Below are 260,638 nucleotides of genomic sequence, written 5' to 3'. Positions count from 1 at the left end.
GGGAGGTGCCCGGCATTTTAACAAGCAGTTCTCCAGAAACTAAGGATGAGGACTCACTCCCTCCCATGAGAATGGTCCCAAGCCATTCAGGAGGGACCCACTTCCGTGATCCAAATACCTCTCACCAGGCTTCACCTCCAACACTGTGGATCAAATTTCAACATGAGACTTGGTGGGGCCAAAAAAACCCATATCTAAACCACAGCAGACTGCTATAAAAAGTACCTTGGATTGAACAATCTTTAAACAACAGAAATGTATTGCTCATAGTTCTGGGGGCTAGAAAGTGCCAGATTTAGGGTGCTGGCAGATTCTATGTCTAGTGATGGTCTGTTCCTAATGAACAGCATCTTCTCCATGTCCTCACACTGTGGAAGGGCAAGACAGCTCTCTGGAGCCTCTTCTATAAGGGGACTAGTCACATTCATGAAGGTGGAGCCCTCATGACCTAACCACTTCCCCAAAGCTCCACCATCTAATACCATCACCTTGATGATTAGGTTTTAACATATGAATTTTAGGGAGACACAAACCATTCAGACCATAGCATATGATAAACTCCTTCTCCCAACTCCCAAAATGTAGTAGAAATTAATCAATCACAAAGTCAGAAAGGATAATAAACTACCCTAATGCATAATTAATTTGTGTACAAATTTAGATATTGTTAATTTAATTTCATGTGACTCTTAATGAACAAAAGATGTTTAAAAGTTTGCGATATCCTAGTTGAACAGCAATGCAAATATCCTCAATAAAATACTGACCAAATCTAGCAGCACATCAAAAAACTTATCCACCATAATCAAGTCGGCTTCATCCCTGGGATGCAAGGCTGGTTCAACATATGCCAATCAATAAATGTAATCCATCATATAAACAGAACCAAAGACAAAAATCACATCATTATCTCAATAGATGCAGAAAATACCTTTGATAAAATTCATATCCCTTCGTGTTAAAAACTCTCAATAAACTAGGTATTGGTGGAACATATCTCAAAATAATAAGAGCTATCTATGACAAACTCACAGCCAATATCATATAGAATGGGCAAAAGCTGGAAGCTTTCCCTTTGAAAACCGGTACAAGACAAAGATGCCCTCTCTCACCACTCGTATTTAACATAGTATTGGAAGTTCTGGCCAAGGCAATCAGGCAAGAGAAAGAAATAAACGGTATTCAAATAGGAAGAGAGGAAGTCAAGTTGTTTCTGTTTGCAGATGACATGATTTCGTATTTAAAAAACCCCATCATCTCAGTCCCAAAACTCCTTAAATTGATAAGCAAATTCAGCAAAGTCTCAAGATACAAAATCAATGTGCAAAAATCACAAGCATTCCTATACACCAACAATAGGCAAGCAGAGAGCCAAATCATGAATGAACTCCCATTCACAATTGCTACAAAGAGAGTAAAATAGCCAGGAATGCAGCTAACAAAAGATGTGAAAGGCCTCTTCAAGGAGAACTACCAACCACTGCTCAAGGAAATAAGAGAGGACACAAACAAATGGAAAAACATTCAATCCTCATAGACAGGAAGAATCAATATCGTGACAATGGCCATATTGCTCAAAGTAATTTATAGATTCAATGCTATTTCCATCAAACTACCATTGACATTCTTCACAGAATTAGAAAAAAGTATTTTAAATTTCATATGGAATCAAAGAAGACCCTGTATAGCCAAGACAATCTAAAGCAAAAAGAACAAAGCTGGAGGCATCATGCTACCTGGCTTCAAACTGTACTACAAGGCTACAATAACCAAAACACCATAGTACTGGTACCAAAACAGACATATAGACCAAAGGAGCAGAACAGAGACCTCAGAAATAACACCACACATCTACAACCATCTGATCTTCGACAAACCTGACAAAAACAACCAATGGGGAAAGGATCTACTATTCAGTAAATGGTGCTGGGGAAACTGGCTAGCTATATGCAGAAAACTGAAACTGGACCCCTTCTTTACACCATATTAAAAAATTAACTCAAGATGGATTCACGACCTAGATGTAAAACACAAAACCATAAAAACCCTAGAAGAAAACCTAGGCAATACCATTTAGGACATAGACATGGGCAAAGACTTCATGACAAAAAAGGGAAAAGCAATTGCAACAAAAGCCAAAATTGACAAACGGGGATCTAACCAAACAAAAGAGCTTTTGCACAGTAAGAGCAACTAGCATCAGAGTGAACAGGAGAAAATTTCTGCAATCTACCCATCTGACAAAGGTCTAATATCCAGAATTTAGAAGGAGCTTAAACATATTCACAAGAAAAAAGAACCCCATCAAAAAGTGGGCAAAGGATATGAACAGAGACTTCTCAAAAGAAGACATAATGTGGCCAACAAACATATGACAAACAGCTCAATATCACAGATCATTAGAGAAATGCAAATCAAAACCACAGTGGGATACCATCTCATGCCAGTCAGAATGGCAACTAAAATTCAGGAAACAGTAATTGCTGCTGAGGCTGTGGAGAAATTGGAATGCTTTTACACTGTTGGTGAGAATGTAAAGTAGTTCAACCATTGTGGAAGACAGTATGGTGATTCCTCAAGGATCTAAAAACAGAAATATCATTTGACCCAGCAATCCCATTACTGGGTATATACCCAAAGGAACAGAAATCATTCTACTATAAAGACACATGCACATGTATGTTTATTGCAGCACTATTTACAATAGCAAAGACATGGAACCAGCCCAAATGCCCATCAATGATAGATTGGATAAAGAAAATATGATACATATACACCATGGAATGCTATGCAACCGTAAAAAGGAATGAGATTATGTCCTTTGCAGGGACATGGATGAAGCTGGAAGCCATCATCCTCAGCAAACTAATACAGGAACAGAAAACCAAACACCGCATGTTCTCACTTATAAGTGGGAGTTGAACATTGAGAACACATGGACACAGAGCAGGAACAACAAATACCAGGGCCTTTTGGGGTTTGGAGGGTGAAGGGAGGGCACTTAGAGGACAGGTCAGTAGGTGCAGCAAACCACCATGGCACACGTATACCTATGTAACAAACCTGCACGTTCTGCAGAAGTATCCCGTTTTTTTCTTTTTTTCTGAAGAAATAAAGTTAAAAAAGAAAAAAGATCAAAAAGAAGAGTTTGTATTTTCTCGCAGGGTAAAATAAGGAAAACATCTTAATTTGTTCATTTCATCTTTTTTATGGTTTAAGTTTGTAATTTTGATTATAATACCTGCTTTAAATCCTTAGCAACAATATTATATAATCTACAAGATAAATATGCTTTTCATAAAAAAGCCTTTGATTGAGTAAATTTAGTAATAAGGACTACAATTTATTGAACACTTATTAGGTGCTGCGCTCCATGTCAAGTCTGTTTTATTCATTATCTAATTTATTCTTCTTTTTTTTGATTAAGAACATGGAAACTGAGGCTCAGAGAAGGTCTATTTCATACCTAAATTCCCAGAGTTAGAAAATGCCTATTGTTGAGTGATTCTTCCACTAGTTTACCCAAGCACTAAAAGAAACAAAGAAAAGGCCATCCCTCTAAATACTGAGAACGGTTTCGAAAGTGGTACTATTCAAGTACTACAGGTATTCTCTACCATTTTTTCGAGGAAAGGATACATTCAATGTCAGAGTTTATGTTTTTTTTTTTCTTCTTGAGGATGGATGTAGCCTAGGGTAGATGTGATATTGTCAGCACTTTTTGAAATATTGTTTGGCTGTTCTCATTCTCAATTTTTAGGGGGAGTCAGAGGCTTGCTGGTTTCGTCTCAGGAGTGGTCTGCACTGTGAAAATGTGTAAGGACACTCCTGCAGGACAGTTCTCCAGGTGACCTTGGAACGACCCGGTTCTCTCCCTTCTCACTTGTAGTTCACAAGAATAAACTGTTGAATGTGCTGGGAATGCCACATCCTGCAGTAAGGAGGGGCCAGCTGGGACAGCCTGATCCCTCATAGAAATGAGATGTCTTTCCGTGCTCTAGCTCAGTGAATTATGATGTCCCTAGATACAAAACCTAGAGCAGACTGTTTTCTGGAGGACCTCAGCTATAATGCAAGAGGGGTACTTGTAGGCAAACCTTTATGCACTCTGGGCAGCTTTTCTGAGGCTTGGAGAACTGGTTTTCCCTGAATCCTAGGCTTCTGTTGTCACTCTCATGCCTATCTGTAAGTGATAAACTCACTTCATGTGACTTGTGTGTGGGTGTTCTGTTTCACTGGATTTAGACACGTTAGTAACCAGCACACAGTGAGCCTGTTTCATAAATCCTTGTAGCCTGTGTCTCTGATCAGGTTCAGATCAGTCATAGTAAGCACCACACTTGCATCTCCATCACTGCACCCACCAGCTCCTGTCTGTCCCACCAGAGCAGCCCTCATTTGTCCATCTCCAGTAAGCCTGTTAAGAGGAAGCATTGACTGCTTACTGGTATCATTATTTCCTGCCAAGATGCAGTAGAAAAAAATGGGGACAATTATTATTTGCTTGACTCTTTTATCTTTTTGATAGAGACAGGGTTTGTTATCCCTTAGGAAACCAAATATTCCTTCAAGCAGGTCTTGCTGAATAATGCAGAGTTGTTTTTTATTTTAAAACTATCAACTATCTTTTATCTTAAAAACTGTGTATTTTAAAGCAATTTATTCTTAGTTTAAAAATATATCAAAACCAGATATTAGCTCTAAATATGGCCCCTATGATTTTAGTTCCTGCAATACATGATCAACCACTTCCTGCCCTGAAACATGGAGAGATGATCCTAACACATTTTTCCGAAACAGGAGCCTCTCTGCTTTTATTTTTCACCATTCTATCCTTACTGAGTGGTTATAGTTACAAAGAGCTCCAAGAATTATTTTTCAAGTAGCAGAGCTGGGGTTTGAACTTGGGTGTGGCTAACGTCAAATTCCATGTTCTTAACTATTATCCTCTTCTGCCTGTCAGGGTGATGCCTATTTTCTAGGCTGCTTATATTTTAAATTTTAGAACTAAAAGTTAAAGCTTTTATTCGCTAATAAAAGTAGAAAAAAATTTTTAAACATTATATGGATGTCTACTTTTATAAAATCTTTATGTAAATTTATTATAATATTTGCGTGCACACACACACACACATATATGTATCTATATTCAAATGTAGAGGTTCTTTCCCACCACCCCCAGAAAAGGAAAAAAATTATATATATGTGCGAGTGTGTATGTGTGTGTGTGTGAGTTAATTAATAAACTCTTTACCTGGCAGAACTTTCAAAAACAACAAAATTTTTTTGTAAAAGAGCAGTTAGAAAGATTTGTTTAGTGAATCAGAGATTTGTTCAAAGTTGACAATATCTTTGAAGAATTTTTTTTCTAAATATCTTTGATGTGAAAGCAAGGGAATCTCAAGATTTGGGTTCTTGCCTGGCTATGCCAGCAACTAGCTGGAAGACTTTAGGTGAATCACTTTACCTTTAAATAGGACAGGAAATTTTTAGAGTTATATTACAATGCTTTGAAGGTAACTTTGATCTCTAGGCATCCACAGATTTGTGAAAATAATTCTCCTTACCCTAAAACATATAAGGAAAGTCTTCTCTTTAAAGAAACCTGTTATGATAGAAGCAAACTGAAATTCATTGACGTAGTGTAACAAAAGAGAGTAGCACATAGAACAACTTTGAAATGGTGAAATGTTAGGGAAGTAATGTTTTTTGTGGTTTATGGGTTGAGGTCAGAAACTTCTTAGGGTAGAATATGAGAAGGGAGTGAGTCTTTGAATTGATTTCTAAAGCCAAGTGTCTATGTCAGTGAGGTAAGGTTCTGGACAAACAAATAAGTATTATGTGAATTACAAGATATTCTGTGGTGGCAACTATAAAACCCATGGGTGCCTTTGTTCCCACTTTCACCTATCCTACAGTATTAGCATGAATTCTCCAGAGAAACAGAAACAGTAAGATATTATATATTTCTGTATATAAGGAGACTGATTATAGGGAATTGTCTTACCTGATTATGGAGGCTGAGAAGTCCCAAGATTTGCAGTTGGCAAACTGGGGACCCAGGAGAGAGTCCAAAGACAGGAAAAGACTGATGTTTCTGCTTGAAGACCGTCAGGCAGAGAAAGGGAATTATCTCTTACTCTTCATTTTTGTCCATTTGGGCCTTCAACAGACTGGATGAAGCCCACCCACATGGGAAGTGGAGTTGGGGGGGCAATCTGCTTTACTCATTTTATGGATTCAAATGTTAATCTCATCCAGAAACACTCTCATAGAAACACCCAGAATGCTTACTTAGATTGTGTGGGGATTTCGTGACCCAGTCAAGTTGACACATAAAATTAACCACCATGTATACCATTTTGTAATTAACTGCACTTTTCTCTGTGACTTCTTGAAGACATAAATTGTGACTTGCTAATAACTAGGATTCTAAAACAGAGCAAAGGACCTGGCCTATATGTACTGTGTGTTTAATGCATGTTTAGAAAAGAGTTAATGAGCACATCAATGGAAGAAATGGGAAACAGTGGTCTGGTATAGATTAGGTTGGGGATAGGTGAGTATGGGAGTTGGGTAGAGGGTGGTTTTCTACCTCATAGCAATTTGATTTTATTATCTTTTAAGAGAGAGAAAACCTTTCAAAATGGCTTCATTTACTGTTGCTTATTTGAATAGATGTGACATTCCAAAGCTGATATTTCTTAATAGCTGTGATTAACATATCTAAATACCTCTCCAATGACTTCTGAAACATTTTTCTTTTGTTTGAAGTTTTATTACAATTTAGACTGGTAGTTTTGAAGAGCCAGGCTGGTAGTTTTATTCGTATTCTTCTTTCTGATTGAAATATCATTGTGTAAATGGATATCCCAGGGATGGGGGTGCCCTCTTCCTCAAGGATGAGAATCTGCTCAATATTCCTATAGTTGAGAAAACACATTTTGAAATACAATTATAATTTAAAAAAATCTTCTTATGTCCTATTAGAAAAAATCAAAGTCTACTCAGGTCTACTGTTAAGCATAAATTAAGTTTAATTTGCTTGCCCAACCTTTTACTCATGCATCCAGCTGAGGGAAACTTCAGATCAGCCCAGACCTTGTCACAAGCGCTCAATTAAAAGTCTGAGTTAATAAAGCTGTCTTAATTGGCCTGACAGAACTAGCAATATGACCTTATCACCCAGCTACACCTCTCTGATCCTGGATTTAAATGCCTGTGAAGGACAAATAGTAACTAGCAAATTTTTGTTTTCTTAAAAACATACCACATTCACGGTTGTAACATTCAATGCCTCAGCTCACAACTTTATTCACCAATCTAGAGTATGTTCTGGAGCTAGTTAAATTAACTTAGCTTTCAAAATGCTAAGTTTGATAGCTCATTTATCTTTCTGTCTCACAACACGACATTACAATACAGTGGTGATTGATCTTGAATCTTCCAGGTACCATATAGTATAAAAACTAAGAGAAGATTAATTAAAAGCTGTCTTACCCAGACAGGTTTTTAAATAAGTTTTAGATTTACACTATATATCAGCTGAAGCAGAAAGAGATTCTGAGACCAGGAGCTCTGTAACACCAATTGGATTTTTCTTTTATGTAGAATATGTATGCAGTGATCCTGATGACCATTATTATTCTTTCACATGTGTTGAATACCAACATGAGACAGAAAGGCCCTGCGACAAGTGTCCTTGCGTTATCTCTAGTCTAACGCAGCATAAAATACAGTGCACAGAGAACATGTTGCGCCACCATCCCTACTGATGATTTCTTTGAATTAAGTTTGAGGCCTGGCGTGGTGGCTCACGCCTGTAATCCCAGCACTTTGGCCGAGGCGAGCGGATCACAAGGTCAGCAGATTGAGACCATCCTGGCTAACACAGTGAAACCCCGTCTCTACTATTGTTTTTGTAAAAATACAAAAACAAAATTAGCCAGGCATGGTGGTGGGTGCCTGTGGTCCCAGCTACTCGGGAGGCTGACATGGGAGAACAGTGTGAACCAAGGAAACGGAGCTTGCAGTGAGCCGAGATTGCGCCACTGCACTCCAGCCTGGGTGACAGAGCAAGACTCCGTCTCAAAAAACAAAACAAAATAAAACAAAACAAAAAAGGAGTTTGAGGGATTTTAAGTGGATATGGAGGAAAATGATGTCTAAACCTAGGACTTGGAAAGAGAAAACTCACAAATATTTGTATTTAACATTTATGGAGCATTCTTTTATGAATTGGGGAGAGGTACCTGACTGTGCAAATAAAAATTGCAGCTACTATTTAGTGAAGTACTGTGTCACTTGACTTATTTTCATTATCTGTAAGTTTTACAATTTTAAAGGATTAAGTGTTATTATACCCATTTTGTAGATGATGAAACCAATGTCCTGAAGTCTTAAGTTCCCTGGCTACAGCCTACTGGCTAGTAATCAGCAGAGAGGGGATTTACATTCTAGGTTGGCTTACTTGGTTCCAAGGCCACTGCACTATGTTGCTTTCCAGCTCCCTGCAGAACAGCAAGTACACTTTTATATACACCATAGAGAATTTTTGAAAGCCTAATAAACTATTCGATTTATTATAGGATGCTTGAGTTTACATTTATGAGACTTAATTCACAAGAAGTTGTTGCTCCCATGAGATATGCCACATCTCAAATCAGTTTTCCTCTCTAATATCCAGGAGGTTCTTTGTGGACTTTAGACCCCCAAATTGTTTAATAGTCTTAATGGGTAGAATTTTCTGGGTTTCATCTAAAGGATTTAAGTTCCTTGACAAGAAAATTGCTAAGTTCTATTTTTTCTGCATTTAAGACAAATAATTGAGCTGTCCTTTCAAAGCTTTAAGCTTATAATCCTAAAGATTGTTATAGATTAACTGTAAAGGAAACACTATTATATGGCCATCTCTTTCCTTTACAGTTACAAAGCACTCATCATATGCCATAAATGACTGTACTTACAACGTCTATAGGTTTTGATTTTTTAGAAGAAGGGAAGACTTCTTTAGTTTTTAATCCAGATGTTAAGGAAAGGAAAATAAAATTTATTGAACTCCTAATGAGTAGTAAGCAATGTTGCTGACAATCTAATTAATGTCAAATAACTAACTCAGTTTATCAAGCATGTACTGAATATCTGCTGAATTTCAGGAATTGTGCTAGGCACTTTTGTGAACACAAAGTTGTTTAAGATACAGCTCTTTTCATGAAGGATCTCCCCATGTAGTATGAGATAAGATTATATCCACACACAAAACAAATAGGTAAAATGGACACTCAGGAAATGATCTATGAGAAAATAATTTTCTTCAATAGCCTGGACGTTTGCTTTATTGGCTGATTCTGAAGTTAGAATCTCGATAGAGTCCATGAGAGATAGTGAATCCTGGGCTCTCCTCAGACTAGGATTTCTCCTCAGGAGCAACACTTGCCAAGGGCTGAGATGCAGGGAGGGAGCAGGGACAACCTCAAGATGTTCTCTGAGATGGGAAAACCGTCCTTGGGTTTCCTGTTTAGATAGGAGGGTGTGCCTGTATGTATAGCTGTTCCTCCCTATGAGATTCCTCTCCCCACTTATTCAATCAAATATTAATACAATCAAGCACTAACCTAGGTACTGCTGTAAAGGGATTTTGCAGATGTGATTAGAGTCCCAAGTCAGTTGACCTTAAGGTACAGAGATTATCTGGGTGGGCCTGACCCGAACAAGTAACACCTGTAAAACCAGAGTGTATTCTGGCTAGAAGCAAAACAGCAAGTCAGATATAAGCACAAGAAGGATTTGATGCACTGTTGCTGGGTGGAAGATGGACGGAGCCATGTGACAAGAAATGGAGAGGGCCCCAGAAGCTGTGAATGGCCTCCAGCTGACAACCAGCAAGGAAATGGGGAGCTCAGTACTGCAATCCCAAGGAACTTCGATTCTGCCCACAACATAAACGAACTTGAAAGCAATTGTTCCTGAGGGTCCAGAGAGCCCAGCCCAGCTGATACTTTGATTTTAGTCCTGTGATACCTTCAGCAGAGAACCCAGTAGATCCTGCCTGGATTTCTGGTGTACAGAACTGTGAGCTGATAAATGAATATTGCTTTAAGTCTCTAGGTTTATTATAATTTGTTATGCAGCAATAGAAAACTGATGCACCATCAAAACCCGTAGAAGGTGAACAACAAAGAGACCGCTCTGGTCTGCACTCAGTAACTATTTATTCTCCAATGAATGGGAAAACTGAAGCCTTATTTTATACGCTGGTTAACATGGAGTGAAAAAAAGATCCTATACTCTAGGGTCTCACAATCTGGATTTAAATCCTGGCCCTACCATTTATGAACTGTGCTACCTGGGATAACTCTATTCAGTCTTTTTGGTTGCATTTGCAAAATAGACTTAATCCTATTTATGGAGCAAGGGTATCATGCAGATGAAGTGAGATAATATATGAAATACAGTAAGTACTCAATAAACATGATACTTGTTTGGTTTAGTAAGAGATTTACAGCATTTCTTTTTAAATTGTATAGCTTTGTGGAAATCCTCCTCATTAGAGTACTGATAGCTAAAGTAGTGACCTCAATATCTTAACCTTCTCAAACTTAATGGGAATAGGTTGCCCAATGTAACCACTTTAAAATTTCCAAAAACAGCAGGAAAAGTTACTCATTTCCCTGTTATTGAGGATACTCCTTGCAACTATTTTAATCTCCATATTTATCAGGTACTAGTAGTCCAGCTTTGCTATTGTTCCTGAATTCATGTCTGAGTTGATCACCTGTTGGGTGGTGGTAAGGGCTTATAAAGTATATATTTGTAGAAAGAACTATGTCTTGAATCATCATAATCAGCAGGTGTCAGTAGAATATATCTTAACACAGCTTGAAAACTGAGGAGGACTATTGCAGAAAAATTTTTGTTTATGTCTACCCTGGAACTTCCGTAAATAGTGGTCCTAAAAGTGAGATCCATCACACTCATTTATAATATAAAATCTTGGGTCCACCCCAGACCTACTGAATTAGAAATCCTGGGGGTATGGCACAGCAATCTGTGTTTTAAAAATTCCTTTTTGTGATACATTTTAGTCTTCAGAACCCTGCCCTAAGAGATTGGGGTGACTCTTAGCATCTCCTGGAAATTTGAAGTGGAATTTTCGTTTTTGCAAAATGACTAACACAACCACAGAGAATTAATGAGAAAGATTATGAATGATCCAATTCTATAAAAGACTGAACACAATCTTAGTTGATATGCCTCCTAAAATTTTCAGGTATATTACAATTTTGTGAAATGAATCATTGTGCAAATGTATCAGGAGACTAGTTTTTTTAAAGAAAAAAATTAGGTGGCAAATTCTTTTGTAGAGTTAAAACTCTGATTTATCTGTTTTGTAAGCAGGTTTTTATGTATTGAATTTTCTTAGGAGAAGGCAGATTGTATCTGGTAGTTTTATGCATTGGAAATATTTCTGAAGAAATATTTGATTAGTTGATATGGGAGTCAAAATATGCTAGGTTGTAGAAAGCTGAGAAAATTGCCATTTTTACTATAAATGCTTTCAAAATGGAATTTGATACTCTTCCCATAGTGTAATTTTCAAGGCCTTTTCTTTTTTTTTTTCTGAAGGTGGTATACAGAAGGGTGAAGCAGCATGGTGTACTGGGAAGAATGGGTCACTGCACTCAGCTCTCCCACTTTTCACCTATCTGACCTTAGACAAGTTCCTTACTCATGGAGATGAAGAATCAGGTTGTGGTCTAGCTTCTGTGGGTCAGTGTTTCTCAAACTCAAGCGTGCAGCAAAATCACTTGGAAGGCTGATCCAGATACAGATTGTCTGGGAACAGGGCCTGATAACAGATGCAGCAGCCCTTTGCTAGTGACCTTGCTTTAGCTAATAGTCCAATTTTGAGTCAGGCTGGAAAAAAAACGGCTGGTTCCTATGTTTCATGACCCACCTATAGGAATGTTGCAGAAGGCTAACTCAGAGATTGGTTAAAAAAGTCACTTAAGGAGGTCATCCCTATGTTTAAGGAAGAGACTGCCTTCCTTTTGAATGAGAACAGTTGATGCTAGGAAGACATCCTTTGTAATACTTTGTTTTTCAAGGTCCATGGACTACATGCACCCACAGTAATATTTAAAACAATATTTTGGCGCAAAAGATTTGTGTCTTTAAAATAGATATGTAATTGTTTCAAAAATAAATCAATAATACTGCATAATATGATTTCTAAAGCTTGACTTATACATTGAAATTTAACATTTAGAAATTATTTTGAATTGAGAGATTCTAGTTTATTGAAATAAAATTACCAAGAAAAAAGTAGAGAAGTAGAATATCTGCTCCAAGACGGAAAGCAAAAAAATATTTTTAGCCATTGTAATATAAAAGAGTAGCTTCTGTGTATAGGAGCTTCTGCTTTTCTATCTTTCACAAGATGGTATCAAGTATATTAATAAGCAATTATGATAGCTAATATTGATTGCTCACTATGTACTAGGCACTGTTCTAAGTACTTTACATTTACGAACTAATATTGGTATAATTCTGTTTTACTTATTTACTTTTAATTGACAAATAAAAATTGTGTGTGTATATATATGGTATACAACACGATGTTTTAAAAATGTATAAATCGTAGAACGGCTAAATCAAGTTAATTAAAATATCCATTACCTTATATATTATCATTTATTTGTGCAATTCATTTAATCTTCATAAGAACCCATCTATGTAAGTACTACTATTATTGCTTGGACGAGGAGGCTTGAGTTACTTACCCAAGGTCACAGAGCTGCAAATGTCAGATCCAGGTTTCAAATGCAGACGTCTTTCCTGAGAGCGGGGGTTGCAAGCTCTTGTGCAACACTGGCTCTTGTGTGCTTCTGCTCTGGTGTTCAGTGCTGAGTCTCTCTGTGGCTTGACCAGGTGAGAGATCCTCTATCTCCAGGTGACCAGGACAACTCACACAGAGCCCGATTTTCCTGGCCTGTGCTCTCACATCAGACCTTTCCCACTGCACTCCCACCCACCTACTAACAATACCTAACATCTGCACTGTGCTTACCACATCATCTATTTAACTGACTGCTTTTTCCTTGGGACATTCTTCCCTGCTAGGAAACTTCACCCCAAATCTGTGTGCACCCCAGGCTTCCTGCCCCATGGGGTCCAGGTCAAAGAAAAAGGAACCTTTACACCTGTCCTTGCTCTGCTACTCCTGAGCCTTCTCACTTTACTCCTGCTGTTACTCACTCCACTATTCCAGTGTTTACCAGCTTCTCTTTCTGAGTCTTGTTATCTGTTTCCAACTTTCAGATGGGCCTTCTGGACATGAAGACACAAGTCAGTACTCCTCATTTGCCTACTGATCCTTGGTAAAGACTTTGGATTTACCTGCTGACTCCTTTTATCCTGGGCCATTTCAGGCAAATATACACACTGGACACAATTCTGGCCTATTATGGTGCCAAGCGGTGGTGGCAGAAGGGGTCAGGTGGGGAGATGAGATGGAAATTTAGAGTCTCATGCAAACAAAGTTGTTAATAATTTCACATCACCTCTTTACTGCCCAAGTACTTGAGCATTTTATTGGTGGCTTTGCCATGGTCCGTGGGTATATTTTACACAGAACATGAACTTTAGAAAGATCAAGTTAGAGTCATGTCTCCCAGTGCCCTTCAGTTCGCATGTATTCTAGCAAGCATACGGTGTGGCTGAGGCTGCCTGTTATTTTATATAAATATAAATATATATATATTTTAATTAATGGAAAGTAAAAACAATCTAACATCACAATGGAAATCATGTTTTATTGAATTAATTTTTCCCGTAGGCATTCTCTGGCAGATAGAACAAAGCTGGCCTAGCAGAAACACGGCAGCATTTTCTAAAACCCTTTAAGTCAGGAGCTCGCGAAATGTGGAAGAGGAAACGATCGACAAATTACTTCCAAAGTTCCAATCTCCTTTGTCTGTTCAGGTCATTCAGAATATCATTATCACACTAATGGAATTTTCTTATTTCTATTTGCAGGTCCTTTTGTATGCACATTGTAATCTGATTTGAAAGAAAGAAGGAAGAAACCCTTCTTCATTTTCAGTTTTCTGAAAGCCTAGTTCACTTGCCAGATGTGTTGAGTGAACAGATTTATAGGCTATCATGAAAGAGATGTCCTTCACACTTTCATTTCTCTTGCCCCTGATTTTCTGACTTCTACTTCTTTAATTCTTATGTTATCATTTAGCTGTTACTTATCCATGTTATGATTTAAGCTTAGGCTGGAAAATTCTATAGGTCCCTGTAGCCATAGCAGGGTAGGAAGTAAAAGCTAAACCCCAGTCGCTGAGTATTTGCAGATAACTCAGGCAAAAGATAGCTTTAATTTTAACTGTATTTAAGTGTGTGCCTTCTCACTCCATCCAAGTAGTTAAATTGACTGTAAGGATAGTCCCAGGTTTACTGCAAAAGAACTTAATTCTTCATTTGATTTTACCCAGAGAGAACATTTTTATAGCGTTGTGATTCAGGGATGATAATTTCATTCGCAAATGGTGTGTTTTAAGCAGTAAACAAATATTACTTTTCAGACCCCAAAGATAAGTTTAGTTGAGGCTCAAATCATATGGTGCTAAATCCAGAGCCTGATTTCGAACAGGTTGACTGTGTTTCTTTATGGTGCAATCTGACTGTGACTGTCAGGAAGTGGGCATTTTATTTTGTGCTAGCAATGATAAGAAGGTAAAACAACCTTAACAAGAGTTGATCAAGGGTCCCAATCAAATCCTGTGTCTGCAGTCTTAGAGAATTACAGCTCATATAACAGATCTTATAGAAAATCTTTTCATTTCTATGAATTTCACTAAATCAGAGAATTTCTTTGCTACTTTATTTGGTTTCCTTCCTCCCATAAGTAATTACTCTTTATTTTAAGTGACAGAATCACTTTAATTTTGCATTTTTTCATCTTTTTGTAGACCTCGGCCAAGATTAATCTGTCCAGAATATTCTGGGTACTCGGCTCTTCTGTTTCAGGATTGTAAATGGGATACAGCAGGCAGCTTGCCCTTCTCCTGCCTTCTAGGTTTATTTGAATGTAAATGTTATTAAAAAAGGGTATCTCCTAGCACCTTTTCAGTCTTTACCGAAGACAGCGTTCAGGATTGCTACCTATACACAAACTCATATTGCCCTGTTGGAGCTTGGGAAATCTTTGATGCTGTGATTTTAAAAGTGCAATAAAAAAATTCTTTCATCGCTAATTCCTCTTCTTGTCCATTTTCTCCATTCTCCACATCCCTCCTCTCATAATTTGTAATCTCTTCCCTCTTCTCGTTAGTTTCTTATTTGACCACCTCTTTGCTCTTTCTTATTAAAAACCACTTTCTTTTCTGTATACTTTCCCTTTCTCTCAGATGAGTGCTTCTTCTCTTTGGGCCCCAACTTCTAACTCCCACCTTTCCTCTAGTTTGTTTCTCTCTTTCCCTGAAAAAGAAACTGAGTTGGTTTTACTTTTATGGTTTAGAGTGAACTGATTTTAAGCCTTCACTTAAAATCAGTGCCCTGCCCCTATCTAGAAAGCAGATAAATTTGCCATTTGACCAGACTGTTGTTATTTATACATGCATCATATGTGAACTAAGAGTGTGTGTGTGTGTGTGTGTGTGTGTGTGTGTGTGTGTTGGAATAGAAAGTAAGGAGAGTAGCATGAGGTTGATCATATCATATTTTCAGGGCACCAAGTAAAAGGGTCCGAGTTCTTGAGGTAGTTACTAGCCCTAGTCTAACATGTGTATTTTGCTCTTGGGGGTAAAATAACATTAAAAGAAAAACTTCAGATGACTTAAATTTAACAGAGTTCAATTGAGTAAGGAACGATTTGCAAATCAGTCAGCTCCCAGAACCATAAAAAGTTTTAAGTGACTCCAGGGTTGCCACAGGGTTGGATAACATTTATGGACAAAAAAATAACAGAAACAGCTGGATTGGTGTTTGCCTTATTTGAACAGGTGTTTGCCTTATTTGAACATGATTTTAACAGTTGGCAGCCTGTGATTGGCTGAAACTTGGCTGCTGTGATGGGCTGAGGCTTGGTTACTTGTGATAAGAGTAGGTTACAGTCTATTTAGGTATCACATTATATAACAGTTCATTATATACTGAGAAACCGTTAGGCCATACTTAAATATGTAGAGGTGCTGCTTTAGGCCAGACTTAATTCAATTTAATAATGGCAAAGAGAAGGCACTTTAGCCTTTTCTTTGTATGTTCTCTGCTTTTCATTTCAACCTATCTTCTTACTCCTAATTAAGCCATGGAGATACTCCATTAAAAGCCGGGACTGAGGCCAGGCGTAATGGCTCATGCCTGCAATCCCAGCACTTGGGGAGGCTAAGGTGGGAGGACAGTTTGAGGCTGGGAGTTTGAGACCAGTGAGACCTCATCCCTACAAAAATTAAAAAATTAGCTGGGTACAGTTGCCCATGCATCTGTGGTCCCAGCTACTTGGGAGGCTGAGGAGGGAGAATTGCTTGAGTCTAGGTGGTCCAGACTGTAGTGAGCCATGATCACACCACTGCACTCCAACCTCAGTAGCAACAGAGTAAGACCTTGCCTCAAAAAGAAAGAAAGAAGATATGGCATGGGTTGAACCTTTGCATAATGTTGCAGTTTGTGTCCTTCTGAAGGTCCTGGAGGCAGAGAGACATTCTTGGACATCACACTTGATGGCTTTACTTCCTGAGGGTTTGATTTTAGAGGGGGGTTGACCCTGCCATTTTCCTTCCCTTTTCCTGTGCACCCAAATCTATCTCTCACATAGCTTCACTCTTATGTCTTCATAGGATTTGAAGGAAAAATACTATAGTGACTTTCCTTAGAACTTCATTTTAGAGATGAGGATATTGACTTACACAAAAATCAGGTAATTTATTTAAGGTTATTCAGGAAATTGATAATAATTATGGGGACTGTATTTTTCAATCCAAAACTGAGACCCATAATCTGACAATAATACTCATAATAGGAGTAGTGACAACAACAAACGCAGCAACAATAATCACTGCTGTTAGTTGAACATACACATTGCCAGGCATTATGTAAGGTACATATCATCTTATTTGATCCTTTCAACAACCCTCTATGTGGTCATTTTTTATTCTAACTCTATATATAATGGAGGCACAGACAGAAATCCACTTTATGCATAATAATGGAGCAAAGGTAAGTTGTAAAGCAGACTCTTTCTAGTTCTAAAACTTGGGCCTCACACAGAGGTGTGCTGGAGCCATCTTGTACTGGCTCATGAGTGATGGTTGTTAGCATCTCTTCCAAACTCAGTGTTCAGTGACATCAGGTTAGTTGCTTGAAATCTGCCACAATAGAAGTATTTATACCATGGAAATTGGCCAAGGCTAAATATTAGGGCATGGCTTTCTTTGCCAGAGAGTTGATTGTTAAACATTTACTGACACACCACTGGCTACGTGTGTTTTTACAATATTGTTCTTTTATCAATGAAATGAGATTTTTAAATATCATGATTCTCCTAGAAAATCTGGATCATGTGATTACTATAGTGGTTGGGGAAAAAGCTAAACTAAAATTCAGATGTCTGCACACTCCTGATTTAATGCTCTTTTTGACTTTTCTTGCTGGAATTTATTTTCTTTTATAATCTTAAGTCCACAAGTTATGTTTTAGACAAGGGCTATTTGGTTAAGGAATAGAAACTTACTCAATCCAATGTAAAGTGAAAAGAGAAAATATGTTGAGAAGGTCCAGCGGCACTGTGGGTCTCCATCCCACAGAGTCCTGTAGCAGGAACTGTGTCCTCCTGAGGGAGTGGAACATATAAACTGGAAAATCAGTCCTGAGCACCTTGGCCTCATTGCTCTTGAACTTTTTAGTTTCATGTTGCTGCATCTCTTTGCATGTCCATGTTGACAGACCAGCCATTTCTGCTTCAGAGTGATATAGCCAACACCCTGATTCATTGGTATTCTCATTCCAAGCAAGTGCCACTAGGCTTACTGTTTTGAGCTCCCATTTTCCAGGAGAAAGACACTTAAGCACAGCAAGGGCCAGTTGTCCAATCAGCATGGATAGATGGTGAAAACAGAACATTTTTAAAAGCAAGGCTGTGGAAAGAGGTTTCTTTGAGAAGGCAGGGGTGGCTGGGAAATATTCCTTGTTTTTAGTACAATGACTGGAAAGGGGGAGGTATGAAATACAGAGGAAGAAAAGCTAGATTGTAAGGAATTTGAGGGAAAAATCTGGGTCTTACTTATTTCTAAATATATGACACCTCACCCTGTGTTTGGCATTCCAAAGACACTGAAAATAAAGTCCACGGGTAGCTCTTGTGGATGATTTTCCAAATAGTAAAAAAAATTTTTAAAAAAGTCTCCATAGGGGATTTTTATAATTCTATGTTGCCTCAGCACCCTAATTGTCTCATATCAGAAGCAAGCCTCAATCACCCTGGACACAGCTTCCAGCTGTACACCACAGCCACTGGCTGGCTCAAGCCAGTGGCTGGAAAGAAGAACTTAGAGTCATCTCTCCTGCCTAGCAGGTGGGGCTGTCTGCTTTCCTGCTTCCTTTAAATGAACCACTAGGCATCTGCCCTCAAACTTAAAGTGACCCACAGTCTAATCCCTTATAAATACTGCTAGTCATTGCATGCTTCACTCTCTCTGTTTTTCTTTCTCCTTCTCTCCCAGCCTGACTCTTCATTCCTGCCTTGTGTGACCCAGGGTTGGAGGACTGCCCTCCCAACTCATTATCCTCTTTGTCCAGGAGCTGTAAGTAAAAATCCAAAATTGTTTCTTATTCTGGTGGTGTACTGAATTTATATTTTCCATCTGAAGAAATAGGGGCTACCCTAGACCGGGTTTTCTTCAGGATGCTGGGGAGAACACAGGGTTGGGCTCCCAGAGCTGGAGCAATGGTCAGACAGGCATAAACTGGACATGGGTCAGACGAGAGCCACGGGGATGTCTGCCAGTACAAACAAGTTTCCCGTGTGAGAAACTGTCTGGTCACAAGTTGAACAAGTAGCCATTAGACTGTCTGCCAGGCAAAAGAAGGATCCTGTGAGAGGCACACTGTAAACGCCCAAGTTTGGCTCCCCTTTATTTCCCATTAAGGCAGCATTGCTCACAGCTCTGATACTGGAACCCCTATTTAGCTGAGGGCTCCGAAAACTGTTTCTTCAAAAGAGAAAATAGAAGGCTAGTAAATAATTCTATAAACAAAACCATTCTAGTGGTCAATACAGATTATTACCGATGAGATCCATACGGGTCATCAAAGGGATTATGATGTCATTTTCAACACCCAGCTGTAACCTTCAGTTGGAAGTCCAGTTCAACATAAAAGTTTACCATTTTCAAATCCCCTCTCACACTTCTTTACCCCCTTACAAGGTTATGACTAAAAGCAGAACCATTTAAAATAATCATTTTATGAAATTACATGAAAATAGAAGAAATCATGTCCAAATTGAGGAAAATGACCATGTTTTTCATATCCCATCTTCAGAAAATAGCTTTTAAAATAAGTGGTATACCATCCTTACTTTTTTCTAGTTAATGAGGAACAAAATATGTGCCCTCAGGATCAGGAGCCCTAGAGTTCAAATGATCAATGCAATTGTAAAAAATTCTTACCCTGCGTGTTGAACTTAAAATCTCATAAGAAAAGATTTTATTTGTGCTATTAGAATGTTACTGCCTAAAGCCTTCACTTTTCCAGAAAGTATTGTTAAGATTTAAAATAATTGCAATAAAAACAAGTCTACATTTTTCAAAGTTTGAAGAATGGTGGCTTGGTCTGAGAATTTGAATTTATTTTTTACTCTTTTCATTGTATGAATTTATTAATACTTTACCTTTAAAATGCAATGAATATAATTCAACTGTTAATTTTGCAAGAACTGATTTTTTACTCTGAGCACATCTACTCACAGCACATCTTGCTTTTAACTTCCATGTAACATAACCTTTTGTGCTTAAGCAACTCTTCTAGTGACATTATCACCATCTCACTAAGTTTATTCTTATATGGAATTGCAGCCTGCTAGGAACTGGAGGAGGTACGTTCTGGTTGACTTGTTTTAAGATCAGATAAAACAATCGATTACTCTATTCTTTCTAACTTATCTTCCTCTTCCTCTTTCTTTTGTTTCCACCTTTCCCTTGCCAGGTGTGAGACAGATGGTCATGCAGTGGAGAATAAACAAGGACCCTTTAATCCAGCTGGTGCTCTGCTTATCTCATTTGTGGTGCATGTATTCAGCTACCAGTGGGAATCCAGGGGACTGTGTGGTAAGGATGAGTGGGGTCATATGCTGGGCTGACTTTTTTCCCAGGACACAGTGGAATGGCCATGCAAGTTGTTAAAATACTAAAATATTTTTGCACTGGTTGATAAATAGCAACTGGTTAGGGCCCCTTAACACTAAGCTGTTCCCTTCACCCACCACCCTGGATTCCTGTGTCCCAACTCTGGGATATTTGGACTGCCTTCCCACATCCAGCTGGATTGATACCTGGTACAAAAAGAAGCCTTAGGACTTCTTTTACTTCTTTTTAAAAGACTTGTATCTATTTGTTTTTATCCTATATGCAACCCAACTAATTCTTACATATGTTAGAATAGTAGTTGTTTTAGTCCATTTTGCATTCCTATAAAGGAATACCTGAGACTGGGTAATTTATAAAGAAAAGAGGTTTGTTTGGCTCACAGTTCTGCAGGCTGTACAAGCATGGCATCAACATCTGCTCAGCTTCTGGTGAGGCCTCAAGAAGCTTTTACTCTTGGCAGAAGGCAAAGGTAGGGCAGGCATGTCACATGGTGAGAGAGGAAAAAAAGAGAAGAGGGATGCCAAGCTCTTTTAAACAACCAGCTCTTGCCTGAATTAATAGAGTGAAAGCTCATTTATTCCCACAGGGAAAGCACCAAGCCATTCATGAAGGATCCACCCCATGACACTAACACATCCCAGCAGGCCTCACCTCCAACATTGAGGATCACATTTCAACAAGAGTTTTAGAAGGGACAAATATCCATATTGTATCAGTAGTCAAAAGCACAATTTCTGGTGTTATGAAATCTCTCTCTCTATATATATGTGTGCATGTGTGTGTGTACACACATAGACACAGTATACATATATGCAAATCTCAGCCTGGCTGTGGACCAAGTTCCTTAATTTTCTTATTTTATTTTTATTTTTTTGAGACAGAGTCTTGCTCTGTAGCCCACGCTGGAGTGCAGTGGTGCTATCTTGGCTCACTGCAAGATCTGCCTCCCTGGTTCATGCCATTCTCCTGCCTCAGCCACCTGAGTAGCTGGGGCTACAGGCACCCACCACCACACCTGACTGATTTTTTTTTTTTTAATATATTTTTAGTAGAGACAGAGTTTCACCGTGTTAGCCAGGATGGTCTCGATCTCCTGACCTTGTGATCTGCCCACCTCGGCCTCCCAAAGTGCTGGGATTACAGGCGTGAGCCACCACACCTGGCCCAAGTTCCTTAATTTTCTTGAACCTCAGTATCTTCAATTATAAAATGTAAAATGTAATATTTGTCTTGCAGAGTTGTTGAGATGATTAAGTGAAATAATACATGTAAAGTGTTAGCAATGTTCCTGGCAACAAGTAAATTTAACATTCATTATGATTATCACTGTTTTCATGCTTGAAGGCAGCTCTGTGAAATGTGTTCATCTCTATCCAGCTGCCCAGAAATCAAGGTTGAGATTGTCAACATTAAGCATTCTTCCTTACTCTGAAATCTAATTCAAAACTCACAAGAGTTTAGTTCAATATCTAATATATTTTACTTATTGAAATTTTCTTATTTTTTAAAGGTTTCATTGCAACAATTCCTGAAACTTCTGCATGTCAATGCCTCATTACACATGCACAACTCCTCTTCACACATTCTTTTTTCTTCTGTGTGCTTATTGCGAGCCATGCCCACTCCCACTTCCCTCTTATGGTTTACCTATTTTCTCCCTCCTGGAATTCTCTTTCCATTAATTCTAATCTTTATGATTTAAGGCCACTGTAAATTCCTGTCTCCTCTGGAAAAGCCTCCCCAAATATCCAGTCTCAATAATGTCTTCTCTTTTGGCCTTTAGCAGAATTTATAGCTTTGGATCCTCACTTTAAAACCAATTCACTCCATTGTTTCCAGTGAGTCTTTTCTTTACAACTAGATTGTACATGTCTTGAAGGCACGGACCTGAGTTTAGGCAGTCATAGGAAGTATCATAACGGGGCTTTAATGGCCAAGCATTTTTTTGAGAGGTCACAAGGAATATGGGCTTTCCAAAATATAAAAGCATTTTAGACAGAGAAGGGAAAAATATTTCTTAAAAGTTGATAAGCAAAGCAGAGTACGTTAAAACAAAACAAAACAAAAACCCCTTCTTGGAATTAGAGAGGATGGAGAAAGATGGCTGAATAGAAGGCTTCACCAGTTGTCCCCAGCCTGGTCCCTGCAAGGACACCAAGTAAACAACTATCTACATGGAAAAAACACTTTCATAAAAACAGAAAACCTGATGAGCATTCACAGTACCTGATTTTAACTTTTTAACTTCCTATCACTGAAAGATACACTGAAAAGGTGGAAAGAACAGTCTGGAGTCGTCATGGACACCACTCCCCCCCACCCTCTGCAATCCCCATTGCAGAGTCTTGGTGCAGAGAACATCTTTGAGCACTGAGGGAGGAAGAACACAGCAATCGTGAGGCATTAAACTCAGTGCTATCCTGTTAGAGCAGAAGCAAAAACGCGAACAAACTCCGCTGATGCCTTCCCACAAAGGGAACTTTGGAACCAGCCTTAGCCAGAGGGGAATTGTAAATCTCAGTGACTGTTGGAGCTTGAGTGCCTGCAAACCTTGCCACAGAGGGCTCCAGTGCACTGTGTCTCCAAGTAAACGTGAAAGGCTAGCCTGTAAGGACTGCAACTCTTAGGCAAGTCCTAGTACTGAACCAGGCCCCGAGGCAGTGGACAGTGGACAGCGGGGAAGGGGATGCGACCTACTGAGACATCAGCTGGGACAGACAAGAGAGTGCTGGCGTCTCCCCTCCTCTAACCCTAGGCTGCAGAGCTTGAGGGTCCAAAAGAGACACATTTTTTCCGCTTCAGGAGAGGAGGGGGAAGAGTGCGGAGGACTTTGTCTTGCATCTTGGATACCAGCTCAGCCACAGCAGGATAGGGCACCAGGTAGAGTCGTGAGGCCCCATTCTAGGCCCTAGATTACAGATGAGATTTTTAGACACATCCTGGGCCAGAAGGGAACCCACTGCCTTGAAGGAAAGGACCCAGTCCTGGCAGCATTCATCATCTGCTAACTGAAGAGCCCTGGGCCCTGAATAACCAGCATTGATATCCAGGTACTAAGTTGAGGGCCTTGGGTGTGTCTCTGAGACTTGCTGGGCTTCAGGTGAGACTCAGTACATTACCCATATGTATAAAATATTATTAGAGCTGAAGAGAGAGATAGGACCACATACAATAATAGTGGGAGACTTCAAGACCCCACTTTCAGCATTAGATAGATCTCCCAGATAGAAAATCAACACACATCAGACTGCACTAAAGACCACATGGATCTAATAGATATTTACAGAACGTTTCATCCAAGAGCTGCAGAATACACATCCTTTTTCTCAGCATGTAAATCATTCTCAAGGATAGACCATATGTTAGGTCACAAAACAAGTCTTTAAACATTAAAAAAATTGAAATAATATCAAGCATCTTCTCTGACCACAATGAAATAAAAGTAGAAATTAATAAGAAGAGGAATTTTGGAAACTATACAAATACATGGAAATTAAAGAATATGCTCTTGAATGACCATTGTGTTAATGAAGAAATTAAGATGGAAATTAAAAACTTTCTTGAAACAATTGATAATGGAAACACAACATACCAAAACCTACGGGATACAGCAAAAGCACTAAGAGGTAAGTTTATAGCTATAAGTGTCTACATTTTAAGAAGAAAAACTCCAAATGAACAATCTAACAATGATCTTAAAGAACTAGAAAAGAAAGAGTAAACCAAACTCAGAATGAGTAGAGGAAACGAAAGAAAAAAGATCAGGGCAGAAATAAATGAAACTGAAATAAAAAAATCCAAAGGACAATGAAACAAAAAGTTTGTTTGTAGAAAAGTTAAACAAAAGCGACAAACCTTTAGCCAGACTAAGAAAAAAAGAGAGAAGATACAAATAAATAAAAATGAGAAATGAAAAAGGAGACATTCCAATTCATAGTGGCTACTATGAGCAACTGTATGACAATAAGTTGGAAAATCGAGAAGAAATGGACAAATTCCTAGATATACACAACTTTCCAAGGTTGAACTTGGAAGAAATCCAAAAGCTGAACAGACCAATCACAAATAATGAGATTGAAGCCATAATAAAAAGTCTCCCAGTAAAGAAAAGCCTGGGACCTCATGGCTTTGCTGCTGAATTCTACCAAACATTTAAAGAACTAATAGCAATTCAATTGAACCTATTCCAAAAAATAGAGGAGGGGATACTTCCAAACTCATTCTACGAGGCTAATATTACTTTGATACCAAACCAGACAAAGACACATCAACAAAAGAAAATGATAGCTCAATATCTGCATGAATATTAATGCAAAAATTCTCAACAAAATACTAGCAAACCAAATTCAACAATGTATTAGAAAGATTGGTTTTTTGAAAAGATCAACAAAATTGATAGACTGCTAGCAAGACTAATAAAGAAGAAAAGAGAGAAGAATCAAATAGATGCAATAAAAAATGACAAAGGGGATATCACCACCGATCCCACAGAAATACAAACTACCATCAGAGAATACTATAAACACCTCTACACAAATAAACTAGAAAATCTAGAAGAAATGGACAATTTCCTTGACACATACACCCTCCCAGGAGTAAACCAGGAAGAAGTTGAATCTCTGAATAGACCAATAACAGGCTCTGAAGTTGAGGCAATAATTAATAGCTTACCAACCAAAAAAAGTCCAGGACCAGATAGATTCACAGCTGAATTCTACCAGAGGTACAAGGAGGAATGAGTACCATTCCTTCTGAAACTATTCCAATCAATAGAAAAAGAAGGAATCCCCCCTAACTCATTTTATGAGGCCAGCATCATCCTGATACCAAAGCCTGGCAGAGACACAACAAAAAAAGAGAATTTTAGACCAATATCCTTGATGAACATTGATGCAAAAATCCTCAATAAAATACTGGCAAACCAAATCCAGCAGCATATCAAAAAGCTTATCCACCATGATCAAGTGGGCTTTATCCCTGGGATGCAAGGCTGGTTCAACACATGCAAATCAATAAATGTAATTCAGCATATAAACAGAACCAAAGACAAAAACCACATGATTATCTCAATAAATGCAGAAAAGCCCTTTGACAGAATTCAACAACCCTTCATGCTAAAAACTCTCAATAAATTAGGTATTGATGGGACGTATCTCAAAACAATAAGAGTTATCTATGACAAACCCACAGCCAATATCATACTGAATGGACAAAAACTGGAAGCATTCCCTTTGAAAACTGGCACAAGACAGGGATGCCCTCTCTTGCCACTCCTATTCAACATAGTGTTGGAAGTTCTGGCCAGGGCAATCAGGCAAGAGAAGGAAATAAAGGGTATTCAATTAGGAAAAGAGGAAGTCAAATTGTCCCTGTTTGCAGATGACATGATTGTATATCTAGAAAACCCCATTGTCTCAGCCCAAAATCTCCTTAAGCTGATAAGCAACTTCAGCAAAGTCTCAGGATACAAAATCAATGGCAAAAATTACAAGCATTCTTGTACACCAATAACAGACAAACAGAGCCAAATCATGAGTGAAGTCCCATTCACAATTGCTGCAAAGATAATAAAATACCTAGGAATCCAACTTACAAGGGATGTGAAGGACCTCTTCAAGGAGAACTACAAACCACTACTCAACGAAATAAAAGAGGATACAAACAAATGGAAGAACATTCCATGCTCATGGGTAGGAAGAATGAATATTGTGAAAATGGCCATACTGCCCAAGGTAATTTATAGATTCAATGCCATCCCCATCAAGCTACCAATGACTTTCTTCACAGAATTGGAAAAAACTACTTTAAAGTTCATATGGAACCAAAAAGGATCCTGCATTGCCAAGTCAATCCTAAGCCAAAAGAACAAAGCTGGAGGCATCACGCTACCTGACTTCAAGCTATACTACAAGGCTACAGTAACCAAAACAGCATGGTACTGGTACCAAAACAGAGATATAGACCAATGGAACAGAACAGAGCCCCCAGAAATGATGCCGCATATCTACAACTATCTGATCTTTGACAAACCTGACAAAAACAAGCAATGGGGAAAGGATTCCCTATTTAATAAATGGTACTGGGAAAACTGGCTAGCCATATGTAGAAAGCTGAAACTGGATCCCTTCCTTACACCTTATACAAAAATTAATTCAAGATGGATTAAAGACTTACATGTTAGACCTAAAACCATAAAAACCCTAGAAGAAAACCTAGGCAATACCATTCAGGATATAGGCATGGGCAAGGACTTCATGTCTAAAACACCAAAAGCAATAGCAACAAAAGCCAAAATTGACAAATGGGATCTCATTAAACTAAAGAGCTTCTGCATAGCAAAAGAAACTACCATCAGGGTGAACAGGTAACCTACAGAATGGGAGAAAATTTTTGCAACCTACTCATCTGACAAAGGGCTAATATCTAGAATCTACAATGAACTCAAACAAATTTACAAGAAAAAAACAACCCCATCAAAAAGTGGGCAAAGGAGATGAACAGACACTTCTCAAAGGAAGACATTTATGCAGCGAAAAAACACATGAAAAAATGCTCATCATCACTGGCCATCAGAGAAATGCAAATCAAAACCACAGTGAGATACCATCTCACACCAGTTAGAATGGCCATCATTCAAAAGTCAGGAAACAACAGGTGCTGGAGAGGATGTGGAGAAATAGGAACACTTTTACACTGTTGGTGGGACTGTAAACTAGTTCAACCATTGTGGAAGTCAGTGTGGCGATTCCTCAGGGATCTAGAGCTAGAAATACCATTTGACCCAGCCATCCCATTACTGGCTATATACCCAAAGGATTATAAATCATGCTGCTATAAAGACACATGCACACGTATGTTTATTGAGGCACTATCCACAACAGCAAAGACTTGGAACCAGCCCAAATGTCCAACAATGATAGACTGGATTAAGAAAATGTGGCACATATACACCATGGAATAGTATGCAGCCATAAAAAATGATGAGTTCATGTCCTTTGTAGGGACATGGATGAAGCTGGAAACTATCATTCTCAGCAAACTATCATGAGGACAAAAAACCAAGCACCACATGTTCTCACTCACAGGTGGGAATTGAACAAGGAGAACACATGGACACAGGAAAGGGAACATCACACACTGTGGACTGTTGTTTGGTGGGGGGGAGGGGGGAGGGATAGCATTAGGAGATATACCTAATGCTAAATGATGAGTTAATGGGTGCAGCACACCAACATGGCACATGTATACATATGTAAGAAACCTGCACATTGTGCACATGTACCCTAAAATTTAAAGTATAATAATAATAAAATTAAAAAGAAACCATCAATCTTTAAAATAGCATAAATAACATCAACAATCCTTCCCTATGTGTATATAAAATAAAAAAAAAAAGAAAGATTAGTCATCATGACCAAGGAGGATTCCTCCCAGGGATGTAAGGATGGTTCAACTTATGCAAATCAATGAATGCGATACATCATATCAACAGAATGAAGGATAAAAATAATATGATCATTTCAACTGATGCTAGAAAAGCATTTGATAAAATTAGACATCCCTTCATAATAAAATTCCTCAAAAAACTGGGGATAGAAGGAACATATCTCAACATAATAAAAGCCATATGCAATAGAGCCATAGTATCATACTGAATGGGGAAAAAGTGAAAACCTTTGCTCTAAAACCTGGAACATTACAAGGATGCCCACCATCAGCACTGTTATTCGACATAGTACTGAAAGTCCTAGCTAAAGCAGTCAGACAAGAGAAAAAAATAAAGTGCATCCAAACTGGAAAGGAAGAAGTCAAATTATCTTTGTTTGCAGATGATATTGTCTTATTTGGAAAAACCTAAAGATTCCATAAGAAAACTATTAGAATTGATAAACAAATTTAGTAAAGTTGCAGGATGCAGTATCAACATACAAAAATCAGTAGCATTTCTAAATGCCAAGAGTGAACTATGTAAAAAAGAAATTTAAAAAGTAATCCCATTTATAGTAGTCACAAATAAAATTACATACCTGGAACTAACCAGAAAAGCTAAATATCTCTGTAATGAAAACTATGAAACATTGAATGAAAGAAATTAAAGAGGACACCAAAAAATGGAAAAATATTCTATGTTCATGGATTGGAAGAATAAATATTGTTATAATGTCCATAATACCCAAAGTAATATACAGATTCAATGTAATCCCTATGAAAATCCAATGACATTCTTCACAGATATAGAAAAAAAATCTTAAAATGTATATGGAACCACAAAACACCCAGAATAGCCAAAACTATCCTAAGCCAAAAGAAAAAATTAGAGGAATCCCATTACCTGACTTCAAATTATACTACAGAGATACAGTAACCAAAACAGCATGGTACTGACATAAAAACAGATACATAAACCAATGGGCTAGAATAGAGAATGCAGAAACAAATCCACACACCTACAGTGAACTCATTTTTAACAAAGGTGCCAAGAACATACACTGAGGAAAAGACAATCTCTTCAGTAAATGGGAAAACTGAATCGATATGCAGAAGAATAAAACTATACCCCTATTGCTTCATATACAGAAACTAAATCAAAATGGACCAAAGACTTAAATCTGGCCAGGTGTGGTGGCTCACGCCTGTGACTTCGGGAGGCCAAGGTGGGTGGATCACCTGAGGTCAGGAGTTTGAGACCAGCCTGGCCAACATGGTGAAGCCTCATCTCTACTAAGAATACAAAAAATTAGCCGAGCATGGTGGTGGACACCTGTAATCCCAGCTACTCAGGAGGCTGAGGCAGGAGAATCACTTGAACCCAGGAGGCAGAGGTTGCAGTGAGCCAATATTGTGCCATTGCACTCCAGCCTAGGTAACATGCGTGAAACGGTCTCAAAAAAAAAAAAAAAAAAATAATAAAAGTCTTCAATCTAAGACCTCAGAGTCACTTTAGGTCATCTCCAGAGGGAAAGAAATCAGAAATATTCCCAGAATATTACCAAATGCATGTCTTAGAATTAAGTCTTCTCAGACTTAATGGACTTGATATGGGTCTAGTGTCCCTCCCTGAACCAGTCACAGTGGCCAGGGGGATGGAGTGTGCTGACTGGCTTAATCTAATTTGTGTGCTATCCTCTGATATCTTGGGTTGGAGTCAGGTTCACTCAAAATACATAGGTTAGGATTGGGGAGTACAGATCCTTAAGCAAAGGAAACTCTTGTTATCACAAGAAAGGAGTGTATGCTGACAGGAATGTGTCCTATAGCTATTGATTCTTTCTTTATTCCATACTATTTACATACCACCTCAGAATGGACAAGTCTTTGTGTTGGTACTTTTACTCTAACAGTAGAGAATTTTCATTATTTCATGACCACCCAGAATTTGGACTTTAGTTGCAAAACTTCATAAACTATGTTTCTGTGTTCTTAATTTGCTGCTATGTAGATTGCACAACATCAAAATGAAGGGTGCTTGAGCAAAAGGCAGAGACCTTGTCTATTTGCTTCTCTGTTTTGTCTCCAGTACTTAGTAGTTTTTCAGTAAGTACTTATAGACAAAATGGAGATTTCCTCTCCTTCCGTGCACTTCCTGCAAAAGGTGTGATTCTTATTACCCAGGAATGTGTCCTTTTTTTCTCAGCCGTTCTGGGAGAAGGTGGTAAGTAGTAAGAGCTTTGTAGACAGCCTTGATCTTTGTTGGGAAGAATACACTTCTAGGGAATGCTACTTGAAGAGTGCCTGCTTTATGTGAAAGTTACTGACTATAGGTTACTTTGTATGTCTCACACATAACAGATATTTCCTTTTCTTGTAGCTTCTCTGGGGTTTCATTATTTAACTTGCTCATGCCCATTGACCGTGAGCTACTATTAGCTGGGCCCTAATATCCATTGGTATGAAGAATAGTTTTGTAGTGGCACTAATGGTTTTTCTAGATTTGACGGAAAGAAGAAAATGAGACTTTGCACTTCTGAACCTATTGCCAGTAGATACCACTGTTTATATACAGATTTTGTGTGTGTGTGTGTGTGTGTGTGTGTGTCATTCTTACTGTTTTATATAATTTTCTTCCAGGTAAAAATCATAGGGCAATAAAGGAGTATTGGAAGAGAATTGCAGTTTTTATCCAAAGGCTAGAAATTTATGGATGTTTCTTTGATTTTTGATTGTGTAGACCTTACAATTGGCAAACCTAGAATGAGCCACAAAGTGGCAAACTGAGGTCTCTTTTCTTGATGTGTAGCATCCCTTACCTGGATATGGCACATCATGGTTCACAGGACTCTCGTACATCAGTGCACTTGTTCCTTCAATCCTTATTAATAGTAGTGTGAGGTAGCCAGGGCAGGGATGCTCATTTTACCCAGTGAGGAAACTGAGATTTAGACAGAAGTGACATTATTTACCAAAACTTCACAGTTTATAGTATACAGAACTGGATCAAATTCAGTCTTCTAGCCAGGTTTCCTAGCCTAGAAGCTTTTCCAGATTAGGTGTCTCATCTTTAGAATTAATTGTAAACCCCCGAAGGAAGGGCCTTGTTGACATTCACTCTGCAGTTCTTATGGAATCACCCTTAGCTGTCTATGCATCCACACTGGAGTCTCAGCTTCCACACTGAATTTGAAGCAACTGGAATTTTCACTAGGAAGTTCTGCAGAGTGCCAGGGAAGACCCACTTTTCTTCATCATCATCACCTGCAGTGTAACATTTTTGAGCTGACTGTCTTCCATATCTGTTCACAAGCCCGGTGCACTCTTCCTTTCTTTGTGGGACCTTTAGGCCTCCTTTTATCATGAGGCTGACTTGAATGAAAGAGATGAGTAGCAATACATATTTACACTCTGCAGTCTAAGGGGTTTCCCAGCTTACCAACATCCAGGGAAATAGGTTGATTCATTTAGTTTTATATTTTTTAATCAGTATGAAAATATTAAAAAATACATTACTGAAAATTTAGAAAATTGACTGTATTTTTCCTTATTCATATTGTCAGAGTATTAATAAGCATACATGCATATTATATTTTACTTTCCATTTAATTTTTTAGAAGTGTTTTTACACATTTCAACACAGTCATCACTGAGTACCTACTATTTGTGAGGTGCTGATCTAGGCTGTTTTTAATGGTCTTTTTAGTCGATAAACTATAATTTACTCAACCATTCATCTATACATGTACATTGTTTCTGATTTTTCCACTATTGTGAATGGAAGGGCAATGCACATATTTGGAGATACAGTTTTTTCTATACTTTTATTAAGATAGATTTTAGTAAGTGGAATTACTGGGTCAAAGAGCATGAGTATTTTCATGGCCATTAGTACTTATTGTAAATTGCTTTCCAGAGCTAGTTTTCAAATTTACACTGCTATCAGTATTGTATAAAAATATCAATTTCACGGGACCCTCAAGAGCATCTGATTTTATCATTTTAAAAAATGCTAAGAGGCAAAGAATGATGTTATGTTTTTTCTTTTTTTTTTTTAAACTTGCATTTTGTTGCTTAACCTGGGAAGGCTGAACATTTTTTGCATATTGTGTTTTTTAGTTTATATGTGAATTGCCTATTTTCTTTTTAGGGTACTAGATTTATAAACGGTGTCATTGCAGGTTAAATTAAATAGCCGCAGCAGCCAGGTTCTTGAAAATGACCAGCCCTCTCATGTGACAATTTTGTTTCCTTCCCTTGTCCTCACCTTATTGCAGGCTAGTAGAACAGCGGCATTGTTGCATCTATTTCCACAAAGATGTTAATGGTCCCTTTTCCCTCTGCTTTGACAAAGCAGCTGTGAAGGAGCCAGGATGCCAGCATGCAGGAACTGCCACAGGAAAAAAACCCACGGTGGTAGGAAATTACCCTAATAGGGTGAAAATTAGGAAACGACCCATGGCATAGCCTGTTTCCAGGATACGGGCAGTATTTTCATGCCTTAGCAATTATTCTCTTAGAATCAATTTGGTGGTTCTTTTAAAAAAATTAGATTTGAACTTGAAGAGGGTTAAAGAGAAAAGGATAAAAGCTTGGAAAATATTTAATTTTGTTTAATAAAGAAAACATTCTTGTCTTCGCTATTCAATAGAAAATGTAGCTCTTTTAAACTTTTCCTTGGTATTTCTTATTTTGTGTAAAAACAAATAATATCATTTTAGCTTATACATGTTGGAGCTCAGGTAGAGGTAGACACCTGCAGAAGGAAAGAATCAAAGCCTTTTTATTGTTCATTTGCAGAAAAAGTACAAGGGCTGTCAGGCCACTGATTGGTGGTGATGTTTTGGTGCCCAAGAGGTAGCTGTCCTGGGGCTGGAGGGGTAGAGTGGAGGATGCTAAATAGCCACTGCTTCAGCAATTGAGGAGCTGGCGTGTGTGCAGCCACCTGCTTCTGTGTCAGGAGTGCAGAGCCTGAGTCTCTTAATGCTTTTCCTCCTCATGCCCCAGTCACTTTCTTACACATCTACCCTTAAAACTTCCGTAGAAAGGGCCATTCAGTTGTCTCTATTTCAGTAACCCTCTTTTTTGCTTTGAGTTATAAGTCTTGGATTGACTAAGGAATCTGGCAAGCACTGAAAAACTATTCTTTTTTATGGAGAAAGTTCATTAGTTATTTGTTATCTCATTTTCATTCCATGCACCTTTTTTTTTTTTGGCACATGATAAATCTGAGTTAAACATGGAAACAGTTTTCATTTAAGGGTATGGCCTTACATGAAGGGTATTCAAAAACTCTTCTTTCTTCTCTTATTCACGTAGAAGAAGTAGGAAGAAAGAAGTGGATTTGTCAACTGAATTAGAGCTTTTTGAGATCTTTCAAGTTCTTTAGTTGACCAATCCACTTGGTTGGCTAAAGGTATAGATATTTAGCAGAGGAAAGCAACAACTAGTAGTACGTGGCAAACTCTTGGGGGCAAGGTCATGCTTTGCTCAACTCTGGACTCTTCATTCTTGGCACAGAGGAGACACTCAGCACCTGTTTATTGAGCTGAAGTAAGTACCACGAAAAGCAGCTTCTCTTTTATTCTCTGAAGCTTCCTTCTGAGGACAAGTAGACTGCCATTAGTGTATTCAATAGACTCAATTTAATTTTAATGAATTCGTAGAAATTCTGCCCATTCATAGCATCATCAGTTTCAGAGTTTGAAGAGATCTTGGAGCTCAGTGTCTCTACACTTCCCTCTATAATTGTCAGGACTCAGCCACAAAAGAGACTAAAAATCTAGAAACAATGGGTAGAACTAACAAGCTGGGATTTAATAGAGATTCAGTCAGCACTCTGTAAACATTTTTTGAACATATTCTGTGTGAAAAGCTAGTTGAGAATGAGATTTCAAAAGCCCTTGATCTCAGTTTCTTAAACACAAATAATAGAGGTAGATTTAAAGTCTGTCTTCAGTTTTACAAAAGAAAACAATCAATAGCATGTATTCATTCATTTATTCATGTCAATTATATTTATTATTCATTCATTGGCAAAGTCAATATAGGCACTGTAGATGATGGAAAAGACGTGACTAAGTGGAAAAGACCCAGGGGTTTTTGTCAACCAACCCAGCTTGAATGCTTCCGGGGTGGGTCATATATTTTAAAATAGCTCCCTAAAAACTTCCTGTTAAATATATTTTAATTTTTGTAGGTACATAGTAGGTGTACATATTTATGGTGTACATAAGATGTTTTGGTATAGACATGCCATGTGAAATAAGCACATCATGGAGAACGGGGTATCCATCCCTTGAGCATTTTTTTTTAGTTATAAACAAGTTACATTCTTTAAGTTATTTTAAAATATACAATTAAGTTATTATTGACTATAGTCACCCTGTTGTGCTAGCAAATGTTAGCTTTTATTCAATCTTTCTAATCATTTTTTGGTACCCATTAATCGTCTCCACCTCCCATATATCCTACTTCTACCATGTGAAAACTATAGAGAAATTACAATTTATTTCCACATTATAACTTTGTGAATACTTGTCTGAAATCCCTGCTTATCTTTAAAAACTTAGTTGAGTATCGCCTCCTCTATGAAGCCTCTGTAAAGCTCCTCAGAGAGTTGTTTCTTCTGCTATTTTAGATCAAACTGGAGTCCTAAAACTTACTGTGTGTTAGAACATCCTAGGGAACAATAAAAATAAAGATTCTGGAGCTGCACTCCAGTATATAAATAAAGCTCCCCAGAAAGTCCTGAGACAGTTGGTTTGCAAGCTATCATTTGTTAACTACCGCACAGAGGAGATAAACTTGCATTTATTCAGCACTTACTAGGTGCTTTAGTGTTTTCTTGTTTAGTTATCACATCTACACATTTTTATTTTTCCTTAAGTATCTTCATTACCACTTACTGAATTATAATTTAATTATATTACCTATTTATATTCCCCATCATACTGAAAAGTATTAATTTATTTTTGATGTTTCTAAGGCCTTACCACAATGCATGGCACACAATAGGATCTCCATCAATGATTGTACAATGAATGAGTGAATGAAAAATAAAATAAAATAATAAAATAAAACAGCTTAAGTGTCAGGGAAAAGCTTAACATTTGTACCACAGTGAGGTAGGGAAATTAAACTAAGCTTTTTAGAAAAGCTCTAGGGTATGTCTTCATCACTGCCTCTAGGTTTGTGGGCAAGAGGAATTGGAGCATCACCCTGGGAGCTGAATCATTTGGCTAAGAGTTGTAGCGTGGCCACCAAATAATTGCTGAAGCCCAAAGTCCTCATATGTGAACAGAAAGGATTGGCCTATAGAATCTTACAATTTGTTGGCTTCCTTCCAGTGCCACAATTTACTTAGAGTCCCTAATATTAGCCTCTGGACCAGGCTAAAGAGGAGGATGATTTATATCTATATCTATATCTATAGCATGTATGTCAATATATAGATCTATATTCTATCTATCTATCTATCTATCTATCTATCTATCTATCTATCTATCATCTATCTATGTGTCTATCTATCATCAGCTATATATCTATCTCCTGGTCTAGAGATAGAGGCTTTTGGTGGGGAATTAGTGTATTAGTAAGGTATTGGCCAATGTGTCTAATGGGCTCATACCATAGCTGGAGAAGTGAAGGGTATTCAAAAACTCTTCTTTCTTCTCTTATTCAAGTAGAAGTCGTAGGAAGAAAGAAGTGGATTGGTCAACTGAATTAGAGCTTTTTGAGATCTTTCAAGTTCTTTAGTTGACCAATCCATTCTTTTTTTTTTTTTTTTTTTTTCTGAAACAGGGTGTCACTCTGTTGCCCAGGCTGGAGTACAGTGGTGTGATCATGGCTCTCTGTAACCTTGAACTCTTGGGCTCAAACGATCCTCCCACCTTAGCCTCCCAAGTAGCTACCATGTCTGGCTAATTTTAATTTTTTTTTTTAGAAATGGGATCTCTGTATCTTGCCCAGGCTGATCTCAAACTCCTGGGCTCAAGTGATCCTCCCAACTTAGCCTCCAAAGCACTGGGATTACAGGCTAGATCTTCTTTATCATTTGTCAGCTATCAGTTCAATAAATATTCACCAAAGTAATTTTATTGAAGGGACATTGAGGCCCTTAATTTCTGAGACTTGTTTTGAACAGTTTGAAACAGTTACCATCTAATGACTCTGCTATTTTCCCAGCCCTGAGTGGCTGTTTAACATTCAAGCCATGTAGAACCAGTGAGAGCTCCCAACAGAAAAGGGAATTAACTGTTTGGTGTGTTTTAATAAATGAGTGAGCAAAGATCATGTGAATCGATTATCAATTTGGCTAACTTTCTTGCAGGGCTTGTGTGGAAGAATTAAATGCAAACAGACTGCATGTTTGCTCAAGAAGTCTGCACCTTGAAGTGGACATTAGGATTCTCAAATGCAGTTTTTGTAATGCGCTGGTACCTTTTCTCCTCCTTTTCTTACTTTTGTCAAGACTATGTGTTGGAAATGAAGGTGAAAATCACTGAATAGAATAGAATAGAATAGAATAGAATAGAATAGAATAGAATAGAATAGAATAGAATAGAATAGAATCAGACATAGCACACAGAGGACCTATTCCTTTAATAAGTACATTTGAGACTACTACAGTATCTTTCTGTTGTTCCAAAGGCCACTACCAGAGCCTCAGTTTCCAAGGACACTTGAGTGAAAAAGATATGGCACCAAAAATCTAAAATTGTCTTGTTTTACCTCTAGGATGTTCACTGTTTGAGAATAACGAGAAAAGGGGATGTAAAATAAGCTTGAATTCTGGTTCTTCCCCCTTTCTTCCTCTTCTACTTTCCTTATCCTCATTTTTTTTGCCTTCTGACAGGGAGGCACAATGATGTATAGGTTCATGGCTGATAAGCATTGTTTCTTCAAGAAGACAGTGTTGGGAGAGAGGCCCCAGGATCTGTGAAAGGACACAAACCCCTGGCCAGCTACATTTCCAGAACCAACATCTTCCTCTGTTCCCCTTCTCTACCTTGGGGCATCTCCATGATGGCACTCAACACAGATATGTATTCTTATGTCTATTAGTGCTATTCTTTGAGCACAAGATTGGGCACATAATAGCAACTCAATTATTGCCATTGAATGACTGAATAAATAGCCTCTTATGAGCTTATGAGCTTGGTTCTGGAAATGTAGCTGGACAGGGGTTTCTGCCCTTCCTTTATCACAGGTTCATGCGTGTCTCTCCTAACCCCGCCTTCTTAGAGAAACAATGCCATTCAGTCATGAACCTCTAGACAATTATGCATCCCTGTCAGAAAACAAAGAATGAGGATAAGGATAAGGAAAATAGAAAAGGAAGAAAGAGGGAAGAGCCAGAATTCAAGTTGATAATGAAAGTGATAAACATTTATTTATTTATTTATTTATTATGTTGAGATGGAGTCTCATTCTGTCACCCAGGCTAGAGTGCAGTGGCACAATTTTGGCTCACTGCCAGCTCTGCCTCCCGGGTTTACGCCATTCTGCTGCCTCAGCCTCCTGAGTAGCTGGGACTACAGGCGCCCGCCACCATGCCTGGCTAATTTTTTGTATTTTTAGTAGAGATGGGGTTTCACCGTGTTAGCTAGGATGGTCTGGATCTCCTGACCTTGTGATCCGCCCACCTCACCCTCCCAAAGTGCTGGGATTACAGGCGTGAGCCACCTCACCCGACCAACATTCATTTATTTTAAAAAATTTTTAACTGTTGCACCTTTTCTGGTACTCATAAATTTCTGGGCTTTGTTGTGAAGCACAAGCTTTCAATGGACTGTCCAGTTGAATTTTAAAAGTCCAAAGAACTAGTGGCTTATTGCATTATGATGGGGTCAAATAAACTGGAAGGCCAGAAGCTTACTGGGCCCAAAGAGGACAAGCTGATCCTAATAAAATGTAAGAATTGAAGTGCTGGGGATATTTCGCATTCTTCATATCTTGAACAGGTAAATACAGATAACCCAAACTCACAAAGTCATAGTAAACAGTGGAGATGCTGGGCAGGGCTTGCTCTGGACAGTGGGAAGAGTTGAGGTTTGTCAATCTCTGTCGTCTTGTCAGCATCCTCTTTGCTTCAGGTGACCCTTCCTCTAGGTCTCCAAGGTCATCACACTAATGCATAGGTGGCCCGAGGCTTCTGTTTCCCGTATCTTTCCCATCTCTTTCCCATCCTGCCTGTCCACACCTGTGTCTGTCTTTCTAGGGCCTGCTGAGTTGACCAATTTGCTTGTGTTTGATAAATGAAAATGTAGTAAGAATTGAAGGTTTGGTATTTCACTTCCTAGGTTTATTTGCATCTTAACTAGGTATGCATGGACTCTTAGTTTATCTCAAAAAAAAAAAAAAAGTGTATCACTGATACTTGAATTTCCAATCAGGCAGGTAAGTGAGGTAGACATTTTCGTCAGGTTTGCATTCCAAATGTCAGCCTTCAAATCGTGTGACTCTCCCTTCTATAGACATAGACATTTCTTCCTCTTCTCCCTCTTCTGCTGCTATTTCTTTTCCTTCCACCTCCTCTTCAGCTTCTCCTTGCATTCCTTTTTCTTCAAATTCTTCTTTTAAAAGATCTAAAGTAGAAGTAGACCCCAGAGTCAGAGGTTGTATTCACTATAGCATTGTGGTTAAAGGAAAGCTTTCACAGTGTCTGTGACCTTTGAACTATGCTGGAAAATGGAAGGAGTCATGAGTCAGCTGGCAGAGGGGAACTGAGTCTGAGTGCCTTGAGATTTAGATTTGGCTCTTCTAAATCCCTACCGCCTTTGCACCTTAGTAAACTGAGAATGTCCCTGGAGTTCTGTGCTTCCTAACATGGAAGGTAATTATGTGGGGATTATGGGTCACTGTGCCTCTTCTCTGTGGAAGACAGAACCAGAATAGGGCTAAATGCAGCAATAGACATAAAGTTAGCACAAGAGAAGAACCTCATTATCAGCGAGATCTGAATGATTGTGAGTTGTGATAATGGCATAACCATTTTGGTAGCTATTTACAAACAGTCACCTTCATTTTTTATCATTAGATACAATCGTGACAAGAAGGCAGGAGCCTTGGTTGGGCTTGAGAAACTTTAGAGGCTGAAAGCTTTCAAAGAAGTTATTCTGCTAAACAATAAATGGCATACTCCAGATCTGTACTGTTCAGTATGGTAGCCACGAGCCACAGTGGTTGCTGAACATCTATCTGAAGTGTGGCTAGCTTAAATTGAAATGTACTGTAAGTGTAAAATATATACTGGGTTTTGAAGGCTTTGTACGAAAAAAGAAAATTTCAAGCACATTGGTATTTTATATGGATTATATTAGTATGTAACATGTATAATATTTTGATATATTGGGTTAAATAAGGTATATTATTAAAATTTAGTTGTTTCTTTTTGATTTTTAAAAGTGTGGTCACTAGAAAACTTAGGCATCTATGGCTTGCATTTGTGGCTGGCGTTATGTTTCTATCAGACAGTAGTGGTGTGGATCATACGAATTTTCAGTATACACATTTCTTTTAAACATTGAAAAGATATTAAGTCACATATTATATTCATTCAATTTATTATATGAGTTTCACCAGTGGCCCCTAGGTTTGCCTTATCAGTACAAGGGCTGCGGTGACAATGCCTCTTGGGTGTCACTTCTTGGAAACAACACCTTTTGGGTGTGCATTTTGGGCGTATGCTCAGGAGGATCTGATGGGGCTCTCTCATCTAGGGAGAAGCAAGTAAATGTTAAAAGACAGGTTTTTGCCTGTGGATAAAATATATTCTTTTTTTTTTAAGAGAACATCTTATTCTGTATACTATGAAAAAAATTACATCCTTAAGGAAAATGAGAGGAGTTCTTTAGATTGCCAGTTAAAAATGAGAGAGTCTTGTCTTGAGACAATTCAGAGCCTCATTTCTATTCAGGATTTCTTTTCTGCTATAGATCATTTGATTTGGTTTGGATCTGTGTCCCCACCCAAAGCTCATGTTGAAATATAATTCCCAATGCTGAAGGTGGGGCCTGGTGGGAGGTGATTGAATCACGGGGGTGATTTCTAATGGTTTAGCACCATCCCCCAGTGCTGTTCTCATAATAGAGTTCTCATGAGATCTTGTTGTTTAAAAGTGTGTAGCACCTCCCAACCTCTCTCTTCCTCCTGCTCCTGGCCGTTTGAAGTGCCAGCTTTCCCTTCGCCTTCTGCCATGAGTGTAAGTTTCCTGAGACTTCCCTAGAAGCCCAAGGGATGCTCCATCCTTCCTTTACAGCCCGCAGAACTGCGAGCTAATTAAACCTCTTTTCTTTATAAATTGCCCATCTCAGGTATTTCTTCATAGCAGTGCAAGAACAGACTAATACATCATTCAAACTATTTTACTTGCCTAGATAGCTAATTAGGCTACAAAAGCCATGGCATAATCTTTGTATATTCCTTAAGATTGGATATGGCTGTAAGTAACAATACAATTCAACAAATAGGGGCTTTAAAAAGATAGACGTTTACTTCTCTATATAAAGCTGGGCTGTACAGAGTCCTGAGGTAGTATAGTGGCTTTGTTCCACTGTGTCTCAGAGACCTGGGCTCCTTCAGGCTCCATACTCTATAAATCTAAGTTGTGGCTCTCTCTCTCCCTTTTAATCCAAGATGACATCTTCTACATTGCAGTAGGTGGGGAAAAGAAAGGAACAAAAAAGAGGGGCAACATTTGTACGATGGCTGTTTCTTAAAGAGTTAGAGAAACTGCCACATGGCAATTGCACATAAATCTTATTGGCCAGACTTTAGAGTGAGTGGCCATGTGCCTAACTAAAAATTCTGTGACCATACAAGAAAGATGGAATAGATATTGTGGGACAATAGTCTTTGCCCATTGCGTTTTTACACATTGTGGGCATTACTGTATGAATTATGTCATATTATTTAGAGCTCTGCAACATAGTTACTTCATATAGCTTTGTGTAGAAAAGCTGGAATGCCCGCTTTATGTTTCTACTCTGGTTTATGCTCTTCACAGGAAAGTATTTTGTCCTGATCCTTAAGCAAAGACAAGTTATTTCTTGAGAATAGCTGTCATATGTAATATGATATAATGATAACAATACTTTAAATTTGAGAAGGGATGAAGCCATTAACCTGTTAACCTGAGTTTGTGCACTCTGGACACCAGAATCTTGACTCTAATAGTCAGGTGGGGTCTGCCTGATCTCTATTAATATTTAGAGGGGCCCATTACCTTGGGAATCAATGAATATGACAAAAGGATTTTCTAAGTATGCCTGAACTCACCCTTTAGAATAAGGAATAAATGTAGCTGGTAAAATTACTGGTTTAAGCCTAGGTCAGGCAAGCTTAGGCACATCTTTCTGAATGATAAGACTGGCATGCCATATGTCTTCTGTAGGCATGGAGGTCTGAGGGTCTGAGAAAGGGGCACTGAATATGTACGTATCCATCCCTGCTGTCAGCACTTCGCCACATGTTCACTGGCCAGGGGCTTTGTGCTGCTGCCAGGAAGGAGTTCCGTATTAGAAGCCACCAAGGTTTGAGAGGAACCTTATGTTTTTCTTATATTTGATTTCCTGGAGCAATTGCTTTTCTGTATACATCTGTTGCTATAACCAATTTCCTATAATTTCATAAACATCTCCAAAATTTGAACTTTCTTTTCAATGGGAGTAACTCTGGAGTTTCCTTCTACAGCTTCTTCAAAAGGACTCTAAACTTTTTTACTGAACACTTTGTTAAAGGACCAGCTTTTACTTTCCCACTTGGCAAGATGGTTTTCTTTTATGAATTATTGCATTAAAGCTTTGAAGAAAAAAACATTTGTTTAATGTTATATAAGGTATATTTATAGCTTCTTTAAAAGGTCCCCAATTTAACAAATTTGTATGACTTCACAAGCTTTACACATATTTTCTCAGATACTTCTCACAATACATGTTAAGAAAGTGAGTGGGTTTTGAGTCAAACTAATTTTGGTTTGAATGCTACCTATTTTTGTTAGCTTTGCCACAATTACTAGCTGTGTGGCCTTGCTCAAGTCACTTAACTGTTCTGAGTCTAAGCTGTAAAATTACTTTCCTAAGCTTTATCATGCAGGGTTATTGTGAAGATGGGAATAATCTATGTAAAGCCCTTAATGTAATGTCCTGTATTTAAAAGAACCTCAATAATCGCTATTGTTATCACTTTAGACATCAGATCCTAGTCTACATAACATTGCAGATTTTTCCAGTTTGCACACTGTCAGTTTCCAAACGGATATTATTTATTGTGAGTTAGAAGCCTTTCCTTTCTTTCCTGCTCTTTTCTATTCTTTATTACTTTCTCCTTAATTTCTTTTCTCCCCTTCCCTTTCTTCCTTTTATCCCCCAAATATCCCATTTCCTGTGATCTCATTCCTAGGGTAAAATATTTCTGTTAATCTTGCCTCAGTAGTTCAGTATTTTCCTTATCATCATATCCCTTTGGTGATTACAGGGTAGGACTCCATAACTGGATTTCAAATATTAAGAATGTCAAATCATCATTTCATTTCCAGTCAGCTGTACTGGTCAGTTTACATTTTATAACTTCATAGTGTAGGGGTTAACCTGAGTGAAGCCAGGCTAGGGTTTTCTCCTGCTGTTGACAAGATCAGATCCTGAGCCTCTTGCACTCTCCTGCTTCTTGTTTCTTTGCCTTGGGGGTGGGGAAAGCAACTGGCAAGTCAAGGCAATGGATGGAGCAGGGTAGGTGTAAAGAGCGAGAGCCCAGGCTCTGCTGAGTCCTGTTGCTAGGCAACGGCATGCAGGAAGCAGACACATGCATATGCCTGCTAGCATCCTGTTGTCTTAGCAACAGAACATTTGGGTGAAGGGCTCGGGGAGGAGGGGGACTGGGTTCAAAATATTCAAAGTTCCCAGCATCTTAGGATATCCCTTCGCCTGAACCCCCATGTCTTCGTTGTCTTAATATTCCCACATTCACTGAAGCAGAAGGTTCCATCTTTTTTAAAAATTTAGTTAATCACCCAAAATTTGTATGAGGTCTTTCTTCAGAGCTCTACATTACCCAAGTCACATCGCGGTTCATTAGAGCCCATCCACCTCCAAGTCCTCTGGTGCTCTGCATGGCAGGGCCTATTCTATGGAATTTTAAAATAATCCCCTGCTCTAAGCACAGCCCTGTGGGACAGAAGTTAAACGTTCACTTGTATGGAAATTTAAATTCTCGGATTTTAGTATGTGAAATGATTCTAAGTCATTATCATCAGCTCCAAGGCTGTCATTTCTGAGCTTTTCAGTCAGTAATAAAGACGAAGGAAAATGAAAGAGAGCAGGATGGCCTCCCTTTTCTTACTGGTCTATATGTGATGTTCAGGAATTATGGCATTCTGTTCTGTCTGTTTGCCTATCAGTCTTTCCCATTTGACCATTCTCCTCTAAGTGTTGGGGCTATGTCTTTTTCATCTGTGGATTCTTCTTTTCTGCCACAGTTCCTGGCACATAGTAGGTGAATTTATTTAATAGATTACCTGGGAACCCATACAATGTAAAAGTACTTCAAAACTATGCAGTGTGGTGCATAAATATTAGTTACTATTTCTGCATGCCTGGCTCTAATATTTTGCCCTTTGATCACTAGATTAGACTGTCTTATTCCTGAGACCACCTCCTGCCTTTGGACCCCAAGGTTAATTACTAAGTCCCTGTCTTGTTTTCCAAAATCTTACGCCCTGTTTTGAATACCTGTAGTGCCTAATTTCTTATGGTTGAAACCTTAGTTTTTTTTTTTTTTTTTTTTTTTTTTCTGTATTCCCCAGAGATCTTATAAACCAGCCCTACAGCTGAGGTGCTGTCTCTAGCCTTCAGATTTTCCCAATACTGCTTATTAGCTATTCTGCATTTTGCTTTATTCTAAAACCTCCGCCATTTTGTTCCACTGTCCCACTGGTATATCTGTAATCACAGGATCTCTCTCAGGTGATTTGCTTGTCTTGGCTCCCACCTGTTGTCTATTACTGCATCTTCCATGAATGCTTACTACCCACCTGGGGAAGCACTTAATTTTAGATCTTTCTTCACTGCAGCTAATTCTTCAATTTTGGGATGTGTCTGGCGTGATCAGAGTACTTTCTAGTCCCCTTCTCTAATATGATCACAGTAAACTTGACCCTGAAGCCTGCCTGTTACCCCGTGTTATTTCTATTGCCCTTCACAGGGGATTGCATGCTCACTATAGAAAAAAAAAAAAAACCCACCAACATGTCCTACAAAATGATCTAATTAAGAACTATTTACTGACTTTTGCTATCATTTAATTTTTAATAGGAAAAATATATGCCCTGAAGTAGAAAACAAAATTTTTAAAACCCTATTCAATGTCCAGTGCAGGGCTAAGCACACAGTATCCAATTAGAAAATGTTTAAAATTAAATTGAATTAGGTTTTAATATTTACGAGGGAGTTACAACTTTCTTTTGCTAAGCCTTTGGACTTCTTCCAATGAAGAAGTTACCATAATATGACCCAGTGTCTCAATGAAATTAGTAGGATCTGAAATAGCAGAGAAGAGACCAGTTCTCTTTAAGTGGTATGTTGACTTTACACCAGCTTTACATTTGATTCTATATGCCCTGAATTAGGGGGCATCTTCCCATCTTTGCAATGGAGTCTTACTGACATTCTAGTCCACTGCTGCAGGTTTCTGCATGTAAGGATAAGACAATGTATTTGGAATTTTTAAATCTGGCAGGCCAGAAATCCAATGGCCCATTTAAGGAAAATTTTAATCTAGAAAACTGAAATTTGTATAAACCATAATCAAATCAAGCCAAATAACAGAGATCTTCTGATTCAACCTAAAAGATATCCCTATCTTATCTATCTATCTATCTATCTATCATCTATCCAGTGGTAGGGAATTTATTTCTTCACTGGAGTCAATAAAAAAAAGACACACTATGTGCCAGCATGCCATTGACCCACTGATAACTGAAGTCTCTAAGAGAGAGAGACAAAGCCTGCCACAGCCTCAGCCAGGAAATCCTATTGCTCACTTCTGCACTTCCTTCTCTCTTCTCCGTATTCCACTGGGATAGATTCTCAGTGCAGGTTCGCGTAATCTTTTCTAGAGATTCAGCAGCTATGCCCCTTCCCACCAACCTTGTTTGTAGTACACATTAGCTCAGAGGTAAGTGCAAAGTTTGCACCTCATACCTAATCACATCCCCTAAAGGTGACAAGAGGTGGGGCAATGCAGAGTCAGAGCAGGAGAGACGTCAATGCTCCCTACGTAAGAATTGGTCTGGGGACGATCAGAGGGAGGGAGATTTTGCTCCCTTAACATTGTGCCAACCTTAATTCTCTATCTAGAGGACTTTATTTGCATAAATTCATTTGAAAGAAGGAGGTAGAACAGCTCTGATATTGCTTGTCATGAACCTCACTCTATTGAAATATAACAAAGGCTCTTCTCATCTGGATGCTCAGGTACATACAAAGGTGGTGATTCCAAAGAATTAGAGCAAACAAGCTGGAGCTGGAATCTGTTCTGTTATAAAAAATCTGTTCCACCCAATCACGAGAATGTATGGGTCAAGGTTACAGCCAATGCCTGCAAATCACCACTATGTGTTTCATTGAAGAAAGTGCCCTGCTCAACCTCAAATTCTTATCTTTCAAATGATGAAGAAAATGTCACCTTATGGATATCATCAAAATTTTCTTTCTGTAATTGAAATGGAATTAAAAGTGATTTCCTTGGTTTACAGCAATAGCTATAAGCTACAAGCCGTCTCTTTGTTTGTTCTTCAGAAAAGTGAAACACTTGAGTTACAAGGAATAATCAGAGATTAATGCCAAGACATCCCTGAGAGTCCTCCAGAATGATGGAGAACCACATTCCATCTCCCTAAATTGGGAGCATATTGTAGCTTTGCAGCATAGCAATAGGAGGTATCTTTCTGGGTCATGGCTTGATGTTGCGGAAGTGGCAGTGGAGCCTCCAAAATCCCTTGCCTTCCTCATCCCTTCCAGCTCCACAGGGCTCTGGAGAGGCAGACAAGGTTCTGCAATGCTCACTTCCAAAACAGTGCTCTAAGAAGCACTTGGCAGGATACTGCGGTCATAAAAACTCTGGGATTCGAAGATCCTGACAGATGCCTATGTCACCAAACTCAAATTTTGTATTTGGCTTCATGTGATACTCTTTTTTATGATGCATGTATGATACGGAACAACTGCTGCTATGGAATCACCCAGGATAAAAGTGACCCTCTTGGAAATGCCTCCATGTATGTGTGAGTGAGTGAGTGACAAGCTGTGACTTGTGCTGTCTACTCTGTGTAGCACCTGGGAAATGTGTCCATCTTGCTCCTTGTCACAGTCTGACTGTGGCTACACTACGCGTTGGTGATCACTGTCCATCGGGCAGAAACTCTCTCCTGATTCTTGCATGAAAAAAAACACTAGTTCATTCATCACTCATCAATCATTTTCTTCTGTGACTCATCATCTGAAAGTTTCATTCCTCAGTCCCCCTTTCTGAGGCTGGTAAATAGCATGTCTTTCCAGCAAAAGGCGGAGGGGGCGGCAGCCCATCTGGACCCTCAAGTTTGATTTCATATTTATGAAACAGCTTAAATGTCAGTTTGAGTGAAAAACGACACCTTCTCCAGCTTCTCACATTAGTGCCTCTGGCTGCTTGGCTGCTGCTGAGCGTTTCTTTCTTTCTTTTTTTTAAAAGGCAACTCGTGGCTTCCCTACTTGGCTCCTCTAAGGCAGGAATGGAAAGAAGAGGCATGAATGGATGGATGGATGGATGGAGGGATGGACGGTTGGATGGACGGATGCAAAGATATATGGATGAGACCACAATTAAATATTCTCACCAGAGAGGAGAAAGAAAGAAATTGGAGAAAATGAAACAAAAATCAAATAGAAGAAATACTTTGGTTTTATAGGGAGTTTTGATCAATTGAGAGGATCTTGAGACATTCTTGTGTTATTTGCCCTCTATGTTTTAGGTTGAAAATGTAAACATAAAAATTTGGAAAATAAAGATTTCAAGAGGTAAGTCATCTGTGATTTCACCATTCTAACAATGGTATGACCATTTAGATACGTTTCCTCCAACTCATTTTTTAATGCACATGTAGTTTCTAAACTTCAAAATAAAATGTGTATATGTGGAACCTGGGACTCTATAACAGCTCAGGATTTTAGGAAAATCTTATTTTGGACCCAAGGAAGGCTGCCTTCCCTGGGAAAAATGCAAGTAAGGTAACCAGTGAATGCCTTCAAGGCAGTTTCTATATGCCTCCTGGGAGTTTAAGACAGCCTCATTAATGAGGAGTTTTCCTGTTGCTGGAAGGCTGGGGAATTTTTGCAGCATAGAAAATGACCTTGTGATGATGCATGTGGATTTGCTTGTTCAGGTGCACACCTCTTACATGGGGTTTTTGTGTCCCCCGAGCTCACTGATAGAAAGGGAGTAAGAGGGCTCACCTCACCGTCGTAGTCTCAGTAGTTCTATCAGGATGAACGAACTGCCTTTCTTCAGCAATCCACTTGGGGAAGCCTCAACAGGGAAGAGAAGTCCTCCTGTCTTTCCTGGACACATACACCTTGAGAAATAGAAAAAGGGTTAGCTGCCTTTATGGGAGATTTTAAGAACTTCCTAATGGAAGGGAGAATAGAGCAACAAAGTTAAGGAGCAAGTGGAGCACAGGGAAGGCAGTGGGTCTGGTGGCAGTGATATGAGTGACTAGAAGAATACAGGGACCCTTCTGGTAGTAGAGAGAACACAGCCTTGGTCAAAGTGAGTGCAGCCTTACTGAACCCTCTCCCCTTTGTAGTGATGGCTTCTGGAAGAGCCAGACAAGAGGTACTAGCTCTGAGAGGTAGTGGGAGGCCTCTCCCTGCAGGGGTGCCCTACTGGGACTCAGAGGTCCGTGCTGTCTTGCCAGCTCCATTGTACCAGATACAGCCATGGCGGGTAGGAATAGTGTCAGGGGTGCAGGCAGATCCAGTGGTAGACACTGGATCACAAATCATTGATGAAACAGTACTAAATTTTGGTCTTCAGAGGTTTTTTGTTTAGAGGCATTTGGACGGGAAGGAAGGAGACACTTCACCACGTTTAGACATAGAGCTGACTTTGTCTTTACTAGAAAGAAGTCACCATTGTCCTGCAGGGACAAGGTGAGTGGGAAGGAAGGAAACTTCACCTCAGCTCGTGGGCTGGTGGTAAGATCCTTCAATACCAGAACTTTTAGAACTGTTCATATGTACCTTTAGATTGGGGTTCCAAACTAAGTAACTAACTAGAGGGAAAAATGCTTTTCTTTATAATCTCTGTTTATCCTTCCATGTTTTGTTTTACCCTTTTACTTAGATTTGAGGTTAAGTATTGTTTTTTTTCTCATTAAAATTATATTTAAACATTTACCCAATTGCCACCTAGTCTTAGTCATTAATTTTAATGGCTATTATTTTGAAAATAATTGCTTTATGGATAGACCTAGTTTTACCTAATTACTTCCCAATTGGGGGCCACTTGGGTTGCTTCTAATTTTTGCTATTAAAAATTATGCTATGGTGAATATTTCATAGTTTATCCTACTCTCCCACCACCACATTTTGAATTTTTTCTTTGGGCTGTATTCCCAGAAATTAAATATTTGGGTCAAAGAGTATGAATTAACATCTTTACCTCTTGCTATATATAAGATGAAGGGCCACACACACAAAAAAATGAAACTAGGAAGAAAATGGCTCCTGGAAGTTTCCTGGTAGAAAGAAAAAAAGAGCATTATTAGAGGCAGAATGTTTGCTTGGGAAAGGTCTGCATAAAAGGAGAGAGAGAGAAAGAGAAAGTGCCCTGGCTTATAAAACCCAAGGACAAGCAGAAAGTAGAGTGTAGCAGTTTTGATGAATGAGGGAAAGCCATGCACTTCTGCTGTTCTGCACTGGGACACAGAGGGATCCAGTCCCCAGGAGCAGGCAGCACTGAGGCAGGAGTCGTGAAGGAAAAATAAATATAAAACTAAAGGAAATTGGCCGGGCATGGTGGCTCACGCCTGTAATCCCAGCACTTTGGGAGGCCAAGGTGGGCAGATCATGAGGTCAGGATATCGAGACCATCCTGGCTAACACAGTGAAACCCCGTCTCTACTAAAAAAAATACAAAAACTTAGCCAGGCGTGGTGGCAGGCGCCTGTAGTCACAGCTACTCGGGAGGCTGAGGCAGGAGAATGGCGTGAACCCGGGAGGCAGAGCTTGCAGTGAGCCAAGATCGCGCCACTGCACTCCAGCCGGGTCGACAGAGTGAGACTCCATCTCAAAAACAAAACAAAACAAACAAAAAAACAAAAAAATACTAAAGGAAATCAGTAAATCCAGGGAGGGTCAGCTTTCAGGAGTAATTCAGAGACTCCTGTATTTTGGTTGATTTGTAAGGGCATGAATGGACAACTTATTTATATATCATTTTTTTCTGATTATAAAAATAAAATCTGTTCTGCAGAAAACTTAGAAAGTATAGAAAAATGTAAGCAAGAAAATAGAAATATCACAATTGTTGTGCCAGAAATAACTGCTGTTAAGAATTTTACTTCTTTTCTGATCTATGTGCACACACATATACACACAACACAAACACACAAATGGAATTATACTGTATAGAGAGTGTTGTGGATTATTATAACATAGATACAGTGGAATGTATTTAAACTTATCATATTGTTGGGATTTATGTTATTTTTATAAATTATATTATACCTAGCAATAAGAATAAGGTTTTACATTTTTAAAAATGTTTTTTTAAAAAATTTGTTTAGACCACATTCTTTGATTTTAAATGATTGGGTCAAAGGATAAGGGCAACTTTAAAGCTCTGTCACATTTAGGCCAATAGTAGTATGAGTACAGGGGTGGGTATTATCTCACTCTTGCCAACAAAAGCTTTTGTTTTGTTTTTAAATCTTTGACAGGGGCTTCCTTTGAAGGCAGGGGATACCAATTTCCTCCTCACCCTCTACTTCTCTCCCCTGGCCTTGATGCTGAAATTAATTTTTTTTTCAGGTAACAAAAAAGAACCTTCAAGGATATCCAGGGCTAGAAAAAAAGCTAGCTATAGCACAAATATGTGCCAGAATAGGACTGAAGAGAAGTGGATTATGAAGCTCAGAGGAGGTTGGTTTTGTCAGTACCTTGAATTATTCAAGAGCGTCAAGTGACAAAGAAAAGAAGCTATCAAGACTTTTTGATCTTGTTATATTATGAGAGAGAGAGAGAGAGAGAGTCAACTTTGGTCTAGAAAAGGAGTGTGCCTCAAATTCATTTTGGAAATGGATGGAATATGAAACAAAAAATATCCATAAGAAATTATCCTTGTATTTTATGCAAACTCAAAATCCTCCGGCTAACTAGCATTGTTATTAGGAGGTCTAGATATTGGAAAATTTAACCATCATAATCTACCATGGCAATTATATTTAGGTTTATATATTAGGTTTATAATACTAGTCAGCGTTATGCCTTCTATTTTCATTTTATAATTTTTGTTTATAAGTCTAATATCAAGGGAGTGCTTCTTTCTGAAATTGGCTGACTTTTTCACATACAGATGATAGGTTATTTTATTCATATAGTCTTGTTTGAGAAATAGTTCTGTAGAACTTCGATGTAGAACACACACACACACACACACACACACACACACACACACACACACACACACAGTCTTCACACTTTCTCAAAGCAGCCAAGCATGACAGAGCTGGGGTTACTAATATGGGTCTCTTCTCACTTTTCTTAATTGTTCTCAATCACCCTTGTTTCATCTCTAGACTGAATATAATTTTTATTTTATATTTATGCAATCTAGTCTTACAATCGCACTTCTCTTTGGACTACCACATGGTTTTGTGTCTTCAGGCTAAATCTGGCTTTTTTCAGCTGCCTTAGGACCAGGATAGTAAGCCATTCAGACGTGAGATGCTAAGTTGCTGATAACTGTTCTTCCTGTCCTGTGGTAAAGGCATGACAGATATTCAGAGCAGGGACAGCACAAAGTGAGGCTTCCCACCCTGTTAAAAACATCCCCTCTTATATTCCACTAATGACAGATTCATTTAAGTTAGTGGTTCTTAATCTTGTTTAGTTGGCAAAACACCTGGAGGAAGTGGTGTTCTCAGAAGAACTCCATGAAATATTGATATACTTAATTCCATTTGTAAACTACGAACACTTAACCAGCAGAAAATACGACTGTATCATAAACTGCAATATGAAATCACTTCCATAATCACATAGGCCAAGGAATTAAGGATGATTCTAAGTTTTTCTGTTAATATTAACATAGTACTTAGTAATTTGTCTTGTCATTTGCTAAGACTCACCAACAGCAAAACTGTAGCAGTAAAATCAATTTAAGAAAACTGTTTTTGCATGGAACAAACAAATCGAGAAAATTCTCTTCATTGAAATCTTTTTTTCATTGTGAATTCAGATATAAGCAGCTACCATTATTTGCTTTCAGCAACCAAATACCTCAGATTAGCATTGCTTGAGAACTACTAACTTGTTCTATTAACCTCTTCTTTTAAAATGGGAACATCCTCTTTGAGGTTAAGCTGGGCTCCAGTAACATCTTAGCGTGAATTACTTTAATCAGATAATCACCTAATGTCTGTTATCTATTTACTTTTCTTTAATGTACAATTGTGGTTTTCAAACTTATACATTTTAGCTGCAGGTTCCTTAGCTTCAAATATATAACTGCTTTCCCAATCATTCAGAAAACCCCAAGTTCATCTCAGAGACTTTCTCTACTTCACCTCCTACACCTTTATTTATTTAAATTAGTATTTCATGCCTTATAACAAATTATTCCAAAACTTGGTAGTTTATAATGACAACAATCATTTATTTTTCTCATAAACCTAAAATTTGAGCAGGGCTTGGAAGGAAAGACATATCTCTGCTCCATGTGGAGTCAGTTGTGGCAGCTCAACCGAGGGCTGGAATATCCACTTTGGACCTGATTCACTCACATAGCTGGTGAGCCAGTGAAGGCTGTTGGCTGTGAGCAGTGCTGTGCTGGATCCGGCATATATTGCCGCAAAGCCGACTGTGTGCATCTATTTCTCAAGTTCATTTCCAGTGGTATCATGTTTGTAGTTTGAAATTAGTCACAGTGGAGGTATTTATTGATTTATTTATTTATTGAGACGGGGTCTTGCTCTGTCACCTAGGCTGGAGTACAGTGGTGCGATCTTGGTTCACCACAACCTCCGCCTCCCAGGTTTATGCCATTCTCCTGCCTCAGCCTCCCGAGTAGCTGGGACTACAGGCGCCTGCCACCACGCCTGGCTAATTTTTGTATTTTTAATAAAGACGGAGTTTCACCATATTGGCCAGGCTGGTCTCGAACTCCTGACCTTGTGATCCACCTGCCTTAGCCTTCCAAAGTGCTGGGATTACAGGTGTGAGCCACTGCGGCTGGCTTGAGCTGTTTGTTTACACTGTGGAAATTGAAAAATGCTACCAATCAGAGTTTCCAGCCCCACTCTACCTCCTAACACACACAATCTCACCGACAAGAGTTGGTGGTTCAACATTTAATAGCATACCGCTAGCAGGATCTTGGCTAGGGTTGAGAGCCAGGGCTTCAGAATTGCTCCTTGTCTCTCTCTCTTTCTCCTTTTTTCTTTTCTTTTCTCCTTCCTTCCTTCCTTCCCTCCTTCTTTCCTTCTTTCCTTCTTTCTTTCTTTTTTCTTTTTTCTTTTTTTTTGATGGAGTTTTACCATGTTGGCCAGGCTAGTCTTGAACTCCTGACCTCAAGTAATCCACCTGCCTTGGCCTCCCAAATTTTTGAGATTACAGGCATGAACCTCCACATCCGGCCCTTCTGGGCCTTTCTATGTGGCCTGGGCCTCTTCACAGCAAGTTGACTGGGTTCCAAGGATGAGCATCCTTGACACAGGGCTCATTGGGCAGAAGCTGTTATCATCTTGTATGGTCCAGTCTCAGAAGTCATAGAGTGTCCTGTATGTTGTACTCTATTAGCTCAGATAGTCACAGACATTTCCAGGTTCGAGGAAGAGGACATAAACTCTACCTCTTGATGGGAGAATGGTAAATTATGGATAGGCATGTGAAACCAAAAATTTTGTGTGGCCATTTTTGGAAAATACATACGATCTGCTACAGCATTTTATTCAATCAGTCAGGCATGAGTTTTTTTCCTCAACATGCTTTAGAAATCTATAAGGATAATTTGTGTAGGTGAAGAAAGGTCATGGGATAATAAAAATTGTCATGAGCTGTATGAGTAAAGTGGAGGAGGTGGCGAGGGGCAAATACATTCACACATGGGGGAAAGACTGCTCAGTTTGGAGTAATAAATTTGTCTTAGTAACTACAGAGTACTAAAGATAGCTAGGTATATTATGGTAAAATTATAGGTGACCCCTGTGTTTGTTTCCTATCACTGTGTAATAAGGTACTACAAACTCAGTGGTTTAAAACAACACACATGTATCATCTCATGGTTTCTGTGGGTAAAGGTCCAGCATGTTTTAACTGGGTCCTCTGTTCAGGCTCTCTCAAGGGTGAAATCAAGGTCTTTATCTGGAGACAATGACCTGTTTCGAAGTTCCCTCCCACTTTTGGCAGAATTGCTTTCTTTCTGGTTGTAGGACTAAGGTCTCCATTGTCTTGCCAGCTGCTGGTTGGGGCCATTCTCAGCTCCTGAGGCTGCTCTGAGGTCCTTGCCATTTGTCTCTCTCCATCTCAGCAACAGGAAACCTCCCTCAAGTTGACACTCTCTGATCTCCCGTGCTGAGACCAGCTGAAGAGGCCTCCCTCTCTTTAAAGGCTCATGTGATTAGGTCGGGTCCGCTGGGAAAATCTCTTTTTTAAAGTTAACGGTGCCATCTAACATAACCCAATCAATGAGCAAAAATCCATCAAGTCCACAGTCCTGAGGATTATTCTGGGAGTGTGGATGGGAAACTTTGGGGACCATTTTAGAGTTCTGCCTACCCCAACCTGGAATGATACACTGAAGATTCTGCCTTCCTGAGTGGTTAAAGAAACTTGTTTGGCAGTGTGCTGCCCTGGTGAGTTTTAGTGTGTCATTTAAATTATCCAAGGCTCAGTTTCTTCATTTGCAAAAAAAAAAAAAAAAAAAAAGACATAATAACAATATTACTAATGTTTCTATCCTACAGGGCTGTCATGGAGCTCCAGCGAGTTAGTGAATGTAACAGGGTTTTGGAAGATGTAGTGTTTTGTTGATTTTTGTGTTGAAGAAGCTCGACTTCTCAGAATCCTATTCTTCCATTCAGTCTCAGTTCAAATTCTATGTACTCCAGTTTTCTTCATCTTTTTAGAAATCCCACCATTCCTTGATCTCAGTTAACATTTTATCTGGCTGTCTTTTCCTATGCTATTTTTGTCTGTCTGTCTTTCTTTCTTTTCTTTCTTTCTTTCTTTCTTTCTTTCTTTCTTTCTTTCTTTCTTTCTTCCTTCCTTCCTTCCTTCCTTCCTTTCTTTCTTCCTTCCTTCCTTCCTTCCTTCCTTCCTTCCTTCCTTCCTTCCTTTCCTTTCCTTTCCTTTCTTTCTTTCTTTATTTCTCTTTCCTTCTTCCTTCCTTCCTTTCCTTTCTTTCTTTCTTTATTTCTCTTTCCTTCTTTCCTTCCTTCTTTCCTTCTTTCCTTCCTTCCTTCCTTCTTTCCTTCTTTCCTTCCTTCCTTCCTTCTTTCCTTCTTTCTTTCCTTCTTTCCTTCCTTCCTTCTTTTCTTCCTTCTTTCCTTCTTTCTTTTCTCTCTCTCTCTCTCTCTCTCTAGATGGGGTTTCACTGTGTTAGCCAGCATGGTCTCAATTTCCTGACCTCGTGATCCGACTACCTCTGCCTCTCAAAGTGCTGGGATTACAGGCATGAGCCACTGTGCATGGCCTTCTGTGTATTTTTCAATTAATGTAGACATATTTACTTTTTTGGCCCATGAGTTCATTGAGGGCCTTTGCATTACTCACAGAACATGTGAAAAGCCTAGTATAATGCCTAACATAATGACACGGGCTCTTTAAATATTAGATTGAAGAATGAATGAAGATGAAATGGCTGGGATAGCAAATAGCTACAACATGATCTTTGGCCTAACACATGGTTTCAGATTGCCACCAGAGCGGGAGTTCCGTGAAGGTAGCACACATGCCTCTCTCTAGCCTTGGCTCTAAGTCTGTCTATTGTAGCCTAATAAATGGCAATAAATGAGTGAACAACTACTGGCTCTGTTATGGCTATAATGGAAAAAGGCTCTTTCTGATCCAATTCCACGGCCTTGTACTGTCATATCCTGTTCCCTCTCAGCGATGTAAATAGGAACTGAAACTCTTATATGAAAGATATAGTAGGAATTATAATCATAGCTCTAGTGGCTGACCACATCTCCATATTTTCACCTCAAAATATCAAAAAGCCTGGGTTCCAGTGACAGTGCCATCAAACTCACAACGCTCCCCATTCCTGAATACTGACATTTTCTTTTTTTTTAATTATTATTATACTTTAGGTTTTAGGGTACATGTGCACAATGTGCAGGTTTGTTACATATGTATCCATGTGCCATGTTGTTTTGCTGCACCCATTAACTCGTCATTTAGCATTAGGTATATCTCCTAATGCTGTCCCTCCCCCCTCCCCTGACATTTTCTTTATTCAGAGGAGCTCAGTCTCTCAGCAGGCAGCAACCTCAGACAGCTTTCCAGTAAGCTTCACTTCCCACAGACTCAGGGCTAGCTTTTTGTCCCGGACAATCTGGATAAAAATGCCACAAGGAGACAGTGTCAAAAAGGAAACTGAAAAATCACAGTCCTGCATTGTCTATAATAAGTGTAAATCCAGTAAAGGTGGCAGTGAAGTGATAAAAATAGCAGGGTTATTATGTTCATCTTTAATGCATTTAATATAACAATAGATTATTTCATTGTCATTAAATGAAGGGAAAGTAGGAGGATCTAATTCTGTCTCTAGATTCCTTAATAAGTACTTCATTGTCAGTGAAATAATTTGCATTGTTCAATCCCCAAATAAGAGAAAAGAATATACAGTGGCATATACATTCACAGGGAATGGAGAACTGTGAGTGGACTTTAGGCCCCAGTGCATAGTTAAATTGCACACATGAAGAAGGTTGGAGATGAACTGCTATTTGTTCTGAAATGAAGTGCTTCACTGTGGTGGAATCAGGGAGGTAGTGTTTTGGTGAGATGGAATTGACAAATGCTGCACTTTATCCACCTCCTCACACCCCCGTGAACGTGTGATTTTGTGGCAGAATTTGGAGATGAGATTTTCTACTGTATAGGCTTCTTGTCAGGATGAATGAAGACCCTGTGTTAGCGAGACTGCATTAACTTCTATGGCCTGTAGGAGGAGCGTTTTCTCTAGATGAACCACCTGCAGGCTCAAGGCAGGACCGCTTTCCTGGCTGACGTCTGCTCTGGGCATGGCAGAGTGCAGTCCTGTAAAATCAGCACTCACGGATGCCTAATCGAAGAGCCCCGACACAGATCTTCTCATGCTAGATCCACAAATCCTCAGTATGTGCTAATCAGCCATTAATGTTCTATTGATAGGCAGAGGCAAAACAGACTCACAGGAATGGTTACATTGCTGTTCAAGTTTATAGCCTGAAATTTTTTTTCCCTTGCTTCATTTTCCCTTTTTCTTCTTTGAAGTCCTTAGAGATTATAACTTAAGAGGTTTAAGAAATCATCGGGGATCATGGGTTTGTCAAAGGGTTGAAAGAAATAAATTATTTTAGATCCACATAAATTTAATTTCTTATTTTTGAGAGACAAAGATTGTACGTATCATGATTAAAAACATTATATTCTATGGAACAGGATTCTGCACTGTCCAATATGGTAACTGCCAGCCACATGTGACTATTTAAAGTTAACTTTAAATGAATCAAAAATAAAGTTAAAAATTCCCTTTCTTGGTTACACCAGGCATATTTCAAGGGCCCAAAGGCTACATGTAACTAGTGGCTACCATGCTGGAAAATGTGGATGAAGAACGTTTCCATCATTACAGAAAGTTTTATTGGACAGCACTGGGATAGATAAAAAGAAAGTTAAGTATGGGCTGAAGAGAAAAGGAGGGAAATTTAATGTGGGGGGATAAAAGTCCAGACAATGGTCTAGGTCAGCTGAGAGAGAAAAGTGAGAGAGACAGAGAATTTCTAAGTCAAATGGACGCACACAGAAGGATAATAAAAGTCATATAGACTGGCATGACTACAGATTGCAGTACACAGACAGAGACTGAGAAGGAGGCTTTCAGAAAGATGGTCAAATATATAGAGTCCTATGATTCTATAGAAAATGGTTTTTAAAACCATGCTCAATTTTTTTGTTTGTTTCAGAGAGAGGGCTCCAGCCCAGGCAGGAGTGCAGTGGTGTGATCATAACTCACTGCAGCCTTGAACTCCTGGGCTCAAGAAATCCTCCCATCTCAGCCTCCTGAGTAGCTGGGACTACAGGGACAAACCACCATGCTTGGCTAACTTTTAAATTTTTGATAGAGATGGGGTTTCACTATGTTGCTCAGGCTGGTCTCCAACTTCTGGCCTCAAGTAATCCTCTTACCTCAGCCTCGGAAAGCACTGGGATGAGCCACCATGCTCAGCCCCAGGCTGCATTTTTACAATTACAGCAAAGTATGTATTGGTAATATTACCTCTTGGTACTTTTCATGTTGTCAAGATGAAAATAAATTGAGGGTTTCTCTTGGCTCATAGACTGAAGATTATCTGTACCTAATCTATGCAATGCCAACTCAATTCATTGGAAATTTTAGAGTCTTTAGATATTTTGTTAATACAGGATAAAACCATTAGTTTGACTTATGCCTGCTGAATTAACAAATTATCTTTGTGCCATGTAAGTGCATTTGAAGAGTCAGAAGACTAGAAGTGACTAAGAGGATAGGTTTGAATATGAATTGTATTAGGTTAATATTTATCTTATATTAAAAAATATTAGGAATTTGGATTTTATAGATCCACTTGATAATTCTAACATTGATTGCTCTGTCAAACTTTTTTCTTAGCTAACTAATAGTTGTTGTTGTTTTTGCAATACTATATAACCATTCCTTTTGATCTATTGTTTGGTGTCTATTGAGAAAAAGAAAATTGTTTTTGCTATTGTAGTCTATATCATGTTTCTTTGAACTCTAAAGACCGCAACGGGAATAATAACATTGAGGGTTGGGGCTTCCATCTAGCCCTTGGCTTTTCCTTATAATCTTTGTTATACTTACTGAAGTCGTATGACAGGTAAGGCCAGCAGACCTGAACCTTTTAACTTTTACTTCCTTTTTAATGCCCAGTCCACAATTTTATAGCACTAGCAATTTGATTTTATCATTATTTTTCCTGGCATGATTAGGCACTGAATAATTGATTCATGATAACATACCTCCCACCCCCAATTCTGATAATAATAGTTAGAATGCAGTTTTATTAATTTACAGCTGGAGGAAAACCTGGCCTGAGACCGTGAGCTTACTCAGAAAAATGCATGACAGTTCAGAAGTTTTCTTGGTGAATATAGAATCAGAGCTGATGTCCTCAAGGGACAATGCTGTCAAGCCTTGGTAGCTTGATGAATTGTCTCTCTCCTCCCGAGAGATGTTGCTGTCTGAAGAGCCAGAACGTTTCCAGTCTGAGCACCCTCATGCCGGAGCAGAGCAGGAGAGAGACAAACCCCCGCTCCTCAGCTCTCCTCTCTGATGGCCATTGTCACTTGCCTTTGTTGTTGCATCTGTCCTTCCCTTTTTCATTTAGTGTCCTTTTGTAACAGTTTACAGTTGACAAGTTTACAGATTACTTTTAATTAATTACAGTTTAGGTTGGCTACCTTCTAGTGACATTTAAGGAAATATTATAAACTCATTTGGCAGTGCATCTCCAAATCAGCTTGTAGAATACATTTTTTTTTCTGGGGAAGTTTTTGTTTTTGAGTTTTTTTTGACAGCTTTTTCATTCATTCACTTATTTTCTCATTTAGTATTTATTAATTGCTACTCTTGCTAGACATCAAGAGAAGCTCTTAGACTATAAAGATGAAGACTCTTCCTAATTTCTCACTGCTCATACTCCAGTTTAGAAATTGACTCATAAACAATTCCATTGTTACAAGTTTTATGGTAGAGATAGGTACCAAATGTTTGGGGAACATGAGGGAGGAATTGGCTGAGTGTCTTGGGGAATACATGCTTGTAAACTTCATTTGCTGTGAAATGTCTTCTTTGATCTTGTGTTTATTCCTCTATTTTGGGATTAACAACAATGAAGGTGATATTGCATCTTGAGCACTTATCACATGATTGATGCTATCTCTAGCAATAAATAAATGTTGTCTAATTTAATCTTCATATCAGTTCCCTGGAAGAAGATATGATATCTATTTTATAGAGGAGAAAACCAGTATTCAGCGTGGATAGGTACTTGCCTACGGTCACCCAGCTAGAAATGCATAGAGTGGGGCTTGTATCTTGATTCTGATGACAATGCCCATGTTCATCTCACCATATCACATGACACTCACCAGCCATTAGCCTTCTGATTGTGAACTCTACCAGCCAGAACTGTAGGATAAAGTGTATGTGATTGGCTGGAGGATCCCCACCCATTTGGCTTGAATAAGTAGATTACCTAAAGCTGAAATCTTCCATTTTTAGACTCTGTGTAGGGAGGCAGACACATTTGAATTGTGTTGTGAAAATCAGATGATGAAAATTGAAATAAATATGTTGAAATGATGGGGAATGGCAATTTTAAGAGAGATATAAGAAACAAGATAGGTTTAATAAATGTTGAAAGCATTTGTGAGGTCCTCAGAAGGACAGTGTGTTTGTTGGGTGAGTAGAGGCAGGACTGGAGACAAAGTTGCCTGCCACGAAGGCGTCTGTTCTGGCTGAGACCATCATGGCCCCAGTTCTCTCATCTCAATTAGGCTCACTCTGTTTGCTTTCTTAATTCATAACCAACTAGTTTGTCTGCTTTCTCAAATTCATAGCCAACTAGTTTGATTTGATCACTGAAGCTAACACAGTGGGTTTGGGCTTCCTGCAAAGCAGTTGAGATGCCTAATGTGAGGACCTTTTGAGTTGCATTTAAAGGACATATCTTAGAAGAGTGTTGTAGGCCTTTGTAGGACTCACCAGAGAATCTCTTATTTCCTCTGAACCTGGATTTCCTCATGAGTAAATATTTGCTGTTTTGCATCCCTTCCATGGTAATTCTTGCTTGCTGCTTCCAGAAGCTAATGCCTTATTTCCTTCTCTTTATCCTTTTGGGTCTGGCTCTGTTGCCCAGGCTGGAGTGCAGTAGCACAGTCACAGCTCATGGCAGCTGCAACCTCCCGGGCTCAAGCAATCCTTCCACCTCAGCCTCCTGGGTAGCTGGGACTACAGGCACATACTATCACACCCAGGTAATTTATTATTTTTTGTAGAGACAGGGTTTCATCATGTTGCCCAGGCTGGTCTTGAACTCCTGGTCTCAAATGATTCTTCCACTTCGTCCTTCCAAAATGCTGGGATTACAGGTGTGAGCCACAATGCCTGGCCTCCTTTGTCTTTCTCTAATGTCCTCTGCTATCCTTTCTAGTCCCTGACTGCCTCTTGGCTGTCTTCTGCCACAAACGGGAAGCGAAGCACATGGCTAACAGCTTCCCTGGTGCTGCCTCCAAGGAAAGATTCCACTATCTGCAGGGCAAGATTGGAAAAGCAACAGAAGGCACCCAGCATTTCTTTCCCTTCTACCTTCCAGTGCAGGCTTTGGGGGACCAGGGGAAAGGGAAGGGACCTCATTCACAGGAGTACTTGCCAGGAAAGCACGGAGCAGGGGGTTCCTATTCTTTGACAGGCACACATGCACACCCCTGCCACCCTCAACATATACACACAGGGACTGGAGGCACCGTATCTGTATTTCAGAGTTCGCTGGGAAGACCAGTGCCCTGTGTTCAACACAGAGGGGAGAAACACAACATAGCCGTCTGACTGTCCCACCATGCCTTCTGTTCCTCACAAAAGAAAAACATGAACATAGAGACTAAAGAATTCCACTATATTACTCCTTCACTATGCTGTGTCTTCAATGAGAGTTTGGTGAAAACTTGGATGGGTTTGTGGGTGGAGCCTAGTGCGTAGATTCAAGAAAATGTAAGTTCTACTCCCCACTTTGCCTTTTACTAGCTGTGAGACCTTGGCCATTTGTATCATTTCTTCCCACCTTAACGTCCCTTTCTGTCAAATGAAAATGGTAATTTTTTTTTTTTTTTTTTTTTGCCTAGACCTGGTGAAGCTAGCTCTAGATAACAGGTTGAAAAGCACGTTGCAAATTCCAACGCACAAAACAAATACAACATAGCAAATTAAAGAATTATCAGTCCTCTATCCACTCCTTTTAGTAGGAGCCACTCCTGTAGGAAGGATGCAAAGAAAGTTTGCTTCTCCTTTTCTGGGCATGAACTGATGTCTGCAAAGAAAGTAGAAAATATGTGTTTGAGAAACATTTGCCTAATTTTGGGGCTCAGTGAGAGTTTATTAATTCTAATAATTCCGTACATTTGGGAGGTGGCACCGTGGTTAAGAGCATGGGCCTCCAAATCAGACATCCTAGGTTCAGATCTTGGCTCTTATGTGGCCTTAGGCATATCTCATGATCACTCCATGCCTCAGTTTTCCATCTGTAAAGTATGAAGATTACAGTAATAATAGCCCCTCATAGAATTGTTGTAAGAGTTAGGTGAATTAATATATGTAAATTAGTTAAAAGGCTGCCTGTTACATATCAGCTTTCAAAATTATTACTATTATGTCACTTGCACCTTTCCCAAGAATATTTATGTATTGTATGTTTTATTGTCATCACCTCAGCAACCTTGAGCTGCAGCAGCCACATTTTACGGGTAAGAAAACTGATTGTTGCAGCCATAGGCTTCAAGCTGACACCACTAATAAGTGAGAGCATTGAAGCTAGTGTCCAGGGTGCTTTCCAAAACGCTTTGACTATTGTCCTCTTGGATCCTGAAGCTAGGAAAAAACTGAAGACTTAAATGACAGTGAACCTATTTAGCAAGTAATCATGACAAACTTATTGCCTAGCTAAGAATCGAGACGCTGGATTTATAATCAAAATTTTTAAGTGGTCTTAAGAGCTTCATTAAGTTATTAAATGTGTGAAATTATCTTTTATATAGGTTGCAGTTTTAGATTTAATGGTAATAATCCTAATTTTTTTTATAAAAAACAATATTATTCTTACTGTTTAAAATTTGTACCCCACCTATTTCCAAGATGCAGAGTCCAATTGAAATATGAGTTTCCAAAGCTATTTAGAGATTAAAAAAGAGAAAAGTTCCCCTAAGTCAATGCTAAGCAACCCTCTTTTTTCTGTGGAAGCTAATCCAGGACAAGTACACATATTTACATGTAATTTTTATTTCATTCAGAATGAAAATAGGTTTATTAGCTCCCTCAGGGGAAAAATGTATATTTTTATAACTTAGATTACCTATATTATTGAATGTGAAAATGTCAATGAAATAAATGGCAGTGAGTTTTAGCCAATAAAATGTTAATTTAGGGGCATATCTAAGTTCATTCTGAAATTGGCTAAAGAGTGGGAACTTAACCTAGATAGGCTGCATATGGCTAGGGGACTGGGGAGGGGGTCATTCATTAGATTTAAATAAAATGTGATAGGTAGACCCCCCCAAGGCGGCAGAAAACAGCTGGTAAGTCTCAAGGGACACTGAGTCTGGCTAAAAGTTTCCATTGTTTCCTAATGCAAGAGTAGACATTTGTACATTGTTTCATTTTTACTTTCTGACAAAATAAATATACATACTATGCAGCCATAAAAAATGATGAATTCATGTCCTTTGTAGGGACGTGGATGAAGCTGGAAACCATCATTCTCAGCAAACTATCGCAAAGACAAAAAACCAAACACTGCATGTTCTCACTCATAAGTGGGAACTGAACAATGAGAACACATGGACACAGGAAGGGGAACATCACACACGGGGGCCTGTTGTGGGATGGGGAGAGTGGGGAGGGATAGCATTAGGAGATACACCTAATGTAAATGATGAGTTAATGGGTGCAGCACACCAACATGGCACATGTATACATATGTAACAAACCTGCACGTTGTGCACATGTACCCTAGAACTTAAAGTATAATAATAAATAAATAAATACACATTCACCCAGAGACCTTTTTAAAAAAATTCTAGAATCAAACCTAAGCAGACATTTGTGGAAAGAGAATTTATATAAAGAATTATAACACAGTGGACAGTATCTTCAAAGACAGCCCTTATAAAAAACATTTAAATCCTTGTTAAATAGAGAATGGTTATTTCAACTTTCTATACAGGCAGAGGCATAATACTAAATTCTAACTCAGTAAGGATTTTTTTTTCTTCTTTCTTTTTTTGAGAAAGCCATGAAAATGAGCTAAGCTGGTACACAGTTACTATGGTTTCTGATAATTTAGCTTAAGGTACAGTGGCACCACAGAATCTAGAATAGGGTCAAAAACTCCCATGCCTGTTGGGGTCTGATCAATAACAGTGGTGAGTGAGCGAGGCAGGGCAGTAGCAATGGCAATCAGGACATTGTGAGCCCGTCTGAACAAGGCAGTGACTTCTTAGCTCCAGCACCAGCGGAGAATGTGGACCAGTTTCCTCAGATCTGCTCTTTCAAGAAAAGTAACAAATCCAGGTTATACACAAAATCTCCTTCCTTTTGAATACTGGCGACTAACTCATATTTTTAAAAATTCCTAAGTGGCATGTGAAAAAATTGTATATTCATGAGGGTTATTTATTGGAGCATTGTTTGTGCTGGCAAGTTGAAAACAGCTTAAATGTTTGTTAATAAGGGACAAGTGAAATAAATCATGGCATATCCATTCAATGAACTATTATGCTGGTATCAAAAACAAAATGAACAAAATGAGATCTTTATGTCCTTATATGGAAATCTCAAAGGCATTGTCAACTGGAAAAATCAAAGTGCAGGGGTGTGTGCTGTAAGCTTCATTGTGATAAAAAAAAAAAAAAAAAAAGGAAAAAGATAATATGGTGTGTAGGTAGGTGTGTGTGATATGTCTGCTCAGGCTGCCATAACAGAATACCATAGACTGGGTGGCTTTTACAAGATAAATTTATTTTCTCACAATTATAGAACTGGAAGTTCCATGATTAAAGTGCCAGCCAATTCTGTTTCTGGTGAGGGCTCTCTTCTGGGCTTGCAGATGGTCACCTTCTCCCTGTGTCCTCACATGGCCTTCCCTCTGTGCTCCTGCAGCGTGAGTGAGCTCTGGTGTCTCTTTCTCTTTTTGTAAGAACCCAGTCCTATCTGTTTAGGGCCCCAGCTTTGTGACTTCATTTAACTTTAATTACAGGTACCTCCCTGAATGCCCTATTTCTGAACACCATCACACACCACATTGTGGGTTAGGGCTTCAATATATAAATTTTTGGGGGAAGGATGCAATTCAGGCCATAACTATATACATACACACATATATATATGTATATACACACACATATATATACACACACATATATATACACACATATATATACATATATATACACACATATATATACATATATACACACACATATATATATACACACATATATATATACACATATATACACATATATATACCCATATATATATATATATATACACACCCATACACATTACATGTATATATCTATAGTATAGATATTACATATATAAACAAAACAAATATCTATGCCTATATACACACACACATATATCTGCTTTGTTTTGTTAGTAAATACACAGAATATATTTAGAATGGTAAACTAAAATTAATAACATTTCTGACTAGTGTTGTGGAACTGGGATACATGTAACAATGCATTCTTTTATGTGCTCCTCCTCTTAGAGGAGCCAGCACCACTCTTTCATCATTTAAGTTTAAGAACTGGACTCGCCATCTTACCCAGAGGGAAGACCAACCCCCTCCTTCACATGCAGTTGCTGCAGGGATGCCTGCTTCTACAGACGATATTATTTTTCAGAAAAGAGCTTTGGATCTTTAAGTGCTTGTGTAACTGCTTGCTTGAGACCCCAAAGTTCTGCCCCATATAACATGTAACATAAAAGAATACCAAACACTAAAAACAAAGGAATTGTGACTTACTGAATTAATCATCCAGATTCAGTTCCGTATCATTTATCAATGAAGAAACAGACGTATTTGTGCAGCATATTAAACGTTCAGCTTGAGTCTCTCCCTCTACTTAGGCAGAAAACTCATTCCTCGAATGAAAGGAATTCTATTTTTTCTTCCACCTCATCCTCCAACCCCTCCCCTGTCCACCATGATACCACCAAATTCAAGGAAACATTAGGAATGTTTCCTAATAACTTTAGCATATGCTTTCTCTGATTCATAGGTTGGGAAATCCAACTTGTTAAGCAGTTTCTACCCCCGTAGGTGGGGGGTGGAAGTGGCGGTTGAAAAAGTTACTATTAATGTACTTCCTGCAAAACACTCTGATGCTCTTTTAGGTGCATGTCTCCAGATTTCATGGAAGCCGGAAAAGTGCTGATGACAATTGCTTATCCACCCACAAGCCTGAATACAGGTATCCAGTAGGATAATGAACTCCCAGTAACAATAAAAACAATCTGTCTTTTTGACCAGTCTCAGCCAGGATAATTTGTTGCAAGTTTCACTGTCCTCTTTTTTCCTTCACTTCACTCACTTCTGCTCCCAAATGCTTCCTGTTGCTCCCAAATGCTGTTAAACATGACACATACTATGCTGGTGCCAAGGCTGGCTCCCATACTGTGTGATTGTGTAGTTTGGGCACTGGTGAACTAAAGAGGCACTTTCTATGTAGATTCTAACAGTGTCTTGAGCAGCAGAGGCCACTCAAGAGGAGGCATCTCTATGTGGAAAAGCTGCATCTGGATCCCCAGAAGCTAGGCAGCCAAGGGCCTGGGTTCTCAAATGAAGGTGAGCACTGGGGTCATTTCATTGTCTCTACTTTTTGGGAGCTCATGGAAACCCTTTCCCCTTGAAGAAGGGAATCAGCTGCCCTCTTTCTTCCCCTACTCTATCCAGTCACATAGAAGGTAAGCTTCCTCCCTCCTCCTTTCTATGGTAGCTCAACTTTCTATGGTAGTTCAACTCTCTTGAAATGTCCTTGTCCCCTGTCAGGTTCCACTCACCTTACCTCCCTCTATTCCTGTTGGCTTTGGTGGGGAGTGGGCATTTAATTTATACCAATTCCAGTTTGGAGACTGATAAAAAACTGGGGAAATCAGAACAATATTTATAGTTTAGTCTATGATATGTTCATTTATTAGTTTTGATCATTGTACCATGTTTATGTAAGATACCAACATTAGGGAAAACTGGATGAAGGGTATACAAGAACTCTGCTCTCTCACAATTATTCTGTAAGTCAGAAGTTATTTCAAAATAAAAGTTTATTTTAAAATGGTATCTGGTGAAGTGAATGTACAAGCATGTTCTAAAAATCTTTCCCAACCCAGGCCTCCCTTTGTCAGCTGCCTCCATATTTCGGTGGTTCTTTGAGCAACGCCCTGTGCATGTTGGTAGGTGGCACACATCCTCTCCTCACCACCCACCTATAGACTGGTCATGCTTATGCTAATTCTTGCCTGCCTATACAGAAAGGGCCCTGGGATGAATCAAGGTAAGATGGATTCTAAAATCCGAAGTGAAACTGGTTGCAGGGAAGCAAGAACACTTACATATTGAATTACAACTTCAGTGCATTTGAATTGAGAATATGACTAGAATATAAGAAATCGAGCCATTTTTATACTACTTTTCCTATTGTTACCTTAAAGTAGGTTTTTAATTCTAATAAGACAGTTCTCCTGGGTGTCCTTGGGAATGTGTCCACTGGCAGCAAGAAGGCAAAGGAGACTCTTCTAGATTTCTCTTCAAGGGCGTGGATCAAAGGAATCCGTAAGGGAGCAATTGTTACTTTATCTGGCCACCATCCATGCCACGTGCCTGGACTCCTCTCAGAAATTCCAAGAGTAGGTCCTGGGGGTGTTGCTTAACTGTAGTCTCTTCATAGTTACAAAGGCCCAAGTGATTTGGCTTCTTCTTATGTTTTCAGCCACCTGTGATATTCCCAGTTACCAAGCTCCAGCCACACTGGATTTCTTCTGTTCTTAAATTCCTTTCTATAAAGTTTGTTTATTTGGCCTTTTTTGGAAAACTATTCTCTTAGGTCTTCTCATGCTACCTTCTTATTCTACAGGTTTCGCTTACATTTCACCCCCACAGGAGGTGTTTTCTAACCAACTAGCTAAAGTAATCATCCTGTTACTTTATCACATTATCTTCCTTTTTCCTTACTAATGCTTTTCATTGTCTATGATTATTGTTTACACATTTGTGCTCTTGTTTATCATCTGGCTAGCATATAAATTTTACGGGAGCAAGAATTTTGCTTATTCACCTCTATACTTCAAACATCTGGAGCAGAGCCTAGAAAAGAAGCATTTACTGAATTAAAGAAGGGAGAAAAATATCTTTCCATTGTCTCTGTAACTTGCTAGGTAAAGAAGAGGAGCTCTGGCCACTCCTGGAGTTGTGGAGGGACCTCTTGTGGGTCCCAAGGAGTCTGATTGCACATTCAGTCCACAAAGGAGACTCCAGAGCCCTTTGATCAGTGGCAGGAAGAAGGGCATTGTGCAGACCACCCTGAACCCCTGGGGCTGTTTTCCTCTCTTTGAAAGGCAAGGCTGGAAAACATTTGTTCTCTCAGAGTGAAGGGACATAGTTACTTCCTCCTTCCCTTTCTCTCTCTTCCACAAATATTTCTCATGCATTAGAACTTAGATCAATTCTCAGCCCACAGTTTAAACCATGAACAAGACAGACGCAATCCCCAATCCTCCTGTACTTACAGACCAACAAAGCTCACAGACAAGAGGCAATTATGATTTGGTGAAAGAGGCACTCTGAGAGGAGCTGGACTTAGAAGGGGATTCTCCTGCTCACCTGGATTCACATCAGATAAAGAAGAGGGTGAGGAAACGTGCAGGGAGCACAAGCTGGATACTCAAAGGATGCAAATAATCCAGGATGTATTATGTTTCACCAGGCAGCTCTCCTGCTGGGTTCAGTTACAAATAATTAATTTAACACCTACTATGCCTGCCACCTCCACATATTTATTTTACTTGCCTGGCACCTGAAGGAAATTTTAGGAAATCACTAGAGCAACTGGGCTTGGAATCCAGGGACTAGGGTTCAGATTGTCACTTTGATATGTACCAGCCTTCAGACTGTGTTTCTATTCCCAGGCTTCTGGTAATGCGGACTCAGCAATCTACCTGAAAACCTAGGTCATCAGGCAACTCTTACATATGGCAAAGTTTAAAACAATCTCATTAGACTTCAAGCAACATAATTTAGTAATGAAGCTTTTCCTGTTTACTGTTTATTCCAAGCAAGCCTGGCACATAGTAGGTATTCAAGAAATACCTGTTGACTGTTAAGTTGTTTTGAGACAATCAATGAGACTAAAAACTCATTAAACTTCAATTTCCTCATGTATAAAATGGGGGCAGTAATAGATGCCTTAAAAAGTTGGTAAGAATATAAATAAAATAACACTGGAGGGATCATGTATTATAATCCCTGGCTCATGTAACCTTTATTAAGTAAAAGTTAGTTGATTCTGGATCCATATGAGGAGTTAGGAGTAGACACATTGGTGTACACTGTGGTTAATGTGGATTCTAACCTTTCTATTGTGCTCTTCTGGCTACATAGACTGGAAAGCAAAATTCTACCTCCTCAGCCTCCTTTGCAGTTTGGTTTTGTGATTCAGTTCCGTGAATCTGATACCCTTGTTAGAGATGTAAATTAGGAACTGAGCTAAGTAGGCAGAGAAGCAGGGTGGGAGGCATCCACTTTTACTAGCGTCCTTAGTAGCAGACACAACATGGTTCTAGAGCTGGCAGATATGGTGGCATCTTCCTGGTGGCCTCCTGTGTAAGTCAGGAGCATCAGTGCCCTTGGCTAACTGCATCCACAGGGTAGCTTTGAGATTATTCCAAATCAAAGCCCATGGTCTTTATTTCAGCAGCTTCTCCACGCAAAATAATTCTCTGAGCCACTTAACGCAGTATGTATTTGTTTTGTAGGACTGCCATAAAAACATTGCCACAAATTGTATCACTTAAAACAACAAAAATTCTCGTCTCACAGTACTAGAGGCTAGAAGTTCAAGATCAAGTTGTCAGTAGGGCCATGCTCCCTTTGAAGGCTCTAGTAAGAATTTTCTCTTGCCCCTTCCTGGCTTTTGGTGCTTGCTAGCAATCCCTGGTATTCCTTGGCTTGTAGCTGCATCGCTCCAAACTTTGCCTCTGTTGTCACATAACCTTCTTTCCCATGTGCGTTTCTGTGTCTTCACTTTTTCTCTTTAAAAGGACCCCAGTCACTGAATTTAGGGCCCATTCTAATACATTGTGATCTTTTATAAACAACTAGATACATATTCAAAGACCTTGTTTCTAAATCAAATCACATTCTGGGGTTCTGGGTGGACATAATTTTGGAAAGACACTATTTAACCCAGCACACAGTGTCATAATTTCATTTTACTCGAACTATCTGGAGTGAATTCTCTTCTCTGACACCAAACCTTGCAGATATGGGTGAAATCTGAGGCTGCTGGCCATCTCTGACATTGTAGGATTCGCCTCTTAATGTGAGATGTTTGATCTGTGTTGTGTTTGGCAACTTCAGGCTTGGACACCAGCAACCATGCAGAACACTTCATTGAAGGAGGGTTTCACTTACTTACTGCCATTTATAATCATTCACTTTTGCATGGGAGAAGCAGCAAACTTCTTCTATGGAAGCCTATAGAACCATTTGCTTAGGCTTACTTGTCACTTTGTCCTTTTTCTCAACCCTCCGTGTTCACAGTTGTGACAGTCTGCTTTTTAAACAAATTTTTTTATTTCCATAGGTTATTGGGGAACAGATGGTGTTTGGTTACATGAGTAACTTCTTTAGCGGTGATTTGTAAGGTTTTGGTGCACCCGTCACCGAAGCAGTGTACACTGCACTCAGTTTGTAGTCTTTTATCCCTCACCCCCTTCCCACCCTTTCCTCCTGAGTCCCAAAAGCCCATTGTGTCATTCTTATGCCTTTGTATCCTCATAGCTTAGCTTCCACTTATGAGTCAGAATATACAATGTTTGGTTTTCTATTCCTGAGTTACTTCACTTAGAATAATAGTCTCCAATCTCATCCAGGTTACTGCGAATGCCATTAATTCATTCCTTTTTATGGCTGAGTAGTATTTCATCATATGTATGTGTGTGTGTATATATATGTATATGTATGTATATATATGTATATGTATATATATGTGTATGTGTATATATATATGTATGTGTGTGTGTATATATATATATATAATATATATCACAGTTTCTTTATCACTCATTGATTAATGGGCATTTCTGTTGGTTCCACATTTCTCCAATTGTGAATTGTGCTTGTATAAACATGTGTGTGCAAGTATCTTTTTCATATAATGACTTCTTTTCCTCTGGGTAGATACCCAGTAGTGGGATTGCTGAAACAAATGGCAGTTCCACTTTTACTACTTTAAGGAATCTCCACACTGTTTCTGGTAGTGGTTGTACAAGTTTACATTCCCATCAGCACTGTAGAAGTGTTCCCTGTTCACTGCATCCACACCAGCAACTATGATTTCTGGATTTTTTCATTATGGCCATTCTTGTAGTAGTAAGGTGGTATTGCATTGTGGTTTTTATTTGCATTTCCCTAATCATTAGTGATGCTGAGTGTTTTTTCATATGTTTGTTGGCCATTTGTATATCTTCTTTTGAGAATTGTCTATTCATGTCTTTTGCCCACTTTTTGATGGGATTATTTGCTTTTATGTTGCTAATTTATTTTAGTTCCTTGTAGATTCTGGATATTAGTCCTTTGTCAGATATATAGATTGTAAAGATTTTCTCCCACTCTAGGTTGTCTGTTTACTCTGCTGACTGTTCCTTTTGCCATGCAAAAGCTCTTTAGTTTAATCAAGTCTCAGGTATTTATCTTTGTTTTAATTGCATTTGCTTTTGGATTCTTGGTCATGAAATCCTTATCTAAGCCAATGTCTGGAAGGGTTTTTCTGATGTTATCTTCTAGAATTTTTATAGTTTCAGGTCTTAAATTTAAGTCCTTAATCCATCTTGAGTTGATTTGTGTATAAGGTGAGAAATGAGGATCCAGTTTTATTCTCCTACATGTGGCTAGCCAATTATCCCAGCACCATTTGTTGAACAGAGTGTCCTTGCCTCACTTTATGTTTTTGTTTGCTTTGTCAAAGATCAGTTGGCTCTAAGTATTTGGGTTTATTTCTGGGTTCTCTATTCTTGGTCTATGTCCCATTGATCTATGTACCTATTTTATATGAGTACCATGCTGTTTTGGTGACTATGGCCTTATAATATAGTTTGAAGTCAGATAGTGTGATGCCTCTAGATTTGTTCTTTTTGCTTAGTCTTGCTTTGGATATACAGGCTCTTTTTTGGTTCAGTATGAATTTTAGGATTGTTTTTTCTAATTCTATAAAGAATGATGGTGGTATTTTGATGGGGATTGCATTGAATTTGTAGATTGCTTTTGGCAGTGTGGTCATTTTCACAATATTAATTCTACTCATCCATGAGCATGGGATGTGTTTCCCTTTGTGTTGTCTATGATTTCTTTCAGCATTATTTTGTAGTTTTCCTTGTAGAAATCTTTCATCTCCTTGGTTAGGTATATTCCTAGTTTTTTTTCCAGCTATTGTAAAAGGGGTTGAGTTCTTAATTTAATTCTCAACTTGATTGCTGTTAGTGTATAGGAGAGCTACTAATTTGCCTGCTTTTTTTTTTTTTTTTTTTTTGAGATGTAGTTTTGCCCTCTTTCCTGGGTACAGTGGCATGATCTTGGCTCACTGCAACTTCCACCTCCTGGGTGCAGGTGATTCTCCTACCTCAGCCTCCTGAGTAGCTAGGACTATAGGCACATGCCACCACACCCAGTTAATTTTTGTATTTTTAGTAGACATGGGGTTTCACCAGGCTGGTCTTGAACTCTTGACCTCAGGTGATCCATCCACCTTGGACTCTTAAAGTGCTGAGATTACAGGCGTGAGCCACTGCACCTGGCTGGTGTACATCAATTTTGTGTCAGGAAACTTTGCTGAATTCTTTTATCATATCTAGGAGCTTTTTGGAGGAGTTTTTAGGGTTTTCTAGGTATACAATCATGTCATCAGCAAACAGCAACAGTATGACTTCCTCTTTAATGATTTGGATGCCCTTTATTTCTTTCTCTTTTCTGATTGCTATGGCTAGGAATTCCAGTACTATGTTGAATAGAAGTGGTGAGAGTGGGCATTGTTGTCTTGTTCTGGTTCTCAGAGGGAATGCTACCAACTTTTCCCCATTCAGTATTATGTTGGCTGTGGGTTTGTCATAGATGGCTTTTATTTCATTGAGGTATGTCCCTTGTATGCCAATTTTGCTGAGAGTTTAATCATAAAGGGGTGCTGGATTTCATTGAATGCTTTTTCTGCATCTATTGAAATGATCATGTGATTTTTGTTTTTAATTATGTTTATGTGGTGTATCACATTTATTGACTTGCATATGTTAAACCTTCCCTGCATCCCTGGTATGAAACCCACTTGATCATGTTGGATCATTTTTTTGATATATTGTTGGTTTCGGTTCGCTAGTATTTTGTTAAGAATTTTTGCATCTGTGATTATCAGGCATATTGGTCTGTAGTTTTCTTTTTTGGTTATGTCCTTTCCTAGTTTTTTTATTAGGGTGATACTGGCTTCATAGAATGATTTAGGGAGGATACCTTCTTTCTCTATCTTGTGGAATAGTGTCAACAGGATTGGTACCAATTCTTATTTGAATATCTGGTAGAATTTAGCTGTGAATTCATCTGGTCCTGGACTTTTTTTGTTGTTGTTGATATTTTTGTTATTACCATTTCAGTCTCGCTACTTGTTATTCATCTGTTCAGGGTATCTAATTCTTCCTGATTTAAGCTAGGAGGGTTATATTTTTTCAGGAATTTATCCATCTCCTCTAGCTTTTCTAGTTTTTGCAAGTAAAGTGGCCATAGTAGTCTTGAATGATCTTTTGTATTTCTGTGGTATCAGTTGTAATATCTATTGTTTCATTTCTAATTGAGCTTATTTGGATTTTCTCTCTTCTTTTCTTGCTTAATCATGCTAATGGTCTATTTTTTTTTATCTTTTCAAAGAACCAGCTTTTTGTTTCATTTATCTTTTTGTATTTTTTGTTTGTTTGTTTCAGTTTCACTTAGTTCTGCTCTGATCTTGGTTATTTACTTTCCTCTGCTTGGTTTGGGTTTGGCTTGTTCTTGTTTCTCCAGTGCCCTGAGGCATGATGTTAGATTGTCTGTTTGTGCTTTTTCAGACTTTTCAATATATTGGTTTAGGGCTATGAAATTTCCTCTTAGCTCCATCTTTGCTGTATCCCTGAGGTTTTGATATGTTGTGTCACTATTGTTCAGTTCAAAGAATTTCTTAATTTCCATCTTGATTTCATTGTTGACCCAATCATCATTCAGGAGCAGGTTGTTTAATTTTCATGTATTTTCATGGTTTTGAAGCTTCCTATGGGGGTTGATTTCAAGTTTTATTCAACTGTGCTCTGAGAGAGGGCTTGATAATATGTCAATTTTCTTAAGTGTATTGATGCTTGTTTTGTGGGCTATCATATGGTCTATCTTGGAGAAAGTTCCATGCACTGATGAATAGAATGTGTATTCTGCAGTTTTTGGGTAGAATGTTTTGTAAATATCTGTTAAGTCCATTTATTCCAGGGTACAGTTTAAATCATTGTTTCTTTGTTGACTTTTGTCTTGATGACTTATCTAGTGCTGTTGGTGGAGTATTGAAGTCCCCCACTATTACTGTGTTGCTGTCCATGTCATTTCTTAGGTCTAGTAGTAATTGTTTTATAAATTTGGGAGCTCCAATGTTAGGTGCATATATATTTAGGATTGTGATGTTTCCCTGTGGCACAAGGCCTTTTATCATTATATAATGTCCCCCTTTGTCTTTTTTAACCACTGTTGCTTTAAAGTTTGTTTTGTCTGATGTAGGAATGGCTGCTCCTGCTGCTTTTGGTGTCCATTTGCATAAAATGTCTTTTTCCACCCCCTTACCTTAAGTTTTATGTGAGTCCTTATGTGTTAGTGAGTCTTTTGAAGGTGGCAGGTAGTTAGTTGATGAATTCTTATCCATTCTGCAATTCTGTACCTTTTAAGTAGACCATATAGGCCATTTACATTCAGTGTTAGTATTGAGATGTGAGGTACTATTCCATTCATTGTGCTATTTGTTGCCAGTATACCTTGGCTTTTTTTTTTTTTTTATTTGTATTTTTGGCCTGTGAGATTTATGCTTTAAAGAGGTTGTGTTTTGATGTGTTTCCAGGATTTGTTTCAAGATTTAGAGCTCCTTTTAGCAGTTATTATAGGGCTGGCTTAGTAGCAAATTTTCTCAGTATTTGTCCGAAAAAGACTGTGTCTTTCCTTTGTTTATGAATTTTAGTTTTGCTGGATACAGAATTCTTGGCTGATAATTGTTTTGTTTAAGGAAGCTGAAGATAGAACTCCAATCCCTTCCACCTTGTAAGGTTTCTGCTGAGAAATCTGCTGTTAACCTGATAGGTTTTCATTTATAGGTTACCTGGTGCTTTTGCCTCCCAGCTCTTATGATTCCTTCCTTCGTCTTAACTTTAGATAACCTGATGACAACGTGCCTAGGTGATAATCTTTTTGTGATAAAATTCCTAAGTGTTCTTTGAGCTTCATGTATTTGGATATCTAGGTCTCTAGCAAGGCTGGGGAAGTTTTCCTCTGTTATTTCCCCAAAAACTTGTCCAAACTTTAGATTTCTCTTCCTCAAGAAAACCGATTATTCTTAGGTTTGATAATTTAACATAATCCTAGATTTTTGGAGGCTTTGTTCATATTTGCTTATTCCTTTTTCTTTGTCTTTGTTTAATTGGGTTAATTAGAAAACCTTGTCTTCAAGCTCTGAAATTCTTTCTTTTGCTTGTTCAATTCTATTGCTGAGATTTTTCAGAGCATTTTGCATTTCTGTGTGTCCATTGTTTCCTGAAGTTTTGATTGTTTTTTATTTATGCTATCTATTTCACTGAAGATTTCTCCCCTCATTTATTTTTTTTAATTCCCTTATGTTGGGCTTCGCCTTTCTCTGGTGCCTCCTTGATTAGCTTAATATCTGACCTTCTGAATTCTTTCTCATGTAAATTAGGGATTTTGTCTTGGTTTGGATCCATTGCTGGTGAGCTAGTGTGATTTTTTGGGGGTGTTAAAGAACCTTGTTTTGTCATATTATCAGAGTTGGTTTTCTGTCTTTTTCTCATCTGGGTAGGCTCTGTCAGGGGGAAGGTCTAGGGCTCAAGGCTGTTGTTCAGATTTTTTTGTCCCATGGGGTGTTCCCTTGATGTAGTGCTCTCCCTCTTTTCCTAGGCATGTGGCTCCCTGAGAGCTGAGCTGTAGTGATTATTATATCTGTTCAGGATCTAGCCACCCAGCAGGTCTACCAGGCTCTGGGCTGATATTGGGGATGGTCTGCACAGAGTCCTGTGATCTGAACCATCTGTGGGTCTCTCAGCTGTGGATACCAACACCTGCTCTGGTGGAGATGGCAGATGGGTGAAATGGACTCTGTGAGGGCCCTTAGCTTTGGTTGTTTAATGCACTATTTTTGTGCTGGTTGTCTTCCTGCCGGGAGGTGGTGCTTTAAATAGGGTATCAGCTGTGTTAGTATGGGGAGGATCAGGTTGTGGGCAGGGCCCTAGAACTCCCAAGAGTATATGCCCTTTGTCTTCAGCTACCAGAGTGGGTAGGAAAGAACCATCAGATGGTGGCAGGGCTAGGTGTGTTAGAGCTCAGACTCTTGGGTGGGTCTGCTGCAGCTGCTGTGGGGGATGGGGGATGGTGTCCAGGTCAATAAAGTTATGTTCCTAGGAGGATTATGGCTGCCTTTACTGTGGCATGCAGGTTGTCAGGGAAGTGGAGGGAAGCCAGCAGTCACAGGCCTCACCCGGGTCCCACAAAACCCAGAAGGCCACTCTCACTCCCATCCTGACTTCCCCCAACAGCACTGAGTCTGTTTCCAGGCAGAGGGTGAGCAGGGCTGAGAACTTGCCGTAGGCTACAAGCCTCCCACCTGCAAAAGCAAGTAGGGCTTTCATGCTTCTTTGCCCGTGGAGTCTGCACACGAGATTCACACCCTTCCCCAAATCCTGGCCGGGAGACTTCTCTTTCAGTTGGAATTGTTACAAAGTTCAGCCGGAGATTTCCTTCTCCCTGTGGCCTTTTCCCAGTTCCTCTAGCAGCCCTCCCCAGGTAGCCCTGTGAAACGAGTCAGAAATGGCTTCCCTGGGAACCCAGAGAGCCCATAGGGCTTTTCCCACTGCTTCCTCTACCCCTCCATTTCACTTGTCTCTCTAAATTGACTCAGCTCCAGGTAAGGTCAGAGTCTTCTCCCATGGTTTAGACCTTCAGGTTTTCCAGAGAGGGTGTGTATTCAGAGGCAGATGATCTCCCTTTCTCATTTCCACAGTTTGGGCATTCACAGTATTTAGGGTGTCTCCTGGGTCCTGCAGGAGCAATCCACTTCCTTCAGAGGGTCTGTGGGTTCTCTCAGCTTTCCTGAATTATTCCTGCAGTAGTTCTGGAGCAAAAGTTCACTATGCAAGACTCCACATGCTTCTCTGTCTGTCCAAGTGGGAACTGCATTCTAGTCCTGTCCCAAACTGACATGTCTCTTCCAAACATAACAGACACAGCCTGCTTTGATAGACTAAGTCTTTTCATACCCAGTCCCTCACTGTTTGGGTGAGTGAGTCCTTTCACTCAGTAAAAGGGGCTTGTCTAAAGAATTAATACAAAATTAGGTCCATAGGGAGCATTTTTATTATAAAATTAATGAAGTGATTAGGACTAGGAGATGGCTACTAAGAAAGGGTTGAGGAGGGAGCTGGAAATGTCTTTATAATATATACGCACTATGAATATTACATATTTTTATATATTCTGAAATCTATTATCTATCTATCTATCTATCTATCTATCTATCTATCTATCTATCTATCTATCTAATCTATTTTTCTGTATTGCTTTTCAATTGCTGCCATGGCAAATTCCCACAAATATCATGGCTTAAAGCACACCCACTTATTCTACCACATTTCTATAGGTCAGAAGCCTAAGTACAGAGTAACTCAACTGGATCTGCTGCTCAGAGACTCACAAGGCAGAAATCAAGGTGTTGGTTGGGCTCTGGGGAAGACTCCACTTCCAAGCTTACTCAAGTTCCTGGCAGACTTCACTTCCCTGTGGTTATAGGACTGAGGCCACCATTTCCTTGGCATGTGTCTTTCTTCAGTGTCAAGCCAATAATGACACATCAAATCCTCCTTGTTCCTTAGCATCTCTGACTTCTCTTTCTGCTATGAACTGGAGAAAGATCTCTGCTTTTCAGGGTGCACATGCTTAGATTAGGTCCATGCACATAATCCAAGATAATCTTCCTATCTTAAAGTCAATTCATTTTAGCCTGCACTACAACTTCAAAGTCCCTTTCTGCCATGTAACATAATATATTAATGGAAGTAGCACCTGCAGATGAAGGTCATGAGGGCCAAAATTCTGCCTACAACAACACATTGTGCAGAAAACCCAAATCTAAGAAAAACTGAAGCTAAATATTTTTCTCAGGGTTACACAGCTGGATAAAGGCAGAACTGTGATTTCATTCATTCTTTCCACAAATGCTTATTGAGTGCCTGTGATGTACCAGGAACTGTTACGGATGCAAAGGATCTAGCAGCGCATAGAATAGACAAAAATTCCTGCCCTCATAAAGTCTATAACTAGTGAAATTTGTTTGTCACCTGCCTATTATGCTGTCCTGACTCTATGCTTTGTGTCTCTTCTCATGGAATTTTCCAGTTCCATATAGCCCCAAACTCAGGACTATCCCTCTTCCTGAACGAGTGGTGCCTAGAATTGAGACAGAACACTAACCAGACAAACTTTCTGTGAGAGGGGCTAGTCCTGGGCACTCTAGTAGGCTGCCAGTTATAGCTATACCCTCTCCCAGTGCAGATCTAATCCAAAGTACTGGCTGCCATACATCTCTCATCCTACCTGGTCTCCCAGACTTCCTGTAGGAGGTGATAACCTGCATAGCTGGAGACTGGATATTTCCCTTGGATCTCACCCTCCCTCCCACAAGTACCATTAAGGGGTGCTGCTGTGAGTGGCCATCCTCTCCCAGGAACCCCCAGCAAGGATGGATGTTCCTGACCCCTACTTTGCCTGATGGACCCGACCATACTTATCTCTCCTTCTTGTCTGACTTGCAAGCGATGAGCTCTGCCTCTAAGCACTGATGTGGGACATTTAGCCAGATGTCCAGGCACAGCCTTTGATAGAATAGCTCCTGTTTCTTTCAGCCCAGGCCTCAGGGACTAATAAGTGCCACCCAAGCAAGCCCATTCTCATTATGACATGTGCTTTTAGGGGAATGGTTATGTAGAGGCATAGACCTGGGAACACATGAAGGATACTGTATTAGTCTGTTTGCATTGCTATAAAGGAATACCTGAGACTGGGTAATTTATTTTTAAAAAGATGTTTATTTTAGCTCCTGGTTCTTCAGGCTGTACTAGATGCCTGGCACCAGCATCTGTTCCTGATGAGGGCCGCAGGAAGCTTTTAATCATGGTGAAAAGAAAAGGGAGCCAGCGTGTCACATGTCGGGAGAGGTAGCAAGAGAGAAGGGGGAGGCGCCACACTCTTTTAAACAATCAACCTGCCATGAAGTACCAGCGCAAGAACTCACTCATTACCATGGGGATGGCACCAAGCCATTCCTGAAGGATCCACCTCCATGACCTTAACACCTCCCACCAGCCCCACCTCCAACATGGGAGGTTACATTTCAGCATGAGATTTGGAGGGACAAACATCTAAGCTATATCAGATGCTAAGTAAGCAAGTTTGTTTAGCTCACATAAAACATGGTCAAACATGAAGAGAGAAGAAAATGAAAATGTGAAAGTTTAGGATAGAATCCATTTCTATTTTTCCATTATTTAGACATGGCCAATTTTGATAAGTTGCTGAATGATTTATTTAATTTTCTGAAATAAAACGAGTAGCAGAGAGGTTTTTGTAAAATTGGAGATAATGAATCCTGTTAATATTACCTTCACGATCTCTCTCATATTGTACCCTTGCTAGTCCTCCTCCACTGCCGTATCAGCATATCTGAACCCCATTGGGTTGGATAAAATGCTAAATATTACCAACTGTATCTTGATCTGATCTCATTTCTTCTCCCCCAGTTTTTTTCCCTATTTGGTCCACAGTGTTTATCAGTTGAGGGAAAAATGGTATCACAGAAGACAAACAGGAGTTGAGTAGCCAAATCTGCAGAGAATGTGAGTCAAATTATTGGCTTTCAATGATCAAAAGTCAGGCTTTGTGTATAAGTAAGAATATGTGTTCACTGCAGTCTTTCCTGCTCTACCACTTCTGCCCTAGCCTATGGAAAGCTTCCACAGACTGAGGAAGGCAACATGTTTCAAGGAAGCTAGGAAGGAGTAGGCATTGTGGAATACTCAATGCTCCTCAATAGAAATACTAAGTTGCTTTTGGAGATCTGAGGTGGAAGTGACCTGCGTCTCATGTTGCAGGCAGATCCTGAGAAGATGAAAGTTGTGCAGAGCTCCTGAGTCTCCCAGTCATGGGAGCAATACAGTGATGAGGCTGTGTCAGGTGTCTCAGCTGATGAGTCTGATGCAGTCTTGCTAAATTTCCTGGTTGTCTGGATTGTCAAGAGAACAGTCAAATACTTCCCAAATACCTCAGAGCACTGCAAGAGCTGAATATGAGACCTGTGATGATTTAAACAATTAGTGTACAATAGTCCTGTGCAAGGATAATGAGTGGAGGGCACCTTCCAGGAATGTGAGTACCTCATATGCTAGTGGCCACATAGGTCATAAGGAATGATAACCAATTGTCTTCTCCTTCCCTCTCTTGGAGTTAAGTAACCCCAGGAACACAGACACCCTATCTGTGGAGGGTGAGGGAAGGCCCTGTGTGTTAATCTGAGTTCTCCAGAGAAGCAGAACCCAGATTAATAGATATTATATGTTAAAATATATATATATCTATAAAATCCATGGTTCTTTGATATATAGATAAATACAAAAATATATAATATAATATACAAAAATATAAAATCAAACGAGATTGTTGGGTCAATCAAATGGTATTTCTGGTTCTAAATCTTTGAGGAATTGCCACACTCTCTTCCACAATGGTTGAACTAATTTACATTGACACCAACAGTGTAAAAGCATTCCTATTTCTCCACAGCCTTGCCAGCAACTGTTGTTTCTTGACTTTTTAATAATTGCCATTCTGACTGGCATGAACTAACACAGAAACAGAAAACTAAACACTGCATGTACTCACTTATAAGTGGGAACCGAACAATTAGAACATGTGGACGCAGGGAGGGGAGCAACACACACTTGAGACTGTGGCAGTATGGGGGAGGGAGAGCATCAGGATAAGTAGCTAATGTATGTGGGGCTTAATATCTAGCTGATGGGTTGATAGCAAACCATGATGGCACAGTTTACTTATATAACAAATCGGCATGTCCTTTATATGTATCCCCAAACTGAAAATTAATTTAAAAAAAGAAAGTAAAGTGGAAAGATGGTAAATTTCTTTATATGTATATAAATATTTATTATTTTTTGTGTGCTTTCATATCAAACTTGATTCTATCTCCTTCAAAGTCCCCAGTACCTTTGAGATAGACAGGATGGATATTTGTACGCCAATCATAAAACTGAAGAAGTATGCTCAGAAAGGCTGAGCAGCTGGCCAAAACCACATAGGTACATATATATGCATGTGTGTGTGTGTTTGTGTGTGTGTGTGTGTATATATATATAAAAGTAAATCTCTATTATAGTAATGGTAATAGTATATATATATATATATGCACACACACGTATATATATGTATATACACATATACAAAATAGTAAATCTCTATTATAGTAATGGTAATAGTATATATATATATATGCACACACACGTATATATATGTATATACACATATACAAAATAGTAAATCTCTATTATAGTAGTGGTAATAGTATATATACATATATGCACACACACACGTATATATATGTATATACACATATACAAAATAGTAAATCTCTATTATGGTAATGGTAATAGTATACATATACACACACATATGTATATACATATATACACACACACACACACATATATATATATATATATATAGAGAGAGAGAGAGAGAGAGAGAGAAAGATTTACTGTATAGAGAGAGATTTACTCCACATGGTTGTGGAGTCAGAGAAGTCCAAGATCTGCAGCTGGCAAGCTAGAGACCTAGGAGAGCTGACAGTAAAGTTCCAGTCTCAGTCCAAAGGCTTGAGAACTAGAAGATTCAATGGGTAAATTCCAGTCTGAGCCTGAGTGTGAAGGCAGGAGAAGACCAATGCCCCTGCTTGAAGATAGATGGAGAGAGAGAGTTATTTCTTACTCAGTCTTTTATTCTATTCAGGCTTTCAATGGATTGCATAAGGACTGCCCACGCTGGGGAGGGCAATCAGCTTTACTCAGTCTACTGATTCTAATGTTAATCTCTACCAGATCCACCCTCACAGACACACCCAAATTAATGTTTAATCAAATATCTGGGCATGTCATGGCCCAGCCAAGTTGGCACATTAAAATTAACTATCATGCCCTGAATGGATTGAGATTACACAAACTGATGGAAAATAGATTACTGTCACCATGCGGAAAGGATGCACAGAACAAAAACTGAGTTAAAGTATTAAAACATTGAGCTATATTTCTTGCAGATCTGAGTCAATAACCTGAGTTCACTTACCTGTTCTTCAAACTACTCTTCTAAGGCCCACTTGAAAACTATGTTTTTCCTGAAGACTTTCTAAACTTCCATAAAACTAAATATTCTCCTCTTCCTCTTCCATGATACTGCCTCTCTCTACAGGTATCGTGGCTTCTTGTAGCCATCTCTGTATCCCACAAAGCACCCAGCACATAATCTTGCACAAGATAGGAACTCAGTAAATGCTTTTAAATAAACAAATAATCTGAAGATCTCTTATTTTAAGATGTTTTAAAGATCTTAAGAAAGAAGTTAGAGGGTGAGGGAAGGAAGCACAGGAAGATGAGTGTCTATTGGGAAGAAGACTGGGGCCCCAGATCTCAGTCTAAGAGCTGCCACTAAGCACCTACGTGGTCTTGGCCACTTGCTCACCTTTCTGAGCATGTTTCCTCAGTTTTATGATTGGCATACGAGCACTTGTCCTGCCTATCTCAAAGACACTCAGAGCTTTGAAAGAGATAGAATAGAGTTTGATACGAAAGCTCACAAAAAAATTATAAAAAGGCTCTAAACTGTATGGTTGATTTTTTGTTGTTGTTTTTGGTGTGGTTTCATAGGCATATGTGCAGTGTCCATAGATTGTCAATTCCTTGAGATCGGGAACTCTGGGCCTTGAATATTCCTCTTAGTTCCAAAAACAAGACTGTGGCCAGGGTTTTGATGCCTATCTGCCCACCTTAGAATGCACTGCTGTGAGGGTTTGTTGAGTTTAAAAGGGACTAATGATCCACAAACCTCAAGAACTGTTTCTTGTCATTACATAAGTATGAAAACTGCTGAGGATAATGGCTTCCAGCTCCATCCATGTCTCCTCAAAGGACATGATCTTGTTTCTTTTTATGGCTGCATTGTATACCATGGTGTGTATGTACCACATTTTCTTTATTCAGTCTATCATTGATGAGCATTTGGGTTGATTCCATGCCTTTGCTATCGTAAACTATGCTGCAGTGAACATACGTGTGCATGTATCTTTATAACAGAATGATTTATAATCCTTTGGGTATATACCCAGAAATGGGGTTGTTGGGTCAATCAAATGGTATTCCTTGTTCTAGGTCTTTGAGGAATTGCCACACTGTCTTCCACAATGGTTGAACTAATTTACATTGACACCAACCATGTAAAAGTGTTGCTTTTTCTCCACAGCCTCACCAGAGTCTGTTGTTTCTTGACTTTTCAGTAATCATCATTCTGACTGGCTTTCTAACACAGAAACAGAAAACCAAACACTGCATATTCTCACTTACAAGTGGGAGCTGAAAAATGAGAACACATGGACACAGGGAGGAGAACAGCACACACTGGGGCCTGTGGCAGTGTTGGGGAGGGAGAGCATCAGGATAAATAGCTAATGCATGTGGGGCTTAATGCCTAGGTGGTGGGTTGAGAGGTGCAGCAAACCATGATGGCCCACGTTTACCTATGTAACAAACCTGCACATCCTGCACATGTATCCCGGAACTTAAAATAAAATTAAATAAAATTCAAAAAAAGAAAGAAAACTGTAAAACTAGTTTAGTGAAAGGAAGTAAAAGTGGAAACTACTCCATAGGGCCTCTGGAAAAGGCAAGGTATAGAACATTCACTGTGTGCAAGGTCCTGTCCTGAGTGCTGGTGGGACAAAAGATGCATTAAGAATCCAAACCTTGCCATTTCTGCAGCAGTTGAGCACCTGCAGCATGCTGGACAATGTGCTTTTCCTATGTTAATATAAGTAGCTCTCACAACATCCCTAAGTACTAAGGGTTGTTATTCCTGTTTTGCAAGTGAGGACACTTAGAAAGTGACAGAGTTGAAATAACTTACCCAGCAAATGCCTTGTAAAACTGGGATTCAAACTGTTGTCTCAGTTCAAAGCACTTGCTTTTTCCATTATATTATATGAAGTATAAATCAGGTTTATAATTTAGAATTTTGCACAAGCCTCAATTTTTTTCCTCAAAATGAAGAATAGTAAAAAGAAAAAAAAGAGAAGGCATTCTGAGAGATGAATTCTGTTAAATGACACTGTTAGAAATTACTGTGCTATGGAGTACTAGTTCATTGTCAGACTGTAGTTTTTAATTTTCCATGAAGGTTGCTTTCATTTATAATCAATTTGTCCTAATATACTTTCCTCTCTCTTTAGTGAATATTGCCAAATATTTGCAACAATCCCCCAGATATTTTGCACTAACCAAGAACTTGGTTGTTCTTATCATTTTAAATGATTAAATTAAAATTACTCCCCAAAGGGTTAGGACTCTGAAAACAAAACATACCATTTTGTTGGTTTTGGGCACAGAAATGAATCTACATAGAAAATAAGAGGTCAAATTAATATAATTGTCATGATCCCTACTCTCCATGGACTTGGGCATAGGGGTTTGGGCAGCATGCAGCCTGCTTTAAAAAGGCTCCTTGCCTTTGGGTAAGAAAAAAGAATTATGAACTGGGAAAAGAAAGTAATACAAAGGAAGGAAGAAAAAAATGAGTTTTAGGAAAAGGAGGAAAGGTAATTGGTAATTATAACTTTAAATCGTCAAACATTTTTGGGAGCTACAGAATGTTTAATAAAAATATGCTTCCTGAAATATAAAGTTTATGTAACATCACATGAATATGTCTTTCAATTTACAAGTATTTTATGAGCCTCTTGTCAGTGTCCAGTAATGTTTTTATTCTGGTAAACATTACTCATTTTCTTTTTCCTGGTGATCACTCAAAATTAACTGATATTTAATTGAGCCAGCCAGTCAATTCACAAACATTTAAGGAGCACACACACTATATAAAACACTGTTTTGAGTGCTGAGGAGAGAAAAAAATGCATTAAGAATCTCATCCTGGTCCTCATGGAGCTAACATTTTACAAAGGATCTAACAATTATGCAAGGTAGGTGCATACCAATCATAAAATGTATTGGTGTCTTAAAGGAGAGATTATTATTTGTGGAATCTGGTGAAACTTCCTGCAGGAGGTGATATTAAATCATTATTTATGTGAACACTATCAGGGGGGCACTGGGTGAAGATAATGTAGATCTGGAAAGTAAAGAGCATGTGTGAGAATCCAAAATTTGTTTGGCTGGAGTAAATGATGATTGAAGGCAGTAGTCAGAGATAAACAGGGAAAGGCTGCCTGTGGTCTGATTGCAGAGTGTTTTTAATGCCAGGGATAGCAGTCAGAGTTTGATCAGAGAAGCAGAACCATTACAAATATTATAGAATAATGATGTATTACAGGAAATAGGCCTTACATAATTGTGGGAGGAGCTGGAGAATTTTGGCTTTCTATTGTTGTGTAACAAACCATCTCAAAAGTTAGTTGTTTAAAAAGACCACCATTTTACCTGCTTATGATTCTATGAGTTGTCTGGGGCTGAGCTGGGTGGTTCTTCTGTGGGTCTTACTGGGATCTCTTACATGGCTATAGTCAGATTGTGGCTAGATGGCAATGTCCAAATGGTTTCACTCACTTATCTTTTGTTTAACAGGGATGTCTGGGAGGCTGTGATTCCATCTTTCCCCCCAACCCCTTTACGTCTCTACTTGGGTCTTTCATGTGACTAGTTTAGATGCTTTACATAGTGGCTGGATGTCAAGAGCAAGCATTTCAACAGAATAAACCTCCATGTTCAAATGCACATCAAGGCTTGCTATGTCCCATTCATTGGTCAGGCCTAGAGTCAATGCAGAAGAAGATCACACAAGGACATGAATACTGAGAGGTGTGGTTCCCTGGGGGCCATTATAGTAATCATCTACTACACTATGCTAAGGGATTAGAAAATTTTTCAGAAAGTAATAGACAGCTATTAAAATTTTTGTAGAGGAAAGTGATGTAATTGTATTAGTCTTTAGGAAGATTAATTTGTTAATATTGTTATAGGATGGTGTGAAGAAACGCATGAGACAAGGAGATCAATTAAAGATTATTACAAGTAGTCAAGGTGAAAGGAATGAGGGGTGGGACTGTGGTATGTCAGTCAACTGCTTAAATGCTTTCAGATCCATTCCTCTCTCTTCCCCTAATTAAAGGGAGCTAATTATTGCAGTCTGTGTTTCCCAGGCTCCACATTGGATGTCAGCTGGCTTCCTGCTGGTATGGCCAATGAGAGGCTCTGGTGGAAGGATAGAGGGAGGAGAAAGAAGCCAGGGTAATTCTCTTTCACTCCCTGTCCCTCAGGTGATGCTTCTGGCAGCAGTGATAAATTTGGCTCCAGCTTTGGTAATCCCATCTTCCATTTTTTTTTCTCCAGGGTAGGGCAGGTAGAATTTACTGTCATACTAATTTCTGGTTTACCTCTCTATCCTTGTTTGGTTTCTTGGTTCTTCTATCATCTGTGCAGGTAAACTTCTACATTTAAATTCCTCTATTTTAAGTAATCAGTTTCTGTTTTTATTGTTCAAACGTGGCTGATAAAATTCCTGGCTGAAATCTGGAATAGTAAAGAGGAAGCAAGAAAGAAACATACAGGACTTGGTAAATAATTGGAGGGTTGTGTGTTTTTTAATAGGAGATATTAAACATAATTTGGAGTTTTGAAATCTGGGTAACTGAAAGAATGGTAGTATTGATACAGGAGGGGGACAGGGAAGTGCTGGGTAGGGAAAGGCGGGTTCATGGCTACGGCTCCACCCTCAGCCCTGTGTCCACGGACCTAGGTGAGGACAGGCACTACTGCCTTTGTGCCCAAATGTTGTTATTCCCAGGACTACCCTGGCTTGCCCCATCCTGTGCCCTTAAAAACCCTGAGACCCTAGGGGGCACATACACAAGTGGCTGGATGTTGAGAGGAACACACCAGCAGAAGAAGACACAAGGGGCTGGATGTCAAGAGGAACACACTGGTGTAAGAGCACACTGACAGGCACCAGCCAGCTGTCAGGCCATCAACTGGTGGAACAACACAGAGTTTTACCAGGGTGGCCAGAGGAGAGCCCAGCCTCTGAGTGGCCTGACTCCAGTGGAAAACCACCTTTCTGCTACATCTCCCTTCTGCTGAGAGCTACTTCCACTCAATAAAACTTTGCACTCATTCTCCAAGCCCACATGTGATCCAATTCTTCTGGTACGCCAAGGTAAGAAACCTTAGGGTACAGAAAGCCCTCTGTCCTTGTGATAAGGCAGGGGGTCTAATTGAGCTGACTAACACAAGCGGCCTACAGACAGCAAAACTAAAAGAGCACCCTGTAACACCCATCCACTGGGGCTTCAAGAGCTGTAAACCTTCACCCCTAGACACTGCCATGGGATTGGAGCCCCACAGCCTGCCTGTCTGTATGCTCCCCCTGGAGGTTTGAGCAGTGGGGCACTGAAGAAGTAAGCCACACCCCCATCACACACCCTGTGAGGGGAACAAGGGAACTTTTCCCATTTCAGTATAAGTAAAGAAATAGAACAATGAGGAGGAGAAGCAACCTTTGAGGAAAAAGCAATGAGTTCAGTTTTGGACATACCAGATGTTTTGGATGGTGGATTATTCAGATGATAATGAACAATAGGCAGTTGGGAGAGAGGTCAGGGGCACACGTTTAGATTTTGGTACCATATGAATAGAAGTGGTTGTTGAGGTTATGAAAGCTTTTGAGATTGCCAGGAGAATAGGTAGGAAAAACAGAATTTAGGAATTACTGATATACAGGGAGAATGAGAGTCAAAAAGAACCAAAGAAGAAGAGTTTGGGGAGATAGAAGTAGAATAACAAAATGTATTATTACAAAGCCAGTGAGAGAATTTGAGAAAGATGGAGGTGTTTTAGTTTTCTACAGCTGCCATAACAAATTATCACAAACTTAGTTACAGGAAAGGGGTCCTGATCCACATGCCAAGTGAGGGTTCTTGGATCTTATGCAAGAAAAAATTCCAGGCAAGTCCCTATAGTAAAGTGAAAGCAAGTTTATTAGGAAAGTAAAGGAATAAAATAATGGCTACTCCATAGACAGAGCAGCCCCAAGGGCTGCTGGTTGCCCATTTTTTATGGCTATTTCTTGATGATATACTAAACAAGGGGTGGATTATTCGTTCCTCCCCTTTTTAGACCATATAGGGTAACTTCCTGATGTTGTCATGGCATTTGTAAACTGTCATGGTGCTGGTGAGAGTGTAGCAGTGAGGACAACCAGAGGTTATTCTCATTGCCATTTTGTTTTTGGTGGGTTTTAGCCAGCTTCTTTACTGCAACCTGTTTTATCAGCAAAGTCTTTATGTCCTGTATCTTGTGCTGACCTCCTATCTCATCTTGTGACTTACAATACCTTAACCATCTGGGAAGGCAGCCCAGTTGGTCCCAGCCTCATTTTACCCAGCCCCTACTTAAGATAGAGTTGCTCTGGTTTACACACCTTTGACATTTCCCCACTCCCTTTTACAGGAGAACCCTTAATCCTAAGGGTTGCAGAGGCACAAAGATCCATCTTCTGTAAATTCTTCAGGCTGAATAGGGGTAATGATATTCCTGCCTAACTGTGAGGGTCTCTTGTGTCAAAGGTAGAAAGGAGATGAGTCAGAAATCATCAATATGGCAAGGGCCATTCATAACTCTGAGTTTAACAAAAGGTGATACCTGGAAGATTAATAAGTGTTTAGTTTAATAAAACATTGAGTAAGCTTATCCTCATTCCTACACAAAGAGTACGACAGCAATATATTCCACAACAGTAATGCAAAATAAGTAAAATTATTCCAAGTAAACTAAATTAGAAGACTGTCCATGATCTGAGAAAATGTTGAAACCAAGCTCATAAAGGGTTGCTAGATGATTCCAATATGTGCCTAGGATTAGAATACTGATCCAGATTTTTACATTAGCCACCCCTCTTGTTTTTTCTGAGTAGAATTCAGAGATCACTGGTTGGTTCACAGGAATAAGCAAGGTTAGCCTAAATTGCAGAAACAAACTTAAAAACAACTTATAAGACTAGAATGTAGTAACGTGTGTACCATAGTTCTTGAAACATAACTTTTCTCTCTCTAGTTTCCCATTTTTACTAAAGACAAATAATGGTAAGACTGATTTGCTTTATTATACTTAGCCTGATTATTTGTATAAAGTGCATCAAGAAGACTTATTTTTTCACATAAGCTCTTTTTAAATTGGCTTCGATGGAACTCTGTTCCATAGAAAGAATCTTAGATAAGACTTTTTTACAGCTGAGCCCTGCCATGGGTTTCTACCCTCAAATACCTATGACTTGAGTAAATTCCTCTATTCTTGGGGTCCCAAGATAGCTTGGGGCTCCTGGGCCTATGAGAAACTAACACTCTTTATGTATCACAGGTTAGAAACCCTGTACAGGGACTGTGGTGACAAGGTGTGAGGCATTTCCCCAAGGGGCTTTTATTGGCTTTACAAGTCAGATTTGATTCCTTACAGGAAAGCATGCCATTCCAGTCAAAGCCTTGGTACAATAACCAATTTCTCCAATTATGTCCGTTGCAAAAGAAAACAGATTCTTATTGCACTTATGCAAATAACTATATTTCCATAAATTAAGAATATTCACAAATAATTGCCAAATTCCAGAGAAATCAGTGAGAGAGAAACAAATATGCTCCAAATTTTGTTCACAGCAGTATACTTTACTCAATTGTTAAAATCTGTAAATAGCTCAAAAAAAAAAAAGTTTTCTTGACCCTGAAAAAGTAAACAAAGGATCGACAACGTTTTAAGCAAAAAGTTAAAAAGATTACTTTAGTCTTCTATTGGTTCAGTCAATTCAGTTAACTCCTGTTCTGCTTTATATTCATGAACATTCCAGCTCTCTATGAGAGGTTTTTCCTCTATTTTCCTCTATTCTGATTTCACAGTTTCCAAAGTTATAAAAAAATCTGCATTTAAGTGCACCTCTTAAAGTCCTACAGTTGATTATAAAACCACCTTCTAAAGTGGATCAAAATGAGACAATTTTTTATAAATGACAAAATGTCTTAGGACAGCCACAGTTAAAAACATGATTGGCCAATGAATTTGGTTATCTCTCTGGCATACAATGATTTTATGTAACAACTATAATTATTGGGCCAGGCGCGGTGGCTCATGCCTGTAATCCCAGCACTTTGGGAGGCCGACGCAGGCAGATCATGAGGTCAGGAGATCGAGACCATTCTGGCTAACACGGTGAAACCCTGTCTCTACTAAAAATGCAAAAAAATTAGCCGGGCGTGGCGGCGGGCGCCTGTAGTCCCAGCTACTTGGGAGGCTGAGGCAGGAGAATGGCGTGAACCTGGGAGGCAGAGTTTGCAGTGAGCAGAGATCAAGCCACTGCACTCCAGCCTGGGTGACAGAGCAAGAATCCATCTCAGAAAAAAAAAAAATTATAATTATTAATAACATACACTAAATCATACCAGGATTACAGGAGTTTTCCATAATTTTGGAACACATAATAATACATTTATACAAATACAGCCCAAAGAAAACCAAACACCATTTCATATTTGACAATGCTTCTTGTATGATTTTTTATACCAAATAAGCCAAATTTCACCTTTAAATTAGTGTACTATTAATGTTAAAACCAATTCTTAATAAAACTTTATAGGTAAATGTATTCAATCTTAATCAGGTTGACCATAAGATAAGATTTTCATAAACCTCTTATAACCCTTTACAGATTTTATTAAAGAGCAGATCATAAGCAGGTCTTTGTTCTAAGAAAAACCCGTTGTTATTCCAATGTTTAATTTACAGAAAAACTGAGTAATACCCCTTTATCTTTGGCCAATATGTTCACACACAGAATTTCTTTTACAATTAATTTTTTACAAACCTTCCACAACTTGTTTAAGCCTTTAGCTTTATTCTAACTTAAAACAATCCTTTAGCTCTTTAGGCAGAAAAAAAAAGAAAAAGAAAAACAAAAAAGAAAATCCACATTTCCCATGGCTTTTTATAATCTTTTACCAAAAACACATTTCACTATCTTTACACACCTTGCATGTAGAGCTGTTTCTTCAGTAGTCTCAAATACATGTTAGAATGTTAACTCTTAGCAACTTTTACTTTTTGTGAAAAACCTGGCTAGTAAGCAATTTTAATTATATACCAGGTGTGGAGCCTAAGACCCAGACAGAAGTGCAGAGAAGGTCTGACTTTCTAGCATAGCTAGCGGGTGTGGCTAACTCCACATACCCCATGTCCCCAGGCCTTATCTAGACCCTAATGCTCCAAATTAGGTAAATTGAACAATTTTCAAAAGTCGAGGAAGCAGTTTATGACCTTGAAGCATTTAGCAAACATAATATATGACCTCTGTAATTTAGACCAAATGTTTACATTTTTTAAGATATTTTTATTTCACCAGTGACCTTTAAAACTATCTTTATTTCCCAAAGATTACTTAAGTCACATGAACTAAAAGGCATTACACTTTTTACTTTTCTAACAAAATATTTGATTTAAGCTTTTATTATTTTTAAGCCAACTAGTTAAAGCTCTTTCACATACACATCGCACACACAATACATTATATAAATACACATACAGAAGAAGATAAAAGGCTCCTCCTCTAAGCTGGGAATTGAACCCTGAACCCAGGCTACCATTGTGAAAAGAGAAAGCATGGCCACATAGTTACAAGGCCAAGCTCTGAAGGACATACAAGACAAGAGTTAAACCTCATCCAGTTTTTTCAGGGGCCTGCAATGAAGTTTATAACTGACCAGTTTGCTGGGCCATCTTAAAAATCAGGCTTACAGTTGTCCTAATCCTGTGTTCTATCCCAAGGTATCTCTTTTGATGACAGAACAATTCAGAAAGACACACAAAGCACACCAAATTCACTACAGCTTAAGACTAGTCCCACAAATCCTTCTTTCCATGAATCAAAACTTCAGACAGGAGATAAACAGTGATTTTTATAATTCATTCAACTGGTTTGCACAGCGGAAGAAAGGATGGGTTTGCCTGAGGCAGGGTAGGGAAGAAGAAGTGCTCTGGGAGGCCAGAGGAAGACCCACCCATTGCAGTGACGCTGAAAAGTTCAGGCGGACGCTTGTCTGTTGTGAAGGGATCTTTTCCAGCAGTCCCATCAGGTCTCAAGTTTTCCCTTTTAGGGAAGAAAAAGCTCCCCATGTCCCATGATTCTGTACTTGCCTAATCCTGTCACCCACAGCCCCCAGCAAAGAGTGTAAGACAGATTAATTAAAAGAGAATAGCAGTTAACATCTTGTAGTGTCAAACCAGTTCTTAGACAAAAGGGACTTACCAAGAGGGGACTTTAACCCCCTAAATCTTAGAAGGGACTCTAACTCTTCTAAGCTGGGCCTCTAACCCAAGATCTGTCAAGCGTCCTTTGCTTTTTACTAAGAGGGGCCTGTAACCTACACTGTCTTAGGAGAGACTCTAACTCCCCTAAATCGGGCCTGCAGCCCAATCCCATCCTTTACCTGGGTATATGCACCCCACTTACCCAAAGTCATTCAATTAATGCTGCAGCCTATTTCCTTTGTATCAGGGGTCTCCTCAGTATTGTCCCTTCCATGATTCACCAGAAAGATTTTACTGAACCCCACCACTTACCCAAAGTTAGCCTTTGGATCAGGGGTTTCCACACTATAGTCCCTTCTGTGGTCACCAGAAAGATGTTACAAGAAAGGGGTCCTGATCCAGGCTCCAAGAAAGGGTTCTTGGATCTCATGCAAGAAAGAATTCAGGGCAAGTCCATAGAATAAAGCGAAAGCAAGTTTATTAGGAAAGTAAAGGAATAAAATAATGGCTATTCCATAGACAGAGCAGCCCCAAGGACAGCTGGTTGCCCATTTTCATGTCTATTTCTTGATGATATGCTAAACAAGGGGCAGATTATTCATTACTCCCTTTTTTAGACCATATAGGGTAACTTCCTGATGTTGCCATGGCATTTGTAAACTGTCATGGCACTGGTGGGAATGTAGCAGTGAGGATGACGAGTGGTTATTCTTATTGTCATTTTGGTTTTGGTGGGTTTTAGCCAGCTTCTTTACTGCAAGCTGTTTTCTCAGCAAGGTCTCTATGACCTGTATCTTGTGCTGACCTCCTGTCTCATCCTGTGACTTAGAATGTCTTAACCATCTGGGAATGCAGCCCAGTAGGTCTCAGCCTCATTTTACCCAGCCCCTACTTAAGATAGAGTTGCTCTGGTTTACATGCCTCTGACAACTTGGGGCTTAAACAACAGGCATTTATTATCTTCAGTTAAGTCATAATTCTGGCATAGGTCTCATCTGCCTAAAATCAAGATATCACCAAGTTGCTTTTTTTTTTTTTTTTTTTTTTTTTTTGAGACTCTGGAGAAGAGTCTTCTTCATTGCTCCTTAGAGTTGGCACAATTCACTTTCTTGTGGTTGTGGGGCCAAGGTCCCATTACCTTGCTGGCTGTTGCCAGAGAATCCTTCCCAGATTCTAGAGCCTGACTACATTTTTTGGTTGTGGTTTCTTCTCCATTTTCAAAGCCAGAAACTCTGGGTTTAGTTTGTGTCACATTTCAAATCTCTCTTTTTTCTTCAATCGTATCTCTGTTACTGATGCTTGACTTAAAAGGGCTCATGTGATTACATTGTACCCACCTGGATTATCCATGAAACTCTCTAACTCATGAGCCACAACCTCAATCACATCTGCCAAGTCTCCTTTTCCATGTTATGTAACATATTCACAGGACCCAGGGATTAAGACTTGGGCATATATGGGGAGTTGTTATTCTTCCTACCACAGAAGATAAATCCTTACTGTCATGCAATTCAAAGACCAAATAGAATGAGAAATAAAATAACTTAGGATTTGGTGATTTGGAGTCCATAGGTGCTCTCTGGAAAAAATACTTCTATGAATTGATGAGAGAAGAGGACAGCTTGCTGGGCTTAATGGAGCATGAGGGTAGACAGGAGGTGAAATGCAGTAGGCAGAGCTGTGGGATAGTTGTGAGGTAATATATATATATAATTATGCTCAGCACAGTGACTTGCAGGTAGCCAGAACTCAGTCCTTGTTTACCAAGTGCATACCTCTCTCTCTAGTAGTTTGGTGACAAAGTGAAGGAACACAGGTGCATAGTTAGAAACTAAAGGAAATCCCTAGAGCAATAGAAATAAAAGCATGGGTAGACCAGGGGGCAATTGAACAATAGATGTTGGGGTTATTTAGGAGGCAGAAATGCATGGGCCCAAGTCAAGTTGAAGGATCAATCTTAAAAAAGAGAAGAAATCTTTATACTGAATACAAGAAGAAAGAACAGGATATACAAAAACAAGCATTTAAAAGTAAAAAGGAGAGGAAGTGGTGTCTTAGGCTACCTATGTTGCTAAAACGGAATACCTGAGGCTTTATAATTTATAAAGAAAAGGGATTTATTTAGATCATAGTTCTGTAGGCTGTACAAGAAGGATGGGCACTAGCATTTGTTTCTGGTGAGAGCTTCAGGCTGCTTCCACTCATGGTGGAGGGGGAAGGGGAACCAGCATGCAGAGAACACATGGCAGGAGAGAAGAAGTGAGAGAGAGCAGAGGAAGGTTCTAGGCTCTTTTTAACAACCAGCATTTGCTTTGGGGAGGGGATGATCTCTCATGGGAATTAATAGAGCAAGAACTTGCTCATTACCTGGAGGAAGACAACAAGTTATTCCTGAGAGATCTTTCCCCATGACTCGAACACCTCCCACATCAGGGATCAGATTTCAACATGAGACTTGGTAGGGCCAAAGAAACCAAATCCAAACCATAGCAGATGGAGAATACTATGTCAGAGACACCTCAATCTTTGAAGGGGGATATGTGCTTCTTTGCATGTGTCCATGAGGTTTGTGATGGGTGGGACTGAGGAGATAGTAGCTTGAACTGAAAAACTACCAGAACTTTATTTTTTTCTCCTGCAAATTGACTTCATTTTTTTCCTACTTCTCCATCACATGGCTGGTAGAAGGTCACCAACTCACATCTCTCAAGTTTTCAACTGTTTCACTCAAAAACTCAGTCAGCCTCACTAACTCCTAATTCTAAATTTTTCAGAAGAATTAATTTGACAGGCTTATTTTGTTTCAGATGTCCCTTTTAAATTCAATTACCCATGACTAAGAGGAACCCAAATCTGAGAGCAGAGAAGGAGGTGACAGGTACTTCAGTGGGGTGAGGTACTGACAGGATAGCTTTACTGAGTACAATGAAACCACAAGCATAGCAGCAGGAGTGGATGAATGGCTCATGGCTGTAATAGCATGAATTGTGGTTAGATTATTACTAGAGCTGGGGTTCAGGGGTTTATTCTAAGGGTTACTGTGGATCAGTGAACAGAAGAAAGCATGAAAGCCTGTTATTAAAAGGACTGTTTCTATGTCAAACTTTTTTATTAAAAAAAGGATAACAAAACAAACAAACAAACAAAAAACACAAAAAATACCATGGGAAGGAGGAGTTTGAATGAAGAATATGGAAAAGGGAAGGCAGTAATTTGGAGCTAGGCATTGTGCCAGTCTTTGGCTAACCTCCATGACCTGAGCAGACATCTTCTTTCTCGTAGTAGGTAGTATTCACCCAGGATATTCCAACTGGGACTAGAATAGAATGTTCTAGAAGCTTAAAGCCTTCCTGACATGAAGCTTTCTTCCAAGAATTTAGTGACAGTATAATGTTGAATAGAAGTGGTGGAAGTGGAAATCTTTGTCTTATTCCAGTTCTTAGAGGAAAAGCTTTCATCTGTTCACCATTGAGCATGATATTTGCCAGGGACTTTTGATATATAGTCTTTATTATGATGAGGTAGTTTTCTTCAGTTTTTACCATAAAAGGGGGTGTTAAATCCAAAAGTTCCAAACAGATTAAAATAATGCCAGGACTTAGTGTGGTTTTACTCAATTATTTTCTTTCCTTCAATTAACATGATTATCATTGTTATTAAATCAATCGTATCATGTGTGAAGAAGCCAATTTTCAGAAACTAAATTGCCTCGTGTGTTTTTTCCAGATCTAGGTCATTGAAGACCGAAGTTCTGAAGGTAGTACCAAAAAGGCAGTTTTAAATACATAAATTGTTCATTTAGATATGTAGACAAGATAATTGAAGGCCCATGCACTCTGCACAGTTACTATGTTCCATTTTCGTGGGGCATGTATCAGATCTACTTGAATGTTGAGGGCATATCATTGTGGGTACACCTGTTACATTCATCTTTAGAAACATAGTCACAAATGGGTTGAAGCTCTTTCATGAATGAAGGGCAAGGAAGAAGCTCTTATTTTAGAAGTAATACCGCTTAAATATTTATGATGAGTTTCAAATCACTGAGAATATTAGTTCTTAATGAGAACATCAATAGACCCACAGCTAGAATGAGGCAAAAGCTGCTGCTAGTCTTCTAATGCATCAGTTTAAATGGTCCCACTGATACAAGCCCACACTCGACTTTCTTTGTTATGCATTACCAAGAAGACGAAATAAATCTCAGCATGAAATTTGCTGGAGCAATATAATTCACCTCAATGGTATCTCTGCTATCCTGCATTTCATTTTTTTCCTAAGAGTCTGCTACATCAACCCACACTGATCGTTTTTGACTAGAACGTCAAGAATTTAATGGATTTAACTTCTTCTCATAGAAAATTGTTCAACTGGAAACTTTTTTGTGCCTAACATTTTACTCTCAATTGCTAAAGACATTGCCTACCAGTGTTACAATCATATATGAATTCAAAGCCAATTTAAGATCAAGTATCCATCTGTTTATAGGTATGTTGTTAAGTATATATAGTTTGCCTTAAGTTGGTATGATTCCTGCTTAAATAGAGTCCTGCCCATCATTTTTTCTTGTCATAATAACTTAAAGCTTTATTTACTGAAGCCCATACAATTGACATTTAAAAGAAATAAGGACATTACACTTTCCTCCTTTTCTGACATTATCTAGAGCAGTGCTGTTCATTAGTACTTCCTGTGGTGAGAGAAATGTTCTATATTTGTGCTGTCTAACATCTAGCATGGTACCCATGAGCCACATGTGGCCACTAAGCACTTGAAATGTGGCTAGCATGTCTAAGGAACTGAGTTTCTAATTTTATTTAATTTTAATTCGTTTAAATTTAAATTTAAATTGCTACATGTGACTCTTATCTCCTGTAATGGCCAGAACAGATGTAGAATATTTTCATCATTGCAGAAAGTTCTATTGGACACTTCTGTTTAAGAGATATAAAATTTTTCAAGAGTAGGGAGCAGGTAGTCTTCTCTGTAACTCTCAGCTCGTAATGTACTATGGAGAATGCAACTGCACTTGATTTATTGCAAATCACTGTCCTTATTTCTTTTACTGCTTGATCAACTTCTTTATAGGAAAGCCAACTTTTCGTTTCTGGCCTTTGAATCATTATAAAATCTACCTTTTCTATATTTTTCTTTTTCAGTTCTTGGCCAGCAATTAGAGCTAGTTACAACCACACAGTATGATGCCTTTGCTGGTTTTCTCTGCCACACTCCTGATAGATGTAGGTAACTAAAAAACCAAAACAACAGATTGTGTTTCTCTGCTATATTTATCAAATAGGATATAATATTTTAATCAGAGTACATAAATGAGAGTAAGCTTTAAAGAAAATCTAATATAGGTATAGTGAAGTACCTCTCAGTAAACTTTATATGTGATGGATCATGGCATAATCTAATTCTAGTTTTTTTTCGGGGTATGGTAATTGGAATGAAATTCCCCTGAATTGGTATGGTCTGTGTGCTTCAGTTATTCAAGAAAACTTGGTATTTAAAATCTCCGAAGACGGCTTGACTAGCCTGTTATTTGTTCAGCACACATGGTTTTCTCTCTGGAGACAGTTGAAATGTACTTTTCTCCACACAGAAAAGGGAGTTGGAAGGAAATGAAAGCAAATCATGGTCTTCTGCTATGGTTATGTGGACCTATAGACAAGATTCAATCATTGTTCTTCTTTATAACCGTACTATGTACTGTAAAGCAGTATTGAAAAATTAACATTTATGCTTCCCACTCACATATCTTTTGAAAAGATGTGGGTCTTTAAAAAGAGGTCATTCTAGATCAGAGATCACCCTCAGAAACTACAAATTTATCAAAGGTAGATGAAAGTCAATGAGAATAACTTGGTATATCCAGTGGTTTAGAGCAAGAACTCTAAAAAGTCTGAATTTGAATCCCATATTACTGAAAGTGTAACCTTGGGAAAATTATTTATTGCCTCTGTGCCTCAGTTTAGTCACCATTAAAATGAGGCTATTAATAATACGTAATAATAGCTCACATGACAAAAGGCTTATCGTTAGTGCTCAAAAACCCTTTATTATTACTACTATATTATTATTATTACCTTACTGGCTACACTTGAAAAGGCTATCCTTAGAACACATTAATTAGACAGAGTCAGATAAATTGCCAACTAAGAGTGGACCGTTAGGCTGTTTAACACGGACTAGAGAAGTAACATTACTGCAATAAGCAAGGAGAGATAATCAGTGAAATCCTTTTTATGAGAGAAATATTTCTGTGTGTCCAGGTCATGTCTTCCAATGCCTTTTCAGTGTAATTCTTTGTTGTGGAAAACTTTTCCGTTGTGCATTCCATCTGTGGGTGCTCATTTCTACCTTTCCTCCCAACTGCATTTCCTTACTCAGGGATTGATTTGCACTAGGAAATCTGAGGTGGAAGGACAAAGATGACCTGTGATGCTGAGGGAGGACAAAGGCCAAGACAAAGATGCAGGTTATTTCAGGTCTGGCCCCCCAGCTTCTGCATTTCTTTATTTTTCATATCCAGGGTTACATAAACACATCAGGCATCTTAGACTTATCCCTAGTTCCAGGTGAAGGAGAAATGAAAATCTCTCCAGATTCACCTTGTAAGGCCTTGATAGGAGGTACTAACCATCTTGCTAACCTAACCCTCATGATATGCCTCCAATTTGGAAAGTAAGTTTCTGGTTAGTTGCTTTTACCATAGAGCCTCTTCTTCCTTTATCTCTTAATTAGAGTTTTGGCCTTCATTTCTTAAATGCTTTGCTGACATAAAGCTTTCTTCCAGGAATTTAGTGACAGTATAACGTTGAATAGAAGTGGTGGAAGTGGGAATCCTTGTCTTGTTCCAGTTCTTAGAGGAAAAGCTTTCATCTGTTCACCATTAAGCATGATATTTGCCATGGACTTTTCATATATTCTCTTTATTAAAATGAGACAGTGTTCTTCAGTTTTTACCATAAAAGGGGGTGTTGCATTTTGTAAAAACCCTTTTTTTGCATCAATTGAGATGCTCATGTGTTTTTTTCTTTTATTCTGTTTATGTGGGATATTATACTGATTAATATTTGTGTGTGAACCATCCTTGCATTGCAGGAATAAATCACACTTTGTCATGGTAGATAATCCTTTTAGCATATTGTTGAGACCATTTGCTAGTACTTTGTTGAAGAATCATACCATTTTTGATATGGGAAAGACTGTTCTCCTATTACATATAAGGAAACTAAAACTTTAGGAGAGAAAGTGGTCTGCCCAAAGTTGTATATCTGGATGTTATTGTCAAGGTAGAGTAGAAAACCTAAAATTTCTGAATCCCCCCCAGGTGTTTTTTTAAATATTGTTTTGAGTTTTGAGTGATCCACAGGCTGCTTTTTATTTTCTAATTTAATTGGCTTTGGAGTGGGGACGAGTACCTAGGCAATGAGATTTTTTCATCTGTAACCAATATTAATCACCTCTGACATAGACATGATAACTGTGGAGAAAGACCTGAGTACTATATAAATCAGTTGTAGATCAATAACGTGGAGACACCCTATCCTCGGTTATGAAGTGCAGCCTTGAGGCATAGCATTGGGGAGGGGTTACATGGAGATGGCTATGAGCATTGTATACTTTCAGGCTGTCAAACTGGAAGAAACCTAGGCCAAATGTTTTATCCAATGAGAAAAATAAGACACCATCATGAGGGTATAAATGGATGGATTCATTTTAATGACAGGGCAGTGTTCCTGGCCAAGTATGTTATTATCAGGTAGCAGGGGAAAGTTACTAGAGCTGATGAGACAACTATTCAAAAGGCAGCACACTTTCCACTTTCATGCTGAGGGAAATCCAAGCTTGCTGGCTAATAGCTATGCTCACCATAGGGAAATTGTCAGGGGCAAATCAGTGCAACAAAACCTACATTTCTGCATTAGTTTATCTAAAGGTCACTATAGTCTTTAATCCTCTACAAAGTTTTCCAAAGATGTCTTACAAAATTTCCTTAAAGAAATTTTTCTGAAATCATGACCCTGTCAAAGAAGTATCTTTACCTGCTGCTTTATTTTATCAGAATTTTTTTTTTTGGAGGTGGAGTCTCACTCTGTTGCCCAGGCTGGAGTGCAGTGGTGCGATATGGGCTCACTGCAACCTCCGCCTCCCAGATTTAAGCCATTCTCCTGACTCAGACTCCCGAGTAGCTGAGTAGCTGGGACTACAGGTGCGTGCCACCACCCTCAGCTAATTTCTGTATTTTTAATAGAGATGGGGTTTTACCATGTTGGCCAGATTGATCTTGATCTCTTGACCTTGTGATCCACCTGCCTCAACCTCCCAAAGTGCTGGGATTACAGGTGTGAGCCACCACACCCAACCTATTTTATCAGAAATTTTAAGGAAGATGAAAACTTCATACAGTAGAACTTTATGATGGACTTTATTAAATAAAATTTTATAGGCTGCCATTTTGCCTTGTTCAGTTGATTTACATATACTGTAGAAAGCTTTATACAATATAGTGTACAGGTGTGCCATTTATAAATGATTAAATAGTGTGCTTCTGATAATTCATACAAAGAAGTTGGGCACCAGGCCTCAGTTAAGAACAGAAACAAATTTTTTAAGATTGCTTTTATGGGAAAAGTAAACTGAACATACTTCTCTTAGGCTTACAAGATCTGATTCAGTCAACAATCTGGTAATCAACCTAGTGAAACTACTATAAAATGCCTCTACTATAAAATGCCTCTCCTAGTTTTTAATAAGAAACAGGAAATATATATGTGTATACATTTCCTCCCCACTCCCCATAATATTTTCTGCTTATGTTTGAGATCCTTAGGAAAGCAAGCCTCAAGTCTTGAATTTACCAGTGAATCCAGTGACACATATTAACTGAGCATGTATTATGAATTCTGTTTTGGGAGGAAGAAGACATGTTAGAGATAAAGGTGATTCCATTCTATAAAGGCAGAAAAGACAGTTTTTTAAAATACAAGGGAGAATATGATTAACATGAAAGGAATACAGTTGGAGTCCAGAGATTAAGGAACTTCAGAGTACCATTTTTGACTGCCTTTCTAGAATAAATAGTGTATAAATAAGGCTTTGAAATACTTCAGTGGGTAGATATAGGGCAGGACATTCCAGATTGAGAAAACAGCACTAAGAAAGAAGGTGGTAGGAGAGGGTGAGATGAGTTTGGGGAATAGTGAGTAACCCCATTTGCTAGAACATAGGGTTCACGTGGGTCAGTAAAAGATATCAGTGTAAAAAATAGGACTCTGAAAACTAAAGTCAAGCTATAGGAAGATTAAGGAGGGCCCAGTGTGTGAGGTGAATTTGTAGGAAGAGAGAAGGTAGTGGCAGGGAGGCAGCAATTATTTAGAAAGTCATGAATAGGAGAAGAGAGAGAACGATGGATAGGGAGAGAAGGATGCGTAGGAGATACCTTGCAAAGCCACAGCATTAGTTAGCCAGTCTGGTTCAGTCATCTGGGAGATGTGTGTTGTCAGTGGTAGGATCCTGGCAAAGTGAATGCTCCACCCAGGGCTCGGGCTTTCTGGGAGGCAGTTCCCGAGCACATCTACATTCAGAGCTGAGCACAAGGAAAGAAACTTCCCCTTGAACATGAACTCTTTGAAACTGGTCTGCACTACAGTGGGTTGCTTCTCAGAGCCATCTCTTAAAACTGGGTATCTGCCAACTTTAAATGGAGCTCAGGCCTTAAAAGGCTCCAGGTTACAGCAAAGGTTGTACCCACATTGTCTGCATTTAGTTTAATGTACCCTGAGAGCCCTTCCAGCTCTGTGGATGAGATGGCACAAAATCAATACAGGGTTCTGCCTGTATTCTAAACTATGAACCAAGTGGGGAGATATGAGCTTCGTAACCCCAAATATCCTAATTACCTGCATTGACTTGTTAGGCAGTTGCATGTTATTTACTTATTATTGAAACCTTCATTTCAGATGGAGAAGACCATTCGAAGACAGTGAAATATTTCACAGTAGGTCTGTTTAGGGATCCTGACTCAGCCTGATTCCTATGGAAAGTTCTGCATGTTAGGCTTCTAGTAAAACAAATCAGTTGCACTAGCCTCTGTCATCTTTTCAATAGCTGTTTTTGCTTCCAAAGTAGATTTTTCAGAATGCCTAATGAAGAGCTCAGGTAAAAATTATGGGGTTGTGTGACTATTCTTGATTTTCTCCCAGCTTATTTTTCATTTTGTTTTCACCTTCAAGGTAGGCCTACTGATCTCCCAGGGCATAGAAGTAAGAGAACTTCCCCCTACCTTTGTCTCCCAAGAGTGTTGGCTGAGCCAGGCTTATACCTGATCATAATGGAGAATAGCTCAGCTGTCACTGCCAACTGCTCTGGCTGACAGGGAATGAAAATTCAAAGACAATTCTGAAAACAGCAAAGAGGGTTGTAGAAGGTTCTCAGCAGCAGGAGCTGTTTCTTCAGGAGAAATGAAGGGACCACTCCTTTAACAGGGGCTGTAAAATATGTCCCAATTCTCATATTTTCATTTTTCCTGCTGCCTCTGCAAAATATAATTGCACAAGAGCTTATAATGTGAAAGGAGGAAGCCAGTGACTTTCCAGTGTCCCAGGGGAAATGACAAAAGTTTTCTTTCTCTTCTCAAATCTGGGCAATCCTCAAATAACCTTAGCTTTATGAAGTACTTATAATGCACAAGTTATCTGGTATGTAATAAACTATTCCCCATGCAAAACAAAGGAACATGGACTTCAGTGCAGAGTGAGGAACTTTATAATATGATAAATCTTTTAACGGTGATGGTTGTTATGATGAGTTAATGAGGGAGGTAGGGGAATCTTGACAACGTCTTTACTCAAGAATCTCAGATAGATAAAAAGCCATCTTAATATCCATTTCCTGAAATTTGAGGATATATACCATGGTTGGCACACTATGGCATAAAAAGGTAGCCTTGGGCCAACTGCCTTTTTTCGTGTGTATATAGTATAAAGTTGTAATAGAACACAGCCATGCCCATATCTACATATCGTCCATAGCTGCTTTTGTGCTACAATGGCAGAGTTGGACAGTTGCAACAGGGAACTTATGGTTCACAAGTCCAGTATGTACAGAGTATGGTCCCCCAGTAATAACTGTAATAATAACTTGCACTGTATAATACTTTATCACTATCTAAGGACTTCCTTGTCCCTTATCTCATTTGGCATCTACACCAACTCTATGAGATAGGCAGAGAAAATATAATTCCTATTTCACAGATAAGGAAACTAAGGCCCAAAGGGGTATCTTCACACATCTGGGTACTAACTGGTGAAGAACCAGTGATGTCTAGAGAAGACCTTTAGGAGCTGTAAAAATTGAAGAGATAATGGTCCATTATGATAGGTGGGACTATTCACCCCCATTCTTCACTCCTTCCTATATCTACAGCCTATGTCATGTAACTTGACAGTTCGTCTCTCAAAAGGTGAAGTGTACTGTCCTATCTCTTGAATTTGGGCTTGGCACTTTGACTTGCTTTGTCCAATAAGATGTTAGTAGAGAAAATTCTAGCAAGGATTTCAACTGTGCTTGTACACTGCGGCGTGCCCTCTCTTCCATGTCTGGCAGTGCCAAGAGTAGAATACTCAGTATAGGAAGCTGCAGGACAGTTCTCTGGGTAGCCTTGAATCAACTCATATCCCTTCCCTGAGCTGCACTGATGGTCCAAACAAGAGAAAAGTGTAGCAGTGCCACCTGGCTGTCTCTCAGTCCTATTCTAAGAAGTAGAGCTGCTCCACCCACCCTAACCTGAAGGAGAGCTTCTTAGCTGAGTCCAGCCTAGATGAGACAAAACCTGACGGACCTATACGTCACTGATGTTTTAAATCACTGAGTTTTGAGCTGGTTTGTTACATGGAATTTTTGTAGCAATGCTAACTGTTCCAGAGCACACTGAACTGTAGCACAAGTATAAGAAACTCTATTCTAGTTTCTGTAAAGCAGCTTCACTGTGCACTGATGATCAACTTGTCTGAGCCCAGTGAGACAGAGCAAACTCATATGCAGTAAGTAGATGTGGTGGATTTTCACTTATAGATAGGCAACAAGGGGCAACAGAAGCCCAGGATTCATTGTGAGCCAGTCCCCCAAGGTTCAGAAAGCTTCCTGGGGTGGCTGGAGTCTCATCTGCACATGCCTCACTTGCACCACAGATGAGGGGCCCTCAAAAGGTAGCCTGCCCCAGGTTACATACCTTGGGGTCACATGACACACCTGGCTAAAGCATTGAAGGACATCCCATTATTGGGGGGTGACTGGAACAGAGCCCAGCCTATTCCAGCCAGTTTCCCCTGCTGATTTTATCTTTTAAAAAATAGCAAACATTATTAATCAGTCTACCAAACACACTCTCGTTTGTTTCCCTGTTTTGCTGGGTACTTATTGCTCACTGAAGTCTGCCATTTGGATCATACGGTATTGCTCCATTGTCCACTCTCCTAGCATGAATGAGAGATTTAACAGCTCTGATTACACATAGTCATGAGAAAAGGCTCCTAAGGCAACCACAAGCCCCTCAAAAGCTGTATTATGGCTGCTCCAGTTTCCAGTTGATTTTCAGGACAAATCCACTCACTTGTCCTCTTATTAAGGACCTGCTATTTTTCAGAACGGAGGCAGAAAGACTATTTGGACACCTCCCATCTAAAAGCAAATTCCTTTCTGGATTGGACATTTTGTATTAGTGTTGTCCCTTTTATTTGTTTCAATGGAGCCTAGCAGACCAGAAGATGCAGAAATTCCTCAGCTTGCAAATACACTCATTTCCTCAGCTTTCTTTTTGTTTCCCTCCCTACTCTTCACCCCTTTCTGATCTTGTTTACTTTTTATCCCACAGCTTATAACCATCCAAGGCTTAAAAGAAGGGTTTTCTTGGCATGAAATCAATTCAGACAGTAAGTGCAATATCTTGTAGAGTAATCAGGAAGGACTGGAGGCTTTGGAACCTCTGAGAAGCGGAAGAAAAAGGCTCTCACCCCTCCCTCTCCCACAAGCCCCTCCTTCCTCTCCTGGGATCCTGTAGAGCCCGACTCATTCATCAACATGTATTTCTCTCTTTAAAAAATAAATCAACAAAACAGGAGAGGACTTTAGAAAGCCTTTGTAAAAACTACTTAAAGAAACAGGCTCTTTTTATTCCAGTCCATGCTCTTGAAATCAAGAACCTGTCTACACACTTAATTATCTAGATAATTGAGGTCCAAACCACATTCTGACCTGACATATTCAAACAACTTTAAGTCAAAATATTTGGGAGTGAAGGAGTTTTAAAAAGTCTTTCTTTCTTTGAGGGGACCACATTAGGCTACTAGTGCTGCCCCCAAGACTCAACTGTGGAAACTTATCTAGCTTTAGTTATCTAAGGTAGGAGGGTAACTGTTTTACTCTTGAATAAACTAAAGTGGTTAAGGAGAGAAAGTCTGCTCTTGGCTGTTTGTAAACCGAAGCCAGCTCAGAAGATTTTGGCAAGTGATTCCCCTCAGTCCCAGCTCTGACCCATTTCTTACCTGCTAGCTTCTGTATAATCCACAGGATTTAGAATCAGGACAACAATCATTGGATATACCTGATCCTTAGTTTTCTTCTTCCTCCAGAAGTAGGGGATCATGCAGGCTTTTTTCTCTTGTCCTTTGTGTTTATCCATGTTGAGTCCCTTAACATGGAAACTCTGAAGCTGCATGCATTCTGGAAACTGATTTCTTTGCCACTGATAGCAAGGAAAGTTGGGTGGCTATCATCCTTATCAGTTGTGTGGCTGCTGCTGCTGCTGGTGGTGGTAAGGTAGAGCAGGTTTCTTGTTTTTGATTAAGGGGAGCTTTGTAGGTCAAAATGGGGGGGGGGGCTAGAGGAAGGGACTAGATGTGGCATAATAGGTACTCTGTGCGGTCACCAAAACTTCTACAGCTGAGGACTAGCTCAAGGAAAATGAGGTTTGAGATAATTCCCCACAGTGGTACTCAAGATGGATTGGAACAAGAAAGACTAAGGCAGACAGGATGGCTGGGGGCAGTTACTACAATATAGGCCAATGTTTCCCTGGGTGAATTTCAGGTAATGCTACAACCACAGGGGTTCCATGATCAAATATTTTATCTCACCCTTGGAAATTCACGGTGCACAGGAGCACATTAAAATCTCTGGGAGGTTCTGCAGCAAAGACTTTAACACAATGTTTCCCAAACATATTTGACTACAGAAAGATTCCCGTATGTAGCACCTATTACCTATGTGTGGTGTCAGGTCTTCACAGAGAAATAGGAGAAAGGGATAGCTGCCAAGGGGTGAAGGTGCATAGTTCTGAGGTAGAAATATCTCCATGGTAAACTATAGCTGCTCTTGCCATGGAGGGGTAAAATGAATAATAATAATGTGAGATAATGATGTTAATTTATTCCACTATTATAGCCATTTTACTATCTATATGTATCTTGCAACATGCTGTATACCTTAAATATATGTGATACAAGTTATTAAAAATAAATTAATAAATACCTCTCTGGTTTCAAGTCTGCGAAGGAAGAGTGTGGGTCAAATACTGGCAGTAATAAGGGAAATCGAGATGGTGAAGGTATTGTCAATTTTTGACACACTAGAGTTTGATCGGGATGTGAGTGACTGAATATGCTCCACATTTCAGTCTTTTATATCCACTCCATTAGTCCAAATTAAAAATAACAAACCAGGGCCCAGGCCCAATTTATTCAGAGGTTCATAATGTTGCTTGGACAGGAAAGACTCCCTATGGAATATTTTAATTGGCTCAGCCAAAATTTCTACTCTACTATATTTTATTCCATTTCCAATTTAGTAGTCTGACAGAACCATAGTAAGTCAAATATTATAATTAAAAAAGAGAGAGAGGATTGCCAATTTTCCCCTCAGCTGGGACAGATAAGATATTAGATTTTTTTTTTTTTACTTCAACTAGGAAAGCTTTACTAACCCACTCCCAGAGGCCTCTGGGTCATGCCTGCCTGGGGCAGATTCACACACTGGCACCTAGGGTGTGCCCCCCCCCCCATTATTCTCATCACTGCTGTTCGTAGTTAGCAGAACCTGCCAGAAAACATGGCAGAGTTGTACAGACATTGCCTACTTCATGTTTAACTGTTTCCTACCTCAGAGAGCTTCCTTCTTGCTGTCCCACAATTCTTTATTATTTCTGTTTGGGCCATTCCCCTCACGCTCCAGCCCTCCTCTAGCAGGTGGTCTCACCATCTCCTCCACCGAGAAGACCAAGCAAATCAAACATAATGCCCCAATAGCTACCTGGATCCCTTTCTTCACATATACTTGCCTCTACAAACACATTTTAATTCTTCCCTCTAAGCCTCTCTCTAGCAACTTCAGTTTCTGCCTCTTCATGCAGTCCTTCCCCAGGACTGTGTTATGGGCCAGCTTCCTCCTGTGTGACCTTGGGTAAGTTACTTCACCACTCTTAACCTCAGTTTTCATAATAATGCCTCTCTTGAAGGATGCTGTAAGAATTGAGTGGTGATAAAAACAAACACTCTGCCCTGTGTCTGACCCACACAAGATATTTAAGAAACAGCATTGTTATGCTTACTACTTACTACAGTTCCCTTTAAAAAAATCAACTTAATTGGGGCATAATTGACATAAAATGAATGTACAATTTTGATCATAACATTTGATGAGGTTTTGTAAGTATATGTACCCTGGCAACCACCACCCCAATCAAAACAGAACATTTCCATCACTCCAGAGAAAACTTTTATGTCCATTTACAGTCAATTCCCTCCACCCCCTGCTCAAATAAACACCTGATCTGATCCTATCATTTTAGATTTATGTTACATGTTCTAGAACGTCATATAATTGAAATTATTCAGTATGTACTTTTCATGTCTAGTTTCTTTTGCTCAGTGTAATTTAAAAAAATTCTTCCAGGCTGAACGTCACAGTAGTTCATTCTTTGTGTTGCTGAGAAGCATTTTATTGTATGAATGCATACAATTTTTTTTTGTATAAATACATACAATGTATTTATGCTTTCACCTTTGATGGACATTTGAGGTTTTTCTGCTTTTTGGCAATTGTCAATAAAGCTGTTATAAACAGTCATCTAAAAGAGTTTCCATGGACATATATACTCATACAATATATATTTTTTTCTCTTGGAAAAATACTGAAGAATAGAATTACTGGGTCATATATTTTTTATATGTTTAACTTTTTAAGAAGTTGCTAAGCTGGTTTTCAAAGTGGCTGTGCCACTTTATACTCCAAACAGTAATGTATGAAAGTCCCAGTTGTTCCACAACCATATTACATTTAGCATTATCAGTTGTTAATTTTCTCCATTCAAATGACACAGTATTTCGCTGGGCTCTTAATTTGCATTTCCCTGGTGACTAGTAATGTTGAGCCTCTCTTCATGTGCTTACTGGTCATTTGCATATCTTCTATTGAGAATTGCCTGGCAATTTTTTTCTCCCATTTTTATAAATTGGCTTGCTTATCTTATTATTGAGTTAGAAGAATTTTCTTTAATATGTTGTGACACATTTTTTTGGTAGATATTTGTATTGCAAATATTTTCTCCCAGTCTATGGCTTACCTTTTCATTTCTTTTTTCAAGCCTTATTGAGGCATAATTGACAAATAAAAATTGTACATATTTAAGGTGTACAACTTGATGTTTTGAAAATTGTACACCTTGTGAAATGATTATTGCAATCAAACAATTCACATGTTTATCATCTCACATAGTTACCATTTTCTTTATATCTTTTTTTTTTACTGAAGTGAGGACACTTAAGTTCTACCCTCTTAGCAAATTTCAAGTGTGCCATGTAGTGTTGTTAACTACAATCATGATGTTGTACATTAACTTTTCATTTCTTCTTGGTGTCTTTGGAAAAACAGTTTTAAATTTTGATGCAGTCCAATTTAACTTTTTTTTCCTTTTCTGGTTGGTGATTTTAAGTATCCCATCTAAGAAATATTTACCTACCCCACAGTGTGAAGATTTTCTCATATATTTTCTTCTAGAAATTAGCTAGTTTTTATGTCTATGATCTGTTTCAATTTTAATTTAATATTTTATTGAAAGGTAGGAGTTGAGTTTCACTTTTTCCCCATTTGGCTCTATTTGTTTGCATTTATTCCAGCATCATTTGGTGAAAACACTGGCTTTTCCCTTGGAAACTTTGTCAAAAATCAATTGATGTGTGTGTGTGTCTGTGTGTATGTGTGTGCATGTACATGTGTGCTATAGGTTCTACTGATGTTCCATGCTGGTACTATTCTGTTTTGAATACTGTAGCTTTACAGTAAGTTTCAGAATTAGATAGTATATGTTCTCTAATTCTGTTCTTTTTGTTTCGATATTATCTAGGCTATTCTAGGTCCTTTCTGTTTCCATATAAATTTTCAAATCAGCTTGCTAATTTCTACCAAAATGCCTAATAGGACTTTGATTGGAATTGAATCTACCAATGAGTCCTCTAATCCATGAATGTAGTATATATACATCCCTATTTAAATTTTCTTTAATTTTTTTCTCAGAAATATTATGTAATTTTCAGAATCAAGATTTTGTACATCCGTTGTTAAATGTATTCCTAAGAATTTCATATTTTAGAGACAGGACTAGATTGCAGCTCCAGACAGAACACCATGCGGAGGCTTGCATTGTGAATTTTCGCTCCGGATTGACTACAAGAACAAACAGGCAATCCTGAAAGGACCCACAGACCCTCTGAAGGAAGTGGACTGCTCCTGCAGGACCTGGGAGACACCTCAAACACTGTGAGTGCCCCAACTGCAGAAGCGGGAAAGGGAGACCCTCCTCTCGTGAACACACACCCAAATTGGAGAAACTGAAAGTCTGTTTGCAGAAGTTTTCGACTTTACCTGGAGCCCAGTCAATGTAGAGAGGTGAACAAAATACAGGGGTAGAGGAAGCCGCAGAAAGGCCCTGGGAGCTCTCTTGGTCCCCAAGCAGCCCATTCCTGTCTGGCACCAAAGGGATCCATTAGGAGGGCGGCAAGAGGAGCATCGGGTCAAACTCCACAGGGAGCCAGGCACAGTGGCTCACGCCTGTAATCCCAGCACTTTGGGAGGCCGAGGTGGGCGGATCACGAGGTCAGGAGATCGAGACCATCCTGGCTAACATGGTGAAACCCTGTCTCTACTAAAAATACAAAAAATTGGCCGGGCGTGGTGGTGGGCGCCTATGGTCCCAGCTACTCGGGAGGCTGAGGCAGGAGAATGGCGTGAACCCGGGAGGCGGAGCTTGCAGTGAGCTGAGATCGGGCCACTGCACTCCAGCCTGGGCAACAGCGAGACTCCGTCTCAAGAAAGAAAGAAAAAAAAAAAAACACAGGGAGAAGGAAATCACTACTTGTAACCATTTGAACCTGGTGAGAAATCTCCTGGCTAGAACTGGGCCGGTGGGGCGGGGGCAGGGTGGGGGGCGAGGGGGAATAAAAATCCGTTGTGCAGACTCCACAGGCTGGGGGCAAGAACCAAGCTCTTTTCTTTTGCATCTAAGAGACCCGTAGCCTGGGGCAAGTTTTTTAGCCTGTTTTACCCTCTACCTGGAAACAGACTCAGGGCTGTTGGGGTAGGGTACAGTTGGAGTGAGATTGACCCTTCAGTTTGCATAGGAGCTGGGTGGGGCCTGTGACTGCCGGCTTTCCCCCACTTCCCTGATAACCTGCATGACTCAGCAGAGGCAGCCATAATCCTCCTAGGCACACAACTCCAGTGACCTGGGCATCTCACTCCCATCACCCATAGCAGCTGCAGCAAGACCCACCCAAGGAGAGTCTGAGATCAGACATGCCTAGCCCTGCCCCTACCTAATGGTCCTTCCCTACCCACCCTCGTAGCAGAAGACAAAAGATATATAATCTTGGGAGTTCTAGGGCCCCGCTGACTGCCAGTCCCTTTCCATATTACTACAGCTGATGCTCTCTGGCAAGTGGGACCTCCCGGCAGGAGGCCAACCCACACAAAAATAGAGTATTAAACCACCAAAGGTAAGGACCCTCATGGAGTCCATTGCACTGCCTGCCACATCCACCAGAACAGGTGCTGGTATCCACTGCAGAGAGACCCATAGACGGTTCACATCACAGGACCAGCCCGGAGCTGGGTAAACTCACTGATGGCTAGACCCAGAGGAGAGACAACAATCACTGCAGTTCAGCTCACAGGAAGCCACATCCATAGGAAAAGGGGGAGAGTACTAAATCAAGGGAACGTACCGTGAGACAAAAGAAACTGAACAATAGCCTTCAGCCCTAGACCTTCCCTCTGACAGAGGCTACACAAATGAGAAGGAACCAGAAAACCATCCCTGGTAATATGACAATGCCATCCCTGGTAATATGACTCCTAAAAAATCACACTAGTTTACCAGCAATGGATCCAAACCAAGAAAACATCCCAGATTTACCTGAAAAAGAATTCAGGAGGTTAGTTATTAAGCTAATCAGGGAGACACTGGAGAAAGGCGAAGCCCAATGCTAGGAAATCCAAAAAATGATAAAAGAACTGAAGGAAGAAATATTCAAGAAAATAAATAGCTTAAGAAAAAAACAATCAAAAATTCAGGAAACTTCGGACACACTTTTAGAAATGTGAAATGCTCCTGAAAGTCTCAGCAATAGAATTGAAAAGGTAGAAGAAAGAAATTCAGAGCTCAAAGACAGGTCTTCAAATTAGCCCAACCCAACAAAGACAAAGAAAAAAGAATAAGAAAATATGAACAAAGCCTCCAAGAAGTCTGGGATTATGTTAAATGCCCAAACCTAAGAATAGTCAGTGTTCTTGAGGAAGAAGAGAATTCTAAAAGGTTGGAAAGCATATTTAGGGGAATAATCAATGAAAACTTCCCTGGCCTTGCTAAAGACCTAGACGTCCAAATACAAGAAGCACAAAGAACACCTGGGAAATTCATCGCTAAAAGATCATTGCCTAGGCACACTGTCATCAGGTTATCCAAAGTTAAGATGAAGGAAAGAATCTTAAGAGGTGCGAGACAGAAGAGTAAAACCTATCGGATTAACAGCAGATTTCTCAGCAGAAACCCTATAAGCCAGAAGAGATTGGTGACTTATCTTCAGCTTCCTCAAACAAAACAATTATCAGCCAAGAATTTTATATCCAGCAAAACTAAGTGTTATTAAGGAAAGATACAGTATTTTTCAGAAAAACAAATGCTGAGAGAATTCACCACTACCAACCACCACTACAAGAACTGTTAAAAGGAACTCTATATCTCGAAACAAATTCTGGAACTACATCAAAACAGAACCTCCTTAAAGCATATCACACAGGACCTATAAAACAAAAATACAAATTAAAAAGCAAAAATAGAAAACAAAAAAATCAAAGTACACAGGCAACAAAGAGCATGATGAATCTAATGGTACCTCACATTTCAAAACTAACATTGAATGTAAATGGCCTAAATGCTCTCTTAACGAACCACAGAATGGATAAGAACTCACCAACCAACTACCTGCTGCCTCCAGGAGACTCACCTAACACATAAGAACTCACATAAAGTAAAGTGGTGGAAAAAGATATTTCATGCAAAGGAACATCAAAAGTAAGCAGGAGTAGCTATTCTTATATCAGATGAAACAAACTTTAAGGCAACAGCAGTTAAAAGAGACAAAAAGTGATATTACATAATGATAAAAGACCTTGTGCAACAGGAAAGTGTTACAGTCCTAAACAATATGCACCTAACACCGGAGCTCCCAAATTTATAAAACAATTACTAATGGACCTAAGAAATGAGATAGAGAGCAACACAATAATAGTGGGGGACTTTAATACTTCACTGATAACACTAGACAGGCCATCAAGACAGAAAGCCAACAGATAAAAAATGGATTTAAATTATACCCTGGAACAATTGGACTTAACAGATATATACAAACCATTTTATCCAACAACCATGTAATACATATTCTATTCAACAGCACATGGAACTTTCTCCAGGATAGACCATATGATAAACCACAAAACAAGCCTTAATAAATTTAAGAAAATTGAAGTTATATCAAGCACTGTCTCAGAGCACAGTGGAATAAAACTGGAAGTCAACTCCAAAAGGAACCTTCAAAACCATGCAAATACATGGACATTAAATAACCTGCTTATGAATTAGGATTGGGTCAAAAACGAAATGAAGATGGAAATTTAAAAATTATTCAAACTTAACGACAATAATGATGCAGCATATCCAAACCTCTGGGATACAGCAAAGGTAGTGCTAAGAGGAAAGTTCATAGCCCTGAACATATACATCAAAAAGTCTGAAATAGTACAAACTGACATTCTAAGGTCACACCTCAAGGAATCAGAGAAACAAGAACAAACTAAACTCAAACCCAGTGGAAGAAAAGAAATAACCAAGATCAGAGCAGAACTAAATGAAATTAAAACAAAAATTACAAAAGATAAATGAAACCAAAGGCTGATTCCTTGAAAAGATAAATAAAATTGATAGACCATTTGCAAGATTAAGCAAGAAAAGAAGAGAGAATCCAAATAACCTCACTAAGAAACGAAACAGGAAATATTACAACTGACACCACTGAAATACAAAAGATCATTCAAGGCTGCTATGAACACCTTTGTGCACATAAACTAGAAAACCTAGAAGAAATGGATAAATTTCTGGAAAAATACAACCCTCCCAGCTTAAATGAGGAAGAATTAGATATGCTGAACATACCAATAATAAGCAGCGAGATTGAAATGGTAATTTAAAAATTACCAACAAATAGCTGGGCGCAGTGTCTTACGCCTGTAATCCCAGCACTTTGGGAGGCCGAGGCAGGCAGATCACGAGGTCAGAAGATCGAGACCATGGTGAAACCCCGTCTCTACTAGAAAATACAAAAAATTAGCCGGGCGTGGTGGCAGGTGACAGTAGCCCCAGCTACTTGGGAAGCTGAGGCGGAAGAATGGCGTGAACCTGGGAGGTGGAGCTTGCAGTGAGCTAAGATCATGCCACTGCACTCCAGCCTGGGCAACAGAGAGAGACTCTGTCTCAAACAAACAAACAAACAAACAAAAACAAGAAAAAAGAAAATTAGCAACAAAAGTCAAGGACCAGACGAATTCACAGCAGAATTTTACTAGACATTCAAGGAAGAATTGGTACCAATCCTTTTGACACTATTCCAAAACACCAAGAAAGAAGGAACCCTCCCTAAATTGTTCCATGAAGCCAGTATTGCCCTAATGCCAAAACTAGGACAGGACATAACCAAAAAAGAAAACTATACACCAAAATCTCTCATAAATGTAGATGCAAAACCTTAACAAAATACTAGCTAACTGAATCCAATAACATATCAAAAAGATAATCCATCATGATAAAGCTGGTTTCATATCAGGGATGCAGTGATGGTTTAACATACACAAGTCAATGAATATGATACACCACATAAACAGAATTAAAAACAAAAAATTATATATTCATCTCAATAGATGCAGAAAAAGCATTTGACAAAATCCAGCATCTCTTCCTCTTAGCAAAATCGGCATACAAGGGACATACCTCAATGTAATAAAAGTCATCTATGATTTACTCCTTTGTCTTCCAATATTTACTCATTTTAATTTTTTTCTTGCATGTTACTGCTTCAGCCCCTAGAAGGATATTAAATAGAAGTTGTTAGAATGAATATACACCCATTGCCCTAATGTTTTAGTTGTATCCATGTTAGAGCTACACCTTACAAAATTGTTACTTTTGCTTTAATCAGTAAGTTGTTTAAAAAAATTAAGAAAAGAAAAATTTCTCCGATTTACTCACATACTTATTTTCATTTGTTCATTTTCTGCAAATATGGGTTCCCATCTAGTATCACTTCCATTTAATCTGTAGACTATTCTTTAGCATTTCTTGAATGCTAGTCTGTAGGCAACAGATTATCTCAGAGTTTTGTTTAAAAGAAAATGTCTTCATTTTATTCTCATCTTGAAAGGAAATATTTGCTGGCCGGATAAAGAATTCTGGGCTGACTATTGTTTTTTATCTTTTTTCTTTCAGCATTTGAAAGACATCATTCCTTATGGCTAATGGCTAGTGTATGTTCTTTCTGAAGTGTCAGCTGTCTGCTGAGTACTAACGTGTTAACAGAATGCTAAGGCAGTCTAGATATGGCTGGTCTAGAACTCTAATATTAGTCTCCTACTTCTGCTTGACTTCTAAGATCTCTGTTCTGCTCTCAGTCCCATAGTAATTACTTTCTGGTAAGACTCCTGTAGTCTTTTCTTGCACGATAGCAATTCAGCCCTTAGCCAAGGTCTCATGGATGGGGAGGCCCACATTAGGTTCTGGATCTCCCTTCTGCACAGGTACCTCCCATTGACTATGGCGCCCCTCAGATTCCATCCTCTTCTGCATCTCTAAACTGATGTGTAACTTCTTAGCTCAGGCAGAGTGCTGTATATACTGGGCACCAGCCCCAGCGCCACCTGTTTTGGAAATTGTCCATAGGTGGAAAGTAGGGTGAGGTAGTAGGTGGTACACATGGTTCTCACCTTGTGAGCTTCCCTTTTTTCCAATGGCTAAAAATAGTTTCTTTTAGTATTTTCCTTAGTTTTGTAGCAATTTATGACGTGCTGGAGCCAGCTCATTTCAGCTTGTGAGAAGCAACTTTAAAAATTTTAGGAATATTGCCAGACAGTTTTTAAATCATTGGTAGGTTGAAATCAACCCAACGGAGAATATGTATATCATGAAAAAAGGCAAGTGTTACAAATCAAGACTTTTTTTTTTTAATTGAAGAACTGATAGTTAAACATTACCAGCACACCACTGTTTAATGATGGTAGGGCTGGTCAGGTACTAATTGTTCCATCATTGCTGGAAGATGAAGTTCCATTTTCTCTTAATTCACTTATTTCTTAATCTCTTTTCAATTTGACTTTAATTGCCTCCAATCTGCTATAAAAGACTATTTTATCCCTGAACTTTTGTACATTTTTTTGATGTTTCTTATAACTGGACCTATATTTGGTGATCTTTCTTTTGACCTTGGCTACTGTAAATATACATTAAAATTGATATTTTTTTCTATCTCACTAACTGTGCCTTCTGTGTTGTATTTAATGACTTCTTTTTTTCTGTTCTTTAAGTGTGGATTCTATCATTCAGTTTCTCCTTCAGATAGCTGGATGGTGAAGAAAGGGGGTTCTGCCATGTAATGAAATTTGAGGTGTATGGAAAAATAACATGCTTCCCCTTTCTTGCCTCTTCACATACTTTTGTTGGTCTGGTGCACCCTTTTGTGATTTTCTGTTTTCAATTTACTCTGTCTATCTATGTTCCACCCTACTCTACCTGCTGCAAAGATTTATGTCAATGACTCCTCTGATCTTCCACTGAAGACGAATTGAAAGACTTGAAGCTGAGAAATCAAGGGAAATAGAGATGACAACAAGAAGAAAAGGGTCCTAAAGGTATTTGTGTACCTGTCAATTTTGTCATCTCCATTCTCCTTTTGATCACTTGTGTCTTTACAAATTCTAGTTTATGCACAATATATTCATATTGGATTTTGTCAATTGAAACCAAATTCTCAGTTCTACTTTTTTTTATTTTTTATTTATTTATTTATTTTTTGAGACGGAGTCTCGCTCTGTCGCCCAGGCTGGAGTGCAGTGGTGCAATCTCGGCTCACTGCAAGCTCCGCCTCCCGGGTTCACGCTCAGTTCTACTTTTAACACGTCCTCTATGAGCCTTCTCTGACTACCCTTGCTCTGTAATATTCCATTTCTTCTGCATAATTAGTAATTTTCTAGCCTTTCCCAAACCAGACACGAAGTTATGTTATTCAATATCTTCAGTTCAACTAATGGCTACTTAAATGCAAGTATCATTTTCTCTTTCTTTCTTTAGTTTTTTTCTTTTTTTTTTTTTTTTTTTGCCCAGTGTCTAGTAATTTTTAGAAACTCAACCCATCCATGATGATGGCTTGATTTCAGAATCCATTTAAATATAAATATTCTTTGCAGGAAACTCAATTTAATTTTTTTTCCTCTGCAAGTTAACTTATCCTGTTGACTTCACAGTACATCATCAACACAATCACTTCTTTTAGAAGAAAAAAGTTAATTACTTAAACATCAATCCATGGATTTAGTAAAATGGTGAATCCAGTACACTTATCTTAACAAGCAAAATAATTTGATGTGCTCTAGTTATTTATTATAGTTTATCAAATGTGTTTCATCTACCATGATGTGATTGGATGATTGTCATTAACCTCCAAGAACCCCTAGTATCTCTCTTCTAACTTGTTATGGAGACTATAGGTTATCTAATAAAGCATCTGTGACTGCATTTCCTCTGTTTAGGATATTCCCCTTGCTCTCTATTCACTCTCTGTTCCTGGAACTTTCTCATGCTGGCTTGATTTCTCTTCTTTATAACTTGTTTTCACATAACTGAAATCCTCACTCTCAATATAGCTGCTTGTGTAGAGTAATCAAGTACACTTGGCCTTCCATTTTTAATACTACTTACATGATGCAAGTAAGCTACTCAAGTAACAGGCACAGTCAATAAAACAAAATTACCATAAATTTTAAGACACAAGAATGACACATTAAAGACTGGTTTCATTATGAGGCTTGTCAGAGAAGTCACAGAAGTTGAGGAACATTTATACTACCGTTTAAAATATCTAGTCTGAAAGACATCTATTTACACATAAGAAAACCAAAGCTCAGGGAACTGGAAATGACCTGCCCCAGTTCATGTAGTTAGTTATTTTTAAAGCTGGAAATAGAATCCTGGTCTGATCCCTATTCAATAGCTCTCTCCACTATCACAAATATTTTAGGTTAATTTCTCCTCTCTTCTCTTTTGTCCTATTTACCTGCCTTGGAAACCAAACAAATATTCCTTTTTCATTGTTTCTTGACTTCACATCTTCTCCAACTACTGCCCTATTTATCTGTTACTCTTCACAGAAAAGAGATGCTACAGCAAATTGGCTATACTAGCCCTCTTATTTTCCTCATTTCCGGTTCTCTCTTCAATCTACTCTAATCTACCTTCATTCTACCCCATCTCTACCCCAACGTTTCATATTAGTGTCACCAATTACCTCTACGTTGCCAAATTCATTGTCACTTCTCTCTTCACATTTTACTGAACTGTCAGCAGTATTCAAAATGAAAGACTGTTGTCTTTTGGATTCCTTGAATCGACAAACTCTGATTTTCCTTCTCCCCTTACAGAATGTCCTTTCTCATTTCTTTTCTTGTTTTTTTTTTTTTTTTCCCTTAACTGATCTCTGTATGTTAAAGTGTAATTCAACCAGTTGCCAAAATTTCAAAGACGAAGCTATGAAAAGCACTGATTTGAAAATCTGACAAAGATATTACAAAAAAATAACATTACAGTCAAATGGACCTCATGAACATAGAAGAAAACATTTTTAACAAAATATTAGGAAATAAAATACAACAGCACATGAAATGGATAACACCAAGTAGAGCTTACCTCTAGAATGTAAGTTTGGTTTAACATTAAAAATTTAATGTGATTTATCATACTAATAGCATGAAGGAGAAAAGACATATGATCATCTTGACAGAAAAAGTTATTTTACAAACATTCACATCCATTTATTGATAAAAGCTCTTAGCACTCTAGGAATAGAAGGGTTTTCCTTGTTCTGATAAAAGTCATCTACAGGCCAGGTGCAGTGGCTCATGCCTGTAATCCCAGCACTTTGAGAGGTGGATCACGAGGCCAGGAGATTGAGACCATCCTGGCCAACATGATGAAACCCCGTCTCTACTATAATACAAAAAATTCCCCAGGTGTGGTGGTGTGTGCCTGTAGTCTCAGCTACTCAGCAGGCTGAGGCAGGGGAATCACTTGAACCCGGGAGGCAGAGATTGAAGTGAACTGAGACAGCACCACTGCACTCCAGCCTGGTGACAGAGTGAGACTCCGTCTAAAAAAAAAAAAAAAAAAGTCATCTGTGAAGAAAAAGTAGCCAGTAGTTAACATCATTCCTAATGGTGAAATACTGAATGCTTTCTCCCAAAACTGCAAGCAAGTCAAGGACATCCACTTTCACTACTTCTACAAACATTTTATCAGAACTCTTAGCCAGTGCCATAACAAAAGACAAGGAAATAAAATACGTACATATAAAAAATGAAGTAAATATGTCTTTATTCAGATGACATGATTGTCAAGGTAGAAAAGTATAATTGACCTTCAAAAGAAACAGGAAGATATAATATGTGAATTTAGCAATGTCTCAAGATACAAGCTCAATATATAAGAATCAACTGCACTTCTCATATTTAACTGCATAAAGAAGAAAAAAAATTAAAAATATATTCAAATTTTAATAAAGCAAAAAAGCATAACATAGGAATAAGTTTAACAAAACCATGTAGGATTTCTATGTCAAAAATTACTAAAAGAAAAAAAGAGACATGGATTGAGAGATATACCATGTATATTTATTAGAATATATACGACTGCTAATATGCTAATTCTCCACCAAATAATTTATAGATTCAATGCTATCTCAATAACAATGCTATAAGGATTTTTAAAAAGAAATTAATAGGCAGATCTAACATTCTTATGGAAATGCACAAGAGCTAGAATATCAAAAACAATCTTGAAGAATAACAAATTTTGGGGACCTAACCAGGCTTTAAGATTTGCTACTGAGCTACAGTAATCAAGAAAGCATGGTATTAGCAAGAGTAGGTCAATGGAAGAGATTAAGAAGTCCAGAATTAGACTCATACCGATATAATTTTGTTTGATTTTCTATAGTCACCAATGCCATATAGTAGGGAAAAGGAAATACTTTCAACAAAATGTGCTATAAAAACTGGATATCTATACAGAAAATAAAATAAACCTTGATCTGCCCCTCACAACAATAACTTGAGATAAATCTTAAACATAAAGACTAAAAGAATAAAGATTCTAGGAGACAGCACAGTAGAACGTCCTTAGGACTTTGAGTCTAGGCAAAATTTTCCTAGAAAGGACACAGAAAATTGTAACCATAAAAGAGATCATTGGCAATTTGGTATTATCAAAATTAAATGTTTCTGCTCATCAAAAGACACTGTTAGTAAAATTAATAGGCAACCCATAGATCTGCATAAAATATTCACAAAACATACATCTGACAAAGGACTGATATTCAGTATATATAAAGAAACTAGGTTATTCAATAATAAAACTATAACCCTATGTTAAAAATAGGTAGTTAAATGGATACTTTGCAAAGAAAATTATATAGATGACCAATAAATACATGAAAAAACACTCAACATTAGAATCATCAGGGAAATGCAAATTAAAATCACAATGAGATATGCTAAACACCCACCAAAATGGCTAAAATTAAAATTATTGACAACGCTAAGTGTTGGCAAGGATATAGAACAAATGGAAATCTCATACATTGTTGACTGAAATGTGACATGGTATTATTACCTTGTAAAAGTGTCTGGCAATTTTCTAACAACAGATACCTATCCTATGACTAAGGAATTCTGCTTCTACCAAAGAGAAATAAAAACGTGTCCATGAAATAATTAGAATGTTCATATCAAGTTTATTCATAATAGGTAAAAGTGGAAACAGCTAAATTAATCCTTCAACAACCAAATGACTAAACAAACCCAAGTATAGTCACATACGTAATACTGCTTAACACAGAAAAGGAAAAACCGCTCATATACATGACATGGGTGAATCTCAAAAATGTTGTAAAATTTAGTAAGAAATGCCTACCACAAAAGAGCATGTACAGTTTGACTACATTTATATAAAGTTCTAGAACATGCAAAACTAATCTACGTGGCAAATAATTTAGAATATTGGTGGCCTTGGGAAAGAGGTTGGGGATTTGCTGGGAAAGCACATGAGAAAACTTTCTAGATGATGCTAATGTTTTATATCTTGGTTAGAGTTAGGGCAGTGGTTATCAATTTTGCCCACCCCCCTCCCTCCACCCAGGTTGTTTTTGGTAAAGTATAGAGACAATTTAGAGGCCAGGAATGCTGCTAAACATTCTGTGTTGCCCAAAGATAGCCCTTCACAACAAAGAATTATTTAAGGTTCAGAATAGCATTGAGGTTTTAAAACCCTGAGTTAGGCTTACGTATTTGCATGCATTTCTCAAAACTCTTTAAGTTGAGTGTTTTTTGTTTTTGTTTTTGCATTTAACTCTATGAAAATTTTCCTATAGAAAAAAAAGAACCAAAACAAAACACTGATTCTAGTTAATAATATGCATACTGTAGTAGGGAAATGGGGGTAACGTGGTCTTTCTTTCACTCCAAGAGCATAAAAAGATAACAAGGATTGATGCATGGATAATGGGATGGATAAATGAATAGCTATTTGATAAAATATATATAGTAAAATTTTAATTGTACAGTCAACATGATGAGTATATAAGTATTCATTATTCAATTCTCTCTTTTCTGTAAGTTTGAAAATTTTCATAATAAGATGTCATCCTTGATTTCTTCTTTTAACTTACCCATCCATATTACCTCCATCAGTATGTCCTGCCTACACTATCATCAAAATATATTTTTAACCAGTTCCCTTTTATCTATTTCTACTCAGTCTAAACTACCAACAACCCTCTCAACAAGGCAATAACAGTATCCTGCTAACTAGTCTCTCTCTCTCTGCTGCCTCTCATGCTTCTTTATAATGCATGCTTCACCCCAAAGCCACAGCAATCTTCTTAAAACAGAACTGATATATAACACTCCCTGATTAAAATCTTCTGAACTAGCAGTTTGCTGTCCTTACCATGGGCCTTACCAGGTAAGGTAAGCAGTTTGCTGTCCTTACCAGGGCCTTACCATGCCCTGCAAGGGTCTCCTGGATCCAATACTTGCCTTCTTCTTGAACTCTTCTCTCTGTCACCTACAATGTCACAATTATCTAGATCATCTAATCAACTTGTATTGATCGGACGTATCACACTTTTTCCCCATCGTGCATTTACTCTACCTATTTCCACTGCATGTGATACCTTTTTCCTGGCTCTTGATGTGGACAACTCTTTTTCAGGTTATAATTAACATACTACTTCTTCTTTTTCCATCTAAACTATATGCCTCCCTATCAATCCCTTTCCCATTGCCTGTTTTACTTCCTTTGTAACAGCTACTTGAATTTATCTTGTTTATTTGTGTGTGCCAGTTAGATTTTAAAGTTCAGGAAGGTAGGAACCTTATCTGTCATTACAATATCACCAGGCTCAGAGCAGTGTCTGACATGTTAAGTACAAAATAAATGTTTGCTTAATGAATGGATGATATGTTTAGAAACTTGATAGAGTGACAGATATTTTCATTTGTTCAGTGTCCTAGAAACAACCACATGCTGGAGAATGGAATTCCATAAGGCACTCTCTTAGATAAAGGAAGTGCCATGTAAGAGACTTACAGAAGAATATGAAACAGATGATCGATCATAGAGCTTGTTCCTCAGGCATACATGCCTCTGGGCTCAGCACACTTTTGATTTTCCATTGACTTGGCTCTGAAATAGAGGGTTAGTTAAATGAATTATGGAATGTCTTTCTGAAGATGGAATCTTTGCACATAGTAAAAATCATGTTGTAGAGAAATATTTACTGACACAAACAAAAGTTCATGATATATTGTCAACTGAAAAAAGTGGGCTTCAGGAAAATGTGCTCAATATTATCTCCAGACCACTAAGCACCTTGAACCACCTCTTACCTTTCTTAATGACACTCTTCCAAGATTGTTAAGAGATTATTTTCCTTTCCTGAGATCTTTGAGGGCAGGTACCTTTGGTAACTCTTGAAATCAGAGGAACTTGGTGTTTTTGTAAGTCCTAAATAGAGAAAGGCATTGAAGTAGGTGTAACTCTTAGGATATTTACGTAATGTTAAGTGCCAGTAAGGTACTGAGGAGATGGTGAAACTGATCAAGGCATTTATGTTGTGTTGTATTGTATTCTATGCTATGAAGGAGTTTAATTCTAGCTGGTTTCCAGAATGGACTCCTGTGATATAATGAGGGAACTGGAGCGCTCCACTCTGAAAGCAATGTGGATGGAGTCATCTGCTATCTGAGTGTTCCTAAGTTTTTCACCCTTACCTTTAATATGTAAATTATAGTAATACGAGAATCCCTCCTGTGTGACTGCAGTAATCCATTCTGTGCTCAGCTCTCTCTGAGGTTCCCTGGAGGAATACTATATCAGTTTCCTGAGGCTGCCATAACAAAGTACCACACTGTGTGTGTCTTAAAGCAAAAGGAATATTTATTGTCTTACAGTTCTGGAGGCCACAAATCCAAAATCAAGATGTTGGGCAGATTGGCCTTTTCCGAGGGCTATGAGGGAGAATCTTTTCCATGCCTCTCACGTAGCTTCTGACTGTCTCAGGTGTTCATTGATTTGTACATGTCATTCTCCCTGTATCTTCACATGGTCTTCCTTCGGTGAATGTCTGTCACTGGGTCCAAATTTCCCTTTTTATAGGAACATGACTCACATTGTATTAAGGCTCAATATGAGGTCCTAATTGTATTAGGACTTAATTCTAACTTATTCATCTGCAAAGACACCATTTTGGAATAAGGTTGCATTCATAGTATGGATTAAGATTTCAACTTTCTTTTTTGGGGGCAACATGCTTCAACCCATAACAAATGCCATTCTGGGTGGGGCTGTGCTCTGCTCATGCCAGCTCTCTTCTGGCTTCATCCCAGTTGTCTCCACATCACAGCTTCTTGATGCAGTGACAACTCACTCCTATCTGTCAGTGAAAGGCTGTCATTTAATGGAATCTTAATAAAGATGTGAGGATGATATAGGTAAAATATATGACAGAGAAAGGAAACTTGAAACTGGATATTAGATACATCAGCTCTTCAAGCCTGGTGTCCACAACCTCTTACTGGGTTCTGGCCATCTCTATCTTATCCTTTGGTCTACTGCCAGATTTTAGGATCTTATCAACTTTCTTAGGGTGGTTTTCTACATTTCAGTTATTTCTTCATCCCAGTCTGGGGCTTCCACCAGAGGAAACACAAAATAAATAAATATTAAAATAAATATCTCAGAAATACACTTTTTCACAGTTAAAACACTGTGATATTATTTAAAAGATGGCTTAAAAACAAATTTGCAGCATCTTCATTTGGCTACAGGCCTTTCTAGTTAAGAGTGGGTAGGTATTTGCCTTAGAGCTGCTTGACTAAAAACTATCACCAAAATTATCTTGCCCCGAACAAAGAGAGGGCATTCTATATCAACCTATTTTGAGCAGAAATCATTACACTGTTTGGTAAAAGCATCATCATTTTTTCTTACTATAACTGTGTCATGAAGTGGGTAGGGTCCCCTAGAGGAATTTGGATGAGATCTGCACCTTAAAATATTATGTTTAGTATATGAAGTGGTAATTTTTTTAAAAAAATACATCCTTATAAACAGTGTGTTAGGCATACAAGTCACTAGAAAAAGAATTGTTCAACCGAAGGATATGGGGTACAGGGCACCGAAGCATGGGCTACAGTCCACACTTTGCCCCACCGATATATGATTGTGCTGCTCATTAAGTCCACCTTGTCACTGACACTTCGAGATAGTGGCAGATTAAAATCTCTTAATGAGCACATGAATGAGAGTGGGTGGGTGGGGGGGGTCACTCTACTGGGCTAAGGGAGTAAGAGAAGCCATCGCAAATAATCCAATATTTGAACAAGGTCATGAGGCTGAGATTTACAAATTTGTACCCTTGGGCTGGATATAGCCAACAACATGTTGATCCAACCTTCTCAGGAGATTTCGCAGAGCAATACAAATGACTTCTCTCAAAAATGGAAAGCTGTATTAACACATTCAACCTGCTTACTTGAAAGCAACAATAGTCTAGATCTCTGTCCCTTTAGAAAGGATATGGAATCTTCAGTTCTCTGAAGTCCCCACCAATCCCTTTTGTGTTCTCAGCATGCAGGTGCAATTAGTTACTCCTTGTCATTCATTAAGCTTGATCTGATTTCTTTTTAGAATAGATAAATATTTCTTTGTCCCTTGGTTCTACCAGAGGTGGAAATGTTAAAGATAGGCTCAGATAGTAATATGACTTTTCTTATAAAATCAGTTTTACTTAATCATATTGTTACCTGTCAGAACCCAATAAAAATTTCATTTTTTAAAGTCTCTGTTATTGAAAAAAAAGACTTAGTAGGACTTATTAGGCAGAGAAGGGCAATGGGGTGGATTAGCAGAAAATGTATTCCAGTCAGAAGAAACTAAATAAGCATAGTCCCAGAGTTATAAAAATGTAAATGAAGTCCAAGAAGCTGTGACTATTCCTTGTCATGTCCAGGAATTCTGCCAAAACTAGGATGTTGACCTTTTAACTGGGGTGGTGGAGAGGGATGAATGGGTGGGGTTAGAGATAGTGCCCGAGTGTAGGAAGACTATAAGGTGGCCTGAATGACTTGCTGAGCAGCTGGGGATCTGTGAGATTCCTAGTAATAGAATTGATGAAACTAGCTGATCAATTGTATGATGGTTGTTCAGAAAGAGAATGGACAAATGAGTATGGGCTTTTTGTAGTCCTTCATGACATAGCATATATTGAAGACTGAGAACTGAAACAAAACTTTGTCAGTTCAGTGTAGGCCAAACAAATTTTTCATGCCATGCAGGTCACCACAGCAGCCACGTGAAATGTGAAGTGTGGGAAAGTTAATTAGATTGGTTTTATTTTGTTTATTTGCTGGTTTTTTGGGAACCTCTTTGTGGTCAAAGTAGATACTAGACATAGCTTTCTAGCATTTTCTTTCTTGGCCCAAATGACTGTCAACATAATGCCAATTAACATGAAATGTGTCAGCATGGGCACAACACGTGTTAAAGCTTTAGCTGGCTCCTGATCTGGGGTAATGCTGCATTCCATTTAGCTTTAGGAACATTATGCTTTTTAGCATGTCCTGGTTAGATATCAACATCTTTAGACCTGTTTTAGACTACTGGGAAAAATAGAACTGATTCCTAATGCAAACTCAACATCTTTGAGTGCTTACTAAAAAAAAAAAAATATTAATACTTTAGTAGCCATTTCATTCATTTAGCACTTTGGATGGGGCGACTTTTTAAAAATAATTTTATTTCATTTTCATCTCAACCAAGGCTGTGATATAGAAAGGAGGTTAGAATTATTATCTGTATTCTGTATTTTATATGTAGAAAAGTTGAGGGTAAAAAAGATGAAGTACTTTGCCCAAAACTATAGTAACTGACAAATCTAACCTAGAATACAGGCTTTATGGATTCTGATCCATTAGACTTCACCTGTTCAATATTTAGTATATTTAGTGTCTATCCCTTAAGACACTATGTTTTTAAAGAGGCAATTTTTGAAAAAGAATTTTAGCATTATATCCGTAAAGATTTTTTTAGTGTCAAATAACAGAAAATATAACTCAAAGAGGCTTTAATAAAATGGAAATTTTCTTGACATACATTTCTAGGGTAATCTGGGATTCAGTTGTGGCTTCATCCAGGATGCTTCATTTTTCTTTATCGCCTGGCTTTTTTTTTTTTTTTTTTTTTGAGATGGAGTCTTGCCCTGCCATCCAAGATGGTGCCACTGCACCATCTTGGCTCACTGCAACCTCTGCCTCCTGGGTTCAAGTGATTCTTCTGCCTCAGTCTCCCAAGTAGCTGGGAATACAGGCACCCACCACCACACCCGGCTAATTTTTGTATTTTTGGTAGAGACAGGGTTTCACCATGTTTGCCAGGCTGGTCTCAAACTCCTGACCTCAAATGATTTGCCCATCTCGGCCTCCCAAAGTGCTGGGATTACAGGGTGTGAGCCATCACACCTGGTCCTGGCTTGTCTTTCTATTATGTTGACTTTATTTTCAAGTTTCCCAAAGTAGATAGATATCTGGCAGTAACTCTGACCCTTCAATGTTGCCGTGTTTGGGTCCAGTGGATCTGACAGAACAAATCTTCCTGGCAGCTCTTGAATAAGCCCTAGGATTCATCCTGATTGGACCAGCTTGGGCCATATGCCTATCTCAGAACCAGTCACTGACCAGTCACTGTGGTGTGTTGATGTACTAAACTGAGTAACAGGCTTCACCTCTGGAAGTAGGAATGGAACCACACATGCACTCAAAGTGGGTGTAAGGTAGTTTTCCAAAAAAAGTCAAAGGTGATAGTTCCAGAGAAGACAGGAAATAGATGCTGGGTGGCCAAAGCAACAAATGTCTTCCACAAGGAGCCACCCAAATCCCTGGGTTTGTTCTCTAGTTGATTGAGGAAATGAAACATTTTATTGAAAACTAAGCCCCTTGTCTACCACATAGCAGTCATCATCACACTGTGTCACTATAATGCAGGGAGACATACAGCTAGATTGTGGGGAAGGTAAAGTTAGCTTCATTACACCATAGTGCCCCATTCTGAATCCAAGTTTTCTAAACTAACGCCACTGAGTAAATTGGACTTGGGTGGTAGTTTCTGTGCTGGGTCTCAATTAGCTTCTAGTCTAGTCCTAAATTTCAGCCTTTCTCTCTTTCTCCAGCTTTATGCTTGCCACACTGCACCTGTATCCACAGATTTCCTACCTACCTGGTGCTCTTATATTCCTGTGGTTTTCTAGGGGCTCCATCTTCTCCATGGTTTGCTCTTCCTATTTTTGGATCCCTGATGAGATCATTCCTAATTATTCTTCATGACTCTGTTTGTTACCTGCTCTATGAGCTTTTCTGATCCTAACCCTTCAGGCTGAAACAGTGGTCTCACAAGACCCTATACGTTTTTTAAATAATGTACTTATTATATTGCATTGTACTACCTTTTCTAAAATTTATTTTAACTGACAAATAGTAATTATATATATTTATGAGGTGTAATGTGATGTTTTGATCTATGTATAGAATTTAGAAAAATTTAATCAAGCTAATTAAAATATCTATCACCTCACCAACTTATCATAGTAATTCTTGACTTCCTTATCTATCTTCTTCCACCTGAGCTCCTTTATGGCCACACCTTGATCTAGTTGCCTTGTAACTAGTAACCATCCCAAGATTGACTCACAGTAGTTCTTATATATTTACTAAATTGGTGATAGACAAATGAAAATGTGAGCAAATCATCTGAATAATAATTAAAGGGCATCAACTTCACTCATAGGCCTGTATCATTTACTACCCTTTCTAATATCAAAGTACAGAGACAGAGGAAATGCTCTGAGGACACTCACCCAAAGCCAGCGTAGGAAAAAGCAGCAGATATCAATCATTGAGGATTGACTTCCCAGGATCAGACCTGTGGGAGACAATACTTTGCAGAGAACTTGCCATTTGCCATCTTTTCAATGTCAGTGAGAGCTGAAGAAATAGGATTGGAAGACTCACAGATCTGTGGCTCAATTAATGATCGTGGCTGCTCATTATGGTGAAAAACCTGTGCCTACGCTGTGTCAGAAGCTACCTACATCAGAGTGTTTTTATTAACTACCTCCTTTTTTGGATAAGACTGCCAAGAGATGTGGTGTTGTCATCTAACAGGAGATCACCAGTGAAGGCAGCTGCTACCTAGCAAGCCATTTTCAGAGTGTTGTGACCAACTTGTAGTATCTGAGAATCACAGGATGAGCAGAATGTATATAGCTGGAAGTTAAGCACCAAAAATAATTGCACAGCACTGGAAAAAAAAATGGCCTATGAGAAAAAGTTAATTAGCTTATTTCACTTGGAGAAGAAAAATATGGGGAAATGTATTGCATTAACAAGCTTCAAGTCCACAACGGATAATTCTAGAGGATGGGAAATTTAAAGTTGTAGATGTTGAAGGATTTTTCTTCCTGTCCTCTCTCCATTTCCTGCTTTATTTCTCCTCTGCAATATGTTGATGAAAGGTAATAATGTGATGATTTCAGAAAATGAATGAGAATAAATATTTTGGACATTTGCAGCATTATTGCATTGTCTTGTAACTATTTCCTTCACTTTCCCCTCCCAAATAAAAAAAAAAAAAAAAAACAAAACAGAAAGGAGTAACTATACCATCTGCAAGAGCTCTTTTCTCTCTTATAGCCATCCTGTTGCCATCTGCTAAAATCCTCAGCCCACCTGCATAGTGAACAGCATTCGTTGTTTTCCAGAAATGTGCAAGAACCACAGTCTCCCCCAAGACTGAAGGTAGGAGGGAGGGGACATTTTACAGCAGCTTCAGGTGAGCTTTGCACCCTGCCACCTACCTGGATTGCTTTGTTAATCTACTGTGTGCTCAACCAAGTTTATTGTCTGAGCAGGGGATGGTTCTTGGATAAAACAGAATCTTAGTGTTTGTTTCTTTTGAAATTTCTGAAGCCTGCAGAGACTCAGAGGTGCTGTTCCTAATGTTGAGAAGAGTTTAGAGGTTATTGTTGGAATAACAATAAGGACTTTTCATTTCTTTTTTTTTTTTTTTTTTTGCCATAAAGAATCTTCTTTGCTTCCAATTAGGGAATGTTTTTCAGCCAAATTTTGGCATATTCTTTGAAATAACGGCTGAAGTTTAGTTTTCCTTGATGATATTAAGCAAGTGCTTGTGATGTTCTGAAAGGGAATTGGCTAACATTTCTCAATGCTGTTGTCATTTTGCGCAGGAAAATTCTTCCTTTTGGAACTGTGACATATGTTGCAGGAATGTTTTCCTTCCCTGGCGACAATTCTTTCAATGTCATTGGTGTTTCCTACCATTGTAGCAACTCCAAGTCCCTCATATATTTCCAAACAGCCCCAAGAGGGCTATTTCATCCACTGTTGAGAATTATTGAGCCTGTCTCTTTTCTTCACCTTTTTCTATTCAGGAAGAGAGAAGAGGTCTAGCTACTGCTTCCTGCTAGGGTGAAAAGATTCTGGTTTGTGTAGCTCCAAACTACGTAATCAGGGCCATAAAATACCAGGAAGGGCCTAAGAGTATGTAAAATTGAGAGGGCATCTGTACAAGCACTTCTTCAGGTTAGCATGTCTCTCTCTCTCTCTGTCATCCATCCATACATACTATGGTTCTTAAGTCTGAAACTAAAGTTTATAACAATTTAAGTGAAGCAGAAAGCAGTTCAGAGGAAAAAGAAAGTTTAATTTAAACAACCAGTTATCATTAACCAATTTGAAATACTAATAGTTATTGTTTGCAATTGGCCTATGTGTACATATTTTCCTGATAAGTTCATTTGGCAATTATATTATTGGACATCAGTTGACAATGCCTATGACTAGTTTAGGGTACCATTTTCATTATTTATTTATATATCAGTTATTCAGTCATTCATCTATTTATTTACCTTTTGTGAGTATCATCCTGTGTTAATAACAATCCACTATTCAAGTGGGATTGTTTTTAAATCAGCCTTATACATCAGCATATTCTATGCATAGATTCATCAGATTCAGCCTGCCTCTCTCAGCTAGTTTATCGCTTTCCTTATGAAAAAGAGCTTATGCTGACTTCTATTTCCCCTTCCTGAAACAACATTGCCTTCATAAAAAGGAAAATAATGACTTGGTACAGCAGGCCATTTTAAGGTTGCATCTACATAGGAGATGGGTTTTGTCATTCAATGGCTGATTGCTAGGCAATCAGTCATACAGCACAGACTTAAGCTAGTTCAGTTGGCTTAGCACCTAGAATAATTGCTTATTTGGTAACTCATCCATTGTGTGGCAATCTGCAAACATGGATTGACCATCATAGTGATCAACCTAATGAACCATATTGTTTTCTTTTCATCCAGAACTGTTCATTTGTGATTAACAGTTGTGGTATGTGGTTCAAAGCTATTTGTAATCAATAACTACAAACTCATTTGGCTATATGCTTATATACTGTGTACTGTGTTGAATAGTGAGTATACAAAGATAAAGGGAGAAGGTGCTGTGGGAAGACAAGTTTAGGAGTCAGAGAGATAAGGCTTAAAATCACACCAGCTCTATGGACAAGCCATTTAACCTCACTGAGCTGCAGTTGATGGACTGCTGTAAGAATTAACTGCACAGCATATACTGCGCAGGACCCAAGAGTATGCATAATTGTCATATCCATTATTATAAATGAGATGTAGCTTCCGTCCTTCATGAGATTTAATTATTCATTGTAATTATGTAATAAAATAAATTCTAGATACACAGCATGTCTTATCATAATTTTAAATTCTTAAAAAAATCTAAATTTCAGAATTTAGCATATATATTCTATGTGAGCTACTGCATATCCACATTTTTGTATCTAGACTTTTTCCTTGATATATGAAGATAAATCATACGTGCCAAGCAGACCAAACATGACCCTGCCACAGCTCTATTCAGAACATTATCTCACAGTTGTTCCAAATACTTGGGGCCTGAGTCATCTAATGTAGCTTACAGGAAAACAAGCTGTGTGTTACTGTAGGCGACCTTAATGATGTGGAGTTATTTAAGAATCCGGTGTTGACCACTTCCAGTTGAAAGTGCATGAGCAAATTAGGAAGACAATATAATTACATATACTAAAATTAGGTTAACATAGATGCTCTAATAACTCAGTATGACCACAGGCCCAGGCTTCAATATCAGAGTGCTGTCCCTCTATGTATGTACAATATCAGGAAGCACAGTATCAGCGTGCTGTCCCTCTATGTATGTACACATAATTTTACACACATACATATATTCAAGGTGTACCTCACAAGTAAAACTTTATAGTAGATTTTATAAAGGTCTGATGTAGAATGGTGATTGTTTGGTTATATAGCTCCTTTCTATCCTGAAAGGGAAAAACCATCTCTTGAAGTCAGGAACACACCTTATTATGTAATGTTTTGCAACAAACCATCTTAATGACTTATAAAAACAATGATATCTATTCAGCTTGAAATTCTTCAGCTTGAGTAGGGCTCAGTGGGGATAGCTTGCTTATTGCCCACTCCAGCTTAGCTGTGGTAGCTCAAGGATTTGTGCTGGAATCATCTAAAGCTAGAATGGATCTCAAGTGGGTGTGATTTTTGTCTCATCTCTAGGGAATATTTGGCAATGTCTAGAATAACTTTTGGTTGTCACAATTTGGGGGAAGGGTGCTACTGACATCTGGTAAGCAAAGGCCAGGGATACTGCTAAACATCCTATAATGCACAGTGACCACCCCACTCCGTCACCGCACACCCTCTCCCCCGCTCAAAGAATTGTCCCTCCCAGAATGTCAATCATGCCAAGGTAGAGAAGCCCTGATATAAAGGCTTATTCACTTAGCTATCTGGTGGTTGCATCTATCCATTCATGGATGTCCATATCCATGAAGAGAGCTTCAGCTCCTCTTCGTGTGGACCTCTCTAATGTGGCCTCTCCACTGTCCATGTGAACAGGCTTTCTCACAGCATGGCAGCTGGCTTCCAAGTGCGGGAATGTCTTGATTGAGAGAGCCAGACAGAAGCTGAATTCCTTATGTAATCTAGCCTTAGAAGTCACATAGCATGTTTTATAGAGTAGCCACAAACTCTTGCTCATATTTGCACGTGTGTAGGGGGTGGGCACATGGACCCTGCCACTCCATGGAAAGAGTGTCAATAAACCATGTTATAAAAGGCAGGCAGGGTGCAGTGGCTCATACCTGTAAGCCCAGCACTTTGGGAGGGCAAGGTGGGAGGATTGCTTGAGACCAAGAGTTCAAGACCAGCCTGGTCAGCATAGCAAGACCTCATCTCTACAGAAATAAAAAGAAGAGACAGGCTTGGTGGTGTGCACTTGTAGTCCTAGCTACTCAGGAGACTGAGGCAGAAGGATTGCTTGAGCCCAGGGGTTGGAAGCTGCAGGGAACAATGGTCATATCACTGCATTCCAGCCTGGGTGACAGACCAAGATTCTGTCACAAAAATCAAAAAAATGAAAGAGCAGAAAATAAAATTTACCAGAGGGACCATGTCTCATTCTTCTTTGTATTTCAGTACCTCAGCAATCAATCAAAGGTAACAGATGCTCTATCTGTGCATTTTTTATTGTATTATATTAAGTAAACTTAATATATGAAATATCTGATAAACAATGAGGAGATTTGGCATTACATATAACAATTTTCCACAGAGTACCTTTAAATAGTGACATGCTCCACTTCATTATAAAGTATGATTTAATTATGAAAATTTTAATGGCATATTTATTCATCTGGTTGTTCATTAATTCAGTATTCACTGAGCACACACTGTAGGCAAAAAAGTGTGCTAGGTGCTGGAATACAAAGATGGATCAGACATACAATTGTCTTCAAGTTGCTCACAGTCTAGTGGGGAAGGTAAGCAACATATATAAATGGTTTTAATTCAGGACAGACCTCATTAGAGGTACAAATAAAGTGTTCTGGTGCTATAAGAAAACATGTAGCTTTTTTTTTTTTTTAATGGAAAGTGAAGATTTTATTAAGGTTGTTCACTCTAATGAATACTAAATCTTTTTACTTCCTCACTCCACATTTCTATAATTGTGAGAGGAAATTGGCAGAATTTCATCCAATTTTATAATATTCGATAGAAGCAGTCACCTAAAACACAACGGAGAGCCATCTGCTGTGCAGCTGTTAAGTTTGTCTGTCTCAGTCACAGTCATTTATTGCTATGGGAAGGCATATCTCTTCACAAGAATATGGTGAATCTTCTTGATGCAATCCTAGGACATTCCAGTCTGGGTGATAGAGAAAAGTAGAAAAGTCACAGACATCCATAGGCTGCCTCAGGAAAATGGACCTGTTTTATAACTTAGTAGCAGTACTGCTTACCTACCTTATGGAATTATGAGGATCCTTAAGGTTATTCCTAGAAGTCTGTGTGAACTGGTGCCTCTCAAACTTCAAATTCCAAAAGGTAGAATTTGGGCCTCATGTCAAATTCACTAGTTCTTGGCAAATTGTTAATCAGGTTTATCCCATCTAAAACATTCATATACTTAAAATACCATTCTAAAATATATGTGGTATTTGGAGGAACAATTAATGGTATTTCAGAGAATGCTTATGACATTTTATTAGATTCTACATTTATAATTCAGAGAGAAAAGGAAGTTTCAGAGCAAGGAGACCAATTAGGAAGCTGTTATGTAATCGAGGAAAGAGAGAGTGATCTGGCTTAGAGTAATAGCAGAAAGAATCATAATAGCTAATACTTACTGATTATTTGCCATGTGACAGGGGCTATGTATGGCTTCATGAGAATCGTCTGTATTTATAGACACAACAATCATTTGAGATAGGTACTATTATTTTCCCATTTTACAGATAAAGAAATTGAGGCTTACTAAGCAGTAACCAGTAAAACTGGAATTTAAGTCTACCTGAGCCTTTTTCTTCAGTCTATGGTTTTAGTCACTATGCATATTGTATGTGATATAAGGAAAAAGGTGAATAGACCCAAGGAGGAAGAATTTAGATGATTTAGTAATAGGATTGGGTTTAGGGAAAAAAGAAGAGTGAGGCCTCCAGGATAATACTCAGGTCATAGCTTGGATTTGGCCAGCTGGATGGATGCATGTGCAGTTCTCCTGAGTTGGAAACACAAGAACACTGAGATTGGCTACTGACAAGCTTAGTTTTGGACGTTAATAAAAAGGAGGTTCCTGAGGAACATCTATATGTAGATGATGGCAGGCAACTGGATTTGTGGCTTGAAATTCAGGGAATAGATTAGTATAGAAGATAGGTGTTTGAAAGTCATCAGCTTTGATATGAAACACTGGGAGTGAAGGCAAAAGTCCAAGAAGAATGTGAAGCCTGGGAAGAGAAGGTTGTTCATTACAAAGTGTAACGAATATAATATAGCTGAAAGTTGCTCATAATCTAGATATGGAGACAAAGATATGTGAAACAGCTTGAGAATAATTACCAGACAGAATGCAAAGGAGGGCAGCATGCCTTTCAGAATTAGAAAAGACAGAACAGAATTGGAATAGGGTTCATCTGGAAGGCTTCCTGGAGCTTGGATTTGAGCTGAGTTTCCATGAGCATGCAATAATGTGGAGGAGAAATTGGGGAATAAATGGGGGCAGAGGCCTGTGGTGGGGGACAAAGGAACCACTCCCTATGCCTCTGCCCTTCACTTTTTGTGCATGGGAAGAGACATCTACCTCACATGCAGCTCAGGCTGTAAAGCTGTTGTCTTTGCGTCTGCTGTGGAGATTGGAGTCCATGGGACATTCAGTGGGGAAGAGAATATGGGTATAAAGTAGAGAGAACAAAGACAAGTTGGGACCCATAAACAGCTTGTGGTTCTCACTGCCTCTGACCTTGAGTATCCACAGGAAAAGATGATGCCTTTTGTTATGAAGCTGAATGTCTGCCTGGCCCAGGGGTCACAGAAGGTAAAGGAGAGTTCAGAGGATTGTAGAACAGCAGCACAGACAGCTGCTGCTCCACACCCAGGACGTGAGTCAGCAGGTAAATGACACCATGTGTGAGCTATGAAATAAATGGCTGCTGCAGCACTTCCGCTCTCCTAATCTTGTACTACAACCTCTCATGGCCCAATCTATCTGGAAACCTACAGGTCAGGAAATTCTGGGAAATGTAGTTAATCCTACCCAAGTGGACACATTACAAGGCTCCAAACCATGAATAAAGACAACCGGGTGTAAACGAACAAACAAGGTTTGAAGAAATCCAGCAGTTTGGTTTAGCTCGGAGCTTCTCAAACATTCACGTGTACCAGAAATACCTGGATGTTAAAACATGTAGTTTCTGATTGAGTAGGTCTAGGGTGTCACCCAAGCCTAGGCATTTCTAACAAGTTCCCAAGTGATGCTTACACTGTTGGTCTGGAGACTGCACTTTGAGAATCACTGAAACACAGAGGCCTCATTAAGTTTTAGTGAGAAGTAGGAGTGGAGAAGAAAATATTGCAAAGGAATAGTTAAGAAAAGCTACTGAATACTAGACAACTTCTGAGTGAAATCTGATGTGACAGGACGTCATTATAAGTGACTAAAGAGGAGGTTGACAGGCAAAGACGGTGTTTGCAGCAGGATGTGCTGCTTCTGTGTGGGAGAGGCTGTCTTGAATACAGCTTGGAAGTGAGGAAATAAATTGCAAGATAGTTTACCATAATCTAGTGATACAGATCCAGAACAGGGAGGTAAGTCACCGTGGAAACAGAGAGAAAGGATACAGTGAAAAAACTACTTTGGGTACAGCTTTAGATTTCCTCATCCGTACTTTCCCCAATTAGTACAGACTCATGTCTCTTATCTTTATATCATCAGAGGCAGCCTTTAAATTTTGTCTTTTGTAACTTTTTTTATATTATCTTACCAACACCAGTGCATTGCAGGACATTTGGAAATCAGAAAAATATAAAGAGTAAAATAAAAATTTTCCCTAAGCCATATATAATCATTACCAAATTTAAGGTTTAATTCTCTTCATTCTTTTCTCTTCTGCATGTGTGAATTCATACATTTTATTTTATTAATACTGGAACCTGGCAGACTTTCCTCTTGGCCACACTGGGTTTGATCTTAACTGGACAACTAGGAGGATATGTTACTAGAGTCCATCTGAGGTCGCTGGATGGCCCTCAGCGTTTCTGTCACTTTCATCTCCCTTGGATGAGCACCACCTTCCCTTTTAAGAAAATTCACTGAAGTAACATCAATGTTGGGCTGCCAGCAGCTTGCCATGGATTTCAGATTGATGTTTCCTCAGACAGCAAGTGAGGGATGAGGGTGATTAGATCAGGTAGCTAAGATAAACTTCTAGAAAGGTGAGATATCACCAGTGGAGCCAAGTCCTCAAACATAGAGGACATAAGGGGCCTCCATCCCCATAAAGTCCATAGCCACTTCTATGCAAGTAGCAGTGAGCTGTTTTTACATCTATTTCCCAGATAAAATAGAATGTGAAGACAGGAGTCAAGTTTTCAAAACAAATAACTCGACTTGATTTATTTTTACATAAAAATAAATTTAAAATATAATGCTGAAAATCTGACATTTCTAACTTGAACTTTCTTTGTCAAAAACCTCTACTTTTCAATTTCAACTTTTAAATCAATCACCTGTTTTATTCTCTTTCTTAAATCATGTGTCCAAGGCAAATTTTATTTCACTTTGCATTTTTGTTTGGTTTGCATTTGCTTTGATTCATGCTGTATAATTATTACTCATTTGTAGAATTTTCTATCAGTCCTCCTATCAAGGGTTGGACCATTTTTCTTATAGGCAGCCCAAGATCTCTGATCTCCGAATCAGTTCATGAAACTGGACATGAAACACATGTATATCCTCAGAGTAGACAACAATCACTTAACGAGATATTAAACCAAACAGAGGATTTTGTTCTCAGTGATTTGTCTTCATATCAAGGTATACCTTGTAATGTGTGTGTGTATTGTGTGTGTGTGATATCAAGAGAAAAAGCCATCCTTTTTTGGCAGTGAGGTTTCAGAACAGGAAAAGGAGTTCCCAAAGAGAGATTTCAGAACAGGAAAAGGAGTAAACACTTGATAGTAGGCAATGAGAAGGCAAGAGGGTGGTAAGGTAATAGGAGCAGTGAGTACAGAAAATTCATTTGAAAAGCTGGAAATGTGACAGAGGAAGAGGGCAGAGAGAGAGAAAGAGAGAGAGAGAAAGAGAGAGAAAATTAGGAGAGAGAGAGAGACAGACACAAAGAGAAAGAAGAGAGAGAAAAGTAGGAGAGAAGAGGGAAAGAGCGAGTTAGATGTAGAGAGAGAAAGAAAGAAAAGAGAAAAGGAGGTGGACATTAGGCTGAGATATTTTCAAGACTGGAGAAGCTTGTGTGTGTGTGTGGTTAAAGGGCAAGATACAACAGGGAGTTAAATATGAATGGTGGGTAATTTAGGGATCCACGTCCCAGGGGAGAGGAAACACTGGAGAGCCCAGGCAGAAATATGAGGCATAGAAGGGAAACTCTTTGCCATATACAGAAAGAAAACAAACCAGCATTAATTAGATACTTACTACATGCCACGCCCTTTGCATATCTCTCTCATTTAAAATGCTAACTCCTGAATAAGCATTACCCTGATTTTGCAAGTCAGGAAACCAAGACTCAGATTAAGTCAGTCATGCATGCCCACATAGCCAATGGGTGGCAAAGCTGGTATTAGAATTCAGCCTTGTCTGATTCAAAATGGAAGCTCTTTTCCCTATGCCAGTCTATCCTTTAAAACTATATCCAACGCAGGACAAAGAGAGGTGGGTATCTCTGCCAGGACAGATAGAAAGGGTTTGTCATACAGTGGGATCACCATTTCAGGAGAAGCTGAGGAAGTCCCTGGGAGTGGTTACAGGTACAGCACTTCAACAGATAAGCTGCTATGGGGAGTTGGCCAGCCCTGGAGTGGGTGAATTAGTCCAACTCTAGCAATGGTTCTCATGCTACTCTTCAGTATTAACAGGGAAACAAATGGAGTAGGTGGGGACAGTGACCCAAGCAGAGGGACATGTCCAAAGGTAGGTGTCCAGGTGTTAAAGGAGGCAGAGCCTGAGGTTGAAGCTGAGCACTGGTTCCCGTGAGTGAGAAAAGATAAAGACTGAGTGATAAAACTTTCTGATGAAAGGAGAGAGCAAGTTCAGAAGGCGTGAGGACAGTTGACCAGGCCTTTCATGATTTAGCGGCTTGTCTGTCTCACCTCACCTCCTACCACCTATCTCCCGGGGTTGAGCCTCTGACCAGAACAGACATCTTGCGGCAGTTTTTCCAAAGAACAACATTCTCTATGTTCCATACCTTTACATGTTCTATTTCCTCTACCTGGAATGCTTCCCCTGCACCTCCTGCTTCTTTCTTTGGCTTTCTTCTGTTAAATATTTAGGTTTCAGGTTAGGCAAAAATTCATCCAACACTTTTTTTTTATCATTTATTATTATTATTATTATTATTATTATTATTATAATACTTTAAGTTTTAGGGTACATGTGCACAATGTGCAGGTTTGTTACATATGTATCCATGTGCCATGTTGGTGTGCTGCACCCATTAACTCGTCATTTAGCATTAGGTATATCCCTAATGCTGTCCCTCCCCCCTCCCCCCACCCCACAACAGTCCCCAGAGTGTGATGTTCCCCTTCCTGTGTCCATGTTTTCTCATTATTCAATTTCCACCTATGAGTGAGAACATGCAGCGTTTGGTTTTTTGTCCTTGCGATAGTTTACTGAGAATGATGGTTTCCAGCTTCATCCATGTCTCTGCAAAGGACATGAACTCATCATTTTTTATGGCTGCATAGTATTCCATGGTGTATATGTGCCACATTTTCTTAATCCAGTCTATCGTTGTTGGACATTTGGGTTGGTTCCAAGTCTCTGCTATTGTGAATAGTGCCTCAATAAACATACGTGTGCATGTGTCTTTATAGCAGCATGATTTATAGTCCTTTGGGTATATACCCAGTAATGAGATGGCTGGGTCAAATGGTATTTCTAGTTCTAGATCCCTGAGGAATTGCCACACTGACTTCCACAATGGTTGAACTAGTTTACAGTCCCACCAACAGTGTAAAAGTGTTCCTATTTCTCCACATCCTCTCCAGCACCTGTTGTTTCCTGACTTTTGAATGATGGCCATTCTAACTGGTGTGAGATGGTATCTCATTGTGGTTTTGATTTGCATTTCTCTGATGGCCAGTGCTGATGAGCATTTCTTCATATGTTTTTTGGCTGCATAAATGTCTTCTTTTGAGAAGTGTCTGTTCATGTCCTTCGCCCACTTTTTGATGGGGTTGTTTGTTTTTTTCTTGTAAATTTGTTTGAGTTCTTTGTAGATTCTGGATATTAGCCCTTTGTCAGACTGGGGTGAGTGCTTTCTGTTGCACGTTGGTCTTTCTTCATTATGCATTTATCATTGTACTGCAATTGTTCAGTGAGTTGTCTGTCTTGCTGTTCTAGATGGAAAGTGTCACGAAGCCAAAGGCCATGTCAATTGTTTCCTTTGGCACCGGGTACTTGGTGTAGTTCCTGGTACATGTTAGGGGTACCATAAACATTTGTTGAAGGAGTGAATGGGTAAATTACATAATAAATTACTTAAAAATGTATTCTATTCTGCCTCTTATTTTTATCTTAATAAAATTGTTGCTCTTGGTATTGTTTAATGTGGGGAAAAGAAAGAGAGATTGGACTCTTACTGTGTCTATGTAGAAAGAAGTAGACGTAAGAAACTCCATTTTGTTCTGTACTAAGAGAAATTCTTCTGCCTTGCGATGCTGTTAATCTGTAACCCTAGCCCCAACCCTGTGCTCGCAGACACATGTGCTGTGTTGACTCAAGGTTTAATGGATTTAGGGCTGTGCAGGATGTACTTTGTTAAAAATGTGTTTGAAGGCAGTATGCTTGGTAAAAGTCACCGCCATTCTCTAATCTCGAGTACCCAGGGACACAATGCACTGCGGAAGGCCACAGGGACCTCTGCCTAGGAAAGCCAGGTATTGTCCAAGGTTTCTCCCCATGTGATAGCCTGAGATATGGCCTTGTGGGAAGGGAAAGACCAGACTGTCCCCCAGCCCAACACCCGTAAAGGGTCTGTGCTGAGGAGGATTAGTGAAAGAGGAAGTCCTCTTTGCAGTTGAGATAAGAGGAAGGCATCTGCCTCCTGCTCGTCCCTGGGAATGGAATGTCTCGGTGTAAAACCTGATCATACGTTCTATTTACTGAGATAGGAGAAAACCGCCCTATGGCTGGAGGTGAGACATGCTGGTGGGAATACTGCTCTTTAATGCACTGAGATATTTGTGTAAAATCAAACATAAATCTGTCCTATGTACACATCAAGGCACAGCACCTTTCCTTAAACTTATTTATGACACAGAGATCTTTGCTCACGTGTTTTCCTGCTGACCCTTGCCCCACCATTACCCTATAGTCCTGCCACATTCCCCTCTCCGGGATGGTAGAGATAGTCATCAATAAATACGGAGGGAACTCAGAGACCAGCTCTGGCACGGGTCCTCAGTATGCTGAGCGCCGGTCCCCTGGGCCCACTGTTCTTTCTCTATACTTTGTCTCTGTGTCTTATTTATTTTCTCAATCTCTCATCCCACCTAATGAGAAACACCCACAGGTGTGGAGGGGCTGGTCCCCTTCAGTTTAATCTCTAAATTTTTCCTCTGGAAAAGTACTTAGTTAGCATCTCCACCAAAGATACTCTTAGCATTACATCACCATTTGGCATCTTCTCAGACGTTTTATACATTTTCACTTGGGCAACGTGAACTCACATGTCAGAAATAGAGCTCATCTTATTCTAAAAACTTCTTCCTCCCCTGACTTTCCTATTCATGTTGGCGGTAACACTACTCAACTGGTTACCTAGTCATACCCATCTCCTGCCTCCCCATTGCCTGACCACTAATACTTTATAAAGTTTTCCTAGTGGTTCCCATTACTACTGTCAGGACCTTATTATTACACACTTAGATTGTATGTGCAAATCTACTATTTTAACAAATGGTGATAGGGCAACTGGATATACACATGTAAAAACGGAAAGTTGTATTCCTACCTTACACCATGTATGTAACAAAGTTAACTCAAAAAGGCTGTAGACCAAAATGTAAGAGCTAAAATTATAAAACTCCTAGAAGAAAGGTAAGTATAGATGCTTGAGACAGACAGTAAAAGCAAAAGAAACAGAAGAAAAAATAGTTAAAATTTTACTTTTCACCTCAAGAAAGTAAAAATACAATCCACAGAATGAGAGTAAATATTTGCAAATCAGATACCTGATAAGGGACTTACATCTAGAATACGTAACTAAGTTGTAAATAACTCTTGCAATTCAGTAATAAAAAGACAACACAAGGATCTGAATAGGCATTTCTCCAAAGAAGATGTACAGTGGGACAATAAGCACATGAATGGATACTCAACATTATTAGTCATTAGGGAAATGCAGTGAGATACCACTTCACATCTACCTGTGAAGATGGCTATATTCAGAAAAGCAGACAATTGCAAGTTTTTTCAAGGATGTGGAGAAATTAAAACCCTCATACTTTGCTGGTAGAAATGCAATATGGTGTAGCTACTTTGGAACACAGTTTCACCATTCCTCAAAATGCTAAAGAAAGTTATCATATGACCCAGCAATATCCTATGTATATACTCAAAAGAAAAACATATGTCCATGTGAAAACTTGTGCAAAAATGTTCATGGCAGCATTATTTATAGTTGTCTGAAAGTGGAATCAACTTAAAATGTCAATCAACTGATGAATAGATAAATTGTGGTATATATGTGTTATGGGTTATTATTAGGAAATAAAAAGAAATAAAATATTGATACATGCTACAACATAGATGACTCTCAGAAACATTATGCTAAGTGAAAGAAGCCAGTCATAAAAGACTATATGTCATGTGATTCCATTTATATGAAATGTCCAGAATATGCAAATTTATAGAGACATTAAGTCTCTTGATTATTGGTTGCAAGGGCTGATGAGGTAGGGAAAAATGAGATTGGCTGCTAATGAGTACAAGATTTCTTTTAGGGAGAAACAAAAATATTCTAAATTTAGATTGTGATGATGGTTGCACAATATCTGAATATACTAAAAATCATCAAATTGTAGACTTTAAGTTGGTGAATTTTATGTTCTGTGAATTATATCGAATAAAGCTGTTTTTTAAAAAGTCTCCTAAGTCATTCTCTTTATCTTTTTCACTTCAGATTAATCCAGTTTACTGCCACAAGTTAGTCCATCATTTTGCTCATTCACAGTTTTGCTCAACACCCATCGTTGCTGTCTATTGACTCTAAAGCCCAAATTTCTTCACTTAGCATTCTAGGCCTCTCACATTCCAATCTCAGTGTACCTTTTCAACACCCGAGACTGCCTTTCTATATAAACGCTGCTTCAGCGAGCTTGGCTTACTCTCTGTCTCTGTCCCTCTGTACATACTAGTACCCTTAACTATAATGCTCCGTTTTTCTTTTTTTAATCTAAAGCTTACTCTTCTGTCAAGTTCTGTCCCTTTGGTGACAATTTCCTTGGCTTGTGCAATTCTCAGCAATTTCTCTCTCCCGCGATTCAGCACTACTCATTTTGCACTTAACATTATACCTCTGTGATGAGTAGGGAGGAAACTTATATTCTAAATTATTTAGTAACAAAGATGAGAGAATCAACATACACTTATTCAAAACACTTCCCAGAAATAATCCATTTTATGTTTTCATTTGGAGATAATTTGCTAAGAACTTCAAGGTGCCAGGAAGTGACAATCCTAAAGTATAATGTATTTAAGCATAATTTAAAACAGACTGCATTCTTGAAAACTGAACAATATCATACAATAATATTCTAATTGACAAGAGCACTTATGGCTGATAATAGATACCGGAAAAGATGAGTTAGAAAGAAAAACCTGGTAGTCTAATTTCTGGGCAGTCTAACCCTGATCTTTTATTCTTTATACAAAATTCTGTTAGTATGGAGAAAGAAATAGCCTTGGCCATGAAGACTGCAGCAATTCAATAAGAACATTTACATCTTTTCTAATAATATCTTAGTCTGAGGAAATGCCTCAAAAATCATAATTTCTGGGCAAGGCCTGACAAGAAAATTGTCTTCAATAGGCAAGAAATACAATCATAATATTAACAATAATGATTATCATTTAATTCTTATTATCCAGGGTTTGTATTTGCATGCATTTTCTCATGTAATCCTCAAAATAAACCTCTGAGCTATACACATACTATTGTTATTATTTTATATAACTTGACTGTGTTAGTTCAGATTAGGTTTGAATGCAATAGAAGAAAACCTTAAAATAACAAGTAATTTGGAAGCTTATTTCTCTATCAGGTAAATATGCAGAGATGTTAGTCCAGGGTTTGGACGGCACAGTGTGGCTCTGTTCCAAGTCCACAAAGACCAAGATTCTAACCAGTTCACCATTCTGACATCTACTGGGTGTGACCATTAGCTTCATTGTTTCTGGAGGGATCTGTGTTTTAGGCAACAGGATTGAGGAAAGGATGAGTAACAAGGGGCAAAGAGTACACCTGGAAGGTGTACTCTTCAGGAAGTTATGAGAAATTGCTCATAAGACATTTTCATTTAAACTGGGCAGAATTATTCATATAGGACATATAAAGGAATTAGTTGCAAGGAAAGCTAGGAATACTACATTGTCCGTATTTTGGGTGGCAATGTGCCAAACTAAAAATTCTATTTTTGTAGAAAAAGTTGAGACTGGATACCAAGAACTTCAGGATGACCTGAAGTTCTTACTATGTTCTCTAATGTCATAAACAACTAAGTGGTGGGAATGGAATCAAATCTTATCTGTCTCTTTTAAAGCCCATGTGTCTGAAGGTAACTCCTAAGTTTCTAGGGTTTTCATGGAGAGATGTTTAATTTGGAAAGAGAGGCCAATGTGCATAGGAGGCACTCACGATCTTAGCTAAATATACTTAGTAACCCATGAGGCTGCTTTCTTTGAACAAAGGTTTTAGGCAGCTCATGAACTCAAAAGGGATGGGGCAGGGGTGGGATTGAAAGCCCCCAAGTTCCTATGCAGGTCAGAGAATGAGATTCATCATGGCTTATATCTTTCTCTTGTTATTAGTCTGATTTGGAGCTAGAGACTAAATAATGGACATACATTTTTCATGTTCCATTATCGTTTGTGGCGAATTACATAACTATTGGTTTTCTTTTTTTATCTTTTAAGACGGGGTCTCACTCTGTTGCCAGGCAGGAGTGCAGTGGCATGATCTTGGCTCACTGCAACCTCCACCTCCCGGGTTCAAGCTATTCTCCTGCCTCAGCCTCCAGAGTAGCTGGGACTACAGGTGTGTGCCACCATGCCCAGCTAATTTTTGTATTTTTAGTAGAGATTGGTTTTCACCATGTTGGCCGGGATGATCTCGATCTGTTGACCTCATGATTTGCTCACAAATGCTGGGATTGGAACTTGAAAGAAAAGTAAGATTTAGATTAAAAAAAGAAAAATGGAGCATTATAATTAAGGGCATTTGCCTCCCAAAATGCTGGAATTATAGGTATGAGTCACCACGCCCAGCCTGATTTTCTAATTATTAGTAGTAAACACAATTGTACTGCTCAATTTCATGCCAAACAAACTGTTCTGCATAGAGACAGACAATGTAATTTCTTATAACTGGAAATTTATATATTATTAAATCTCACAACAAGAAAAAAATTCCAACTTTAGCTTTATAGAAGTGTAGAAGGTGTTTTATTTATTTATTTATTTATTTATTTTTTTTTTAGGGTTATTTTTTTTTTATTTTTTATTTTTTTATTATACTTTAGGGTTTTAGGGTACATGTGCACAATGTGCAGGTTTGTTACATATGTATCCATATGCCATGTTGATTTCCTGCACCCATTAACTCGTCATTTAGCATTAGGTGTATCTCATAATGCTGTCCCTCCCCCCTCCCCCCACCCCACAACAGTCCCCGGAGTGTGATGTTCCCCTTCCTGTGTCCATGAGTTCTCATTGTTCAATTCCCACCTATGAGTGAGAACATGCGGTGTTTGGTTTTTTGTCCTTGCGATAGTTTACTGAGAATGATGTTTTCCAGTTTCATCCATGTCCCTACAAGGACACGAACTCATCATTTTTTATGGCTGCATAGTATTCCATGGTGTATATGTGCCACATTTTCTTAATCCAGTCTATCGTTGTTGGACATTTGGGTTGGTTCCAACTCTTTGCTATTGTGAATAGTGCCGCAATAAACATACGTGTGCATGTGTCTTTATAGCAGCATGATTTATAGTCCTTTGGGTATATACCCAGTAATGGGATGGCTGGGTCAAATGGTATTTCTAGTTCGAGATCCCTGAGGAATCGCCACACTGACTTCCACAATGGTTGAACTAGTTTACAGTCCCACCAACAGTGTAAAAGTGTTCCTATTTCTCCACATCCTCTCCAGCACCTGTTGTTTCCTGATTTTTTTAATGATGGCCATTCTAACTGGTGTGAGATGGTATCTCACTGTGGTTTTGATTTGCATTTCTCTGATGGCCAGTGATGAGGAGCATTTCTTCATGTGTTTTTTGGCTGCATAAATGTCTTCTTTTGAGAAGTGTCTGTTCATATCCTTTGCCCACTTTTTGATGGGGTTGTTTGTTTTTTTCTTGTAAATTTGTTTGAGTTCATTGTAGATTCTGGATATTAGCCCTTTGTCAGATGAGTAGGTTGCAAAAATTTTCTCCCATTCTGTAGGTTGCCTGTTCACTCTGATGGTAGTTTCTTTTGCTGTGCAGAAGCTCTTTAGTTTAAGGAGATCCCATTTGTCAATTTTGCCTTTTGTTGCCATTGCTTTTGGTGTTTTAGACATGAAGTCCTTGCCCACGCCTATGTCCTGAATGGTATCGCCTAGGTTTTCTTGTAGAATTTTAATGGTTTTAGGTCTAACATATAAGTCTTTAATCCATCTTGAATTAATTTTTGTATAAGGTGTAAGGAAGGGATCCAGTTGCAGCTTTCTACATATGGCTAGCCAATTTTCCCAGCACCATTTATTAAATAGGGAATCCTTTCCCCATTTCTTGTTTTTGTCAGGTTTGTCAAAGATCAGATAGTTGTAGATATGCGGCATCATTTCTGAGGGCTCTGTTCTGTTCCATTGATCTATGTCTCTGTTGTGGTACCAGTACCATGCTGTTTTGGTTACTGTAGTCTTGTAGTATAGTTTAAAGTCAGGTAGCGTGATGCCTCCAGCTTTGTTCTTTTGGCTTAGGATTGACTTGGTGATGCGTGCTCTTTTTTGGTTCCATGTGAAATTTAAAGTAGATTTTTCCAATTCTGTGAAGAAAGTCATTGGTAGCTTGATGGGGATGGCATTGAATCTATAAATTACCTTGGGCAGTATGGCCATTTTCACGATATTGATTCTTCCAACCCATGAGCATGGAATGTTCTTCCATTTGTTTGTATCCTCTTTTATTTCATTGAGTAGTGGTTTGTAGTTCTCCTTGAAAAGGTCCTTCACATTCCTTGTAAGTTGGATTCATAGGTATTTTATTCCCTTTGAAGCAATTGTGAATGGGAGTTCACTCATGATTTGGCTCTCTGTTTGTCTGTTATTGGTGTACAAGAATGCTTGTGATTTTTGTACATTAATTTTGTATCCTGAGACTTTGCTGAAGTTGCTAATCAGCTTAAGGAGGTTTTGGGCTGAGACAATGGGGTTTTCTAGATATACAATCATGTCATCTGCAAACAGGGACAATTTGACTTCCTCTTTTCCTAATTGAATACCCTTTATTTCCTTCTCTTGCCTGATTGCTCTGGCCAGAACTTCCAGCACTATGTTGAATAGGAGCGGTGAGAGAGGGCATCCCTGTCTTGTGCCAGTTTTCAGAGGGAATGCTTCCAGTTTTTGCCCATTCAGTATGATATTGGCTGTGGGTTTGTCATAGATAGCTCTTATTATTTTGAGATACGTCCCATCAATACCTAATTTATTGAGAGTTTTTAGCATGAAGGGTTGTTGAATTTTGTCAAAGGCCTTTTCTGCATCTATTGAGATAATCATGTGGTTTTTGTCTTTGGTTCTGTTTATATGCTGGATTACATTTATTGATTTGCGTATGTTAAACCAGCCTTGCATCCCAGGGATGAAGCCCACTTGATTATGGTGGATAAGCTTTTTGATGTGCTGCTGGATTCGGTTTGCCAGTATTTTATTGAGGATTTTTGCATCAATGTTCATCAAGGATATTGGTGTGAAATTCTCTTTTTTGGTTATGTCTCTGCCAGGCTTTGGTATCAGGATGATGCTGGCTTCGTAAAATGTGTTAGGGAGGATTCCCTCTTTTTCTGTCGATTGGAATAGTTTCAGAAGGAATGGTACCAGTTCCTCCTTGTACCTCTGGTAGAATTCAGCTGTGAATCCATCAGGTCCTGGACTCTTTTTGGTTGGTAAGCTATTGATTGTTGCCACAATTTCAGAACCTGTTATTGGTCTATTCAGAGATTCAACTTCTTCCTGGTTTAGTCTTGGGAGGGTGTATTTGTCCAGGAATTTATCCATTTCTTCTAGATTTTCTAGTTTATTTGCATAGAGGTGTTTGTAGTATTCTCTGATGGTAGACTATTTCTGTGGGATCGGTGGTGATATCCCCTTTTTCGTTTTTTATTGCATCTATTTGATTCTTCTCTCTTTTCTTCTTTATTAGTCTTGCTAGCGGTCCATCAATTTTGTTGATCTTTTCAAAAAACCAGCTCCTGGATTCATTAATTTTTTGAAGGGTTTTTTGTGTCTCTATTTCCTTCAGTTCTGCTCTGATTTTAGTTATTTCTAGCCTTCTGCAAGCTTTTGAATGTGTTTGCTCTTGCTTTTCTAGTTCTTTTAATTGTGATGTTAGGGTGTCAATTTTGGATCTTTCCTGCTTTCTCTTGTGGGCATTTAGTGCTATAAATTTCCCTCTACACACTGCTTTGAACGTGTCCCAGAGATTCCGGTATGTTGTGTCTTTGTTCTCGTTGGTTTCAAAGAACATCTTTATTTCTGCCTTCATTTCATTATGTACCCAATAGTCATTCAGGAGCAGGTTGTTCAGTTTCCATGTAGTTGAGTGGTTTTGAGTGAGTTTCTTAATCCTGAGTTCTAGTTTGATTGCACTGTGGTCTGAGAGACAGTTTGTTATAATTTCTGTTCTTTTACATTTGCTGAGGAGAGCTTTACTTCCAACTATGTGGTCAATTTTGGAATAGGTGTGGTGTGGTGCTGAAAAAAATGTATATTCTGTTGATTTGGGGTGCAGAGTTCTGTAGATGTCTATTAGGTCCACTTTATGTAGAGCTGAGTTCAATTCCTGGATATCCTTGTTAACTTTCTGTCTCGTTGATCTGTCTAATGTTGACAGTGGGGTGTTAAAATCTCCCATTATTATTGTGTGGGAGTTTAAGTCCCTTTGTAGGTCACTGAGGACTTGCTTTACGAATCTGGGTGCTCCTGTGTTGGGTGCATATATATTTAGGATAGTTAGCTCTTCTTGTTGAATTGATCCCTTTACCATTATGTAATGGCCTTCTTTGTCTCTTTTGATCTTTGTTGGTTTAAAGTCTATTTTATCAGAGACTAGGATTGCAACCCCTGCCGTTTTTTGTTTTCCAGTTGCTTGATAGATCTTCCTCCATCCCTTTATTTTGAGTCTATGTGTGTCTCTGCATGTGAGATGGGTTTCCTGAATACAGCACACTGATGGGTCCTGACTCCTTATCTAGTTTGCCAGTCTGTGTCTTTTGATTGGAGCATTTAGCCCATTTACATTAAACGTTAATATTGTTATGTGTGAATCTGATCCTGTCATTATGATGTTAGTTGGTTATTTTGCTCGTTAGTTGCTATAGTTTCTTCCTAGCCTCGATGGTCTTTACAATTTGGCATGTTTTTGCAGTGGCTGGTGCCGGTTGATCCTTTCCATGTTTAGTGCTTCCTTCAGGAGCTCTTTTAGGGCAGGCCTGGTGGTGACAAAATCACTCAGCGTTTGCTTGTCTGTAAAGTATTTTATTTCTCCTTCACTTATGAAGCTTAGTTTGGCGGGATAGGAAGTTCTGGGTTGAAAATTCTTTTCTTTAAGAATGTTGAATATCGGCCCCCACTCTCTTCTGGCTTGTAGAGTTTCTGCTGAGAAATCAGCTGTTAGTCTGATGGGCTTCCCTTTGTGGGTAACCCGACCTTTCTCTCTGGCTGCCCTTAACATTTTTTCCTTCATTTCAACTTTGGTGAATCTGACAATTATGTGTCTTGGAGTTGCTCTTCTCGAGGAGTATCTTTGTGGCATTCTCTGTATTTCCTGAATCTGAATGCTGGCCTGCTTTGCTAGACTGGGGAAGTTCTCCTGGATAATATCTTGCAGAGTGTTTTCCAACTTGGTTCCATTCTCCCCATCATTTTCAGGTACACCAATCAGACGTAGATTTGGTCTTTTCACATAGTCCCAAATTTCTTGGAGGCTTTGTTCATTTCTTTTTATTCTTTTTTCTCTAAACTTCCCTTCTCGCTTCATTTCATTCATTTCATCTTCCATCAGCGATACCCTTTCTTCCAGTTGATCGCATCTGCTACTGAGGCTTCTGCAATCTTCACGTAGTTCTCGAAACTTGGCTTTCAGCTCCATCAGCTCCTTTAAGCCCTTCTCTCCGTTGGTTATTCTAGTTATCCATTCTTCTAATTTTTTTTCAAAGTTTTTAACTTCTTTGCTATTGTTTTGAATTTCCTCCCGTAGCTCAGAGTAGTTTGATCGTCTGAAGCCTTCTTCTCTCAACTCGTCAACGTCATCCTCCATCCAGCTTTGTTCTGTTGCTGGTGAGGAACTGCGTTCCTTTGGAGGAGGACAGGTGCTCTGTTTTTTAGAGTTTCCAGTTTTTTTGCTCTGTTTTTTCCCCATCTTTGTGGTTTTATCTACTTTTTGTCTTTGATGATGGTGATGTACAGATGGGGTTTTGGTGTGGATGTCCTTTCTGTTTGTTAGTTTTCCTTCTACCAGACAGGACCCTCAGCTGCAGGTCTGTTGGAGTTTACTAGAGGTCCACTCCAGACCCTGTTTGGCTGGGTGTCAGCAGTGGTGGCTGCAGAACAGCGGATTTTCGTGAGACCACAAATTCAGCTGTCTGATAGTTCCTCTGGAAGTTTTGTCTCAGAAGAGTACCTGGCCGAGTGAGGTGTCAGTCTGTCCCTACTGGGGGGGTGCCTCCCAGTTAGGCTGCTCGGGGGTCAGGGACCCACTTTAGGAGGCAGTCTGCCTGTTCTCAGATCTCCAGCTGCGTGATGGGAGAACCGCTACTCTCTTCAAAGCTATCAGTCAGGGACATTTAAGTCTGCAGAGATAGCTGCTGACTTTTTGTTTGTCTGTGTCCTGCCCCCAGAGGTGGAGCCTACAGAGGCAGGCAGGCCTCCTTGAGCTGTGGTGGGCTCCACCCAGTTCGAGCTTCCTGGCTGCTTTGTTTACCTAAGCAAGCCTGGGCAATGGCGGGCGCCCCTCCCCCAGCCTCGCTGCCGCCTTGCAGCTTGATCTCAGACTGCTGTGCTAGCCATCAGCGAGACTCCGTGGGCATAGGACCCTCCGAGCCAGGTGCGGGACACAATCTCTTAGTGTGCCGTTTTCCAGGCCCGTTGGAAAAGCGCAGTATTAGGATGGGACTGACCCGATATTCCAGGTGCCGTCTGTTTCCCCTTTCTTTGACTAGGAAAGGGAACTCCCTGACCCCTTGCGCTTCCCGAGTGAGGCAATGCCTCGCCCTGCTTCGGCTCGCGCACAGTGCGCTTCACTGACTGTCCTGCACCCACTGTTAGGCACTCCCTAGTGAGATGAAACCGGTACCTCAAGCAGAAATGCAGAAATCATCCGTCTTCTGTGTCGCTGGGGCTGGGAGCTGGAGACCGGAGCTGTTCCTATTCGGCCATCTTGGCTCCACCAAGGAATTTGCCGAAGGTGTTTTAAAGACTAGATTTTTTTGAAACTAGTATTTAACAATGATTCCTCTTTAAGTAAAAACTGCAAATTTTAACATGGTGCTCGCCTTATCCTGTTAAATGTGCAGTTTCCTGGTACTTTCTTTTATTTCTCTGTTCCTTTCCATTTTAAGGTGATTTTTAACCTCCAGATTAAGAAAGTTGGCTTGAAAATAAGACTCACTATTTCCTAGCTGTATGTTTAAATAAGTCACTAAGTCTAAAAGTCTCCTATTGTTTACTTTTAACTACAATGAATACAGTGCACACTTCTTAGTGCTATTGTAAGAATTAAACAAGAATATACTTTGTAAAGCGATTGTACAAGTTATCAATTATTTTTAATTATAATTATTTTTTCTGACGCTCTTTCATCTGCTTTTATATCCCTTCCCTATCTATGAAAGAGTAATTTTCTAACCGTAGATTTCTCCTACAAAGGATCCTCTCACTGTCTAGCAAACCAGAACACTTACTGACCAGCTTGGTGATAGTATGTGCTGATTAGGATGCATCATTCTGCTCTGTCAGTCTTTTTGCACTGTTTGGCAAGAACAAAGACTTTAACATCACCAGGACCTGGGTTTGATATCTGGCCCTATATCTTATTAGTCGTGTCACCTCAGGTGTGTTCTTATACATTCTGAGTTTTTTTTTTAACTTCATCTATTAAACAAGAATGATAATTGTACCTAATTTTCAAGGTCATAGGGAACATTAAAGATAATGAATATAATTTCAAATTACTGGTACCTAGTTGTAAATATTGTGCAAATATAAAGTCAAATAATATGGCAATAGGTTGCCATAGAAGAATGTTCCAAATTAGAATCCATTCAGGCTAAAGAGAAAGTCTCAGCTTCTCTTGCAAATACTACGGAAATTTGGCATTCATTGGAACTGTCAGCAAGGCTAACAGGAGGGAAACATGTTTTCAGCTTGTTCTTGAAGCTTCCTAGATCCCTGCTTATTTGACTTTACCATTCTTCTCTCTAGAGACTGGGAAGACATTAATCCTGCTGCAGAAATCCCTTTTTAGTCAACATGTCATAAAATATGTGAGATTATCTATGATTGGATATACATAGAGACTATGTGTTGTAAAGGAGTGAGTATTGGACTGGGAATTAGTGTATTTGGATTTCTGTTAACAGCAAACTGTGTAACATTAGATAGGGCCATCATCTCTCTGAGGTTCCATTTCTTTGTGTTGAAACTGAAAAGCAGAATCAAGGTTTCTTTAGTATTCAAAATTCTAAAGGCATTCAAATAAAATAGTGATATTTAGTTAAGTAATTAAGGTTTTTAGTTCATGAAAATTCTTTCCTAAATCATTGTGTTTTCTTGTGCAGACACTTATTCTACAATATTTGTTGAGAGGTCATAACTAGGTTGCAGGGCTTACCAGACTGTTCTTTAACTGGTACTGACAGATTTCATTTCTACATGGGCAACTGCTTTCACTAACTCCCTCGCAGTCTGGACTTTAACTTTTTGTAAGTCATCACAAAACACTACAGAAAACCTTACAGAAATATGCATCGCCATTCACCAAACCCAAATCCTAACTGCCTCAACCCGGTTAACATTTATTTTCCTCTTTTCTCATCCATTCATTCATTTGTTCATACATTCACTCACTTCCAAAAAAATCTATTGGATGGCTACCATATAATTATGTTCAGGGTGCTCTGTGAGCACTGGCATTTCTGTCTTTGTGGGGTTTATAGACCAGCAAAGAGCAGATAAGGCATGAATATAATTATCTGATTAAATCTCTAGTGCTTCAGAGGCAGTGCAACTTAATGATCAGTGAGTCAGATGTGGCATCAAATCAAGAGTGGAGTGCGTGATCTGGGGCAAATTATATCACCTCTCTGAGTATGAATGTCTTAATCTGTTAAACAGAAAGGAATCATAGAACTTTCCTCACTGGTTGTTGTGAGGATTAAATTAAATAATGTAGAAAAATGGTTGGTATAGTCCGCAGAACACAGTATTTGCTCAATAAATAGCACTTCTCAGTATACTCTAGTAATTTGTAAACTTGATGAAACACTCATTTGAATTTTGTGCAGAATAAGATGAATGCATGAAAGCCACAGAGTGAGTTAATGAGATAATAGATTTTTTTACTCATTACATGTACAGGAACTTTAATTAAATATCTAAAGTAGCCACTTAAATACTTATTCTACATTTGACTGAATTTTTCATACAAATTGACAAGCTGATTTGAAATTTAATAGAGAAATATACAAGACTTGGAGTGGCCAAAACAATTCCAAAAAAGAACAAGCTTGGAGGGCTAAATTCAGGTTTATTATAGAGCTACAGTAATCAAAACAATGCAGTGTTGGCATCAAGAGAGACAAAACGATCAGTGGAAAACAATACTGAATCTATAAATAGACCCACACATATACGGACAACTCATTTTTGACAAAGGCTTAGGTAAAAAGGCAATTCACTGGTGGAAGGATAGTCTTTTCAACTGATGGTGCTGGAACAATTGGATATTCATGTGCAAAAATATAAACTTATTATAAATGAATCATAGATGTAAGCATAAAAGTTTTAAGAGAAAAAATAAGATAAAATCTTTGTGATCTTGTGTTAAGCAAGAATTTCCTAGATTTGATACCAATGCACAATCTCTAAAAGAAAAAAGAATAACTTAAACTTCATCAAAATGAAAAATTTCTACTCTTTAAAGTATACAAGTAAGAAAATTAAAAGACAAGCACAGACTGATATAAAATATTTACACATCATACATCTGACAAAGGAATGGTACCCAGGCTATATATTTTTGAAACCTCTCAAAACTCAGTAATAAGATATGAAGAACCGGCCGGGCGCGGTGGCTCACGCTTGTAATCCCAGCACTTTGGGAGGCCAAGGCAGATGGATCACGAGGTCAGGAGATCGAGACCACGGTGAAACCCCATCTCTACTAAAAATACAAAAAAAAAAAAAAATTAGCCGGGCGTGGTGGCGGGCGCCTGTAGTCCCAGCTATTCGGAGAGGCTGAGACAGGAGAATGGCGTGAACCCGGGAGGCGGAGCTTGCAGTGAGCCGAGATTGCGCCACTGCACTCCAGCCTGGGCGACAGAGCGAGACTCCGTCTCAAAAAAAAAAAAAAAAAGATATGAAGAACCAAATTTTAAAATGTACACAGATTTAAAGTTATTTTACCAAAGAAGTTAAAAGAGTGGCAAATAAGCGCATATACCATTTTTTTTAACATTTTTAGTCATTAGGGAAATTAAAACCACTACATACCTATTAGAAAGGCTAAAATAAAAAATTTTAAAATAATCAAGTGTTGGTAAAAATGTGAAGAAAATGGAATTCTCACACACTGCTGGTGAGAATGTAAAATGGTGGAATTACTTTAGAAAAGCAGTTTGGCAATTTCATAAAAAGTTAAATATTACTTACCATATGGCCCAGCCATTCTACTCTTAGGTATATACCCAAGAGAAATAAAAGCCTCTATTTTTACAAAGGCTTGCACACAAATGTTCATAGTGGTTTTATTTGTAATCAGCCAAACTGGAAACAATCTAAAGGTCCATTCAACAAGTGAATACACAAATGAATATGGTATACCCATACAATAGAATACCACTCAGCAGTTAAAAGGAATGAACTGTTGATATATTGCAGGGTTCATCCCGCAGACCCTGACCCAACAATGGATGAATAATGTACACTGACACAGATATTCTGCCTGTCAGTTTGGCTAAGGGTCTGGACCCCTCACAGACACCAAAGAAGGTGCTGTAAAGAGTAGCAGCCATGGCCCTGTTTAGCCAGAGAAGATTGCGCTTATTCAGTATAGATTAAGTGATAAAGGTCTTGAGTAAACACCACTAGAGGGTAATTGACCTGGCTGCCAACCCCCTGAGTAGAGAGCAATTATGCACCTACATCAAAGGTTGGTCTTAGGACCACATAACTACACAAGCTATTTAGATAAACTACTCTACATTCCTTTGTGTCTGCACCCTTAGCTATTAAGTGGATTTAGCTGCCTTCAGCCAAAAACTTTATGCAAACCTCCAGGCCTTCCAAGATGGTTTGTGTTTATTTCCTATAATTTTACAATTTCTCCCACCATCTTGACTGAACACCCACAACACATAAAACAACATGAATGATCCTCAAAATAATTAGGCTGAGTGAAACAAGCCAGAAAAAAAAATAGTACAGTCTATATGATTCCATTTGCATAATTCTAAAAAAATGCAAACAAAATGATAATAACCAAAAGCTAAACAATATTTCACTGGAGCTTGGGGTGGCTCTGAGATGGGGCGGAAAAGAGGAATTACAAAGGAATTCAAGGAGTTTCTTGGTGATGATGGATATGCATATTATCTGAATTGTAGTGATAGTTTCACAGGGATATATGCATGTTAAAACTTATAAAATCATCAGCTTTCAAAATGTGTATGTTTATTTTACTTCAACAAAATTTTTCAAAAAGTTCTTTCTATTTCCAGTGTGAAAAGAAAATAAATCTTGGGACCCTAGACTCACAAAGCCAAAGTGTCAGAGACTTTTAAACGAGAGCAACTCTACCTTGTATAAAGGCTGGGTAAAACAGGGCTGAGACCTACTGAGCTGCATTCCCAGGAGGTTAGGCATTCTAAGTCACAGGGTGAAATAGGAGGTCAGCACAAGATACAGGTCATAAAGACCTTGCTGATTAAACAGGCTGCAGAAAAGAAGCTGGCTAAAACCCAAACCAAGATGGCCACAAGAGTAACCTCTGGCTGTCCTCACTGTTCATCATATGCTAATTATAGTGCATTAGCATGCTAAAAGACACTCCCACCCACCAGCACCTTGACAGTTTACAAATGCCATGGCAATGTCAGGAATTTACCCTATATGGTTTAAAAAGGGGAGCAACCCTCAGTTCCAGGAATTGCCCACCCCTTTCCCATGAATAATCCACCCCTTGTTTGGCATATAATCAAGAAATAACCATAAAAATGGCAACCAGCAGCCCTTGGGGCTGCTCTATCTGTGGAATAGCCATACTTTTATTCCTTTACTTTCTTAATAAACTTACTTTCACTTTAGTCTCTGGACTTGCCTCAAATTCTTTCTTGCGCGAGATCCAAGAACCCTGTCTTGAGGTCTGGATGGGACTGCTTTCCAGTAACAAAAGGGAAAAGGCAAGCTGGGAACTGGGTCATGCAAATCTGCCTCCCATTTTGTTTCCTAAATAAGATGGCTACAAAGATGAAAAACTACGTACCTCCCTCATGTTTTGCCCAAAAGGAAATTCCTTGTGGGCCCCAAGATCTTTACCCTAAAGCATTTCTGTTAAAGTTCACAATGGCAATGTAAATTGATAGCTTATCTTCATAAAACTCAAAGTCCTCCCTCTGCCTACCTGAGCCAAATACATATGTTATTGTTTCTTCTGGCCTATTGGCTATGTTATCTTGTGTAAAAATACAAATTCACTGAGCCAGATAAAGGCATGAATGACTATTTTCCCCTGCTCCCTTCTCACAGGAAAATTAAGTATTTTTCAATATCCCATCCTTTTCCCTTTAAGTACTGAAGCCCTCAAAATCATCTTTGGAGAAACGCATAGACCTGTCTCCTGGGCATGCAACCTTAGGTGTGGCAAAGAAATCTCCTAAAATGATTGAGACTTGCCTTGGTATTTTCCTTGACTGACACCAGTTGGATGAGGTTTTTTTCTTCATAAATAGATACTAAAAGTTATCAAATACTTTTTGCTAAGTTTTTTTGAGATGACCATATGCTTTATCTCCTTCATTTTGTTTACATGATGAATGACACAGAAATGTCCCTTTTTGAAATGATTATTTTTGTTATTGCATTTTACCTCATTTAGTAGATGATACGTAGTTTCTTACTATTTTTTAGTGGTTATCTTACATATTACATATTTTCTCTATTGATGTCTAATACAAATCAGGACTTTCATCTCTTTCTGCAAAATGCAAGAACTTACAAGCTTTGTTTTACCTTTGTTCTCCTTTCCAACCTATATGATTTGGTTTCAAGTATTTTAATTCTCTATGAGTAAAACTCACAGGTATTACTCATATTTTGGCCAATAAGCAGATTTGTCCATATATTCCTTTCTTTTAGTATTTCCTTTAGTGGACAAGTAATGTTGACAGTGCTCTTAGTTTTTATTTGTGTGAACATGTCTGAGATGGTTTGGCTATGTCCTCACCCAAAGTCTCATCTTGAATTGTAATCCCCATAAATCCCACGTGTAAGGGGAGAGACTAGGCGGAGGTAGTTGAATCATGGGGGCAGTTCCCCCTATACTGTTCTTGTAATAGTGAGTGAGTTCTCATAAGATGTGATGGTTTTATAAGTGTTTGGCAGCTCCTGCTGCATTCATTCTCCCCCACTGTTGCCTTGTGAAGAAGGTGCTTTGCTTCCCCTTTGCCTTCTGCCATGATTGTAAGTTTCCTGAGACCTCCCCAGCCATGCAGAACTGCCTATCCTTTCTAAATTACCCAGTCTCGGGCAGTTCTTTATAGCAGGGTGAGAATGGACTAATGCATGTCTTTATTTCATTTTCATTTTACTTGTTATGCAATTCTTGCTTTGCAATTATTTTTTTCAGAAATTTGAAGATACATTTTTTTTCCATTGAGAAGTCAGATTTTATATTACTGTTACTTTTTGAAAGTATTTTGTCATTTTTCTCTAGCTACTTTTAAGAATTTATCTTTATCTTTGGGTTTTAGCAATTTTACCATGCTGTGTGTAGGTGTAATTTTCTTCTTATTTATTCTACTTACTATTTATATTGCTTCACGCATCTGTGGTTTAATATTTCTCATTTGTTTTAGAAAATTCTTAGTCATTAGCATTTCACATATTGCTTTTGCATATTCTCTCTCTCTTCTAGGATTTTAATTATACTCAATCAATATTTTCTCTCTGTATTTCCTCTATTTTGCATAATTTCTCCTATATTTCCCATCTTCTTCTGTTTCTTACTTCATTCAGGATATTTTCTTCTGAGCTAACTTCCAGTTGATTAATTCTCTAATCAGTTGTATCAGATTTGCTATTAAACTAATCTATTAATTTTTAGTATAAGCCAATTTCTTAAATACATGTCTGTATTTATGTCTCCTATTGGTTCTGTTTCTCTGAAGAGCTCTGATTCATAAGCTTCTAGTTTCTGGCCTTATAATTCATTATTGTTTTGCTAGCTCTCAGATAGTTTGAAAAAGATGATTTTAATAATTAGTCCAGTTTTTAAAGTTGCTATTTCTCTTGGGTGTTTCATCTCAACTACCTAGGCCATCTTACCAGAGATAGAAGTTTTATTTCACTCTATTTTTTTTTTCTCAGACATCTGAGTCTAAGTTCTTCAAATCTTTCCTCCTGTAAAAGATTTTACCTCCTAGAAGTAATTTTTAAGATATACTATGGGAAATGTGAGAAACTAAATGTAGGAGACACTCTTGGTTTTCTACCTAACAAATGTATTCCTTTTCTTGCTAATAAGACCTCAATTTTATTCTTGCAGCAATGTAGTCACCCCAAGGCGATGAGATCTTGATTAACGTAAGCCAAATAGAACAATCCTATTTCCTCTGACGGATAACCTAGATTTAGTCAATAGGATACATGAAGAAGTCTTCTGGGAAACTAGAATTATCCCTCCTTCTTTAATACCACAATTAAAATACAGAGCCACGTGAGCGTATACCCTTTATGCTCCAATCCACTTTCTTCCTTTTTGAGACACTGTTTTGTGAGGTTGGGGTACAAGAGCTGCTGAAGCTAGCTTGTAATAATGAGGCGAGAAATCAACAACACATGAATGTCAATAGAGCAGAAAAGCCGCTTAAACCAAGGTTCTTGTTGACATTGTGAATCTGCTGTACCAACCCTTAAATCCCCCTAACCCTGGATTTCTTGATTTTTAAGATAATGAATCCTTATTATTGTCACTTTTAATCAGAAATTCTGTTACTTGCAACAAAACATAAGCAATGGATAACAGTACACTTCAAATTTCAATCTTAATGTTTTTAAGGTACACATATTACCTCTCTGTCTGGGCCAATCACCCACATTCTGTGCAGACATCCTATGGCAGAGCTCTGAAGGTTTCTATTCTCAAGAAACAAGTCTATCTTTGTTCCTTCACACTTACTGAACTTTCCTTTCTCTTCTGTCCATTCTCTCTCTGTCTTCAATTCTAAAACTGTCAACTTAGTTCTCTCCTGAGTTGAGTACCATTGTACTTCTGTCACATTCTGGGCAAATGTCTCCTTTGTATGTCAAGGAAGTTTTATTCCCTCCACTCCGGATGAATACACTGTCCCTCTTCAGATATTTCAGAGGCATCTGATCCTTTGACTGAAACAGGGCCTTACTGTAGTAACTAGCCACACTGACCTCCTTTAACCTTGAGACCTGAGAGAGGAAAGGATTCTGCATGTAGGAACAATTTCCACTGTTATTCCTGCTGCTCCTATGTGAGAAATACTGAAGATATGTATAAAAATGCTTAAGATTGCATAACAGAGTGAAATTAGGTGTATGTTAACTCTTTTGTTTACATAGACTAGGCAGGGCTTTGCTTTTGCTTAAAAAAAGACAGTAAAGCTGCCTTTTATTCTGAGTTTTTTCACCTAGTGGGGTAGGAGAGCTGGGGCTGAAGGGAGCACAGCTGTAGGGTTGTGATTCTTTCACTTTCAGAGTGAGCAACCCTCATTCCCTGAATGAGCTTTGTACATTGATTTTTAAACAGTGCATGAGGGCTCCTCAGTTGACCCTGTGAAGAAGCCTGGGGGAGAATTCAAGATGTGGCCAGTGACTGCTGGCACCAGCCCAGATACAAGAGGGACAATTTACTTCAATATGTTTAGGGAATGTTCCTCAAATTATCTTGTTAAAAATCTGTCGTTCTCCCTCTTGGGCTGACAGTTGATACAGAGTTTAAAAGAATATGCATTTTGAGAGACAGACAACCTCTTCTTCATTTGCTGGATTTGTCCTTCATCAGATGAAGTCTAGACAAAGGACCCTTGTCATCATTCTGTGTCTATTTGGCCAGAGAAGCAATCTGAATTAATGTTCCAGCTGACTCATCTACGGAGGCCATGGGCCAGACTCTGTAGATAGGAGAGGAGGATGCTGGCTATTAGCATTTAGAGTTTCCTGATACACACTTCTGGGCTGCGGGGCTGGCCTTAGGCAGCTTTGTTAAGTAGGTAGCTTGTTATCCCCAACACATGTATGGAGTATCCACTTAAAATTCTGAGGCGGAACTCCTGATCTGTCCCTAAATCTGCTCCTCTCTCAGTGTTCTGATTTCACTTAGTGGCTACTTCATTCTTCTAGTATCTCAGGCTAACCACTTCGCCGTAGTCCTTGCCTCCACTCTTTCTCTCCTACACCACATCTAACCTACCAGAGAATTCTATTGGCTCTATGTTCAAATGTATTCAGAATGTGACTGCTATTACTCTGGTCTGAGCAATCACGCCTGGTCTGCCTTGATTAGTTTAAAGTCATCCTGAATTACTTTCCTGCTTCCACCCTTGCCCCAGTTCAAACTATTCCCAAAGCAATAGATTTGCATTTAAAAATACAAGTCAGCACAGGTTGTTCCTTTGTTCAATCCTCCAGTTACCTCTCCAAGCTTATCTCTTACCATCCTCCTGCTCGCTCTGCCTCAGCACTGTAGCCTTCTTACTGTTCTTCCAACAGTCCCAAAGTCCTATCTTCCCAGGATATTTGCATGTGCTCCCTTTGCCTGGAATGCTCTTCTCATAGATATCATCAGATATCACCACCCCCTTGGTCTTTTCTCTTAAGTCACCTTCCAAATGATGCCTTTTCTGACCTGTTATCTAAAATTTACTTCCCTCAGTATCATCCTCCTTTTCTGCTTAATTTTTCCCCATAGCACTTATCATCTTACAATGTTTTACTAATTTATTGTTTGTTGCTGTGTTCTTCCAGTAGAATATATGGTTGGTGAGGCGGTTTTGATATAGACAGGAGACAGGGAAATACTGGGTACAAGAGAGGGGTTCCCTGGCAAAGGCCCCAACCTCGAGCCTGGAAACCTGCATCCCTAAATGGGAACAGGCATTTCTGATTTTGTGCCCAAAAGGTGCATTTTGGCCTGCCACACACCCCTATCCTTTACCCATATAAATGCCAAACCCCAGGCTCCATGAGTAGACAAACAGAAGAGCAGGAGAGCAGCAGAATAGCATGACAGAGAAGGAGAGAAGAGGCTGGGGATGATCAGAAAGGAGACCGGCCACTGGATGGCCAAACTCCAGGGGAAGATTATCTTCCCACTCCATCCCTCTTCCAGTTCCCCCTCCTTCCTGCTGAGAGCCACCTCCACTACTCAATAAAACCCCCACATTCATCCGTCAAGTCTGCATGCAACCTGATTCTTCCTGGTCTCCGGACAAGAACCCAGGTACCAAGAGGGCACTGAGCTGGTTAACACTTAAGCTATCTGCAGATGGCAGAGCTAAAACAACACTGTAGCATGTCCACTGGGGCTTAGGGAGTCATAGGCCACCACCCCGAGACTCAACCTGGCTCTTGTACTTGCCTGTCTGCATGCTCCCCGTCCTGTGAGGGGTTTGAGCATGCACAGCAGCAGAACAGACAAGCCACACCCCTGTTACACTTCCTGCAAGTGGGGTTGGGGAGCTCTCCAGTTTCAGTTTCATCTGTTTTATTCACTGAGATATCATCTGCATCTACAATAGTGTGTGGCACATAAATAAGATCTGTTCTGATGTTCTTAAGCAGGGGCCACTATACAATGACCCATGAGCCAGCCTCCCATTTTTGTAACTAAAGGTGCATTGGAATATTGTCACACCCATTATTTTACAATTGTTTATGGCTTCTTTTGAGCTACAGTGGCAGAAACTGTGTAGTCTACAGGCATAAAGTATTTACCATTTGGCTCTTTAATAAAATGTTTGCCAAATCCTGTTCTTAAGGATTTTACAATGTAGTAAGGGCAAGAGGACTAGTAACTTTTGGAAAACAGTTCTCCATGGGTATCAAATTTGTGTGTATCTCTTGAGCAGAGGCACTGACTATCTTTTTTCAGATATATCTTTTTAAAGAAGTTTGTATGGCCAGCAGCCTTGGAAGAGAAAGATAGTATGTCCCTCCAAAGCGAAGGGCAAGGATGCTTACTGACCGTTATAAAACCTTCAGGTTCCTTAGGCTCAGGATTTCTCTCCTGTAGTGTAACCCACTGTGTGTACAGGTCTCATATGACCTTCTGCATCATGTTATACGAACTGGGGCTTTGGGAACCAGTATAAGAAAATGCTGATGTTCTGGTTACTGCTTTTGTGGTGAGGGAATAGAATACTTTGTATCTAACCTGTGAATCTCTTGCCTTTTGCCAATATCTGTCAAACAATGGCAGGCTAACTTCCTGGCTTACAAGCTGGGTAAAATCTTTGACTTTTCACCATTCTTGACAGTGCCTAAAAAATATAGGGAGAATGCAAACTGGTGGATGTTCAACCCTCAGGTTTGACTGGGGAGGAAAGACTTGATAAAGGGGGTTTTATAGGAGACAAAGGAATGCAGAAGACAAAGCAAGTTAAAAGAAAGCAGGCGAATTGATAGAACATGTTCCCTGAGGATATAAGAGGAAAGAGGCCCAAGGGTATATGTAGGGGAATAGCTGTAGTTACAAAAGACGGCCATTTATTCTACCCTTAATGGAGGCTTGAAGAGAAAATAATGAGTGAGGACAGGCATGGTGGCTTACGTGTGTAATCCCAGCACTTTGGGAGGCCGAGGAGGGTGGATCACCAGAGGTCAGGAGTTCAAGATCAGCCTGACCAACATAAAGAAACTCTGTCTCTACTAAAAATACAAAATTAGCTGGTCGTGGTGGCACATGCCTGTAATCCCAGCTATTAGGGAGGCTGAGGCAGGAGAATTGCTTGAACTCAGGAGGTAGAAGTTGTAGTGAGCCGAGATCGCGCCATTGCACTCCAGCCTGGGCAACAAGAGCGAAACTCCGTCTCAAAAAAAAAAAAAAAAAAAGAAAAAACGTGGGTGGACCAGATACTAAAGGGAAGATTAAGACTTAAGTAAGCAGGCAGGAAAAGAGGATATTTCAAGGAAAGAACTAAGGAAGATGGAGACAGGGATGGTTCCAAGTTCTTTGGGGCTTTGAATGACACACTAAAACGTGTGAAGTTTGTTTATTTTATAGGTGACATAGAATTGCCAGAGCCTTGAAAATAGAAGACAAAGCAAAATGGTATTTTAGAAAGATTAGTCTAGCCAATGTGCAAGATGGTTTGAGGGGAGCAGAGTCTAGAATGGAGAGATGAGGTAGGAGACATTTTAAAAATATATGGTATATACCTAAGTATTTTTGGCAGGTTAAAATCATAAAGAATACAAAATAAACACATAAAAAACTGTGTATCCACAACCCACCGGAAGAAATAAAACATTATAAATACAATTGAAATCCTCTGTGTACTCCTCTCTAGGCATAGTGTCCTTCTTTCCCCCCACTGCTTTTCCCCTGCTGAGTAACTATTATCACAATTGTGGTATTTATGAATTACACGCTTTTAAAAAATACTTTTACAGTCTGGGTGCAGTGGCTCATGCCTGTAATCTGAGCACTTTGGAAGGCCGAAACAGGAGGACTACTTGAGCCCAAAAGTTTGAGACCAGCCTCGGCAACATAGTGAGACCTCCTCTCTACAAAAAATACAAAATGTAGCCAGGTATGGTGGCGTGCACCTGTAGTCCCAGCTACTTGGGAGGCTGAGATGGGAGGATCATCTGGCCTGGGGGAGTGGAGGCTGCAGTGAGCTGTGATCATGCCATTGTACTCCAGCTTGGGTAACAGAGTGAGACCCTATCTCAAAAAAATAAACAAATAAAAACTTTTACTAAATTGTTTTACTAAACAATGATATTGTCGTTTGCATGTTTAAAAATATTTATCAAAAGAATATCATGTTAAATATAGTAATGTTGCTGGGGTTTTTTTTTGCAAGTTTTTTCTTTTATTATTATACTTTAAGTTCTAGGGTACATGTGCACAACCTGCAGGTTTGTTACATAGGTACACATGTGCCATGTTGGTTTGCTGCACCCATCAACTCATCATTTATATTAGGTATTTCTCCTAATGCTATCCCTCCCCTAGTTCCCAACCCCCAACCAGGCACTGGTGTGTGATGTTTCCCATCCTGTGTCCAAGTGTTCTCACTGTTCAATTCCCACCTATGAGTGAGAACATGTGGTGTTTGGTTTTCTCTCTTGGTGACAGTTTGCTGAGAATGATGGTTTCCAGCTTCATCCATGTCCCTGCAAAGGACAGAAACTCGTACTTTTTTATGGCTGCATAGTATTCCATGGTGTGTATGTGCCACATTTTCTTTATCCAGTCTATCATTGATGGACATTTGGGTTGGTTCCAAGTCTTTGCTATTGTGAATAGTGCTGCAGTAAACATACGTGTGCATGTGTCTTTATAGTAGCATGATTTATAATCCTTTGAGTATATACCCAGTAATGGGATGGCTGGGTCAAATGGTATTTCTAGTTCTAGATCCTTAAGGAATCGCCACACTGTCTTCTGCAGTGGTTGAACTAACTTACGCTACCACCAACAGTGTAAAAGCATTCCTATTTCTCCACATTCTCTCCAGGATTTGTTGTTTCCTGACTTTTTAATGATCACCATCCTAACTGGTGTGAGATGGTATCTCATTGTGGTTTTAATTTGCATTTCTCTGATAACCAGTGATGATGAGCATTTTTTCATGTGCCTGTTGGCTGCATAAATATCTTCTTTTGAGAAGTGTCTGTTCATATCCTTTGCCCACTTTTTGATGGGGTTGTTTTTTTCTTGTAAATTTGTTTAAGTTCTTTGTAGATTCTGGATATTACCACTTTTTATCTTCTAAATTGGTTTCTTTGTAGATTCTGGATATTAGTCAGATGGGTAGACTGCAAAAATTTTCTCCCATTCTGTAGGTTGCCTGTTCACTCTGATGGTAGTTTCTTTTGCTGTGCAGAAGCTCTTTAGTTTAGTTAGATTCCCATTTGTCTATTTTGGCTTTTGTTGCCATTGCTTTTGGTGTTTTAGTCATGAAGCCCTTGCCCATGCCTATGTCCTGAATGGTATTGCCTAGGTTTTCTTCTAGGGTTTTTTTGGTTTTAGGTCTGACATTTAAGTCTTTAATCCATCTTGAATTAATTTTTGTATAAGGTGTAAGGAAGGGATCCAGTTTCAGCTTTCTACGTATGGCTAGCCAGTTTTCCCAGCACCATTTATTAAATAGGGAATCCTTTCCCCGTTTCTTGTTTTTGTCAGTTTTGTCAAAGATCAGCTGGTTGTAGATGTGTGGTATTATTTCTGAGGGCTCTGTTCTGTTCCATTGGTCTATGTATCTGTTATGGTACCAGTAACATGCTGTTTTGGTTACTGTAGCCTTATAGTATAGTTTGAAGTCAGGTAGCGTAATGCCTCCATCTTTGTTCTTTTGGCTTAGGATTGTCTTGGCTATGTGAGCTCTTTTTTGGTTCCACATGTACTTTAAAGTAGTTTTTTCCAATTCTGTGAAGAAAGTCATTGGTAGCTTGATGAGGATGGCCTTGAATCTATAAATTACCTTGGGCAGTATGGCCATTTTCATGATATTGATTCTTCCTATCCATGAGCATGGAGTTTTCTTCCATTTGTTTGTGTCCTCTTTTATTTCATTGAGCAGTGGTTTGTAGTTCTCCTTGAAGAGGTCCTTCACATCCCTTGTAAGTTGGATTCCTAGGTATTTATTCTCTTTGCAGCTATTGTGAATGGGAGTTCACTCATGATTTGGCTCTCTGTCTGTTATTTGTGATAGGAATGCTTGTGATTTTTGCACATTGATTTATATCCTGAGACTTTGCTGAAGTTGCTTATCAGCTTAAGGAGTTTTTGGGCTGAGATGATGGGGTTTTCTAAATAGACAATCATGTCATCTGCAAACAGGGACAATTTGACTTCCTCTTTTTCTAATTTAATACACTTTATTTCTTTCTCTTGCCTGATTTCCCTGGCCAGAACTTCCAACACTATGTTGAATAGGAGTGGTGAGAGAGGGCATCCTTGTCTTGTGTCAGTTTTCAAAGGGAATGCATCCAGTTTTTGCACTTACAGTATGATATTGGCTGTGGGTTTGTCATAAATAGCTCTTATTATTTTGAGATATGTTTCATCAATACCTAGTTTATTGAGAGTTTTTAGCATGAAGGGGTGTTGAACTTTGTCGATGGCCTTTTTTGCACCTATTAAGATAATCATGTGGTTTTTGTAGTTGATTCTGTTTATGTGATAGGTTATGCTTATTTATTTGCATATGTTGAACCAGGCTTGCATCCCAGGGATGAAGCCAACTTGATCATGGTGGATAAGCTTTTTGATGTGCTGCTGGATTTAGTTTGCCAGTCTTTTACTGAGGACTTTTGCATTGATGTTCATCAGGGATATGGGTCTAAAATTCTCTTTTTTTGTTGTGTCTCTGGCAGGCTTTGCTATCAGGATGATGCTAGCCTCATAAAATGAGTTAGGAATGATTCCTTCTTTTTCTATTGAGTGGAATAGTTTCAGAAGGAATGGTACCAGCTCCTCTTTGTACCTCTGGTAGAATTCAGCTGTGAATTCATTTGGTCCTGGACTTTTTTTGGTTGGTAGGCTGTTAATTATTGCCTCAATTTCAGAGCCTGTTATTTGTCTATTCAGAGATTCAACTTCTTCCTGGTTTAGTCTTGGGAGGGTGTATGTGTCCAGGAATTTATCCATTTCTTCTAGATTTTTTAGTTTATTTGCATAAATAAATACTAGAGGTGTTTATAGTATTCTCTGATGGTAGCTTGCATTTCTGTGGGATTAGTGGTGATTCCCCTTTTTCATTTTTATTGTGTCTATTTGATTCATCTCTCTTTTCTTCTTTATTAGTCTTGCTAGCAGTCTATCAATTTTGTTGATCTTTTCAAAAAACTAGCTCCTGGATTCATTGGTTTTTTGAAGGGTTTTTGTGTCTCTGTCTCCTCCAGTTTGGCTCTGATCTTAGTTATTTTTTGCCTTCTGCTAGCTTTTGAATTTGTTTACTCTTGCTTCTCTAGTTCTTTTAATTGTGATGTTAGGGTGTTGATTTTAGATCTTTCCTGCTTTCTCTTGTGGGCATTTAGTGCTATAAATTTCCCTCTACATGCTGCTTAAATGTGTCCCAGAGATTCTGATATGTTGTGTCTTTGTTCTCATTGGTTTCAAAGAACATCATTTTTTTCTGCCTTCATTTCTTTATTTACCCAGTAGTCATTCAGGAGCAGGTTGTTCAGTTTCCAAGTAGTTGTGCAGTTTTGAGTGAATTTATTAGTCCTGAGTTTGAAGTTGATTGCACTGTGGTCTGAGAGACAGTTTGTTGTGATTTCTATTCTTTTACATTTGCTGAGGAGTGCTTTACTTCCAATTACATGGTCAATTTTAGAATAAGTGCAATGTGGTGCTGAGAAGATTATACATTCTGATGATTTAGGGTGGAGAGTTCTGTAGATGTCTATTAGGTCTGCCTGGTGCAGAGCTGAGTTTAAGTCCTGGATATCCTTGTTAACCTTCTATCTCATTGATCTGTCTAATGTTGACAGTGGGGTGTTAAAGTCTCCCATTATTATTATGCAGGAGTCTAAGTCTGTTTGTAGGTCTCCAAGGACTTGTTTTATGAATCTGGGTGCTCCTGTATTGGGTGCATATATATTTAGGATAGTTAGCTCTTCTTGTTGAATTGATCCCTTTACCATTATGTAATGGCCTTCTTTGTCTCTTTTGATCTCAATTGGTCTAAAGTCTTTTTAATCAGAGACTAGGATTGCAGCCCCTGCTTTTTTTTTTTTTTTTGCTTTCCATTTGCTTGGTAGATCTTCTTGCATCCCTTTATTTTGAGCCTATGTGTGTCTCTGCATGTGAGATGGGTCTCCTGAATACAGCACACTGATGGGTCTTGACTCTTTATCCAATTTGTCAGTCTGTGTCTTTTAATTGGGGCATTTAGCCCATTTATATTGAAGGTTAATATTGTTATGTGTGAATTTGATCCTGTCGTTATGAAGTTAGCTAGTTATTTTGCCCAGTAATTGAGGCAGTTTCTTCATAGCATTGATGGTCTTTACAATTTGGCATGTTTTTGCAGTGGCTGGTACTGGTTGTTCCTTTCCATGTTTAATGCTTCCTTCAGGAGCTCTTATAAGGCAGGCCTGGTGGTGACAAAATCTCTCAGCATTTGCTTGTCTGTAAAGGATTTTATTTCTCCTTCACTTATGAAGCTTAGTTTGGCTGGATATGAGATTCTGGGTTGAAAATTCTTTTCTTTAAGAATGTTGAATATTGACCACCACTTTCTTCTGGCTTGTAGGGTTTCTGCCAAGAGATCCACTGTTAGTCTGATGGGCTTCCCTTTGTGGGTAACCCGACTTTTCTCTCTGGCTGCCCTTAATATTTTTTCCTTCATTTCAACCTTGGTGATTCTGTCAGTAATGTATCTTGGGGTTGCTCTTCTCAAGGAGTATCTTTATGGTGTTCTCTGTATTTCCTGAATTTGAATGTTGGCCTGCCTTGCTACGTTGGGGAAGTTCTCCTGGATAATATCCTGAAGAGTGTTTTCCAGCTTGGTTCTGTTCTCCCCGTCACTTTCAGGTACACTAATCAAACGTAGATTTTGTCTTTTCACATAGTCCCATATTTATTGGAGGCTTTGTTCATTTCTTTTTACTCTTTTTTCTCTGAACTTGTCTTCTCACTTTATGTCATGAATTTGATCTTCAGTCATTGATATCCCTTCTTCCACTTGATCGAATCAGCTACTGAAGCTTGTGCATGCGTCACAAAGTTCTCGTGCCATGGTTTTCAGCTCCATCAGTCCATTTAAGGTCTTCTCTACACTGTTTATTCTAGTTAGCCATTCATCTAACCTTTTGTCAAGGTTTTTAGCTTCTTTGTGATGGTTTAGAATGTGCTTCTTTAGCTTGGAGAAGTTTGTTATTACGGACCTTCTGAAGCCTACTTCTGCCAACTCATCAAAGTCATTCTCCATTCAGCTTTGTTCCATTGCTGGTGAGGAGCTGCAATTCTTTTGAGGAGAAGAGGTGCTCTGGTTTTTAGAATTTTCAGCTTTTCTGCTCTGGTTTCTCCCCATCTTTGTGGTTTTATCTACCTTTGGTCTTTGACGCTGGTGACCTACAGATGGGGTTTTGGTGTGGATGTCCTTTTTTTGGTGTTGATGCTATTCCTTTCTGTTTGTTAGTTTCCCTTCTAACAGTCAGGACCCTCAGCTGCAGGCCTGTTGGAGTTTGCTGGAGGTCCACTCTAGACCCTGTTTGCCTGGGTATTACCAGCAGAGGCTGCAGAACAGCAAATATTGCAGAACAGGAAATATTGCTGCCTGGTCCTTCCTCTGGAAGCCTCATCCCAGAGGGGAAGCCATCTATATGAGGTGTCTGTTGGCCCCTACTGGGAGGTGTCTCCCAGTTAGGCTACATGAGGATCAGGGACCCACTCGAGGCAGTCTCTCTGTTCTCAGAGCTCAAACATTGTGCCAGGAGAACCACTGCTCTCTTCAGAGCTGTCAGGCAGGGACGTTTGAGTCTGCAGAAGTTTCTGCTGCCTTTTGTTCAGCTATTCCCTGCCCACAGAAGTGGAGTCTACAGAGGCAGTAGGCCTTGCTGAGCTGCAGTGGGCTCTGCCCAGTTCAAGCTTCCCGGCTACTTTGTTTACTTACTCAAGCCTCAGCCATGGCGGATGCCTCTCCCCCTACCAGGCTGCCGCCTTGCAGGTCGATCTCAGACCTCACAGGTCAATCTCAGACTAGCAGTGAGAAAGGCTCCGTGGGCAATGAACCCACAGAGCTGGGCATGAGAGAAAATCTCCTGGTCTGCCGGTTGCTAAGACTGTGGGAAAAGTGCAGTATTAGGGCGGGAGTGTCCTGTTTTTCCAGGTACAGTCCGTCATGGCTTCTCTTGGCTAGGAAAGGGAAATCCTCTGACCCCTTGTGCTTCCCAGGTGAGGCAACGCCCCGCGCTGCTTCAGTTCACCCTCCGTGGGCTGCACCCACTGTCCAACCAGTCACAATGAGATGAACCAGGTACCTCAGTTGGAAATGCAGAAATCACTCAACTTCTGAGTTGATCACACTGGGAGCTACAGATCAGAGCTGTTCCTATTCAGCCCTCTTGGAATGGGATCAATGTTGCTGTTTTAACTCCTTTCTTTTTCTAATTGAGATGGAGCCTTGCTCTGTTGCCTAGGCTGGAGTGCAGTGGCACTGGTGTGAACTTAGCTCACTACAACCTCCACCTCCTGGTTTCAAGCTATTCTCCTGCCTCAACCTCCCTAGTTGCTGGAATTACAGGTGCCTGCCATCATGTACAGCTAATTTCTGTATTTTAAGTAGAGGTGGGGTTTTCCCATGTTGGCCAGGCTGGTCTCAAACTCCTGATCTCAGGTGATCTGCCCACCTTGGCCTCCCCAAGTGCTGGGATTACAGGCTTGAGCCACCTCATCTGGTCTTAGCTCATATTTCATTGTGAGGATCATCCATGTTAATATATAGAGATTTAGTTTATTCATTTTTTAATGTGGTATACTATTTCACTCTATACATATACCAGAATTCATTTATCAGTTCTCTTGTGGGTACACACATGTTTTCCTGGTTTTTGCTCTTCCAATCAATGCTTAAGTGAAAATTCTTGTCATTTTTTTTTTTTTTTGCATGTGTCTGAGAATTCTTAAGGGCATATACTTAGGAATGAAATTTTTGGGTTGTAAGTTATCTAAATAGGAAGAATACTGGAATAATCTAGGTGATAAGTACCTGGATCATCTAGTAGATCTACATAATGGGAAAGAACAAAACATTAGTAAGAAATATTGGATAGCGATTGAGGTTTCACAAGATGCGAGGAGAGATAAAGAAGTAAGATTTAAGAATGACACTGAGGTTATATGGCAGGGAATGGCTCAGGAAAATTATGCTACCTCAGACAGAAATGAGAATGTATTGTAAGGGCAAAAATGTTCCTCACCCATTGCAAGGGTCATGCCTGATATTCCCATAACAAAAAACAGGCTAGCAAGTGAAAAGCGTAACAAATTTATTTTACAAAGTTTTGTGTGACATGGGAACCTTCGGAAATGAAGACTCAAAGACGCAGGGAAAACTGTGTTTTGTCTGATGAAAGAAGAGCTTGGTTGTAGGGAAACACAATGCAAAAAAAAAAAAAGAAAGTATTACCTAGTGATAATAAAACTGGGGTGAACTTAGCAAAGCCTGTTTGTTTAGATTTCTTTTGGTCTTTATGTGTGGCATTCCTTTTACCTGGGTATGGGGTAGGATCTTTCTGGAATGAGGGTCTTATGACCCACTTTCAGGGGAGATAGAGCAGAGAGTGACCTCTAGGTTTTGTGGCTTTCTTTGGGGGAGTAGAATTGCAGTTTCTATGACCTGCCTTGGGAAAGAGGAATTCTGGTTTCTATGTTTCACTTTGGAGGAGAGGCCAGGAGACAGAAGGGCAGGAGAAGGACAGAATGACCTTGCTTCTGAGACCCTCCAATCATCTTCACTTCATAGTACTCAATATGTTAAGGCACCATACTTCAGGGTATTGTGTACTGAGCCCCGATATGATGGAAAAGTGCTTACCTGAGGAAATATATTTAAAGTATGTCTGTGGGGTGGTGATGGGAATTGAAATTTAGACAATTTAGATTTCCAGCAAATTATTTAATATTTTAAATGAAATCTTGAGAGAAACAAATAGTATAGAGATATAAATTATATGCTGCTTTCATGGATGTTATGGTTGAGACAGTTTAAAAGGAGGGGCCCTAAATAAGAGAAGGTTGGCAGAACAAGAAAAGGTCAAGAGAGCAGTGCCAGCAGAGTTCTGGGGCAGAGGACATTATAGCCCACTATTATTCAAATCAGTTTCCTCCTAGGAGAGTCCTCACCCATTGCCATATGACTGTGTGCCTCCTGTGGGAGGAGTATGCTTCCCAGCCTCATAGATTTTGGGTTTAGATGCAGGATATACTTTGGCTAATTAAAGGCACAAGAGAAAAGGTGAGGAATAAAATATCTAAACAGAAATGTGGGAGCAGCTTCTTTAGCTGAGATCCCAGAGAAGAATACACAAGGGCAGGGCCCCAGTTTTCAGCAGAGCTACAACCAACCTGTAGTCTAGTCAAGCAAATTTGCAAGTAGTTAAGAATTGAGTGGTTAAAGTTAACATTGATTATGGCCTAACTGCTTAAGAATTCTAATGGTAAAACAAAGAAGTGAGAAGTGTGGTAGAAACCTCCAAAGCTCACCCTTATCCAATTCTCTTTTTTTCTCCAGAATCCTTGACCATGGAGGTGCTTTTGCCAGTAAAATTTCTGCAGATGTGACGTATGTCAGTGTTGGGCAGAGCTTGTGTGCAAATCTCCAATCCTTCTCTTCCCCTCTTGTGCTAGCCATGGAGGATGTATGCATTAGATGTACAGTTATAGTATGGTTGTATAAAGAATATAAAGGGTACAATTATACATCTAATGCATACATCCTCCCCTAGCCACGGAGGATGTATGCATTAGGTGGGATTTTGAGTTGCCACATAGAGATATTTGTTCTGGAGAGTCACCTGCCCTGTAGTACACCTAATATGAGCACTAAATGAAGCCTTGTTGTTTCCGCTGAGATGGTGATGTTATTGCAGCAAAGCCTAGCATATCTTGACCAGATGGCATGTTATGTTGAAGCATCGACATGATTCAATGAAACTAAGATTGTTTGAGGATAAAAATGAAAGCCCCTAAAGAAAAGGAAGAGATGTCAGAAGGGGTAAACAAATGAAGTAAGATAGCAGAAGAAAGGAGACGGGGTAGAAAAGTAGATTAATAGGAAAGATGAAAGTCATCTCTTCCTCAAGGTTATGAGTGGATTCCCAGGGTATAGGGCAATCTATTTATTTTGGTGAGGGTTGTGAATTTTCCTAAAGAGTTGAGCTAAGAAGATGAAAATTTTACCAAAAGGAACATTTTTACTTAAAAATAACAAGATTCTCATTGAAGGTGAAGGAGAATTTATTGCTCATGGAGCATATCACAGAAAAGGTGACATCGGCCTCAAGGACAATTGGATCCATGGCCTATGATGTTGTCAGGGCCCTGTCTCTATGTCTGTGTCACTTCTCAGCTTTTCTCACATATTGAGTTTATTTTTTCTTAATATAGGCAAGTTTTTTCCCCCCCGTATGACAAGAAACATGGCTACTTGCAGCCCTGAACTCATTGCCCAGCAGTTCTGCCATCAGAGAGGAAAAATATGATTTCTGCTCCTTTAATCCAGAAATGTCCTGAAGCAGAAATCTGCATGGTTATGCATCTATCTCAGGCCAATCTCAGTTGCCAGACAGTTGGACAATGTAGGGGAAAAAAGATTTCTTCCCTATTGCAGAAACTGTAATGCTCATGGCTAAGACTGGTGTAATAAAAGATTGATTAACAAGAGAAGAGCATACACATTTATTTGTTGTACATGACATGGGAAACTTCAGAAAAGAAGACCCGAAGAAACAGAGAAAACTGTGAATTTTTATTAGAGGACAAAAGCATTAGCTCTAGTGGTAATAAACTGGCAGGGATATAGCAAGGCCTGTCTGTTCAGTTTCCTCTTGTTGTGGTTTCTCCATGTTGGTCAGGTTGTTCTGGAACTCCTGACCTCAGATGATCCGCCTGTCTCAGCCTCCCAAAGTGCTGGGATTACAGGTTATGAGCCACCGCACCTGGCCTCATCAGATATTTTAAAAGATTATGCAAACTTCTTTTGGAATAACTTAGATAAACAAATATCAGTCTTTCCCAAAGTCATTTGATTTTCCCTGGCCTTGGATCAGCTGAGACAAAATGTAAATGTGGGATTTTAAATGATACATGTTGCCAGGGAAAGGGATTCTAGGAAAAGGAGTGTAGATAAATTGTGCCTTACCATGCTAATGCTTGTGGCAGTTCTCAGTTAAGTGGTATCCAGGTGGGCTACTGATGCCAGCTGGGTTATTGTGAAGGAACAGTGGGGGTTAGAGAGAACCTGGGGCTACCTAAAGAAAAGTGAACCTCTGAGAAGCCAATTAAGAGGGGAGGACCTTTAGCTAGCCTATTGGAGGAGGAATTTAGTGAAAGAACCAAGAGGAAAGACAGCTCATCATAGAGATACTAAGGGAAACTCAGAGATTGGAGGCTGAGCTTAGTAGTGCCATATAGGAGGCTACATCTCCAGGACAGAGAAAAATCTATTCAAATTTTCTCTGGGCAGATTCTGGGACGTACTCGCTAATGACGAAATGTGGGAACCTGGGAATCAATCTGAGATGGCACAGAAAGAAGAGATCTGGCGGCCCACAGAGGGAAGATTGTTGATTTCTTTGGTTCAAAAGGGATCTAAAGGAAACAGCCTGGCTGAGCACATAGTGTCCTTGAGCAGGAGCCTACTGCTGGGGAGAAAATGTCATGAAATAGAGAGCCTGGTTTGTGTTTAAATGAATGCCAAGATAAATTAGAAACATGACACCTTCCACCTAAGGCATATAATCTTTATATGGTTAACACAGAGATCCTAACTCAATGCTGTAAACATAATTTATGCACCTGAACTGATTATACTTTCAAACACTGCTGGGAAGGATGGAAGCTGTGAATCTCATGGTTGTTGTCTTCAGAGGAGTAATCTGCACACCATGACTTCAATATTTCTGTGATCCAAAATGCCAACAGAGCCATGTTGAGGAAAACCTCTGTTGAGTTTGTTATATAACAAATAAATTTTACAGGGAGGAAAGTAGACAGATGTCTCTAGACCCTAGTTACTGCCCTGGGAGGGAATGCAGTCTTCCCTGACGTCTTACAGAGAGGGACCCTGGTCAATCTGGTGCAATAGGAGGGTATTGTGTTGCCTGGATAGAAGGAGAGATGCAAAGAGAATAATGAAATTTATAAAGAGGGTTAAAGGACATAATTTTCTCCAGGGTTTGACTTGGCAAGAAGTTCCATAGGGTCAGCACAGGTCAGGTAGCTGTGAATATTTCTTTGGCCATGGCTGTAAGATGACTCTTCAAATACTATAGTTCATGTAAGACCCATCACAGTAAAACCATGACTATTAAAATGAGGGGAAAGAAAGGCATAAGTGAGAAAGAATTTAAAAGGAAAGAACAGGTACAGCACTGCCCAGGGTCAGACTATTTCCTCAGAGCAGACAAAGAAACTTATGCAAAATTTATGACGGACTTAGATCTAGGACAGTGCATGCTTTGAAACTCCAATCTATTTAAATGATGATAAATGTCACAGCTGTCCTCCTTTATGGAATGATTTGCCCAGTAGAAGAGAAAGATTTCAAACTGTCTTTTCCAAAGAGGGGATAAAAATCACTTAAAATTGGTCATTCAGACTGTCTCATGAGTCTTTTGAGCTGCAGGAAGTTATATTCCTTTAAAGAGAACCTACAAATAAATGATTATATAAGTATAAATGGTCCATTTAGTCCTGGTTTTGGTTATAATTAAAATAGGATATTCTCTTGTTATGCCAACTACAAAAGTTTAGTGGTAAACTCTGTAATTTTTTTTTTCAATAACCCATCATTTAGTTGTCCCTTCGTTAGTTTACCAAAATGACTTTTAACCCAGCAGTCATACCTTATTCTATTTTACATGGTACTGAAATTCACAACTTGTATAAAGAAATACATTGCTTCAATTGTCTGGACACTCTCAAGAATGAAGGTTCACACCCCTAGGATCTAGTGAGCAGCTAGATATTTCACCCTTCTACAAAGTTCAATATTGTATTTTTGCCCACTTGAGCTTTCTCCTTTAGACCGACTGCTGTTGGTGGGAAGGCCAAACAAAGAAGCATGTCTAAAACAGACCTCAGAAAGTGTTGTTCCCTGTTCAACCATGGCTGTTTATGTATTGCTCCCAGGTGGATGTAACCAGAAGATTTAGTTCTTTAGATTACATATGCATCATTCCAACTGGTAAGAACAGACACGTTTTTACATAAAAAAGCAAAGAACAAAATAGTATGCATTTTAATACTGGCATTTGTATGAAACTTTGTATGTACACCTATCATTATGAATGCACAGTCTCTGAAAACATATTCAAGGAACTGATAAAGAGCTGTGCTATTAGGGAGGCCAACTGGTGGCTAGAGGAAAAGGCAGGGATAGGGAGAAATTTACTTTTCACCATGAACACTTTTATAACCTTTCAAGGTTGTGCCATGTGCATGTATTGTCTATCAAAATGATAACCAATCAACAAGCAAGGAGAACAAAACAAAGTGGTGGGATTGACCTTTCTAGGACATTGGGGTTCCTATAGTTGGCTGATACAGAATTTGATTATTGAAGCCTTTGAAGTATTAATACTTCTTTCCTGCACTTTGGTGAGATTGGTGACCCGTCATGTGCTTAGTTGCTATTTTGTTCTCTTTATGTCTAAGGGCCATTGGAAAAGGAGTGCAGACTAAATTCTTCTTATAATACCCGAAGTCTTTAGATCAAGAGTTTTCTGTCAAACTACAAAGATGCTCACACCACAGAAACCCTATTAGCATGTAGGCATAAGTATAGAGTATGATTGATGCTTGCTATACAGTGGCAGAGAATTTAACTTTTCCTCAGTTGATAGGATTTGGGATAGTCCTAGTGAAGGAAAGGAAAAAGGAGCTTAAAAACATAAAACAAGAGTACAGATCTGGTAGGGGGCAGTGGCTTGGAGAAACCTTAGAGTTATAGGGCTGTATTTTTTAGATATATTTTGGTTACAAGTGGCAAAAATACTATTTGAATTATTCTGGGCAAAAAGTGAACTTTATTAGGATACTGAAGGGCATCCCCACATTCTGAGAAGGTAGGGGTACATCAGGGCCTGAGGCACAATATTGTTGAGAATCTCTCTCAAATCCTATCTCTTCTCTCAATTTCTCACTGCATTCATGCTTTATTCTTTCAGCTCTGCTTCATCGACATGGCAGGGAACATGGCTGCACACAGAGGACCCATTTTTTCAGCTTCCCTACCAGAGAGAGAGAGACACCCTTTTTACCTGAGTTCTGAGTTGAATATCCTAGGAGAGAACTCTGATTGGCTTGGTTTGGGTCCCATGCCCATCCTTGAGTTGATCAACTGTGATTAGTTATAAGTGTACTCATTAGTAACTTCCCCTGGAACCGTAGATTTGATGTGGGGTAAGACTTCCAAAAACGAAAACAAAAACAAAAAAACAAAAGAATGCTATTTCTGGAAAAAAGAATCTGAACAACAGATTAACAATATAAAGGCAGCACAGGTAGCAAAGAGTTAATAAACTGTAATTTCAGGAGCACTCCCTTCTCGTCTCATAATTCCTTGGACTACCTCCAATAGTTAAGAATCTTAGTAATAACACTCTGAGAAAGGCAACTTGTTAAACTCACTTGACTTTAAATGACTGGTAGGCCATCTCTTTTCTGAGATCAGAACCTCTTCTTTGCAGAGGGAGAAAGAAATAGGATGGAGGAGGCAGTGTCTGGAGGAAGTAGGATGCAGGAATTTTATGCCACTGCCACTCCTTTGTCGTTTCTTGGCACCAATTTCTCCCTGTCAAGCTGGTAGCGTTACTGAGGTATCAATACCACCAATAGGGCCATAGAGGTTGTATGTCTCCATCACTCACATTATACCCTATAGAGTTCTAGAATGTTTTATAACGTCATTGTGAATGGTGGCTCCTGGAGTTAAATAATGGGGCAGCCTACATGGATTATCAAATGTGCATACTTGCTTCATTTCAAAAGCTTTATTTTGTTCTTATTATGTATAATGCATACATCTGTGGGGATTAGTTCTAAAATATCAAAATAAAAATATTCCATTAAATGACACTATATTTATTTCTCATACTTGAGTTGGCAAACTAAAGCCTATAGGCCAAATCTAGCCTGCTACCTGTTATTATACATAATGTTTTATTGGAACATAGCCAACTCATTTTTTTTTTTTTACCTATTGTCTACGGCTACTTTCATGCTACAATGACAGATATCGATAGTTATGACAGAAACCATAGGATTCACAAAACCTAAAATACTTATTATCGGGCCCTTCACAGGAAAATTTGCTAATCTGTGGACTGGAGCCTACACTAAATAGAAGTTTTTCATTGATCTGGGAAACACAATGCTTCAGAGTATTAGTAATTTTATTACAAATAAAATTATCTTTAAGTAAACAAAAGATGGCAATGATTCTGTTGGGATCATGAAAGGTTAAAGATCATGGAAGAGTGTTGAGAGATTCCAGAGCTCAGTTCTTGTCTTTACAAGTAGGGAAACTGAGGCCCGGGGAAACTAGTGACCTTGTTCAAAGTCACATATCAAGTCCAATTTAAGTCTTGGCTGATGTTCTTCCATGACAATGTTTGAAATAGCTCCACATTCTCTTCTGTGTGTACTTTATCATTTTTAAAACTAATTTTCCTCCGTTTTCAAGTTTTTAACTTGCACCAGTCCTCCAGTCAGTAGTATTGGTGTGTTCACCTTGATTTTAAGCATTTCATTACTGTGACTGTACCACAGTATCCATAATATGCTCATATTAATTATTCTCAACTTACCCACTCTTTCTGTTCTTTTTCTTAATAACTTCATATGCCCTTTCCCTATGTGATGAGTTCTTTATGAATGGCAGTTTCAGATTGGCTGCTGGGTATTCCCTGTACTTTTTCTTTATTGAGCCATCCCTTACCAGATGTTCTCACATTCCTCTTTTATTCCAGAAAGTCACCTTGGATGATGTTGATACCAGGAAGCCTGAGCTTTTGAGGGATAAAGTTCAGAATACAGTAATTAAGCAACATTGTGCAGTGATTTGTCTTTTCTGCACCAGCAACCTTGAGGTGGGCATTCATTGTCTCCTCCCTCATCTCGCCCAGCAAACACTCAGCTGAAATACATGGACTGAGTTTGCCCCCAGGTACCTGGCAATTTAGGATATCAGAGATTCTATATAAATCAGAAATGGAAAGGCTAGCAGTGGAGTATTTTGGCAGGACGGTGTGTCCTAGCACAGGAAAGGATGCAATAGTATGAGCAAGACATCTGTTCAATTGCAAGCAAAAGGCTTTCAGGGAGTCATGTTAGCTTACAACATGAAATAATACAAAAATAACAGTAGATCAGAAGTCTGGAGACCTAGATTTTGTGTAATTAATTTGCTGTGTGACCTTAGGTGAGCTGGTTAGTCTCTGTGGACCCAAGTTTCCTTATCTATAAAATGAGAAGGTTGAGCAAAAATAAATTCAATGCACCTTCTAGTTAGTGACTATATTTTCTGAGCCCCAAATTAGGACATATGCTCTGACAAGTGCAATTACACTTATGGGACAATGAGACAGGAGATTTGAAATACAGATTATCCTAGAAAATGTGGAACATATGGCTGCTATATTTCCAGTTATAAAATTCTTTGAGATTTAAGACCCTCTTATTGCTTTTGTGTATTTAAGAACTTTCTAAAATTTATGGGTTGTTAATGATGCTGGCCACAAATTCTATTAATTTTTATGTCTCATACTTTCTCAGCCTTTACATTGTCACTATGTTCTTTACATTCCAAAGCAAATTCCTTTATGCTCTATTCACTCATTCAAAAAATACTTAAAATTCTTCTTATGTGCTCCACTAGGATTGCTGGATATAGTTATCCAAGTTGTATCCCATACTAGGTATCCAGACCATAGGACGAGGAGAGGTAACATGTGGTCCACACTCTGCCCACCAAGCCCAGGCCAAGTTCACCTTGAGGAAGTGGCATAACAACATCATATGTGCTGGTGGTCTTCCTATGTTAAGCATTGGACATGTAATAGGGCTACAAGATAAACACAAACTCTACCTTCTTAAAAATAATAAATGGGAAAAATAGATATTAAATAAATAATTACAGGAAATTGGTAAGTACTTAGTACTGAGAGGGATGAACAAATTATTAAGAGAACACATATGAAGGAACAAGTAATTCTTATTGGGCAGAAAGTACAGGTGGGGAACGAAGAGAGGAAAAAAATTTCAGGGGGAGTTATTATTTGGTATCTTCTTGGCATATCACTTGATCCCAAGAAGAAGGAGAATTGGTATAGATTAATTATGTTCAGGTATATTTATTAGAACAGGTTTTCTAGAGGATGGAGCTTTGGTTTCCAGTATAAAAAAATTAAACCTTTAGTAAGTTAAATAGCCCTATTTCTCTTCTTCCATAGGTCGTGGAGACAAGTCAGGGCCTGTGGCCTTCCTGCTTAAGAAAAGTGATCTTTTACCCCAATTCTCACTCTTCCTTTTCTCTTGGACTTTTAGAAAGGCATCTAGAAATTAGAATGAAGTCTCACCAAAAAGTCCATTACTGCGTCCAGGGGAAATAATTGAGTTCGAGGCAGTCCTTCTCAAGTTAGCCAACACAGGGCTTCAGCTTGGGGTTCAAACTCAAAACCAAGTAATAAACTGTTCTTTTGCTTGGGCTTAATGTATGTAGTAATAGTTCCCTTAGCAACCGTGCAAAGTAATAGGTGACTAATAAGGGCAGAACTCTAGGGTTCAGGAACCTATCCTCAATATCATCCTGTTACTAATAGTTACATTTAAGCTGAATTTTAAAGGACAAGGGGTGAGTAGGAGTTTGCCTGGCAAACAAGTTGTGGAAGGGTATTATATGTGAAGGGAACAATATGTGCAATTACTTGAATTCGCAAATGATATTACATATTTGGGAAACAGGAACAAAGGATGGGCTGAATAGCTAGATTGGGAATATAAAGAGACATGCTGCTCAACTACAAAGTGTAGATTTTATCCTGTGGGCAATTGACAGAGCTAATGAAAGTTAGCAAGTGACAGAAAGCCATCTTTAGATCTCTTACAGTGTTGGAATAGAGAAAAGACTGGAAACCAGTTAGAGGTAGAGGGTCTTGAACAGGGCAACAGAATGAGAGTAGCGAGAAGAAACCTGATTCAAGAGACTGGACCTTTTGGATGAGACCAGGAGAAAGAGCAGGCAACGTGGATGCTAGAATGCTGCATGCTGATGTCAACAATATTGTGCGTGAGGGGTAAATTTGGTTGGTGAAAGTGGGGGTTGGGGATGAGGGATAATGGTTACATAAAAGGATTTAGAAACACTTCTGTGGGAGGTTGATTTGATTATCTGAGGTAGAGCAGGGTGAGATTTGATGGACAATTGCTATTTGATGTAAAAACAAAGAACCATTCTGCTTTGCCTCTCAGTTCAACTGTTCCCATCTATTCCTCTAATGAAAACTGTATAAGCATGCATTTGTAGTGGAGAATTACTGCTAGGTGGACAGGGTCAGGGACTAGCACTGCAGAGAATGTATTATCATCAGACCAACAAAGCTCTGTTACTAGAGACAATTTGCTAGGATGTGCAAATAGTTTACTCATTTAGATACTTAGTAACAGAGCTTGACCCAAAGCAGGGAAAGAGGTGTTAGACTAACAAAAATAAAAAATATGATAATAAGTGTATTGTTTCAGGCACTTGATGCACATTAATTTTATTTAATCCTTACAATAACACCATGAAGGGAATATTATTTTCCTTGTTTTATAGAGAAGGAAACTGGAACACAGAGATATAAAGTAACTTACCCAAGGACTATTATTACGATGTGGCAGAATAATTACAAAACCAGGTCTCCCTGGTTCCTTGCTCTATTCAGCATAAGATACCTCCTCTTTAGCCTACTTAAGAGTGAAGACAATTAGTAGCATCATTTGCATTTAAATAATATATTTGCTAAGCACAACTGATTCTTATCTATTTGTTAATGAATTGCTGGATTCTATAAAACCTTTGTGGCTTCCAGGGCCTTTTTCTCTTCACTCTCTCCCCAGTTAGTTTTTCCTTCACAAAGTCTAGGACACATTAAGGTGGCTTCAATTCTGGTGAAATCAATTTACCCATGGTAGGTATTTGTCAACTTTTCAGGCTCAACTCAAGATACACCTCTTGCTTTTTTGGCTGCTAAAATTTTAACATCAATATCCTATTATTTAGGGTCATGCTTCATCTCATTGGCATATAGTTAGTAGGTGCTTAATAAATAATTGCTGACTAAAAAGGAAGTAATGGGCTTTCAGCTCCTGGGCTTATGCAATTTTGCCCCAGAATGTATTCAAATGATCTCTCATCTTCTATGCTTTCTCTCCACTATTGCTGCTATATTCACCAATATCCAAAACTGAATATGAATAAAATCAATTATATTCATTTCTCTCCTAAACAGCCATCGTTTGTCGTCCCCACCTTGGTTACTGGTATCATCATTATCCTAGCCAATCTGTTTCATTTCCAATTCCTCCTCTTCCTCCTCAACAGATTCTGCCATAGATATATTGCTTGAATCAAATCCCCTCTTTCCACTGCAATCATACTTATTAAAAGAAGTCTCTATCCTCACTTGCTGAGTGATTGCAGTAGCTTCCTAGTTGGTCTTTCTTCATCCAATATATTCCCTCTTCAATAGATTTGGCACAGAGTTGGTTCTATCTTCCCCTGCTTAAAAATCTTGAATATTTGAGTCCTATACATGATGTTCAAAGGCCTCCACAATATGGCACCTGCTGACCTTTCTAGTCTCACCTTGGTCGCCTCCCTTCACAACCTACTCAACAGCCACACTAGCCACTCTTCTGCCCCCTTAATGTCCCCATCACTTTCCCACCTCTGAACCTGTGCTCATGCATGCAGAGCTTTCTCCCTAGCGCAGGAAGTCACAAGTGGGACATGCATGATTCTACTGTCCCACTTGGGTCCAAGGGAGAGACTGCTAGTCAGTCACTGCATCACAGCACAGTACCCCAGCAGGCCTGGACTCAGCCTCAGACTCCTCAGACAGGGGATCCCAATTCTCTCACAATGAACAGAACCTGGCATTAAGTTTATCTGGCCCTTGTAGGGCTTTTACCTTTTACTAACTACCAAATCCAAATCATCTGTCAAGATCCAGGTGAAATGGCATCTCTATCATGACATCATCCCTATATTCCTGCTTAAATTAATTATGTTCCCCTGGATCTTCTCTTGACCTTTACTATATGGATTTTATTTGTTTGTTTGTTGTGTTTTTTGATTTGCATAGTAATTACTTATGTGTAAATTGATCCTCTATTAGAATCTATGTGTCCTGAGGGTGAAGTTGATGTCAGATTTATATTTGAGTGTTCTACAGCTCTAACTACAGTGTATGGGATTAATGTTCGTCAACTGAAGCGACTTCTCACACACCGTGCCTTTATTAAGGTAATACGCAAGCGTGCTGTGTTATCTGCACTATAATTTACTCTCCTCGAGAGCAGGGATCAAGCCTGTTCATCTCTGGATCACCCACAGCCCTGAGAATTTAGTAAGTTGTTATTGGTAGTTCTGTGAATAGCTTTCCTTATTCTCTGTCAACAATCGTATTGTGTTCACTTAATATCCTTCGACTGGCAGATTTCTGTAAAATATTCTGTTTCTTGGGCTTATTACTTCTGATTGACCTTCTCTCCAAATTAGGGCAAACTATCAAGGATTTACTGAGTTTCAAAACCTTGGAAGTAGCACCTCAGCAAAAAGTCAGCAGAGAGGAAAGCAGCAGCATGGTAGGGGTTGGAGGGAATGCAAAGGGGTGACTGTCTCAGAGGGGAGGGACATAAAAAGGAAAGAGAGAGATGAGAAAAGGAAAGGGCAAAGAGAAAGGCAACCCTGAAAGGAGGCAAGGAGACAGAGAGAAGCGGGAGGTGGGAAATATCGAATGAGAGGGGCAGACAGGACAGAAGAAAACAAAACTGGAACTTGATAACATATGCCACTATTAAAAACAAATTTGGCTGCTGAAAATAAGAACTTCTATGAGGCTTAAAAAAATGTTGGTATAATTTTTTTTTCAAGTATGAGGAAGATGAAATGGCAGTAAAAGCAATTTTATTATTTTAACCTACAATAGAATATGAGTGAGAAAATGGAGAGATTTTAAAGAGAAACGAAAATGAAAAGGTCACAACAAGAGAGAAGAAAGAAAGCGTAAATAGCAGGAGGGGGCATGGAAAGTGAATGAATATACCGGGAAACGTAGGAGAGAGCAAGGGGAGGAAGCTGCCGGCAAGAAGACAATAAATTAACATGTTTGTTTGAATACAGGGGCTCCTTTGTGAAGCTGAGAGCTCACATCTGCCTTTGATCAGCCACACGGCAGCCTGGGATCAGATCAGAAAGCAAATGAGATGATAAAGTGGATGAAACCACAGTGAGTTTAATATCCAGGAGGGAGTGAGGGAGGCAGAGAACAAGGGAAGTAGAGGGCTGCCTCACCAGGCCAAAAGCCTGCCTGAGTTTTATGCCAAGTAGAGGAGGGCCTGGCAGTGGTCCCATTGCCCTCTGTGGCCCTCAGAAGTACAGCAAGGCAGTGGCACCAGTGTGGAGAATGCTTCAGGAAGACTCTTGGGCTCACATTTCCTGAAAGCAGACCTCGCTTTGCTGATGCAGCTGGGGAGCTGATGGTAGAGAATTTGCTTAGCTCCAGGGGCTTTCTGAATTGGCGTTTCTTTACTCCAAGACAGGCCAGAACAAAAGATGAAATCGTTATTTCAAAAGGGTTTTTTTTCTTTTCATATTTCCCTTCCCCTTTTTAGAGCACTTTTTTTTTTATTGCTGAATTGCCAAAAAGGCTGCTTAATATGTAAACATGACCATATTCTACTCATGAGTTTCTTTGCAGATTTCTAGATTGTTTGGAACAAGAGCCCTATAATCATAAAGCAACTGTTGGGAAGATTTCTTAACTATATTTAGGGCATTGGAGAGTGGCAAAAGGATCCATAAACTTTGGTATACATAAATCATAAAAATAGCTAACATGTTTTGAGAGCCTAGCATGGGCCATGCACTGGCTTACATTATCTTATTTAACTCCTGAGGGAACTGGGGCTCAGAAATGTGGAATAACCTGCTCAAGGATATAGGGCTAGGAAGGGGTAGAAGCGGGATTACAGTCTAGATTTCCCCACTGTCTGCCCGCATTTCTGAGTATGATTCTATGGGTGAATTTTTAAAAAATTACTAGAAAAGAGATGTGTGTGAGGTAGGTGACAGTTTAAGGCACTTAAATCTGAGAAAACCCACTAGCTCAAATTATTTCTTTTTTTTTTTTTTTTTTTTTTGAGACCGAGTTTCGCTCTCTCACCCAGGCTGGAGTGCAGTGACAGGATCTTGGCTCACTGCAACCTCTGCCTCCCAGACTCAAGTGATTCTCCTGCCTCAGCCTCCCAAGTAGCTGGGACTGCAGGTGCACACCACCATGCCCGGCTAATTTTTTATATTTTTAGTAGAGATGGGGTTTCACCATGTTGGCCAGGCTGGTCTCCAACTCCTGATCTCAGGTGATCCACCTGCCTTGGCCTCCCAAAGTGTTGAGATTACAGGTATGAGACACTGCTCCCAGCCCTCAAAGTATTTCTTCTTCCAGAGAGGATGCTTGTTGTTTGAACCGTGCCATTACATTTAGTTGTATGCACAGTCTGGAGGTGAGGCTCACCATTTCATCTGATTTTAAAGTCAGTTGGGTGAAGAAAGTCAGAAGAGTTCAGTGTGCAGAGAGCCACATCTCGGGAAATAGAAGGAAGCTCCAACAGAAATCATAGACACTGTTCCTATCTCAATGATTATTTAATTTAATGGGGGTATTTAAAGTGCACATGAATAAAAGATGTAAACGCACAGAGGAATCAAGATATAAGCACATTCAAATGAACATCAAAGAGAACTTCTCCTTCATGCCCATTTCAAAGAGCTTAGAGTCTGGGGAGGAAGGCTGGGGAAGGGTACCTTTCCAAGCCTTTGCCACATGGTGGGAGTGGATACGTGTGCACATGCACCTTGAGGGAGAGGAGAGAACAGAAAAACAATAAATCTAATTAAGAAAACAAACATAAGAAAAGAGTGGAGAAAGTGTTTATCAATCATCTAGGTGTAAGAGCCACAGATTATTCCCCTGGAGGTTAAGTGTTGCACGTGATTTTAGTTTTAAGATCTGAAAGTCACAAAGAGTCAGGAGGATGGAAGCCAGGCACAGAGGATAGGGGCACTCTGTAAGATTCCATGCCAAATGCCTCCAAGGACAGCTCAGGATATCCTTCTGTGGGACATTAGTGATTAGTGCGTCCTATGCACGAGATAGGAGAGACTATCTTTAGAGGAAGACAGTGAACTGGTAAAAGACAAACCCACCTATAGTCATAAAGCTTTATGATGGTGATGGAAAAGAACTCTGGCCAACCTCATGTGATATCACTGTGCCATTCAGTGACCAGAAATAAAATGAGACAAATCCAATGAAACACTAGAGCAGCCTCTGTTCTAAGTAACATTTACTATATGAATTGTGAAAGGTAATAAAATGAAATAAATAATGGAGATTGGGATGGGTAGGTGATTGCAGAGAACTCTCTGGATGTGAATTATGAAAGGGGTGTTAAAGGGAATCAGGAAAAGGAATCTTGGAAGAAGGAAAATCCAGAGAGGCAATGATTACAGGAGAAGGAATAGCCAGGTTGCACTTCATAGACAGTGTTGCTTCAAGTAGAAAACCATGATGAATGAGATTATTGAGGAAAGGGACTTTAGCCCACCATTCTTGGAAGCTCTAGCAGAACCGGAAACTCAGCAGTGAAGTTCCAAATGTTGTCATGGAGCAGGAATTGAGTCCTGGTTCTTAGAGGAAAATCAGAAATACAGGATACGTGGAGTGAAGGGATGGGAGAATTTTAGGGTCCAAATGCAAATAAAGGCTCAGTAAGTAACTAGGCTTGAACATTCTTTTGTAGAATGAATATCTATTTTTCTCATTACTTTTTTTGTAATAAAAAAGGAGAAATTGTGCTTAAAGAAAAGAGCCAGGGTCTCAAGATATTATACATCCAATTTCATACATCAACCCTTTAAAATTGCACATGAATGAAAAGTGTTTTTTAAAATAAAAATGACAAACATTAGGCAAATATGTTGTTCTCATGTCAGTGAAGATATTTCTCTCCAACTTCCAGGGTGGACCAGTGTTGAGGGGTCTGAGTTCTGAAATTAGAAAGCCTAAGTCTAAATTCAGATTCCTTTTCTAATTGGCTGATGATTAGAAACTACTTAACCACTTTAAACCTACATACCTTATCTGTAACATATAGATAGTAAATATGAACCTCATTGTATTATTGTGATAATTATATAAAATAATTCATTTGCTAGCATTGTTTCAGCCTACAGTAAAAGAATTAAAAGTATTAAGTATTTTTATCATTATTCTAATCTGATATTGGCTTAACATGCAGGTCTCTATTTTCTTGGATTCCATATTTAGATGTTTCATGGGAATATCTGAAGAAATGTTTTATAAAGTTTGTCATACAATAACAAATATAAATTTGTGTTTGACTTACAATTTCTCAAAGAGCAATTTATTTCAAAATGGGTTTCTAAATAAAAATATATACTTGAACACATTTACATTTTGTAATTCAGTGATCAACCATAGTTAAATGTGTAACAGCCCCGTTATTAACCTTCTAGAAATCAAATATTAATGAAGACCAAACCCTCTACCCCATCTAGTTAGGCCATGTTCCATATTTAAAAACTGCATACCTGATAACCTTACACACTTTTCAGAATAGCCTTGAAAACACGGAAGCTTGAACTGAATGTGCTTTTCAAAATAAATGGACTCAAATGCAGGTGTTGGCATCTGTGTCACTCTGCTTTAGGGATCAACACACAGGCCGGTCAATTGATCCTCTACCATCTCTTATTTTTGATCCTTCTGCCATTATTTAAATCTGGACAGAGCTCCTCTCCAGTTCTAAATCTTTACTCTCAGCAGTGAATTGCCCTTTCAGTACTTGGTCTGTTATATTATTTGTGACTGCTTTGGGACTTTTAGGGATAAAGTTTTTAATCCTTGTAGCATCATATGTTTGTTCTTTCAGAGAGATTTATTTTTTGCTTAAGTTTGTGGGTTTCCTGCTGATGTCAGGTTGAACATTCATACATATTCAGCACTTTGTCCCTATTCGAGTTGGTACCAAGAGTCCTGGGTATTTGCACTTTCCATTATGATGGCTATTGTGATCAGGATCACTGACATCAGCACATTATCCACTGATGTTTCATGGTCATTCACTCAGAATCAGGCACGTGCTATCGCTGTGGGAAAGACCCAGACACATAGGCTATAGTCCCTGTTTTAAAAGATACCATAGCTTAACTGAAGAAATAGGACACATAAATATCAAAATTTAAGAAACAGCCCAAGATATTACAAGCATTTTGGGGCCGAGTTTGCAAGGCCCACATAAGTGGAAAAATTCTTTCTGGCTTATCATTAGCAGAGCTGATACAGGATAGTAGTGTCAATTATGAAAGCTACATAACTGAGGCAGGATCAAGTGACTATAGTTTCTCTCCTTCTGACTGAGAAACATAAAGCTAGTCCTTTGGTGTGTGCGTAGTATATTTCTGAGAATATGTTTAGAGATCTGATGAGCAGAAGTACTGCATCTTTCATGGTTGATCTTTGGTTCTCAGAGGGTTGCAAAATATTAAAAAATTGTTAATTTTACCTTGTTTTCTAGGCATTATTTTCATTGAAATATTTTAAGTATTTTGTACAAAAAACCCACACTTTTCTTCTTTCATTGGCTTTACTCTCCACTGATGACATTTAATCTAATGAGCATCCAATTGATATTAAAGAGACACTGCTTTCAACATATCTTATGATTTATATATTTCCCTCAATATTTTAATTAATTTTATAAGAATAAAGATTATGTGTATTTTTGAACAAAGATTCAATATGCATATTGAAAAAATATTTGATATGTGTATTTCATATTTTCCATGCATTTTGGTAAATTGCACATTTTTAAATCCCTTTTCAGGTAACATCAGGAAGCATACTATCTAAGACAGATACAAAGGGGAGCTGCTGTATGGGTGAGTATGGGTTGGGGCTACCTGGAACTCTGGTGCTAGGATGCCTTCTCTGTTCTTCACTTTAATGATGGCTCCCAAGAAACCCTAGATGTTTGTGGAATAGAGTACAAGTATTAGAATATGTCACTGCAGTTGTTTCCAAACTTTATTATGTAGGTATAGACATGACACTGCCGAAACAGGACTGTTTGTGGATAAGCATCACTTCTGTGTTGATATTTTAAAATGCTTATTTCTCAACTAATTTAGAAAAGTCCATAATTAATACATAAAGATGGTTAAAAGTCAATATAAATTTTTAAAGTACCTCTGGCCAACATAATTTTATTTTTTCCTATTAGAAAGTATCGTTAGAATAGTATAAATTTCAGTAAGCACTGATCTGATCATCTCCATTTGCATATTACCTTACAGAAGGCCAGATATGTAATGAGAGAAACAGAAATGCCACACTTAGGTATCATTGACTGTCATTGCTCTGATTTTAATTGCTCTTTATTTCTATTTTCATTCTATTCGTGAGTATATTTTTTAGATTCATACTGGAACTTCTATGATTCTCTTGATCTTGGTTATTCTTGGACTTTGCATGTGCTGAATCATGTTTATGCTAAGAAAAAGGGGTATAAAAATGTGCTATGTTTTGCAACAATGTAGGTCTAAATGCTTATCAGAATTTCTCTTAGTGTTCATCATGGAGAAGACAGTGTTATGTGTTACAAAACAGATAACATAAAATTGACCATCTTAAAGTAACAATTTAGTGATATTTAGTACATTCACAACGTTTTGCAACCACCACATCTATCTAGTGTCAAAACATTTTCATCACCCACAAAAGAAATCTTGCATTCATTAAGCAGTTGCTTCCCATATTCTTCTCCCTCTGGTCTCTGGTAACCACCAATCTGCTTTCTGTTTCTATGAATTTGCCTGTTCTAGATATTTCATATATATGAAATTCTACAATATGTGGTCTTTCATGACTGGCTTTTTTTACTTCAAATATTTCGAGGTTCATCCATGTTGTAGCATGTATCAGTATTTCATTTCTTAGAAATGAATAGTATTCTATTGTATGTATATGCCACAATTTGTTTATCTATTTGTCCATTGATGAACATTTGGGTTGTTTTCACTTTCTGGTCATTTTGAATAGTGCTGCTATGAATATGTATTTGTTTGAGTATCAGTTTTCAATTCTGTTGAATATATACCTAGAAGTAGAGTTGCTTGATCTATGCTAAATCTATGGTAATTTGAGAATCTGTCAAACTGTTTTCCATAGTGGCTGAAACATTTTACATTCCCACCAGCAGTGTACATGGTTTCCATATTCTCCACATCCTGGCCAACATTTAATTCCCATTAAAAAAGTTATAGCCATCATAGAGGGTATAAAGTGATACTCACTTTTGTATTATCAGCTCAGCTTCTTTTGTGTTTCCCCAAAGTATTCTATACTATATTTAAGCACATTTGTATTGATGTTTCTACAAAATATGTACCAAGTAAATATTGTCATGCCTGTGAGTGGCCATCCTACAGAACAGAGCTAGCTAGGAAGGGATCAGAGATAGAAGTTGATCTAAACATGAGTGGTTTGGATGATCCTAAATGTTTAGGCAGACAAGGAATCAAAGCAAGCAATATAGTAGAGGGTGTGGTAGGTAGAATTCTAAGATGTCCTCCAAGATTCCTTTTCACTGTTGTATGTGCCTTGTACAATCACCTTCCCTTGAGTGTGGATGGGGACTGTGAATGTGATAAGATAGTCATTCCTGTGATTATATTACCTTGTAAGACTACATAGAAATTATCTATATAGTCTTCTTACTAGAGATAGAGATATATTCCAACTAGAGAGTCTCCTACTGGCTTCGAAGAAAGAAGCTGCCATGTTGTGGGAGGTCCACATGGGTAGGACCTGAAGGTGACCTCTAGGAGCTGACAGCAACTCCCATCAGATGGTCAGCAAGAAAATGGGAACCACAGTCCTGCACCACAAGGGACTGAATTCTGCTAACAATCTGAATGAGCTTGGCAGAGAACCCAGAGCTCCAAATGAGAGCTGAATCTAGCTGATACCTTGATTTAAACCTTATGAGACTCTGAGCAGAGAACCTATTTAAGCCCACCCAAATTTCACCTATAGTCATATTGGGTACTATTTCAAACTGTTAAGTTTGTGCTAATTTGTTATACAACAATGGAAAATTAATACAAGGAGCTAGCTAAAATACTTAATAATTAGAATAATGTGGGCACTGGCCTATCTCAACAGATGCTGGTCATGAGCAATGGTGACGTAGCACTGTGAATAGCTATGTCACTAGTCACTAGGTGACTAGCTGTCACCCCAAGACTGATAACACAGACTGATAACACAGGCTTCATCAGCAGAGCCCACCAGAGGAGAAAGCTTGGGCTAGGCTATCAATTCACACACTGTGTTCACTTTGCTTCTGAATAAGTCTAGCCTGGTGTGGCCCTCTTTGCAGGGGGATGGTCGTATTTTGTCTAGCATAGTAAGGCAGGGCCTCTAGAAGCATAGTATGTATGTTTTTCAGGGCATGATATGAAATGTCCCCAGAGCCCTGCCACTTAATCTAATCTTTAACCTGAGCTGTATCTTCCCCAAACCTTGGAACACCTGCAAACACACTGGCAAAAATATTAGACTTAAATTTTTTGTCTCTCAACCATGTCCTGCTTTTAGAGTCATGTGACTGTAATAGAGCAAAACTGCCCAAATGATAGAACACAGGAAAGAACAACAACAAAAGTATTTGTAGATGTAGCTCACTTCACCGCTTACTCCTTGAGCTATGCTGTCTTCTAAATTGGGTTCTTGAGCTGTCTCTTTTCATCCACTTTTAAATCTTTGATCACTGTGATATATTTGAATAGTTTCCATTCAAATTATTTTCTTCTTGCTCATGCTTAACATGGGAAGCTCTGTCTATACTTCCCACTTGCTCTAACACAGTGCCCATCAATTCTCAGAGTTCTTTGATGATAAAGAAAATTTCCTCAGGCATAAAGATGAAGAAAAGGGCAAGTTCAGACTTCTCTAAAGTAACACTAAATACAAAGAAAGAGAAAAAAGAAAGAAAGAAAGAAAAAGAGAAAAGAAAGTAAAATCTATGAGATTCTAAGAGTGAAAAGTGATTTATGATTTTTATAAATTTCAAGTTGTTGTTTATGTATGAAAGGACTAGGCAGATATCCCTAAACATGCAGGAACATGAGGACTATATTATTATTTTGTAAAGTGTAGTTGATGAAATAGAGCCAATTGAAATATAAATTTTTTTAAACTTAGAAATGGGAGAGTTATGATGAGGGTATTGGTATGAATACTAAATCCATACTAATACAAAACTAAGAGAAAACTGGCCAATATTTCAGAACAGAAGGCAAATGATATATAACTTGATGTTATTAAAATAACAATAAAATCTGGAGATGGAGCAGGAGAGGTGGGTGGGTGGGAGTGCTAATTTCCTCATTTTTCAGAACAAGCAATCAATCACTATTGACTAAATTTGACACATTTAGTTAAAAAAGAACCATTATGACTCCAACTTCTTAATATTTCTCTGTTTCTTTCTTGAATTTATTTTATCTTTTTAGAAACAATATTTCCTATCTTAAGAATATTTATATAAAATCCAGCAGTATTTCCTATATCTTTTTTAAGCTCATTTTAAAATACAAATGAAAAAGCAACATATTATGGTATGATACAATTTTTGTAAAATTATTTCTGCATTAATTTATTTATCTATATATCCATCCCTCACCCATCTTTCCATTCACTCTTCTCTCTGTGTCTGAAATGAAGTTTACCTAATATTAAAAATGATAATTACTGGATATAATAAGTGTAAATCTTAAAATTTTTATCTGAACTGTGCTTAACTTCTTTAAAAGGTGTATATATCATTTTATGATAAATATTATTAATCTAAACAAAGAAGAAAAGGAAACTTACAAAGTGCTATCTCAGTTGTAATACAGCTATTTACTCAGTTAAAGGATACAACTTTGCATAACATTCTAGAGTAGTCTTTACTTTTAAATCACAAATATTATTTTTTAAGGGATAGGAAATTAAGTTTAATTCATATATTCAGCAAAAGAGAGAGACAATTTTGCTAAGAAAGGCAAATCTATGATGCAAATGTTGTCCCTGCCCTTAGAATTTACTACTTTCAATTTCTGTGATAGACACTCATACTTTAATGCATGGGGATACAGAGTTCAGCTTATAGAGAACTTTGAAAGACTTCATAATTCACCTGCATAACTGATGCAACAGTGCCTAAGATATTTTGGGCACTTCATGCATATTTGTTACTTGCAATTCAGAAAAATTAATGACTAGAATAAAGTCTTCCATATTTAAAACTACAAACATGCCAGGCGTGGTGGCTCATGCCTGTAATCCCAGCACTTTGGGAGGCTGAGGCGGGCGGATCACTTGAGGCCAACTGAAGGCCAGCCTGGCCAACATGGCAAAACCCTGTCTCTACTAAAAATACAAAAATTAGCCAGGTGTGGTGGTATGTGCCTGTAGTCCAGGCTATTTGGGAGGCTGAGTCAGGAGTATCACTTAAGCCTGGGAGGCAGAGGTTGCATTGAGTCCAGATTGTGCCACGGCACTCCAGCCCATAGAGCCAGACCTAGTCTCCAAAAAACAAAACAAACAAACAACAACAAAAAAGTAAGCATATCAAATCGCCTCTTCTTCTCTCAAGTTAATGTTCTTTCAGTTTTTATCTACGTTCATTCTATTCATGAATATATCTAGTGTTAGGCATCTACTGCTGAGTAGCAAATTGCCCCAAAATTTAGCAGCTTAAAATAATAACATTTATTATCTCACACATTTTCTGAGAGTCAGGAATCTGGGAATGACTTTGCTGCATGGTTCTGCCTCAGCATCTTTCACAACATTGCAGTCAGGCTGTCTGCCATGGCCACAGCCTCTGAAGGGGCTGTTGTGTCCACTCTGAGCTCACTCATGTGGCTGCTTGTCAGCAGTCTTCAGTGCTGCCCCATATTATTCTCTCTATGAAAAACATCAAGAAATGGCTTTCCTCAGAATGAGTGATAAGAGGAAGAGTGGGGAAGAGAGAGAGAGAGAGAAAGACAGAGTATAGGCAAGTCAGAAAGTGCACCCAAGCCAGCAGCTGCAGTCTTTTTATAACCCAGTCTCAGATTTTTCCTCCATCACATCATCTATATTCTATTTGCTAGAAGTGAATCATTAAGTCCAGTCTATATTCAGTAAGTGGATTAAGAATCACTTTTTAAAAACTATTTTTTTGTGGGTGCATAGTAGGTGTATATATTTATGGGGTAATGAGATTGTTTGATACAGGCCTCCAAGATTCCTTATTTCAGGTGAAATAAGCACATCATGGAGAATGGGATATCCATCCCCTCAAGCATTTATCCTTTGAGTTACAAACAATCCAATTATACTCTTTAAGCGATTTTAATATAATTATGCTATTATTGACTATAGTCACCATATTGTGCTATCAAGTAGTACATCTTATTCACTCTTTGTATTTTGTGTGTGTTTGTGTGTATGTGCCTGTTAGCCATCCCTACCTCCCCTTGGCTCCCTCACTGCCTTTCCCAGCCTATGGCAACCATCTTTCTACTCTCTATTTCCATAAGTTCAATTGTTTTGATTTTTAGATCCCTCAAATAAGCGAGAACATGTGATGTTTGTCTTTCTGTGCCTGCCTTATTTCATTTAACATAATGATCTCCAGTTTCAAACATGTTGTTGCAAATTACTGGATCTTATTCTTTTTTTATGGCTGAATAGTACCCTAACTCTATTGTGTATATGTACCATATTTTCTTTATCCATTCATCTGTTGATGGACACTTAGGTTGCTTCTAAATCTTAGCTATTGTAAACAGTGCTGCAATACACATAGGAGTATAGATATATCTTCAATATACTGATGTCCTTTCTTTTGCATATATATACCCAGCAAAGGGGCTGCTGGATCATATGGTAGCTCAATTTTTAGTTTGTTGAGGATCCTCCAAACTGACTTCCATAGTGGTTGTACTAATTTACATTTCCACCAACAGTGTGAGGGTTCCTTTTTCTCCACATCCTCACCAGCATTTGTTATTGCCTATTTTTTAATTATAAGCCAAGATTCACTTTTTGAAGGGAGGGATATCAGAGAATTTGTGGACATATCATTAAAATAACAATATTTGCCTAATCCTTCAGAACTTCTCCCTCAGTTTTTCATTTCTTTGTTTCTGTCCCTTCCTCTCTATGAAACTATTCTGGAAGATTCCTATTAATGTTCTTCTTAATGGTTCAAAGTCCTTTACCTACAATCATAATTTTTCATCTGTCTGAAGCACCAGTTGCTTTCCAAATATTTGGCTCATCTCTTCTAAGAGATTGCCAACTCCCTGAAAAAGTGGATACTTTCCTAAACAATGTTGTCTCCCACACAGTATCTAGTACAAAGAATGTTCTAAAACTCTTTAATATGAATAAATATGCTCAGTTGACCTTGAGAATACTCTTAGTTTGTATTAACTCTGTTCAAATGTAAGTCAAATTATGTCACATCTGTACTCAAATATGCAATGGTTTCCATCTCACTCAGAGTAAAAGCCAAAAAGGTTCTTACAGTGGCTCCAGAGTGAAACCATGCCCTAAAGAGTTAAATAAGCCAATGAGTAACAGAAATTCCTGAGTTTGCAGGATGACCAATGAGAAAAACAAACAAACAAACAAGCAAACAAACAAATAAAACAACAGGGTCAGGATTTCAAGACCAGCCTGGCCAACGTGGCAAAACCCCGTCTCTACTAAAAATACAAAAAAAAGTAGCCAGGCGTGGTAGCGGGCACCAGTAATCCCAGCTACTCGGGAGGCTGAGGCAGAAGAATCACTGGAGCCTGGGAGGCGGAGGTTGCAGTGAGCCGAGATCGAGCCACTGCTCACCAGCCTGGTGACAGAGCAAGACTCCATCTCAAAAAACAAACAAAAAAAGAAAATAAAGGAAAAAAAAAACACCTTGCTGAAACACTGAATCTCCCTCTGCTTATGAGATTAAAAAAAACTGGCTGAAATCCTTTAGAACCAATGTGGCCTACTGGAGTCTGTGCAGAGCGAGCTTGCTGACGTCACAGCCTAAATTTACACCACGTTTTCTACTAACTCCCCCTGAATTTGCACATGCAACCCAGAAGTAGCATGAGGACATAACTGCACATGCCCAAGGCCTTTCCAGAGTTCTCCTTTCCTTCCACCAATCACTTACTAATCTCAAAATCCACTTCCTGAACCTTTTCTAGTTAAAATATACTGCCTTCAAGCCAGCATAGGGAGATTTGAGCTTGGCTCCTATCTCCTTGAGAGCTGACTTTCAATACACAGTGTTTCTTTTCTCAAAACCCTGTGTCATAGCATTGTCCTCGAGTGCATATGGCAGCAAGCTCCTTTTGCTCAATAATAAGAGGCCCTCTATTATCTGCACCCCATCCCCTCACCTCACACACCTTGTACCCAACTGACTCACTCACTCTCAATTCCATTCATTCTGCATCTCCTGTTATTCCTGAACACTTTAAACATTCTCTTGCTTCAGGGCTTTTGTAGAAGCTGTTTCCTCTGCCTAGGACACTCTCCCTATGTAGCCACTGACTCATTCTCTCCCTTGCTTTACATCTTTGCTCAAATGATATCTTCTCAATGAGATCCTCCTATACAGCATATAAGATTGCCCTTCCAATAGAATTGGGAGAAAATTGGAATGTCACTCTCCTTCTAGAGCCTATAAAATCTGTGAGATTCTCTTTCAGAACAAAGCTTGCATTGTGACACTGCCTGACACCCACAGCATAGGAGACATGTTGCAAACACTCTTAATAAAAGGCCTATCAAACAAACAACAAAAAAAGAATTGACCTTACCATTCCATTATTCTCTTCCTCCTTTCATCCTTTATTTTTCTATATAGCACTTATCACCAAAGAACATACTATATGTTTTACTTTTTAATTCTGCTTTTATGATTTTCTCACTGGAAGGTTACTCTCTGCTATATCCTCTCAGTGGCTGGAAGAGTGCCTAGCATGTGGTTAACATTCAATAAATATGCTCTAAATTAGTTAATTCGAGTTACAGACATAATTAAAGCTGCGTTTTAGTTGGTGAGGGCAACAGCTCCATGTCACCCAAGCCTGTTGCCATCCATCTAATCCCACGGGGGCTTTTGTCAGAGAGGATGGAGAAGCTTCGGCGGGTATGGGATGACTCCCACTCTTCAGGAAGGAGTTCACCCCTCCCCACATAAACTTGTTTGTTAAAGAATAGAAGAGAATTCCAGAAAGATTAAAAGGTAGAACAAGAAGAGTAGGAAATCAGTAAGAAATATCACAGCTGGGAGCTTCAGAGAAAACCTACATAGGCTAAGAAGAGAGTGCAGAGCAATTTCTATTTCTATTTATGCACCATCATCTCTTTACTCATTGACAGATGCTGAGTGTTCCAGATCACCCCAATTAAACCAGAAGTTCCATGATCTCCCTTGGAAGTGGCTCCACATAAATTAGATTATACACAAATTCCCCAGAGCACGATTGTGCTTGAGCCTTGATGAGAATGTATGATTGCCTTGCTGTGCCCCACCTCAGACTAGGGAGGAGTGAATCGGTACAGATAGGACTTGGTTTCCTCATAAGGGGAAAAATGATGGGGAAATGGCCCTACATCTCTCCTTATTTGTGGGGTAGTTGTGGCAGTGATAAGCAGGCTTTCAGAGGTTTTACCTGGGGAGGACTCCTGGGAATACGAGGCTCTGGTTGAGAACAGGAGGGGAGAAAAGGAATATTCAGCAAAGAAATAAATACATAAGTATATAGACATGATTTGTAAGTGAAATGAGCTTTGAAAAATATCTGCTAGAAGGATTAGAACCTGTTTTTATGTTATTTTTTTCTCTATGTGACACAAACAACCATATTTGACATCAAGAGATCCTTTCAAGTGAGACTTCAGGGAAGGAATAGAAAAGAAATCAATCATTGAAAGCCTGAATTCTGAAGTACTTATTTAAAACTTTCTAAAGATTTTCAAAATTACTGTAAAAATTGACTACAAATTAGAGTTAAAAAAAAAACACAAATGTGTTTTATTAAGTAATATCTATGTACTTACTTATCTTTGGTCTGTAATTTTCCTTGTGCCCAGTCTAACCTATTCCCATCTCCTACCTGACCAAATTATTCTTACTGATGTCCTTCCCCTTGACATCTGTCTTGGAGGTCAAGCCTGGACCAATTAACTTGCATTTAATTATATTCAGGAACTGTAAAGAGTATAATTGTGGAGATTGTATTCCCTGCAGTCAGACAAATCTCCATCATCCCCAGCTGTGTGACTCTGAGCAAGTTGTTTTTTGTCCCTCAGTCGTAGTGTCTCATCTGTATAATGGGGGTAATAATGTTGCTTACCTTACAGTGGTGGAATTTCCTTGGGGAGGGAGATGGGATGGTGAGGCTTAAATGGTATAGTGTGCTTACCATGAGAATTTATGAAATCAATACAGTTATGTGCAACTGAGGTCCAGGAAAGTTAAATGAAAAAAAATTTAATAGGGTCTTTGGCTCTTCATAAGTATTCAAGAATGTATTCTTTATCTTGAGGAATGTCACATTAGCCATCCAATTTTTATAAGCCTCAAAACTATTCTCCTTTGACATGGCCTTTTCTTTTCACCACACCATTTTAGCTAGACATCAAATTCTACTGAGTTTTTCTTCTCAGTTTCTCTGAAATCTGTCCTTTCTTTCCCTTTCAGTTAGCATAGGGATCCCTCTGGTCTTGGCTGCTGTCACCTCTCACCTGCGTTCTTCAGTAGCCACCTCCGTGAGGGCCCTCCTCCTGTCCTTTCTCTATATTAAAGGAACACAGATCTTTTTGATACTTAAGTTTGAATACATTGTTCTGATGAAAATTTTTCAATCACTTTCCATTGCTTTTAGAATAAAAAGTGAATTCCTTAATATGGTCTCCAAGGCCTTGTATCATCTACTGTTCAGCCACATCTCATATGGCTCTCCCCTTCCTTTGAGCACCAGCTACAAGGCAGCCTTTTCTTCCTTAAACCTGCTATGCTTCTGACGCAGGATTTCTGCATGTCATTTCACTGCCTGTATTGAACAGAACTTCTCAAAGCTCTGCTTGAGAAGTTGTTTAGTTTTGACTTCTCATATATCAGGGGCCCAAAGAGGAATATTTATCCTAGAATTTGGGGATAGTTACACCTTCAAACATTCTGCCCAGATATTCCCATGGGTACTTTTATATTTGTCAGAATGAATGTCTCCTTCTTAGATGAGCATTATATTTTCACTAGAACCATGAAATCTTTAATCTGTTTGTTCATACTCATCCCTTTGTCCAGGACTTTAATAGCCTCCTGGAAAGGCTTCCTGCCTCAATCTTTAAGCCTTTTCATGAATTTCTCCTAAAATCACTTAAAAGCTGCATAATTTGGGTCCTTCCATATCTTGCTCAAAGTTTTAAAGTGGCACACCATTTATCATCATTACAAATGCCAGCTCCTGACCACGTTTCATAACAAGATATGCTATGCTTCATCTACTGCCCCTGTTCCTCCAGAGAAACGAGCCTGCCAGCTTCCCCTCCTGACTCAAAACGGTCTTCATCGCCTTGAGTTTGGGTCATGCTATTCTTGGATTTTCATCTTCCCCTCGACGCCCACTCCTTCTTCATTAAAGAAAGTCCTCAACTATCCACAAAAGAATTCTTTAAGCCCTTCTCCCAAAATAAATGTGGTCATTTTGAAAACAAACAAAAAATGGAAAAGCTCCTGGAAAAACTAATTAATCATAACAGAAATAAACAAAATTTGACATGAGAAAGAAAATTTAAAAAGAGAAGATAATTTTGTTTAAATTAGCAAATAATACCATTTCTAATAAATGCAAATAAATTTAAAAATACAAATGTAATGAGCAATATCCAAAAATGTTAATTATCAAAATGGCCCAGGAGAAATCTGAGACCCTTTAAAGTAATTGGGAATTAAATTAATTATGGAAATGTATTTTTAAAATTTGGGGTTTCCATGTTTATATACAGACCAATTTTTTTCAAAGATTTAGTGAATAGCATTTAGAAAAAGATGTAACATTATTGACTTAATGTAGTAAAATTACTAAATTCAGATACAAAAACCCCATAATGGCAGCAGAAATAAAATATATTGAAACCAAATTGCTATCTATCTGTATTTTTGTCTTTAAATAAAATCTCATTTAAATAGATAAAACATAAATAACCAAAGAGTAAATTGAATCCTATTATACTTTTAATATAATCAAAAAATACAATATGGAATTTATCGAGAGAATATAATGGTGAATTAATATTAAGAAATGTACTAATTAGGTCAAATGACCAAAAAAGAAAAATGACTACTCATGAAATATTAAACAGGCTTCTGATTACATTCAACACTCATTCCATCACAACTCTTACAGAACATTGCTAAACATGATAAGACACAACATTATACAAGAATACCTCATTTTATTGCACTTTACATGATTATGCTTTACAGATACTGGATTTTTTTTACAAATTGAAGATTTGTGGCAACTCTGTTATAAGCAAGTGTATTGGCACCATTTTTCCAAACCAGCTGTGCTCACTTCATGTCTCTGTGTCAGCAGTAAAGTATTTTTTAAATAAGGTATATACATTTTTTAAAAACAGGCTATTGTACACTTAATAGACTACAGTATAGACACAATTTTCATATGTACCAGAAAAACAAAAAATTTTTATGACTCACTTTATTGCTAGATTAACTTTATTGTGATGATCTTGAACTAAACCTACAATATCTCCAAGGTATGCTTGTACTTAGTGGCAGAACAGTAGAAATAGTCCCACTTTAATCAAGAATGAGATAAAGTTGTTTGCTGTGAAAATTCTTTCCAATAAAACAAGCTGATATCTAGGAACAAGAGACAAAACTATTGGAACAAAAATTACAATTAGAATTATTTTGCCTAATATTTGATTTTTTTCTGAGGAAAAATATCAACTTACAATAAGTTTTGCAAAGTGAGTAGATAAAAATAGTTTTATAAAAACCAATACCTTTTCTGTAGACCAGCAATAGCCCACAAAAAAGATATAAGAGAAAAATAAATCCATTCACAACAGCAAATAAGAACAATACGGTGCCTGGGAATGAGCATAATAAAATTAGTAGACTGTTACGGAATAAAACAACTATGAAACATAATATATTTCTGGATGAGGGTGTCTTTAGTTTGAAAAAGTGAATCCTTCTCAAGATAATACATTGATTTAAAACAATATCTATAAAAATACAGTTGATTCTCATTATGTGTGGTTGTTATGTTTTATAAATTTGCTGTGAACAATGAATTTACCAATCCTGAATCATCACTTCTAGGGGACATACAAGATTAAGATCCTAGGAGCCTCTGGTCACAGTATTTTCATCAACCTGTGAAAAGAATTATATTTCCTCTCCTTCCCAAAGGTTTGATAATTTGAGTGTATAAAACAAACTGACAACAGACATACTAACAGAAAAGAAGGCACTGAAGTTTATTAATGTGCATTAAACACAGGAGCCATACACAAAGTATGAAGCTCAAAGAAGAGCCAGATGGTTAAACATCCACTTCATATCAAAGAGTGAAATGGAGGACTGAAGACAATTTTAGAGGCATAGTAAATAATTTTAGGAGAGATGAATGGATTAGGGAGACAGAAATTAGCTTGTAAATGATGATTCTCTTTGTAAATGAATGGGACTGGGGAATAAACAATAGTTTGGGATGAAGTTCCTTTGGGCTTGTAGGTGTGATGGTTGATTTTCAGATTCCTCCTCTGTGATATGAATTTTAATTTTCTCTTGTTCATAAAAATTTAGGGAAGGGATTAGAGGCAATTGCGTCCTCTTTTGGTGGGAATGGTTCTTAGGTAGGTAAGGGAATTTCAGACAATATCTTGTGGTTTGGGAGAGACAGTGTTGAGAGACAGGATCAGGGAAGGTCAAACTTCTTTTGTTCAGCATATGTAAGCACTATATTTTAAGATATTGTTTTCAGAGCCCCAACAAACCAATCAGTACATGACTTTATTTTGTGTTCTGTTTAAAGACATCTTATTTAACATATATTGTTGATTAATTCACATTGAACTCATGACCAACAGTGCTATAACTCAAACCTGAAGGAAGTTTATCTAACACAACTGTTTTCTCCGTATGGCACATCACAGCCTTATGCACTAAGGAACATTAGACAGCACTTCAGCACTATACTTGGGGCCGTTTTAAACAGTAATATCCACAAAAAGCACAGAAATGTGAAAAAAAAGGCACCAAATTAAGACCAAAAAGGACATTTGTTTATAGTATGAGAATTGAAGCAAGAAAACATTGCATCACCTAGTTCAATATGCATTTGGGGTGGCAAACGTCTTGCTGCTCTGCTCAGGTTTGTAAATGACAAAGAAAGCTCCATAAATATTGATTTTGGGGTCACAAATGTATTTTAGAGAATAGGCAAATTTGCAAATATAGAATTGCAAGTAATGAGGATCAATTATATTTAATAATTTTTCTTTTTGTAGAAAGACATAACAGAGTAATTTTAAAATTCATCTGGAAAACAAACTGGAGGGAATACAGCTAAGAAAAGTAGGAAGATGGAGCGGGGGATTTGTCTCCTACTGGACGTTAAAATTGATTTTACAGCTAGAGCAATTTTATATCTTTTGATGTAAATATCTCTAGACAGATCCATAAAACTTTATCTTGGGATAAATTCTAGTATATTCAAAAACTTATTATTTGTCAAATAATACATCATAAAATAAGGAAGAAGCTCTGTGTAAGTCAGGAATAGTTATTTTAACTTTGTTTGAAAGACTAATTTATTTTTTCTCTTATTTACATAAAAATAACGTTCACATGAATTAAAAAATCAAATATAGAAATGTAGCAACAACAACAAAAACAGAAGAAAATATAGGTGAATAGTTAACTGATCTTCAGGCAAAAAAAACTATTTTCTTAGATAAAAGCCATGGAAGAGAAATGCCAAAAAAAATTGAAAGATTCTGATAAGCTTATCAAAAGATGAATAAAAATAGTGCTTTTGTTTATACAAAAATGCAATTTAAAACAAATATCAAGATGAGAAAAAATGCTATAGCTATTGTAGCAGACAGTGTTGTAGCCTTAATGTGAAAAGAGCTTTAAAAAATAAATAACAGCATTGATATTCCAGAGGAAAAGAGAATCAAGGGATTTGGAACTCATGGAATAACTGAAATTGAAAAAGTGACAAAGTGTTTAATTCTACTACTAAGTACACAAACAAAGTTGAACAAAAGGATGACATTATTTACTTTCAAAATAATAAGAATAAGGAGGATAATACAGAATGTTGATGGGAGCATCAGAAGCAATAATGCCTAATCAATTAGAGATAGAACTCTGGAGCTGGTCCGCCTGACTTCAAATCTTGACACTATTATTTACTACTGTGTGGTCTTAGACAAACTACTCTGTGCCTCAGAATCTTCAGCAATAAATGCGGTTAGTAATACAATATACATACTTTATAGGGGAGAGTTAAATGAGTTAATCCATGTAATGAACTTAGAACAGGATCTGGGGGCACAGTCAATATGCTTTGAATATTAGCTATTTCCAGCAGGCCATTCCGTTGGTAGCATAGGTTAGTAAATTTTCTTGAAAACAATTTATCAATTTGCATCAAGAGCCTTTGAAATGCTCATACCTTTCAACCTAGTGATTCTGCTTCTTAGATGCGATTTACTCAAACTAATGAGAAATGTTGGCAAACATGTATGAAATAGATGGTCCTTGTTATTATTTACAAATGTGAATAATTGGAAACAATTCAAATACCCCCAAATTAAAAAAATATGGTAGAATTCATAAATTGATAAATTAAGATTTATTAAAAAGACAGACTATCCAGCCATTAAAAAGGTTTTCCAAGAATATTTAATGACATAAGCTCATTCCCACCACTTTTAAGTAAACAAAGCACAATGCAGAGTGGCATATGCTGTACAATTCTCATTTCTCTGAAGACTTTGTAAAGTTGTTCTGGCATAACATTTGCTTGCTAGCATGCAACACAAACTGCATATATTTGATTTATTGTCTAATTCTCCCAATAGAATATTAACTCCAGGAGGATATTCACCATATCTATTATGTTCATTAGATGTCTTCATTTTACATTGAGCAGAACAGTGCTCATTACATAGTAGATACTGAATGAATAATTGTTCAGTAAATGAATGCATGAATAAATAGATAGTTTTGTCAATACATTAGATAGAATCATTAAAAGATATAGAAATAAGTGAAATGATAACGGGGTGGTTTTTATATTTATGTGAAATGTTTGAATATTCTCTAGTAAGTTCAAATTATATCTACATGAAAAAAATAATTATTAACCACACATGGACAATTATCTTTCTTTAGTATGTATCTTTCCCAACCACAGTTGGTTTAAAATTTTCTGTATTTTCCAGTTTTCTGTGCATGTGCCATGTTTCATATTGTCCTTTTTATTTTAGGCTTACACTGTCATTTGATTCAAGGAAAGTTAGACCAGACATGTATACTATTTATTTTAGATGCAGAACACATTCCTCCTTGATTAAATAAGAGACAGTTCTGACTGAATGTATTTGTTTTAACTAACCAAAGTTAAACGGCTGTTGGATGCACCAACCCACCACATCCTCATCTTTCTTACTCTATTTCATGGGGCTCAACACCTGTAAACCACAAATCCTCAAAGCATAGGTCATCATCTGGCTGTGGCTGCTCATTTTTGCCACTTCCTCTTTTTAAAAGCACCAATCACGCCAAAGAAAAATATCTATATATGCTTTTCCCCTATTTGAAAAAAACAATTGGAGATTAGAATTAGCTAAGTTCCAAAGTAGGTGAAAAATGGAGTAATGGTTTGGAAAGGTTAGTGTGGGGGGAGCCACCTTCCTATTCACAATTGGAAATATCCATAACAAGGCCATTTAGCCAATACATATTTTCCTCTTTAGAGCATAAGGGGTAACCTGAATAAAAGGTTTGAATTACAAAGCAGCCTAATCCTGCACATTCTCTGAGAAATGACTGCTATTTGTGTCAAGAAAATAAAGAGGCAGAGAAAATGAGAGAGAGGGAATGGGAGGGAGGGTGAGACCACATGTAAGTTATCTTTCTTGCAGGAAACAGGGAAACACTAGAAATTAGATTTTTTTAAATTAAAAAGTTAGTGTTTTATATCTTTGGTGAGATCATTACTCACAGAAAAATCCCAGACATTTCTATGGATTTTTATAGGATTTTTTTTGCCTCTTTTCTAAAGGCAGAAAACAAACTCCAGTACCCACCATACCTGTAACCCCTTCCTGCCTTCAGCCTCCTTCCCCCACATTGAGCATGTTGTATCGCTAATGTGCAGTAATGGTACAGCTGGAAAGGCATTTATGGTCCATTTTCTTCCGATATTATTAAAACTGCTCCATCACCACCTGTAACGGGGGCGTCCGTATTTTCTCTCGCCTGTATCCCTGACATGACATAATGCCTGCCCTCACCAGTATGCTATAGCATAGAGGTAATTGAAACATAACTCACCCTAAATTACAGGCAATGTTCAGGCAAGGCCCCAGTGAGCTTCCTAAGGCTCATTACAAGTATAAGCTAAATATTTCTTTAAGGGGGTGGGAGGAAGAGAGAGGAAGAGGGAGGGAGGGAAAGGGGGAAGAGAGAGAGAAAGAACACTTAAGAGTAACTGAGGACGAGGCAGGTTTCTAAAACGGGAGATTTTTCTTTCCCCCTACCGTTTTAGGTGAGCCCCCTATTCGACTCAGATCAGTAGCAACCTGTTATCATTATTAGTTGAATGGCTATTTCCTAGACTACTTGAAATTGTGGGTTTGCATTCAATTCCTAGGAAACTTGGGTTCACACAATTATATTTTCTGGTCTAATTGTTACTGGAAAGGGGTCCCAATCTAGATCCCAAGAGAGGGTTCTTGGATCTTGGGCAAGAAATAATTCAAGGTAAATCCATAAAGTGAAAGCAAAATTATTAAGAAAGTAAAGGAATAAAAAATGGCTACTCCATAAGCACAGCAACCCTGAGGGCTGCTGGTTGGCTATGTTCATGGTTATTTCTTGATTACATCCTAAACAAGGAGTAAATTATTCATGAGTTTTTTGGGAAATGGGTGGGCAATTCCCTGAACTGAGGGTTCCCGCTTCCTTTTAGACCATATAAGGTAACTTCCCGACGTTGCCATGGCATTTGTAAACTGTCATGGCGCTGGTGTGAGTGTCTTTTAGCATGCGAATGCGTTATAATTAGTGCACAATGAGCAGTGAGGACAATCAGAAGTTGCTTTCATCACCACCTTGGTTTTGGTGGGTTTTGGCTGGCTTCTTTACCACAACTTATTTTATCAGCAAGGTCTTTGTGACCTATATCTTGTGCTGACCTATGCCATCCTGTGACTTAGAATGCCTCACCTCCTGGGAGTGCAGCCCAGTAGGCCTGAGTCTCATTTTACCCAGCTCCTATTCAAGGTGGAGTTGCTCTGGTTCAAACACCTCTGAGACAATAACTCGTGAGTTAGCAGTATTTACTCCTGGAAAGGGTCATAAAAAATAAAGTAGTGGCTGACTTCCTAATGTTGTAGGACTTTCTCCTTAGTTCAGCTAAAAGCCAGGTTCTTGTCACATGGTCATGAGAGACTAGGTTCGCAGACACTTTGAAGGATGAGAAAAATGGAATTTATTGGGTGAAAAGGGAAAAAGGGAAACAGGGACTCTCAGCAAAGTGATAGTCCTGCTAGCCAGTTTCCTGCCTCCCAGACCAAATCCCAGGTACCACCCAGGAAGAGGAGGGACCAGGCTCCTCCCCACTGCAAATGGCACAAACTTCCCAAGGCTCCGCCTCAGTGCTCATTCCTCTCAGTGCGCAGATCTGTTGCAGGTTCTGCCAGGGATCCCTTCCCATCTGGTGTCTCACTCAGACTGAAAGGTACAGTGGGAAAGATAGGGTGTTCTCTATAATTCTTTCAGTTATCAAAACCTGAAATTTCAGCCATTGTCTTGAGATTGTGTATTTGGAGTAAAGAAGTCAACACACCTAATTTTGGATCAGCTCCTTATTAGAAACATGGTTTACCCCAATCTCATTAGGAAAATGGGAATGATAGTGTTTTTTGAATGAAAAGTTCATCTGCTTCCAAATCGAATGGCTTGCATTTGACTGCGTTTCATTTTCCCTTTCTCACATGAAAGGGTCCCTGTGACTCTCACACATTCGTCCTTCCTCTCAAATTTTTCCCTCCAATGTTACTTTTAGGTAGCCATCTGATTCCCCTTAGTTGAGCTGCTGCTGTCTTACCCTGAAGCCTTAGAAGCTTATATCCGGTGCCACAAGCCTCCCCCAGGCCGTGTGAAAGCCTGGCTTCTCCGTGCTGGTCCTAGTCCCAGCACTCCTTGTGGAGGGAAATGAGCAGTGTTGGGTAAGGGGAAGAGGACAGCAGAGTGCAGTCCTTACATGTGCCTCTGGAGTCTGGTCAGTGGGTTCTGCCCTCTGCACTTTTATAGCACTTTATAAGTACAACTTGTATTTATATCATATATAAATACAACATGGAGTGTCCTAAGGAACAAAGCCAGTGTATTTCTCTCCCCCTGAGACAGCCAGTATATTCTAAGTGGAAACACTTTGAGTAGCATAAGCACAAAGGTAATATAATTGGTTATCGTCCCTGCTTTCACCCAAGGGCTCAATCTGGCTTTAAAGAAAAACAAACTGATTTCAGTGTTCTCCATCAGCTTCCTGCCACTGTCCCTAGTTGCTGTGGCTGTCTTTCTCAAAATTACAGAATGGCAGTGCCTTCACTTGAGAACTCAAGATTACCTTTCACTTTCCCCATATCGGGACGGAAAAAGATTCAGAGAATCATGTAGTAGTGTTCATGACACTTAAGAGATGATGTATTCCAGTCCTCATATTTCACTCATGGTTGATCAGAGGGAAAAAAGGACCCATTCAAAGACACACAGTTAATTAGGGGCATAAGTGTGCATAGAAATAATTAGTGGTATAAGTGTAAGCAGAAAGCAGATTCTTCTTTCTCAATTCTATGTTCTTTCTGCTATATACCAAACTACATTTTTTTGTAGTTTGATTCTACATACTGTCCTTAAAGGGTAGAATTTTAGTTACTATGAAATTGAAGATGGTCTATTGTCACATCCATAAAGAAGTGTTAATGGTTGATATTAGCTTAATGTGTTACCATCTTTGAAGAATTTGCCTAAGCACAATATGGAAGAATGAATTTCTAAAGATAGTTTGTAATACATACTTAGGGTGAAAGAATTTTTGGGTAGCCGTAATTGAAATTAAATCACATAGTCAACCACCTACTTCCCTTGGGTTTTAATGCTGGGCTTATTGTGTGTATTGGCTGATTGATATGGATTTCTGTCATAAGATTTACACTATTAGTGTTGGAAGGAACCAGAGAGCTCATCTAGTCTAGACGCCACTTTTTATGACTGCGTTACCCAAGGTTACACAGCTTGTTATTTGTAGAGCCAGAACTTTTACTCATGAGGGCTGACGCTTTGCACAGTTCTTGAATTCCCTGAGTCTAGGGATGAAGTGATTTGAAAACAAGGATGTGTACCAAAATCACTTGGATCACCTTCGAAACTTTTTAAAAATATATATACTTGTGTATATTTATTCTTCAGCTCTGCTTCTGATTCAATAGGCCTAAGAGAGATATCCAGCAATTATACTTAAAGAATACAGTATAATTTACATACAGTAAATACATAAATCCTAAGTGTAAATGTCATGATTTTTATGCACACACATAAGCATATATAAACATATACATCCACATATCTGTGTGACCTGTGTGCTAAAGTAAAAATAAATTAAGATATCCAGATTCTGGAAAACTCATGTTATCCTTTTCAGTTGGTAAACCCCCTTCCTCCAAGGATAACCACACTTACCTCTTTCCCCATATATTATTTTGCCTGTTTTTGAAATTTATATAAATGGATTTATATAATGAATACTCTTTTGTGTTTGATTTCTTCCACTCAATGTTATATCTGTGAAATTTGACCATGTTTTATTTTTCAGTAGTTGTTTTTTGCATTGCTACGTAGTATTCTGTTGTGTGAGTGTATCATTTATTTATCCATTCTACTGTTGATGAACACCTGGGTTATGTACAGTTTTTAGTTTTTATGAATAAAGGTGCTATGAGCATCCTTATCTATGTTTTTTTGGATATATAAAGCATTTATATCTGTTTGGTATATACCCGTGAGTGGAATTGCTATGTCATTCATTAGGATATAGGGATGTTTATCTTTCAAAGTTCCTGAGATATAGTTTTTCAAAGTGATCTAACATTTAACACTTCCACTAGCAATTTAAGGGGGTCCTTGTGTTGTTCTACAATATTGCCAAACCTTGGTATTGTCAGACCTTTAAATTTTTGTCATTTGGGTAAGCGTATAGTGACTTTTATTTGCTTTCCTCTGGTGATTAAAGTTGAGCACTTTATAAAATGTTTATTTTCTGAATCAAACTTTTTAAAATAAATGTACTGCTGGGCACGGTGACTCACGCTTGTGATCCCTGCACTTTGGGAGGCCGAGGCGGGCGGATCACGAGGTCAGGAGATGGACACCATTCTGGCCAATGTGGTAAAACTCTGTCTCTACTAAAAAACAAAAATTAGCTGGGTGTGGTGGCATGCACCTGTAGTCCCAGCTACTCAGGAGGCTTAGGCAGGAGAATCACTTCAACCTGGAAGGCAGAGGTTGCGGTGAGCCGAGATTGCGCCACTGCCCTCCAGCGTGGGTGACAGAGCAAGATTCCATCTCAAAATAAATAAATAAACACATAAATAAATAAAATAAATGTATTGATGATTTTTTTCAGTCTGTAGCTTGTCTTTTTACTCTCTTCATGGTGACTTTTGATTAAAAGATCTTAATTTTATTATTTTTTATTATTATTATTTTTTTGAGATGGAGTCTCGCTCTGTCGCCCGGGCTGGAGTGCAGTGGCGCAATCTCGGCTCACTGCAAGCTCCGCCTCCCGGGTTCACGCCATTCTCCTGCCTCAGCCTCTCCGAGTAGCTGGGATTACAGGCACCCGCCACCACGCCCAGCTAATTTTTTGTATTTTTAGTAGAGACGGGGTTTCGCTGTGGTCTCGATCTCCTGACCTCGTGATCCGCCCGCCTCGGCCTCCCAAAGTGCTTGGATTACAAGTGTGAGCCACTGCGCTCGGCCTAAAAGATCTTAATTTTAGTAAAGTCCAATCTGTTATTTTTTTATTTAAGGGTCAGTAATTTTTGAATCTTGTTTAAAAAAATCTGCCTAGCCAATGGTAATGTTAATAGTTTACTATATTTTATTCTAGAATCTTGATTCTTTTTAGCTTTCTTATTTAAGTCCATGATACATCTAAAAATATTCGTGAGTGTTTGTATAGGAGAACCTACAAGTTTTAAAAGCTCTCCAATAAATTTTAATGGTCATTCCTGGTTGAGAATCATTGGAACTAAAAATATTTAGATTCAGATTTGGGATCAAATCTCATTTATATTATTTATTAGCTTAATCATATTTTCCAAATCCCTTTTCTCATATTAAAAACATCAAGAATAGTAGTATCTATATCTTAGGGTTTTTTGGAGTATGACCTGTGATAATTACTTAAAGAGACTGACATATATTAGAAGCTCTTTAAATCATAGCCATTTTGATTTCATTTCAGTCCATTGCAAGCATGGGATATGCTAAGTTTATTGATGATGAAATGCAAGTATTATAATTATTTATTTAGGTTTTAGTTTGTTTGCTTTTGTATTCATTAGCTGAGATACACACATAGGTCATTCATAGTAGATAGTAGATTATTTTAAAAGGTCAACTTAGGTAAGCTTTTTAGAGGTACGATGGCCACTTTTAGACTAACAGCTTACAGAATTCAAATAAAGAAACTGGGAACTCATGGCAGCATGAAGGGCAATGAGAAAGAAATCTACAGCATTTCAACTGAGAACATGTCTATCATTCTAAAATTCAAATGAGAAGAATTCAAAGTAAAGAGAAAAATATTCTGGACCCAAGAGGTGATGAATCCTACTTTTCCTTTTTGGGAAAATGCACACAAATGCCTGGATGACTCAATGCTCAGTATTTTGCAGGCACTTTGCTGTGCCCCACAGGGGAGTATCACAGCCATGTGCTGCTAAATACACTCACCCTACCCTTTTGAGAAGACATTTAAATGTCTCTTTACATTTTGCACCAAACTTAATTTTGCTGACAGGGTTGAGGCAGACAGGTGGATTTGTGTGCATGCCTTTACCTTATCTGGTTTTTGGAGTTTCCCAAATTTAGATCAAAATACCTACAATATTGGGTTTGAAGAGATAGAAACACATGGATGATGAATCACAAGCAAGACCTGTCTATGCCCAACATATTCCTAACTCCCCCATGGAACAGTTAATTCTGTTGGTCAGAGTTTAAGATAGTTCATCGGGTTCCTCTGAAAATAGACCTTGAGACAAAGATAGATTCTTGTAGTTTATTTGGGAAGTGATCCACGGTAGCATATGTGTGGGAGGGGAAAAGCCAGACAAAGAAAGATGAAATGCCAATAAAGCACACATTTAGTTACTGGGACGTTATGGGCTGAATTATGTAAATGAGGTCAAAGAGCTGGGCCCTAATATGATATGACTGATGTCCTTATAAGAAGAGGAGATTAAAACACAGGCATGTGCACACATAGAGGAAAGGCTGCAAACAGCAAGAATGCAGCCATCTGTAACCAAGGAGAGAAGCCTCAGAAGAAACCAACCCTGCCAACACCTTGATTTTGGACTTCTAGCATCCAGAACTGTGAAAGAATAAATTTCTGTTATTTATGGCATCTAGTTTGCAGTATTTTGTTATGGCAGCCCTAGCAAACTAAGACATGAGGGTAATAAGGGCTCAGCTCTGCCAGATTGCTATTTGGCAAGTTCTATACTCTTCCAGAACTTGCTTTAGAATTATCCTACCAGGAGATGCAAAGGCTAGACCACTTATCTACCAGCTCCTATTCCCTACTTGGGATGAAGTTCCCCTACCCTTTTAAGTTGCAGTTGCATGTGGTTGGGTGGTTTGTGCTTGATGTGGTCTGTTGTCAATGAGCATGAGCCGCAGCAGGGCTGGCCCGAAATCAGGTGGGCCCAGGGGATTGTTGCATCATGAGTATCTGCACACCCCTGGTTTTCATACATGGCAATATAGCTCACTAGTTACTGGGCTTGAAGCTTGGCCTCTCAGGGAAGCCTGGACAACTTATCTTTGTTCCATCTTCTCTTTTGCTTTTTCATCCCTGTTGCCCTTGTTGCATAGTGGTAAATTAAAAACAAAAATTTAGATCAGAGTTGAGTAGGGCAATTGTGGCCTAGAACCCCATGCCGCAGCACAGATTTGATCTGATCAGTGGTCTGAATTAGAATTGTTGGACACTGGTGCAGCTAGTAAGAAAGCGGTGCTATAATATCTCTTAATGTCTCGCTTGTTAAACTTATGGTGGTGGTAGTAGAGGGTATGGTGATCAACAGGGTAGAATTAGATTATTTGAGGTTCAGGTTCTTCAAAGCTCACTACTACATTGACTTTATTGACCCCGTAGTTTCTAACATGTCTTGCTCTTCTCTAAAACAGGAGCTGTAGATAGATTCTACCCACCTAGGCCAATATGTAAAATAATCATATTAAAATCAACCTCATTTTTCTACACTGCCTCTTTATTTTATTCAGGCAACCTCCCATTTGCCATCCTGATACACAGCCTGTCTCTGTAACTTGGGAGGCAATTTCTTTGGGTGGCCTGATTGTGATGACTCATACCAAACATGCCTCTCTTGCTTAACTTTAGCAGTTTGTATCAGCCACAGATCTCATATCACATTTAGTTTCTGTCTCTATAAACAAAACCAACAATACCCTAAATAAATGAGTGTTTAAATCCAGATCCCAGCCAGAGGGATGTTTGCAAGCTAGCACCCTTCTTACCTCCCTGGATTTCAGATTGAACCCAGGAGGATATTCATGTTGTTTAGTCATATGCCTCTACTTTTGGTCCAGAAGGTCTATATGTTAAAAAATATTGCTGTATGCCTCATGCACAGATTCATGGGACTATTGATTTTTTAAATTGACCAAGATATTTGCTTGGTTTCACTTGAGTAGAAATATGAAGAAATGTTTCTAGGTCCAGATGGAGATAAAATTGTCTCAAAGTCAAAATTTGCGCTTTACAATTTGGGAATGATTTTTTTTTTCTTTAATTGAAACACTCTAGTTTTAGGATGCTGCTTTCTCCCATGAGTCCCCTGAGGCTGCCCCAATGAGGTCCGCTGTGGCAATTGTATACCAGCCCATCAGGTCCTCTGCAAGGAATTGGCCTTAAGACAAAGCAAGTGTCTGACTCAGACAACAGCAAGGAGGAAGGGGGTACGATGGTTTGAATGTGTCCTCTTCAAGATTCATAGGGGGAAATTTGTCAATGTGATAATATTAAAAGGTGGAGCCTTTAGAAGTGATTAGGCCCTGAGACTTTCTCCTTCACAAATGGGATGAACACCCTTATAAAAGAGGCTTCCCTCAGTGTTTGGCTAGCTTGCTCTTCCATCTTCTGCCATGTGATAACACAGCCTTCCTCCTTTCTGGAGGATGCAGCAATCACCAGACAACTGAATTTGCTGGTGCCTTCATTCTGAACTTCTCAGCCTCCAGAACTGTGAAAAAATATATCTCTTGATTTTTATAAATTACTCAGTCCCAGGTATTCTGTTATACTAGCACAAAGAAAACTAAGAAAGAAATCAGTACCAAGAGTGGAGTACTGCTATAACAAATATCTAAAAATGTAGAAATGGTTTTGGAACTGGATAATGGGTAGAGGATGGAACAGGTTTGAAATTAATGCTGGAAAAGGCTAGATTGTTGTAAATGGAGCATTAAAGGCAAAATTAAAGGTGAGAGTCAGAAGAAGAGGAATACTGTAGGGAGACCCTCAGTTTTCTTGGTGATTATCTAACTGGTTGTAATCAGGATGCTGATAGAAATAAGGACAGTAAAGACTATTTGATGTGGCCTCAGATGGAAATTAGGAACAAAGTATTGGGAACCAGAGGAAAGGTGATTGTTATAAATTGGCGAAGAAGTTGGCTGAATTTTGTCTGGGACTTAAGACTTTCTGAAAGGTAGATCTTAAGAACAATGAACTAGGGTATTTGGTGATAGAAATCTCTAAGTAGCAAAGTGTTCATGATACTGCATAACTTCTCTTAATGGCTTGTAGAAAAATGCAAAAAGAGAGAAATGACTTGAAGACAGAATTCATAATTAAAAGGAAAGCAGAACATAAAGATTTGGAATTTTTTTAGCCCGGCCATATAAAGAATAAAAGGAATGTTTAGGAGAAAAAACCGAAAGTGTGACTAAACAACTCTTTGATAAGGAGATTTAATATATAGAAGGAAGCCATGTGTTTTCCATCAAGAAAATGGGAGAATGGCCCCCAAGTCATATCAGAGATTTTTGGTGCTGCCATGCCCATTACGGGCCTAGAGTGCTAGGCCCTGGGGGTAGAGGTGATTTGGAATAGTGGATCGAGATGCCTGTGGGATATCTGTGCTCACTTCCCAGGGCCATGCCAGGTCTTTCCTCCCCGTATTCTGACACAGTGCTCCTTAGTTGCCCCAGTTGTGGCTCAGACAGGTCTAGATACAGGTCAGGCCACAGCTCCAGAGGATACAAGCAGTGAACCTTGGCAGCATCCACATGCTGCTGATTCTTCAAAAGTTCAGAGTGCAAGAACTGTGGAGGCATGGCTTCCTCTACCTAGATTCAAAGAATGCCCTAGATAGCCCCAGGACAGACCTGCCACAGGGTAGAGTCACTGTAGAGAGCCCTCAGTAAGGGCAATATCCAGTGTAATTGTGGGGTTTGGATATAGAAGAAAACCTTCACTAAGGCAGTGCTCAGCAGAGCCACGTGTCAGGGTCTCTGCTAAGACCCCAGATATCTAAAGCCACCAGTGTGCAACTCCTGCCAGGGAAAGCTGCAGGCATTCACTCCAACCCATGAGAGTTATGATATGAGCTGTGCCCAGCAAAGCCATGGGGCCTTTGGGGATCCAAATCCCACCTCAGTGTGTCCAGATGATGGAACATATAGTAAAAAAAATATTATTTTTGAGTCTTAAGATCTAATGTTTGTCTCGGTGGGTTTTGGACGTACTTGGGACCTGTTACCCCTTTCTTCTTTACTATTCCTCCCTTTTGGTATCCCATGTCTGTCCCATTGTATTTTGGAAGCACATAACTTGTTTGATTTTACAGACTCACAGCTGGAGGGAAATTTGCCTCAGGATGAATCATGCCTTGAATTTTACCCATATCTAATTTAGATGAGACTCTTGACTTTAAACTTTTGAGTTGACACTGAAACAAGTTAAGATTTTGGAGCTATTTGTATGGAATTAATGTTTTTTGTACGTGAGAAGAACATACATTTGGGGCGACCAAGGGCAGAATGCTATGGTTTGATTATGTGCACTCTAAAATTCAGGTGTTGCTAATGTGATAGTATTAAGGAGAGGATGCTTTAGGCCGTGAGGGATCCTCCCTCATGAATGGGGTTAACACTCTTATAAACAAGGCCTCATGCGGCATTTGACTTGCTTGCCCTTTCACCTTTTGCCACATGAAGACATAGCAGTCCTCCTTTCTGGAGGATGCAGCAATCACCAGACCACAGAGCCTGCTGACACCTTGATCTTGGATTTTCCAGCTTCCAGCACTGCGAGAAAATTAATTTCTGTTCTTTATAAATTACTCAGTCTCAGCTATTCTGTTATAGCAACACAGACAGACTAAAACTGGGAGTTTAATAATGAGAAATTAGATAACATGTTTTGGAATAAAGACAACAAAGTTTATGTTTGATGACATAATAGTAAAACTATCTTACACAATAGCAAGAAGCTGCTGCCTCACCGGTTCCTGAATCAGATTAAATTTAGCAGACCAGCCTGAGAGGGAAACAGATTGAAGGAGACAATGATGAAGATAATCTAGTGAGGAAATCATCTAAACTCTCAAATTGTTATCTGAGATGTAAGGTATGTTTTGCTTTTGCACTTGCATGTGGCTTGGCTCAACAGCACCACAGGTTTCATTAACAAAGGCCACACCATTTGGTTCATAGTAGTAGGCCAAGCTAATTGAACCCTGGGGTCAGTGTGAGCCAACCTTTTCTAGATATTTGGAAGCTGCTGATATAGAGCCATCAGCATTGTATGACTTGGAAACAGAACATTCTGTGATAGGTTTTATAATAAAACAGAAACAAGACTGCTTCCTTTGAAATAAAGATAAAATGTGTAACATCTGAAGCATTCAACAAGAAACACAACAGCACAGATCATAACCCCTAATGTGACTTTTGTCATGACAAAGTTTCACTGAGTAACTTCTACAAGCCAGAAACCTTCATGGTGCTTCTGATGGGAACCTAAGGAAATAGATCACTCAGTCTTGGCCCCTCAAGCACCCCTGCTCTATAGACAAGGAGAGCAAACAAGTGAGGTGTACAGATTTATGATTCAAGAAATCTATAGATGAGATAAGCAAAGGAAGAAACTGTAATGAGATCCATTATATACGTGAATGCTTAGTCATGAGAATTAAATCTCTGGATGCTGGAAGGGCATTTGGGAATAATCCATTCTAACTCTCTCATTTTAGGTAAATTGCTCAGGGTCAAATAGCTAGTCATTCTGATAGATAAGATTGGAGTCAAAAGGGCTAACCCTAGCTCAGTGTATTGTTCTAGCAGATTAAATGGTGAATAAAGAAATTGGATGAGTGAATCCTAGGCAAAAATATAAAGCAATAATAAAAAGATAAATATTTGGAAACCTCTCCTGTTCCTTACAAAAATACATTTTTGCCAGAGAAGAAGAAAACCCTCACTAAAAAATATCTGCTAATAAATGGAGCAGGACATAAAAATTTAATGTCAATTAAAATACTTTGTTAGGCTAAACTAATTTTTAAATCTGTCCTCAAGAAGAAAACTATAGCCTATAAATCTAAACATTGAGAAATAATAAAGCAACTATTGACCTAAAAAATGCAAAAGAGTATGTAGAAAATTTGAACATGTGCACATCATCAAGTCAAAGCATTATTTATCTGCAACTACTGAAATAAGCAAATATGTATTAGCAAAGCAGATATTTTTGGAGAATGGAAAAATTGAATAAATATCTCAAGGTTAGAAAAGACATTATTAAATTATGCTCAGACATAAAATCTCTTGACTGAACATTACACATCAACTTCTATATGTCTAATATGATGTAAACAAGAGGGAAATCTCAGTTATAGAGAAACATTAAAGAAAAAGTATCTTCTAGATAAAAAACAAATAATTAGCATGGCATATATGCCTCCATAATGGGGTGTCTGCTTATGTGTCCAACCCATCTCCTTCCACATATTTCCTTTGCCCTACACTCTAGTCATACTGACTCTGACTGGTTCCACATTTTCTCCCACTCTCGGCTTATTCTTAGGTTCCTTACAATTCTCCCCCTTTTCATCTCCTTTTCCTTCTCAGCCCATTGCCAAGTTCAACTTGTCCTGAAGTATTCAATTTATATTTCCTTTGTCTTGTCCCCTTGCCCTGCCCTACCATTTGGATTGTTTTTTTCTTTTTTCTCCATGACTTCCAGGTTACATAAATTCTCTCATTCTCTTTTTTTTTTTTTTTTAGTATTATTTTATTTATTTATTTTTTTTATTATACTTTAGGGTTTTAGGGTACATGTGCACAATGTGCAGGTTTGTTACATATGTATCCATGTGCCATGTTGATTTCCTGCACCCATTAACTCGTCATTTAGCATTAGGTGTATCTCCTAATGCTGCCCTCCCCCCTCCCCCCACCCCACAACAGTCCCCGGAGTGTGATGTTCCCCTTCCTGTGTCCATGAGTTCTCATTGTTCAATTCCCACCTATGAGTGAGAACATGCGGTGTTTGGTTTTTTGTCCTTGCGATAGTTTACTGAGAATGATGTTTTCCAGTTTCATCCATGTCTCTACAAAGGACACGAACTCATCATTTTTTATGGCTGCATAGTATTCCATGGTGTATATGTGCCACATTTTCTTAATCCAGTCTATCGCTGTTGGACATTTGGGTTGGTTCCAACTCTTTGCTATTGTGAATAGTGCCGCAATAAACATACGTGTGCATGTGTCTTTATAGCAGCATGATTTATAGTCCTTTGGGTATATACCCAGTAATGGGATGGCTGGGTCAAATGGTATTTCTAGTTCGAGATCCCCGAGGATTCGCCACACTGACTTCCACAATGGTTGAACTAGTTTACAGTCCCACCAACAGTGTAAAAGTGTTCCTATTTCTCCACATCCTCTCCAGCACCTGTTGTTTCCAGATTTTTTAATGATGGCCATTCTAACTGGTGTGAGATGGTATCTCACTGTGGTTTTGATTTGCATTTCTCTGATGGCCAGTGATGAGGAGCATTTCTTCATGTGTTTTTTGGCTGCAGAAATGTCTTCTTTTGAGAAGTGTCTGTTCGTGTCCTCTGCCCACTTTTTGATGGGGTTTGTTTTTTTCTTGTAAATTTGTTTGAGTTCATTGTAGATTCTGGATATTAGCCCTTTGTCAGATGAGTAGGTTGCAAAAATTTTCTCCCATTCTGTAGGATGTCTGTTCACTCTGATGGTAGTTTCTTTTGCTGTGCAGAAGCTCTTTAGTTTAATGAGATCCCATTTGTCGATTTTGGCTTTTGTTGCCATTGCTTTTGGTGTTTTAGACATGAAGTCCTTGCCCACGCCTATGTCCTGAATGGTATTGCCTAGGTTTTCTTGTAGGATTTTAATGGTTTTAGGTCTAACATATAAGTCTTTAATCCATCTTGAATTAATTTTTGTATAAGGTGTAAGGAAGGGATCCAGTTGCAGCTTTCTACATATGGCTAGCCAGTTTTCCCAGCACCATTTATTAAATAGGGAATCCTTTCCCCATTTCTTGTTTTTGTCAGGTTTGTCAAAGATCAGATAGTTGTAGCTATGCGGCATCATTTCTGAGGGCTCTGTTCCGTTCCATTGATCTATGTCTCTGTTGTGGTACCAGTACCATGCTGTTTTGGCTACTGTAGCCTTGTAGTATAGTTTAAAGTCAGGTAGCGTGATGCCTCCAGCTTTGTTCTTTTAGCTGGTTTTTTGAAAAGATCAACAAAATTGATGGACCGCTAGCAAGACTAATAAAGAAGAAAAGAGAGAAGAATCAAATAGATGCAATAAAAAACGAAAAAGGGGATATCACCACCGATCCCACAGAAATACAATCTACCATCAGAGAATACTACAAACACCTCTATGCAAATAAACAAGAAAATCTAGAAGAAATGGATAAATTCCTCGACAAATACACCCTCCCAAGACTAAACCAGGAAGAAGTTGAATCTCTGAATAGACCAATAACAGGTTCTGAAATTGTGGCAATAATCAATAGCTTACCAACCAAAAAGAGTCCAGGACCTGATGGATTCACAGCTGAATTCTACCAGAGGTACAAGGAGGAACTGGTCCCATTCTTTCTGAAACTATTCCAATCGATAGAAAAAGAGGGAATCCTCCCTAACACATTTTACGAAGCCAGCATCGTCCTGATACCAAAACCTGGCAGAGACATAACCAAAAAAGAGAATTTCAGACCAATATCCTTGATGAACATTGATGCAAAAATCCTCAATAAAATACTGGCAAACCGAATCCAGCAGCACATCAAGAAGCTTATCCACCATGATCAAGTGGGCTTCATCCCTGGGATGCAAGGCTGGTTCAACATATGCAAATCAATAAATGTAATCCAGCATATAAACAGAACCAAAGACAAAAACCACATGATTATCTCAATAGATGCAGAAAAGGCCTTTGACAAAATTCAACAACCCTTCATGCTAAAAACTCTCAATAAATTAGGTATTGATGGGACGTATCTCAAAATAATAAGAGCTATCTACGACAAACCCACAGCCAATATCATACTGAATGGGCAAAAACTGGAAGCATTCCCTCTGAAAACTGGCACAAGGCAGGGATGCCCTCTCTCACCGCTCCTATTCAACATAGTGCTGGAAGTTCTGGCCAGAGCAATCAGGCAGGAGAAGGAAATAAAGGGTATTCAATTAGGAAAAGAGGAAGTCAAATTGTCCCTGTTTGCAGATGATATGATTGTATATCTAGAAAACCCCATTGTCTCAGCCCAAAATCTCCTTAAGCTGATTAGCAACTTCAGCAAAGTCTCAGGATACAAAATTAATGTACAAAAATCACAAGCATTCTTGTACACCAATAACAGACAAACAGAGAGCCAAATCATGAGTGAACTCCCATTCACAATTGCTTCAAAGAGAATAAAATACCTAGGAATCCAACTTACAAGGGATGTGAAGGACCTCTTCAAGGAGAACTACAAACCACTGCTCAATGAAATAAAAGAGGATACAAACAAATGGAAGAACATTCCATGCTCATGGGTTGGAAGAATCAATATCGTGAAAATGGCCATACTGCCCAAGGTAATTTATAGATTCAATGCCATCCCCATCAAGCTACCAATGACTTTCTTCACAGAATTGGAAAAAACTACTTTAAAGTTCATATGGAACCAAAAAAGAGCCCGCATCGCCAAGTCAATCTCATTCTCTTTTTAATGCTGATCTTTAATGCTGTTCCTTTTTATCTAGTTGCCTGGTAGCCACTTGGTCTCATCTACTAGACTCTAAGAGTAGAAATCAGGGTTGAGATTGCTTCTTATTCTTCTTGTCATCACCAGATTTGGAGCATGATATAAGTTGGATATTTGTCCCCACCCAAATCCCATGTTGAATTGTTACCCCCAGTTCTGGAGGTGGGTCCTGGTGGGAAGTGTTTGGATCATGGAGGTGGATCCCTCATGGCTTGGTGCTGTTTTAATGGTAGTGAGTTATTGCAAGATCTAATCATTTAAACATCTATGGCACCCCCTCCCCACTCTTCTCTCTTTCTCGCTCTTGCTTTTACCATGTGAAGTGCCAGCTCCCACTTTGCCTTCTGCCATGAGTAAAAGCTCTCTGAGGCCTCCCCAGAGGCAGATTATGCTGTGCTTCCTGTACAACCTGCAGAACCATCAACCAATTAAACTTCTTTTTTAAAATAAATTACCCAGCCTCAGGTATTTCTTTATAGTAATGCAAGAGTGGCCTAATACAGGGCTCTTAATTGAATTTAATAAAAGTTTGTTGAATAAACAATCAGACATTCTCATCCTTGTCCCCAAAAGGGGGTTGTGATGGTTTTCGTTTTACAATGAGAATGGACGGATATAGTCAACAGTCTAGATTATTTGACACTAGAGTAGAGAGGCTAAATGTCCAGGTTTATTTGTTTCTCTGAACAAAGCAGCCTTTGTTGTGATTGGACTTACAAAGAAAGTGGTCAGAATTGAAAAAATGGAAACATCAGCATTCTAATCAGATGATTGAAGTATGTCCTCACATGCCCAAGGGCTCATTCTTTTTATCATCTGAAATGGAAAGGAGCAATTCTTTCCCCTGTCATCAAGCTTATTACTAAATCATGTGTGGAGTGATATCTCAGGCACCTGCCTGGGGAGCTGTCATAAGCTCTGGAGAGCTCACTGCAGTGCAAGGGATTCAAGCAGCTTTTGATAATGTTAAGTTATATGGTCTTCATTATCCTTCCAGTGGTACTGATGACACTTAAGAGATGAAAAGGAACAAGATGAAATGAAAAATAAAGCTAAAAGAACAGCAGACTTAACTCACTTTTCCAGGGGTAGCATGTGAAGGTTTGGCTGCTAGAATGGGTCCACAAATCACATCTAAAAGAGGACAGAGGCTGGGCATGGTGGCTTATGTCTTTAATCCCAGCACTTTGGGAGGCTGAGGCAGGCCGATCATTTGAGGTCAGGAGTTCGAGACCAGCCTGAACAACATGGTGAAAACCTGTCTCTACTAAAAATATAAAAATTAGCTGGGTGTGGTGGCATATGCCTGTAATCTCAGCTACACAGGAGGCTGAAGCAAGTGAATAGCTTGAATCCCTGAGGTGGAGGTTGCAGTGAACCGAGTACGCCACTGCACTCCAGCCTGGGTGACAGAACAAGACTCCATTTACCCCTCCCCACCAAAAAAGGACAGCAAAAGTCTTCGGGGGAGAAGCTCATCCCAGTCTACCAAAGAAGGAGCTGGAAACCTTACCAAAAGCCATAAAACCTGAAAAGAAAAACTAAAGAACAATACAATAGCTGGCCAGCCAGAAGCTTATGCAAAAGCGCTCTACGGAGCACAAACAAGCCTCAGTATTTCCATATAAAACCTGAATAATTTGTCAGGAACTTGAAGTTATCATAGACTGTAAAGTGTCTTTAGTAGCTTTTTATTGTATATGGACATAAATAAGCAAATACGGTGCTTGTTGCTATTTTAAGCATCTGAGTTATTGTCCAAATGTTTGTTGGTTGTATATTTTATTTTGTAAATTATAAAATTACCATTTTCCTATTCTGGATGTTGTTTTTTTCTTAACGATTTTAATAAGTTATTTATTTATAAAGATATTATTCAGTGCTTTAAATTTTCCATTCAAGAAAATTGAATATGTATCAAAAGAATTTTTAAATAATTTATTCATTTTTAAAGAAAATATTAACTAAGCACCTGTCAGATGCTAGGTACTATTCTAGGCACTTGGAATATATCAGTAAATGAGACGTACCAAATCCCTGTGCTTATGGAGCTTATATTCCTCTGTGTGTGTGTGTGTGTGTATGGAGGTGGAAAGTTCATAGCAAATAAACAGCAAACAAATAAGTAAATCAAATAGTTAGAAGGTGTTGTAGGTATTGTAAAAAATAGAAAAACAAAGCATGAGTAGAGTGCTGGGGGAAGGTAGGTGTTTCAGATTGCATTATTAAGTATGGTAGCTGAGGTAGTTTTATTGGTGGGTGATATTTGAACGAAGACCTGAAGAAGACAGGAGAGAGTCATATGTCTGGGATAAGATATCCTAGGCAGAAGAAGCTACCTGTGCAAAGTTCCTATGGCAGAAGCATCCCTGGTAATCTTGAGAAGCACCAAGGAGGCCAGAATACCTGGAATAGACTAGGTGGGAATTTTAAGGAATGAAATCAAAGAGAAAAGGAGATCAATTGTGTGGGACCCCACAGGTCATTGTAAGGATTTCTATTTTTCTTCTGAGTGAAACAGAAAGCAGTAGAATGATATGACTTAGGTTTTACCAGGGTCACTCTGGCTGCTAGATTAAGAACAGATCATAGAGAAGAATGGTTTAGAGCAAGAAAAGCAACTAGGGGCTACTATTAGTTTCCTAATTTTGCTATAACAAATCACCACAAACATAGTGGTTTCAAACAACACAAATGTATGACCTCACAGTTCTGGATGTCAGCAGTTGGAAATGGTTTTCACTGGGCTGGAATCAAGAAGTTGACAGGGCTGCATTCATTCTAGAGGCTCTGGGGAGAATCCATTCCCTCATATTTTATAGCTCCTCCTGGAGGCTTTCTGCATTCCTTCGCTAGTAGCTCAATTCCAGAAATTGTATCACTCCAGCTTCTGCTTCTGATATAGTTTGGATGTAGGTCCTTTCCAAACCTCGTGTTAAACTGTGACTTGCAATGTTGGAGGCAGGCCTAGTGGGAGGTGTTTGGGATCATAGGGGTGGATCCCTTATGAATGACTTGGTACCATCCCCATGGTCATGAATGAGTTCTTGCTCTGGTAGTTCACGGGAGAGCTGATTGTTTAAAAGAGTGTGGCACTTACCCCACCCCATTTGCTCCTGCTCTTGTCATGTGACGTGCCTGTTTCCCCTTTATCTTCTGCCATGAGTGGAAGCAGCCTGAGGCCATCACCAGAAGCTAATGCTGGTGCCATGCTTTTCATACAGCCTGCAGAGCCATGAGCCAAAATAAACCTCTTTTCTTTATAAATCACCCAGTTTCAGGTGTTCCTTTATAGCAAAGCAAAGCAAAGCAGACTAGCACAGCTTCCTTCAGTGAATCTGCTCTAAGTTTGATCCTGCTGCCTCTCTTTTATGAGGAACCTTGTAATTACATTGGGCCCGCCCAGATAATCTCCAGGATAATCTCCCCCATCTTAAAGTCCTTAATATAATCACATGTGCAAAGTCCTATCAGGTAACATAGTCACAGGTTCTGAGAATTAGGACACAGCCATCTTTCGCAGGGATGAGGGGGGCATTATTCTACCACAAGGCTGTTCTAATAACCAGGAAGGAGATGATGGTGATTTATACTGGGATGTTACAATGAAGATAGTGGAGAATGATCAGGTTTTAGATATTATTTTGAAAGCAAAGCCAGTGGTATTTCCTAATGGATTAGATTTGAGTGTGGAAGAGATGAGTCAAGGTTGATTCCAAGTATCCAAATCCTGGTGATTCTGTGTTCTGTGAGGGCAGCCGCCATAGCTGTCTTTCTTACCTCTATGTTTCCAAGGCCTAGCATAGCGCCCAACATACAGTGAATGCCCTGTAAGTATTCACACACTTAAAATTTTCATATTACAAATAAACATGAATAAGGAAAATTAGAACATAAAGAAAAAAACATTAAAAAGCATCATCCCCAAACCTGCAAAATTGCTTTAACATTTTTTATCATTTGTTTCAAAATTTTGTTTTATAAGCACATTTTTCTTCTTAGATTTTTGTGGTAGCACTAAACCTGTCATATTGAGCTCTTAAAATATATTTTAAATTAACATTTTCCCATGTTTATAGTCTTCATTGCCATTCATTTTGACACCTTTTATACTATTCCTTTCGGTGGATGCTTTATAATTTGTGTAATCATTCCCGTACTGTTGGATATTCTGGTACTTTTAGCATTTTCACTAATAATAAAGTATATAATTCAAATAGTCTTTGAATATATCTCCCACCTTATATTTGTAGCATAGAGTCCCAGAAGTGGAATGAATCACTGACAAAAGTATGACATTTTTCACAAATTTTGATGTGGAGTACCAAGTTGTTTATAAAACAGTTGTTCTAATTGTTATCATTAAAACCAATATCTGAGTATACCAGCATCTATGAATTCTTCCAGTAAAAAGTATTGTCAATTATAATAAATATTCTCCTCTATTAAGTAAAAAAAGTCTCATATTTTTAAAAATTGTTGATTCCTTTTCCTTTGTAATTCCTCTTTTGTGAGTTATCTTTTTATATTCTTTTCATTTGTTTATTTTATTGTCTTTTCTTATTGGTGTATCTGAACTCTTCAGTTAATACAATCATAAAGCCTAGATCCATAAAATATATTTTTAATAAAATTGATTGTAAATCAGGAAAAAGTATGAAAATATCTAAAGGACAACAAAATAAAATACAGTAAGAGGTACGGACACAGGGCCATGCTGTGTTCATCAATTTCAAGCAGGTCTGTAAGTCCCTTGGTGAACAAGCTAGTCTTCTTGAAGATACCTTCTCACTGCATGTCTATTTGTAACATCTACTGGGAACAATAAATAACATCCAAGACAGAAAGAGATTTTGGAATCTTTTCTAATAGAACTTTCAAACAAATAATTAGAAACCTTATTTTTAAATGAATGTAAGCCACATTTTATTTTTTATTTATTTATTTTTTTATGCTTTAAGTTTGGGGATACATGTGCAGAATGTGCAGGTTTGTTACATAGGTATACATGTGCCATGGTGGTTTGCTGCACCCATCAACCTGTCATTTACATTAGGTATATCTCCTAATACCATCCCTCCCCTAGCCCACCAACCCCCACAGGCCCCAGTGTGTGATATTCCCCTCCCTGTGTCCATGTGTTCTCATTGTTCAACTCCCACCTGTGAGTGAGAACTTGCAGTGGTGTTTGGTTCTCTGTTCTTGTGTTAGTTTGCTGAGAATGATGGTTTCCAACTACATCCATGTCCCTGCAAAGGACATGAGCTCATCCTTTTTTATGGCTGCATAGTATTCCACGGTGTATATGTGCCACATTTCCTTTTTCCATTCTATCATTGATGGGCATTTGGGTGGTTCCAAGATTTGCTATTGGGAATAGCTCTGCAATAAACATACCATGCATGTGTCTTTGTAGTAGAATGATTTATAATACTTTGGGTATATACTCAGTAATGGGATTGCTGGGTAAAATGATATTTCTGGTTGTAGATCCTTGAGGAATTGCCAAACTGTCTTCTACAATGGTTGAACTAATTTACACTCCCACCAACAGTGTAAAAGTGTTCCTATATCTCCACATCCTCTCCAGCATCTGTTGTTTCCTGACTTTTTAATGATCACCATTCTAACTGGGGTGAGATGGGATCTCATTGTGGTTTTGATTTACATCTCTCTAATGACCAGTGCTGATGAGTTTTTTCATGTTTGTTGGCCACATAAATGTCTTCTTTTGAGAAGTCTCTGTCCATATCCTTTGTCCACTTTTGGATGGGGTTGTTTGTTTTCTTCTTGTAAATTTCTTTAAGTTCCTTGTAGATTCTGATTATTAGCCCTTTGTCAAATGAATAGATTGCAAAACTTTTCTCCCATTCTGTAGGTTGCCTGTTGACTTTGCTGATAGTTTCTTTTGCTGTGCAGAAGCTCTTTAGTTTGATTAGATCCCATTTGTCAGTTTTGGCTTTTGTTGCCATTGCTTTAAGTGTTCTAGTCACAAAGCCTTTGCCCAGGCTATGTCCTGAATGGTATTGCCTAGGTTTTCTTCTAGGGGTTTTATGGTTTTAGGTCTTAGATTTAAGTCTTTAATCCATCTTGAGTTAATTTTTGTATAAGGTGTAAGGAAGGGGTCCAGTTTCAGTTTTCTTCATACGGCTAGCCAGTTTTCCCAACACCATTTACTGAATAGGAGATCATTTCCCAATTGCTTGTTTTTGTCAGCTTTGTCAAAGATCAGATGGTTGTAGATGTGTTGTGTTATTTCTGAGGCCTCTGTTCTGTTCCATTGGTCTGTATATCTGTTTTGGTACCGGTACCATGCTGTTTTGGTTACTGTGGCTTGTAATATAGTTTGAAGTCAGGTAGCATGATGCCTCCAGCTTTGTTCTTTTTGCTTAGCATTGTCTTGGCTATATAAGCTCTTTTGTGGTTCCATATGAAATTTTCTTTTTAATTATTGTACTTTAAGTTTTAGGGTATTTGTGCACAATGTGCAGGTTTGTTACATATGTATCCATGTGCCATGTTGGTGTGCTGCACCCATTAACTCGTCATTTAGCGTTAGGTGTGTCTCCTAATGCTATCCCTCCCCCCTCCCCCCATCCCACAACAGTCCCCGGAGTGTGATGTTCCCCTTCCTGTGTCCATGTGTTCTCATTGTTCAATTCCCATCTATGAGTGAGAACATGCAGTGTTTGGTTTTTTGAACTTGCGGTAGTTTACTGAGAATGATGGTTTCCAGCTTCATCCATGTCCCTACAAAGGACATGAACTCATTATTTTTTATAGCTGCATAGTATTCCATGGTGTATAGGTGCCACATTTGCTTAATCCAGTCTATCGCTGTTGGACATTTGGGTTGGTTACAAGTCTTTGCTATTGTGAATAGTACCGCAATAAACATACGTGTGCATGTGTCTTTATAGCAGCATGATTTATAGTCCTTTGAGTATATACCCAGTAATGGGATGGCTGGGTCAAATGGTATTTCTAGTTCTAGATCCCTGAGGAGTCGCCACACTGACTTCCACAATGGTTGAACTAGTTTACAGTCCCACCAACAGTGTAAAAGTGTTCCTATTTCTCCACATCCTCTCCAGCACCTGTTGTTTCCTGACTTTTTAATGATGGCCATTCTAACTGGTGTGAGATGGTATATCCATTCCATGCTCATGGGTTGGAAGAATCAATATCGTGAAAATGGCCATACTGCCCAAGGTAATTTATAGATTCAATACCATCCCCATCAAGCTACCAATGACTTTCTTCACAGAATTGGAAAAAACAACTTTAAAGTTCATATGGAACCAAAAAAGAGCCTGCATCGCCAAGTCAATCCTAAGCCAAAAGAACAAAGCTGGAGGCATCACGCTACCTGACTTCAAACTATACTACAAGGCTACAGTAACAAAAACAGCATGGTACTGGCACCAAAACAAAGATATAGATCAATGGAACAGAACAGAGCCCTCAGAAATAACGCCACGTATCTACAACCATCTGATCTTTGACAAAACTGACAAAAACAAGAGATGGGGAAAGGATTCCCTATTTAATAAATGGTGCTGGGAAAACTGGCTAGCCATATGTAGAAAGCTGAAACTGGATCCCTTCCTTACACCTTATACAAAAATTAATTCAAGATGGATTAAAGACTTACATGTTAGACCTAAAACCATAAAAACCTTAGAAGAAAACCTAGGTATTACCATTCAGGACATAGGCATGGGCAAGGACTTCATATCTAAAACACCAAAAGCAATGGCAACAAAAGACAAAATTGACGAATGGGATCTAATTAAACTAAAGAGCCTCTGCACAGCAAAAGAAACTACCATCAGAGTGAACAGGCAACCCACAAAACGGGAGAAAATTTTCGCAACCTACTCATCTGACAAAGGGCTAATATCCAGAATCTACAGTGAACTCAAACAAATCTACAAGAAAAAAACAAACAACCCCATCAAAAAGTGGGCAAAGGATATGAACCGACACTTCTCAAAAGAAGACATTTATGCAGCCAAAAAACACATGAAAAAATGCTCATCATCACTGGCCATTAGAGAAATGCAAATCCATATGAAATTTAAAGTAGTTTTTTTTTTTTTTTTCTTATTCTGTGAAGAAAGTCAATGGTAGCTTGATGGGGATAGCATAGAATCCATAAATTACTTTGGGCAGTATGGACATTTTCACAATATTGATTCTTTCTGTCCATGAGCATGGAATGTTTTTCCATTTGTTTATGTCTTCTCTTATTTCTTTGAGCAATGGTTTGTAGTTCTCCTTGAAGAGTTCCATCACATCCCTTGTAAGTTTTATTCCTAGGTATTTTGTTCTCTTTGTAGCAATTGTGAATGGGAGTTCACTCATGATTTGGCTCTCTGTTTGTCTATTTATTGGTGTATTGGAACGCTTGTGATTTCTGCACATTGACTTTGTATCCTGAGACTTTGCTGAAGTTGCTTATCAGCTTATGGAATTTTGGGCTGAGATAATGGGGTTTTTTAATATACAATCATGTCACCTGATTGTGTATCAGAGACAATTTGACTTCCTCTTTTCCTATTTGAATACTTTTGTTTCTTTCTCTTGCCTGATTGTCCTGGCCAGAACTTCCAATACTATGTTAAATCGGAGTGGTGAGAGAGGGCATCCTTGTCTTGTGCCAGTTTTCAAAGGAAATGTTTCCAGCTTTTGCTTATTCCATATGATATTGGCTGTGAGTTTGTCATAAATAGCTCTTATTATTTTGAGATATATTCCATCAATACCTAGTTTATTGAGAGTTTTTAGCATGAAGCGTTGTTGAATTTTATGGAAAGCTTTTTCTGCATCTATTGAGATAATCATGTGTTTTTTGTCATTGGTTCTGTTTATGTGATGGATTACATTTATTGATTTGCATATGTTGAACCAGCCTATCATCCCAGGGCTGAAGCCGACTTGATTGTGGTGGATAAGCATTTTGATATGCCATGTTTGCCAGTATTTTATTGAGGATTTTCACATCAGTGTTCATCAGGGATATTGGACTGAAATTTTGTATCTTCTTTTTTTGTTGTGTCCCTGCCAGGTTTTGGTATCAGGATGATGCTGGCCTCATAAAATGAGTTAGGGAAGAGTCCCTCTTTTTCTATTGCTTGGAATAGTTTTAGAATGAATGGTACCAGCTCCTCTTTGTACCTCTGGTAGAATTCAGCTGTGAATCCATCTAGTCCTGGACTTTGGTTGGTAGGCTATTAATTACTGTCTCAGTTTCAGAACTTGTTATTGATCTATTCAGGGAGTTGAGTTCTCCCTGGTTTAGGCTTGGGAGGGTGTATGTGTCCAGGAATTTATCAATTTCTTCTAGATTTTCTAGTTTATTTGCATAGAGGTGCTTATAGGATTCTCTGATGGGGTAGTTTGTATTTCTGTGGGATCAGTGGTGATATCCACTTTATCATTTTTTGTTGTGTCTATTTGATTCTTCTCTCTTTTCTTCTTCATTAGTCTGCCTAGCAGTCTATCTATTTTGTTAATCTTTTTGAAAAACCAGCTCCTGGCTTCATTGATTTTTTTGAAGGGTTTTTAGTGTGTCTGTCTCTTTCAGTTCTGCTCTGATCTTATTTCTTGTCTTCTGCTAGCTTTTGAATTTGTGTGCTCTTGCTTCTCTAGTTCTTTTAATTGTGATGTTAGGGTGTCGATTTTAGATATTTCCCACTTTCTCCTATGGGCATTTGGTGCTACAAATTTCCTACTAAACATTGTTTAACTCTGTCCCAGAGATTGTGGTACATTGTGTCTTCATTCTTGTTGGTTTCAAAGAACATCTTTATCTCTGCTTTAATTTCATTGTTTACCCATTCGTCATTCAGGAGCAGGTTGTTCAATTTCCATGTTGCTGTGCAGTTTTGAGTGAATTTCTTAATCCTGAGTTCTAGTTTGATTGCACCGTGGTTTGGGAGACTGTTTGTTATGATTTTGGTTCTTTTGCATTTGCTGAGGAGTGTTTTACTTCCAATTATGTCGTCAATTTTAGAATAAGTGTGACGTGGTGCTAAGAATGTAGATTCTGTTGATTTGGGTTGGAGAGTTCTGTAGATGTCTATTAGGTCTGCTTGTTCCAGAGCTGAGTCCAAGTCCTGAATATCCTTGTTAATTTTCTGTGTCATTGATCTAATATTGACAGTGGGGTGTTAAAATCTCCCACTATTAGTGTATGGGAATCTAATTCTGTTTGTAGGTCTCTAAGAACTTGCTTTATGAATCTGGGTGCTTCTGTATTGGGTGCATATATATTTAGGATAGTTAGCTCTTTTTTTCCATTGATCCCTTTACCATTATGTAATTCCCTCCTTTGTCTTTTTTGATCTTGGTTGGTTTAAAGTGTGTTTTATCGGAGACTACAATTGCAACCCCTGCTTTTTTTTTTATTTCCATTTGCTTGGTAAATATTCCTCCATCCCTTTATTTTGAGCCTATGTGTGTCTTTGCACATGAGATGAGTCTCCTGAATACAGCACACTGATGGGTCTTGATTCTTTATACAATTTGCCAGTCTGCATCTTTTAACTGGGGTATTTAGACTATTTACATTTAAGGTTAATATTATTATGTGTACATTTGATCCTGTCATTATGATGCTAGCTGGTTATTTTGCCCATTAGTTGATGCAGTTTCTTTATAGTGTCGATGGTCTTTACAATTTGGTATGTTTTTGCAGTGGCTGATACCGGTTTTTCATTTCCATATGTAGTGCTTCCTTCAGGAGCTCTTGTAATGCAGGCCTGGTGGCAACAAAATCTCCCAGCTTTTGCTCGTCTCTAAAGGATTTTATTTCTCTTTCAGTTATGAATCTTAGTTTGACTGTATTTAAAATTCTGGGTTGTAACTTCTTTAAAAATGTTGAATTTTGTCCGCCACTCTCTTCTGACTTGTAGGGTTTCTGCAGAGAGATCTGCTGATAGTCTGATGAGCTTCCCTTTGTGGGTAACCCAAGCTTTCTTTCTGGCTGCCTTTACATTTTTTCCTTCATTTCAACCTTGGTGAATCTGATGATTATGTGTCTTGGGGTTGCTCTTCTCGAGGAGTATCTTTGTGACGTTCTCTGTATTTCCTGAATTTGAATGTTGGTCTGTCTTGTTAGACTGGAGAAGTTCTCCTGGATAATATTCTGATGTTTTCCAACTTGGTTCCATTCTCCCTGTCACTTTCAGGTACACTAATCAAACGTAGGTTTGGTCTTTTCACATAGTCCCGTATTTCTTGGAGGTATGAGCCACATTTTAAAACATTTTTTCTTGGAATGTAGTTCAAAGGAGACTGGATAAAGAAATAATAAATAATAGCAGTTATCAACAGAATAGTAGACTATACAGTTTGATAAACTGCAAAGGGGATAGAGAGTATTAAGGACACTATGGAACAAAATACTGTTTCTACTTCTCTTTTTCAACTCAATTAATATCTGCAGAATGAGCAGTACATTAATATATCTTGAAATGATGCTATATTAAGCAATGTTGTAAATATGGGTAATGACTTAGGAAATACTTATCTGGAACTTGAAAAGGTTATAAATGTGGACTCAAATCAAAATGAGATTAAATTGGGAGAATGTAAACTAGTACATCTGGGAAGAAATTGACTCAGATTCATAGTCCTCCTGAGAAATCTGGTATGTGAGATGGCACTGAGCAAGAGGGTAGCTAAATAAAAATAAATTTATAATGCAGTATTGGAACAAGGAAGGCAATGTGATTTGAGCTGTAAAATTTTTTATTTAAAGCAAAGAAGAAAATGAAATGAGAATCAGTAATAAAGTTTATTCCTAAAATTTTGAGGGTAGCTAGTGTATGAAACATATTTAGACAATAAAGCCAACTAGTCAGAAAATGAAGTTATTTAGAAAGAAAATGGCTTAAATAGACAAAATAGATCTATGTAGAAACCCAAAGCACTCACAGATATCACTGCAAAGTATGTTGCTGGTGTCTTCAGCGTGTCTTATTTTTTAATTATTTGGTTTAAACTCTGAAACTATTCCCCACACTCCGTTTCTCATTCTCATTTCCATTGCCATTATCCTTGTCCAGACTATCATCCTTTCTTGCCCAGATTATCACCACTTAGTTGGTTTACCAGGGTTTTCTCATGCTATTGCTTTTGATATGGTTTGGATATTTGTCCCATCCAAATCTCCTGTTGAAATATGGTCCCTAGTGTTAGAAATGAGGCCTGGTGGGAAGTGTTTAAGTCATGGGTTGGATTCCCCATAGCTTGGTGCTAGCCTTGTGACAGTGAGTGAGTCCTCATGGAATATGGTTGTTTAAAAGTGTGTGGCACCTTCCTACTCTCTCTCTTGCCCCTGCTCTCACTATGTGAACTGTCTGTTCCCACTTTGCCTTTGTCCATGAGTAAAATCTCCCTGAGGCCTCCTCAGAAGCTGAGCATGCTTCCTATACAGTTTGCAGAACCATGAGCCAATTTAACCTCTTTTCTTTATAAATTACCCAGCCTCAGATATTTATTTGTAGCATTGCAAGAGTGTCCTAACACAGCTTTAGAACAGAAATCCCTTGCTACTATCTCAACCTAAAAAAACCATGCTAATCCTTCAACCATAGTTCAAATACTATTGTTTTTCTAGCTTTTGTAGACTGCTCCCCCAACCCCACATTAGATTTAATTAGATTTAATTGCTTCTGTGTTGTACTATTTGTATTTATTGTGTTTGAAAATTAATTATATCCCTCTTTTCCCAGTAAATTTGAAGCTCTTCAGGGCAGAAAACAATTTTCATTCATATTATTTATTTTCTCCATTTTCCATAACAACTAACCACAGTACTTTGTATACAAGACTTACTACATGTTTATGGAATTCAACTGAATGTCAAAACTGCACCATTATTTTTAGAAATGAGGTTCAACCTCATATACAAGTGACTTTCAAGTGAGCTGATCCCTAAGAGAGATCATAAGACGTATAGGCCAGGTACACCCACTTGCAGAGGGAGGAGTTCACTTTTACAGTAAACAATTGCTGTTTTTCTATAGTAATTTCTTCACATATATTAGCTTATTGAATCCTCAGATCTATCCTGTGATGTAGACACACACTTCTTAGCCCCATGTTGCAGATTAGAAATCTGACTAGAAAATGGTGAACAAGATTTGAACCTTGATCTCCCTGATTCCAATACCCGTGGAAATAAATTTTTGTTTGTTTCTTTATTTTTTTTTTTTTGCATTCTATTATACAATGTTGCCTCTTTGATGTCACTACTTTTAAACACAAATATCACTACAAAGTATGATAGTAGTTCAGGTAGTTTTGCATTATAAAGTTATAAACACTATGAAGCTTTCCTACTATCTTTTACATTTATTTTATGCTTTATAGTGTGTGCATGGGGCAGGAAACCAGAAATTCCTTAAAGAACAACAAAAGAAAAATTAGCATTTTTTTCATTAGCTATATCTCTCTAAGTTTACTTGCTACATAGATATAGCTCCCAGTGAAACTAAAAAATTTAACTGAGCTACATTGAACTGATTGGTAAAATTTTAAGTATGTTAAAAATCTATGAGAATGGGAATTCTTATCCTCTTCAGTCATCATTAGAGAAATGTTCAAGTATCGATAACAAAATGTCTACAATACCAAATGTAATGATTATATAGAAAGAAAAGCTTGAATTAAGGATAACAACAAGGTGGGGGAGGGAGCCAAGATGGCTGTGTAGAAGCAGCTATGGTGCGTGTCATTCACAGAGAGGAACACAAGGGGTGAGTAAATACAGCACCTTCAACAGAAACATCCATGTATTCGCATTGGGACTGATTAGGGAAACAACTCAACCCAAGGGAGAGAACAGAGAAAAGCAGGGCAAGGTGATAGCCCACCTGGGAATGATATGAAGCCACCTCCACCCCCAGCCAAGAGAAGTGGTGAGGAAATGTGTGACCCTGGGAAACCACTCTTCTCTCATGAATCTTTGCAACCCTTGGATCAGGAGATCACCTTGTGAGCCCACTCCACCAGGCATTGGGTCTGACACACAGAGCTGTGTGGTCTTGGCAGAGCAGCTGCTCAGGCATGCAGAGAGAACTAGGAGTTTACATACTCTGACCTCAGGATTCCTGGCAAAGGTGACTGCAACTCAGGTAAGGCAGGAGGTCTGTACATACCCTAGGAAGGGGGCTGAATCCAGGGGGCCAAGCAGAATCGGTTTACAGGCCCCACTTCCATGGCACCCAACAAGATAAGACTGACTGGCTTGGAATTTCATCCCGCATTGTACAGTCTGCCTGAGATGGGACAGAGCCCCTGGGGGGAAGGGGTGGGCCACTACTTTTGCTGTTGGGCAAACAGTGGGCTACTACCTTTGCTGTTCGAGCCTGTGGGCTTTGGAGAGTCCAAACAGTCTAGACAAGGAAGGGTTCCCTCTGCGCAGCACAGGTGCTTTACCAAAATGTAGACAGAGTCCTTCTTTAGATGGGACCCAGATACATTTCTCCTCACTGGGCAGGACCTCCAAGCTGGGGCCTCCAGCCACCCTCATCTGTATTCTATGGACAGAGTTCTGATTTCTCCCTGGGATGAAGTGCCCAGGGGAAGGGGTGGGTCGACACCTTTGCTATTTGGGCAACTTGACCATTCCAGCAGGTGGGCTTTGGAGAGTCCAAGCCAACTAGCACAGAAGCACTTCTCCAGTATGGCTCAGCTATTTTGTTGAGGTATGGCTAGATTGCTTTTTAAAATGGGGCCCTGATCCATTTCTCCTCACTGGGTGGATCCTCCCAGCTGGGGCCTCTGTCCACCCTGCCTGTGTTCTATAGCCAACAGCGTTCTAATATCTCCCTGGAACATGTGCCCAGGAGGCAGGAAGGGCTGCCACCTTTGCTGTTTGGGCATCTCAGCTGGTCCAGCCTGTGAGCCTTGGAGAGCCCAAACTGATTGGGAGCTGAAGGGATCCCCCAACATAGCACAGCTGCTCTACCAACATGCAGCCAGGCTACTTCTTTAGGAGGAACCCTGATCTCATTCTTCCTGACTGCTGAGACCTCCCAACTGTGGTCTTTATCCACCACCTTTAGGTGCATTTGGGCTAGCAACATGTTAGGACCCTCCTGGGACTAACCTGGAGCTCCCAGAGGAAGGGGCAGGCTGCCATCTTTGTTGTTTTGCAGCCTTCGCTGGTGATACCTCCAATTACTAAAGAAACCAAGGCAACAAGGGTCTGGAGCGGACCCCCAGCAAACCGCAGTAGCCCCACAGATGAGTAGCCAGACTGTTAAAAGAAAAGCAAGCAAACAACAACAGTAAGAAAAAACTCCACCAAAACCCTACCCAAAGTTTAACAACCTCAAAGATAGAAGGTAGGTAAGCCCACAAAGATGAGAGAGAATCAGTGCAAAAACACTGAAAACTCAAAAAGCCAGAGTGCACCTTTTCCTCCAAATGACTGCAACACCTCTCCCGCAAGGGTTTAGAACTGTGCTGCAGCTCAGATGGCTGAAATGACGGGTAGGCTTCAGAACATAGATAAAAACAAACTTTGCTGAGCTAGAGGAGCATGTTGTAACCCAATGCAAGGAAGCTAACAATCGTGATAAAACAATGCAGTTGGTGACAGACAAAATGTTAACAGCAAGTATAGAGAGGAACATAATCAACCTGATATGCTGAAAAGCACACTACAAGAACTTCACAGTACAATCACAAGTATTAATAGCAGAATAGACCAAACAGAGGAAAGTATCTCAGAGCTTGAAGTCTGTCTTTCTGAAATAAGACAGACAAGAATAGAGAAAAAATAATAAAAATGAATGAACAAAACCTCTGAGAAATATAGGACTATGCAAAGAGACTTAATCTATGACTGAGTGGGGTACCTGAAAGAGACGAGGAGAATAGAACCAATTTGGAAAACATATTTCAGGATATCATCTACAAGAACTTCCCTAACCTAGTTAGATAGGCCAACATTCAAATTCAGGAAATGCAGAGAACCCCAGTGTATTAGTTTGTTTTCACACTGTTATAGAGAACTACCTGAGACCGGGTAATTTATAAAGAAAAGAGGTTTAATTGACTCACAGTTCCACGTGGGTGGGGAAGCCGGAGAAAACTTAAAATTATGGCAGAAGGTGAAGGAGAAGGAAGGACCTTCTTCACAAGGTGGCAGGAGAGAGAGAGAAAGAGAGTGAGGGAGGAGGAGCCACACTTTGAAACTATCAGATCATGTGAGAACTCACTCAATATCACAAGAACAGCATGGTGGAAACCGCACCCTTGATCCAATCACCAGGTCACTCCCTCGACGTGGAGATTACAATTCAAGATGAGATTTGGTTGGGGACACAGAGCCAAACCATATCACCCAGTAAGATACTCCATGAGAAGATCATCCTCAAGACACATAATCATCAGATTCTCCAAGGTCAAAATGAAAGAAAGAATGTTAAGGACAGCCAGAGAGACAGGCCAGGCCACCTACAAAGGGAAGCCCATCAGACTAACTTCAGACCTCTCAATGGAAACTTTACAAGCCAGAAAAGTTTGGGGGCCAATATTCAATTTCTTAAAGCAAAGAAATTCCAACCCAGAATTTCATATGCAGTCAAACTAAGCTTAATAAGCAAAGGAAAAATAAGACCCTTTTAGACAAGTAAATGCTGAGGGAATTTGTTACCACCAGACATGCCTTACAAGTGCTCCTGAAGGAAGCACTAAATGTGGAAAGGAAAAACTATTACTAGCCTCTACAAAAACACACTAAAGTACTCATACTGGTGACACTATGAAGCAACCGCATAAAAAAGTCTGCAAAATAACCAGTTAGCATCATGATGACAGGATCCAATCCACCCATAACAATACTCACCTTAAGTGTAAATGGGCAAAATGCTCCAATTAAAATACACAAAATGGCAAGCTGGATAAAGAACTGAGACCTTAGCTCACGCCTGTAATCCCAGCACTTTGGGAGGCCGAGGCAGGCGGATCACAAGGTCAGGACATCGAGACCATTCTGGCTAACACAGTGAAACCCCGTCTCTACTAAAAATACAAAAAATTAGCCGGGCGTGGTGGTGGGTGCCTGTAGTCCCAGCTATTTGGGAGGCTGAGGCAGGAGAATGGCTTGAACCTGGGAGGCGGAACTTGCAGTGAGCTGAGATTGCTCCACTGCACTCCAGCCTGGGTGACAGAGCGAGACTCCGTCTCAAAAAAAAAAGAACTGAGACCCATCTCACATGCAAAGACATATATAGGCTCAAAATAAAGGAACGGATGAAAATTTACCAAGCAAATGGAAAAACAGAAAAAAGAAAGGGATTGCAATCCTAGTTTCTGACAAAACCTACTTTAAACCAACAAAGATAAAGATAAAAAAGACAAAGAAGGGTATTGCATAATGGTAAAGGGTTCAATTCAACAAGAAGAGCTAACTATTCTAAATATATATGCACTCAATACAGGAACACCCAGATTCATAAAGCAAGTTCTTAGAGACCTTCAAAGAGACCTAGACTCCCACACAATTACAGTGAAAGACTTTAACACTTCACTGAAAATACTAGACCAATCATTAAGATAGAAAATAAAGACATTCAGGATTTGAACTCAGCTTTGGATCAAGAGGACCTGAGAGATATCTACAGAACTCTCCACTCCAAAACAACAGAATATACATTCTTCTCATCCCTACATGACACTTACTCAAAAATTGATCAAATAATCAGAAGTAAAACACTCCTCAGCAAATGCAAAATACCTGAAACTATAACAAACAGTCTCTTAGACCACAGCACAATCAAATTAGAGCTCAAGATTAAGAAATGCACTGAAAACCATATAACTACATGGAAATTGAAAAACCTGCTTCTGAATGACTTTTGGGTAAATCATGAAATTAAGGCAGAAATCAACTAGTTCTTTAAAACTGATGAGAATGAAGATACAACATACCACAGTTTCTATGATGCAGCTAAAGCAGTGTTAAGAGGGAAATTTACAGCACTAAATGTCCACATCAAAAATCTAGAAATATCTCAAGTTAATAACCTAATAAGACAACTAAAAGAACTATATAAACAAGAGCAAACAAACTTCAAAACTAGCAGAAGACAAGAGATAACCAAGATCAGAGCTGAACTGAAGGAGATAGACATCAAAAACCCGTCAAAAGATCAATGAATCCAGGAGGTGATTTTTTGAAATAAGTAATACAATAGATAGACCGCTAGCTAGCCTAATAAAGAATAGAGAAGACTCAAACACAATCAGAAATCATAAAGGGAATATTACCATTTACCCCATAGAACTACAAACAACCATCAGAGAATATTATAAACACCTCTATGCATATAAACTAGAAAATATAGAAGAAATGGATAAATTCCTGGACAAATAAATCTTCCCATGACTGAACCAGGAAGAAATAATAATATGATTCATCATATCAACAGAACTAAAGACAAAAACCACATGATTACCTCAATACATGCAAAAAGGGCCTTCAGTAAAATTCAACATCCTTTCAGGTTAAAAACTCTCGGTAAACTAGGTATTGAAGGAACATACCTCAAAAGAATAAAAGTCATATATGACAAACCCACAATGAATATCATACTGAATGGAAATAGCTAGAAGCATTCCCCTTGAAAACTGGCACAAGAGAAGGATGCCCTGTCACCACTCCTACTCAACATAGTATTGGAAGTTCTGGCCAGGGCAGTCAGACAAGAGAAAGAAATAAAGATATTCAAATAGGAAGAGAGGAATTCAAACTATCTTTGTTTACAGATGACTTGATCCTATATCTAGAAAACCCCATTGTCTCAGCCCCAAATCTTCTTAAGGTGATAAGCAACTTCAGCAAAGTTTCAGGACACAAAATGAATGCACAAAAATTGTTAGCATTTTTATACATCAAAAACATGCAAGCCGAGAGCCAAATCACAAACCCCCATTCACAATTGCCACAAAAAGAATAAAATACCTAGGAATACAGCTAACAAGGGAAGTGAAGGACCTCTTCAAGGAGAACCACTAACCACTGCTCAAAAACCAGAGATGACACAAATAAATGAAAAAACATTCCATGCCCATGGATAGGAAGAATCAATATTGTAAAAATGGCCATATTGCCCAAAGTAATTTATAGATTAAATGCTATTTCCATTAAACTACCATTGACATTCTTCACAGAATTAGAAAAACATATTTTAAAATTTATATGGAACCGAAAAGAACCTAAAGAGCCGAAACAATTCTAAGCAAGAAAAACAGAGCAGGAGGCATCATACTATCCAACTTTACAGAGCTACAGTAACCAAAACAGCATGGTGCTGGTACAAGAACAGACACATAGACCAATGGAACAGAGTTGAGCACCCAGAAATGAGACCACATGCCTACAACCATTTGATCTTCAATAAACCTCAACAAAACAAGCAATGGGGAAAGGATTCCCTATTTAAATGTGTTAGGAGAACTGGCTAGCCATATGCAGAAAATTGAAACTGGAGACCCCTTCCTTACACCATATACAGAAATCAAGTCAAGATGGATTAAAGACTTAAATGTAAAACCAAACCTTAAAAACCCTAGAGGAAAACCTAGGCAATATCATTCAGGGCATAGGGTTGGGCAAAGATTTCATGTAGAAGACATGAAAATCAATTGCAACAAAAGCCAAAATTGACAAATGAGATCTAATTAAACTGCAGAGCTTGCACAGCAAAAGAAACCAGCAACAGAGGAAACAGACAACCCACAGAATAGGAGAAAAGTTTTGCAATCTATCCATCTGACAAAGGTCTAATATATAGCATCTATAAGAAACTTAAATTTATAAGAAAAATACAAACAACCCTATTAAAAAGTGGGCAAAGGACATGAACAGACACTTCTCAAAAGAAGACATCCATGGGGCCAACAAAAATATGGAGAAAAGCTCAATATCACTGATCATTAGAGAAATGCAAATCCAAACCACATGGAGATACCATCTCACACCAGTTAGAAAGGCTATTATTAAAACGTCAAAAATTAACAGATGCTGATGAGGTTGTGGAGAAAAAGCAACATTTATACACTGTTGGTGGGAGTGTAAATTAGTCCAACCATTATGGTAGACAGTATGGCAATTCCTCAAATATCTAGAGAGAGAAAAACTATTCAACCCAGCAATCCCACTACTGAGTATACACCCAGTGAAATGTAACTATTCTTTTATTAAAATACATGCATGCATATGTTCATAGCAGCACTTTTCACAATAGCAAAGACACGGAATCAACCTAAATGACCATCAGTTATAGACTCGATAAAGAGAATGTGGTACATATACACCATGGAATACTATGCAGCCATACACAGCAATGAGATCATATCCATTCCAGGGGCATGGATGGAGCTGGAGGTCATTATGCTCAGCAAACTAACACAGGAACAGAAAGCCAAATACCACATGCTCTCACTTATAGGTGGAAGCTAAATGATGAGAAAATATGGACACATGGTGGGGGAACACACACTTGGGCCTGTCAGAGGGCAGGGGTTGGGAGGAGGGAGAGGAGCAGAAAGAATAACTAGTGGATGCTGGTAATGGTATCATCTGTGCAGCAAACCATCATGGCACACGTTTACTTATGTAACAAACCTGCACATCCTGAACATGCACCGCTGAACTTAAAGTTGGAAATGAAACACACGCACACATGCACACACACACACACACAAAGGATAACAACAAAAATTATGACAAGAATTGCTATCTCTTCAAGAAAATAAAAAAATTAATGATCCAGACAAGATTTTGTCTGCCATGTTAACACTGGGACCTGATTCTATTGGAATCAGGTTGTTTGTATTTTTCTTATAAATTTAAGTTTCTTATAGATGCTATATATTAGACCTTTGTCAGATGGATAGATTGCAAAACTTTTCTCCTATTCTGTAGGTTGTCTGTTTCCTCTGTCGCTGGTTTCTTTTGCTGTTTCTTTATGTTTTTAATGATTTTCTAGGACTTTTCCTAAGAATTTCAGCAAATAATGAGTAGAAAATATTCTTTCACAGCTTCAGACATCAACAGCAGAGAAGATCAAGTAAATTCTTATTTCTATGCTAACTGATAATAAAAGATGACTCAATTATCCAACACATATAAATAAGCACCTATTATGTGCCAAGCCTTGTTCCAGGAAGTCACAGATACAATGTGGAACAAAACAGGTATGGCAACTTTCTTCATAAAGTTTCAGTCTAGTATAGTGTTTTACAAACTGTGTGTTAACCCCAATCGTGGACTATAAAATCAATTTCATGTATTTTGACCTATCATTCTTAAAAAAATAAAATACAATGGATAAAAGAATACTAGAATACATTGCATATAATAATGGTAACATTTGTGAGTCTTTTACTTCAGTGATATGAGTATGTCTGATATGGCTTGGCTGTGTTCCCACCCAAATCTCATGTTGGATTGTTGTTCCCATAATCCTCATGTGTCGTGGGAGGGACCTGGTGGGAGGTAATTTAGTCATTGTGGAGGTTACCCTCATGCTGTTCTCGTGATGGTGAGTGAATTCTCATTAAATCTGCTGGTTTTTTTTAGGGAGCTTTTCCCTTTTTTGCTTGACATTTTTCCTTGCTGCAGCCATGTGAAGAAGGTCATGTTTGCTTCCCCTTCCACCATGATTGTAAGTTTCCTGAGGCTTCCCCAGCTATGCTGAACTGAATCAATTAAACCTCTTTCCTTTACAAGTTACCCAGCCTCGGGAATGTCTTTATTAGCAGCATGAGAACGGACTAAAACAATGCCTATGTATTTGTGTACCGTATTTCATTCTGTGGATTACAGTACAAAATATAGAGTCTGTTTTTTTTCTGGTGAAATTTAAAGCTTACAATTTAAATTATAATAGCTGTCACTTACATGATGCTTTCAATAAGATTGAGAGTTCTATTTGCCTTACATAAAAAATAAACAATCTTCACCACAATTCAATGAGTTATGTACTGTTATTCCAATTTTAAAGTAAAGGCAACTGAGAAACAAACGATTTTAAATCTCAAGGCCATAGCCAAATAGAGGGAGAAATGGGATTTGAACCTGACTTCAGAGACCATCCTCTTAATTACTTCCTTGCACTCGTTTGCTGATGTAATGAGGCACTTAAAAGCAATAGTTAAGAGACATGACCTGTCTCAAGAGGAGAACATCTTGCATTGCAGGCTGAATGGGTGAGATAATCTATTCTGTATTTGTATGTGTGTATGTCAGGGGTATTGTGTGACAAGAGTGGATATGGGCTGCTGTGCAGACTGATAGAGCAAAATAGGAGTATCCCAGCTTGAAACTAAGCCAAGAGCAACCCTGGGATACAGAAAAGGTGAGGCACATGTATAAGACCAAGGGGAGCTCTTGAGAGTCAGGAGTGAAGTCTCATAATTAGGCATGACTTAACGGAGACACAGGAGTCTGGACCAGTTGCAATGCCCTGTCATTACAAAGGAGAGTTGTGAGTAAAGCTTAGTATCATTTTACTCAGATTTGACCTGCCTGCCCAATCTTTAGCTCAAAAGTGGTTCTAATCCTTATATCATCAGTTACTAGATATGTTACTTCAAGCAACATAACTAATGCCTGTGCCTCAGAGTTATGTTGTTATTGTAATAATCATCATCAACTACGTAATTATTAGAACTGAGTCTGAAGGAGAGAGTCCTACAGATATAGATGGGGAAATGACTTTATTAAAAAGCCTGTGAGGTGTTGGAGCACATGTTCTTAAACTTTAATGCACATAAAGATCATCTGGGAAACATGAAAAAAAATGCAGAATTTTGACCATTTCCCCAGAGACTTTGAGTCAGTTGGTGTAGAAGAGGGCACAGGTAATAAAAGAATATATGCTATTTGGGAAAAGCCAGTATAGTATAATAGAAAATACCCCTGAGGTGGAAAAAAGACGTTCTTACAGGAGATCCCACTCAGTCTTGCCACACACAGGCCCAAGTCACCACAATGACTGTAGTGCCAGGGGCAGGAATGGCCTGCTGCAGTGTGACAGTTCTGTCATAGGGGAGCTGCTTTGCTGGGCAGGCCGTTGACTTGGGATAATACTGGGAGGTTGACAAGAGTGAACATGCACTCATGTGCAGTGCTCTAGAAGATGCAATTATTGGGAGAGATTTTGAGAGGAGTCAACATTCTCAACAGTGACCTGAAAATAGAATGTTTGCATTTATCATGGCCTTATTCATTATTTAACTTGATGTAATCTGCAGAATGACATGGCTTGGGAAACATGGGTCAAATATACCTATAATTTATAGACAAGATACATTTTATGATTTCAAGGAGAAAAATTAAAAAGTAAAGAATAAGTAAAAAAGGAAATGTAAACTTAAAGACAAATCTTATAAAACTGCCTTCGTTTTAGGTTCTTTACCTAACTATCTTAAACTATGTTTGAGGTGATCGTATCTTCTTAAAACTTGATAAATAATTCCCACATCAGACAGGCTATCTCCTGTCTGTGATTAGAATGGCTACAATGACCTCAGAATATCCTCAGATATCCATTGAGGTTTCCATACTGCAAAGCATTTTAAATAATATCTCAGTTATGTCTAATGTGGTCTTATAAGTTAGTGGTAGAAGAGGAGAGGGAGGGGTTTAGGAAAGGAAGTGGAGAAAACATCAAAGAGCATAAAAGGGGAAGGCTCTAGAATAAAAATTATATCAACCAATAGAAATCTAGAAATATAAAATACTTATTACCCATTTGCTTCCTTTATAATCATAATACATTTAAAAGTGTCCATCTTTTGTCTCTCAAATGATGGCTTTGATTAGGGCAGATTATTTGTTGTTGTTGCTACCTGAGATTAGGCAGATAGGCTACTGGGTTGCTTTTCCATCCTTGATAGCATTATAGCAGGATGATACGGTTTGACTGTGTCCCCACCCAAATCTCATCTTTAATTGTACTCTCATAATTCCCACATGTTGTGGGAGAAACTCAGTGGGAGATAATTTGAATCATAGGGGTAGTTTCTCCCATACTGTACTTGTGATAGTGAATAAGTCTCACGAGGTCTGATGGTTTTATCAGGAGTTTCTGCTTTTGCATCTTTCTTATTTTGTCTTACCACTGCCATGTAAGAAGTGCCTTTCACCTCCTGCCATGATTCTGAGGCCTCCCCAACCACGTGGAACTGTAAGTCCAATTAAACCTCTTTTTCTTCCCAGTCTCTGGTATGTCTTTATCACACTAATAGACAGGATGTCTCAATTTTGGCACTATCGACATTTTGGGTGAATTACTTCTTTGTTGGAGGAAGCTTCCTTGTAGGATGTTTAGTAGTATTGATATGGAAGTAGGGCAGGGAAATGCTGGGTAGAGAATGTTGAGGTCTCTGGCAAAGGATCCACCCTCAGGCCTGTGCCCATGGACCTAAATGAGGACAGGCATTTCTGTTTTCACACCCAAAATGTTGCCTTTTGGCCTGCCACGCCCCCATCCTGTGCCCATAAGAACCTGAGACCCTAGTGGGCATGGACATAGTGGCTGGACGTCAAGAGGAGCCCAAGAACACACTGACAGACACCAGCAGACACTGGCAGACTAGCAACGGCAGAGTGACATGGACGCTGAGGGGAATTCGGCTGGGGGTGGTAGGAGGAGAGTCTGGTCTCTGGGCAGTCCGACTCCAGGGGAAGACCACTTTCCCACTCCATCCCCCTTCTGGCTCCCCATTCATCTCATTTAGAGCTACCTCCACCACTCAGTAAAGCCTTGCACTCATCCTGTAAGCCTATGTGAGATCCGATTTTTCTGGTACACTAGGGCAAGAACCCAGGATACATAAAGCCCTCTGTCCTTGCGACCAGGCAGAAGGTCTAATTGAGCTGATTAACACAAGCCACCTGCAGACAGCAAGGCTGAAAGGGCAAGCTGTAATACACGCCCACTTGGACTTCAGGAGTTGTAAACACTCACCCCTAGAGCTGCTGTGGGGTTGGAGCCCAAAAACACGCCCCACAACCTCTGCACCTGCCCATCTGCATGCTCCCCCTAAGGGTTTGAGCAAACCCCTTTGGGGTACCAAAGAAGCAAACCACACCCTTGTCCTATGTCCAGTGAGGGGGACAGGGAACTCTCCTGTTTCAGTATCACTGGCCACTACCTATTAGATATTATTAGCACCCTTCTCCCAGTTGTTACAACCAAAAGTGTCTCAGATATTGCCAATGGTCTTCTAGGGGCAGAATTGCCTCCCATGAAGAACCACTTCATTATAGGGGCACTAGTGATCCAGCTACCCCTCTCCTTTCCACTGTGTGGCACCAGGCCAATAGTCCCCTGTGAAGCCTGCCACCATCCTCTTGGAGACATTTCCATAGTGCACCATAGCTGAGGTTTATGGATCTCAGTACTGTGCTACTTGACATTGTTAGTTTATCTCTGACCTCTGGCAAAGTTCCCAAGCAATTTAAAAATAACTATTGTTTCTGGGTTGCTAAAAACATTGCTTCCAGATCTGAGAACTATTGATTATCCTACCAAGGCCCAACATTTCCAGTTTCTTATTATTTATGTATGCATTTAACCGATTTGGGAGCAACTTTAGGGTTCATGAAATTCAAAATCTAATAAGGTTAGGCAGGCCTAGTAGCTGCTTCTTCCATGGGAAATGCCTTTCGTCTTACCAGCAGTGTGTTGCTGCTCTCCAGGTCATGGGTTCTCTTGATTTACCTAAAGTGTACCTTTGTTCTGACCAGCCCTCTGCATTCAGAACTCTCATCTTAATGTTGCTGAGTCTGAATCAGATAAATTATTTCCTCTCTTCCTTTTATACTTTGTAAGGCCTTGCATTAACCAAAGAAATTTTTGATCGTTTATTAGCATGACTTTGACTTTCCTGATTTGGTTATTGCTAAACTAGTGAAGCTTCAGAATAGGATAATAATTGATTTATATGTGGATTTCATAGATAACCTGTTTATAAATGCATTCTGTAGCTCACCTAAATAGGAATATACCCAGTTAAGGCAGTTCTTGGGAGGAGACTAACTACTCACGAAGTTTCTCTTCTTAACCAAACTCTAGACAGGCTCCTAGGAGCCTGCTGTGAATTCTTGTAGCTTTATTTTGTCTCACCATCCATTTGGAATACAAGTGAAACTTTCTCATACCAGAAGCCAGGCTTAGTGACCCTTGACACAGCTTCCAGTTCCCATAGCCAATTTAACTCAAGAATTTATAAGGAGCACAGAAAGGTTGATTGAGAAAAGTGAGAAGAGATAAATCTGTGGAACATGTCATGCTCTCTCGTGTTCATGGATGATGGAGGGAAGAAAGTTTACTAAAAGGTTCTGTGTCCTTTAGAGATCAAGCAGCTTCAAGAGAAGGAGCTTCCTCTGGGGTGAGGTAAGGAAGCAGGGGCTGGCTCGTTTATTAGGAGGCCAGTGAGTCCTCACAAGTGAGGAGAGAAGGAGAATTTTGAAGAGAAGTGAAGAGAGCTCAGATTGTTGTGTTTCACCATTTCCTCTGAGACTTCCATCAGGTGATAAGAAAATTAAAAAAAAATTATTGTTCTAATCTCTGTAGGATGCTAGAATCTTAAGGATGGACAGTTTTCTGCCTTCTAAATGAATAAGAATAAAAGAAATAGGTTGAAGCAGGGTCTTAAACTTCCATATTTGAGAGAAGATTCTTTAAGAATACAAAATTAGGTACATGGCCCTGAAAGAGATGGAGCAAATGAGGGGCCTTAAAACTCAAGCTTTGTCAGCGTCATGATAAATATGACTCTGGATTGAAAGATCTTGGTCCCGCCTCAAAAGTTCACGGGTGCAGGATTTGAAATCAAAGATGTAATGCCGGAAATGAAAGCTGCACTGTTGTGATTAGGGCCAGGAGCAGGAGATAACTCATGCTGGGGACAGAATACAGTAACTGAGAAATAGCGCAAGACCTTCACAGTGATCTGGAACTCTCCCAGCTATTGTTGGAGGTAGTAGAGGAGAAGGATTGTGTGCAGGATCCGGGAAGGCTGTATTTATGGGTAAGGAACCCAGGTAACCTTTTGGGAATCTCCAGAGTCAAGAGGAATTCAATGGGGCTCATCATCCAAAAATTCGGTTAGTGAGGCTAAACCAGAGAAAGCCTGTTTTGTTACCTGTATTGTAGGTTCACTTTACTACCTTTTGCAGGTAGTGTGCCCCAGAATGGTTTGCATGAGTGGGGTAAATTTTCATTAAAAAATGAAAGAAGATTTAAAATAAATTCTTGTTTTTGGAGGGTTGGGAGCACAGGGTCTCACTCTTTCACCCAGGCTGGAATGCAATGGTTTGACCACTGCTCACTGAACCCTCGACCTCCTTGGCTCAAACAATCCTCCTGCCTCAACTTCCTGAGTCGCTGGGACCATAGGTGCATGCCAACATGTCCAGCTAATTTTTGTATTTTTTGTGAAGACGGGTTCTTGCCATGTTGCCTAGGCTAGTCTCAATCACCTGCGCTCAAGCAATCGTCTCACCTTGGCCTCCCAAAATGTTGGAACATAGGCATGTAAATTAACCTCTTTTCTATGAAGTTAGTGTAGGAAGATTTGTGCGAAACACAGTAGACACCAGCTCATATTCAATGAGCTCCAATTAACTGCAATTCTTCATTCATTTGGTCAAACACACTGAATAGTGTCCATGTCATGCTGGATGTTATAGCTACTATGTCCTGTCTAATATGCTCAGACATGCTTGCTCCCACCAGTCAATTTGTGTGCCGGTAAAGGGTTTGTTGTGTTTATCCCTAAACTTTTTTATTGCTTATTTTGTTTTAATCTAATAGAGTAAAGCATAAACTGATAATGCACAGATGTGAAAAGAAAGGGATTATTGATTTTATAAAAACAGTGAAATGCTTAGGTAAGACTTGATGGAAGAGAGTTATTAAAAATGTATAGACACAGGGGTGGATGAGACAATGATAATAAAATAATGTAAAACTAGTAGGATTTTATATTCAGGTTGCTTTACAAGTACCCATAATTAGGTTATGGTTTTACTTCAAGATGCTGAATTAGAAAACAATTAACAATGCATGTGGCTGTGGTTTATGAAAGGACTGTGACTCAGAATGCAACTAACAGACCCTCAATAAAAGCTCTGCTCCATGTCAAAATATTATATTTTTATGTACATTTATATATTTTACATGAAAAGGTATACAAGACACGTAAACATTATTATTTTAATACCTGCTGTTATAAATTACATTTTCTCATAACTGATTAATACCAGCTCCAATTACAAAATGATATGAACCAGGGTTCTCTCATTAATTTCAACTTCTTCCTCATTAGGACCTTCCTCATTAATAAGACCTTTAGTTACGTGTTGCCAACTGAATCCTTCCTTTTTGGGACCTTATGAATCTCCTCTCTTTCCCACATGCTCTTGTGCATGGCTTCTGCCCTGTTAATATTCTATATAGAAATGGTCACTTCCTTGTATCAGGAGCTTCAATAACAGTATGTGGGACTCTCTGTTTCTGCCTGAGTTTGCCTATGGAATAGCAATGTTCTTGTTAATTGATTTCTAATGATTTTTTTTTCTTTCTGTTAATATAGCCTGCCAATTGAGCTCAGACAAAACCATTTTTACCTTTAGTTACTATTGGAAATGAGAGATGATTCTTTAGGTCCTAAACAGTTCTGAGGTGATTTGGCTAAGTCACACTAAATATAGAAATAGAAAGAACAAACTGAAATAAGATTATGGTTACAAAAATAAAATAATGTGTAAATGGTATTACACATAGAATCCCAACAATAAGACTTGTGATCACCACCACCACCACAATCATGCTTTCTTTAGGTGCCTGCAAAAGGATCATTTACTGGAGAAGACTTGTTCATTGAGCACTATTCTTTTTGTGCACTGTTCTAGAAAACTATTTTTCCTGATAAAAAGGCCAATTACTATATTGCTTATTACTCCAGATAATAAAGGCCCATTTTTCTCCAATAATGTTACTAATAACAGGCATTATAGATTAAATTTACCACAAATGCCAGAAGACAAAAAGTCTGCATTTTCCGTTTCCCTGTCTTAATGACTACAAATCTGAAATGTGGTAAGATATAGGTTCTGAATGCAAAGAATCTGATCTGATCACCAACTTACTGAAACTTAGCATTATATATCAACTATAGAACCAGCTTGTAGGACGCAAAGTTTCTCATGTTCAGAGATTTGAGTTATTTGCTGTTCTGGCCATAAAGCAAAGTAATTTGGGTAGAGGTAAAAGTGCACTAACCATAATGGTAGTTAATGTCAAGGAAGTTTTTTGAGTTATTCTTAAAATTGTATGTCTTTTGACTTTGATTCAGCCACTGAGAAAGACTGACCTTCTATATCTTTATGTTTATATTCCTATAGCTAAGGGCATGCAGATTCTTTATGTGTCTAATTTCAACTTGACAGTCCCTTGAACTTTATAGTCCCTGCTCCCATTATCTGACACAATAATTTTATGAGGTCTAAATGCTAGGACTGGCTATGGTACTAACATTTTCACCTCTAGGACATCTAATTTGCAAGATTCTTTATGGGCCCACTCTTAGAGGGATAGCTGAATGCAAAGAAAATAAGAAAATACCTACTTTAATTGTTCCATCTGTGAGCATTCCCTAATAGCATTAAAAAGCATCTTAGGAGGAAATGCAAGGTGGAACATACTTTTCATCACAAGGTATGGTCAAGGATACCAATTGTTCATTGACTAACTGGCTTCATTTTTCTTATCATCATCTTTGAGAAGGAACTCTTATGTGAAGATATCTCTGCGTTATTGTGAACTTCAATGTAACTCTCTTTTTGCCTGTTTTTCTCATACTTAGAAGAGTGAGATTGAAGTACTAATGATATGGAGCTGGTGTCAACACTTTTCTATTTTATAAACAGCCTTGCTTTTTAAATTTTGTTTTCTAGCGACAATCATTATTGAGTCACATCACCTATTCTGTCACCACCAACCAAGATTAATCATCAGACAATGGCTTCCAAAAGTTATCAAACAACCCCATCAAAAAGTGGGCAAAGGACATGAACAGACACTTCTCAAAAGAAGACATTTATGCAGCCAAAAAACACATGAAGAAATGCTCATCATCACTGGCCATCAGAGAAATGCAAATCAAAACCACAGTGAGATACCATCTCACACCAGTTAGAATGGCCATCATTAAAAAATCAGGAAACAACAGATGCTGGAGAGGATGTGGAGAAACAGGAACACTTTTACACTGTTGGTGGGACTGTAAACTAGTTCAACCATTGTGGAAGTCAGTGTGGCGATTCCTCAGGGATCTAGAACTAGAAATACCATTTGACCCAGCCATCCCATTACTGGGTATATACCCAAAGGACTATAAATCATGCTGCTATAAAGACACATGCACACGTATGTTTATTGCGGCACTATTCACAATAGCAAAGACTTGGAACCAACCCAAATGTCCAACGACGATAGACTGGATTAAGAAAATGTGGCACATATACACCATGGAATACTATGTAGCCATAAAAAATGATGAGTTCATGTCCTTTGTAGGGACATGGATGAAACTGGAAAACATCATTCTCGGTAAACTATCGCAAGGACAAAAAACCAAACACTGCATGTTCTCACTCATAGGTGGGAATTGAACAATGAGAACTCATGGACACAGGAAGGGGAACATCACACTCCGGGGACTGTTGTGGGGTTGGGGGAGGGGGGAGGGACAGCATTAGGAGATATACCTAATGCTAAATGACGAGTTAATGGGTGCAGGAAATCAACATGGCACATGGATACATATGTAACAAACCTGCACATTGTGCACATGTACCCTAAAACCTAAAGTATAATAAAAAAAAAAAGAAAAAAAAATTTATAAAGAAAAAAAGTTATTATCTAGGTTTGAGCATAATTGCTGCTGAGCAAAACAGGTCTTAGAATATATTACACACACACACACACACACACACACACACACACACACAATGAAATATTTGTTTGGGTTTGGTTTCTTTTGAGATATAAGTTGTTGTAGATGAAAATCACCAGTGAGGAACAACCCTAAGGTTGAAATAGAAAAAAGATGCTGTACTTTGATCTGGTGTGTGATATGATACCTTGAGATGGACTCGTTGCTGTCTACATGCTTTAATCCAATGGGACCAGATAGCATCTGCTTAGCTCTTTGGGGGAGAATTATTACTATGTGATAATGGTACTGGTTGGTCCCTTATGTGTATCTTGGGAAGTAAGTTTGGGGAAGTTAGAAACATAGGCTTTTTACTACTAATGGAATGCTCAGTGAAGGCTAATGGGAATGCAGGTGTGTTGACTTCCTCCACTCCTGTAACATGGGGGATTCTAATGACTAATATAATTTTAAAATAATGATTCTTTAAAGCTAAGATTAGGTTTGCTAAACTATTGTCATTGTCCACATTGACTTGGATTCCAGGTACCATGATTAGAGGCTCTGGATTCAGCAGAATTTTTCTTTCTTATAGTTATTAGAAAACAGAAGAGGATGTGCCGGAAAGCTTACATTGTGTGCAATCATCTATAATCATTTGGTATGGGACTGCGGCTCTCAAACGTAAAGGTGCCTATTCCACCTTCAGAAATTGAAGTGTGTATACTTCTACTTTGGTCCAGCTTTCCTTTCATAGCAAGTTCTCAGTTTAGGCTTAGGTCTAGGGCATCTCAAAATCAGGTTCCCACCTTAGCAGACCTTACTTCTAAGTCTTTTTGAGCACTAAATTCTAAAGAGAGAGAGACAGAGTGAGAGAGAGAGAGAGAGAAGGAGGAGGAGAGAGAAGAGGCTGCAGTGGCTCAAGGACAGTTGTCAAAACGGAAGGAAGATTCTGAATATAACAAATCTCTCACTCATTTCCTTTTTGCTGGCTTATGGTTGAGGAGGCTGCAATAAATAAAAGACTGAAAACCAAGTTTTTTTTTCCATTATTGTCTCTGTAGCTTATTGCTGGCACAGTGTTCCAAAGGAGATGTGCTAGGGACACCTACCATGATTGTAGGCAGCACTAAGACTAAGACCTGTAGTAGTGACACATGCCAGCGCCCTCCATGCAGACAGCTTAGCCTCATCACTTTAACTGGCTGCCTGCAGACAGACAGACGGGTGGCTGCAGCCAGGGTAGCTTTTGCATGGATCATTGTTAGCTGTGGCATTGCCTTCACTAGGCATTCCATCAGGAGGCCTTAAACAAACAAAGGTCTGGTAATATATGCCATGTTATAGCTTAGAGGACTAGTCCATAAAATGAGCATGTAAGACACTTGCTGAGGGTTCCACAGTTTGAATTTCTGCAGAGTGAGTGGGGATAGACTTAGAGATACTGAGCTTTGTGATAAATGTGATGATCTTTCTATATACTTATTATACTCATTTATACATGTAAGTATTTATAAATCATAATATGTTCAAATCATATTTATTATGACTCCTTATATAGTACATTATTATGTATATTAAGATCTACTTTTTGCTGTCTGGTCTTAACCACCAATTTACATTTATTCTTATTCCTTCACTACATTTGAGATTATTTTGCCTTGAAAATGTGGATTATCATTTCCTAAGTCTAGTTTCTTGTACTCCTCAAAATTACCTTTGACATTCTTACCTATCTGTTCTTTCAGATGCTATAGGTTTCTGTTCTTATAAGCCTCAGATCCTTTGCAGAGGTAAGATAGGGAATAAAGGAAACATTAATGAAAGAATTCACATGCATATCTGCATACATCCATGAACAACCAACCAAGCAGGCATGTTCTTCCTTAAAGATTTAGTTTTTTTCCTACATCTATCAGAATAAGGTCCAAATCCTTTAGATATCTATCTAAAGGCTTCCAGAATCTGAGCTGAATTTTCCTTTACATCATTGCCATGGGTCTTTCCTCACACCAGGATGGTTTATTTCCTCCAAAAGCCAGCCCTTTATTTTTAAGTGTCTTTGTGCATGCTATGTACTTTTTTTTTTTTTAACAGTTGCTCATTCTCCTCAACTCCATCTATTAAACCATATCTATTTTCTTGGTCCACCACAGGGCCCAACCCCAGGGACCTTGAACTCTTTCTCCTTTAAACTGAGAGCCCACTCATCTGTACTAGAACTCAACATGTACCTGATGTTGATGTCCTGCCTTATTTGGTCCTTTAACGTTTATGCCTTGTGTCCTCAATAATGATGTAAGTTCTGTTATCAGAGAGAGTACCTCTCTATCTTCATGCCCTCAGGCCTCACATGGTTCCTGAAGCACAGTAGGGCCTGAATATGCTCTTATTGCTTGCTTGATTGATTGAAGTGCATAAAATAGGGGAAAGAGGCTAGTAACAAACTGGAATAGGGTTGAAAAAAAAGAGAAATGGCAGGAAGGCTAAAATTCCTTTAGTTTTAACTTCAAGGTTTACTGCTTGCAATAGATAAGCTGCTATTACAGATAAGCCTCTTCAGTCCCAGAACTCTCCCTCAGTTGCTGCTGCTTCACCAATGATAACACCGGGAGGGGAGGGGGAAGAATGAGAGGGAGGAGGAATTGGGACTTCACATATGCCTCCCTCGCTGAATCTTGGCACAAGACTTCTGTAATCCAGTGCACAGTCAAAACATAAACACCTTTGAAATGCTTCCCTGACCCCTATCTTCAGATATTCACAGCTGTTGGGATTCACTCTGAGGACTTTTTATTTTTTTTTACAGTCACTTCATTACTTCAACCACTTACAAGCATATACTTCTTTGCTTCATTTTCTGTTTAGTTTTTCCAACTGCTGCTCTCCTTTTTATCCGCTTCTCTCCACTGACTCTTCTTTAAATTTGCCAAATTACATGTAAGGGAACTGCTTAGTTCTTCTGGTGGCACACACATTTAAAGAACTGCTTGGCCTAGATTATTTGATGGTGTCTTTAGAAGTTATAAAATGCAGTTTTACAGTATTGTATTAAGTAAGCTAGGAAGTAAATGAGGTCACGTTTGCAAAGTGAAGTGGAAATTTGTACATTACCTTGTAGAACTGGGCTGTAGAGAGTGTTAAATCAGATCATTCAGGCCATAGGTTTCTTTTTTCTCTTATCAATTATGAAATGTAACTGTCTATACCACCTGAATTTAATAGATATTAGCTGCTTCACAAGATTGAACTGACTTAATATACCTACTCCAATTGGGTCCTTGGCCTTGAGCAAGAGTTCTGGGCACCCTGGAGTTAAGCCACCAAAGACTTAATTGCTTCAGATATTTCTGCTTGTTTGTAATTTGGATTTTGTTTGCTTCTAGTCCCTCGGGAGTGCTTTATGCTGTTTAGTTAATTGAAAGTGGCTAAAGCTGAATGAGGCAGCAGCATTGCAGGTGGCATCTTTGGGATCAATTTGAGAAGACTATTGAAATCCTCTTGCTTAGTTTAATAATTATCTCTGATTGAGGTAGGATTTCAGTCTTGATTCGAATAGGAGATTCCGAAAGTTTCCCATTGGCTTTAGGGGATAGAAATTCCCCAAGCAATTAGTTTTTCCTAGAGGGTGTTTCTATTTAATAGTTCAGTCGATGATGTTAGAAAATGGAGTAGAAATGACATGGGGGGAATTACACACTAAAGACAGGGAAGAATAAAAAGGCAGTTATTAAAGACTTGGAGTGAAAGATAAAATTTACAAAGATATCTCAAGTAGCTCAGTAAGGAGAGAAACTACAGAGGTGTATATAGAGAAAAATGAAGCCCATTTTCGGATTTTAAAAGAAAATTATTATTGTAAAAATATAGAAAAGCATTTCTAAAGCACAAAATAATACTAGCATTTCAAAATAATGTAAAAGGGATATTAGAACTAGCATGGACACGGATAGAGGAAAGAAAGGGAAAAGCTTTAAACAATGAAAAAGGCAGATTTTGAATAAATAATAAATAGGATATTGGTTGTTTTTCTTTTATAATTTTGAATCATTCCATTCAAGTTTGTATGTGCTGTACCCTCCAAGTTCTTGTAAAGTTTTCAAGCTATGCTTCTTATCTTAGCATTCTGATACCTAGAGTGATATATGACTCTACCAACTTACAATTCTTGGCCAGGCATACATTAGTGACATCTTAGAGTTGAAAAACATTAAAATATCACGCAGTCCAGCTTCTTGGTTAAAGCTGGTTATGTAATTCAATGGAGCCACTGAGTTCCACAGCAATCACATACATTTTTCAAGATAGTGAAGAAGGAAGGAGACAGCCCTTAGAATCTACTGTATGACAGGAACTCTGCTGATTATACACAATGCTTAGAGCTAGAAATAATTGAGAACTTGTGAGGTAGGCATTGTACTAAGGGCTATACACATACAAATCACTCTCAAACTCACAATGACTCTATATTGTAGGTTTGAAGAAGAGCAAATTGTGAATACACAATTATATGTGAAAGTAACATATATTTAGAAAAATAAAAAAGTCACAAAATTTTGCAAATCACAAAATGCTGACAAATACCACAGATACCACATTTAAAACATAGTATCTTTATTAACTGCATAGTTGCCTTGCACACCTCTGTAAGTCTTTGACTTTTGATATGATCCATAAGTATAAAATGTATATATAATCTGAAATCAAGGCATAAACAAAAGGAAATTAAATGCATTTACAAAATGCGGCTATATTGTATTGAGCTACATAATTGTGTAATCACATTACTCTTAAATTGCATACATTGCCTTACTAATCAATATGCATGGGAGTTTTTGTCACTGGAGCACTTGGTTCTTCTGTTTTGTTGCCTTAGTAGCAATTTCACTCACTGATTTGTCTGAATGTGTCAGAGAGTTCAGGCCAACATGCATCAGATATGCTAAGATATAGTCCAATACCTTGAGATGCACATTGCAGACAACTTCACATTCTGATGTCCTGGCTCTTTGTAGCACTGTTAGAGGAATGTGCCCTATAAACAAAAGAATTTGGGGCAGTTCAACTTTGTGCCCAATTCTCACTTAAAAATGTGTTATATGTTTATAATTGTAGTGCTGTGTTACTGAGTATATTCCAGTCAGTTAGCAATTTTTGTTTTCTCTAGGCTCTATGAGATTTAAATGCACTGCTTATAATTTTATACCACTGATGACTGTAAGAAATTTCCACAGGCTGCCTCCTGATCACACAGATTTCAAACATTATTTCTTCTCTATTATTCTGACTTCCAATACTGAGAGATGTAGGGCATGCTTATAGAACAGGAACTCTAATACCATTTGTTTCATGGAACCGGGTGAGTTCAAACAGTGAGAGGTGCAAGTGTTCTGAAATCCATTTCTATACCTGGATGGTTAACAATAAGCTCACTATACACAGAACCAATTGTGAACCACATAATACACATCCCATTAAACCCAAATGAAATATATCCTCCTCTGAAATTCTCCTTTGCAAGATTGCCAAAATGCCGACAGTCACTCTAGTGCCATCTGTCACAAGGGAAGAGTGATGAAAGGGAAGTAAGAGTGTAGAGAGACAGTGGTGTTTACTGATTAAGGTTAAACTATCTTTCTTTTCCAAATTTTCCATAAATGTGTGAACATGTGAACACGTTTTTGGAACTTCTTCTAGGGCCTTGTAAGAGCTCCATGCAAGTGAGGGTCCCTGAGTCCTAAAGTTCCATTCATTTCATGACAAATCCATCTCTGGCAATGCATAATTTATTCAAATAATTCAGGAAAGTTTCAATGGAAATATTGTGACTCAATTTTCTAAGTAGATTTTAATAATCCTATATCACCTCTAACTATTCTATTTTTAGCCATTAACTATAATTCAAATCTTTTATAAAATATAGTCTTTCATTTATTATCACTTCTTATATGTTCCTAAAAGGCAATCACAATTATAAATTTTTCTATCTGCCGATACATGTAACTCAGTGCTTTGCATAATCAATGAATATATAGTGAATTGATTAGAAACAAATTAAATAATCAGAAAATGGACTACATGTCTCTTCCTCATAGCAGTTAAATGTATCACCATAGATATGAGAAAATTAGGCACCAAATTAAAAACTAGTGAGATGGCCTTGGGTGTTTAATACTTCACAGCACAAATGACCAGTAAACGTCCTGACACTGTCTTGATTTCAGTGGGTTGTTTGGTTGCGCTGGTTGAGGATAGATGTGATTGCTGCTGTTCTTTGAGCTTTTTGGCAGAAGTAATACAAACTAATACATATTGAATAATTATTTTGTGGCCGGCATTATTCTAAGTGTTTTTTACAGGTATTAAGTCATTTAACTCTCAAAAGAAACTTAGCAGGTAGATACTATAATTATATCCATTTTAGTTCTGAGGCAGTTTAGGCACAGAGGCTATGCAGTTTGGAAATTGGAGAGACCATGCTCTGAAACACTAAGATCTACTGTCTCACAACAGGAACACTGTAAACTCAAGAAACCAGTGGAATTTCCTTATCTCGGAACCCTTGTCATTGATCACCTTGTTGAAGTGCTCTCACTGCCTGTGAAGCCATCAGAAAGAAATACAAAGTTCAGGTTAATCTCCACTTTTTTCAAGGCTCCACTAGAGTCATACCTGAGGAATAAGAAATGTGTAAACTCACATAAACAAAAAGTACAGAAGAGAAGATAAATTTTCGAGGCTAGAAAATAGATGCACATAATAAACAAAAGAAAACTGGAACCTAAGTTAAGAGGAAGGTGATCCAGATGATTTGTAGGACAGAACCACGGACACCTCAGGAACTCCAGGCACCAAATACTTCTGAAGGTGCAGGGGGAGGGCCAGGTGAGGTGAAACAGGATAACTATATGGAAATCTGTATAAGAATCAGTTAGATAAACAGATCCTTTCTCAGTCATGTTTAGGACATTGATAATAATAGGTAATAAAGATCAGTTCTTCCCACACTCCCATTCACAATAGCCACAAAAATAATATAATACCTAGGAATACAGCTAACCATGTAGGTAAAAGACCTCTGCAGTGAGAATTACAAAACACAGCTCAAAAAATCAGAGATAATACAAATGAATGGAAAAACTTTCAATGATCATAGATAGGAAGAATCAACATTGTTAAAATGGACTGCTGCCTAAAGCAATTACAGATTCAATGCTACTCGTGTCAAACAACCAATGACATTCTTCACAAAATTGGAAAAAAAGACTATTTTGAAATTCATTTGGAACTGAAAAAGAGCCTGAATACCCAAAGCAATCCTAAGCAAAAAGAACAAAGCTGGAGGCATCATGTTACCTAACTTCAAACTATACTGCGAGGTTACAGTTATCAAAGCAGCATGGTACTGGTACAAAAATAGATAGACAAATGGAACAGAATAGAGATCCCAGAAATAATGCCACACATGTACCACTATCTTTGACAAAGTCACACACACACACACAAAGCAAAATAGGGAAAGGACTCCCTATTCAGTAAATTGTGTTGGGATAACTGGCTAGCCATATGCAGAGGACTGAAACTGGACTTTCTTACACCATATACAAAAATCAATTCAAGATGGATTAACAACTTAAATATAAAACCTAAAACTATAAAAATCCTGGAAGATAACCTGGGAAATACCA

At 38.7% G+C, this 260,638-nt stretch overlaps 1 protein-coding gene and 1 long non-coding RNA gene across 2 annotated transcripts; one reads left to right on the top strand and one right to left on the bottom strand.

The window, feature by feature from the left end:
• Nucleotides 1-17,173: 17,173 nt before the first annotated feature.
• LOC134735446 (uncharacterized) lies at nt 17,174-178,139 on the top strand. The gene is made up of 4 exons (XM_063630501.1): nt 17,174-17,223; nt 18,726-18,806; nt 129,375-129,479; nt 177,856-178,139. Exons 1-4 carry the CDS (start codon nt 17,176-17,178, stop codon nt 178,036-178,038), a joined length of 417 nt encoding a protein of 138 aa, XP_063486571.1. The 5' UTR covers nt 17,174-17,175; the 3' UTR covers nt 178,039-178,139.
• On the bottom strand, nt 37,832-42,567 carry LOC129471411 (uncharacterized). The gene is made up of 3 exons (XR_008653579.2): nt 42,389-42,567; nt 40,296-40,446; nt 37,832-38,386 (listed from the first exon to the last, which is right to left on the bottom strand). It is a non-coding gene; the product is annotated as an uncharacterized lncRNA (long non-coding RNA).
• Nucleotides 178,140-260,638: the final 82,499 nt, after the last annotated feature.

The sequence above is a fragment of the Symphalangus syndactylus genome, chromosome 21 (genome assembly GCF_028878055.3).
Source record: "Symphalangus syndactylus isolate Jambi chromosome 21, NHGRI_mSymSyn1-v2.1_pri, whole genome shotgun sequence".
NCBI lineage: Eukaryota > Metazoa > Chordata > Mammalia > Primates > Hylobatidae > Symphalangus > Symphalangus syndactylus.
The sequence above is the reverse complement of the archived record's forward strand: the minus strand, read 5'-3'. Positions and strand labels throughout refer to the sequence as shown.

Excerpts from the sequence above, each read along its gene's own strand:
- LOC134735446 (XM_063630501.1), top strand. The coding sequence starts at position 17,176 with ATGGAGGCACAGACAGAAATCCACTTTATGCATAATAATGGAGCAAAG. Across the intron at positions 18,807-129,374 it reads ATCCTCTTTGTCCAGGAGCT|CCATCCTGTTGCCATCTGCT; the intron begins GTAAGTAAAAAT and ends TCTCTCTTATAG. Across the intron at positions 129,480-177,855 it reads AGTCTCCCCCAAGACTGAAG|CTCTGCTTCATCGACATGGC; the intron begins GTAGGAGGGAGG and ends TTATTCTTTCAG.